At 42.4% G+C, this 288,358-nt stretch overlaps 1 protein-coding gene across 6 annotated transcripts; it reads right to left on the reverse strand.

Moving 5' to 3' along the window:
• Window positions 1-48,352: 48,352 nt before the first annotated feature.
• On the reverse strand, window positions 48,353-173,292 carry SYK (spleen associated tyrosine kinase). 6 transcript variants are annotated; one of them, XM_088838166.1, is made up of 14 exons: window positions 173,131-173,291; window positions 117,605-118,033; window positions 114,838-114,998; window positions 92,147-92,282; window positions 89,035-89,116; window positions 88,618-88,661; window positions 86,885-86,953; window positions 77,666-77,753; window positions 75,905-76,079; window positions 72,210-72,419; window positions 71,167-71,356; window positions 55,671-55,811; window positions 54,274-54,386; window positions 48,353-51,049 (listed from the first exon to the last, which is right to left on the reverse strand). In XM_088838166.1, the coding sequence occupies exons 2-14, from the start codon at window positions 118,004-118,006 to the stop codon at window positions 50,977-50,979; spliced, it is 1,884 nt and encodes a 627-aa protein (XP_088694292.1). In that variant the 5' UTR covers window positions 118,007-118,033; window positions 173,131-173,291; the 3' UTR covers window positions 48,353-50,976. The 6 variants fall into 6 exon arrangements, with proteins under 6 accessions (XP_088694292.1, XP_088694289.1, XP_088694290.1 ...); XM_088838163.1 differs by having other exon boundaries at window positions 75,905-76,082; window positions 173,131-173,290; XM_088838164.1 differs by lacking the exon at window positions 173,131-173,291 and adding an exon at window positions 172,988-173,010 and having other exon boundaries at window positions 75,905-76,082.
• Window positions 173,293-288,358: the final 115,066 nt, after the last annotated feature.

Below are 288,358 nucleotides of genomic sequence, written 5' to 3' on the forward strand. Positions count from 1 at the left end.
CACTGGTAGGCAGATTCTTTACCACTGAAGCACCAGGGCAGCCCTGCTTTAGTCTTAGTACAACAATAAAACTTAGGATACTCACGGCCGACTTTCTGCCATGACTTCTCATTCATTAGTCTTTGTCTGAAGTGTCTCCTGTAGCAGCTTGTCTATTACAAGTATGAAAAATGTTTTGCCTTCTTGCTTCTTAAATTAAACAACCATCTGGTTGGGTTCAAATATTTTTGGCTACTTTGGGTAACCAAAAAGGCTTGTATGTGTCATAGAGTTATTTTAGCCTTTGTTTTTTCCTCCTGCAGAGATTTCAGCTCACAGCTCAAAATCTCTATTTTCCAGCCCTCTTCATCAGCAAACTGCTCCCAGCAAACATGGCTTGCTTCTCTGCCTTTCCAGCTTCTTAAGTACTTACACAGAGGGTGGTATAGCATGACGCATCTGCTTTTCTATTCCCATTACTGCAAACAAGGGGGTTGGTTGGTGGATGGTATCTCAAGCACATCACTTACTTTGAGAAAGCTTCTCCAATGACCTCCCTCCCATGTTTCCAGCACCCTGATTGACAACTGCTGTGGATAGCCCTTCTTTTTATTTTATAGTTTGGATCTTTGAATATCTCTAGGCTCATCAGAGATGAAATTTCTCTTTCCCATATCCTTTGTTGTTGCTGGATCTCTCAGAAGGAAACAGAGAAACAAAGATTTTATGCCATTATGATACAGTCAGATCTTGTGAGGTTCAGGCTAAATTTAGAATCACTTATTTTAGTGTACCCACTTTCCTTTATTAGTAGATTGCTGTATCCATCCTGGTACTTCACACATAGCCTGAAGATAGAGACTAAGCCTGTTTTCTGATATGCTTTGTTTAAAGCCACTATTTCTCAAGGGGAATGGTTTTGCAAATACATCATGAGACATTGAGTGTTTCTCAGCGTCTCTCATCACTCCTTCTCTCATCACTCCTTCATTGAAATAGCTCCTTCAGGGAGAACCACTGTATCTACTAAGTTTATATATACCCAAAGTGGAAATGTTATCAAGAAAATTATAAACCTAGGCAAATAAAGCCAAAAAATAATGGATTTTTTTTTTTCTAGAAAACTACCACTTACTTGGGGCTTCCCTCGTAGCTCAGTCGGTAAAGAATCTGTCTGCAATTCAGGAGACGTGGGTTCGGTTCCTGGGTCAGGAAGATCCCTTGGAGAAGGAAATGGCAACCCACTCCAGTATCCTTGCCTAGAGAATCCCATGGACAGAGGAGCCTGGCAGGCTAAAGTCCATGGGGTCGCAAGAGTTGGGCATGACTTAGTGAATAAACCACCACCACCACCACCATCATCACCACTTATATATAATTAAAATAGTGTAAAATGTTTATAGCTATATCCTGAGATACAATTAAACAGACATTCAGTGTTTGTCAATATTTCAAATGACTAGGACTGTTGCATTCTTTATTTTATTGTATATCCTTTAAGGCCAGCATCATTGTGTCTCTAGCACACAAAATCTGGCACATACCAAGGAAGTACTAAAGAGATAAGTGTAACTTGACTTGCAGCCATCATTGTAACACATTTGATTTGCAGCCCTCCTCCCATACTATCTGACAATGCATTGCTCTCCAGGCTGTGTGATCTCCGGGCTGGTTCTAAAGGCATGGCCGCCACTTTTCTGTTTTCTGCTTGTTAGTCAAGTCTAACTTTTTCTCTTGACTTCTCTAATTAGATTGGAGGAGGGCTTCCCCCAGTCACTCTGTTTTTCATTGCTGGGCAGTCACCGAAAGTCTTGGCTCATAGTGCTTTCGTGTTTCCATTCATTCTCTTGTTTTTTTGCATCACAGATAATGGAAGAAAATCTCTGAGAAAATGCAACAAGAACATTCATCCTAATCAGTGTCACTGAGACTATTTGTCCCTGATTAGAATCAAAGTTGACCTTCATTAGTCTTATTGGTCTTATTTATTGATGCTGATTATGTTTCTATCTAAGGACTACTAATCCATATCAAATATCGTTCTCTTCTAAAACAGCCCTAAGCATTAAATCAAAAAAGAGCAGAAAAATTAATTTATTAGATTCCAGGTCAGTAGAGTTGTTTTATTTTTCCTCTTTCAACATAGCTCAAATATTTTAGGCAGATCAGAGTATTTCTCAGAAACATTTTCCAGTATGTTTCTCCCAAAGCTCTCATGACTTTAAGGTCTTTGGGTAAAAGAAGCCCTTGTGGCTGGAGTTCAGGCTGGATCTCAGACTTTCAGCTTTGTGAACTGCAGGAGGTATGGTAGTTCACTTTTGGTTGATTTTGATCACATCTGATTTTTTTTTTCTTCCTGTACCCACTCATATCCATGTGCTTTGGAGAACAAATACATCTTTATAGTCAACATTGGTTTTAACACTTTCTGAGAAACTATGATATCTCAAAGCAACAAGACCTTCATTGCCCAATAGGGCAGCCAGGAGCCCACAGGGCTAATATTGTTTGAAATGTGGCTACTCTAAGTTAGGATGGTTACATATGGACTCTTGTGATCCCATGGACTGTAGCCTTCCAGGCTCTTCTGTCCATGGGATTCTCCAGGCAAGAATACTGGAGCGGATAGCCATTCCCTTCTCCAGGGGATCTTCCCTACCCAGGGATTGAACCTGGGTCTCCTATTTTGCACGCAGATTCTTTACCATCAGAGACACCAGGGAAGGCCTGTGGTACAAAAGGAAAGTGAAATTCTCACTAGTAATGTTTCCCATTGACTGCATGATGAGATAATATTTCCTTATACATTGAAATTCATTTTACGTTGTTTTCATTTTTCTGTGTGTCTGCTAGAAAATTCAGAATATCTAATGTGACTCACATCTGTGACTGCATTATATTTTTATGGGGTGGAACTGATCTAAACACTAGCCCAGGCTCGTTTCTGAATTCTGGGCTAGGGACAGTGCCTAGGAGGATGGTAAATGAGAATTAGGCTCCTGTTTAAAGAGAGGCAGATTTAGTCCTCTTTCCTCTTCTCATTAGCTTTGAGACCTTGGCCGAGGGACTTAACCATCCTGCACCTCAGTTTGCACGGCTATGAATTATGGGCACAGTGATATCTCTCAAACACTGTGAAGATTAAGACAGGTGGTAAAGCATCTGGCATATAGTAAATCCTCACAAACGGTTAGTTCCCTGACTCTGGCCAAATGAAAGGACTTTTAAAATACACTTATTGGTTGTTTAAACAGTGCTGCCGTTCATCATTTATGAAGCATATCCTTATATGGAGCACAGAAAAAGATGCCTTTGGCAGTATCTTGTGTGGGGACCACTCTACCTCGGGGAAGTGATGGTATACACCTTAGGCAGGCAAGAGGAGGAGTGGAGCTGATGGTGAGTGTCTGTTGGCAGCTCTGTGAAAATTCCAACAAGAAGAATAACTCTTCAGCCTAAACTGTTCAGCGATGTAAATAGAATGCAGCCTGGAGCTCTATGCTGGTTACCTGTGTTCACACACACTGGATTCAGATCTGCTTGGGAGGGAAGGTGAGGAAGGAAAGGGCGACTCCAGAGGCTTTCCAGGAAGCAGCCCCTGGGTGATCATGTATTAACAATTCAAAGTTTTGACAAACTCAGCTACTTTTCACCCAGCTACACTATTCTCCTATCTGAGGATACTGCCTTATTATTGGACTTCTTCATGTTCTTATTTTGTTCAGGTGAACAGTTTCAGTAATCCCTACACTTTTGGGGTTGACACTGACAAACACCAAAGGAATGATTTCCAATAGGGGGACAGCTTGATCAGGAAGAATGCTCTGAGAAGTTCAGGATCAGTGCTGAGTCATAGACAGAATTCAGGGAAGGCAGCAGGAGCCCCCAAATCCCAGGCCCCAAATTCCTCAGCTTACTGTACAGTTTCAGTGTGGCTGTGCCCTTTAATGGTACATACATGGAACCCGATACTTCCCACTTGGACTTCCCACTTCTGAGGTGTATGTGTTGCAAGCTTCATAAAAATGCCAACTCTTGGAATGCTTTCTAGTAAGCTATGCTGTGAATGGAAAGTGTATAACCAATGCACCTTCTGACCCTTGTGAACTGTTGATCATCAAAGAGGGAAAATGTGCAGAGAAATATACAAATATTTTGAAGTCTTTTTATTGCTGTACCATATATTCTTGAATATGAACATTTGATTATTCCTATGCCTTTGTATTTATGATACATTTATGATTTATTATTATGATGTGCATGTATTCATATTGGTGGTCCCTGATGAGCCCTGATCTTCACACTCTCAAGTTGTCCCCTCCCAGTGAACTTATTCATATGTCTTGCTCTGACCAGTGCATCAGTAAGCATGACAAAGAGGCTTGATAAGAGCTTGCATGCTGAGCTCTTCTTGGGACATTGACTCTTGGTGCCCACAGTCCGAAGTAGAGATGCAGCTATCCTACTGGGAAAACCATGTGGAGGGAAAAAATGCTCAGCTGACTGAAGAAACCACCTTGGATGTTCCAGCTCAGGTAGCTGAGTCATGCATGAGTCATGAAGAATAATCACTGTTTTAGCTCATTAAATTTTAGTGTTGTTGGTAGCTCAGTAATAGACAATTGAGACAGTACTACTTACAAAAACTACTAGGAGATTGAGAAAGATAAAATTATTTATCAAAATACACACAATAAAAAAGGATCAAAAAACCCATTTAGGAAGTTACACAGAAAGATTAGGAGTAAAAAAAATAATAAACCCTAAGTACGATCAACTCACAGAAAAGCTTGCAATTGCATCCTGAATGATTGCAGGTGTCCTAAACTTCCTGGACTGAAATCAAATGAGGTGACATGACCAGTTATGAGCTTGACAGTGTCCAGTGGGAAAAACACAGTAGCCTGTTGGACTGTTTGTCTATGAGTAAACACTGAGGTTTGATACTCAGTGAGAGTATCAAGTGGCTCATCATGGGCCACCGATATGAATAAATGCACATTATAATAATAAATCATAAATACAAAGGCATAGGAATAATACAGAGGCCTGGAGAGTAAGAACCTAGGCAACTTATTCCCTGTGTCTTTGTTGAATGTTGATGCAAATTTTCCTTTTATCTTCCTTTTATTGTGAAATATAAAACACAACCAGAAAATTATCACAAAATCAAGATAATTTATCGCAAAGTAAATACTTGCATAGCAAATACCCAGGTCAAGAATGATAACATTGCTTCTCCCGGAGGACCTTTAATTTGCCTCTGTCCCTAAAGGTAACAATTATCCTTTGATGGAAATCACTTCCTTGCTTCCTTTAGCAACTGAATACTATGGTTTGGTTTTGATTTTTATCTTAATGAAAGCACGCAGGAAGTATTCTTTTGTATCTGGCTTGCTATGGATTTTTCCTTTTCATTCTTGTCTAGCACAGCACCTTGTAAATATATTTCCATCCTTGAAATACATTTGAGTTATTTTCAGTTTGGGGCTGTAATAAATACTGCTACAATGAGTATTATTGCATAAATCTTTTGGTGTACACATCTATGCTATCTGTTGGGAACATATGTACATACATCAGTTGGGTCCTACTTTATTAGTGTTCTTGACTTTAATTAATGATGCCAAGCTGTCTTCCAAAGTGGTGGTAGTAATGTACACCCCTTACCACGGTGTGTGAGAGCTCTGGCCCTTCACATTACACCAAAGCTGTGGTGCTTTCTGACTTTTTCACCTTGGCCATTCTGGTGTGTATAGGGTCATTGCATTGTGATTTTAATTTTTCTTGATTATTAAACTTAAGTACCTGTTCATAGATTTATCCATTTCAAACCTTTTGCTCAATTTTCTGACTGTCATTTTCTTAATCAATTTGTAGAAATCCTTATAGACACTGGGAAGGAGCCCTTTGTAAGGTCCATTCCCTGCAGAGGTCTCCTCACTCTTTGTGGTTTATCTGTTCCCTTCCTACTGGTGTTTTTTTTTTTTTTTTTGATACAAGGTTTTAGGATTATTGTAGTACAATTGATCAAACCTTTCTCTTTATGGTTAATGCTTTTTGTGTCTTGTTTTATTTCTCTTTCTCTATCTTGTGCTCAAGAAAATGTATTTTTTTCTGAAGCATTTGTTGTATTGCCTTTCAAATTTAGAGCTGCAAATATATGTATGGTGTGAGGTAACACTGATTTCCTTCTACTTCTCTGTGCATCTCCAACTGATGCAGTGCCATGTGGTAAAAAGAATTTCCTTTCACCCAGGCCAGAGTTCCCTCGCCTTTATAGTCTGTCCACACTTTGCCTTTAGTTACTACTCTTTGAGTCTGTTAAATGTGCTACCTTACCTCTCATCTGTCTTCTTAAAAACTGGAAAACATCCCCCCACCAACACCCATCTCAGGAGAAAGCAGTGCTGACTGAGATCTCTTCACTCTGATCCAACTCCGTAATTCTCAACTTTACTTGTACTTCTCTGATGTTTTGAAACTCAGGTTTTCATATTGTATTTGGCTCTTATCTTGACCCCAGTCAGAGTTTTATTTCAAATGATCTAATTCATCATTACTAGAAGCAAAAATTTGGTGATTCTGTTTTAAATAATGTATACGATATCTTTGAGAATGGCAGGAGAAGGGGAGAGGACAAGGCAGATGAACATGAAGGCTTCAGAGATCCAGTGATGCCTTGTATGGGCTTAGGGAATGTGCGAGCTTCATGGGGTGACATAAATGCCCCTCCAGGAGACACTACGGGCTAGAGGTCGTGTCTAGTGAAGGGAAGGCCTCAAGTTCATGGAGGGGCATTTTGTGAGGTGACAGGCATAAGCAGTAGGTGACTTTCGCTGTAAGAACCATGCAAATAAATTCAGAATGGTTTAAATGACAAGGGAAGTGTATTTTCTCACATATTGCAAATTCTGTAGTCAGGGTGGTTCCTGAGTTGATGAATTCACCACCTGGAACGTCATTAAGAACATGGATTCTCTCCATCTTCCTCAGCATCTTCCTCCTCGCAAGTTGGCTACACGGCCCCGGCTCCACATCTAGTGGCATCAGTGGGCATTGAGAAGAGAAATGCCGCTCTTTCCTGCACTCCTCTTGGTGTCTCTTCCCAACAGCTAGGACAACCTTCCCCAGAAACCTCCTGAAGACTTCTCCTGTTTCTTCAGTCCCATGGTCTAGACTGTCCTTGCCTGATCTAACCACCGGAAGCAGGGTGGTACCAACGTGATTGGCGGACTCATCCTTTGGAACTGGGATGTGCCCACCAGCACCCCACAGACAGATGCTCTGGGCTTCTGGGAAGAGGAAGTCGGGAGGGCACAGTAAGAGAGCATTTGCATAATGCATGGGAGGAGAAGAGAGAAAAGAGGCTTATGGACACACAGGTCTGTTAATAAAGTCCAGGCCGGGGTAGGGACATGGATATCGGGAAGGGATGGAAAGGTGAGAGGGGAGATGAAGGAAGAAAGGCAACAAAAGGGAAAGGAGTGAGGACAGTCACCAAGCCAGAGGTGGGGGCATCACAGTTGCTTGACTTCTAGGAAAATCTTTCTTGGCCTTTTCTCTCCTCCCTTCCCTACATTCATCACCTGGAAAGCTCCATCAGGCCAGTCGACGGGGTTCTGGGTCTGAACTGCCAACCTCCTTGTACAGGTAAGTCAACCCTATTCCCAGTTTGCAGACCTAGAGGCTTTGGAGGGTCATAGGATTGGTTCATGTTGAACAAAAATAATGGGTGTCCCGTGAGGGAATAATGTCTCAATAATGGACTACAGGAGAAAAAGGGGACAACGGAGGATGATGTGGTTGGATGGCATCACTGACTCAATGGGTTTGAGAAAGCTCTGGGAGATGGTGAAAGACAGGGAAGCCTGGGTGCTGCAGCCCATGGGGTCTCAAAGAGTTAGTCATGACTGAGCTACTAAACAACAATGGACTGCCAATACTGCAGGCTCAGGACCTCTCAGACTGATGTGAACCTTGGAAAATGCCAAGCTTGAGTGGGACCCTCATCATTCTTGACCTTTTCAGATGCAACCATCCATTGGAGATGATGGAAACCCCAACAGTACTCATATGATTGAACTCAGGCAACTGCTCATGCCTGACTAGAGGTCTGGCCCTTTCTGAGTGTGGCTTTGGGGGCTGGCTGAGCTTCATCCTTTGGTCCTCTAGCTAGTCTGGGCCCTCCCCAAGCATGATGGAGTCTCTGTCTTGGGAGCATGAGGTTCAGATGTTAATTCTGGTTCAGAGGTGCCTTAACACAAATGGAGAGACATAGGCTGTGGCTTTGCTTTCTTTGGAGTTGGGGGCAGACCTGGGTTGAACTGGTTCTTTGAGACTCTAGCTGACTGGACCAAGAAAAGTCATCATGTACATGCTTTCCAACCTAGAGATCAGTTTGGTCTCCATTTTATGCTGTTTGGTTAAGTCAACACACCCCAGGAGTGACCTGGTGACCGGGAGGTTAATAAGTCACAGAAACCTGTCTGCCACATCCCAGGACCTTCTTCAGAGACTGGTATTTGAGGGTTCAGAAGAGGGTCCAGCAAATGTTTCCTGTTAAGAGACAGAGAGTAAATAATTTAGTCCTTGAAGGCTACATGGTCTACATTCCAACTATTCAACCCTGCTGTGTAGTATGAAAAGGGTCACTGACATTATAAATGAGTGGGTGGGGCTGTCCACCCACAAAACTTAATTAACAGACAGGCAGCTTTAGATTTGGCCCACAGGCTGCAGTTTACCAACTTCAGATCTAAATCAATAATGCTATTTTTCATGGAAAAAAGAATTAGGTAAAATTGTTTTTAATCGTCCTTTCATCTTAACTTACTATTTGATTTAAACACTTGTTAATGACATTGTTAACTGCCATTCCGTTTTAATGGCTTCATAATTGGCCGACAAAGGGGAAAGGCAGGCTGGAATCTTCCTTCTTACCTTATAAGGCATCTGGTCTTTTGAGACTGATTTGCTGCCTAAGTAATTGCACTGGAAATTTCTAATGGAGTTACACAGTGGATGAGTCAGACTCTCACAGTTCTTTCTGTTCCTATTTGTACGATCTCTGGAGAGTGTGGACTTTCCTGTTTGTCACCCACTATCTTCATATCCACCTGGCCTTGCAGTTTTCACTGTCTCTGAGAGCCTGAGTGCCCATACAGTTCTTAATGTACCAAAGATGCCAAACAAGTGTCACCAAAGAAGAGCACTTGTACCATCTGTGATGGAGAATTATGTTTGAGCCAGAAGCACGGTACTGCTCATGTAACATAAATAGTTAATCACAGCCAGGTGTTTTTATTCAAAAAGAGACACTGTCTTCCCCTCTGGCTTGTGATCAATCCATGTGTGAATGGATCCATAATCACAGCAGTCAGCCTGGGTTAGGAAGTACAGGGAAATATACTTGTTGATCAGCTGCTTGATATAGAAAGGAAAGAGGAGGAGCATTTATGAGAACTTCCAATATGCTTAGAACCCAGAACTGAGCAGTGAGTTTGGGAGCAGAAAACCCACATTCAGCTCTCTGAGCCACTTGACCTCAGAGAAGTTATTGCATTTTCTCTGAGCCTTTCTTTTCTGTAAAAAAGTGACTATGGTGGATTGATGGCAAAAAATGGCACTAATTCCGCTGGCTCCCTTGTATCTGTATGCTTTCTGTTGTACCTTTTTCAGCCTTCCCATTGTTAGAATCCAATTCCCCATGCCCCAACTGGATTGCCGTTGGACTTGCTTCAGTACAAGATGCAGGGCTGGACAGGGAGCTGCCTGGAGGCTAGTGCACTGCCCTGGCTCTTGCCCTTTTGCTTTTGCCTGGGAACAAGCCTGGGCTGGCTTTCTGGGAGGGGAGACAGTAAGTTGAGAAGCGAAGTGTCCCCATGAACTGAGAACCAGGTGAACCAAGCTGACAGCTCCCTAGACCCCATGAGCACCCCCAGTGCCTAGAGACCCACAGTTTTCCAGGGAATGATCTCAGGAAGCGTGTCCCAAATGCCATAATTTCCTAGCTGCTCCAGCCTTTGCTGCTGACTGAGTCCTGAGTTAAAGAAATGCTTGCTGTTTGAGGCTAGTGAAGTTTGGGATGGCTTACTATGAGATAATAGCTGATTGCTGTTGCCCCATCTCACAGAATATTGTGAAGATCAAATGAAGCTGTGCTCATTAGAGTGCTCTGAATCATGAATAGCACACAAAAATAAGCTGGGTTTCCCAAGTTTCAATCAGTATTGAGACTAAACAGAAGGTGGAAACTGATGTAAACAGTGCACTCACTCCTATCTCACCCCATCACCACCCCCCCACCCACTCCCACTCTCTTCCTTGACACAGGAACAAGTTTGAGCTGGTTGTTATTCCTAACATCTCAGCCTGCTCTGGTCTCCCTAGGTTCACACACTATACTCATGCACTTAACTGGCATTTATTGGTTACCTACTATTTTCCAGGCACTGTTTTTGGCACAGAGGAGGCTGGGATGGCAGGAAAGGGAGGCAAATACTATCATCCTTCAGTGTCTGTTGGGGATTAGTTCCAGGAACCCCACAGATACCACAGTCCATGAATGCTCCAGTTCCTTATATAACATGACATAGTATCCACAAGTTCTACATCCATGGATGTGGATACCAACCGTAAACTCATGAATAAGGCAAAGGAAAGTATCAGAAGTGAAAAGGCTGTGCAAAAGATAAGTACAAAAAGAAGTGATGGGGTGACTGGGTGGCTACTTCACACTGGGTGATTTGGAAAGGAGGTGACAGTTAAATGAGAGCCAACAAAGGGAAGAAGCCAACTGAAGATCTAGGGGAAGAATGAATGAACGTTCCAGAAAGGAAAGGTGACCATGCAAAGACCTTGAGGCCATAGAGGCAGGACCTGAGCTGGGGGAGCAGCAGGGCCAGGTTGGGTCAGTGGGAGATTCTATTCTCCATGTAACAGGGAGGAAATCCTAGGACTGGGTCTACTTTAAAGACCCTCAGCTGCTATGTAGAGAACGGCCTTTGGGAGACTGATAGATGAAGCCTGGTCACTGTTCAGGTGTCCTCTGAGGATGCTGGCAGACTTTATTTATTTGGGCTCCAAAATCACTGCACATGGTGACTGCAGCCATGAAATTGAAAGACGTTTACTCCTTGGAAGAAAAGTTATGACCGACTTAGACAGTATATTAAAAAGCTGAGACATTACTTTGTCAACAAAGGTGCATCGAGTCAGTTCAGTTCAGTTCAGTTCAGTCACTCAGTCGTGTCCAACTCTCCGCGACCCCATGAATCACAGCATGCCAGGCCTCCCTGTCCATCACCAAATCCCAGAGTTCACTCAAACTCATGTCCACAGAGTCGGTGATGCCATCCAGCCATCTCACTCTCGGTCGTCCCCTTCTCCTCCTTTCCAGTAGTCATGTATGGATGTGAGAGAGTTGGACTATAAAGAAAGTGGAGTGCCAAAGAATTGATGCTTTTGAACTGTGGTACTGGAAAAGACTCTTGAGAGTCCCTTGGACTGCAAGGAGATCCAACCAGTCTATCTTAAGGGAAATCAGTCCTGAATATTCATTGGAGGGACTGATACTGAAGCTGAAACTCCAATACTTTGGCCACCTGATGCCAAGAACTGACTCTTTTGAAAAGACCCTGATGCTGGGAAAGATTGAAGGCGGGAGGAGAAGGGGAAGACAGAGGATGAGATGGTTGGATGGCATCACCGATGTGATGGACATGAATTTGAGCAGGCTCCGGGAGTTGGTGATGGTCATGGAAGCCTGGCATGCTTCTGTCCATGGGGTCACAAAGAGTCAGACATGACTGAGCAACTGAACTGAACTGACTGAGGATGTTTACATGAGAGTGTGGGTGATTTCGCTGAACTGGTGTCTGACCACCATGCTACTCATGGTATCTGTCATTTAAAAATTAATGCCCAGTCCAGAGAGAGCATCTCTTTCAGTTCATCATTTGTCAGCCCACACAATCTATTTGCTGTGCTATCTGTAGGGCCTGCACTGTGCACTGAAGAGCCACCTGGGCAGGTGCATCTGATGACATCTCATGACCTGTGGGCAGCAACCCGACAATGCACTGGGGATTCTGATCCTCATGGTGATGCACAGGGTTGTAGGGTCAAGACCACTGGTTTTTGTCAAGTTTTCACAGGTTTTCAGATCAGACGTCAGTTATATAACTTGGTTTAAATTATTTTAATTTTCCGAAGATCAGCATTGTGTTTCAGAAGCTGGAAGCCACTAATGTTCCTGGTCTTAGGTGTTTTACATATTGTTGGGCAGTACAGGGTCACATAGTCAGTTGTTACTTCCTTGTATCAGTTGGTCATTGGATACATTTATTTATAGCAATGTCATTCACAGGGCTCCTCATACAAGGGGTTGCTTTTCACACTCTTTGGTTTGGCCTTTGTGAATGGGATGGGGAAAATGCATTCTCTTCCTCCAGTTGACAACACCAGAATGGACCAGTTTCAATGAAATGGAACTCTTGAGTGGACAAAAAGTCACCCAGTCTTATAGGACGTCAGCTGTTCTCTGTCTCCTCCTTTCCCTCAAGCCCCTGCAACTCTCATCCTAACTGCAGCTTAGGACAGACAAGGTCTAGCAGGTGCTCGAGATTTCACAGTGAATTGGTTGTGGTAGACATGGTTTCGGACAAAAACACTGTAAAACCATCTTTATCAGGACCGAACATTCATGCAAAATATATTCGTGAGTTTAAAGATAAGTATCTGATCCAATGGACTTGCCTTCTTAATTTTTTTAATTATGGAGTTGAACTCATCAAATCAGGTCCAATTATGTGAAAGTTGTCATGGAGTGATTCATGCTGCTCATGGATTGGGAAATAAGTGAACTCATGCTGTGTGGATCTAACATCTCATTTAAATGAGCAGGTGCCCTCATCTTACAAAGTAGTCAGTAACATGGTGCTCCCTCTTTTCCTTAAAAATTGTTTAACTCAGAAGCTGCCTCTTGATAGCCAGAGTATTTTGCACATGGGGCTTCAGTTTTGTGACATGTAGATGTTCAGTGTAGTAGTTTCCTAGGAATGCTATGGCAAAGCACCACAGACCAAGTGGCTTAAACAATAGGAACATATTCTTGCACAGTTCTGGAAATCGGGAGTCTGATATTGAAGTACTGGCAGGGTTAGTTTCTTCTAAGGATTAATCTTTTCCAGGCCTCACTCCCTGGCTTGTAAATGGTTATCTTCTCCTTGTATCTTCACAAGCTAGTTCTTATCCACATTTCCTCTTCTTATAAGGACACCATCATATTGGATTAGGGCCCATCCTAATGACCTCATTTTCATTTAATGACTTCTTTAAATACCCTATCTCCAAATACTATTACACTCTGAAGTCCTGGGAATTAGGACTTCAGCTTATGGATTTTTGAGGTAGGGACACAATTCAGCCCTTAATACTCTGGTTAATGCAGCCCAACACCACTTTGATAACCATGGAGAATGACTTTCAGGATATATTATTTTAAAAAATAGTAAGATTATTCTCTCCACATGATTTGGTTTCTGATGGGTGCCATGATTGTTTTATCCTAGGGGTAGGAAGAGAAGGACTCCTGTAGACCTCAGAGATAGGAATGCTCCTGGGAGAAAGTAGGGCAACCCTGTAGGTCATTACTCGTCAAACACTAGCCATCCAAAGAATCACCAGAAAACTTGTGAAAGCACAGAGTCCTGGGCTCACCTCAGAGCTTCTGAGTCAATAGGTCTGGAAGGGCTCTAGAGTTTTATTTCCTGCAAGTTCTCAAGTGCTGCTGGTTGGTGCTCTAGTTTGAGCAATACTTGGATACCACCTCTGCCCATAGTCCTAAAAACACCCAGCAGAGTAGCCACAGTGAGAAGGGACTTAGCCAGTGGAAAGCAAATATTCTTTCTTCTCCTTGGGGCACTGGATTTATCATTAAAAGCCACATCGTTAGACAGAGAAGACAAAAAAGATGAGTCCTAGGAGATATGTATCACTGAGTGATTTTTAGGCATTGGCCTGGACCATAAATTACTTATAGGTTGGAACTTAATTCAGCCCTGACTGACAGTAAGCTTCATTTCACTTCTTCAGTGTCTGTGACCTGAGCTGGGAGATTTGTGGTTTCCATGCCCCACAATGGAAGGAATACAGAGTGAATCCTACTTGGTGCTTTCCCTCAGATGACTACTCAGCTCCTCATTTGCTTAAGACAAGATTTTTGGGGAAATCTCGCCTCTACTGATTTATCTCCAGTAGCAGCAAATATCGCTCACAAAATTATTCAGAATGTTCTGTTGTTTACTAGCCCTTGAGGGGCTTAGTCAGAAGTGGTTAATGCCTTTTCTGTCTAATTTGACTAGAAGGTTGTTAAGCTATAAATTAAAACAATATATGCTGCTTCTGCCAGTGATGAAGCTGGTGGTGTCCGTGTGAATGTCATCACCATTGAGCATCAGTGGTTGGGGTTACACTTTTCTTTGTAGGGTCTTTGCTAATTCACTGAGCTGGACTTTGAAACAAGTCGAGTGAACTCACTGCATTTATACTGTCCTTTCTGACAGGCTGACTACCCGGGGTGTTAGGGAGTATTAGACACGCAGGGGACCCTGGAGGGAGCCAGGACAACAGGCCCTTATGTAAAGCTAAGGAAACAGAGAGCAGTGCCAAGGCTCCACAAGTCAGAGGTGACCCAGGCCTCCTGCCTCTCCCTAGCATGGAAAGGCCCCTGCTGGTGCTTCATGTGCCTCTATTATGACTCGTGGGTTGTGGGTGGGTGGGGGACACCAAGGCCATGTCTGAATAGAGCAGAGTCATTCCCTCACCCTTGCTCCCCAAGTATTATCACCAGGGAAAAGAGCTGACCCAGAGAGGCAGGACCTTCCTACCTGTGACTGGGCAATGAGGCTGCAGGGTTCCCAGCCAGCGCCTTCTCTCATCACCTTCCCCAGGTGCCCCTCAGGGAGCCTGCTGCCTGAAGTGAAAGTGAAGTCACTCAGTCATGTCCAACTCTCTGCAACCCCATGGACTGTAGCCTACCAGGCTCTTCCTTCCATGGAACTTTCTAGGCAAGAGTACTGGATTGGGTTGCCATTTCCTTCTCCAAGGGATCTTCCCGTCCCAGGGAAGGCCCAGCTTATAGAAGTGCCCCCTGGCCACTTGACCTAGGATGACCTGGACTCTAGGGGTTAGAATACCTGCGCTAGACAGTTCTGTCCATCTAGCCCCATTTTCTGGGGTTGTGGGAGGACATGCGTTCCAGCAGGAATGGAAAGTTATTTCCTCAGAGACACATGCCGAGGCCTAGTCTCAGGGCCTGGGTCCTCCTACGGCATGTCTGTGAGGGAGCTCTGGTCAGGCTGTCTACAGAGCCACATTTTCCTTCATGTGTCTGTCCCTCACAACTAGGCTGCCCGGGCCTTGGCAAGCACTAGAATCCAAGAGGGTGGGGGGACTTATGAAAGCCCCCGCTCCAGAGTTCCTGAGTTAGGTGATCTAGAGGGAAGCCTGAAACTTCATTTTTAGCCAGCTTTCCGGGGATGCAGATGCTGTGGTTGAGGTCACACCCGGAGAAGCGCTGGATGACAAACCCCACAGGTTGCTGCCCTTTCCTTGCCCTCCAGTTGGAGTGGTACCAGAAGCCCCTCCCATCCTGTCAGTGGGTCCTCCCCACTCCTGAACACAGATCCTTCTACACACTCTGCTTGGGGCTGGTGGCCAAGCAAGCTCTGAGTGTCACTTCCTGACTGGTGCCCCAGAAAATCCCACAGGGCAGCAAAAGAGCCCCAGGCTAGAGTTGGTGGGCTTTTGTGTCCTCCAATAAAATAATGCAGTTGGGTTTGAGGGTCTGCGATGGTCTCTCCAGCCTCAGGCTATAGCAAACACTATTTCATGTCCTCTTCGTATCCCCTCAGCCCATGTCTATTTATCCACTGCCACCAACAAATTCCTCCAAAATAGCAATTTGTTATTATTCTATCTCTTGATTCTGTGGGTCAGAAATGCAGATGTGGTGGAGCTGGACTGGCTCATTTCTGGTACATATGTCTGGGATATCACCTGGGAGAGTGCAGACTGGGCACCTCTCTCTCTGTTATCACATACCTTTCTAATTGTTAATCTTGAGCTTCTTATAGCATGGCAGACCCAGGTTAGTCAAACTTATCCATCACTACTCAAGGCTCCAGGAGTGGGTATTCCAAGAAGCCTGGGTGGGAGTTGTAAACCTGCATAAGATATCATTTCTGAAGTCCCCAAACATCACTTCTATCATATTCTATGGGTCAAGGAATTCAGGAAGGTAGGTACCCAGGTTCTGTGTATCAGTGAAGAAGCAGAAAAAAATGTGTGATCCACCTGGGATAACAGGGAGTCAAGACAGATGGTAGTCCCTTATCCTACAACATCCCACTTGGAGCCTGCTCTGCCTCAGTGTCTGAGGGCCTTCCCTGGTGCACCAGGGGCTTGCTCAGGGCAGTGTAGGGCAACCAGAGTGCTGGCTAGTTAACTTCCCAAGGAATTAACCCAAAGGTCCGTCTAGTCAAGCCTATGGTTTTTCCAGTGGTCATGTATGGATGTGAGAGTTGGACTGTGAAGAAAGCTGATCGCCGAAGAATTGATGCTTTTGAACTGTGCTGCTGGAGAAGACTCTTGAGAGTCCCTTGGACTGCAAGGAGATCCAACCAGTCCATTCTAGAGGAGATCAATCCTGGGTGTTCATTGGAAGGACTGATGCTAAAACTGAAACTCCAGTACTTTGGCCACCTCATGCGACAAGTTGACTCACTGGAAAAGACTCTGATGCTGGAAGGGATTGGGGGCAGGAGGAGAAGGGGACAACAGAGAATGAGATGGCTGGATGGCATCACCAACTCGAAGGACGTGAGTTTGAGTGAGCTCCGGGAGTTGGTGATGGACAGGGAGGCCTGGCGTGCTGTGATTCATGGGGTCGTGAAGAGTCGGACACGACTGAGTGACTGAACTGAACTGAACAGGAGAAGGAGTAAGTATATGGCCCCGAGTCCCCACCCCATGGTAGAATGATTCAGAAGCATTGTCAAGGTTGTGACTTGGGGGGCCCTTGGGGCACTGAGCCCAGTTGCCAAGCAGTGTCTGTTCATTGGTGCACCCTCAATGGCTTTCTTTCCACCTCCATCACATTCTGTCTCCCTCAGGGGGCCGTTTAGACCACCTCCAAGATAAATGGCCAGCTCTCTACTCTCTGTCTCAGCATATGCTTGCAGGAGCAGCTGTACTAAGACAGACCCTTGGTGGGGTCTTGAGAAGGCACAGCGAAAATTCAACTCATGTCAGCTTTATTGTTATTGTATCCTTGCCCTCTAGAAAAGCCTATGTCACTGAATCATAGTAGGGTTAGTTTCATAATTCAGAGTTTAAAAAAAAAAATCCATAGAAATGTAATGACCTGATTTATGGACTGATTTCATGGTTAAATTATGCGTGTACCTGTCTAATTCTCAGCCCTTCAAGATCAGAGAAACCAAGCTCTGCTTGTATGAACCACTTGGGTCATGAGTCACCTCACTAGGCCTGTGTCAACGCAGGGGCAGCATGACAACTGCACATCCCAGGCATGCTCAGCAGCAAGGCCCTGGACCTGGGACAGTGAGGAGGGGTCTCCATTAGCTGCCTGTATGGTTTTGCTCCTAGCACAAAGGCATAGAGATGTCTCGAGTCTTGGAGTTACAGGGCTAGCAGTTCCTGAGCATGTTCCTTCAGTAGGGTTACCTTATTTCACTCTTACACCTCCTGCCTTTCAGGGGCAATTATGGTCCCAGTTTAATAAAAGAGGAAGCAAGGTCTCCAGATGCTTGTTGAATTCACATTTCCAATAAGAGCTTCTCCTCCTGACCCCATCTTCACTGTCTTGATTCTCCAGTGACACCTAACGTGGGCACACACACGCATACACCCCTCACTAGACACTGGGAAGGAAGTTTTGGGTTCCCAATGGTATGATTCTGAATCATTTCAGCTTGTTGCTCTATTTTGGAGAGGTCAGGCCCATGTTTAGTAAAACTCTGGGGCAAAAACTTGTAAGGTTGCTGGAAAGGGCCAGGCTGTGTTGGCATTCTATGTGGGAAGAAGCATCATGGCAGCAGTGTGCCAAGGACGAGGTGTGTGCAGGGGATGATTACCCTGGTTCTGACTTTGGGAGGTGGTCATTGACTGCAGAGACTCTCAAAACAATTTACTAAATATTTTTATGGTCACCATGCATTAGGAATTCTAAACAATGTCAGTGATGACACACCCTTTCCCCCCAAAATCTGTGTCAGTGCAGGTCTGGAAACATTGCTGCAGTTCCCAGAGCCTTGGTGATGTGATGTCAGCTGCAGACGAGCAGGTGGTCATTTCTGACCCTTTAATACATGGTCAGAGGACCCTGGGCAGCTCTTAGTCCTAGAAACTCAGATGCAGCCACCCTCTGGCTGTGAGAGCATGCTCTTAAGGACTCTGACCATTCAAACTCACTTCAGGCATATTTGGGGTCTCCAGTTCTGGGGAGCTACATGTTCCTGGGTCAAAACAGCTGATGAAATGCACCATGACTGCTCAGTAATGGGAAAAAATGATGAAGAAATAGAACTGAGTTCCTCAAAGTGACCAGTTTGCATTTTTGTTTGTGTTTAAAATTCCATGCAGGGATGTAAGTTAGAACCGAGTGCAGTATTTTTGTTTGGTAAGTTCAGGTTTTGGTTCCTATGTGGACTATATTTTGTTTCATGATTATCATGGGAAACAGTTTCATCTAACTAAGAAATGAGTGTTAACAATGATCTGTCCTGGATGTAAATGTACCAGGCCTGTTCCACTGGACCTTGACTGGGGTGGACATCCAAACCCTTTTTTATTTTTCGGCATGTGGTTGGCCTAAACCTGAAATATATATGCCACATTACACAAACTGCTGCTTCTTCTATTGTTAAGTTGCAACTGTAACTGCGTTATTGAACTCTCACACTGCATGTCTTTATTTGCAAGCCCAGATCCTGGTTAACATCCACACAAACATTGCCAGTTGGCACTATTGGAACTTTCTGCCTCTATGTTTCTAGACTTATATGAGAATTACTGCTCAAGGACTTCCAGTCACTGCCTACCAAGGACTCTGGCTGTTCCTGCCAGCGCTAGATCCTGTGGTTCCACATGGACCCCCCACACAGACCCCCACACTGCTGCAGGCCTCTGGCTGAAGCCTCCTCAGTACTGCCTCAGCCAGGGGGAGCTGTCCCCATTAGAGACAGCAGTGCCTTGAGGTTTTTCCCATGCTCTTGGGGATCCCTGAAGCCCAGCTCCATTTCTTCCACTGGGCAAGACTGAAGGGCCGGGATGATGCCCTTCATTGGTGCTGCCTCCAGAGTTAAAATTCTCCCTCTGTCTGGTCCTGCTCCCTTACCCCCACAGGTACTGATCCTGAGGATGTTCCCCAAAGTACTGCCTTGGCCCAAATCAGGGTGTTCGGGGACCTCTATTATGTGTATGACACCACTCACCTCTCCAGACGCTCCTCTTGCTTTGGTCAGCCCTCTGGCCTGTGCTCTCTTCCCCACATTCATGCATGGGCCCCCATCTTGGCCCCAGTAGCAATTAGTGCCATGCACCAAATACTCTAGTCATTCAGCCTTCCGGGTTTACTTTCTGGGCCCCTTTATTCTTATAGGGGTCTCTGGGCCCCTTTGGTAGCTTCTGGATGGGACTCCAGAGTGAAGGCTTAAGCTTGGCTATCCTGACCCTTGTCCCTTGAGTCTCTTGATTTAAGGACATCCACCCAGTCAATCCTAAAGGAAACCAACCCTGAATAGAAGGGCTATTGCTGAAGCTGAAGCTCCAATCCTTTGGCCACCTGGTGTGAAGAGTCAACTCACTGGAAAAGACCCTGATGTTGGGGAAGAGTGAGGGCAGGAGAAGAAAGGGGTGGCAGAGAATGAGATGGTTGGATAGCATTACCGATTCAATGAACATGAGTTTGAGCAAATACCAGAAGACAGTGAAGGACAGGGAATCCTGGTATGCTGCTGCTCACGGGGTCACAAAAAGTTGGACAGCACTTAGCAATTAAACAACAACAATAACCCTGATCCTAAAGAATTTAACCACCCCATGACAATGAGCTTAGTATTATTCCTCTGCTACAATTCCTTTCTGCACCTTCTCTCCAGGGGAGCAAAAGGATGGAGGAATGGGGAGAGAGGAGAGAACTGATTGTTCTCTTCAAAGAGGCAGTTAAATCATATCTTCTTTTCAATCAGCAGACAAACAATAGAGGCTCTGTTCATCAGGGTTCTCCAGGGGAGAAAAACCAATAGGAGGAAATAGATAGATAGATATTCATATAAAGGAATTTCTTATGAGGAATTGGTCCATATAATAATGGAGGCTGAGAAGTCATACTCTCTATTCTCTGAAAGGGCTGAGTGCTGACTGAATGGTACAGTCTAAGTCTGAAGGCCTGAGAACCAGCGATGCTGAAGGTCACATTCCAAGGGCAGAATAAGACTATGTCACAACTTCAAGATAGGTACAGGTAGCAAATTCTCCCTTCCTCCACATTTTTTTGTTCTATGCAGACCATCAACTGATTGGGTGAGGCCCACCACATTGAGGAGGGCAATCTGCTTCATTCAGTCCACCAATTCAGATGCTAATTTCATCCAGAATTATACTCACAGACACAACCAGAATCACATTTAAGCTGATGCCTGGGCACCCCATGGCCCAGCCAAAGTGACACATAAAATGAACCTTTCTGTGCATAGTTATGATCTCTGGGTGCCTTGGGACTCACCATTGTTCTTGGGGGTGGGGGACTCAGAAGCATCTGGGACACATGGAATTACTGAGAAAAACTGAGACTTGTCCTTAGGCAAACCTGAGAGTCACTCTTGTGGGACAGCCAACCTGAGGGGTAGAGCTGAGGGGTGCGATGCTGGTCAACAGCCAGGAGGCTGCTAATGTCATCCCTCCCCATGGAATGTGTGCGCCAGGCTCATTGGACCAAAGGGAGGTTGGCAGGCATGAGCTCCTCTTCCTCAAGGCCAGTGGCCCTACCTTGGCTACTCTCAACCTTGTCCTTTCATGTCCCCCAGGGCCAACGGCCTCCTCCCTCTGATGCTGTGACCACAACCCTGGGTGATCCTCCTTCCTCCCACTTTTCTCCAGCCTTGGACAGGCCAGTTACATATTCAACTTATTATTCATGGATAATATGATGCCCTGCCCACCAGTCTTTGGGTTTTTAAATCCTTTTAAATAGTTATTTTTTGAGTATCAAAATACTTTTCTCTTGCAGATTGAAAGGTTTGCCTTTTGATCCTATTGTCTGAATAGAGATAGCCTCTGTTAGAGGCTAAATGTTGTCTGTGGGGCTCTTTCTTTGATAAATTCCTTCCATAACATTCGCCCTCCTTGAGAACACATCTAACAGGCAGAGGAAAGGAAAGGAGGGGCTCTCAAATGTGCAGTCAGTCCTCTGCCTCCTCTTTGCCCTTATTTATTTTGTCTCCTTAATAAGTTCAAATCCTGGGCACAGTGAGAAGTTGCTGTTGTTCAGTCGCCAAGTCGTGTCTGACTCTTTGCCACTGTACTTTCTTCAGTTCAGTTCAGTTCAGTTCAGTCGCTCAGTCGTGTCCGACTCTCCGCGACCCCATGAATCACAGCACGCCAGGCCTCCCTGTCCATCACCAACTCCCGGAGTTCACTCAAACTCATGTCCACAGAGTCGGTGATGCCATCCAGTCATCTCATTCTCCGTCGTCCCCTTCTCCTCCCGCCCCCAACCTTTCCCAGCATCAGAGTCTTTTCCAGTGAGTCAACTCGTCGCATGAGGTGGCCAAAGTATTGCAGTTTCAGCTTTAGCATCAGTCCCTCCAATGAACATCCAGGACTGATCTCCTTTAGAATGGACTGGTTGGATCTCCTTGCAGTATAAGGGAGTCTCAAGAGTCTTCTCCAACACCACAGTTCAAAAGCATTGATTCTTCGGCGATCAGCTTTCTTCACAGTCCAACTCTCACATCCATATATGACCACGGGAAAAACCATTGCCTTGACTAGACGGACCTTGGTTGGCAAAGTAATGTCTCTGCTTTTTAATATACTATCAAGGTTGGTCATAACTTTCCTTCCAAGGAGCAAGCGTCTTTTAATTTCATGGCTGCAATCAGCATCCGCAGTGATTTTGGAGTGGGACAATATAAAGTGGTCATGTTTTTCACAAAACCTTCAAGATTGAAGACATCTATGGAGTCCAGCATACAGGTGTTTCTAAAAAAATGTTCCCTTTGAAAGAGGTCACCTGCTCCTCCTTTCTTTCTTCTCCTACCCATTCATTCTGCTTCTCCGATGAGATCATCCAGTGAACCAAGGGTGGGATTGGTGAGCAGCTTCCCAGGTTTCACCAGCTGTCTAAGATCTTTATAAGCTTAGTCAACACTGCCTGTCCCAGAGAATGCAGGAAAGAGGCAGTGATCCAGGGGTCTAGAAGGAACTTCTTCCACCCCTCCCCCACACACATATGTACCGATAGAATTGTACATTTAGTGGGACTTGGTTTGGTTTATTTCTCAATTTTTCAGACAATAGTGGCTGTTTCTACCTGAAAATACTCTTGAAAGTGCTGGCCTCTCATCCAACTGAATGGGAGTAAGTGCACAAGTACCCATCAGCAAAGAAATGCACGAATGCATCACCTGACACCCCACTGTTCCCAGGGAGGGAATGCCACTTGGAACCGGGACACAGTGACCTACAAGCTCATGAGACAACACAGGGGAGGAGCTTGCAAATGTAACAGGAGCCAAAGAAGCTGAACAGGAAAGTTCAAACTGTGATTCCATGTGTGCTCTTTGTTGTTCAGTCACTAAGTTGTGTCCGATTCTTTGTGACCCCCTTGGACTGCATCACACCAAGCTTCCCTGCCCCTCACTGTCTCCCTGAGTTTGCTCAAACTCATGTCCATTGAGTTAGTGATGCTATCTAATCATCTCATTCTCTGCTGTCCTCTTCTCCTTTTGCCTTCAATCCTTCCCAGCATCAGGGTCGTTTCCAATGAGGTGACTCTTCACATCAGTCAGTTCCGTCGCTTAGTCATGTTCGACTCTTTGCAACCCCATGGACTGCATCGTGCCAGGCATCCCTGTCCATCACCAGTTCCCGGGGCCTACTCAAACTCATGTCCATCACGTCAGTGATGCCATCCAACCATCTCATTCTCTGACACCCTCTTTTCCTTTCGCCTTCAATCTTTGCCAGCATCTTTTCCAACAAGTCAGCTCTTCATATCAGGTGGCCAAAGTATTGGAGTTTCAGCTTCAACATCAGTCCTTCCAATGAATATTTAAGACTGATTCCTTTATGATAGACTGGTTGGATCTCCTTGCAGTCCAAGGGACTCTCAAGAGTCTTCTGCAATACCACAGTTCAAAAGCATCAATTCTTCGGTGCTCAGCTTTCTTTATAGTCCAGCTCTCACATCCAAACATGACTATTGGCAAAACCATAGCTTTGACTAGACAGACCTTTGTTGGTAAAGTAATGTCTATTTTTTAATATGCTGTCTAGGTTGGTCATAGCTTTTCTTCCAAGGAGCAAGTGCCTTTTAATTTCATGGTTGCAATCACCATCTGCAGTGATTTTGGAGCCCCCCAAAATAAAGTCTGTCACTGTTTCCATTGCTTCCCCATCTATTTGCCATGAAGTGATAGGACCGGATGCCATGATCTTAGTTTCTGAATGTTGAGTTTTAAGCGAACTTTTTCACTCTCCTCTTTCACTTTCATCAAGAGGCTCTCCTTCGCTTTCTGCCGTGAGAGTGGTGTCATCTGCGTATCTGAGGTTATTGACATGCCTCCTGGCGATCTGGATTCCAGTTTGTGCTTTATCCAGCCTGGCATTTCGTATGATGTACTCTGCATATGTTAAATAAGCAGGATGATAATATACAGCCTTGGCGTTCACATCAGGTGGCCAAAATATTGGAGTTTCAGTTTCAGCATCAGTCCCTTTCATGAATTTTCAGGGTTGATTTTCTTTAGTGTGATCTGCTTGCAGTCCAAGGGACTCTCAAGAATCTTCTCCAGCACCACAATTTCCAAGTATCAATTATTTGGCCCTCAGCTTTCTTTATAGTCCAACTCTCATATCTATACATGACTACTGGAAAAATGATAGCTTTGATGAAACAGAGCTTTGTTGACAAATGATATCTTTACTTTTTAATATGTTGCCTAGGTTTGTCATAGCTTTTCTTCTAAGGAGCGAGTGTCTTTTAATTTCATGGCTGTAGTCACTGTCCTTAGTCATTTTGGAGCACAAGTAAATAAAATCTGTCACTGCTTCTATTTTTTCCTCATCTATATGCCATGAAGTGATGGGACCAGATTTCATGATCTTAGATTTTTCGATGAGTTTCAAGCCAGATTTTTCACTCTCCTCTTTCATCAAGAGGCTCTTTAGTTCCTCTTTGCTTTCTGCCATTAGAGTGGTATCATCTGCATATCTGAGGTTGTTGTTATTTCTCCTGGCAATATTGCTTACAGCTAGTGATTCATCCAGCCTGACATTTTACATGATGTACTCTGTATAGAAGTTAAATAAACAGAGTGATACAGCTTTGTCATGTTCCTTTTCCAATTTTGAACCAGTCTGTTGTTCCATGTCTTGTTCTGTTGCTTCTTGACCTGCATAGAGGTTTTTCAGGAGACAGATAAGATGGTCTGGTATTCCCATCTAATCAAGGAAACTAAACTCTGCTGATGGAAGTCAGGGTAACAGTGGCCCTGGTCACACTCTAACCAGGTGGTCCTTCCTTGGGGCTGCTGACATCTGCTCTTGTTCTGGGGCTGGACATGTGGGTCGAACAGTTAGTGAGACTTCAATAAATCAAGCACTTATAAAATGTGCTTTGTGTGTGTATCTTACATTTAAAAGTAAAAAAAAATTCAAGGGTTACTTCTGTGTGGAGTGAGGAGTTTGGAAGATCCATGAGGGTCTTTGGGAAGGAGAAGCCCACAGACACCACTTTCCTTGTCCATGGCACTTCCCTCCTCCTTGGTGTTCTGGTCTGTTTCCTCTCTGTGGACTGTAAGTGACAAGCTGGGGTTGTAGTAGGGAATGGCCAGTACAGACTGAAGTGGGATCACCCAATGTCACACACTGTGTGATCATGGCTTTGATGTGGCTGACCAAAGGGAAAATAAATAAATAAATATATGTATCATTATTGCTGCTTTTAACATTAAGACTCCAGATTATCCAGAACAGTGAAAACACTAAAAAGCATTTTGATACTTGATGTTGAAGATCCAGGTTTCTTCCAGAATGTATGCAGAAGGACAAACAGATAAAAGTCCAAGAAGAAGCAAAGGTGTGAGGGGCAGCTCTTGGTTCTAGAGCTCTAGGAGGAGAGCCTTGGAGAGGATGTCAGCTGTAAACCTCCCAGAGACAAGGAAATGGGTTTCCAGTGGCAAACTTCTTTTGTGGATATAATCCAGGATTTATTATTACTGTTGTTGCTGTTATTTGTTTGATTCACGTAAAACTGACCTCTTAAGAGGAATAAATTCAGTTTTCCTCTCAGAAACCCTTAAAAACAGAACCATCCTCTTTGAGATAAAAGAGGACAAACCAATTCAAAACTTTCACTTCCTCATTTCTTTTCTTGAATCTCAAGGGAACTTAAGGAAAAAACAAAACACTGAGATACACGGGTCTATTTTAAGAACAGCAGGTATTTCCACATTGGTGCTTTGACTTATTTCTAGACCAGAAACTGGATTGCTGGTCTGTCACAGAGCCCTGTCCCACCTGGCGTTTGCTCTTCACGGGGCATGGGAAAGAGCAGCATGGGGTCAAGCCAGAAAAGTAGTTTTGTCTTTTTCATGATTGAATGCCAAGAATGTACTGCTTTTAGCATCTGCTCTGATATGACACACAGAGGTCAGGATTGGAGCTTAGTCTTTTCTGGAAATGATTCCTTTGAATCAGGCGGACCACTTAAAGAAAAGAAACAGAATTGTGTGTTCCCTGGTAACTTACGTCACTGCTGTTATGTGCAGCTTTCCTTGTCAAGACTTTATCTGGAAGCTTCTCGTGGGAGGTTTGTTCCCATCCGAAGTGTGGTGGTATTCGAGTCACTGCAAATGTACCTGCCAGGGGGATTGCTTCTATTTCTAGAACCATGCCCGAATGAATATGTAGGAAGGGATTTCACAGATTTCAAGTATGAGTGTTCTCCATAAGGAATCCCACAAAGTTTGAACGCAAACTAGTACAGCCACTGTGGAGAACAGTGTGGAGATTCCTCAAAAAACTGGAAATAGAACTTCCATACGACCCAGCAATCCCACTGCTGGGCATACACACCGAGGAAACCAGAATTGAAAGAGACACGTGTAGCCCAATGCTCATTGCAGCACTGTTTATAATAGCCAGGACATGGAAGCAACCTAGATGTCCATCAGCAGACGAATGAAAAAGAAAGTTGTGGTACATATACACAATGGAATATTACTCAGCCATTAAAAAGAATATATTTGAATCAGTTCTAATGAGGTGAATGAAACTGGAGCCTATTATACAGAGTGAAGTAAATCAGAAAGAAAAACACCAATACAGTATACTAATCTATATATATGGAATTTAGAAACATGGTAATGGTGACCCTGTATGCAAGACAGCAAAAGAGACACAGATGTATAGAATAGTCTTTTGGACTCTGTGGGAGAAGGCAAGGGTGGGATAATCTGAGAGAATAGCATTGAAGCATGTATATTATCATATGTGAAACAGATCGCCAGTCCAGGTTCGATGCATGAGACAGGGTGCTCAGGGCTGGTGCACTGGGATGCCCCTGAGGGATGGGATGGGGAGGGAGGTGGGAGGAGGGTTCAGGATGGGGAACACATGTACAGCCATGGCTGATTCATGTCAATGTATGGCAAAAACCACTACAATACTGTAAAGTAATTAGCTTCCAATTTAAATAAATTTTAAAAAAGTTAAAATTTAAAAAAAGAAAATGTATCATGAAAAAGATGAAGTACTTAGAATGTCAATTTTTAAAATAAAGTCACTTCCACATGAAGTTTGGAAAATTGTATGGAGAGTGCAAACATTGAGAAAGCCACTTTCTCATTTGTAATTTCTGTGGTAGGTAACTTCTGAAATGGGTCCCAATGGTCCCCACCCGCTGATATTTATACTATTCTGTGATATCCTCCATTTGAATAGAAGCAGGGACTAGTAACTTGTTTCTAATAAATATATAGTGGGAAAAGTTATGAGTGTTATTTCCAACATTAAGATGCAAAAGATTGTGATTTCCATCTTCCTCTCTTTGTCTTCTCATTTGCTCAGGCTCATGAACCTAGTGGCCTGTGAGAGTCTTCTAGGAAGACGCCCACATAGCGAGGAGTACAGGGAGAATCCTGGCCAGTAGTGTGCAAAGAACTGAATCCTCCAGACGTGAGTGAGCTTGGGAGTACTCTTTTACCAGTAGTCTTCAGACAATGCTGCTTCAGCTGGCATCTGGAAGGCAGCCTGGTGAGTGACCAGAGTCAGAAGACCCAGCTTAGCAGTGACTTAGATTCCTGACCCACCAAAACTGAGATAATAAATATTTCTGTGAGACACACACACACACACACACACAAAGGAATCCCACATTTCAGTTTGAAATGACCATCTGGATCACCAGGTCCAGGAGTCCCATCAAAGCTTATGTTGAGGTGGGGCTGCAGGAGGGAGTTCCAAGTCAATGCCTCCAGGGTTGGCACCTGCTGTGAGCATTGCCACACCATCTCCATTTGTGCTTTCACAAACAAGATTTCATTTGACAACACTTACCAAAGTTAAAAAGAGTTGAAAACCACTCAGGTACTTGAGGTCTTTATTTTACAAATAGGAAAACCAGTCATAGAGAAGCATGCTGATCAAGGATTCCCAAACAGAAAGATCAGCAGATAACTGAGAGTTGTCAAACATCAGAGAAAATTGAACATTATGAAAAGGCAACAATTCAACAAATGGAAGGAGCCCATTTGGCGAAGTCTTAAAGGTAATCACAATATAATCAAGGAGATTACAGAATGTAAACTATTCATAAAACAAGAAGAGTTTGTTATGAAAAAGAACTAGGAAACTTTGAAAATTTTTGAAAAAATGATTGCTAAAAAAACCCACAAAACCCTCAGTAAGTAGGTTCAGTAGCTAATGACATGATTGAAGAATGATTCAGTGAACTAAAAGACCAGTCATTTCTTGCAGAATATTCCTGAGGACAAGAAAATCAGAATAGGAGAGAACAGTGAACACATAAAGGGGAGAGTCAGAAGCCTCATCACTTATTTTCCTAGAGTTAGAGGAGAACAGACCAGAATCCAGGGAGGAAAATAAAAGAATCTTTACCAGATATTTTTTCAGTTCTAAGCAGAACTAGCCTTAACACTGTGAGGCCTTTGGAGTCTATGGGGCCCTATGCTTAGAAGGCTGTCGACTTGACTTAATGCCTTGCTGTCACTGACTTGAAATTGTTAATAATTTAAGCTTTGAATTTATGTTTTGTAAGTGAGATCTGATGGGGATAATGAAGCATACATGTGAGCAGAGGAGACATTGTGCAGAACTGGCGTCTGCTGGTTTCCTGTTGCCTGATTCCAGTTCACAGTGCCCCATAAACAGCGTAACTCTGCACCAGGATGCATGAAGTTCATTCAGCAAGACTCAGAGTGAGTACAGGTAAGTGTGTAGCTTCACAGCCAAGTGAAGGGGTGGTGGCAGCTCTGCCAAGCCACTCTCTACTTGAACCAGAACTTGCCTCAAATGCACAGGGAAGGCAGTGGCCTTCTTAGCAACACGAAGAACCCTGGCCTAGCCTCCCTTACTCATTTACATCTCTGTATGAGCCAACCACTACTCTAAAGTGCTAACACAGCAGGAAAGGGAGGAACATTCTTATTTAGTTCTTCCTTTCTCCTCATCAGGCCAAAGTGTTAATAAGTGAACTAAAAATGCTTGAGTTAGTTTTGTGCAGTATTTCCATTGTTCAGGTAAGAATGAAATACATCTTTGTGGGGACTACCCTGGTGGTCCAGTGGTTAAGCTTCTGTGCTCCCGATGTAGGGGACCCAGGTTCGATTCCTGGTCAGGGAACTAGTTCTCTGATATGGCAACAAAGATCCTGTATGCTGCAATTAAGACCCAGCACAGCCAAATAATTTTTCTCTTTAAGGAAAGAAATATACCTGCATGAATTACACAAACAACCTATGTAATTTCAATGGTTCTTCATGTGGCTTAGATACTCTTGCATTTACATTTAAAGTGACATTGCATAGTATGAAGGTGAATGCTAAAATGTATGCTAATAATTAAAAATTTTAACTTTTATTTATTCAGAACAACATTAAAAACACCATGCACTGTGGAATATTAGTCAGCCATTTAAAAGGATGAAATAATGCCATTTGCAGCAACATGGATAGACCTAGAGATTGTCATACTAAGTGAAGCAAGTCAGACAGAGGAGAAATGTCCTATGGCATCCCTTTCATGTGGAATCTAAAACAAGATGGTGTAAATGAACTTACAAAACAGAAACAAACTCACAGCCTTAGAGAACAAACTTATGGTTGCTAGAGGGAAGGATAGGGGGAAATACAGTTAGGCAGTTTGGGATGGACATGTACACACTGCTATATTTAAAAAGGATAACCAACAAGTATCTACTGCGTAGCACATGGAACTCTGCTCTATATATGTGGCAGCCTGAATGGGGAGGGAGTTTGGGGAGAAGATACATGCATATATATGGCTGGGTCCCTTCACTGTTCACCTGAAACTATCCCAACATTGTTTGTTAATCAACTGTACTCTGATACAAAATGAAAAGTTTTAAAAAAATACAATGAAATGGAAATACTGGCACAAATATGGGAAAATATAAGAATGTTCTTAAGGGAAAAATATAAACGAATTATTTTACATCAAAAAAAAAAAACACCATTCAAGTCAAGAGAGTCTGTGAAGGAAAGGAAAGTTTTATACTATGGTATCTGTAAGTATGTTGTCTTACAGGGTCCCACATTTAGATTTTTCATGGGGTACTGTGAATGAGGTAACAGGTCCTCTTTAAAAGCCCTGATAGATTCACAGCAGAATATACTTTAAACATGTTTCTTTTGGAAATTCAAAGGTAAAGGGGAAATTTTTGAGCTTTTCAGAGACAGAAAGAGTTCAATGACAAGAAATGAGAGTGACCTGGACAAGTGACGGCTGAGCTGGGTAAGGATTTTGTTGCTGATCAAGACTGTGCCACTTTGGATGTGAGCACTGCGGGGTGCCCCTCCAGGGCTCCCTACTCGGTGAGGCCATGTGGGCAAGGCCCACAGCCTCTCAACAGTTGGGTGGCCCAGGCGGCACCTTGTCTTCATCTAGTCTAGAAAGCAAAGGAGGTGGAGAAGCCAGTGTCCCAGGGCAGTAAGGTGGCTGGTTGTGAAATCCCCAGGGCTGTCTCCTCCCTGAACCAGCAGGGCTGGCTCTGGATCCAGGCCAGGTTCCCGGACGTGCAGAGACGCAGACTGCTGGGCTGTCCCCGCGGGGCTGTAGGCAGGGCTGTGGTTCAAGGACAGGTTGGAACAAAGCACCCACTTCTCTGGCACCTGGACACTGGGGCCCAGCAGAAAGTCCAGGAGGATGGCGTGGGTGGGGGAGGCTGCGACAGATGCGACCAAGACTGAAGGACACTTGAGCCACCTGGGAGACTGCTGTTACCCACGTCAGGATGGCCAGGACTAACTCTGAGTTCATGCCCTAAGTTCATGCACTTATAGACACACGCACACACAACTACAAACAGACACACATAAACACCTGCAGACAGACATACAGAGACACACACATTTACAGACACACACACACACCTAGAGACACACAATACACATATATTAAAATACATTCCACAGATATATATATATATATAGACACACACACACAAACTCATGGACACATGCAGACATATACTTAAAAATACACACAGACATGCACATATGCAGACACACACATAGACATCTACAAACACACACATACACACACACACACAGAGCATGAAAATTTCTCCCTTGGCTCTTTAAATACAGAAACCAGGGAAGGAAATATACAAACAATTCACTTTGGCCAAGCAAACTCCTGGGCAATGTTAGGAGCTGGTGAACTACACAGGGAGTCGGGGTTCTCTTTCATGCCTTCCCCTTCATCCCTTGGTAGAGGCACTAATGAACAAACGCAGACAAGCCATCCAGGAGGAGTGATACGGGGCAAAAAGTCCAGTCGGCTGGGGTGTTGGAAAACCCCTAGGTGAGCACTCATTCCCATCCTTGCTGGGCTGGTCCAGGCTCAGAAAGGAACGAAATACAACTCCTGCTTCAAAGGACTTATAGCTGTACGTCCATAAAACACACATCTCAAGTTGGATGGTACATTGCGTTACAGGGACCATGAGAGTGAGGGAATGCAAGGGAGTGGGTGCTTGGCAGGGGAAGATTTATGGGGAAAGAGGCATGGGCTAACTTATTTGGTTGGAAGGACTCAGGCCAGAGAGTGAGGCCAGGGCAGGCACCCAGGTACCCTCACTGGGCTGGAGTGAAGGGAAACTTCTGGCCAAGGACCCCAAGGACATATGGAGTCATGTTAACAGGTTCTTAAGCTGCAGGAGTTCTATGCATTTTCTAAAAATTTATTTTTAATTGGAAGATAATTGCTTTACAATGTTGTGTTGGTTTCTGCCTTACATCAACATGAATCAGCCATAGGTATACACATGTCCCCTCCCTCTTGAACCTCCTTCCCACTTGCCACCCCATCTCACCCCTCTAAGTCATCACAGAACACCAGGCTGAGCTCCCTGTGTTCTACAGCAACTTTCCACTAGCTATGTATTTTACATATGGCAATGTATACATTTCAAGGCTATTCTCTCAATTTGTCTCACCCTCTCCTTCCCCTGCTGTGTCCACAGCCTGTTCTCTATGTCTGAGTCTCTATTCCTGCCCTCAAATAGGTTCATCAGTACCACTTTTCTATATTCCATATATATGTGATATATATATATGGAATATATGATACTAGTTTTATATAAGAACATATACCATTAATATACGATACTTGTTTTTCTCTTTCTGACTTACTTCACTCTGTATAACTTGCTCTAGGTTCATCCACTTAGTTCTGTGCATTTTAAATGTGCTTTCTGGACCTCTGATAGGGGGTTATTATCTACACAGGTTTATGTAAGAATTCAACCACAGACTCTATTCTGCTCAGCAGGATGCAGCCTGTAAATCCTGATGTGAGCAGATGGTGGAGGCTGTGAGGGTTATGAGGAGGTGACAGGTTGTAGCCGGAAGACAGGACAAGTGGGTCCTGACTCTAATGCACAGCGGAGTTAATCCAGTCTGCTGGATCAACAGCATGTGGAGCTGGAAAGTCGCTGTTGGCTAAAAAGGACTGACCCCGGTTGGGGCAGGGGGGTGAATAAGAGGTGAGGGAATGGATCTCAGTTGATCATTCTCTCCGTGGTTGGAAAGAGAAGGTGCACAGAGAAATCTCCGAGTCCAGTCATTTATAAACAGAGACAAGTCTATATTGATAATGGGGATTCCTGTGGGAGTGAGTGATGCAGGTCTGGTAGCATCTACACTGTAGAAGCAGGCTCTGTGCTGGGGCTGTGGCCTGGAGACTCACTCTGGACCATCCAAGGGTGCCAGGTCCAAGTTTGGCCCTGGGTTTTAGCAGTACCTCCCAGGCACAATGGAGTCCACGTGTGAACAGAGAGGCCTTTGGCCCTTGATCCTGGAAAGTCTGGACAAAAGAAGACCATGTGGTGGCTGCCCTTGCTCTTGTGTGTCCAGCTTTGGCATCTGGTCCCAGAGTTGCCCCCTGGGTGCTGAGGACCTCTTGGACTCCTTGTGTAAGGCCAGGCTTTGTAGATGCCTGGGAGGCAAAGTTTAGGGAGACTCTCCCCACTGCTGCCAAAGAATTGATGCTTTCGAACTTTGGTGCTGGACAAGACTCTTGAGAGCCTCTTGGACAGCAAGGAGTTCAAACTAGTCTATCCTAAAGAGATCAACTCTGAATATTCATTAGAAGGATTGACGCTGAAGCTGAAGCTCCAATACTTTGGCCACCTGATGTGAAGAGCCAACTCATTAGAAAAGACCCTGATTCTGGGAAAGATTGAAGCCAAGAGGAGAAGAGGATGAGCTGGTTGGATGTCATCACCTACTCAATGGACATGAGTGTGAGCAAACTGTGAGATAATGAAGGACAGGAAAGCCTGGAGTGCTGCAGTCCACGGGGTCACAAAAAGTTGGACATGACTTAGTGCCTGAACAACAACAACCCCCTGCTGCCCTCAAAGCCTGCCCTTCTTTCTATAACCCATTCCTCAGCCAGCACATCATTACTAACTCTAGCCTCACCCTCTCATGCTGCAGGAAAATGTGATAAGGCATGGTGCATATTTCTCGAGCTGAATCTCCCCATGTGTGGACCAGGACTTTGCCTGGAGGCGCTGTGGTGGGAGGGCTGGGACTCAGCTCCCGAGTGGGTCACTTGAAATTCTTCATGGTGGTGTGCCTGAATGCAGGGGAAACTGGACCACAAAGCACATTTGTTTGGGGTCTAAATCCCTGCCCTCTGTGTGAGTGTCATCCGCAGATACGGTGTCAGTTAACTAGAAGGAAGTAAGAGAAAGTGTAGAAACACCAACCTAGAAGAGAGATCTGTCACTCGACATTTCTCAGATATTTGGGGTTATCTGAGGCGGCTCATCCTTGGCTTTGCTCCATATCTGGGAATCGGGAAATGACACTTCAGCCCTGCAGTGGGATTTCCTCCATTTGCTGACGATCGGTGACCTGGGTGGAATAGAAAGAGCTCTGAGAAAGTATTTATGAACTCCACGGGCTCTAACCACACCCATCCTGGGGACTTAGTTGCTCCCCTTGTAAAACAGGGTGGGTTAGACCTGGGACCCTTTGTGTTACCCCCTTAGAACCTGCATCCAAACCATGCTGACTACATAGTAAATATTGTTTATAGATTTATTTTAATCAAAGGCTTGGACTATACAAGGCTGAGTTAAGCAATCCGAGTATTTCTGAAGTCTGAGTGGCCTTCTCCAGAAATATATGGTGAATTCTTTAGTTCCCAAAGACTCTAGACTGGGGAAGAACAGGCTTGAATGAGGGGCCCTTCCAACTCAACTATTCAGCTTCCCACCTCAAAATGAGCCCATCTCAAGGTCAGGCCAGCAGGAATGAACACACGCCAGGCAGATCTTTAACAAGAGGACATAAAGAAAGCTTTCAAATCCCCTCTACTGGTCAATACCTAATGGCAAAGATTAGAAATTGCTTCCCTGAATAGAGTACCCAGCTGCCCACCACTTACTTTTGAAGTAAATCACTCACTACATCTTTTTACCTGCCAAAATGTGATTTCAAGTACTGCAACCTGTTGTTGACTTTCAGGTTTTTGTGGAAATAGGCAGAACCTAAATCATGCCTCCGGGGCTTCCCAGGTGGCGCTAGTGGTAAAGAACCCAGTAGGCCTAAGAGAAACAGGTTTGATCCCTGGGTCAGGCAGATCACCTGAAGGAGGGCATGGCAACCCGCTCCAGTATTCTTGCCTGGAGAATCCCATGGACAGAGGAGCCTGGCAGGCTGCAGTCCACAGCTTCGCAAAGAGTCAAGACAGGGCTGAAATCACTTAACCCACAGGCATGCAAATCGCTGCCTCCAGGACTAGTGAACTCTCTCCCAGGTGTTGCGCTGCCACCTAGTGGGCGCTTGTGGAGCGGCCGCGCTGGGTGTTTGTCCTGCAGCCAAGGGCTCCCGTGTCAGCCACGCTCACGGGAGGGAGCCAAGGAACCTGCTGCCTTCCTGCCATGGTCTGGCCAGACTGCCTATGTTGACTTGATGGGATGGTCATCCCTCCCATCTTTGTCTTTCCCTTCTTTCCCTCACCTCCCATCTCTTAGAAGGGGTTCAATCCAGTGAAATAACTCCCTACCCCCACTCCCCACCCCCCGGCGGCACATGGCAAAGTTTTTACTTGGAGAGGAGGCTTCTAAGTCTCAGAAATAACCCTGGATTTGGCCCTGGCACAGGTGGACTGAGCCCTAGTGGGTTAGGACTACACCATTAGATTCAGGAGGACCGGACCCCTAACCTTCAGAGTTTCAGGAATATGGCTAACTTGGGGATCTTGGTTCTGCCCTGGCACCCCTAGTTCCCTAGGTCATTATAACAGGGTACCTAGAAGCCCAGAACAACCTCACCAGGTTGTCACCTGGTGGCTTCAGAGTGCTGACATTTGTGGGATGTGGGATGTTGGTGCCTTCCTGAACATGAACTGTACAGAGATGCTATCCCACTCCTGGGTGGCCCCAGAGCTGGTGCGTGTGGGCTTCTCAGATGGCTTGAGAAACAGGCTACAGACAAGCTTGTGGTCCCAAGGGGTGGTGGGCTTTGGGTGGTAGGAACTCAGGCTCCCACACCCAGTTCTCTTCCTGCTTCCTGCCCTGATCAGACTTCCATCAGCTCCTCCCCAAGAAGCCCTCTGTACAGGTGGGATGATTATCACTGATTTAGCAGCTAAGGCAGCACCAGGGAAGAGGTGGTTTTCTCCAGGCACCTGTGAGAGAGGCAGAGGGAACTGGGGCCTGGTCCAACTTCACAAAGAAGCTCTGGGTTCCTCTTCCACAATGGTCCTTTTCTAAGAGGTTCAATTCAGGGACCCTGGTTTGATCCCTGGGTCTGGAAGATCCCACTAGAAGGAAATGGCAAACCACTCCAGTATTCTTGCCTGGAGAATCCCATGGACAGAGGATCCTGGTGGGCTACAATCCATGGGGTTGCAATAGTTGGACACAGCTTAGCAACTAAACAACCACTACCTCGGAGGTTGGAATTCACCTTTACTAGAACAAAATGCCACCTGGGACGTTTCCTCAGGTAACAGCTCTGGGGCTTCTCTGGGCTGTGGAAAACCTTCTGTGGGATTTTTCTTCTTTCCTCTCCAGCTGCTTATCACTCTCTCTCTTTGTCTCCCACAGATAACCTCAGCTCTCCAGGGTTTCTCTGTCCCTCCAGATGACAATGGGTGCGAGGGTGACACTTGCCTTTGACCTCCAAAGTCCTTGAGCTCTTTCACTTAGGAGGGGGCTGGAGAGCAGAGGGGCTCCACCCTGAGGCCCTACAGTTCAGGATTAGAAATGATGACCTTGGCGTTGTGATGACCAAGGCTCTGTAGGGTCACAGGGAAAAGCAAGAACACAGTGGCTGGACTGGGCACAATCCCTCCTCAGGTTTGGCTGAACAAACCCATACAGAGAGGCCCTGATGAGAGCCAGGAAGCCACAGCTTGTGGGGACATGGCCCTGGGATGACCTGCCTGTCTACCCTGTTACTGTTCTTTTGTCCAGGTGGGTGAGGGTCTTGGGAAACCCCTTTCAGTGACTTTACCTGTCTGCTCCCCACCTGGGTGGCCCATGCCCAGCACCAGGTAAACACAGCGGCTGTTTGACACCAACTATCAATGCACTTTCTCCAGGTGAGCCTGATCTCCCCCAGCTCCCAGCAATTCTGTGTATCCCTGTGACTGGCCCTGTCTGTGAAAAGCTGTTGGGGCCATGTGGGATGGGCTGGACGTAGGGGAGCAGGGGGGAAGAATCCTGGATTCTAGCAGAGCCCCCTCTTGTCCAGGCGTCTTCTGACATCTGTCTCCCCACCACCACCACCGCCATGCCCACTGTTCTGACTGGCCAGAATTGGGGTGAATGCTGGGGCCAGAGAAAGAATCTGTGGCCATGAACATGGGTGGGGTCTCTAGGCTGTTAAACACAGCCATTCAGAGATCATAGTGGGGTGCCTCAGATGGTTCTCATTTCTCTGCCTGACCTGGAAGCAGGGGGGATTGGGTTGGGGGTAGCGGTGCCCAGCTAGGCTGTTGGAGGCATGGACCCGTGGTAAAAGTATTTCTTTATGCAAATATAATCATGTCTAAATCAAACTGTTAGTTGCTCGGTCATGCCTAACTCTTTGCTATCCCATGGACTCTGGCCTGCCAGGCTCCTCTGTCCGTGGGATTCTCCAGGCAAGAATACTGGAGTGGGGTGCTGTGCCCTCCTCCAGGGGATCTTCCTGACCCAGGGTTCAAACCTGGGTCTCCCACATTGCAGGCAGATTCTTTACTATCTGAGCCATGAGTCAGCTGAATCACAGATTCTCTGAGTGAGAATATTCATCTAAGATCAGCATTTCTGAGCCCATGGGCCTTGAAGGGACATAGGAGCAGACACACAGGTTCACAGCGATGGCACCTGGCTTCTCAAAGCACTCTCAGGGCCCTGCAGTTTTGCCACGGTGACATGGCCAGAGCCTGGTCTGTTGCAGGTGGGCAAGCCCATGTGACAGAAAGAGGGAGAGCCTCAGGGCAGGACAACCAGTCCTGGCCAGCTACCTGCCCACAGATGTCCTCAGTTACACAGTACTGTGTTCTGACCCAGGGTGAGCAGGACCCAGTGGACTGGTTCTGCCCTCCTGCCTGTGACCCTGACCCCGACCCCTTCAGACTTGAGGACTCTGTGGGGACAGAGTCCGGTCTCCTCTGGCTCAGGCATCAGGAAGCTGCCTAGTGCTGTAGGGAGCAGGAGGGGTCAGGCCAAGCCCCCTCGCTGAGAAAGTGGTGGAGTCCTGGAGACAGTCGGGCCACAGCTGTCAGCACCTGAAGTGCATCTGACCCCAGCAGTTCACACGCATGCAGGACCAGAGTCCCAGGGGCACTGGGTTATTTGGAAAGAGCCTGGAAGCAGGTGGTCCTCTGAGAAGCTGACTCTAAGGAAATGTCAGGGCCAAGTATTTATCAGTTAGAGCATTGGTTCCACACCAGAAGGAGTGGAGAGAGGCAGGGCCACAGCCGCCTTCCAATGGGGCTTGGGTGGCCCAGCAGAGCTGTCCCAGGAGGGCCAAATGCCAGACCTGCACAGACCTGGACAGCCCACCTGGATGAGGGACCGTCTCCCTCAGGATGTCCGCCTGTGCCAGGAAGCTTCAAGGGCCTTAAATTATCCCCTGGCTGAAATGGGGCCCCTGGGAACCTGAGATATGCCTCCAGGCCCTGGGCTTCCCTCTGGGACAGCTTCCGGCTCAGTCCTGTCCTGAGAGCTCCTCCCTGTGGCTCCACTTGTGACCAGAGAGGGGGTCACTGTACAGCTGAATATGGTCAGGATGGGCCTCGCTCTCTGCCCCCCCACCCAGGACAGGGAGGCACCTCAATGACTTGTTTATGTAACCCTATGTTCTAGTGAAGTGAAAGTGAACATGTTAGTTGCTCAGTCGTGTCCGACTCTCTGCCACCCCATGGACTATAGCTCGCCAGACTTCCTTTCCATGGAATTCTCCAGGCAAGAATACTAGGATGGGTTGCCATTTCCTTCTCCAGGGGATCTTCCCAATCCAGGGACTGAACCTGTGTCTCCCGCATTGTGGGCAGATTCTTTACCGTCTGAGCCACCAGGGAAGCGAAAGTGACAGATTTTGACCCCAGTGCATGAGACCGTGGTCTCCCTTCTGGATCTTCCCGGTGTATCCACACTTGTCTATTCTTACAGGGGGTTCCCAGACTGTACCAGATTCAGGCCCCACAGAACTGGAAGTGCTTCTGCTCCCCCCGCCCCACCCCAAACACCCTGGGAGCCTGTTCCTCCAGGAGACCACACATCAGACTCACCCACTGGCCTTTAAACATTGTCAACACCCAGGCCACAGCCCAGACCCAGGAGACCAGCACCACATACCCCTGCAGGCAAGTCTGGAGGGCAGCAGGTCAACCACCAGAGCCTGGGCCCCTTGTTACTCCGCTTGGGGCCACATCAACCTCATCCGGGAGCTGGGAGGCATGAAGCGTGCTATCCCAGAGCCATTGCCTCAGAATCTGTTTTCAACCAGATCTGTGTGATCCGTGAGCCCAGGAAGGCATTGAGAAGGGCAATTGGGAGCCATTTGGCCCCCTCCCAGGTCTCCCTGGCACTAATTCCAGTCCACAGAGAGAAGGGACACCAAATGCAGGCAGGGTCGCCGGGCCCTGGGTTTCCCTGAGGATGCTCGTGATCGTTTTCTGGAACCGTTGTAACAAAGCACTGCAGACTCAGCAACTTAAACAACAGAAACGTGTTGCCTCACAGCCCTGGTGGCTGGATGTTCAAGATCAAACCTTGGGCCTGGATGGTTCCTTCTGAGATTGTGAGGGAAGGGTCTGCTTCAGGTTTCTCTCCTTGGCCTGGAAACGACCGTCTTCAGGTTCACAAGTCATCTCCTGGTGAGCATGCTCTCCGTCCAATTTCCGGTTTTTATAAGGACAAAGTAATGTTGAATCAGGGCCCACCCTCAGGACCTCATCTTACCTGAAAGTGAAAAGTAAAGTGAAAGTGTTAGTTGCTCAGTTGCGTCCGACTCTTTGACTCAGAGAGCCCACCAGGCTCCTCTGTCCCATGGGATTCTCCAAGCAGGAATACTGGAGTGGGTTGCCGTTCTCTTCTCCAGAGGGTCTTCCTGACACAGGAATCGAACTCTGGTATTCTGCATTGCAGGTGGATTCTTTACTGTCTGAGCCACCAGGAAAGCCCCATCTTACCTAAGTCATGTGCAGACTCTCATCTGCCAGTAAGATCATGCTCACAGGTACTGGGCTAGTATTTCAGCATCTTGTTGGGGACACAGCTCAACCACCCTTTCCCAGAATGTCTCAGGGTGAGGTCGGTGCTGCAGCCCCCTCCTAACTGGCTAGAGCCACCCTCGGCCAAAGGAAACACAGCAAGTCCCTTAGAAGGCACAGCCCGGCTTCGGTTACCCCTGTCATCTTCAGAAAGACACAGCATGGGCTTGGGGCCCATCTCTGAAGGAACTATCGGGTCGGTCAGCTAGAACCTCTCTGTGCTAGGAGTGAGGTTCTGGTTGGACTCTGGCGGGGATCCAGCTATTTCCAGGCTCTTGAGATGAACTAGTGAGCACAGTGGCAGAAGAGTCCATCTGCACGGTGTTATGGGCTGAGTCATGTTCCCCAAATCCATGTTAAAATCCTAAAGAAGGGAAAATTTGGTCTCAAAGACAGATGGTCACAGAAGGACTAACACGTTTTTCAGGGAGAAAACAGCTGTCTGCAAGCCAAAGAGAGAGGCCTCAGGAGAAACCAACCCTGCTGATGCCTTGACCTTGACCTTCCAGCCTCTAGGACTGTGAGGTGTGAGGTGTCTTTTATAGGTTGCCCTGTGTTTGATACTTTGTTACGGCTGCCCTGGCACATTGCCACACCCAGGGATGCTGACCTGGGGAGTACTCAGTGCCGCTGACTTCAGGCAATGGTCGGGCACAGGGGAGAGCATGTAAAACACGCTTTTGAGGGAAGGGTTTGATGGCCACACCCAGCTCCAGACATACACCTAGGTGTGCAGGCAGATGCGGCACCCATAGTCTGAAGAACCCAACTTTGTTCTTGTCCTGTGAGACATGGGTCAGGAACAGTCCCGCTGGGCCTTGGTCTCTGCATCAATTCAGGGCAGGCTGCCCTGCCAGGGATCACAAAGTCCATTGGAGCCACATGTGAGACCCCAGGATGCTCAGCAGTAAGATGGGGCATTCACAGATGCTGGGGATCAGGAACATTTCCATCTTCTTTATGAATCTAGCCTTGGTTTCATCCACAGATGGGGTTACCTGGGGAAAAGGAAGCAGAGAATGTGGGGGCCAGGGGGTCCCTGATGATGTCCCAAAGGGGCTGAGCTCCAGGGGGCCCAGCTTGGGGGTGCAGAGCAGGTAGTAAGCCTCCAGGCAAAACCCACAGTAAAGTGTGGTCCTAGAACATGACTTCTCTCCTCTTTTTAGGCACTGTCCACCCACCCCCTCTCACACCATCTACATCCTCCAGGATAAATGTAAAAGATGTTTAGTCCCTCTGTTCGAGGGAGTTATTCAACCAAGTCTTCCAGGTTATGGGTCTCCAGTGAGTTGTGTATAAGGGAGTGGCTCAGACTGACATCACCATGGATTTTGCTCATTGCTGGGCATCCTGCAAGTCATCTGGGGACACAGGTGCTGGCTGTGCTTTAGAGGTTGAGGTCCCCAGATTCTTTTCCTGGACAAGGTCTGAACCTCACAGTGTCCTCCAAGTCATCCTCTGCTGATTGATGACAGCTCCTGACACCTTCTCAGGCCCCCTGACACCCTATCATCCTATTTGTGAGACTCTGCAGACAGAGAGGGAGTGAAGGAGGAAGCTCAGTTCCTAGGTGGTTTCCCAATTTGCTGGCCAACACTGACAAGCTGATCATGACACTGACTTCTTCATGCCACAGATTTCTCAGTTCTTTCGTGAAAAGTTGGAACATAAATCACAGGGAAGTGATGAGGTTTAACAGTGAAAACCACCAAGTCAGATTTCTATCAGCCAAGATAATTCAAGACCTTCGCTTTCCACTGGGATGCTTTTCAATTGCCGGGGCACCTTAGAGAACTGTCCTGGTGGGTGTTCAATGACCCATCATAGAGAACGTTGGTCAATGCCACTTGGCCTTCATTGGAGAAACCCAACCTCCTGGAACTCAGGTGGGGTTCTGATTTGAACTTCCTGTCCCAGGACACCAAATGGTTCTAAGTTGCTCAAGTCAGAGCCCTGATACAGAGGCACATCAGTGATGGGTCGCACAAGGGGGATGGGTTGCACTGTTAAGTATTATCAATGCCTTGGCCCCCGAGGTTTCACTCCAGATGAATGGAGTATTGCTGTGGGAACACTGTAGAGAATGCAGCCTGGACACCAGCATTTTTAAGGTTCCGGTTGACTCTACTGTGCAGTCAGGCTTAGGAACCAGTGGTATTAGATGAAGACAGCTGGGTTGGCCTCTTTGGGGCAGCTCTTTTCTGAGTCAGGAACTTTCCATTTGTAAAATGAGGAATCAGTGATCATAATCATCTCAAAAGTTGATTGTTTTTAAACTAAAAATAGAAAATGTCCCTGAAAAGGCATTGCAAGCGACATTATGCAAATGAAACTTCTATTACAGAACACTCAAAAATGACACCACACACACCTAGTCTACCAAAGCGAGCTAAACCATGTGTGTGAGCAATGTTCTGGGCATTCATACATTGCTTGATTTTTTAAAAATTGATCTTAAAGCCCTGTGCATGCTGGTTGTCCCAGTGGTCAGAGGTGCAGGCCATGGGTTACCAGAAGGCATCACATGGCAGTTCTTTCCTCTGACCCATGTGTGTCCACTGGGCACAAACCAAAAGCTGCACATCACTTTCAGGTGACATGGATGAGTGGTCTAACTTTGTTTTCTTTCCTGGTGAAGTCTCTAAGTATCAACAGTGGTTTGAGGCTTCAACCAAGGCCGAGGAAGGGTCCTTGCCCTGTTACCCATGCAGGGAGTTGTCTTTGAGATGACCTGGGCCATGGCTGGCTTCCAAGTGCCGTGCACAGCCTCTCTGCCAGTGGGCTGGTTCCTCAGGGGCAGGGGGACAAGGAGTCACAGCAAAAGCCAAAGTTCCACTGAGGATGCATCTGCAGGCGTGGAAAGGATGCCCCCTGCTCTCTCCTGACACGGGGCTCCCCAGCACGCACACCACCCTCTCACTGCAGAGCAGGAGGTGAGTCTCTGTACAGTGCAGGCAAAGCAGCTTTTCTTGTGCACGGAGACATTAAGCTCTTATAAAGATATCAATAACAGTGCCGTTGGTCCATGCTGGTAAGCGGGGGAAACCAGTTCTGCACACTGAGAACTGAAGTGGGGAAAGCAGTGATCGGGTTGTTAATAATAAACAGTTATTTTTATGTTGAGAAGAATATTAAAAGTACAAGAAAGTCTGCACATGACCCTGCAATGCCACTCCTGGACACATATCCAGAGAAAAACATGGTCTGAAAGGACACATACACCTCAGTGTTCATTTTAGCACTATTTATAATAGCCCAAACATGGAAGCAACCTAAATGTCCACCAACAAAAGAATGGATAAAGTAGATTTGGTACATACATACAATGGAATATTACTCAGCCGTTAAAAAGAGTGAAATAATGCCATTTGCAGCAACATGAATGGACCTAGAGACTGCCATACTGGGTAAAGCAAGTCAGAGAAGGAGCGATAGTGTATGCCATCCCTTGCATGTGGAATCTAAAAAGAAATGATACCAGCAAATTTATTTACAAAGCAAAAACAGGCTCATAGACTTAGAGAACAAACTTACAGTTGCCAGGGGGGAGGATGTGGGGAAGGGATAGTTAGGGAGTCTGGGATCCATGCGTACACATTGCTATATTAAAACGGATAACCAGCAAGGACCTATACCACATGGAACTCTGCTCAATGTTATGTGGCAGTCTGGATGAGAGGGGTGTTTGGGAGAGAATGAATACACATATATGTATGGCTGAGTCCCTTTGCTGTCCACTGAAACAATCACAGCATTGTTATTCAGTTATAGTCCAATACAAAGTGAAAAAGCTTTATTTTTTTTCTTTTTTTAAGTACAAGCAGATCTGAAAAAAAGGAAAAAACCTGAACACCTGTTTGAACACACTCACACAGAATCCCTGGGGAACATTACAAAGGAATACAGGCTCCATGAGCCAATTTTAGACCCTGTGTTTTCAAATTATGACATACAGAAGTAGAGTTTTGGAGTGGAAGGAACTCACTGGCACTTTAAGGCGAACCCCACCTTAAATGAGAAAGCAGACTTGGGGACATGATGATTTAGTACCCAAGAATGAAGCCCAGGAAAGATACAGAAAAATCTCATTGCAGGACATTCAGGAACGGACATCATACTGACTTGAAGAGAAGGAATGTTCCAGACTGAAGAAATGTCTAAATATTCTGATTGCAGAGTAAATCATTTGCCACGGCTCTCTGTGCTGTTCTGTGCTGTGCTTTAGCTGGGCAGACCTTTTCTTTGGAGCGATCACCTCCGCTCAGTTCTGTCTGTCTCAGAAGGTTGGCTTCATCTCTGAGCCTAGCGGAGTCTGCTCAGGTCCTGGTGTCCTGATACAGATTGTGTATTTAGGTCACCTTCTTTCTGTCTGGTTTTCCTGCCGTGTACATAATCGCTTGAGGTAAAAGGTAGAGATAAGTGGGTTTGGCTTCATCACGCATCCTGTTGTTTTCTTCAGGGTTGAATGTTGACAGAAGCACCAAGAGGAGCAGGGAGGTAGTGGGCTGGGGGCTTATTGGGCAGCTCATGTGCCTCAGTTCTGGCGGGGGCTGGGATGGCAGCACACTGATGTGTAAGGTTGCCCACTTGGGCATCTGGGCAGACAGAAAGCTCCCTGGCCTCCCTGGGAACACACCCAGTGCCCAGAGGTTGTGTTCTCCAGGGTGCCTTCAGTATGAGAGGAGATGCCACTCTTGATGTTCTCCAAGCATCACTGGGTACATCACAGAATCAAAAACCCGCTTCCTGCACAGAGAATGCAGTTGACTCGCCTACTCCGGTGAAAATCATTTTCTTTCTGGCCCAAGCCCCTTGAGAAGGACTTGAACTTAAAAATGGTTTTCTTGATCAATGATCTTTCCTGCCTTTCCTCACCTGCTTGCTGCCTTTGAGGCTGATGCTTCTACCCTGCCCCCATGTCAGGGAAGAAGAGCCTTGAGCAACTGTTCACAGGCCATGAGTATTTACAGCGTCGTGTTCCAAACAGCTTTGACAGCTTTGGTGGTTTATAGAAAATTCATGATGTCATTACTTCATATGTGCTGTGGAGAATAAATAGCAACTAGACACTGGCTCTTTACTTTTATGAACGAGGAAGAGTTGTTTGTGAACAATATTCATTTTCCACTCACTGTTCCACAGCTGAATGGTAGTCATGGAAAACTGAGTCATTCAAAGACCTCAAAGATTGCAAAGGCATCAAGTCTCATGACTCACGGCTTTGGTAAAATAACGCCTAGCTGAAAAAATAGCTCCTGGAAATGGCCTCAGCTGAGTGGTATGTGGGCTGAGAGCATCGCTTGGTCAGCGAATACCCCATAGGAGGGCGGTGACTGGCAGTGCCAGGCTGGTGAGATCACGAGTTCAAACAGGCACAGACGGGCCAATTCACAGCTCAGGATGCGCTGGCTATCCAGGTGGATGCTTACTGGACTTGGTGGTAGTGGCTCTGGGGATCTGTTCTTTCCTTCTTTCATTTTTTTGGCCACACTGTGTGGCACGTGGAATCTTAGTTCCCTGACCAGGGATTGAACCTGTGTCCCCTGCAGTGCAAGTGCAGAGTCTTAATCATTGGACTGCTAGGAAAGTCCATGTTCTTTCTTAATGTAGGTTAATATTGTAAAACTGCAAAATAATAAGTGGTCTTAAAAAGAGTTCCATGTAATGAAACATCTAGTTATGTACCCTGTGCCCTCCTGTATGAAAATGCCATTGTTTTATTTCTTTTTCTTTGAAGGAAAGAGTGATTATATGTGTCCTGGTGTTGTGTGTGTATGAATAAGAGTGATAGAGAGAGACTATGGTGTGTAAATAACCCACGTTTGACAACAGGACGGGGCTGGTATTTCAGCAATAAATACATGGTAACTTGAGCTTCCCTGGTGATCAGCGGTAAAGAATCTGCCTGCCAATGCAGTAGACACGGGCTCAATCCTTGGGTCAGGAAGATCCCCTGGAGAAAGTCATGGCAACCCACTCCAGTATTCTTGCCTGGAGAATCCCAAGGACAGAGGTGCCGAGGGGGCTACAGTTCATAGGGTCACACGAGTCAGACATGACTTAACAATTGGACAAAAACAGCTTCCTTGACTGATTTCAGGGACAGAATCACCTTCCCACAAACACACTGCATCTGCTGGAGAGACCCCTCCCTCCTGCGTGGTAAGTGTGGTGTTTCCCAGTGTGGGATGAGCACCATCTCCATCTTGCTAATAGTCCTTGAACACAATGGTGGCTCTATGGTCAAAGTCAGGAAAATGATGAGCTAGAAAAAAATGTGTGAAAAGGTCTTTGCTGAACTATTCCTTGAAACTTGGGCTAAGGGGACACTGGGATTCTTATGTGGGAATGTTCTCAGCCATGCTATTTCTCAAGGGAGCTGCTGGGTGCACAGCATGGCTCTGTCTCCAGACTCACATTTGTAGGGAAGACACTTGTGAGCTATTTATTGGGCTTCTCTTGGGTAGATGGTAGGGAGAAGGAGAAGGGGTAGGGCTTGGGTGTTTGACTGAACTTTGCCTTTGCTGGGCTTCCAATGCCTGAGAAAGGCCATAATTCAAGAGGACTGGTTTTCCCTGAGGGTGGGGACGAATTCCATCCTGAGGCCACAAGCCGATGTCCAGAAGGAACAATTACTGCCTAAAGTGGGAAATGCCGGCATCGTTTGTCCTGAATTAAGATCTCATTCTGGCTCTTTCAGTTATTTTTATTTTTCTGAAAATCAGCTGTATGCTTCAGAAGCTGGGAGCCACTGCCACTTCTGGTCTTAGGTGTCTACAAATTGGTGGGCAGTTCAGGATCACGTGAGGAGTCGTCATTCCTTTGTATCAGGTGGTCTCTGGGTTTGTTTCTTTATAGTCATCACAGGACTTTCCATCAGGGGAGTTACTTCTCAGGCTTCTCAGTTTGGCCTGTGTGGGTGCGATGGGGAAAATGCCTTCTCTTCCTCAAGTCGACAATTTCAGTGAAACTACTGAGTGGACAAGAAGTCACCCCAGCTTACAGGAAGGCAGCTGTTCTCTGCTCACCCCTTTCTCTTGGGCCCCAGCAACTCTCATCCTAACTGCAGCTCGGGACAAAGTCTAACAGGTGCTTTTTCTGACTGAGAAAGTGTTTATTAACTGGTTCTGAAGTCCCTTCCTGCATTTGGAAAGTCAAGCCACAGGTCTCAAAATCTCTCTCAGCCCAAGCTCAGTTTGGTGATAAAGCCACTTCACGTCACCGTTTCCAGTGGTCACAAACATGTGATTGCTTGGGTTCTGCTCCCTCACAGTGACGACAAATGGGATTGCTAGTTTTCTGCTCTCTCCGTGAGGTTGAAGTCATTTCCTGCGCCATCACTCAGCGCCACCTGCTGGCCTGCAGAATTCCCACAGGCCAGGTGCTGTGGTGACCCGGGCATTTTTAGAATATGCAGCCCCGCTGCCCCATCCCGCCTCTGCGCCTGGCACTTACCTGTGCCCCTGTGCCAGGGCAGTCAGTGGGTAACCCTCAGCTGCAGTTTTGCACATCAGGAGGCTGAGTTTGTATGACTCCCCCAAGGTGAGTGCTGGAGACCACCTGTCATGCTCTGCTTCGGGGGCAACCTGCCAAGGGTCTATTTGGCTGTCTGTGTCGTTCCTGTCCTGGGGCCGTCCTGGTCTCAGGGCCCACCAAGGGAGAGTGAGGCCAGTCAACCCAGGTCTCCTTCAAACCTCTGTCTGCCAGGAGCTGGAGAAATTCTAGTGGGGCTGGAGGGAGGCTGGCAGCCAGGAGAGACTCTGGCATAGAGCAGGTAGAAGAGAGATGACAGAGCAACCGTTATGGATCCCACGGCAGGATGTCTGCCTTACACTTGCACTGAATTCCAATGAAGCAGTCGTTTGGAATAAGGTTCAGTATATATGTGTGGCATGTGCGATTATGAGGTATGTTATGTGCAAGGTATGTGTCTATGTGATGTCCATGCATGTGTGTGTAACCTCCTTTAAAAGAGGGAATGGGGGCTCTGGCTTTCTTTCCTTGTCACCGCCAATGCTCCTTAAGCTATGTGTGCAGAGAAAGGGAAAGTTCACACCCACAGCCTTGCTCTGGCCCCTTTTGGGATTTCTGTCTTGTCGGCTCACATCCCATTAGGGTACATTGTGAGCTGCAAGGCTCTTGCTGGGCAGACCCCTGCCCATGAACAGAGGCGCTCAGTGACCCAGGGCCCTCATCGATAGGCCTTTCCTTTCTGTGCATGGCAGAAACTTCCAGATCCACTCCCACTAGCCTGCAAACATCCACCATTTTAGACCGTGGCTGGGGACTTAACATTCTTTTTAAACATGCTGCACATTGGACATGCTGTTTGACACAGTGTATTTGACAGTATACCTCTCCTATTTTGGGCTTCCCAGGTGGTGGTGCCAGTGGTAAAGAACCCACCTTTCAATGCAGGAGGCATAAGAGACACAGGTTTGACCCCTGGATTGGGAAGATCCCCTAGAGGAAGAAATGGCAACCCACTCCAGTATTCTTGCCTGGGAAATCCCATTGACAGAGAAGCCTGGCGGGCTACAGTCCAGGGGGTCACAAAGAGTCAGACACGACTGAGTGACTGAGCACACATGTCATATTTTAATTACATCCATGCAACTCACCACAAAGCTCATTTAAGTCTTTTATTAAAAATTACAGTTGGAAAAAAGTCCAGTGACAAAAGATTGCTCTTCCAAAATGAATGGAGAATACAACGCCCAGATTAACTGGTCAACTGTGCTCCTTGGGAGGCTGGAGGCCTGACAATCTAGCAATCTGCCCCACATGTGAAAACCCGGGTGGGGTTCTGCAGTCATTGGTTGGGCGTAAATGTGAAGTCACCATTCAGTGGCAAAGGCAAGGCTAATACTAGCAATTGCAGGGAAAGAACAGGTTCAAACAAAAAGCATTTATTATTTTAACCATAGAATGAATTGTTTCTGTTACAGAAACTTTTGGTCCCACTGAGGAACAAGGTGTTTGTGGCATCAGCAGACAATTGATGCTGGTCAGGGCAATGTGTCCATCATGCTGTCCTTTCGTTCCTGTTAAACGTGGACTGAAAGGTGAAGGCACATGGAGTTAGCCCAGACCAGGGTAAAGATGCGCTTAGAACCACCAGAAGGGCAGCATGCATGTGAAAGCCCAGCCCAGGCCAGATGCCCCATAGGAAGCCCTAACCTTCCAAATTTTGCTCATTTACATCACAAATCCCTCTTCTACAAGGTTGCCTTTCCCCGTGTCCCCTCCACTGTGACCCCAGGGGAAAGGAGAGTTATCCATAACACAGGACACAATTTTCACTATTTAAGACATGGACACTGGCCACAGGGGGATTTCTACATTTAGGTCTCTCTCCACCAGGGGAGAAGCAGAAGGCAGAGTGGGAGCAGGAAGCGCTGGCTGCCTCCCAGGCTGGGTTTCTCTTGCCCACTAGCATTCTAGATGTTCTTCCTCCCCTGACTCCGGGGAGGGGTGGGGAGATGCTAGGCAGTGGACAATCCCACCGGAAGGAAGGAAAGAGCTCTGCACACTTACTACATGCACGTCCCTTATCTCTGCATGCATGTGGCCTCAGCTACAGACACACTTTAGGGCTGAAGAACGACCCTGGGAGTCCAGCAGTGTGTGTGGATGGCCTCTTTCTTAGATGCCATCCTCGCTTTGTCCAGATCTTCCTCTGATAATTCTACATAGCCTGACCACAGAGGTTGAGTCACTAATCTTTGTAATTTCAACATGCTGTGCATTGAGTATCTGCTCAGCACACAGGGATACTCTCTTTAACACAGTGAATAAACCACCAGTGGGATGATTCCAAAAAGCATGGGTAGGTTCTGAAAGTTTCTTAACACAAGTTCCACCAGGGGACTCATATCTTTGCCTGGCTAAGCTGGGGTGCTGACTGCTGCCTTTCTCTGTTCCCAGCTCCCCTGTTAGCAGTGGGGCCTCCTCCTCTGGCCGTCAGCTGGATGTAGACGCAGCGGATGATGAGGTGGTCTGGGTTTATGTGTCTTGACAGACCTAAGAAGGATGGCCAATTAACACCTGCCTTCAAGGGCTACAGCAAACCTGATATCAATGAGCTGATGCCTTACATATGATCAAACAATAGTCAGGATTAACTAAGAAGTAGGGGACTAGAAAAGATTTCCTGGGTCTTGGAGCTTCACCTGAAAATCATACTCAATGGGGCTTACTTGTGGGCAGGGCAGGGTCTTTGGCTTTATTTTGAATTAATGCTTGCCTCAGAAACTTTCCTTTAGATGGCCTTGACCAGCAGGATGTCCCTTACTGTGAATACAGAGAAAGTCAGGGAATTCCAGCAGCAGGGGAAGCTTGACTAAGCAGATGGCAGTCCGCAGCACCCTGCTGTTTGTTTTTGGTCGGACCTGAGATGATGGGCACCTTCTCCCCTACTGGGTCTTTACAAAAAACCTTCTTTATTAGTCTTCAGTCAAGTATAGCCTTCAGAGAGTCTGAAGGAGGGAGGCTGTTGTGGGGAGAGTAGGCCAAGCCAATTCATTCCAACAGGCCCCATTTTCCACGTAGACCCGAACTTTCTGCCTCAGAACACAACAGAGCCAAAGCAGGATCCAAACTTTCTATTTTCCCTGAACTGGGCTACAGGCTTAGAAACTGCACTGATGCAGCCTGATTTGTTTGTTTTTAAGCCTCAAAGCACTTTTATTAGGGAAAATTTTTCAGTGGCAGGATTCAGTCCCAGGACCTGTTGGAGCCATGTTCTAGAGGCAGTCAAACCCCTTCTCTCCTTTCCCTCCCTGGCAGGTGTCACAAGCCAAAGGCATCCTCCAGAAATTGCAGCCAAGGTGGGCAAGAGGGCTCAGCACTCCGTGGTGATGCTGGGTGTTCAAATGCAACCCAGGAGCCTGAGAACTGGAAAATGAGAGAGGAATTTGCAAACAAATCCTGCAAACAACGTGCCACATGGACAAGAAACACCCAGGAATCCATAGGCTCCTTAGTCCTGGTGTCTGTCTGTCCTCCCAGCGCTGCTCTGGGACGGGTTTACTGTGTGGAGGGCGTGTTCCAGGATAGGCTTTGGGGGGACAACAGCCACGGACGCAGGCCACCTGAGCCGTCTCTCCCAATGGGCAGAGGGAGATGAAGGCTCAAAATCAACGCACTAGAATAGTCTTCCCGCAGCCGCTCATCTGCTGAAAGTCGGCGTGGGAGCCTTTAGTTAACCACGTCGTAGTAGTAATTGCGCAGCCGCAGTTCCACAGCTACGAATCCAGGCCTGTTCTCCACGCTGCAAAGGAAAGAGAGGTATTACCGTTCGTTATCAATGCTTGTGAAAAAGCGCTGATCCCAGCTGGGGCCGTTGCAGGCCAAGTGCGAGTGGAATGGCAGCGCCCTCTGCTGGCTTCTTCAGGAACCCGTGGTCACAGCACACCCCTGCTGGGCTCAGGTGACCAGAAGCCTCTGGGGAACACAGTGTCGGGCCCACCCCAGACCCACAGAACCAACCTGCGTACAACAGGGTACCCAGGTGACTTTAAACCCCACTTTCAGATCTTTAAACCCCACTTTCAGAGACGGTCTATTTATGATCTAGCAAAACAGAATGTGTCTGAAAATAGTTGATCTGTGTGCTGTAGATATACATTTAACACTTAGCTCCTAATCTTTTTAAGAAAAAAATGTGGGCACAATTTAAAGTTGTGCCCCAGGAGATGGCTCCAGTAGATGGCTCTAGATTTTCTGAAAACATGCTGCTATTACACACCTGGATGTGGCAAGGTCTTACTTTTGTCACTGTTAGCAGGTGAGGCAGTGGTAGAAGCAAGCCATGGGTAAAAGTCTTTAACAATCCGCAACCTCTAAATAAACATCTATAGGCATCTGTTTCCTCTAACGTGGGCATACCGAACAGGATCAGCTGAAAGCAAGTATTTCTTAAAACTGTGAGAATATGTCCTTGTTTGGAAGTTATTTTATTTTGCAAGAGTTTTGGCAATATTGCAAGTGGGTAAAATTGCCCAGTAAGTGACACAGAATTTGAGGTTAAACTGCATACACTGTCCACATTCAACCTTTTTGACCTACAACAGCTGCAACTTCACATGGTTCAGTCTAGGTATGAGAGAATAGCCAGGCACCACAGATGGGGACCAAAAATCACTCACTCCTTGTTATAAGAGCAGTGGTTTCTACAGAACCAAAATGGGTTGTTCTGTCAAATGGCATCAAAATAAATGGTTGCACTTATGGTTTTCATTTGCACTTATGGTTTTCAAGAGCAAGCAATAAAGCTGCTTAAAGTATGTCATCTGTGGTCATGATAAGAGACACAAGCTTCCTCCGTCTCACTGTGGGAAGATGTGTCTCCAGCCACCAAGGTGTGTGCAGAAGTGGAAGTGATGACCACGCTTGGGATGCAGAACCACAAGTGGAAATGTGTCCACACAGAGGGAAACCCTCCCTCCTGCTACTAAGCTTCTACAACTAAAGAGCACAACCTCATCATCTTTGCCAAACAGGGTGTTCTCCTCTGACCAAATACACAAAAAGTCCCTAAGAGTCTTACTGTGAGGGTTTCATCCACCTAATAGCCTGTACTGTCCATGCTTAGTTGCTCAGTCCTGTTCGACTCTGTGACCCCATAGACCATAGCCCGCCAGGTTCCTCTGTCCATGGGGATTCTCCAGGCAAGAATACCTGAGTGGATTGCTATTTCCTCCTCCAGGGGATCTTCCCAACTCAGGGATCAAACCCAGGTCTCCTGCATTGCAGGTGGATTCTTTACCGTCTGAGCCACCAGGGAAGCCCATGAATACTGGAGTGGGTAGCCTACCCCTTCTCCAGGGATCCCCTGATGTGCCAAGCGAACTAGTGTGGGGAAATAGGAATACAGAATGACCCTCAGCAAAGATGCTTGGTAGGTTTCCCATAGAATCTCTCCTTTACATTATGGGTCAGGCTGCGGCCAGGAAGCCAGGAAAATGCTGAGATTCTGCAGAGGAGCGTGACCAAGTGTCCTGTGTGCTTGCCGGTGTCCTGCCCACTTCTGTGTACCTGGGTCTGGGGTGCTTTTGCTGCTCTGACCCTTGAGCCCAGCAGCCTCCTTCTCTTCTCATTTTCTGCACTAAAGTTCCTCACCCTGCAATTCTCAGCTGGCACGCCCCTTCCGAAAAGAGGCCAATATGGACTTGTCAATGGAAGTATAATCCCCACCCCTTGCAAATTCTCTGTGTGCGTGCTGTACTGTACTCAGCTGCTTAGTAGTGTCCGACTCTTTGCAACTCTATGGTAGTAGGGTTCGACTACTACCAGTCGGAGTAGTGTCCGCCTCTATGTGCCTGTAACTCTCCAGGCTCCTCTGTCAATGGAATTCTCCAGGCAAGAATATTGGAGTGGGTTGCTATTTCCTCCTCCAGGGGATCTTCCCACCCTGGGATGGAAATTTTCTGCACTCACTGGAAGCTCCCTATGGTTTGCTCTATAGCACCATCACAATATGTAATCATGAGTTTAAGTGCTTGGTTAATTTGTTTCCTGTTCACCCAGCCCAGAATTGTTAACTTCCATGAGGAAAGTGCTCTTTCCCTTGGCTGACCCCAGGTGACTTCTAGATAATAAAGAGATTCTTAACTTCCATTCCCAGCTACAGTCATGGAAGATGCTTCCTGGGATGTTGCAGAATTCCAGGTGGCATCTGAAAGCACTTAGAATATTCTTCCATCATCTTGGAGATGCTTCTGCAGCATCAGATGTCATACCTGAGAAGAAACCTGATCCTCAAAATATTAAATCTATTGGCAGATATATGAGTTCCTCCTGATTACAGACCTGCATCTTTTCCAAGCTACAAGGACTCTGCAGCACACTTTAGTGTCAGAGGGACAGAGACCAAGGCCCTGGGTTTCTCCACAATGCACATCCAGGCTGCCAAATCCAGGCAAGGTCAAAGGCCATGTCCCTGATTCTTGGGGGCAGTGCATTTCCCTTTCCAGCTGAGCTCCCCTGCACATCACCTGCCTACAATGTCACGTGTGCTCTATCTGGCAGGCCACCAGGACAGACTCTAGGGCCACTGTTTCAAGTTCTGAGTCACTTTTAGGGAGTGCAACCTGAGCCAATCCATCCGTGATCATGCCTCGGGCTGAAAGGTGATCAGGAATTAGGACAGTACGACATCTCCCTGCTAAGTACTTCCATCATCTTCTCTTACCAAACATGGCATGCATCCCCAGATCAGACACTTAAGAACATCTGCTTTTTATTTGAACACCCCTTAACCCTGATTGATATCATCTACATTTAAATTTTCATACCTGGAATTAGAGTAAATTGTATACTCTTTAGACTGAAGAACAGAAGTGTATGGTCCAGGAAGCAAGACCTGTTCCCAATTGTTTAGAAGGGAGCCGATCCCTGATTCATGCTAAGATAGCATTTATGCTTATTAGTGCCTGGCAATTCCATCTGCCTCCAGAGGATTGGGCTAAATGGCAGGAAGGGCTAGGTACTCACTCATAGGTCCAGCACAGGGTCATCAGCTCATACATCTCTCTCGGACACCCTGGTGGGCACCCCATCCTCTCTCCTTTCTCCAGCATAGCAGAAACTTCACTGCCTTTCATTCCCTAAACCATGCAAAACCAAGCACAGCATTCAGTAAAACAAATAGAACCCATCCCGGAAAAGAAACGAAAGAGTAGATGCTGTGTGACTTCAATTATACAAAGTACAAGAAACAGAAGCACCAAACCTATGATGCCAGCAATCAGGTGGGGTGACCGTTGGGGCAAGTCTTGTGTATGTAGGGGGAAAAGGGAGCTTCTGTTTCTGCTTTGAGGGGCTGGCTTTATGGGGCCTTGAGGGGCTGGATTCATGTCCCAATTATGAAATTCCATCAAGATGTAGCCTAGGATTTGTGCACTTTTCTGTATATATATTTTGATGTGAAAAAAAAAATCTTAGAAAAGATTACTGAACTGCACGTTTGCTAGTGAGAATAGCCATTATCTTTATTTCAACTCTAGTGAATGTTGATTTGGGTAAATGTTCAAGTAAAATTTGTATTTTACGGCAGGACAAAAAAAAAAATTAAATGTAAAATCCTCTCTGTGTGTTTTGACCTCCTCCCTCCCTCCCTGATGGGCAGTGTGTACCTGCACTATACATTAACCAGAGCTCCTCACAGACAGGAGTACCTGCTTGACCATAGAGATCAATTTTCTTTCTCTCTTCTGACACTGGCAATGTCACTTCTTTAAAAAATAGTGTTCTTTCTTAGCTCTGTAGGGGGTCGTGGTGACTTGCTGCTCCCTTTGTACATGGTTACCTGGACTGTGTATCCTTAGTGAATAAGTATGTCATTTTGATGTACAATCTTTTATCTCGAAAGATCTTGTCTTGAAGACTGTGCCTTCTACTTTTAACAGGTGGAATAACTCTCAGTGCCTTCTAAGAATTTGCTTCCTGGGTTATGATCCTCAGTTTGGCTCAAATAAAATTCCCTTTTATCCTTCTGAACTTGATAGTTAACTGAATTTTTGTTGACATATTAATGCATATTTATGTGTATGCTGCTGCTGCTAAGTCGCTTCAGTTGTGTCCGACTCTGTGCAGCCTACCAGGCTCCCCCGTCCCTGGGATTCTCCAGGCAAGAACACTGGAGTGGTTGCCATTTCCTTCTCCAATTTATGTGTATAATACACAATAAAAAAAACCCATATTGTCCAGATAGTTTCAAATATTTCTTTCAGTTTAGAATAAACTGAGATCACATTAACTCTGCACTCTCAAAAGATACAGACTCAGGAAGGGTGACCAAATTTGATGTTTTTCAGGGTCCTGTAAAGATAACCTGGTGCTTATCTGTTCTGATGGCCTGATAATTAGGAAATGAAGCGCAAGTAACTCACCCGATATGGCTTCTGCCCATAGGAAAACGCTTCCCACATTAACACTCCGAAGCTCCAAACATCACTCTTGCTGGAGAACTTGTAGTAGTTGATGCATTCCGGAGCGTACCACTTCACAGGCCACTTTCCGTGGGTCTGGGCCTGAAAACCAGGCAAACGGAGGTGTTCCATTAAGAATAAAATGATGGACACCATGTCTGTTCATAGCAGCACTATTTACAACAACCAAAGGTGTGAGCTCCCCAAGTGTCCACTGACAAATAAACGGATACACACAATGGGGTATGTTGATATAGTGGGTGTACATTTAAGAAGGAAGGGGATTCTGAGAGATGCCATGACATAGATGGACCATGCAGTTACCTTTTATTATGCTCAGTGAAATAAGCTGGTCAAGTCACTAAAGGACTCTGGAGTCACAAAGAATAGCTGTTGCCTGGGGCCCGAGGAGGGGGAGAGATGGAGGGGAGCTGTTTAATGGGTACAGAGTTTCAGTCTGGGAAGATGAAAAGAATTCTGGAGACCAGTTGTGAGCAATGTGAATGAACATTACTGAACTGTACTCTTGAAATGGTTAAGATGGTAAAATTTATGTTATGTACGCTCGTGCTAAGTTGCTTCAGTTGTGTCCGAGTCTTTGCACCCCTTGGACTGTAACCTGCCAGGCTTCTCTGTCCATGGGATTCTCCAGGCAAGAATACTGAAGTGGGTTGCCATTCTTCCTCCAGACGTTATGTATATTTTACTGCAATTTTAAAAATCAGTAAAATCATGACTCACAAAACGCCTGTGTATATATATTTTGTCTGAATCTTAAAATATGATGAAATCTTAAAGTTTTAAGAGTTAAACATGTATTTTTAAGGTTCGGACTGAATTTTTTGTATCTTCTAATTCTCTTCCTCTCATGTCTTTGGTTGCTCACAGCTTCTTGGAGTTTCTCATGACAATGCAAGAGTCAGGCCTGAGTATCACTTAATGGCTTTGTTCCAAGAAATACTGGGCTGTTTACAATATATTTTAACTATTATTGTACATTTGTCCACAGTTTTAAGTCAGCACTGATTATTTTGGGGGAGATGGTTTCCTAGTATCATTTAAAACAAAGTTGCAAACTTTCTAATTTAAAAAAGCAAGTGGTGGTAAAAAGATCAAAATTTTGCCCAGAAAAACACTTTCTGAGGGCCATGAAGTTTAGTGTGACATGGATAAGTCTTACTACCTCCCCTGGAAGTCACTATAACCTTGGTGGCATCTCTTGGGGTGGACAGAGGGAGGCCAGCTGTCCCATGGTGGCCGGAGGGGGACAACTAAGAGATTTTAATCTGAGATCATTGATGCCAGCACACTTCTCTAAATGGCACATTGCTTATACTTCTGTCTCATTCATTTTATGCATTATTTTTAGATTTTGATTTCAGATTTTTTGAACAATCTAGTCATGTATGTTATTTCAAGTTTATTCTGAATTTTGATTACAAGATAAACCTTTGACAAATCCTAAATATGATGGAAAGTGAGTCTCTTTCCACCACAAACTCCAGGTCCTCATCAACAGAGACAGCACGTTTGATTAGTTTTCTTGAGTCCTTCCAGAAAAATCTATATACAAGTATAAATAAGTAATACATGCTTTTTTGAGAGGTAATCAAGATACAGGCATATACTTCTTATACTTTACTTTTTAATTATTCTACTTAGCCATGTGTCATAGATATATTTCTGGCAGCACTTGCAAAGGAAGTCACTTTTAGCAGAGTTAATTGCATGCTTTCCATAAATCTGCTATGATTCATTTAGCCAGCCTCCTGCTGAGAGGTCATTAAGTTTTTTTCCTGATTTTTGCTCTTACACATCATGCTAGAATGAACATTACTGACAGTGTGTATTTGCCCTGTGTATGGAGTACTTGTAAGGAGTTGCTGGATCAAAGGGCATTTGTGTTTATGTTCCTGGTGCTGCACAAATTCATACTGCCATGCACAGTTCTCTAAGAGCCCAGCTAATTTGCTTCTACCACTGTCATCTCTCTTTAATCTTTCTTAACTTTTTAAAGTTTTTCATTTCACTTTGTTTTCTTAAAGAAATTCTTCACGTTCCCATCCTTTCATGTGTGTTCAGCTTCTTTCGGCTGCTTCTAACATGGCTTTTTTTGATACGGTATCATGACTGGGACATGTATATACTTCAAAATACTTACAACAGTAAGATTAGTTAACACATCCTTCACCTGACAAGATTACCATTTTCTTTGTTGTTGAAATGGTGTGAACATTTAAGATCTACTTTCTTAGTAACTTCCAAGTTTACAATGTAGTGGACTTCCCAGGCGGCTTAGTGGTAAAGAATCCACCTGCCAAGGCAGGAGACCCAGGTGATGTGGGTTCTATTCCTGGGTCAGGAAGATCCCCTGAAGGAAATGGCAACCCATTCCAGTATTCTTGCTTAGAGAACCCCATGGACAGAGGAGCCTGGTGGGCTACAGCCCATGGGGTCACAAAGAGTTGGATACGACTGAGTATGAGCACATGCAATGTAGTACTCTTAAGTCTAGGCTCCATACTGTAGGTTAGAGTGCCAGAATTTATTTTCTAACTAGAAGTCTGTACCCTTTGACCAATATCTTCTCATTGCCCCCACCTCCCAGCTCCTGGCAACCACAGTCTACTCTCTGTTTCTATGACTTTAGCGTTTTTTAGATTCTACCATATAAGTGAGATCATACAGTATTTGTCTTTCTCTGACTGATTTCACTTAGCATAATGTCCTCAAGGTATGTCTGTGTGCTGTGCTGTGCTTAGTTGCTTGGTTGTGTCCGACTCTTTGCGACTCCATGGACTTTAGCTAGTTAGGCTCCTCTGACCATGGGTATTCTCTAGGCAAAAATACTGGAGTGGCTTGCCATGCCCTCCTCCAGGGGATGTTCCCAATCCAGGTCTCCCTGAGTTCATTGCAGGTAGATTCTTTACCATCTGAGCCACCAGGGAAGCCCAAGAATACTGGATTGGGTAGCCTATCCCTTCTCCAGGGGATCTTTCCAACCCAGGAATTGAACCAGAGTCTCCTGCACTGCAGGTGGATTCTTTACCAGCTGAGCTACCAAGAAAGCCCCCAAGGTATATTGATGTTGTTTCAAACGGCAGGATTTCCTCCTTCATTATGGCTGGATATTTCCCATGTATTTGTCTACAGTTTTAAGCCAAAACACATACACACACATGCACACACTCACACACACATCACATTCATCTGTTGATGGATATTAGATTGTTTCCATGTCTTGGCCGTTGTGAATAATGCTGCAATGAACATGAGAATTAAGATATCTTTACCAGATAGTGATTTCATTATCTTTGAATATATACTTGGAAGTGGGACTGCTGAATGATAACAGTAGTTCTATTCTTATTTTATGAGGAAGCTCTACATTGCTTTCCATAGTGACTGTAGAAATTTATATTCCCACCAATAGTGCACAAGGGTTCCTCTTTCTCCACATCCTCAATAACATTTTCTATCTTTTATCTTTTTAATGACAGCCATTTTAACAGGTATGAGGAGACATATGGTGGTTCTGATTTGCATTTCTCTGTTGCTTAGTGATATTGAATACCCTTACACATACTTGTTGGCTATTTGTTGTTTTTTTTTTAAGGTGGAGGTTTTTAATAGAATTTCAATCTACAAAAAATTATTGAAAGAACACTTAAAAACTGCAAACACACAATATTTGAAATTAAAAACTTTCTAGATGAAATGTGCAGTCTGGAGACTAAAGTTAGAATTAATAAACTTGAAGACACTTATTGTAATAGAATAACTGTAATAGCAAAAGATTGGTAAATTGATGATATCTACTAAAATTAAATAATTCCATTTCTAGGTATATACCTAAAAAAAAATGAGTGAATATATCCAGCAAAATATATGCCTTAAAACATTCATAGCAGCTTTATTTATAATTTATTTATGTGTGGTGCTAAGCCACTTCGGTCATGTCCGACTTTTTGAGGCCCTATGGACTGTAGCCTGCCAGGTTCCTTCGCCCATGGGATTCTCCAGACAAGAATACTGGAGTGGGTTGCCATGCCCTTCTCCAATTTATTTATAATTACAAAAATGTAGGAAAAAATCCAAATATTGATTATCAGTGTAACAGGTAAATAAGTTGTGGTAAACTGCAAAAGCAGTTTATATATTACATAAAATGAAAAATATGAACTACTGCAAAGTACCAAAATGCAAATATGTTAAATAAAATAGAGTACACACAGTTTGGTTTTACTTATATTACATTTAAAAACAGAATTAGTGTATGATGAAAAGTGACATGTATTAAAGAAGGAAAAAATGGAGTCACATGACTGCTGCTAAATTCATTCCAAAGTCTGAAACAAAGGTAAAAACACATATATAATCCTTCTTGCATGAAAAAAATGCAAAACAAAAATAATAATTCTACAAAGAAAAGGAAAGAGAATTAAAGTTACCAGCAAGAAACTACCCTTTTTTTTATTAACTTTATTTTTTTTAGTGCTTAACCTCTTCTCTTCTAGGACCCAATTAAATGAGAATCAAAGGTACATCTAGATTATAATATTCTGAAAATAATCTATTTTACAATTTTATTTTACATATTTTTAGAATTTCCATTAAAGACTTTGGGCAATGCTGTTTTCTTCCTTAAAATGAATTCCTTGCAAATGGTGTTTAAGAACTCTGATAACAAACAGTGACCTAATTCTGAACAGTTGAGAAAGAGGTGATGTCCCAGGTAACATCTCAAAGGGACAGAAAATGAAACAGCTATTTCCCATTATCACCCACCTTTGAGATACAACAGAGATATTTCTTCACCATCGAAAGATCTAAGGTGATAATTAGATGGTAGGGTTCTCTCCTTTTATTATAGACAGCATAGCCTATAGAGAGGACTGATTAAACCTTGTTGTCTATACTACTTCCAGCTATTACAATGGCAAAGTATTTTCTGAAATGACTTATTACACATCTGGGTTTGGTAGATTAAATTATAAGCTCATTTGAACTTTGTATGTATAAATTAGAAATACAGATAGATGAAACTGTACCCTTAAAAGCATTTTACATTTTTTTCTATGAAAACTTTTTAAAAAAATCAGGTACTGTAAATTAATGATACTTTAAAATAATTGACATTGACGTTTAAGGTAATTATTGATAAGTATGACCCCATTGCCATTTTCTTTATTGCTTTGGGTTTGAGTTTATACACTCTTTCTGTGTTTCCTGTCTAGAGAAGATCCTTTAGCATTTGTTGGAGAGCTGGTTTGGTGATGCTGAATTCTCTCAGCTTTTGCTTGTCTGTAAAGCTTTTGATTTCTCCTTCATATTTGAATGAGATCCTTGCTGGGTACAGTAATCTGGGCTGTAGGTTATTTTCTTTTATTTATTTATTTATTTTTTTTGTGTGTAGGTTATTTTCTTTCATCACTTTAAGTATGTCTTGCCATTCCCTCCTGGCCTGAAGAGTTTCTGTTGAAAGATCAGCTGTTATCCTTATGGGAATCCCCTTGTGTGTTATTTGCTGCTTTTCCCTTGCTGCTTTTAATATTTGTTCTTTGTGTTTGATCTTTGTTAATTTGATTAATATGTGTCTTGGAGTATTTCACCTTGGGTTTATCCTGTTGGGGACTCTCTGGGTTTCTTGGACTTGGGTGATTATTTCTTTCCCCATTTTAGGGAAGTTTTCAACTATTATCTCCTCAAGTATTCTCTCATGGTCTTTCTTTTTGTCTTCTTCTTCTGGGGTTCCTATGACTCAAATGTTGCAGCGTTTAACATTGTCTCAGAGTTCTCTAATATTGTCCTCATTTCTTTTAATTCGTTTTTCTTTTTTCCTCTCTGTTTCATTTATTTCTACAGTTCTATCTTCTAGCTTGCTTATCCTGTCTTCTGCCTCTGTTATTCTACTGTTTGTTCCCTCCAGAGTGTTTCTGATCTCATCTATTGCATTATTCATTGTATATTGACTCTTTTATTTCCTTTAAGTCCTTATTAAACCATTATTCCATCTTCTCAATCCTTTTCTCCAGGTTATTTATCTGTAACTCCATTTTGCTTTCAAGATTTTGAATCATTTTCACCACCAAAATTCGAACTTCTTTATCAGGTAGATTCCCTATATCTTCCTCTTTTGTTTGTGTTGGTGGGCATTTATCTTGTTCCTTTACTTGCTGGGTATTTCTCTGCCTCTTCATCTTGCTTATATTGCTTTGCTTGGGGTGGCCTTTCCCGTCTTCTGGCAGTTAGTGGAGTTCTCTTTATTATGTAGTTTCCTCGCTGTGTGTGGGGTTGGATGGGTGACTTGTCAAGGTTCCCTGGTTAGGGAAGCTTGTGTCGGTGTTCTGGTGGGTAGAGCTGGATTTCTTCTCTCTGGAGTGCAATGAAGTGTCCAGTAATGAGTTATGAGATGTCAGTGGGTTTGGAGTGACTTTGGGCAGCCTGTATATTGAAGCTCAGGGTTATTTTCCTGTGTTGCTGGAGAATTTGCGTGGTATGTCTTGCTCTGGAACTTGTTGACTCTTGGGTGGTGCTTGGTTTTAGTGTAGGTATGGAGACGTTTGATGAGCTCCTATCGATTAATGTTCCCTGGAGTCAGGAGTTCTCTGGTGTTCTCAGGATTCGGGCTTAAGCCTCTTGCCTCTGGTTTTTGGTCTTATTCTTGGAGTAGCCTCTACACTACTCTATCTGTCATTTCCAAGGTGGTTCCCTCTGTTTTAGCTTCTGTTTGCTGGTCTCTTCAGTGTCTAATTTCTGCCCTGACACTAGGGTGCAGGTGGACACTTTTTAAGGCTCAGTTGTTCAGTCCTGTTCTGGGAAGGGAGGAACACTGCAGACAAATATCTCTGGCGTCTGTGGGGAGTGCTCGCAGCGTCTCGGCCACACTGGATTTTCCCCCACTCACAGCGCATTTGCTGTCCCAGTCTACACTGCACAGGCTCTAGGTTGCTCTGCCGGGAACTGTCCGAGGCCAGTGCTGGGTTGTATGCACTTCCCAGGTCTGAGCGGCTCAAGTTCAGGTTCTCAGGTACTCCACAAAGGCGCAGACTTGGTTGGGCCTGCGTTTTGTGCCTTCCCCGGTCCAAGCAGCTCAGGTGACCAGGTGTTTAGCGAGCGCATTTGCTGCGACTTATCGCCTCCCCAGTCCCTGCCACTTGGTTTTCTGGGTGTACAACCGGCACACCTTCTCAGGCAGATATCGACCGGCCCGAGTCCAAGAAGTCCTGATTAGCAACAAGCCTGCCTGCAGTTTGTATCGGATGCCTTTCTGGGGCCGCGATTGCCCCCTCCGGCTCTGGCTGACCTCCCTGCCTGTCTCGGCAGGGGACGGGGGACGGGCCGACCGCAGCCAGCTCGCTCTGCTCAGTCCTTTGTTCTGTGAGTGGGGCTGGCGGAGTCTTAGGTTAGAGCTTTCCACCTTTTTGCAGGGAAGCTATCCCAGTCTGCTTTGCTATCCCCAGTTCTCTCAGATTGCCCTCACGGCATTCAAGCGCAGTCCTCTCTCTAAGCAGTTCAGCCGGCTCCTCCCTGCCCAGCCCCCGCTTGCTAATGGCTATGCAGGCGTCTGTGCTGCTTCTCCGCTGGGAGTTACTGTTTGGCGCGTAATCTGTGGGTTTTAATTGTTTCTTTCTTTTTCCTCCCGGTTATGTGGCCCTCTGAGCTTCCAAGGCTCGCCACAGATTCGCCAGTGAGAGTGTTTCCTGGTGTTTGGAAACTTCTCTCTTTTAAAAGCCTCCCTTCCTGGGACGGAGCTCCGTCCTTACTTCTTTTGTCTCTCTTTTTATCTTTTATGTTTTTTCCTACCTCCTTTCGAAGACAATGGGCTGCTTTTCTGGGTGCCTGATGTCCTCTGCCAGCATTCAGAAATTGTTTTGTGGACTTTACTCCGCGTTCAAATGTTCTTCTGATGAATTTGTGGGGGAGAGAGTGGTCTCACCGTCCTATTCTTCCACCATCTTGTTGAAATCTTGTTGATTATTTGTATGTCTTCTTTTGCTATAGAAATATAGGAAAAATAGAATCTTTCCATTCTGGTCCTTTGCCCATTTAAAAACTGGATTATTTGGATTTTTTGCTACTGAGTTGTATTGAGTTGTATTTTGGATAATTACCAATTTTCAGATAGATGGTTTTCAAATATTTTCTCACATTCTCTAGGTTGACCTTTAATTCTGTCGATTGTTTCTTTTGATATACAGAAAACTTTTTAGTTTGATGTAGTCCTGATTGTTGATTTCTGCTTTTGTTGCTTGTACTTTGGGTGTCATATCCAAACAATCATTGCCAAGACCAATGCTGAGGAGCTTTTTCCATGTTTTCTTCTAGGAGTTTTATAGTTTCAAGTCTTACATTTAAATTCATTAATCCACTTCAGAGAAGGCAATGGCAAGCCGCTCCAGTACTCTTGCCTAGAAAATCCCATGGACGGAGGAGCCTGGTAGGCTGCAGTCCATGGGGTCTCTACGAGTCAGACATGACTGAGTGACTTCACTTTCACTTTTCACTTTCACACATTGGAGAAGGAAATGGCAACCCACTCCAGTGTTCTTGCCTGGAGAATCCCAGGGAAGGGGGAGCCTGATGGGCTGCCGTCTATGGGGTCACACAGAGTTGGACACGACTGAAGTGACTTAGCAGCAGTAGCAGCAATCCACTTCGAGTTAATTTTTGTGAGTGTTATAGTCCAGGGGTCCAATTTCATTCTTTTGAATGTGAATATCCAGTTTTTGAAGAGTATTTTTCCCCATTGGATATCTTTGACTCCCTTATCAAATATTACTTGACTATATATGCATAGGTTTATGGGTTCTTGCTTCTGTTCCATTGGTTTTCATGTTTGTTTTTATGTCAGTACCACACTGTTTTATTTACTATAGTTTTGTAGTATAGTTTGAAGTCAGGAAGCATAATACATCCAACTTATTTCAGAGGATTGCTTTGTCTATTCAGGGTCTTTGGGGGTTCCATATGAATTTTAGGATTATTTCTTCTATTTTTGTGAAACATGGAATTCTTGTAGGGATTTGTATTGAATCTGTAGATGGCTTTGTGTAGTATGGTCATTTTAATAATATTAACTCTTCTGATCCATGAACACAGGATATCATTCCATTTATTTGTGTATTCTTCAATTTTTCATAAATGTCTTATTTTCAGTCTGTAGATCTTTTAACTTTCTTGGAATAATTTTTTCCTAAATATCTATTGTTACGATGCAATTGTAAATGAAAGTTTTTCCTTCATGTCTTTTTCAGATAGTTCATTGTTAGTGTCAGTTCAGTTCAGTTCAGTTCAGTTGCTCAGTCGTGTCCGACTCTCTGCGACCCCATGAATCACAGCACACCAGGCCTCCCTGTCCATCACCAACTCCCAGAGTTCACTCAAACTCATGTCCACAGAGTCGGTGATGCCATCCAGCCATCTCATTCTCGGTCGTCCCCTTCTCCTCCCGCCCCCAACCTTTCCCAGCATCAGAGTGTTTTCCAGTGAGTCAACTCGTCGTATGAGATGGCTAAAGTATTGAAGTTTCAGCTTTAGCATCAGTCCTTCCAATGAACACCCAGGATTCATCTCCTTTAGAATGGACTGGTTGGATCTCCTTGCAGTACAAGGGACTCTCAAGAGTCTTCTCCAACACCACAGCTCAAAAGCATCAATTCTTCTGCGATCAGCTTTCTTCACAGTCCAACTCTCACATCCATACATGACCACAGGAAAAACCATAGCCTTGACTAGACGGACCTTTGTTGGCAAAGTAATGTCTCTGCTTTTTAATATACTATCTAGGTTGGTCATAACTTTCCTTCCAAGGAGTAAGCGTCTTTTAATTTCATGGCTGCAGTCAGCATCTGCAGTGATTTTGGAGCCCCAAAAAATAAAGTCTGACACTGTTTCCACTGTTTTTCCATCTATTTCCCATGAAGTGATGGAACCAGATGCCATGATCTTTGTTAGTGTACAGACATGCAATTGATTTTTGTATGTTGATTTTGTGTTTTGCTATTTTACTGAATTTGTTTATTTGTTTTCACAGCTTTTTGATGCAGTCTTTGGGTTTTCTATATACAATGTGGGGGTTAAACAATGTGTGGGTTCAGGGTGCCAATGCTTCATATACTCAAAAATCCATGTATAACCTTACACTTGGCTCTCCGTCTTCATGGTTCTGCATCTATGGATTCAACCGATAGTGAAATGTGTAGTGCTATAGAACATACTTAGTGAAAGAAATCCACGTGTAAGTGGACCTGCACAATCCAAATCTGTGTTGTTCAAGGGTCAACTGTATAAGATTATGTCATCTGTAAATAAAGACAACTTTATTCTACCTTTCAGGTATGGATGCCTTTTTTTTTCTTTTCTTAACTTGAGGTAACTTTGATACATAAGCCTTTTTATTTTTTTCCCCAATTGCTCTTGCTAGGACTTCCTGTACTGTTTAATAAGCACTCATCTTATTCCTGATCTTAGATAAAAAGCTTTCAACCATTCTCCACTGAGTTTGACATCAGTTGTGGGCTTGCATGCTGCTGCTGCTGCTAAGTCACTTCAGTCGTGTCCGACTCTGTGTGACCCCATAGATGGCAGCCCACCAGGCTCCACCATCCCTGGGATTCTCCAGGCAAGAACACTGGAGTGGGTTGCCATTTCCTTCTCCAATGTGTGAAAGTGAAAAGTGAAAGTGAAGTCACTCAGTCATGTCTGACTTGTAGCGACCCCAAGGACTGCAGTCTACCAGGCTCCTCCATCCATGGGATTTTCTAGGCAAGAGTACTGGAGTGGCTTGCCATTGCCTTCTTCGGTGGGCTTGCATACATGACCTTTATTGTGTTGAGGTATGTTCCTTTTGCACCAGTCTCTTTTGCATGAGACTATCATGAAATGATGTGAATTATGTCAAATGCCTTTTATGCATCTAATGAGATGACCATATGGTTCTTATCTTTCATTCTATTAATATGGGGTATCACATTTACTGATTTGCATATATTGAATTATCCTTGCATTCAGAAATAAATCCCACTTGACCATGATGTGTGATCTTTGTAACGTGTTGCTAAATTTAGTTTGCTAGTATTTTGTTGAGAATTTTTGCATCTAAGTTCATCAGGGATATTGGCCTATAGTTGTCTTTCCTTGTATCTGGCTTTGGTATCAGGATAACATTGGCCTTGTAAAATGAATTTGAGAGTATTTCCTCCTCTTCCATTTTGGGCATTCATTCTTCTTGATATGTTTGATAGAATTCTCTTATGAATTCTGTTAGATCCATTTAGTCTAAAGTATAGGTCAAGTCCAATGCTTCCTTACTTATTTTCTGTTTGTATGACCTATCTATTGTTAAAAGTGGGGTATTGAAAGCCCCCACAATTATTATATTGTTATCCACTTCTCCCTTCATATATGTTAGTATTTGCTAATATATTTAGGTTCTCCAGTGTTGGGGCATGTATATTTACAATTATTATATCTTCTTTATGAATTGACCACTTTACCATTATATGATGACTGACCTCCTTTGTCTCTGGCTAAGGTTTTTAGATTGAAGTCTATTTTGTATGATATAAACCTAGGTACATTTGCTACTTTTTGGTTTCCATTTGTAAGGGATATATATTTCCATCTCTTCACTTTGAGATTTTGTGTGTCCTTAAAGTTGAAGTGTGGAGAAGGCAATGGCAAGCCACTCCAGTACTCTTGCCTAGAAAATCCCATGGACGTAGGAGCCTGGTGGGCTGCAGTCCATGGAGTCACTACAAGTCAGGCATGACTGAGCAACTTCACTTTTACTTTCACACATTGGAGAAGGAAATGGCAACCCACTCCAGTGTTCTTGCCTGGAGAATCCCAGGGACGGGGGGCCTGGTGGACTGCCGTCTGTGGGGTCACACAGAGTCGGACACGACTGAAGTGACTTAGCAGCAGCAAAGTTGAAGTGAGTCTCTTGTAGGCAGCATATTAGCTGGGTTATTTTTTTTTTTCGTCCTTTCAGTCACTCTATGGATTTTGATTGACAAATTTAATCCATTTACAATTACAGTAATTATTCACGGGTAAAGATTTACTAATATCATATTATTGTTTTCTGGGTATCTTTGATTTCCTTTGTTCATTTCTTCCTCTCTTGCTGTCCTCCTTTGTGATTTGATGATTTTCCATAGTGGTATACTTAGTTCCTTTTGCTCTACCTTTTATGCATCTACTGCAGGTTTTTTCCTTGTGGTTACCCTAAGGCTTACCTAAAATATCTTACAAATATAAATCTATTTTAAGGTGACAACAACTTAACTTTGATTGTATGCAAATACTCTTACCCTTTCACTCTTCCCCATACATGCTATGTTTTCGATATCACAATTAAAGTTTTTATATCACGTATCCATTAATAAATTATTGTAGCCATAGCTATTTTTAATATTTTTGTCCTTTAGCCCTTATGCCAGCATTAAGTGATTAACACAACACCATATTATAGTAATGGGGAATGCTAAATTTGATTATATACTTACCTTTATCTGTATGCTTTATATTTTCATATTTTTCATGTTACTAATTAGCTTCCTTTTATTTTGGCTTGAAGAATTCAGAATCTCTTGTAACATAGGTCTAGTGGTAATATACTCCCTCAGCTTTTTTTTTTGGCTGGGAAAGTCTTTATCTCATCTTCATTTCTGAAGGACATAAAGTATTCTTTGGGATATATAGTATTCTTGGTTTTTTTTTTTTTTTCTTTTTCTTTCACTACATTGACTGTATCATTCCACTCTCTTATGGATTATAGATGTGTGCTGAGAAATCTGTTGGTAGCCTTAGGGGGAGCTCCCTTGTAAGTGACAAGAGTTTTTTTCTCTTGCTGCTTTTACGATTCTTTTTCTGATTTTTGGCAGTTTTATTATTGTGTGTCTTGGAGAAGATCTATTTCAACTGAATTTACCTGGGACCTATGAGCTTCATGAACTTGGATGCCCAAATCTCCTCAGATTTGGGAAGCCTCAGTCATTATTTCTAAAAACAAGTTTTCTGCCCCTTTTGTTCTCTCTTCTTGGACTTCAGTAATACATAACTCATTTCGCGTTATGGTGTTCCATAAGTCCCGTAGGCTTTCCTAATTCCTTTCTTTAAGACGGTTTTTTGATTGTGTTGACCCTTTGTTGTGGTGTGCAAGCTTTCTCCAATTGCAGTGCATGGGCTATCAAGCTGTGGCGCACAGGCTTAGCTACCCTGAAGTACATGGAATCTTAGTTCTCTGACCAGGGATTGAACCCGTGTTCCCGGTATTGGAAGATGGATTCTTAACCACTGGACCACCGGGGAAGTCCTGAGAGAATCAATTCCTAGGTAGGTTGATAAGAAGTCTGGGGTCCCTGAGGAGAGGAGGAAGGGGTCAGGGGCTCTTGAAGCAGAGACAGGGGTCTGGAATTCTTGAGGCTTTCCTTTTCCTGGTGAAGAGAGCTCTTTCTAGCTGGGTTCTTGCCTGGCACTGAGTAGTACTGACCTGAAGGATGGGCTGATGCAGGCAAAATGAAGTTACTGTTCTTTCCTTTTAGGGCAGTTATTCTCATGTTTTTCATTCTGCTGTGTTGCTAAAGCTTTTTAAGTGGACTCCAGAGTTCTCTCTGGAGCTCTGTGAGACGGTGAAGGACAGGAAAGCCTGGCGTGCTGTAACCCATGGGATTGCAAAGAGTCAGACATAACAACAAGAGTTCTCTCAAAGCTGTTTCATTCATGGATAGCTATCTGACCATTGATTATTTTTGGAGGACAGAATCTGGATCTCCTACCCCACTGTCTTGCTCCTGATCCTTTGCCTTTTATTTCTACACTGTCTTCTATATTTTCTTCCCCTTCTTTATAGACTTTCAGAGATCTGCTTGTTCCCTTTTCAAAATATGCTGTTTAATATCTGTGGCAGTTGAAGAAATTGACCCTCATATTCTTTGACATTCCTCCCTTCTGCCTTGAAGATGGGTGATCTGGGGTTGCTCAGACCAATAGAATAAGTGGACAACACTAAGCCAGTTCCTAGGCCTTGAAGTTAAGAGTGTGACAATCTCTTATTTCCTGCCTCTTGAGTAACTTGGTCTCAGGACCCAGTTGCCATGCTGTGAGGAAGCCCAGGGGAGAGGCCACATGTAGATAAGTTATTTTTAAATGGATACAGACCAGTGAAAGTCCCAGATCATGGCCCATGTCAAATCAGTCATTAGTGGTATGAGTGAGCAGAGTGGAAATAAATCCTCCTGACCTCTTGGAACCACCCCCATGATACTGTATGGAGCAGAGATGCACCATTTCCACCAAGCTCTGCTCACCCTGCAGAACTGTGAGTAAATAAGTGCTTGCTGTTGCTTTAATGCAACAAGTTTCGGGACTATTTGTTATCTCAACTTCTCTGTCTCCTCTTTAAGCCCTTGCTTTAGATAATCTGTATTTTCTTCTTCCTACTTATCATGAAGGGCGTGTTCCAAAGTGTCTCTAACTTTAAAATCTATTTTTTTCTGGTGTGTATGTGTAGTTATTATTTGAAGGCTATTGTTCCCTTTGCTCCATTTCCTAGCAGTCCCATCAAAGGGATCATTTGATGCTTTACACATTCTGGCTCATTTCTGAAGTGGCTTCTCTGGGGCTAGCTTGTCTATGAAGAATGGAGTGAGGAGCTGTGCTGGGAGATCTGCTTCTGTTGCTCAGCCTTTGTGCTGACCCTTCGCTGACTAAGATCTGCTATCCATCACCATCTGCCATACCCACTGCTGTCTCTCAGAGAAAGCATGGGTGGGTGTGTGTGGTCACTTAGGTGTCTTCACCACTTTGTGGTGTGGCACTCAGGGAAACTCCACAACTCTCATCCCGCCATTCACTAGTTAGATCATCAGGGTATGTCATCTATTTCTGAGACTGCTGGACATTCCCAGGGACGTGAAGAGTTGAGAACATGTTCTTGACACCCTTTTCTACTATCTGGTCTCCGTTACATTTTTCAATGGGTCAGGGTAGACTCCACATACACTCTGTGACTGAGTTCATATGAGGATGGGGCTTTTTACTTTTTTCCCTTCTTTTACTTGCTATTAGTTCATTTGAGGGTTCATAGAGGAGCTTTGAAAAATTCTACTAGAGTCAAACTGTCCATTATGTAGTTTCCAAAGTAATTTAACAAATGAATTCTATTCTTGTTTTTTCCAGATGAATCATCATTAATACCTTGATTCCTTATTGTTCTAAGGAACGTAGTTTGGAAGATACTATTCTGAGTAAATCTCAAGTTGTGACTTACTAGAGTATTTCCATCTTTTTAACAATAGAATCAAAACTTAAGAAGAACATTTCTTACACAGTTATTTTTCTATGGGGAAACTGCTTCTTGAAATCTTACCAAAATAAAATAAAGAAACATATATTTGCATTTCAGATTTTTACTACCAGCTGCTCTCAATGGTGGGTAAGTTGTTCGTACCTTGTAGTAGTTTTCATCAGCACGAAGTGCTTTGGAAAGTCCAAAATCACTGATCTTGGCATAATGTTGAGTAACCAGCAATACATTCCTTGCAGCCAGATCTCTGTGCACAAAATTGCACTCTTCCAAATATTTCATTCCCATAGACACCTGATGAACCAGCTCTATGATGTTTTTATCCTTGACATGCCTGAAAGTCACACATATGTCATTAATGATAGTGAACAGGAGTCCATTTCAGAACAACCAACCATGCTTCTCATACAGAGAGAATATGAACCCACTTATTTCCTATTCTTCTAAAGTAAGAGTCACAAGTGGTGGTGACTGGTATTCAGCTGCTAGAATTTTCAGTGTGTGCTTTAAATTACATGAAAAGCAGTATAAAAGGGTGGTCAGACCTGGCTCATGGAGAACCAGGGTTCAGTTAGAACCCTCGTTCCAATATTGAAAAGGTAAGAACACCAACCCTGAGTCCCAATTAAGTACAAACATAGGTGCAAATGGGATAAAGTAATCAGTGGCTGTTATTATGATTTATTCCTCATGACTGACTATCTCAACCATGGCTGGAGATGAGCATAGCATGATTACTCCATTGATGGTTGCAATGAATTAACAGCAATGGATATTTTAAAAAATAATTACTTATGGGAATGCAGTAGTTAGCCAGATATGTAAAATATCACTGTTTTCCCATATAAAATGTTTATTTAATTGTTTCTTTTAAAAGAGCACATTCTTTCTGCCTGGTGACAGGAGAATACTTGCCAAGATAGTCTAGAGCTGACTCTATCACCAGGCCAGTATGACATGAGCAAAGGAGACAGAATTGTGGAATTAGAGTTTTTCTTTATGCATTAAGAGCTAAAGAACACTTGATCCAAAGACTACAGCTCTCAAACCTCCCCATTCAAGAGTATGGGCCAACTCTGGGGAGGCACCAGAGGAGACAAGGGTTCTGGAAGGAATCAGGCTATGATGTGCATTGGGCAGGCAGGCCCTGCCCCTCACGTATGAGCTGCTGGGGCACCTAAGGATACCTGTTCTGTTGTAAGTACTTGTTGAGTGGACCAAGTTCTGCCATCTCCATGACCAGCATCCAGGACTCAGCTTCACATATCCCTATCATGCGCACAATGTAAGGGTTGTCAAGCTGCTGCATGACGTTTGCTTCTGCTAATAACTCATCCTTAAGAGCAGGGTCATTGGCCTCATTTTTCAGGATTTTCACAGCCACTGTTTTCACAACTCTGCAAAAGAAATAGGAACACATAAGAAACTTTTCAAAGTGGCTCACGTATAGATAATTATCTTCCATGAAGCATGATTCCTGTGCTGGAAATGACGCTATGGAAATACCTGCCACAGAGTGGACATGTGCCCGGAGAAGCCTTGCACATGGCTAATTCTTCGATCATGCACTCTCATTTTAGAGACAGGGAGTAATACCTAATTTGTTGAAAATAGTGGGAGAGAGCTGAAGAATGCCCCAATCAACCGGAGAGCTGACACCCTGAGGAATGTTTATCAAATAAACTTCAAAAACTATGACATGCATGGATTCCAGTAACGTCTTGAGATTTATCACATTATTATGTGTAATATATGTAATTACAACATGCCTTTAATATACGTTACAATGAATTTCTAGATGCAGAATTAAAAAGCATGCACTGTTGAAGCTTATAATTTACAAAACACTTCCAAAAACTGAGTTTTTCTAATTTTAAGCATGGTTCAAAAAGCTTGAAAAAAAACTAATTCTTTTCTATTTTTGAATAAAAGCATCATCTAAGTCATGTTTGAACTCTTGAAAATATTCTGACATAGTGGGGATTAAATCAATAAATATTTATTATGTACGATTAACTTAACTATGTACGATTTGAAAAACTGCATCTTTTCATGATACAGTTCCCACAAATGCAGGAAGTATAACTCTTTTGTTGAACTTCAAAAGTAGAAAATAAAAACAGAAGTATCAAATAAAATAGGTTAAATAACATAATAACAGAGTAAGTCTGACATACATTCAGAAAAGAACATATAGCTGCAGTGTAGAACTCAAGCGTATTTACACATTAGACACAAGATGTAGTTCCTACACAGATGGAAGTATAGAACTTCTCCAGTACCCAAGAAGCCTCTGCATCCTCCTCCTGAGATCAAGGAAATATAATCTTATGCCATCTCTAGTTAGCTTATTGTTTTACCTTCCACATTTCAGTCTACCATCCATCTGGAACTAGTTTCATGTATGGTGTGAGGTAGGGGTCAAAATTAACAAGCAAAAACCTCTTGATTCTTCCAATGTTTAAGGAAGAAAGAACATTCACAAACTTTTCCAGAAACAAAAAGAAGAAGGGAACTTCCCAACTCAGTTTATGAGGTTAGCATTACCCTGATGCCAAAACCAGGCAAAGAAATTACAGGAAAATAATTTACTGATATCTCCCATGAACGTAGATGCAAAAATTCAAAAGGAAATATTAAAAAATTTAATTCAGTGCTTTATGAGAAAGATATAATGAATATATAATTCATGAATAAGATAGGTTTATTCCAGGAATGCAAGGTGGGTTTAACATCTGAAAATCAGTGTAATTCATCCATAAACACAATAAAGGAGAAAAAGACTATCAGCAGAGGAGAAAAAATAAACAAAAAATGTAACACACATTTACGAATAAAAACAAACCTCTTAGAAAAGTGGAAATAAAAGGAAACTTCCATAATCTGATAAAGGGCAGCTATGAACCTAGTGGTGAAATACTGAAAGCTTTCCCCCTGAAACCAGGAATGAGGAATGTGACCACTGGCACTTTTATTTAACACTGAACCACAGTTTCTAGTTAATACAATAAGGCAAGGAGGAAGTGTAAAAGTATAAGAATGGGACAGGGTGAAATCAAGCTGTTGTTATTTATAGATCATATATTTCTGGGGCAAACAATACACAAATAAGCTACTGGAAATAATGAGTGAAAAATAATAGAAGACTTTAAGAAAAGTTGTTGGACACTGGGCAAACAGACAAAATCATATTCTTACATTCAAGCAATGCTAAGGAATAGCAAGTAAAATTTTAAAAATTATACCACATATATTAAAACCCCAAATACTAAATACCTGTGAATGAATCCAGCAAAGAAGCTGTGCAAGACCTCTACACGAAAAACTAAATAATTTTGCGCAGAGAAATTAAAGACCCAAGTAGATGGAAAGATGGGTCATGCTTATTGATATGAAGACTCAACACTATAAAGACATCATTTTGCCCCCAGTTAACCTATATGACCTCTCCTCTCCCCACATCTCTAGTTGAAATTATGTATCTATAGTCATGTCCATGTCTATTTGTACATTTAATTAAGCAAGGAATTCAGTATTACAAACAAGCTGAGAAAATTTATACCTTAATAGAGGATAATTTATATTCACTTTATAAAATAATGGACATATATCATAGTAATTTATTTAAAAGTAAGCATAGCAGTCATATATCTATATATATGACTTTATATATCTGTCATATGTCATATATATATATATATATATACACACATACACACACACACAAAGTCGGACATGACTTAGTGACTGAACAGCATATATATATATATGTATAAACACATATGGTGAAAGGGGCAGGATTAAAAGCATAAGTTTCTGTGCATACCCTTGCTTGTATTTTTGACCCTTGAGCCATGTAAAATATCTACTCAAGAAAAAACTGTATACAAATTCCTTAAATTTAAAATAGCATCAAACAACCAAACCCAGTTATATTCATATCTGTAACTTCCTAGTTTGGACATAGATTTTTAGAGGATTTGTTTCAAAGGACTTTAGAAACCAATAATTTTACTGAAAATTCCATGACAGATGCCTTCTAAACACCAAATAAAATACAAAGAAATTTTTAGTAATCTAGCAATTTTAATTGTTATATAATACATACTAGGGTTTCCCAGGTGGTGCTAGTGGTAAAGAACCCTCCTACGAAAGGAGACATAAGAGACATGGGTTCAATCCTTGGGTTGGGAAGAGCTTCAGGAGGAGGAAATGGCAACCCACTCCAGTATTCTTGTCTGAAGAATCCAATGGACAGGGAAGTCTGGCAGGCTACAATTCATAGGGTTGCAAAGAGTCGGACCCAGAGCAACTTAACACGCACGTGCACACACATAATACCTACTGTTCTTTGAAATTATAGACTAAAGCAAATAAATAATTATACTAATAAAACTTGTCATCAAGAATTTTCTGGCTAAGAGAAATGAGACACAATTTTTAAAAGTCAAAGAAAATAAGTGAAAACACTGTTATCAATGAATGATTGCATCTTAAATAATACATATGTGTATGAATGTGCATGTAAAGATCTAAAAATTATAGACACTCAGGTTTGTTAATAGTTGCAGTGTTTGGGTGGTAAAATATGATGTTTTTATTTTCTTATATTTTCATTGACTCTATTTCTTAATTCGCTATAAGGGACACATAACACATCGAAACTATTATATACATAGTTAATATATATAATGGATACTTTCATTGTAATTGTACCAGAAATGAACAAAAATTATACAGTCAATCACAAAGGATTTAGCCATGCCACATTACATTTTGTGTCTGGGATTAAAAGAACATGATACATGTATATGTGGTAGTTTCTAGAATGTAAGCTCACATGAGAATAAGTGCAGGGAAATGGTGCAAACTTTTGACTTACTTTTTCATCTGGTAATAGCCCTTCTTCACGGTCCCAAAGTTCCCAGAGCCCAGTTCCTTGTCCTCCAGGGTCAGCAGCTTCCGGTCCAGGTAGACCTCCTTGGGCCGGATCTCCTCAGGGTCTGCATAGGGGCTTTCGTAGACCTCAGTGTCCATGGGCAAGGCTTCTCTCTGAGCTTCTGAAAAGGAGTTAAGAAACTTACAGCCCACGGACATGATCCCATGTGAAACTGCCATCGTCCCTAGCTCCTGCCTCCTGGGTTCTTGCCTTGCCTTTCACGACCTTGGTGACCTTGGGCATTTATAGTGCAAGTGAGCATTTGAGATGCAGCCTTTCCCAGCTCTGGCAGGGTAGGAAAAAGGCCCTCATCTTTGTTGTACTTGACCCCTGTTCTTGCACTAATGTACATCAAGAAAGAGTTTTCCTGTCAGCAGCAGAGACGGATGTGCTCAGTCGTGTCCAAATCTTTGCGGTCCCATGGACTGTAGTCTGCTAGGCTACTCTGGAATTTTCCAGGCAAGCATGCTGGAGTGGGTTGCCGCCCCTTACTCCAGAGGATCCTCCCAACCCAGGGGTTGAGCCTGTATCTCTTGCCTCTCCTGCACTGGCAGGTAGATTCTTTACCATTAGCACCTCCTGGGATGTGGCCCTCCTAATGGACTGCGGTGCCTTTAAACTGAAAATCCTGGCCCTCCTTCACTGAGAGGTGGGGTCTACATCCCCTCCCCTCCGTGGCTTTTGTAATCATGTCCACCGATAGAGTACATCAGTAGTGATGTTTGTGATATACTCAGGCCAGGTCTTAAAGGCCATGCACTTTCTGTCTGGGTTGCTGGGAATCTTGAAGCTTCAGACTCCGTGCAGTTGTTTAACTGCCCTGGCTCCTTTTATGCTGTGAGAATGCCCCAGCCAGTCCAGGTGGAGAGACCAGATGAAGAGTCTCTGAGGCTCCATACCCTGGAGGTGAAAGATGCTGCCTGGCCTCCAGTGCCTTGGTTCTAGTCCCACCATGGTCTCCACTCCTGCTGGCCCAGCTCCACCCCCGATCTGCCTGCAAGAGGCCCCATGCTGCCACGGCCCGGTTCAGCCTTGCCCAGATTCCTGACCTGCATGAGATAATTAAATAACTGTTGCTGATATAAGCTACTAAGTTTGGGGTTGATTTTTTTTTTGTAGCATTAAATAGATCAAGTTTACCAACTAAAACAAAAACCTGGGGCGACCTAGAAAACCTAAGAAGCTGATCCAGAGGCCCCATTTCTGACCAGTCTAATAGAGGCCTTGTGAGTTTGAAGGGGTGCTTCCTTTCCTGGCCTCACAGAATCACTGTAGTTCCCTGAGCATGTCTAGAATCCCAAAACTTAGACATTTCTTCAGTTTTTACCAGCTGCTTATTGCTGGATCTCCATTTGAATTTACTCCTGGACACAGACATCTTTCCAAGAACAGATCTTAGAAATGGAAACTAAGTAGCATCATTTATTACTGGAAAAGGTGAGATATTCTGAAGCAGTGGGTTTGAAGGATATTTTCAACATGGGTGATTTATTGTGAGGGAGGCTGTACAGACCATTTCATCCAACAGACACCACTACTCGCAGACACATGGCATCTTCCACCTGCCACCAGATGACAGGGTCACTCACTGCTAAGCAGCGCCTGTAACAGCTGCTGACAGCAGGGTGAGCCCTGCCATTTGCAAGGGACTGTGGGAGGCACCCCTGAGCTGTGAATGCCCAGGACTAAAGGGGCAGCTCTTACCTCTCTCATTGGCCCATGGTCCTCGGTCTGGCTCGTAAGGGTTGAATGTTGTGGAACTATCCACCTGGTTCCCTGAGGATGTGGGGGCCTGAGGCACACAAATGATAACAGCTCATTTTTCTTCATGAATAACACTGTTGAGTTGGCCTGCATGCTAATTTTTATTTTCAAATAATCACATCTTAACTTAAGCAGGGAAGACAAAGGAAGGAACCAAGAAAAGAGACAGGAAAACAACAACAACATGGCTTATCTCATTCTCCGGGCAACTGATGGGATGCTGGGAAGGCTAAACAAAGCTCATACTCCTATAACAGGAGGGGCCTGCAGGGATCCCAGGGGGTGTTGTGAAGGAATTAACCAGAACTGTTTCGGTGGAATTCCCGCCTACTCACTCGCCCTTTCAAATCCTACGTCCACTTGCTAAAAGATGCTGAGGATTTTCATTATTCCCTTGGATTCCTCCTCCTCCATTAATTCTTTCTACTATTACAGAGAAATTATTGAAAAAGAAACATTAAGTATCTACCAGCTGCTTCAACCCACTTCCCAACTTGAAAGGATCCATGAATTCCCAGTATCCACACGTATCTTTACAATCTGTGGAGATCTAGCAACATTTGGGTAGATGCCAGAGGGTAGTGTTGGCCTGGTCAGTGAGCTAGAGGTAGCAAGATGAAGTGGCTGCTAGCATCCCAGGGTCTAGTGCCCCACCTGTTAATTGTCACTGTCGTCATCATCATCATCAACCAACCCTTTGAGACAGGGAAGCCTGTTTTTGCTAACCTGAAGGAAGGTATTTCTTCCTTGTACCCAGAGCAGGGAACTGATGCAGATAAAAAACCCTTGCTGGCCATTATTAATGGCAACTTTCCTTATTATGTATTTGATTTGGATCAGTTTGCAGCAGGATATAATGGGGGGAAATCCACTGTTATATTCCTATATCTTTTCCTTCCCCAAAGTCTCCATCTCAGTTCTGCCTGATCCACCTTTATCCTCAACTAAAAACAAAGGTGTGTGCTTGGTCACTCACTCATGTCCGGCTCTTTGTGACCCCATGGACTGTAGCCCGCCAGGTTCCTCGGTTCACGGGGATTTTTCAGCAAGAATACTGGAATGGGTTGCCATGCCCTCCTCCAGGGGATCTTCCCCACCCAGAGACTGATCCTAGGTCTCCCATATTGCAGGTGGATTATTTACCGTCTGAGCCACCAGGGGAGCCCAAGAATACTGGAGTGGGTAGCCTATCCCTTTTCCAGGGATCTTCCTGACTCAGGAATCAAACCAGGGTCATCCTGCATTGCAAGCAGATTCTTTATCAGCTGAGCTAACCGGGAAGCCCCCAAACAAGGATACTGCTACTAAATTTGGTTCACAGGAAAACCATGATTCAAATTATCTTTTTGGCATGAGTTGAGTAGAAAGAAATTTTACATACCCGTTTTTTTTTTTTTTTTTTTCAGCAGTGCCCAAACACTGGCCATGAAGAAATGAGATACTGCCATATTTTGGAGAAATTTAGAGAAACAGAGATAGTAAGCTGAATTTTACACAGTCGCTTATCTACTAGCACACATGGAATGTTCACCTGCCTTCCTGACATCACCAACTCAGGATCCAAAAGTACAGTAATGAAGTCACAGTTCATCACTTCTGCGACATGGTCACTTGTGCCTGAAACTGTCTTCCTGCTGCTTACCGAGCTCTATAGAGCCCTGGCTCACCATGGTAAAGGTCCTTCTGACAAGCCAAAGGACATCTGCTCTTATGTGTCAATGGAATACCATTGTATCCATTTCCTGATGACTATCTCATCACTCTTATCAACTATTTAATAGAAACAGCTGTGATGTATCAAGAATGAAAACAGAATATAAGTTACAGGAGATATAATCATTTACTCACTGCATCAGAGCTTTGTTGCTAAATTGTTCACTCAACCACTGCTAAATAAAAATGTGTTCAACAAACATAACATGAATAAGTGAATGGAGACAAACTTCAAACTGGGAGGTGTGAAATGTAAACACTTTTAATGTGATTTAAAGATGAATTATCTCTCAAGTTCTTCTATTAATAGGTGTGGGTATTTCCGGGAGGCCTGGCGTGCTATGATTCATGGGGTCGCAAAGAGTTGGACATGACTGAGAGACTGAACTGAACTGAACTGAATTCCAAATAACAGTATGCCGCTTTTAAAAATTAACATATGATTATAAGACTCTTGGATATACAGTTAGTTCACTTTTTATTTATGATATAATTACCCGGTCTCAACAGAACTGTCCTATGAGAAACTAGGTAATTCCCAAAGCTTGCCATACTCCTGCTCTGCTTAGTCCCCTCCAGTAATCAAACTACAAGATTGAAATAGTTTTCAAATTAAATAATAAATTATCTTTTAGGTTCACTAAATGACTATCATTTCAACTTCTCCGATTTTTTCCCTCGAGGTAGGAAGGTTCTGAACTCAAAAGCCAAACCATGACCCCAGGACCAGCCATCATGGACAAGGAGAAGGCACCGATACCCCTTCTCTGCACTGGAAGGTCTCCCACTCTTGGCCCCTTAGGGATGTATCCCACGACTGCAGCCCCTCCACCCTGATGGGATGTTCTCCGGAGCAGAAAGACTTCATAAAGGCTATTACATTTGAAGCCAGAATGCAATGATCTGCGATATGAATCTTGCCAGGGAGAATTTAAAAACAGAGGTGGGGATGTAAAAAGCACTGAAAAAGACACTAGGGCATGAGGAGTAAGAATCAGTAATGATGGCCACAGTTAGCCTACAGCCCTGGACAGAGGGATGCATACTTTGATTGGCTGTGTGGTGTTCATCCCTTGTCTGTCTTGTCTGTGGATAAGAAAATGGGTTTCAGGTCTCCTCTCGAGAAGGTTGAACCCCATCTTTTAAGCCGAGGTGGTTCAAGGGCTTCGTTTCAACACTGCCCACTTAGACCACCATGTGATTACCAGTCTTTGCAGCCTAAACCCTGAGTTTCCCTCAATAACCACATCAGCTCCCTGCCTGGACCCCTCGGCCCTCCCTGCCCTGACTGGGACAGAGAATGGAAATACACTTCAAAGAGAATGCTCTTTGAAAGACATGGGAGGTTTTTCTACTGTGTCTGTTAAAAAGGCTGTATTGACTTTATTTGAAGATGAAGCTACAAATGCAAGTTTCATCTTTCCCAAAGCACTTGGTGATTCTACCATTCAGTAGAACAACAACAAAACCCTACGGAATCAAATGCTTGATTGAAAAGAAGATTTGAGGACTTTGTAAACAATGAACTCTAAGGCACAATGATAAATTAGGAAAGTATTGTTAATACTTAGAATTGAAATACCTTTTAATTTAATGAAAAATGTACTGCTGATCCATTCTATCACCTGTCGTTATTATTTCTGCTCTGTATTTTATCATATATTCTGCCCTAATCAATAACATCCCCCTTTCTGCATAGAGAACAAGGTATAAATGAAATGTTGACTGTTGCTTTCCCCCTACTTTTGTTGACATTTGAAACCGAAGTCAAACCTGCAGGACACCACTAGATGGCACTAGGTACCTTAGCTTTCCACCTTCCAAAGAGCAATTTGTGAGTTTTAAGTTTTGTAAATTCAAATAAAAACAGATCACTCCACGATAATAAAAATAATATTTGTTTAGGTTGGGAAGATCCCCTGGAGGAGGGCATGGCAACCTACTCCAGTATTCTTGCCTGGAGAATCCCCATGGACAGAGGAGCCTGGCGGGCTGCAGTCCATGGGCTTGAAAAGTGTCAGTCACAACCGAGTGACAGCACAGCACAGATTGTGGTCCCTGATCTCTTGTTGGCTACTTAGCTGCAAGTAGAAAATATATTTGACAAATATCCTTTGAGTGCCTATTTTTAAGAAGCACAGATTCAGAAGTGAACAAAAGAGAAAAATACATTGCTTTGACGGAACTAATTCAGAGTTTCCTGACTCGGGAACATTGTTTGCCAGGTATTCTGATTTTCATTTCTAGACCTTAATTTTTAGACTTAAAACACATTTTAACAGGTAACAGCAGTAATAATGATGACGATATAGTCAATGTTTGTCACCACTGCAATGACAAAAAGAGCCAATAGGCTTCAGAAATTTTAGCTGCCCAAACCAGACACAGTTCTGGTCTTCAGTGGAATGACTTTGGTCCCAGTCCAAGGCTCCAGAGCTAAAGGCAGACTCTCCTTGGCCAGGGCATGAAATAATCTTCGGTATGCTTCAGATCCATAAAAATAAGCACCTGGCTGTCATAATTAATCTTCCTTCACCTTAGAAGCAAAGATCTAAAAGCTGGTCCTTTATAATGATGTGGAAACATTTTCTCAAGGGTTTGGTCCACTGCTTCCACATTACCAAGTACATGGGGATGATTTAAGAACTCCTTCTTTCTTTCTCCTGCCTGATTCTTAGTGAATCATGTTAGAATGTCTAAAAGTATTCCAATCAGCAATGTAGGTGCTGGAATAAAACATGAAAAATGGATTTTAATTTGAAATTCTAGAACATTTTCCCACAACTAAGACAAATCTGAATGCTACGTTTCATCTTAGAGAATGTGCCTTTGAACTCTGAAACGGAAGCACAGTCTTTAAGGCTGCTGTTGTTCAAACTGACAGTCATCCTCAATAGAAGGACTGGTTTACATACTTAAAGCAGCAAAGAAAAATATTCCAGTGCTAACAATAGGAGGAATTTTATTCATGTAAGGATTACCAGTCCTTAGAGTAAGTGATGGCAGGAAGCAAGGAGAGGGTAGATTATACTTGTATTATTCTTCAGTTAAATTCATTCATATTTTCAAGTGTTAAAATGTTACTAATCTCTAAAGAAAAATACTCCTGCCCTTAAGTTTCTGTCATAACATTTCAAATTATCTGATTAATAATATTCTGCAAATCATAACACATTTGTCATTAACTATCTGCCTGCTAGAGTTAATTCATGTTCTATCATGTCCATTTTATGCCTGAATTATTTAAAAAACAACTATTCATATTGAACAAATAAATTCAAGAAAGTTATTTATACCTTAACAGATGGGATATTTGACATAATTCCCACAAGTCTTTTTTCATGACTGGTTAAATAATGGAAAATTCCTCTTTTATTTTTTAAGACCTAAGTATTAGTTCTCCTAAAATATTTACGGTGAGCAATTAAAATAATTTTAATTCATTGCTTAAATCATACAATGTTTCTCTTTATCAATGAACTACTGATATTTTTGGCTTTTATGAAAGTTCAATGCATACTTCAAAGCTGTTATAAATTTAGACAATAGCCCTCTTTTAGCCAGAAAAGTATTTCCACAGTATTAACCAGATTAATTAGCTTCTAATATTTAATTGTCTTTTAAAAGTGATTAAGTAGTTTAAGAGGGGCAAATTTTAAAAGGCACAACAGGGTTTCAATGAAAAAATGGGTCTCCTCGACACGCCATTTCCTACTCCCAAGGCAACTAGTGCTATCAGTATTTGCTATATTCTTCTAGAACATTCTACACTGTATCAGCACATATATATGTGCCTGACTTTGTCATCTTCAATTAACATTGCATGTTGGAAATGACTCTATATCTCAGCTACCCATCGTGGTATGAATTTTATCATAACTGATTTCATTTATTTCCCATTGATTTTTAAATTATTACCAGACTTTGTCAATGATACAATGTTAGACATGTACCATTTCACACTTCTCCAATAAAGCACAGCTTACTCACCACACACTTGTTGTGTGGTGTCACCAAGCTTATTTATTTGGGCTAGTTTTACAGATGGACATAAGAGAGCATCATAGTTTTAACTTGCATTTCTCTTATTATGAAATGGAACAGCTTTTCCTATGCTTAAGAACTATTTATATTTTCTTTCCTATAAACTATCTTATGCCCACTAACCTATTAGATAGTTAAAACTTTTATTGATTTATAGAATTTCTTTATATAGTAAAGATATTGACCTCATATATATGTGTATATATATATATGATCACTGCTAATATTTATTCCAAGTTTATTATGTTTCTTTGGAAGATGTTTTGGTTCTTATCCACTCATGTATTTTATTTTTTGGTAGTCTTACTGATATTTTCTTCAATTTCTTTAGACATATTCTTCTTTAACCTAAAGACCTACTAAATCTTATTTTCTGGATATTTCTGTAATCACTGTAGATGAGTGGGCTTCAGGCTGCTTGAGACAAGGACAGGGGTGGGAGTGGGGCTTATTTCTTCACAGTGCTGGGTTACTGTTTCCTGGGGTGATAGTGTCTTGATGTGTCACCCTGGCTGGCCTGAATGATATTGCTGTGTTATTGACTCAAACTATGATCACGGTACTGCTGTGGAGGGATTTTGGAGAGGTAATTAAAATTCTTAATTAGTTGATTTTATTTAGGGAGCTTATCCTGGGTGGGCAAGTCAAGAGTTCTTAGAAGAGGTTGAGACTTTTCTAAGAGGGGTGGGGCGGGGGGTGACTGACACTTAGCTGTTAACGACAGTTCCACCTTGCTTATCCTCCCTTCCTGATGACTTGCCCTATGAACATTGAACTTGCCCCAATAGTTGTGTAAGGCAAATCCTAGTGATAGTCAATATATATATCTGTGTGTGTACATGTATACAGATATGTATATAAATATGTACTTATATGTGTTAAAAATGTACCTATGTGTGTATATGTGTGTGAGTGCAAAGTGGGTGTGTTTCATGTATAAACCTCTGACTGATCACATTCTCCTGGTTGAACCCCGAATGATGCCCTCGGACACTACAGAATTAAGGTAAATGTGGAAAGCTGTGTCTTCTCTGCAGTGAAACTGCTTATGTCTGAGACTGCACATGGGTGGAGGACTGTGTATCGGCACACTGGCCTTGGGCGGTCAGAAAGAGAAGGATGAATAAATAAGTGGTGGGAGTGAAGAGTGTGGTCCAAGTCCACAGGGGCTCCTCCATGGCTGCCACACAGACTCCATGCATGGAGGGGCCGAGGAAGCCAGGAGTGAAAGGTTCTAAGCCTGCCGATGGGGCTCCATGAATGGGCAACTCAGTGTCCTTCCCCAAGTTGTATTATAATATGAAGTTTTGTCAATGCAGTGTTTGATTAAGGACTCAAAGAGATGACTCATGGTTGAAAAGCACCTTGAACCAGAGCATATTTTGAATCAGCTCAGTTGATGGGGCACCATCTGGCCTATTTTCCCCAGAATATGGTCCTATGAGATGCCATCTTGACAACTAGTTGCACCCTTCCCAAGGAGAAGGGGTGAATGCCGACAGGCGTTGAGGGCCAGGAGGGCCAGAAGGTGGCAGCCATGGATAGTTTCACCTTGAATGATGGGGAATGTTGACCTCTTCAAGGCCAAAGCCTCAATCACCTATTGGCCCTGGTGGCTTGAAACAAACACCAAGTCATGGGGCGAAAGGGGTACTGGCCTAAAGCATGCATTCCCTTGACAACTCCCCAGCCTTCCAGCTCCTAACATGCCACCATGGCATGGACAGCCCTCAGGCTCACCCCTCTAAGAGCAATGGCCCAACATAACTGATGTTTCCCATGAGCTGATCCACCCTGACTGGGAATGTGGCCTCAAAACAGATAGTTACTCCAATCAGGTTTATCACCTAACTTTCCCCCTCAAACACTACATTAAACTTACTTCTCTTTTTTGTGGTCAACAAGATTGAAAATATCTAGAATATAACAGCCCACTTGGAAAGAAAATCTCAGGGCTTTTATGCTTTTCTTTTATGTTGTTTCTGCTAAGTACTTCGGGCAATCTGCTTCATGAACTGATGCTTGATTATATGACATAACATATCTAGAAAAGGGGCTTCCTGGGTAGCTCAGCTGATAAAGAATCTGCCTGCAATACAGGAGACCCTGGTTCAATTGCTACGTTGGGAAGTTCCACTGAAAAAGGGATAGGCTATCCACTCCATTATTCTTGAGCTTCCCTGGTGGTTCAGATGGTAAAGAATCCACCTGCAATGTGGGAGACCTGGGTTTGATCCCTGGGTTGGGAAGATCACCTGGGGGAGGTCATGGCAACCCACTCCAGTATTCTAGTCTGTAGAATCCCCATGGACAGAGGGGCCTGGTGGGCTATAATCCATGGGGCCACAAAGAGTCGAACACGACTGAGCAACTAAGCACACATGTCTGGGAAAGTACTAACTGGATATGAAAATGGAAAGAATTACTAATAAAATAATTTTATACCACAATGATAAAACAAACAAAAAAAAAGAAATCCATATACATGTTATAAATATTTCTTGAGGGAGGTGATTCATTATAACTGAGTTGTTAAAAAAAACTTTTTATTTACCTCATAATTCAATCATACAGCAAAATATGAATATGTATTATATGTCAGCTTTTGTTCCTGTTGTTTGGTCACTAAGTCGTGTCTTTTGCAACCCTGTGGATTGTAGCCCGCCAGGCTCCACTGTCCATGGGATTTCTCAGACAAGCATACTGGAGTAGGTTGACATTTCCTTCTCCAGGGGATTTTCCTGAGCCAGAGATCAAACCCGTGTATCCTGTATTGGCAGGTGGGTTCTTTGCCACTGAGCCACCAGGAGAGCCCATATGATGTCAGCTTTACTGTCTCATAAGTAAAAATGATGTTTCTAATCCTCAAATTCCACCTTGTCTTTATATATGTTATACTTCAGCTTCTGTGTTGGAGCTCTACAGCCACAATGAAGTTACTATGGCGCTTGATATTTATAAAATCAATGACCTTGTGTAGTCACTGGGCAGGATCCACTCTACTTTGGCTATTCCTTCCACCAACGTGTAATTTATCTAGTCAATTACCATAACACTGCAGCATGTGATTCTGGTTTCCTTTGAAAAGACTTTCCCATATGAGAATTCCCTCCCACCTGTTACACTGACGGAGACGACTTCCAAGTGCACATTGTAGCAGGGAGAGTGCGCTCACGGTGATGGACTTTGCAGCAAAGGGACTTGGACCCACATGGAAAGCACAATGAGTACGGGGCACAGGCTGCCCACGAGGGCTACGCATGACAGGGACATGAGACCAGAGCAGCAGTAGGGTCGGCAGCAGTGTACATGGAGGGGCAGCCACAAGGCAGAGCGTGGGTGCTGAATGCGGGTCTGTCCTACCACTTAGTCAGGGACAGCAAGCAGGGGACGCTTTAGCACCTTTCTGTGGTCACGCTTTGGGAAGGAGTATGATTTGATTCTTGAGATTATTCCACCCGCTGACCAAGTCTAGAAACCATAATGGCAAAGAGGAATAGTAAATGTTTCAGAAAACAAATACAGGCTACCTTACATAACACGTTATTTTAACTGTTTTATAATTACAGTAACCCCCTCCAGATTCTGTTGATGAAATGCCCTAGAGGCAACATGTGATCATTAGAAAGGCTTCAGGAAAAGCCTACTATTTGAGTAGAAGGATCTGGAAAAATATTTTGGCAATATTTTCCATGAAAGGCTATAAGATTCAAGTTTTCATATTAAATAGCCTACTTTTCATATATAGTTATTGTCAAACTGAAGACAAATCTTCCTAAAGAAACTAATTCTGAGAGCCCAATTTTGTTACTTCTGGGTGCTGGTTCCATGATATTTGTGGAAATTCACTGAGTTGGACCCTTAGGGAACATGCATAATTTTATACAGTCAGCAAAAAGTTTTTCCAAAATGTCTAACTCCTTGAAGCCATTATGTGATTCACAACTAAAGAGAAGCCTTGATATTCTTTTAAAGTGTCTCACCCCTAAGCCCACCTGCCTCTTAGAGCAAAATGGACCTGTCTCATGGTGGATAAAATCTTAAAGTTGACTTGCCAGCCCCAAGAGTCGTGTAAAGGGTAAAACAAAATGATGACTCCATAAGGTGCTTTACTTTAGAAGTTGATCCCAAAGTTCACCGGCATTTCAGTTCCCTTGATTCGGGGACAAGAGCTGTCGCAGAAAGACTGCTTGGTTCAGCACAGGTGCAGCTTCTGAACAAGTCAAAAGCCCCTACCATGGGTGGAGGGTTCATTTCATCTTCTGCAGATTTTAAGGGTTAACAGGCAGAAAGTGAGGTATAGAGCATATAGCTCATGTTGGGGGAATTTTTAGACTTCACAAATGGAATTAAAGGGCATCAAAGGTCCACAGTGAGGTCCCCTTCAAAGTAGCAGGACATCATTCCTGCTTGGAGTATAAATCTGCGTGTCAGCTCCTAATAGTCTGGAGGGAGGAGAGAGCTGGAATTCTCTCTCTTCAGAAGCATCAGGCATGTGTGGCCAAACCCACATGTAGAAGTGTGGAGAGATCACATTATCACCACCCACTGATGTGGAGGGAGGGTGGGTTCCTGCCAAGCCTCCAACTCCATCCTTTTCTAGAGGCTTCTTCTCTCAAGTGATAGCACCAAGCACCCCCATTCTAAGCTTTCCTCTACCAAGCTATGGCCAAAGCAGCTCTCCTGGAAAGGGTGAGTTTTCTGATAACAGTGTCTTGGTTGATTTAACCAAAAAAGTTTGGCAGTCAACCTCACTGAGACAACTTATATACCCAGCTTACTACTCATTATGCATATGGTCACATGGATCATACATGTGACTCCTCATGGATGGGTCAGGGCTGAGCCTGAACAATATGTTACCATTTCCAAAATCTATCAGGGGGTATATTTCTGATTTAACATTGGGTTACAGGGATATTTCATATACTTTTAGAAAATGGAGGGATTTTAACCTACCAAAGAAGCTAACTTAGTTAGCTCAGAACTGAAAATAGGCTGATTCTAGCTGCACCAGCACACAGTTTATCAAGTGTGATAAAAGCAATGACCATTACTCCTTTGTCTAAAAATACTTTTCACTGTGCTAATATACAACTGCTTCCTCTTTAATGGCCTGGTTAAGTAACACTTACCCCAGGATGAGAACTTGGAAGTTGTGGACGGAAGTTAATATTTCCTGGTTAGAAAGAACATGTACAATTACTGCTGTGTCAGTGAAAACCATCTATTTATCCCCTCCCCCACTGCAGATCAATCAATGTGACTGTAAAATATTACTGCTTGAGGAGCAGATATATTTTCTGCATACATTTTTTGTTATCCTCTTTCATTCAATTTTCTCATATAAGCAATAAAAACAGATCCATTTTTAAAGTTACTGACTAGTTTTTGATGAATGATAAATATACAGTTGGAGTATTCATTTTAATCAATCAGTAAAAACAAAGTCTCATCCCATTTGGTTTGACTTTGCAACAGATTAAATCTAAAATGAGGCTGACTATTATCAGCATCTGAAAGAGTGAGACTCCAACGTCTTGGCTACTCACCTGATTGCCCGCCAATTTTTTGACATGGAACTGTAAGAACTCTTAACAAACCATCTGATTTATAAGAATAATGCTCGACCAGCTGAAAAAGAAAAAAGAAAGTATCATCAATAATGGGGGCAGGAAATGCTCCTTACCTGGAGTAGCTGACTCCCCTTTTGGATTTTAAAAGTGATTCAAGGACAGTCCTAAACAACAAAAGGTGCTTCCTTGGTGGTCTTCCCGATTCCTTCCCACACCTCTTTCCTGCCACCCTCAGACTTCTGGCAGAAGTCCACATGCCACCTTCCCTTTTTGACCTTATTCTACTCTTGGCTCCCTTCCCTCCTTCCTTCCTTCTTTCTTTGGTGGTAAGTTGCATGTCTTTGTTTATATTCTTCTATATCCATGTGATGCCATAACAATGAATTCATTTATTCGATCTTTCAACAAACATTCTGTGGTTTGGCAGGCCCTGAGATAGGACAAAAGGTAACTATGGTGAACGAGACACCTTTCCTACTGTTGAGGTGTTTACGTCCTTGGTGGAGAAGGTTATAAATGAATTATAGTGTAGAGTAATTGATTCTGTATTAGTGCTCTGGGCAAAGGCTTTGGAGGGACCAAAGAACTCAGCCCAAAAGTTTCAGAAAGAAGACATCACAGCACGAGTGACATAGGAACTAGAGCATGGAGAAGGCTGACCCTTTGGAGAATGGCCTTAGGTTCACAGAACGTGGCCACCCTTGGCTAATGGTGCCCAGGAAACCATGAATCATGATGTCTGATTCCTACATGAAAAAGGAAATGAATGGCAAGTAGATTTATTTGTACCTAATCAAAATTATGCAACAGGAAGACAGCCTTAGTTTTCACATTTTCTTTTCTCAAGCAGACATTTCCTCTTCAGATAAACTAAAAATCCTTCTATCTGATATTTCTTTCTTATCTATTGATTCCTTTTCCAGTTATGGATTCTTGGCTCCTAAACCTCTTTTTTCTCTCAAAACTTACCTATTTGGGTAAACGTTCATTAAATGAATATATTTTATCCTTCCAGGGAGCATTCTTTTTTTAACTTTTATTTTATTGTGGAAAGAACACAACATGAGATCCACCCTCTTAATAAATATTCCAGAATGACCAGCCCTAACACACTACTGAAATGGACAGCAAAGCTCTCTCTGTTCTATTAAATGCAACAGTGTGTTCTCAGACATAGTACTGAGATCCCTACAACAGCTGAAATATCCCATGCATCTCTCCAGTATCATTCAATGGTTTCAGACAATCTACCCCAAAAGGATGGGTGGGAGGTGGGCATACACATAAAGATTTCCCTCTTGGGCAAGGGTACGCAAACATTTCTGTAAAGGGCCAGAGAGTGATGTTTTAGGTCTTTTCATTCCACATATTATCTCTGTCACATAGTTCTTTATTAAAAAAAAAATCACCCTTTAAAATATAGAAACCATTTTTCTTCAAGGACTACACAAAAGCCAGATGTGATCCATAATTGTGTTGATTCTTTCTCTACAGAAAGGAAAACTAGAGTAGTGTAGCAATTACCAACTCTCAGAAAAACAGCACCAGACTCCTGGGTAGAGGAAGGGTACCGTGGAACCTTATTGTTGTCAAGAAAGAACAATGAAATCACACTCATGAAAATGGAAGGTACTGCTGCCACTTTTGAGGCTCTTTCTTAAATACACATAAAAGGGAAAGATTTAATTAAGGCTGACTACTACGATATGGTAGCGGAATCAGTAAATATGGGAAAAAGTCTTGGGAAGGAATTTTCCAACAATTAAAGATGTTTAACGTTAAAGTCAGCATGCAGACTTGGAGACTGTGAGTGGACTCACTCAGGGAAAATGGTCATTCAGGAGAAATCCAATGGCTGTGTAGCAGTGATGGAGCCCAGGACCTTCAAGCATCAGACTGACGGATGGAGGCCAGTGCCTTTCAATGCACACCATCAGCGATTCTTGTAGGAGGTGAGAGTCTCTGATGGGGAATTAATTCCAGAAGGCAATATTCCCTACTCATCTCTCTGATTTGCATTGGGCAAACACTCTTTCAAAACGATAGCATTAAAATAAAGCAAAGACTGTGGTCAATAATGAGCTACACGTCAATGAGCTACAAACCAAAAGATAATGTCAGCGTTATGACTAATATGCATGAATATTAAAATACCCGGCATTCAAAGAAGATTTTCTTCCAGCTACAGTTAGAAGCCAAAATACATCATGTGGTGGTTACTCTGAGTGCTTTAAAGGTAGTGGGGATCCCTGATCTCAGGTTTTAAAAATACAAGATTTTCTGAGCCTGGTACTTTCCTGCTGGTGCCGCCCATGAAGTTCCTGGTGGGGCCTGGTGTGGACATTTGAACCCGTCCCCAGTGACAATCCTGCACCTACAAAACTCAACGTAGCTGTCGTTCTTGGGGTGGCAGAGTCCTTTGGTTTTCTCTGCCTCTGGGCCCACTACAGTTTATAGGATGTTTTGCCATTTCCGCATGGAGCTGTGATTTAGAATGAAGCCAAGTCGTTCGTACCTGGTGGAAAGCAGGGGTGAACATCAGATTAGAGCTCACTAGCGCCTAAGTAACTCTCATATTACACATTGCTTTGGGCTTTACTATCAGGTGGGTTAAGAAGAACCCCTTTTTAGGCCAGGGGTGGATAATCCTATACAAGTGGTGGCCTGACATGCAGGAAATGATGACCACTAGGTTGCCTTTATTTTGCAGTGAGAATGGTACTTGACATTTTATATTAAATTTGGCCTCTCATAATTCAAAGAATAGTCTGATTAGCCACCTCTAAGACTCGCTTCCCAGCCATCTACACACTTCTTTACTGTGTATTTGTCTGAAAGGCTGCTCTGGTAGAACGTCGCTAGCGCCTTAAGGCAGGGTCTCCTGTTAAACCACGTGTAGTCCTGGTTAGGTACCACTGCCTGGTGCCAAGAGCTGAGGGGCCCTGAACAAGCTGTGGGAGCCTCAGTCACCTAACGTGGTAACCCTAGACCAATGCATTCAGGAACCTGGAGGGTGCAACGTGGACTGTGATTGCTCAGGTCTCAGCAAGGACCCAGGTCTTCTATAAAGGTCCAGGAGGACACGTACCTGCCAGAGTGTGTCGAAATTCTTCCCGCCAGGGATGGAGAGCTTCCCCGTTTTGTCCTTGTCGATGCGGTAGTGCAGCACCTTGCCCTCGTGCAGCAGGCACAGGGCATAGGACCCATTGTCCCTGGCCCTGATCCTGGAAGAGAGAAGACAGTGCATCACCATCACTCCTACGGCCTGCCGGGGGTGGGGAGGAGCGCCCTGGGCAGGCAATCTGTGGCAGCGTCTTGACCTCGGGGTCAAGGGCTTTGTACCCAGGGAGGCCCAGTTCACAGCTCGATGACACCTCGAGTCCCAGACAAGGAACACCCAGTGGGTTTGGGAGCACTGAGGGGATTTCAGGAGAGGCCCAGGCTCTGGGGGTGAGACCTCCATTCATCTGGAGCACAACTCGGCACAGGGCACGGGCATGTGAACCCCACAGCACCCTGGAACAGTGGAGTCTGTGCAGCCCTCTGCACTCGGCTCCTCTCTTCCATGAAGTCTGCTTTTGGGTTAGATTCCAGACAGTGCAGATCCCCTGCCCAGCCCAGGGTGTGTCACTGGAGGGGGTGCTTGGTGGGCATTTTAACTAGGAATATTCTTGATCCCAGATGGAGGCCAGGAAAGGCTTCCACTTCCTAGGACCCTCTTCATTCCGTCAAGCTCACTCTCCCTTTTACAGGGAGGAGAAAGCAGGACTGGGATTTAAAATGTCCCACGGTAAAGAATCTGCCTACAGGCGAGAGACACCCGGCTCCCGGCGGCGCAGACGCGAGAGACGCCCGGCTCCCGGCGGCGCAGATGCGAGAGACGCCCGGCTCCCGGCGGCGCAGACGCGAGAGACGCCCGGCTCCCGGCGCTACCGACCACGTGCAGAATCGTGGCTGAGAGGAGCTGCCCCGCGCCCAGGGTTAGGGCGGTGGCCGAGAGGAGCTGTACCACGTCCAGGAGGCGGTGGCTGCTTGGGCACCAGAGGGCCGGGAGGAGCTGATCCACATTCAAAGCAGGAGGGGCGGCCTTGAGGAGATACCCCTCGTCCAAGGTAAGCTGCAGCGGCTGCGCCTTGCTGGAGCAGCTGGGAAGAGATACTCCACGACCAAGTGGAATATAAGAATCCAGTGTTCTGGGGAGGAAGGAACAAGACGGCGAGACCACTTTCTTCCCCACAAATTCATCAGAAGAACATTTGAACGTGGAGTAAAGTCCACAAAACAACTTCTGAATACTGGCAGAGGACATCAGGCTCCCAGAAAAGTAGCCCATTGTCTTCTAAAGGAAAGAGAAGAAATCCAGCTCCACCCACCAGAACACTGACACATGCTTCCCTAACCAGGGAACCCGGACAAGTCACCTGTCCAACCCCACACACAGCGAAGAAACTACATAATAAAGAGAACTCCACAAACTGCAAGAAGAGGAAAAGGACACCCCAAGCAAAGCAATATAAGCAAGATGAAGAGGCAGAGGAATACCCAGCAAGTAAAGGAACAAGATAATTGCCCACCAACACAAACAAAAGAAGAAGATATAGGGAATCTACCTGATAAAGAATTTCGAATTTTGATGGTGAAAATGATTCAAAATCTTGAAAGCAAAATGGAGTTACAGATAAATAACCTGGAGAAAAGGATTGAGAAGATGGAAGAAAGATTTAATAAGGACTTAGAGGAAATAAAAAAGAGTCAATATACAATGAATAATGCAATAGATGAGATCAGAAACACTCTGGAGGGAACAAACAGTAGAATAACAGAGGCAGAAGACAGGATAAGCGAACTAGAAGATAGAATTGTAGAAATAAATGAAACAGAGAGGAAAAAAGAAAAACGAATTAAAAGAAATGAGGACAATATTAGAGACCTCTGGGACAATGTTAAACGCTCCAACATTCGAATCATAGGAGTCCCAGAAGAAGAAGACAAAAAGAAAGACCATGAGAGAATACTTGAGGAGATAATAGTTGAAAACTTCCCTAAAATAGGGAAAGAAATAATCACCCAAGTCCAAGAAATCCAGAGTCCCCAACAGGATAAACCCAAGGCGAAATACTCCAAGACACATATTAATCAAATTAACAAAGATCAAACACAAAGAACAAATATTAAAAGCAGCAAGGGAAAAGCAGCAAATAACACTCAAGGGGATTCCCATAAGGATAACAGCTGATCTTTCAACAGAGACTCTTCAGGCCAGAAGGGAGTGGCAAGATATACTTAAAGTGATGAAAGAAAATAACCTACAGCCCAGATTACTATACCTAGCAAGGATCTCATTCAAATATGAAGGAGAAATCAAAAGCTTTACAGACAAGCAAAAGCTGAGGGAATTCAGCATCACCAAACCAGCTCTCCAACAAATGCTAAAGGATCTTCTATAGACAGGAATCACAGAAAGAGTGTATAAACTTGAACCCAAAGCAATAAAGAAAATGGCTACGGGATCCTACTTTTCAATAATTACCTTAAATGTAAATGGGTTGAATGCCCCAACCAAAAGACAAAGGCTGGCTGAATGGATACAAAAACAAAACCCCCATATATGTTGTCTACAAGAGACCCACCTCAAAACGAGGGACGCATACAGACTGAAAGTGAAGGGCTGGAAAAAGATAGTCCATGCAAATAGAGACCAAAAGAAAGCAGGAGTAGCAATACTCATATCAGATAAAATAGACTTTAAAACAAAGGCTGTGAAACGGGACAAAGAAGGAAACTACATAATGATCAAAGGATCAATCCAAGAAGAAGATATAACAATTATAAATATTTATGCACCTAACATAGGAGCACCGCAATATGTAAGACAATTACTAACAAGTATGAAAGGGGAAATTAACAATAACACAATAATAGTGGGAGATTTTAACACCCCACTTACATCTATGGATAGATCAACTAAACAGAAAATTAACAAGGAAACACAATCTTTAAATGATATAATAGAAGAGTTAGACCTAATAGATATCTATAGGACATTTCACCCCAAAACAATGAATTTCACCTTTTTCTCAAGCGCACACGGAACCTTTTCCAGGATAGATCACATCCTGGGACATAAATCTAGCCTTGGTAAATTCAAAAAAATTGAAATCATTCCAAGCATCTTTTCTGACCACAATGCAGTAAGATTAGATCTCAATTACAGGAGAATAACTGTTAAAAGTGCCAACATATGGAGACTGAACAACACGCTGCTGAATAATGAACTAATCATAGAAGAAATCAAAAGAGACATCAAAATATGCATAGAAATGAATGAAAATGAAAACACAACAACCCAAAACCTCTGGGACACTGTAAAAGCAGTGCTAAGGGGGAAGTTCATAACAATACAGGCATACCTCAAGAAACAAGAAAAAAGTCAACTAAATAACCTAACTCTACATCTAAAGCAACTAGAAAAGGAAGAAATGAAGAACCCCAGGGTCAGTAGAAGGAAAGAAATCATAAAAATTAGGGCAGAGATAAATGCAAAAGAAACAAAAGAGACCATAGCAAAAATCAACAAAGCCAAAAGCTGGTTCTTTGAGAAGGTGAATAAAATTGACAAACCACTAGCCAGACTCATCAAGAAACAAAGGGAGAAGAACCAAATCAATAAAATTAGAAATGAAAATGGAGAGATCACAACTGACAACACAGAAATACAAAGGATTATTAGAGAATACTATCAGCAATTATATGGCAATAAAATGAATAACCTGGAAGAAATGGACAAATTCCTAGAAAAGTACAACTTTCCAAAACTGAACCAGGAAGAAATAGAAAATCTGAACAAACCCATCACAAGCACGGAAATTGAAACTGTAATCAAAAATCTCCCAGCAAACAAAAGCCCAGGTCCAGACGGCTTCACAGCTGAATTCTACCAAAAATTTAGAGAAGAGCTAACACCTATTCTACTCAAACTCTTCCAGAAAACAGCTGAGGAAGGGAAACTTCCAAACTCATTCTATGAGGCCACCATCACCCTAATCCCTAAACCTGGTAAAGACCCCACAAAAAAAGAAAACTACAGGCCAATATCACTGATGAACACAGATGCAAAAATCCTTAACAAAATTCTAGCAATCAGAATCCAACAACACATTAAGAAGATCATACATCATGACCAAGTGGGCTTTATCCCAGGAATGCAAGGATTCTTCAATATACGCAAATCAATCAACGTAATACACCACATTAACAAACTGAAAAATAAAAATCATATGATTATCTCAATAGATGCAGAGAAAGCCTTCGACAAAATTCAACATCCATTTTTGATAAAAACTCTCCAGAAAGTGGGAATTGAAGGGACATACCTCAACATAATAAAAGCTATATATGACAAACCCACAGCAAACATTATCCTCAATGGTGAAAAACTGAAAGCATTTCCCCTAAAGTCAGGAACAAGACAAGGGTGCCCACTCTCACCACTACTATTCAACATAGTTCTGGAAGTTTTGGCCACAGCAATCAGAGCAGAAAAAGACATAAAAGGAATACAAATTGGAAAAGAAGAAGTAAAACTGTCACTGTTCGCTGATGACATGATCCTCTACACAGAAAACCCTAAAGACTCTACCAGAAAACTATTAGAGCTAATCAATGATTACAGCAAAGTTGCAGGATATAAAATCAACACACAGAAATCCCTTGCATTCCTATACACTAATAATGAGAAAATAGAGAAATTAAGGAAACTATTCCATTCACTGTTGCAATGAAAACAATTAAATACTTAGGAATATATCTACCTAAGGAAACAAAAGACTTGTACATAGAAAACTATAAAACACTAGTGAAAGTAATCAAAGAGGACACGAATAGATGGAGAAATATACCGTGTTCGTGGATTGGAAGAATAAATATTGTAAAAATGAGTATACTACCCAAAGTAATTTATACATTCAATGCAATCCCTATCAAGCTACCAACAATATTTTTCACAGAACTAGAACAAATAATCTCACAATTTGTATGGAAATACAAAAAACCTCGAATAGCCAAAGTAATCTTGAGGAAGAAGAATGGAACTGGGGGAATTAACCTGCCGGACTTCAGGCTCTATTACAAAGCCACAATCATCAAGACAGTATGGTACTGGCATAAAGACAGAAATATAGATCAATGGAACAAAATAGAAAGCCCAGAGATAAACCCACGCTCCTATGGACACCTTATCTTCGACAAAGGAGGCAAGAATATAAAATGGAGAAAAGACAGTCTCTTTAACAAGTGGTGCTGGGAAAACTGGTCAGCCACTTATAAAAGAATGAAACTAGAACACTTCCTAACACCATACACCAAAATAAACTCAAAATGGATTAAAGATCTAAATGTAAGACCAGAAACTATAAAACTCCTAGACGAGAACGTAGGCAAAACACTCTCCGACATAAATCACAGCAGGATCCTCCAAGACCCACCTCCCAGAATATTGGAAATAAAAGCAAAAATAAACAAATGGGACCTAATTAAAATCAAAAGCTTCTGCACAGCAAAGGAAACTCTAAGCAAGGTGAGAAGACAGCCTTCAGAATGGGAGAAAATAATAGCAAATGAAGCAACTGATAAAGGATTAATCTCCAAATTATACAAGCAGCTCCTGCAGCTTAATTCCAGAAAACTAAGTGACCCAATCAAAAAAATGGGCCAAAGAACTAAACAGACATTTCTCCAAAGAAGACATAAAGATGGCTAATAAATACATGAAAAAATGCTCAACATCCCTCATCATCAGAGAAATGCAAATCAAAACCACAATGAGATACCATTTCACACCAGTCAGAATGGCTGCTGTCCAAAAGTCTACATGCAATAAGTGCTGGAGAGGGTGTGGAGAGAAGGGAACCCTCTTACACTGTTGGTGGGAATGCAAACTAGTACAGCCACTATGGAGAACAGTGTGGAGATTCCTCAGAAAACTGGAAATAGAACTGCCATATGATCCAGCGATCGCACTCCTGGGCATACACACCAAGGAAACCAGAATTGAAAGAGACACATGTACTCCAATGTTCATTGCAGCACTGTTTATAATAGCCAGGACATGGAAGCAACCTAGATGTCCATCTGCAGATGAATGGATAAGAAAGCTTTGGTACATATACACAATGGAGTATTTCTCAGCCATCAAAAAGAATGCATTTGAATCAGTTTTAATGAGGTGGATGAAATTGGAGCCAATTATACAGAGTGAAGTAAGCCAGAAAGAAGAACATCAATACCGTATATTAACGCATATATATGGAATTTAGAAAAATGGTAATCTGAACCCTGTATAAGAGACTGCAAAAGAGACATAGGCATTTAGAACAGTCTTTGGGACTCTGTGGGAGAGGGTGAAGGTGGAATGATTGGAGAGAATGGAATTGTAGCATGTATATTATCATAAGTGACCAGTCCAGGTTCGACGCATAAATTTTCCTCTGTTCATTTCTTTGCATTTGTGCTTTTTTAATAAAATTCTTTTTTAGAAATAAAAAAAAATAAAAAAAAAAAAAGAATCTGCCTACAATGTAGGAGACTTGGGTTCGATTCCTGGGTCAGGAAGATCCCCTGGAAAAGGAAATAACAACACACTCCAGTGTTCTTGCCTGGAGAATCCCATGGACAGAGGAGCCTGGTGGGCTACAGTCCATGGGGTCAGACACGACTTAGTGACTAAACCACCACGGGATAGCATCAGATGATGTCACCAGAAGAAAATGTCCTCCACTGGGGGCTGGGGACCAATGAGCAGAACCAGGGCTGTGCTGGCTCCCAGACTCTGCCTCCTGTTCCCCTCCTTGATGCCACTCCCTTCCCTTATCCAGGCTTGAGACTTGTGAGCCTGATGCCAAACAGAGACACACATGGCACTGTCGGGGGAGGTCTTCTGCCCTGCCCAGGAAGACCTGTGGGACCGTAGGTGAGGGCTGCAAAAGCACAGAAAGGAGGTGAATCCCTTCCCCCAACTGAACTCCTTAGTCATCACCATCCTCAGTCCACCTTCCCCTCTGAGCAACTCGAGCCTTTGGGCTCACAAGACGTGAGAGGTGAGTCACCGAGATCTCAGAAGGTCCCAGAAAGCCTCGCCGGCATTGTCATTTTCTAAAATGAGGAAACCGAGGCCCCCAAATGTTAAGCAATGTGTCCAGTCAACTGTACTTTGGGAAGAGGCCCAAATGTGCCAAAACTGTCTTGGGATTTCCCTGTTGTGGGGAAATTTCTGATGCCTCCCCTTGGCTGTAAGAGACCACATCCACAGGACCAGCTTTGGAAGCTGACGCAGTCACTTTTGGCCCTGTAGATTCAACTCAAAAAGTGAACCCAGGACATGAGAGCTAAGCTGTGTCACATGGGGTTGGAACTTTGTTTTAAAAATAAATTTAAGTTGTGCTTGGCTGTGCGCGGTGAACAGGTTCCTTCCATGCCTCAGTGCTCAGGCCAGCTGGTGTGGGTGGTGGGACACACCCAGACTCCCCTCAACCTCTGCAGGACTGCTTCTGAAACCTTCTGCACTGTGAAAACAGCCCTTCCCCCAAACCCAAGCAGGTCGCTCGCACCCCAAAGTGTAAGCTCCCTTTCATGGTCACATGGCCCATTAAGGCCAGTTGGTTGCTGTCAAAAACAACCACACAAAAAAGGAAAAACATTTTTATATGAGGAAGAACTGAGTTTATCTCTTAGGGAAGCTATTTTATAAGGCAGGATTACTCACCCCTGCTTTGCTTAGTTTATAAGCATCAGTGACAAACAAATAGGATAGTTTGAAGATTCAAAGAATTATACAAATTCTAAACACGAAGCATTAAGAATTTATGCAAATACATATAAAAGGTTAACTCGGGATAACGATGTCCATAGGTCATTCCAAAATACTATTCTCTTTGATTTCAAGCCTTTTGTGGCTTCCCTGCTGGCTTAGAATCTGCCTGCAATGCTGGAGACCTGGGTTTGGTCCCTGGGTTGGGAAGATTGCCTGGAGAAGGAAATGGCAACCCACTCTGGTATTCTTGGCTGGAAAATCCCATAGATGGAGGAGCCTGGCGGGCTACAGTCCATGGGGTCACAAAGAGTCGGACACGAGTGAGCAACTAACTTTAATTTTATCTTTGTATCTTGGACCTCTGGGTCCTGGAGACACTTAGCTGGATCTGAACTCTGAGTTTCTCTGAATCCATGTCCAATGCCCACCACTCTATCTTGCCATAAGTCTTGACTGACCTTTTATTGTTAAAACAGACAGAGGATCACAGAATGACAGGGAAATGGTGCAATCACCTCATTAGAAATGGGGAAATGGATATGAAGCCCACAATGGAAATAATATTATGCCCCCTCCAGACTGGCAAAAGTTAAAAAGACTGAAAATAATAAATTGCTGAGAATGAGGGCAATAGTCACCTTCCTTTACTGCCAGCAGGTGCATTAATTGGTTCAATCATTTTGGAAAACAATTTGGAATTCTCTACTGAAACTGAACCTATTTATTCCCTGAGTCAGCGATCCACTTCAAGATATACAAAATGCATGAATTCTGCACCTGTAACGTGTGTGGGGATGTTTATATCAGCTTTATCTGTCATTATCAAAAACTGCAAACAAGCTAAGTATCTGCTGAGTACAGAGTAAGTCAGTCTTGGGGTATTCATCCCACAGAATGTCATGGATAAAACGAATAAACAACAGTGATGCAAAGCACAAGTGACTCTCATAAGAATAAATGGACACTGTGATTCTATTCGTATGAAGTTCCCAGATAGGTAAATTTGAACGATTTCATTGAGAAATGTATACCTAGGTGGTAAAAAGTGAAAGAAAAAAGAGCTCTGGCTCTTTTCTAGAGCCAGAGCATGTTGGACACAAGGATACATAAAGTGATGTCCTCTCCGGGATGGGTGTGAGTGAGGGGCCTTCTCTAATGCTGCTCCTATTTTAGTTTTTGACTTTGGTAGCATCTGCTTGATAATTATTCACTAAGATACATGTATAGAGTGAGGCTGTCTTGTGTGTGCTGAATATTTCATGAGAAAAATGGCATTAAAAGAGAGCTGGTGTGAGACAGAAATAGATCAGTGATTTCTGTACAGGCACACACTTCCTTGAGGATACCCCTGAGAACAGGCCCTGCAGGAGTCTCTCTCGTAGAGCTCCAGACAGGCAGCCTGTGCCAGCTCCCGGGACACCAGTGGCAACAGCTACCTGGTGAGTACAGTTTAAGGACCAGCAGGCACAGGGACAGGCCGTGGACATGCAGCCTAAGCGGCCCCTGAGGCAGCTGGCAGGAAACGAGGCAAAGAAGGGAAACCCACAGGCCCAGCATCTGTAGGTGGCAGAGACCAGAGGCTTGGTGACACTAACGGCTAGCCACTGTGAGGTGTCTGCTGGTTGGCTGCAGGCAGATCCTGGGCTGGCTTATTTTTAATCTAACATACGGAAAATACGGGTTTGGAAATTGAAGTTGCTCCTCCTCCTCCTGGCCCTGTCTTGTTCCTCAGAAAGACCCCCACTGTCCTGGGACATCCATCGGGTTTGTCACGTGAGTGCCCAAAGCAGAAAGAGCAAAGGCTAGTCTTGCAGCCTATCTTGAGGTTGACCACCTTCTGGATCAACTACCTACAGCATGCTCCCAGAAGCCCCAGAATAATTTTTTTCCAGGGAGTCTCTTGGAAGAAGCAGACAGAAGAAGCCAAGACAAATCTTGGCTCACGACAGATTTGTGTTTTGCTGTTACAAGGTGTGGGACTTCAGTGCTTTCAAACTGTGACGCTGTCCTAACTGGCCTTAAGATTGACTTGAGGTCCCTGTTGAGATAGCAGGAGATCCACCTTGCCTCCAAGGGTAGACCGTCTCAGGCTCTGCCATGAGCAGGTTTTGTACATCACAGACATGGGGCACGAGGCAAAACTGAGGTCAGGAGAGTGTTCATTCTGCCAGACGCAGCCTGGAGGGGCTCCCCCTTCCTATGACTCCCTGGATCAGAGAAAACATGTGGTAATGATGCCCAGACATTCACAGGGAAGTAAGGACCCAAGCAGCAGTAGGACCTTCAAGGTGACCCTCACCCACCAAGGTCTGGGGCCATGGCATTGTGTCTGCTGCAGACAGAACAGAACAGCTGGGGCACAGCCTGTCCTACCAGGCATTCTCACTGTCTGAGTTTTTTTTTTTTTTCCCCATGTCAGAGCAGAGCATGGCTGGCTGGGGGGAAAGGAGGGCGCTGGGGATGAGCTGTATACCTACAGCCTGGATGGGAGGTTCAGAGAGACATGGTTGGGGGGCTCCCTTCCAGAGCTGATGCTGTATCAGGTGGTCAGATACTGCAGCATGGGGCCCGCCAGTGGCTTCTTTAGAGAGGAGCTGGGAGCGGGGGAGAAGATATGGGAGTGGCATGCTCAGAGGTATGTGTGCTCAGTTGCATCCAACTGTTTGTGCCCCCATGGACTGTAGCCAGCCAGGCTCCTCTGTCCATGGGATTTTCCAGATAAGAATACTGGAGTGGGTTGTCATTTCTTGCTCCAGGGGATCTTCTTGACCCAGGGACTGAACCCATGTCTCCTGCATTTCCTGCACTGGGCAGATGGATTCTTTACTATTGAACCACCTGGGAAGCCTGCTCAATAGTGTGCTTGCCAGCATAACGCCAAGAGCATCCTTGGATTCAGGAGAGGTACCAGCCTTAATGATCCACAGAACGGAAAAGAAAATGCAACTTCTGGGAGCTTCTGTCTCGCACTTCAGCAAAATTTAGGCACATGAGACATCCACACATGCGGTGAAAGCAGGATCAGTATGGGACATAGGTCCAAATGCAGGGCCACGCCAAGCTCTTCTTTCACACATCTGCCTTTTAAAAAGTTTCATCACAAACTCCCCTCTCTCTCCCTCCGTTCTAATTCATGAGGTGAAACCAGGTCACACTGCTTCTCCTCCAGCTTCACGGGGACCTTGATCAGACTGACGAAGAGATACTCACATCAGTCCACAACCCCCTTTAAACTTTTCACTTCAGACAGGCCATGACTCTATGCTGACCTACAGCTGCAGAGCCACAGGTGCCGAATGAAATGGCACACTTGGATCCCTGATGGCAGCACATGAGAGCACCCAAAGAACTCAGCTCTTACTGTGGGCATATGAGGGTCACGCAGTCTCATTCATCAATGAACAAAAGTAAGGTGTTTTTCTTAAACCCACAAACTGCTTTTGAAATGTAGGTATATAAGAAAAAAGTGAGCTATAACTTGAGCAGGGAAGAGTGAGTGACAAATAAGAAAAAAAATGTGTTTCACCTAATGACAAATACCAATATCAGTACTGGCGTGGGCACAGGGAGAACATCCCATTCTTGGGGTCAGCAGCAAGGTGAGCATCTGAACCTGGGATTCCCACAACGAAGCAAGGACCATGAAGAAGAAAACCTCTTCAACCCCGGAGGACAGTGTCCCTGGCACAGAGCACTCAGGAGTCCCACAGGTGAATATCAATCAAATATAAGCTCAAAAGATCACCCTAAACCAAAGGAAACAGGAGTTATGAGGGCAGGAAGAGAAAGAGAGCAGGAGAGACATAGATTTATACACTAAGGACTTTCTGTATTGAAATCATTAGATTTAGAATATAAGCTAATTATACATGAAATGCTCAAAAAAACAAATGAGGGACTCGCAAAAACTAGCAAGCAATAAGATGCTCTCAAAAAGGTATAGGACTATTTGAGAAACAACCAGAACAAACAGGACTGCTAGAAATTTTTTAAAAATATAACTGATGGAAAAAAACAGTGGATGAGTTTAAAGTAGATTAGATATAGAGGAAGTGAATATTAATGAACCAAAAAACAACCCAAGAACACTAAATAGTGCAGCACACAGAGAAAAGGCAGCAGAAAACAAGAAAGAATAGAGGCTGGAGTAACGTCTAAAATATGTTTAAAGCAACTTATGAAGGAAGAAATGATAAGAAAGAAGGATAGTAATATTTGAAAAGAAATAGACGACTGTTTTCTAGAACTGATGAAAGAAAAAGATTCATAGTTGCAGGAAGCACAACTATAGGACAACCACTGGCTGAGCTTTAAACACATGACCTTGTTCATCTCGATTAACAAGTCAGAGAGCACACCAGTTTTCCCCTTTTATCATTCAGTAAACTGAGGTCAGAGAGATTAATTAGGCTGTCTAAATCACAGAGCTATTAAATGGTTGTGCTTGTCTGAACTTAAGTTTCTACAAACAGAAGCAGTTTCAAGGTTAACTATGTCTCAATCAATCAAATAAAACAAAACAGAAACATTCCTTACCGCACATATACTTAAAGATCCTCCAATGAACTTGGAATATCTCAAATTATCACTATTCTTAGTTTTGCTTAGGTAGGCATTGGGCATCTTGAACAGGCTCAGATGTGGTCCCCAGACCAGCATCACTTGGGAACTTGTCAGAAATCCAAATTTCTGAGTCATAACCCAAACTTAAGTGAGTTAAAAACTGGGTGGGGGGGGGTTGTGGTTTGACCCAGCAATCTATGCTTTAATCAGACTCCAGGTGATTTGCGCACAAACAGAAGGTTGAGAACCACTGCTTACATCATCTGCTCTGGACTTAGTATCCATCCTGTGGACCCTATTCTTCATCCTTTCTCCTAGCTTACATTTGTTTCTTGCTCATAGGGAAAACAAGCATATATTCTTACAAGCTATCTCAACGTCTCTGAAAAATGTGTCACATTCTGAATACATTTTTTTTTTTTCCTGGCTACCTTATACTGAATTGTACTTACGCTGAAAAAGATACCTCATAGCCCTTTTCAAAGAGAGGCATCCACGGGCCTCCCAGTCCATCTGATGGACGGGGACAGGGGAGGGGAGAGGGCATTAGTGAAAGGTATTGTTCTAAGATTCAGGGGTGGCAGGTAATATGTTATCTGGTGTCCCCAAGCCAGGTCTATCCTGGACAAGGACCACGTGGTTTTGCAGACCTCTGATTCTGGGTGGACACAACCTTTACCCTTAGAAAGGCATCGTCAACAAATCTTCCAGTATCCAGCTGTGTACAGAATGGGGTACACCCTCATCAGACCATCTATACATGCTGCCCATTTCTTTACCTGTAAGTTCTCCTGGAGGGCTTCCCACAGGGCCCCGAAACGGAAGAGGCATGAATAAGTGAATGCGTGTGTGTGTGCATAATTTGTGCACCCGTGTGTGCAAGGGAGGCGAGGGTGTGAGGGGCATGGGGCTACAGTGAAAGTCAATAGAGTGGGCGGTGGGAGGGAGGAAACGATGAGAGGGTGACTCTCCTGGAAAATGGCTAATGAGGAAGGGATGACGCAAAGATCAAAGGGCTTATTTCTCCTTGAAAGGCATGAAGAAGGAAGGTCTGGGGCACCTGGATTTCAGATGCAGAGCACGTAAGAGGACTCAGTTGCTCCACCGGGTTGAGTGGGAAGATGATTGTGGAGGGCCTGAGAAGGGCAGATGGCACCACTACTTGGTACCTGCTCGGAGGTCTCTGCACTCTCTTCTTCCTCGGCATACAGGACCCCGGGGTACCCGCGATGATTTTTGACGTATTAACAAGTTGTCATGGGAAAGGAGCAGGTGGAGGAGTCCCACCCATCACATGCAACAACCACAGGCCAGCTCAGGGTGCTGGGGCCCACCCCAAGTGCAGGAGCTGTAACGCTCTATAACCTCAGGACTGGGGAAGCCCACAGGCCACAACTCTCGCCCTCCTCACACGCTCCCCAGCACAGGTGGCTCTCAGACCCTTGGACTCCAGCTCCCCTGGGCTTCCTCTTGGCCTCAGTCTTCACCTTCCTGCCCCTGCCTGCCCGACCCAGCTACCGCATAGACCTTACTCGCTTCTGACTTCTGCAAACTACTGTGCCTGGTCCAAGACCTGACACTCTGCCACCCCTCTCCCCACAGAAGCCTCATCCCCCTCTCTTTACACTCGGAGAGGGGGCAAGACCAGAGGTCAGGGTCTCCCTCAGGACCTCACAAATCTCCCAGACCTGACAGCCCCACTGGTTTGGCCCTGGATACCTGGCCTGGCAGCACCTCAAACCCACCACTCTCCTGGGATCGCTATTTCAGTCCCCTCCACCTCCCAGCCCCGTGGCAATGCTGGCCTGGCATTCACCAGGCATTTCCAAATATAAGACCTGCAGTCAGCACCTGCAACCCACCCCTTTCCTTCCACCGTTCTCACCCAGCGGCTCTGGGTTCAGTTGACCAGCACTCGTCCCACTGTGACTTTTCGTCCCTCCTGATGGAGGAGGTCAGGCCTCCTGATGGTCAGGCCTGCCTTTTCACCATCTCGTGCATGTGTGCATGCTAAGTCGCTTCAGTCGTGTCCGACACTTTTCGACCCTGTGGACTGTAGCGGCCAGGTCCCTCTGTCCATGGGATTTTCCAGGCAAGAATACCGGCGTGGATTGCCATACCTTCCTCCAGGGGATCTTATCAACCTTGGCATCAAACTTGCATCTCCATGTCTCCTGCATTCGCAGGTAGGTTCTTTACCACTAGTGCCCCCTGAGAAGCCTCAGCTAAATCTAATCAGCCAGTTTAAGGATCATGGGGCAAATCATACAGTTAGTGCAAAAGAGGATGACCATCTGGCTTGAGACAGTCCTGTTATCCTCTGCTGTACCCCTTTCCATCTTGTCATTGGCCCCTTTTTACTCTCAAAGTATCCTTGAGTGGACAATCCATTTCCTGGCCCATCCCTTAGGATCTGGAGGGACTTCTGGTCTGGACTGATGACCTCCCTGTCACTCTTGCTTTGCTCCTGGCCAAGTCACACTCAGGTCACAATGTTGACCCCTAAGACTCTGCACTGACACTTTCTCCTGCTCAGGACCACTTTCTTTTATTTTTCAAAAAACAATATGCTGTTTAAATTAACATTTGGCTGTGTTGGGTCTTAGTTGAGGCAAGCAGACTTCTCTGTATTGGTGGTGTACAGGCAGTTGTCCTGCAGCATATGGGATTTTAGTACCTCAACCAGGGCTCGAACCAATATCTCCTACATTGGAGGGAAGATACTAAACCACTGGACCACCAAGGAAGTCCCCAGTTTCTTTTCTTTCTCCACTAATTTTCTTCTCATTGCTCAGAGCACAGCTTAAACATCCCTTTTCCCAGAAACAGTCTTACCACTGAGCCCCTGTTCTGAGCACTGGGGTTCCAAATGAGAAGATGGTGTCCAGTCCCTGCCTTCCGTTCCGTTCCGTTGCTCAGTCGTGTCCGACTCTTTGCAACCCCGTGGACTGTAGCCTACCAGGCTTCTCCGTCCATGGGATTCTCCAGGCAAGAATACTGGAGTGGGTTACCATTTCCTTCTCCAGGGGATCTTCCCAACCCAGGGATCGAACCCAGGTCTCCCGCATTGGAGGCAGACGCTTTAACCTCTGAGCCACCACGGAAGCCCTGCCTTAGGCATTCATAATAAGTGGACTGATAGACAATAGACATGTGAAAAGAAATAGAATAAAGATAATGCTTGAGAGTCAGTGTCCCTGGTATCATTAAATAGAAAGACCGTGATGATGGGTGGGTCATATGACACACTTTGCAGCATGTCTTTCTAAATTTGACATCTTCCCCCAGGCTGTATGGGCCTGCCTGATGGCTCAGCAGTAAAGAATCCACCTGCAATGCAGGAGATGCTAGAGACCCAGGTTCAATTCCTGGGTCAGGAAGATCCCCTAGGGGAGAAAATGGCAATCCGCTCCAGTATTCTTGCCTGGAGAATCCCGTGAACAGAGAAGCCAGGAGGACCACAGTCCATGGGGTTGCAATGAGCTGGACATGACTGAAGCAACAACATGCACTTAGGCTTTAAGCACAGCATGGGCAGGGATCAAAGTCTGTCTCATTTGTCATGCTGCTGTCACAATTTCTGGTACATATCTGGTGGAATTCATGATTTTGTGGAATGAAAGGCTATTTTTTAAACAGCATACTTCTGTTTAAAGTCAGACAATAAGAACTATAGTGAGAATGGCATTGGCGCTTACTGGTGTGATGATTCCTTTGATAGATCTAAACTACTACCTTCTCGGTGCAAGGTTAATTCAGCCGTTTGGAAAGCCACCATCTGTGTGTTTGAAAGGTCACTGAACTCACTCCTGACTCTTGAAGACTTGCAAGGATCCTTAGCCAAAAACAATAAAATGTTTACCTGGAGACTAAATACAAAGAAAGTGACGATTCCATTGTTTTATATTTGCAGAACATGGCATGTTTAGAGCATTTTTGTTCTGAGATAGCTTCCATGATGACATGAAGGGGCCAGCACATTACATTTCAACAGACACGATGTGCTCTTGGGGGCAGGCTGTGTGCATGAGAGCTCTGAGCTGCCCTGCATGAACTACGTGGTGACATATTTATACATGAGATGGTCAGAGGCCTGTTGACCACAGCCTGTCCCCATAGGCTCATCTGGCCCAAGCAGGGGCCAGCAGTGTGACCACATGGCCTTAGAGTTTTATGTAATTTGTAAAAGTTATTTCATCATAGCCAGAGAAGACCACTCTCTCTTCCACTCCAACTTCCTTTCCCAGAGTTGACAGTAATCCTAAAAATGGACATGCATTACTCAAAATGCGTTGTGACCCAAGAGGAAGGACCAAGTTTTCTTTTTTCGATATGCAGGAAATATTACCAAATTATTGTCAAATGAAGAGGCAATCAAGCACTGTGTAGTCAAAAGACACAGAAAATAAAACGTGCTACAAACATGTGTCAGGCACTTAAGTAAAAAAATTATATTACTTTTCAAAATTTTGTATGTCTGAAGTATTTATCAGTTTTTTAGAAGTTTGCAATTCATTGTGATTTTTCTCTGACTCTAAAATACTGTATTTTGTACCTAACTTTGTGTTCTTTTTAAAGAAGATCTCCAAATTATACAAGCTTTGAACCCCACCAATTCTGGATCCTTCCTTTTGGGGAGAGGATACAAATTTTTTGTAAAGTAAGCTTTGTTTTCTTTTCCTAACAAACTCATTTTGTAGTCACACCTGAGCTGTGACTAATTTCTCAAAATCGCAAACCATGCTGTCAAATGAGGCCTCAGAGAGCCGAGGGGATACATTCTCAACATAGCCTGTCCACTCTGCGTCTGTCCCTGGTGTCACGAAAGAGGCAGAGCTCTGGCTCTCATTCACAGGACCTGGGCTGGGGGTCCCTGTCTGGTGTTCCCATCTGGCCATCTAGACCCCAGACATAGACAGGTATCTTAGAACATCATCACCTGGAGAGCTTAAACGACAGACATTTCTTTCTCATAGTGCTGGAGGCTAGAATTCTCAGGTCAAGATGATGGTCCTAACTGCACAGCAAAGGAACTGTGTTCACTGTTATGTGGCAGCCTGAGGGGGGAGTTGGGGGAGAATGGATACATGTATATGTATGTACAGCTGAGTCCCCTTGCTGTCCACCTGAAACTATCACAGCATTGCTAATCAACTATACTTCAATACAAAATAAAACGTTTTTTAAGATACTGATGGAGCCCATGTCTCGTGACAGCCTTTTTCCTGGCTTGTAGACCATCATCATCTGGCTGTGCACTCACATACCTGACCTTGCCTCGGTGTGCGCAGGTAGAGAAAGTCCTGTCTCCTTTTCATATGCAATCCCATCATGGGGACCCATCTTCATGGCTTTGTCTAAACCTAATCATCTCCCAAAGGCCCCACCTCCAAATCTCTTACACTGGGGTATAGCAGGTGATGAAAAGCAACCTCTAGAAATGCTGCAGATGACTGTGGGGGTGGGGGGTTCTGTAGACCACACTGTCCATCTCCTCTGTAAAGAGCCTTTATGCTTACATCCTTTATTATCCAAGGACAGTATAATGTCTCTCTTGGCCACTCTCCATAAAGCTACTCCTGAACAGTCCCAGCAGTGCTGTGTGGACAGGAGACAAGGCAGAGAGTGGGCGTTCTGAGTGACACGCCCTGGCACCATGCCTTACATGGGGAGAGCAGTGGGGCTTGGGGCCCGGGGGAGGCCCTGGACATGGATTTTGCTGCTGCTTCCTCTCAGGCTATGGTTTATTCAGTGGTCATGTATGGATATAAAAGTTGGACCATAAAGAAGGCTGAGTGCCAAAGAACTGATGCTTTTGAATTATGGTTCAAAAGAGAAGACTCTTAAGAGTCCCTTGGAAGGCAAGGAGATCAAACCAGTCCATCGTAAAGGAAATCAACCCTCAATCTTCTTTGGAAGGACTGATGCTAAAGTTCCAATACTTTAGCCACCTGATGCAAAAAGCCAACTCACTGGAAAAGATCCTGATGCTAGGAAAGACTGAAGGCAGGAGGAGAAGGGGGTGACAGAGGATGAGATGGTTGGATGGCATCATTGACTCAATGGACATGAGTTTGAGCAAACTCTGGGAGATGGTGAGGACAGGGAAGCCTGGAGTGCTGCAGTCCATGGGGGTGCAGAAAGTCAGACGTGACTGAGCAACTGAACGATAACAGTCTCTCCATCCAAACACATCAGGGACCCTGAATTCTAGCCCTCATCTCCTCCTTGCCTGACAGTCCTGGGCAAGTTCCCTTGTGCCTAAGTCCTTGCTGTTGCTGCTGCTAAGTCGCTTCAGTCGTGTCCGACTCTGTGCGACCCCACAGACGGCAGCCCACCAGGCTCCCCCGTCCCTGGGATTCTCCAGGCAAGAACACGGGAGTGGGTTGCCATTTCCTTCTCCAATGCATGAAAGGGAAAAGTGAAAGTGAAGTCGCTCAGTCACGTCCGACTCTTAGTGACCCCATGGACTGCAGCCTACCAGGCTCCTCTGCCCATGGGATTTTCCAGGCAAGAGTACTGGAGTGGCTTGCCATTGCCTTCTCCACCTAAGTCCTTGATTGAAAAATCAAAGGATTTAGACCAATAGCAGTGAGGTCCCTCTTGGCTCAGAAGTTTTGCCACCACAAATTTACTTCATTCCATAATTCAAGAGGAGGAAAAACTACAATCTGAGTTAGCCAGATTCCCCAGACACAGTCCATCTTAACAGTTAAGAGTCTTTGGAACATACCTTCTGCATTTTAAACTGCATTAGAGAGGATTCATAACCTCATTTAGGTCTCAGACATTTTGAGATATGCTGCCTTTTCATCCCTGGTTTCTGTGGGTGGCAAGAAGACTGTTTTTCTAAGATGGAGGCTGGGGATCTGCTCCATTGAGCCACAACACAGACCAGAGATTCCAGAATGAATATAATATTTTCATACTCGACTCTCTAAGATATTCCTAAATGGGAAGTGTAAACCTTCAACATTAGCCATGGGTGTCCCTTGGCCTTTCGTCCTATGTTCATTAATGACTCAAAATCCACTTATATTTATTAACCTTCTATGAAGTACTTAACATTATGTGTGAACTATTCATGTGTTATCTGTGTATGCATGAGTTGCTCAGTCATGTCTGACTCTTTTTGACCCCATGGACTGTAGCCCACCAGGCTCCTCTGTCCCTGGGATTCTCCAGGTAAGAATACTGGAGTAGGTAGCCATTCCTTTCTCCAGGGGGTCTTCTTGACCCAGGGATTGAACCTGTGTCCCTGCATTGCAGGCAGATTCTTTACTGTCTGATCCACAACGAAGCCCATTATTAGGAATCACAGAGAATAGGTTTTGTTTCTAAATCTGAAAGCCTCGTACATTCTCAACATCTTTCAGGTGCTGTGGGGGTGTTCCAGGTAAGATCTGCCAGTCTTGGCAAGTCTTAGACAGGGTGGCACAGGAAACAAGCACCTCTGGGCCAGTGTGAAGAGGATGGTGGGGGTATAAGGAGCACATGGTGGTCATGGGTGGCCATCTGGAGCCAAACCATGTCCAGAGGGCTGGGAATGGACCTGAATAAGAGCTGCAAGTAATGATGAGCAGGATCATCAGCCCTCAGTGATAAAATCAAGCAGCAAGATGAGATTGGACAAGCAACTGTAAACATCAGGGTAAGAGAGGGTTGGTGCTGAAATTGGCCTCTTCCCCAGGTCACTGGGGACAACGTAGGAAGCAAATGAACTGCTGCTCCCAAGAATAAGGGTCCATCTGCGCAGAAGAGACACAGAGCCCAGCCATGCTGGTGCAGCCACCAGCACCCACGCCACTCCTCCTTCCAACATTCATTAAAGGCAGTTCCTATGCTCAGACATGAGAAGGTGAAGGCCGCGAAATCTCTGCAGAAAAATGGACATCACACTTTGGTTTAAATGTATATAAACGCACACAAGTGTGGCTGGTGAGCCTGCTCACTTTCGTCCCTCTGCACTGGCTCTTTCTACACCCAGTCAGATGGGTCCCCATGAACTTCAACTGTATCTGCCCTAACATCTTCCCAAAAGCAGACGCACTGATTGGCCCAAAGAAAAGTCTTCTTAATCCTGGAGAGCCCTCAGTGGCCTAGCCCCTATCCTCCATCCGTACCCCCCACACTCTGTACCATCCACAGTGGCCTCATGGTGGCCTGAACTTCCGAGCACATTCCTGCCTCTGGGAACCCACACAGGATTTTCCCTCAATCAGGATGGCTCCCGGCTGCCCTCAGGTCTCCGCTCAAATGTCTTCTTCATAGCAAGGCCCTTCCTGATCACCCAGCATAAAACAGAATCCCAGATCGCCAATCACAGCAAGTTCTAGTCCCTTCCTTAAATGCTCCAATGCACTGGCCAGCTCTTGTTCAATTGTTCACTGTCTACTTCTCCCAGTGAGATGTGGACTTCACAAGGCAGAGACCTCCATCTCCAAAGCCCAAGATGGAGTCAGCATCTAGCACCTCACACAACTCTGAAAGTGTTAGTCACTCAGTCATGTCTGACTCTTTGTGACCCCATGGACTGTAGCCCACCAGGCTCCTCTGTCCATGGGATTCTCCAGGCAAGAATACTGGAGTGGGTAGCCATTCTCTCCTCCAGTGGATCGTCCTGATCCAGGGATCGAACCTGGGTCTCCTGCATTTCAGGCAGATTCTTTACCATCTGAACCATGAGGGAAGCCCAAGAACACACACAGCTGTGGACATTGGTAAATGCTGGTCCACAGATGGACAAGTTCATTTAAATACTGGGAAAGTGTGAAGGAGACACATTCTTTAGGGAAACCTGAAAAACCCAAGAAGGCTCAGTAGGAAGGAGTCCATAGCTGTGGGTATGTTCCACGGTGGGTGCCCCCTGCAGCACCCCCTTGTCTAAGTCGGAAGAAGGCAGCCTCCTTGAGTGCAGCTGTTCCCCAGCGAGTCTGAGAGCAGGCTTCTGAACTGGCAAGAAGGCAGGAGGCCTTGCTGTCTGGATCACACAACTTAGGGCTGACTTAACCCACAGGTGGCCATAGGCCCAGTCCCATGACACGTGTGTTGGAAATTACTCTTAAGAAGGTGGTACAAGTCCACACCTCATGGGACAACGAGCCAAGAGGTGCCACACTGAGGGGAAAACGTCTTCCTGCTCCAGGATCTCTGCCAGTGGCTGTTATTGCATCCACTAAGCATCATCCCAGTCACCTTGTGTGCCCACTCGGGCTGCTCTATGTTTGTTTTTAGGATCACTTTTTAAAAAAAGTATTGTGTTTAAGATCACCTCACCTCTTAAATAAAAGGGATTATGGTAAAGTCGGGCTTCCCTGGTGGCTCAGATGGTAAAGAATCTGCCTGCAGTGCAGGAGACTGGGGTTTGATTCCTGGATGGGGAAGATCCCCTGGAGAAGGAAATAGCTACCCACTCCAGTATTCTTGCCTGGAGAATTTCATGGATGGAGGAGCCTGGTGGGCTATAGTCCATAGGGTTGCAAAGAGTTGGACACAACCGAGCAACTAAATTTAATTTTACGGTAAAGTCTGAGGAAAATTCTTTAAATAGATGGATACTCAGAGAAAACACATTTATTTCTAGGAAAGATTTAAAACACCAACTGGGTTTGTCTCCACATTCTTGGTTACAGGGCTAACACTGCTATGTAACTGTCCAAGGCCAGGATGGGGCACCCAGTCGGCACGGTCAGTGACAAGCACAGGTGAGCATACCTCCGTCCCCTTGGTCACGGCATCTCAGGGGAATGAGGTCAACACCTGTCTGAGACAGCTCCTTGCCTTCTGTGGACCACTAACCCTGCCCCGAGGCGGCCTTCATCTCCAGCAGCTCCAGGATTGAGGTGCACTGACCATTGAGGATAACAGTGAGCAGGGCTTAGGACGCACACCTCATTTCTGAGATTATGAGGCCAGAGTTCACAGACCTGCATGTGATCAAGTTCCTGCGCTAACCTTTCATATGAGTGACTACCAAAAAATTTTCTTTTCTATCTGTCCCATTGGCATGTCTCTCCAAGTAAAAAGAGAAGCAAAGTTTGAGATCTGGGGGCAAATGTGAGTAAACATATTGCACTGTTTTTTAACATGGGTGGATGCATACTATTATACATCCCATGTTTGTCATTAAAAGCAGAATATGTGGCTGAAAAGACTTTCTTAAATTATGTCCCTCAGTGTTCAAGAAGAGGGTTCACTTTGGGGCCAGACTGAGCAAAACAAATGGTGAATTACATGAGATGGCTTCAATTTGAGATGCCTATGAGGCCAACCAACATGCGTGTCTCAGTTGATAGCACGTGATCCCTCCACAAGGTCACCAGGAGTTCAGGGATGGGAGGGCTGAGAGACCCCTAACTGTCCAGGCAGGCCTGGCGTTAGTGGTTGAAAGGAAAAAACACAATACTTACAAAAACTTTCCATTTGTCTTTGATCCTATCAGGACAATCTGCTCAGATTCATCCCGAGAGATTTTTCCATGGAACCAGGGCATTTTTTCATGGGCTGTGGTGGCGATCAGTTTCTCCAGCTGAGGTTTCTGGCTGATGATGGCCTGCTCAAGAGCTTGACCCTGTCATGAGGAGAGGAGATGGAGCCATAATAAGTGAAATTGACAAGAAAGACACATGAAGCAGGTCCAATCTGTCCTAAGTCCTGATACTGTAAAATGAAATCACATCTGTTTGTTTGTTCATTCAATAAAGAAAGCCAATAGACCTTATATGTTAAAGTATCTTCAAGTGTATAACTAACAAAATAGATTTTAGAATACAGAGGGTGGCCTTTGTGAAGACACATCGGGCTTTAGAAACCATCAGGAATAATCCATGAGGTCTAGAGAATGGGCCTCCTGCCCTCTCCCAATCAATCACCTCCTAGAACTGATTGTTTTATATTAGACCCTGATCATTTAATGACAATCTGGAAGACTTAAAATGTGTGCAAGCAAGGAGACATGCTTTTTTCTGTCTTCCCCTAAAAGGCTTCACTCTAAGTGTTTACACATGCTGCTGCCTATAACTGTAGTGTGATCACAGATAAAAAGAGATAAACCTTGAAACATGTATATTATCATATGTGAAACGAATCGCCAGTTCAGGGTCAATACATGTTACAGGATGCTTGGGGCTGGTATGCGGGGATGACCCAGAGGGACGATAAGGGGAGGACGGTGGTGGGAGGGGGGTTCGGGAGGGGGAACTCATGTGAACCCGGGGCGGATTCATGTCAATGTATGGCAAAACCAACCAATATAATATTGTAAAATAATTAGCCTCCAATAAAAATTTAAAAAAAAAAAAACACAGCAAAAGAGGGAAAAAAAAAGAGAGATAAACCTTGACAATGCAGAAGTGACAACATGGAAAACAAGAATGAGAAGGAGGCTGACAGCTGGGTGAATTAACTTCCTAATCATACTTAGTGGGAGAGAAATAGATACCTATTACAGTAGTAAATGAAGAACACAAGTTGATGATTCAAAGTTATAAAAAGAACAAGAAGAAGTGAAAATAAAAACATAACCAACCCCTGAGGAGACGCAAGAGAGGAGGGAAGGCAGAAGGGAAGGTGAACCTGAACATTTTGTCATGCTTCATGGATGGGATGAAAAACAAAAGCAGTAATAGTTACATACCAAGGAGGTAACCGGTTCAAAGTTAGCAAAGGGCAAAAGCAACAGTGTGGAATACTACTCAGCCACAATAAAGAAGGGACCGCTGACACATAACTGGCTCACAGATGTGTTACACTGGGTGTGAGGAACCAGTCTGAAAAGGCTACATGCTGTGTGAGTCCATTTACACGACATTCTGGACAAAGCAAAACTCTAGAGACAGAAATCAGGTAAGGGGTTGCGAGGGGCTGGAGTAGGGGGTGGTCCTGAGGGTGCTTGATGGGTGATGGAACTGTTGTGTATCTTGATTGGGGCTGGGGGTGGGGCTACAGGGTGTCATTAAACAAAACATTAACATTTTTGTTGTTAAAAAAAATCATAGAACTGTCCACTCAAAACGGATGAATTTTCATAGTGTGTAAGTTATACCTCAGTAAATCTGATTAAAAGAGTAAATGGATGGTCTAAGTCTTTGCACCAGGGACCAGTTTCGTGGAAGATAATTTTTCCACTGACTTTGTGGGGGATGGTTTCTGGTTTCTGGATGATTCAAGCACATTGCATTTATGGTGAGCTTTATTTCTATTATTACTACAACAGCTCCATCTCAGATCATCAGGCATTAGATCCTGGAGGACCCCTGGTATAAATCATATCCAATAAATACTAATGAAAAATACTGAATCCATAGTATTGGTCTGCAAGACTGAATTCAGCACAGAGCATATTATAGGAGTAAAGGGGTGAGTGGATAGAATCTTCAAAAAGCCTTTACTGTTATCCACATGTATATATAAAAAGCATATATCCAAAAAGGGCAAGGAAATGGCTCAACACATGAGTCCAATCAGAAGACTGTCAACCAGCCTGGTGGTTCCTGATACCCAGTGCTATGGAGAGTGTGGCGGGAATGTAAGTTGTCACAACCTCTGGGACCTTTTTGGATGACAACCTGTCATCACATCCAAATCTTTCACTGTGTTCAATTCAACCAGTTTGGGTTTACCCTGCTAATATTGATAAAAGGTTAGGAGAATGTTAGGGGGGGCACTGTTTATAAACAATGAAGATGTCTACCAATATGTACTAGTAAAATGAATTATAGTCCACAGGAGGGACTATCAGATGGCCAGTAAGGGGCTGATGCAACTGTGTGCTTGTTGACATGGAAAATTCAGGAAGAGATGTTAGGAAGGGGTAAAATCAAGTGCCAATCAGTGTGTTCAGTATGACCCTCTTAGGTAAATAAAAACAAATATTTGCCCTGTGATCCCACTCTGAAAGGGCCCAGCATGAATTGGGTGACGGTGGTTTCCTGTGGTGGAGAAACCCACATTGCTGGCACAAAGGGGCCCACCCTCTCAGGCGTGACCACAAAAGAGGAAAGACTGCCTTCTTGGAGTGAGGCATCTGGGGGCCCATGTTGATGACTAAGGAGAAGTTGCTTATCTGAAGCACCACTGCATAGCTCTCATGCAACCGGGTGCCCGAGTGGAATTCCAGGGCCCCTGTGAGCAATGAGACCCTGCATTGCACCTGCCAGGGGACCGCCCACCACTCACCTGTAGGTTCCACGTCTGTTTCACGTATTCTCGGATGAGGTTCTCCTTCAGGTCCTCAAAGGGGCCAGTCTTGGGCTGCACCCCTGGTGGCCGGTTGAAGGGCTTCTTGAGGAGGCAGATGAGGCCATCCAGCTCCTGGGAGTGGTAGTGGCAGAGCTCGGCCGGGCTGCCATGGGCCCGGCCTCCCGTGATGGCATAGGTGCCATTCAGCTCCCTCTCGATGGTGTAATGATGTGCCTTTCTGTCGTGTGCCACTGACAGGGCGAAGCCACCCAGGTAGTTGCGGCTCTGGCGCAGCAGGTAGAGCCCATCGCTCATGCCCCCCTGGACCAGGTAGTCTTCCGCCTCCTCCCGAGTGATGTTGCCGAAGAAGAAGGGCAGGTGGTTGGCGCTGTCACCCATGCCTGTGCCTTTCCTTCAGGGGTTCACCTGGCAAAACAAAGACCAGGAAGTGGTCAAGACCCGAATGGCAAGACATTGTTAGAGGACCCACCCTCCAGCCCTGGAGGAAAGTCCTCCAGTCAGCAGGATGCTCTTCCTTCTGGGACTCGGGTCTAGAGACTGAACTAATCTGCCCTCTTCCTTTCTGCCCACATAACTATTAGATTTTCAAACACACCCTCTCAATATTGAACCAAAAAACAGAGCGTTGGACCAATGTGACCAAATCAAGCTTTCTCTCTCTCTTTTTATTTTGTTGGAGAAAAAGAATTATAAGAGACAAACTAAAAAGAGAAGTCCCCCTGCAAAATAAGACTTAGGAGCTCTAACTCCGGTCACTGGGATACAGGGACAGAACCCAGAGGAGTCCATTGCTCTCTGGAGATGGAGATGGCTGTCAAGACCACTCATGTTGGTCAGTCACCTGCAGTGAAGATGTTACTGGACTCCTTTTACATAAACACTGAGGGACTACTGTGTCACATGCTGCAGTTGGACCCCAGAGAGCTGAGCACTGGCCATGTTTATATATCACATCAAACCTTTGGCTGGGAGGTAGGACAGGCAAGCAGTTGCCCTGAGGCATGAAAAGTGTCCTCCTTCCGAAATCCCAGGCCTCAGTAACATGCAGACCCCTCCCTGCTCTCCTCCATCCTACTTCCTGGCACCCACCTTGTACCAAACACATGGCTGATATTGAACACATAGTGTAGGTCCACATTTGATAAAGACATCTGTCACAAGAAGTTACCTCTTGCACTAAACAGACACACACTTAAGAAGGGAAATGTGAAGACAATTTGACAGGAAGATTGTTTGATCAGTTGTGGTTGTAGATGAGAAGAATCTAAATTGCCAGTCTAAAAAGTATACAAAAGTATATAACCAAAAGGGGCTTGTCGTCAATGGAAAAGTATCTAGATGACTGCATCTGTACATTGAGAGAGCAAAGCACACACCCCTTCATGTTACACACACACACACACACACACACTACACATTCAGAGACGCAGATACACAAACACCTGTATGCACACATGATTACATGAAACAGTTTCTTCTCAATAAGAATTACCTTAAAAGGACCATAGAACATAATACCTGCCTGGTAGAGGTAGAAATTTTCTCCAGGTAATATTGCCAAATGAGTATTTCTCAGTGAGCATCTCCCCCCTCCGAAAAAAAGACATAGGTTTTATTATAATTTGGTTGTACAAATAATTTTCTTGCTTCTCTTAATATTTGACTATCTATCATTATTATTTCTTTGTGGAAGTTTCTAAACATTCATCGCTCAGCAAGGTTTTGTTTTCTCTTAAAAGTATAGCTCATATTTTCTCTTAAATCCAAGACATCTCCTATTAACCAAAAGCCCTCTCTGGAAAGTCAGTGAGAAGACATGCCTTTTTGGAACAGTATTTTCTTCTGCTTCTTCCTCCTTCCCAGGCTAATAACCCCTCTGCACCATTTGCTCCAAGTTCAGTCCCTCTCCACAGCGATGCCCAAGCACTCCTTTCTCAGGCTCTGCTCTTCCTTCGATGGGTCTTTCGGGTCCTCACCTGCCACGTTCCATGAGCCCACCTGCCTTTCCAACTCCTGTCCCCTGCCGCCCATCAGTTTTCCAACTTCCATGTGCCTGCACATCACCTGAACTCTGTTAAGAGCAGGGACCAGCCTCGCTGCAGTGCCAGCAATCTGGGTGATGTTGAAGCTGGCTCTGACTGCATCTGAGGCTGAGATCTCCATGTACTACTTGCCTACCTTCCAAAGCCCAGGTGTTGCCCCAGCCAGGAACCCACAGTCCTTTGAGAATAATGGCTTTGGCATGTGTTCTGTTTCTCTGTATCCCTTATACATGTATGTAAAATTGCTTCCATCGTGTCCAATTCTTTGCGACCCTCTGGATTGTAGCCCTCCAGGCCCCTCTGTCCATGGGATTCTCCAGGCAAGAATACTGAAGTAGGTTACCATGCCCTCCTCCAGGGGATCTTCTTAACCCAGGGATTGAACCTACATCTCTTATGTTTCCAGCATTGGCAAGCATGTTATTTACCACTAGCGCCACCTGGAAGCCCCCTGTATCTCTTTAATGCTCTTTAACACATCACCCCCAACTGCACAGCTGTAAGCATCGCTGCTCTCCCCTTCCCCCTTCCCCCATCCCCTCTTACTCCTGCTTCACCTGCTGAATACCCACACAGTTCCCTGCAGCTCACCCCATCCCTCTCTTCCTGTCAGCTTCATTCCTAGCAGGCTCAGTCCACAGGCCATGGCTGCCCCCTCCTGTTTCCTGGCTCACACACTCCCTCTGCTTGGGCCACAAACCACCTTGCACACCTGTCTCAGATGCACCCTTACTCTTGGCTGTTCCTACTTCTTGGGACTTTTTACAGAGCTGCCACCCACCATCAGGCTCAACGAAAACTGTTAAGTCTTCAAAAACAATATTGTAAGTGTTAATAAATATTTTTAATTTATATAAACCTTTAACCACTATCATTTTTAAAATTCATCAGTTTGCCACTAATACTTACATTGGTGCTGGCCCTCTGCTGTGCATCCCACATTGAAGTGAATGAATGTGACAAGACAGGAGACAGGCAGAAAGGCAGCCTGCCAGGCCCATCCTCCCGGCCCCAAGGGGGAGGCTCCTGAACGGCTCTCATGGAGCATGGCAGGCAGCCACAGCAGGCGGCACCTCTCTGGCTTCCCTGGGAGAGCAAAGCCTGGCTGCCCTTGGTGTGAGCAGTGCCTGGCCGAGTAGCCCTTTTCTGATGGTGTGATTTCCTGTGCTGGAGGTGACACGGGGCGAGGGCCTGACAAAGATGCGCTGGGCCGTTGCTATTGGTGGTGGCTTTGACAGCAGAGATGGCTTATTGCAAGGACAGCTTAAGGAAGATTCTTGGGCTCTTTAATTTGGGGGGTGAACAGCATCTGTGATGCTCTTCTCATGCCTTTTTCAGACAGCTCCCACCAGCACCCACCTGACACCTTCTCCATAACACAGGCTGTAGTGATGGGCGACGGTCACCTCTGCTGTAGCCACTGTGCCCAGAAGCTGCGTCCCCACCCTGCTGCTCTCAGCCCTGCATCTCAGACGGGAGCTCTCACTCACTTTGCTAAAGCGGCACAGACAGTGCCTTCCCCGCTGCGATGCTCCCCTCTCTGCCTGCACTCTCTCACAGGCACTGCTTAAATCTTCCATTTCCCGGGACCCCAGGGGAAATCTGTAACTCAAACCCTGTTTAACACCCACTAGGATAATATGCCGGAGAAGGCAATGGCACCCCACTCCAGTACTCTTGCCTGGAAAATCCCACGGACAGAGGAGCCTAGTGGGCTGCAGTCCATGGGGTCGCTGAGGGTCGGACATGACGGAGCGACTTCACTTTCACTTTTCACTTTCATGCATCGGAGAAGGAAATGGCAACCCACTCCAGTGTTCTTGCCTGGAGAATCCCAGGGACGGGGGAGCCTGGTGGGCTGCCGTCTATGGGGTCGTGCAGAGTCGGACACGACTGAAGTGACTTAGCAGCAGCAGCAGCAGGATAATATGCCTTCCAGGATAATAGGATAACACCACCTGGGGGAGGTGGTGCAGTGGGAAAGAATCCGTCTTCCAATGCAGAAGATGCAAGAGATGCGGGTTCTACCCCAGGGTCAGGAAGATCCCCTGAAGGAGAAAATGGCAACCAATTCCAGTCTTCTTGCCTGGGAAACTCCATGGAGAGAGTAGCCTGGTGGGCTACAGCCCAAGGGGCCACAAAGAGTCAAATACGACCGAGTGACTAAATAACAAGGGTAATATTCTCGACAGTGCCTAGAACTTGCTACCTGTTTTTTTATCTATTTCAACTTTCCCAGTTATTTTTTGCCATGTGTGAAACCACTTTATTCTAAAGTTCAAAAACTGAGAAGCGAAAAAGGCCATTGGTCTCCATGGACCAGGCCCTTCAACTCCTCCCAAACACCCCCAGCACCTCGGCTGGTGCACACTTGCACAGGTGGCTCTTGAGTAAGGTGAGGCTTCATGCTGTTGCCAGATGAGAGCCTCAAGACATTGCAGCACTGGGGAGAGTTGGATCGGGAGTTTGGGACTAGCGGATGCAAACTATTCTATGTAGAATGGATAAACCACAAGGCCCTATTGTATAGAACAGGGAACTCTATTCAATGTCCTGTAGTAAACTATAATGAAAAAGAAGATGAAAAAGAATGTGTATATAAGTATAGCTGAATCACTTTGCTGTATCAGTTCAGTCGCTCAGTCGTGTCTGACTCTTTGCGACCCCATGAATTACAGCACGCCAGGCCTCCCTGTCCATCACCAACTCCCGGAGTTCATGGGAAATAGATGGGGAAACAGTGGAAACAGTGTCAGACTTTACTTTTTGGGGTTCCAAAATCACTGTGGATGCTGATTGCAGCCATGAAATTAAAAGACGCTTACTCCTTGGAAGAAAAGTTATGACCAACCTAGATAGTATATTAAAAAGCAGAGACATTACTTTGCCAACCAAGGTCAGTCTAGTCAAGAATATGGTTTTTCCAGTGGTCATGCATGGATGTGAGAGTTGGACTGTGAAGAAAGCTGATCGCCGAAGAATTGATGCTTTTGAACTGTGGTGCTAGAGAAGACTCTTGAGAGTCCCTCGGACTGCAAGGAGATCCAACCAGTCCATTCTGAAGGAGATCAATCCTGGGTGTTCATTGGAAGGACTGATGCTAAAGCTGAAACTGCAATACTTTGGCCACCTCATGCGACGAGTTGACTCACTGGAAAAGACTCTGATGCTGGGAGGGATTGGGGGCAGGAGGAGAAGGGGACAACAGAGAATGAGATGGCTGGATGGCATCACTGACTCGATGGACATGAGTTTGAGTATACCTGAAGTTAATACGACATTGTAAATCAGCTACACTTTGAGTTAAAAGCAAAACCCCAAAACACCGCAGCACCACTGGCTCTTTGGGGCCTTTTTATGACACAGGTTCAAGGTGGATTTCACACTAAGAAAATGTTTTATAACATGAAATAATGTTTTGTGATTCCTGGGGTAGCCCATTCCCCTTCCCAGCTTAGTGTGCTCTCCAGAGGACATCTCCATGGTGACAACCTTTTAATATGTGGTAATTTGCTATTGAAGACAGATTCTTGTCTTGATCCTCCCACCAGAGTGCCAGCTCTGGGAGGTAAGAAGAGAAAGATTTTTGTTCACTGCCCTGGCCTGATGCCTGGAACAGCTCCTGGCATATGGCAGGTGGCCAAACTATTTGTTGACTAATAAGCATTGTGACGTTGTTGTTGCTCAGTTGCTAAGTCATGTTCGACTCTTTGTGACCCCATGGACTGTAGCCCATTAGGCTCCTCTGTATATGGGATTTCCCAAGCAAAAATACTGGAGTGAGTTGCCATTTCCTTTCCCAAGGGATCTTCCCAACCCAGGGATCAAATCCGTGTCTCCTGCATTGGCAGGTGGATTCTTTACTGCTGAGCCACCAGGGAAGCCCCAGGTATTATAATGGGAAGAACAAGTCTGACTCCATATTGGATCTATTTCTCTTTAACCTTTGTATTCTTTGCTTTGGCTTTGAGTAGTCTCTACAAGGATGCTGCCTATAGCATAAGTAAAAGTTGTGTCTGACTCTTTTTGACCCCATGGACTATACAGTCCATGGAATTCTCCAGGCTAGAATACTTGACTGGGTAACCATTCCCTTCTCCAAGGGATCTTCCCAACCCAGGGATTGAACCCAGGTCTCCCTCATTGCAGGCAGATTCTTTACCAGCTGAGCCACAAGGGAAGCCCAATAGCTTAAAGTACACATAATAACCCAGCTCTGGGAACCGTACCTCCCATGCCTGAGCATTAAGCTAAAATACCTTTGGTTAGCTCACAGGAAATATCCTGACCTGGTCAACCTGTGAATGACTGCAGGAAAGAAGAAATTAGCACATCCCCTGCAGAGTCTGACCGGAACCAGGAAATATTTGCAACAACTTAGCGCCAACTTCCTTTTATCTTCTCCCCTCCCCACTTTGCTCTAGAAAAGAAACTAGCATCCAGTCCCCGGCAAGATGGACACTACTCCACCATCTTCTCGGTCTGAATAAAGCTGCTATTCCTTGTCCCCACACCTCGTGCTCAACTTATTGGCCTGTGGTGTGGCGATCTCGGGCTTGGTAACTGTATGATTAAGTGACAGCAGCTTTCAAAATAATGTGTCCAGAGTAATCCAGTTTTGCTTTTAAAAGGTTGTATGTACGATATTATATTATTATATATATATTATATATAATAACACACAGCTAGAGACCACTCCAGTACTCTTGCCTGGAAAATCCCATGGACGGAAGAGCCTGGTGGGCTGCAGTCCATGGGGTTGTGAAGAGACTGAGCAACTTCACTTTCACTTTTCACTTTCATGCATTGGAGAAGGCAATGGCAACCCACTGCAGTGTTCTTGCCTGAAGAATCCCAGGGACGGCAGAGCCTGGTGGGCTGCCATCTATGAGGTTGCACAGAGTCGGATATGGCTAAAGCGACTTAGCAGCAGCAGCAGCAGCAGAGAGTGAGAAAGGAGAGAGGTCTGAGGGGACGGTGGGTTTGGAGGAAGGGCTGTGGCTGGTTTTACTGGCCTCTTTCGCATTTTCTGTCAAAGCGTCCACTGTGCCCCATCTTCTTCTGCCTACCATCCTCTGCCTGGCCTTTGCTCCATGCTCCATGAATCTGCTCTCACCAGTGTCATCAATCTTTACATGGCCAAACTCAAGGTCATTCTGAGGGCCCTGTCCTGCCTGATCGCCTGTTAGCAGTGGATGCTGCCCAGCATCCACACTTTAGGGGTCAGTCCCTCTGCTTGGCCAGCTCCTCCCCCATCCATGGCTCCTTCCTTTGCTTACTCTGCAGTCCAGTGTGGACTCTTCATCTGCGTTTTCTCCCTGCACATGGCCCCCATATGCCCATGGATCCCACATCCACCTCTCCTGGCTGAGCTTCTGAACTAAACTTTGCTTATCTGATGCTTCCACTGAAAATCTAAAGACAACTCAACCTTCAGGTGCCCAAAATGGGCTTTCAATTGCTCATGTATGGTCTCCCTGAGCCCCTTTTAATTGAGGAAATGACATTAACTCTAACCAGTTGCTCAGGACAAGACCCCAAAGACTTAAAGGATCCCTCCCTTTCACTCATCATGCATGTTTAACCCACTCACTTGTTGCTGTTGTTTAGTTGCTAAATCATGTCCAGCTCTTTTGAAACCCCATGGACTGCACCCTGCCAGGCTCCTCTGTCCATGGGATTCTCTATGCAAGAATACTAGAGTGGGTTGCCGTGCCCTCATCCAGGGATCTTCCCAACCCAGGGATGGAACCTGCGTCTCCCGCTTTGGCAGATTTTTTACCACTGAGCCAGCTGGGAAGCCCAATCTGCTAACTAGATGATCTTATTTGCAAAGTGGAAATAGAGACACATATACAGAGAACAAACATACGGATACAAAGGAGAAGAGAGAAGGCAAGATGAACTGGGAGACTGAGATTAACACATATATACCACAGTGTATAAAATAGATAAGTAATGAAAACCTATTGTAGAGCTCAGGGAACTCTACTCAGTGTTCTGTGGTGACCCAAACAGGGAGGAAATCCAAAAAAGAAGAGATGCATGTGTACGTATCATTGATTCACTCTGATGTACGGTAGAAACAAACACAACACTGTAAATCAACTATACTTCAGTAAAAATTAATTAAGAAAAAGAACATGTTTTCTTTCAGATGGGTCCAGCCCACCCAGTAATGTGTCCCCTTGGGAAACAGCTTCATTCAAAGACCAAAGGGGCTTCATCAAGGGCTGGGGACTCCATCAAGGACTCTTAAAGGACGTTGGACCAGCGGATCTCCAGGAAGCTCTCATCAGTTTTCCTCTAAAAGGTATCCCAAGTGATGGCTTCTCGTTGTTTCCCTTGACATTCCCTGGGTGGAGTGTTCATCAGCTGTCACTCATGTGAATGAAGTCTTACCTCGCTAGTTCCCCCTTCCACCCGACCCTCCTTCTGGTCCCCCGCCCCCAGCAGGCAGAAGCATCACCCTCTCTCAGACACATCCCAAACCCTCCTCCCCTGACCTTCAAAGCCTACTTGATTTGGCCCAAGCCCCCTCCTCCTCATGCCCATTTGCCCATCTCACTGTGCTCACCACATCCAACCACACCACCCTTCTTCCTGTCCTGGCCATGGCACCTTCCCCCCGCACCCGCCCACCCCCTCCCACCACTGGCTGGTTTCCTCCTTCTCAAGCCTGTGGTCTCGGCTCATGTCACCTCCTCAGAGGGGTGATGCTGATGGCCGAGGCTAAGGTGGCTTCAAGACCCCCTTTATCTTCATCTTCATCTCCTGAAAAGGTTTAAGCTCCGAGGCCTACAAACTGACCTGCAACCCCAACAGTTGACCTGCATCCCAAAGACTTAGGGGCTTCCCAGGTGCTCACAAAATACCTAATAAATGGAAATGTGCTGATCACTCCATTTTAGAGTTTCCACAGTGAATACACATTGCTTTAGTAATATGAACTCTCACTGTGCAGCTGCTGCTCTGCCCAGGTGGAGAGCATGGTGCCAGAGCGAGAGAACCTTGGAAAACACGTGTCCAACCTCTTTCAAGATCCACACAATTCCATTTTGCCCAAGACCCTCTTAATGGTGTAGCGGGCTTTGTGCCACCACCGCAGAGATCTAAACACACAAATGCACAGGTCCCTCTGGAGCTGCTGTCAGTGGCCCATAGATGTGGCCCTGGCTGGCCTCAGTTCCTGGTATCCATACTGGGCTACTGACAAGTGAAAAGTTGCCTTATCGCATGTGATCAAAGCACGTCTTCCACGCTCTATTTACATACTAAGAAGGCTGCATGTGCCCAACTTACACCCTTTTGATTGGTATCACCCATTTCCATCTGTCACCTCTCATCACATCAGCACCATGCTTCTCAACCTCATACACTTGACATCTGGGCCAGATCATTCTCTGCCCTGGAGCTTCTTATCAACTATGGGCCATGTAGCATCAATCCTGGCCTCCACCAGTAATGCCAACAGCTGTTCCCCCATCCCCCAGTCATGAAAACCATCTCTAGACACTGCCAAAAATTCCCTGGACACAGTCCCCAGATATCCCCTGACTGGAAGTCATTGTGTTAATCATTAGGTCTGCCCACAAATCTGTGTGTTCCTTCCATTGCTAGAGCATCTTCACCAATAAATTAGATAAATGAATATCCCACTCTCTCATTTATTACCATGATCACTCTGAGCACAGGACAAGGAGGGGTGGAAAGGAACAGAGTCCTGTGGAGGTAAGTGTGCCTTGACTCCGAAGGCAGCAGAGTCAGGGGTGCAGAGCAGAGCCCGAGTGCCATACAGGCTGGCATCCCATCCCAGTTCCTGATTCCCAGACACATTAGAGCCACAGTTCTGTACCCATGAAAGTGGTGGCTGTAGCTCTAAAGTCACCATAACTCACTACAGTCACAATGGATGTTGTGGGGGCTGACCATGGCAACTGGGACTGCATGAATGCAGGCTCTGCATAAAAAGCAAAAGGAATGGTTGATGGCAGGATGGTAAAGGGGGAAGTATGGTCAGCCCACACTTGAAAGGGGTGTGTGTATGTGAGTACGTATCTGTGTGTATGTGCATGTGTGCACACCACCCGCAACAGACATCCTCACACAAGGATGATGGAAACTCAAATGAACCACGATGATTCCTTACTTTAAACCCTGCCTCATCAGGTAAGGCTTCATCCTGCATTCAACGCTCTCTGAGGAGTTATCTCTAGAATAGAGCCTGTTTCATCACTGGGCTTTGATTCTGGCTGCCTCACCCAAGGAGCCCCATCAGCAGCCCCCCTTGAGCCTACAGAAATGAATTCCTGGGACAGAGGATGAACCCCTTGAATCCGACAAGCATCCTCATGACTTCCTTGTTCCATTTAAGCAGCACTGTGTTCTTCTGCACTTCCCCTTCCAACTAGCCTCTCAGAGTCCATTTTCCCCAGTCCCAGGGCCAAGGTTGCCTGCACAACCTTTGCCCTTTATGAAGTATTTAGCTTGGAAACTATCACTTGTGTAGTTCTAGCTTATCATACAGCAGTTTCATAGATTAAGAGGAATAATCCATGCTTGCCATCATAAACACAATGTCTCATATAAGATTAGCAAAATGAAAAGAAAAAGTCATGCTTCTGGGGGCAGCCTGCGTGCAAGGTTAGGAACAGCTGTTCACACCCAGGATAGCAGCTACAAAAGCTGTTTGGAACCTACGACTCAGGTGGAAGGAAATTTTGTCCCTAGCAGAGAACAACCAGAGTGAATTCAGCATGAGAAAGGAGGGGTGGAATCTGCATGCCCACCCACCTTGGCTTTTAAAACCTATTTTTTCCTTGTCTGCATCTTGAAAGCCATTAGAATAGATATTTCATAAGGATCAGTGTGTTTACTGTATTGTTTCCTGCTGCCTAGAACAGAAAGTGTTAGTCACTCAGTTGTGTCTGACTCTTTGTGACCCCATGGACTGAAGCCCACCAGGATCCTTTGTCCATGGAATTCTCCATATAAGAATACTACAGTGGGTTTGTGTGCCCTTCTCCAGGGATCTTTCCAACACAGGAATCAAACCTGAGTCTTCCATATTGCAGGCAGATTCTTTACCGTCTGAGGCACCAGGGAAGCCCTGTCCAGAACAGAGGTACCCCTAAAAATGGGCCTCCACCCTGCAAAGCTTGGTGGAGAATTAGAATGTATACATGGCAGCCAGTCTCCATGATGGCTCCACAGATCCTTTCCAGCCCTCCTACCCTGACTGAGGGCTGACTGCACAGTGATAATGTGTGATGCCTGAGGCTAGTCTATAAAGGCCTTTACAATTTTCCCCTGTCTCTGGATCACTCACCCTGGGGAAAAAGAAGTGAAAATGTTAGTCGCTCAGTCGTATCTGACTCTTTGGAACCCCATGGACTAGATAGAGCCTGCCAGGCTCCTCCGTCCATGGAATTCTCCAGGCAAAAATATTTGAGTGGGTTGCCACTCCCTTCTCCAGGGGATCTTCCTGACCTAGGGATTGAACCCACACAGATTCTTTACCATCTGAACCACCAGGGAAGTCCCAATCTGGGGAAAGCCAGATACCAAGTCATGAGGATGCTCAAGCAGCTCTTTGGGGAACCGAGACCTCCAGCCAACAGCCAGCATGGACTTGCCAGGAGGAAAGCCACCTCAGAAGAGGGTCCGCAGGCCCCGATGGGCTTTCAGACAATGCAGCACTTGTGACTGCAGCCTCACAGGCGACCTTGAGCCAGGCCAGGCCACCTCAAACCCTGACCCACAGACACTGTGAGGGGTACAACATCAGTGCTATCTTAAGCTACTAAGCTGAGGGAAATCTGTTGTAGAAAAACAGATAACTAATACAGCACGTGGAATAGGGTCAGATGAGAGGAACAAAGCAGCTTCATAAACACTTGAATGACCTGTTGACAAACAAGGCCCCCAGATCTTGGACTGAGTGAGGGAAGTACCTAGAGGCTAAGTTCTTGCAGAGTCAGAATAAAACTTCCAGGTATTGAGGATGGAAGAGATGAACCCCCAAGGCCAGGAGGGAGGCAAGTGAGGTACACGTACTGAGCGAGTGCCCCTAGGAACTGCCACCTCAGTCTGTCTTCCCCTATCCCCACTTCTACACACTGAAGACCATCAGAGGCACTGACCCCAAGCCCTGCAAAGGCCATGGTATCCAAGCCTGGAAACTGGGATCAGAGGCAGACCCCAAAGTTCAGAGTAAGTTACTGTCTCTAACAACACTGTAATCACCCACTTTCATAGCATGCTTTCCTTCCCTTCCTCCTCCTCTCTCTGTCATGTCAACACTGCTACCCTTGGCTCTATTCTCTTTTCATCCAATGCATGAAACAAACCATAGTTGGCTGTCGTTATTTATGACTAGTTATGTTCTATGGTGGTGCTAGTGGTAAAGAACCCGCCTGCCAATGCACGAAACATAAGAGATGCGAGTTCGATCCCTGGGTTGGGAAGATTCTCTGGAGAAGGGAATGGCCACCCATTCCCGTATTCTTGCCTGGAGAATCCCATGCGCAGAGGAGACTGGCAGGCTACAGTCCATAGAGTGGAAAAGAGTCAGACATGACTGAAGCAACTTAGCGTGCATATGTATGTTCTATATAGGTTCTGTGAACAATGAATTTTCAAATGCTGAACTATTGTTCCTAGAGAAAGATTGGGTTGGGTTCTTTTGAGCCTCTGACCCATGATATTTTTGTCAACAGATCAATATATAATTTTATGTGTGTTCCTGTTTAAAGAAACTCATTTCATATATATCATTGACATCAACAGCTCACTCATGGCCAACAACACTATAACTTATGCCTGAGGGAAGCTTATCTAGTTTGTGTTTTCTCCATAAGTCACTTCACAGCCTTCTTGCCCTTAGAAACACCAGACAGCACTTCAGCACTATGCTTGGAGCCCTTTCAAACAACAACGACAACACACAAAAATATGCAAAAAATCATGGCACTAAAGAGACCATGGAAAGGATACTTGTTTGCAGGATGAGCTGAGACAAGAGGACAGAGTGACTCTTCATTCAACCTCAGCTGCGAACGACTTAAGTGACTCACATTTTTCACTGTCCTGTGCATGCAGACAGATGACCACAAAAGTGAGGTGAATATTGATGTGGGGTTTGCAGATCTATTTTAGTAAGAAGGTGAATTTGTAAAAATGGAATCCATGAATAATGAGGATCGGCTATGTGTAACTCTCCTCCACTCTCTCCCACTTGCCCCGAAGAGCCTCCACTTCATGAGCAGAAACACAATGATGCCTTGGTAAAGGGATTTGCTTGTAGGTCAGTGGTAAAGAATCTGCATGCAATGTGGCAGACACAGGTTTGATCCCTGGTCAGGGAGATCCCCTGGGGTAGGAAATGGCAACTCGTTCCAATATTCTTGCCTAGGAAATCACATGGACAGAGGAGCCTGGTGGGTTACAGTTCATGGGATCACAAGAGTGAGATACGACTTAGGGCATAAACAATAGCAACATAGGATTGTGTACTTAAATGTATTATTCTTGTTTTCTAAATCTGTGTTCATGTAAGTGCTTTTAAACTTGGTGTAGAACTAGAAGAGGTAGCCTATGTCTTTGTAATTAAAAAATAATAATTTTATTTTTTAGAGTGTGGAATATTTTTATTGATCATAATGTCTATCTTAATCGTAGATTCCATAAAAATCCCAGTATTTTAATGCTAAAACTTTCAGCTACAAAATGATCATTTGCTTATTTGTATATATTTTTTCTTTTTTCCCTCATATTTTTAAAATTTTTTATTATATATTTTAGTATTGTTGATGAACAATATTATATTAGCTTCAGGTGTGCAGCAAAGTAAATTAGTTATACATATACACGTGTCAGTTCTTTTTTAAAAACCCCATCTGCCCTGGTTATCACCAGCCCTGAACTGCGCTTCAAGGCTTTTCTTAAGACCCATCAAACCATGGCTACTGCAGGTGCTGCCCCTGACTAAGCATTCAGCCCTTTCTACTTCCTGTGGAGAACGTTCCAACAGCACTTAGCACATTAAAGGGAGGCTGATTTCTCATCATAGGTTCAGTTTCCCCTTATAATATGGACAGAGGTGACAGTAGCAAAAGTAAATGGTACTCTGGGGGAACACCATGTGGGGACAATTTCTGTCATAGCCCTACCATGTAGGGGAACAAAATCAGGAAGATGGAAAAAGATATCTTGCTCAAAGCCACACAGGCACCTCAATGCAAAGCAACCTGATAAAATTTGCCTGGGAATTCCCTCTGCAGCTTCAAGCTGAGAAAATTAAGTACTTGGACTTGGGTAAAAGACAAAACCGCATCTGTAGGTTTGATTAATTTTCAAAAGTAAGAGGACAGAGCTTGGCCCGGGGAGGGGAGAAGAGTTCTTCCTGGGCCAGTCAGATTCTGGCTGATGAGATGAGAAATGACCAGGCAAAGGGAGATGCAGGGGGACCATCCCAAACAACACCATCAGATGACTGCCCTCCATCAGTCTGCAAAGGACCCTGGGTGCTGCCCTCTGCAATAGTGTTTGGCTGCGATAAAAAACAAACAAACAAACAACAACAACAGGCGAACAGACCTGCGGCTGCAACATGGAGAAACAGAACCCAAGTCCCCAGCCTGAGTTGGCCCCATATCCGTCCAGTTTCCTGAGTGATACCAGCTGGCCTTCTGGGAGGCCACCCTGCAGGGCTGTCCCCAGGCCCTCTGAGGCCTGCTGGGTTGGTCACACTGCCTCAGACCGGGTCTCCCAAGGCAGCGGCATACTTCACAACTTCTGCGGAGTGGTCCCTGTTCTGCATTTGTGGTAAAGCACAGAGATTCTTAGATACAGAGACACACATTTAAGAAACAGAAAGTAAGTCTGAGCCTGGAGAGACATGCTGTTACACTGATATTTAGAAGAGATGAGATGTTCCAAATCTTGAAAATGTTATCCAGACCTCCAAAACCAAGTTATTTTGCCTTGCCTTCAAAACCCCGAAGGTGCTGAAAATGCATCAGGGAGATACTGATGTATCTCAGCCACCATCTGGATTTTCAGGCTCCACAAAGATGTTCAAGAACTTCTTTACTATATCCACCCAATATTCCCTCGACATGATTAGCACAAATCACAGCTACAATGCCTACAGAAATGTTAACACTTAACATAAACCTTAACTCTCAATATATTCGGTTACAAATAAGCAACCAGCCCACCATTGTGAATTTAATTTTAAAATATGAATCATTTATTCATTCAGGATGTTTGTTGGGCATCTTCTATGTGCAATTCATTTTGTTAAGGATCCTATAGAATAGGAAGGGGACTTCCCTGCCTCCAGACAATGAGCAAGTCGAAGTGGCTCATGGGTGGTTGGAATTTCTCCAGGGGCCCTGCTTCCATCCCCAGGACTGTGAAGACCCAGATTCTCTACTGTCTATACATACCTCTCCTCGCTTCCCAGTGTAACTGGCCAGAGCCACTGCAGATGTAACTTCTTGGTGGAAATTCACCACTCTGTGTACTTGAGGCTCAGCGCTGGAACTGGGGCTCCTGACCCAGCTCAGGCCCAGAGATACAGCGTACAGAAGGCAAATCTGGATTTTAAATAACTTCCTGGCAATTTTCCAGCACTTTCCTATTTGAGAACCTCTGCCATAATCCACGGAGAAGGCAATGGCAAGCCACTCCAGTACTCTTGCCTAGAAAATCCCATGGATGGAGGAGCCTGGTAGGCTGCAGTCCGTGGGGTAGCTAAGGGTCGGACACGACTGAGCGACTTCACTTTCACTTTTCACTTTCACACATTGGAGAAGGAAATGGCAGCCCGCTCCGGTGTTCTTGCCTGGAGAATCCCAGGGACAGGGGAGCCTGGTGGGCTTCCGTCTATGGGGTCACAGAGAGTTGGACACGACTGAAGTGACTTAGCAGCAGCAGCAGCAGCCATAATCCAATATTTCATTCCCCAAGTGGGGCTGGTAGAGAGAAAAGGGAATTGAGCTGTCTCCCTCCAGGATGTAGGGAAGAAGGGAGTCTGGAGATGGGGTGAAACTGGGCTATCTGCTGCCACAGCAGGGAAGGGAACCAGGGAAGAAGATTAAAGTCCCCCGCACTGTGCCTGCTGACCTCAAGGCAGGAAAATCCAGCTCCAACTCCCTTAGGGAGGGAAGGTTATCCAGACTCTGCTGGGGCACTGGGTCAGAGGCATGCTCGCCATGAAGCTGGATTTATGCACAAGGACTCAGTTACTAAAAGTGAGCTAGACTTAGTGAAGAATCAGTGAGCACAGGAACGCATCCATGTGGTCGCTAGTGATGACCTCTCAAGTTCTCTTGGGGTTGTTGACCGTGGGCTGAAGCCTGGGTCAACCCAGAGTGGTTCCTAGGACATCTCCCCACCTCCACCCACCACCATGAACTTCACTCAACCATTGTGTCCTGAAAACCACCTTGTCACCCACTCTGCTGTGGGGAAATTTAAAAACAACAGATAAAGTTATAGATGAGAGAATTCACATTGTTGGTGGCTGATATCCCTCACTGCCCTTCTTTTCCTTTGGGCATATCCCACAGGAAATTTGAACAGGCAGCAAAATTACTGAGTTTTCTCTGGTCCTGATCCAGATGATCCTCCAAGACCCCTTCCCACTTAGAGAACGTCTGGACCTGTCGGCAAAGCCATGGTCACCTCACAGTGACTTGGCCTCTCCTGTCCCCTCTAGCAGTGCCTGGAGAAGGTTTTTAGCTTCTGAGCACTATTTTACTTTCCTGTACCCCCGCCTCATCCACACTATATTCACAGGGACCTGCAGCTGCTGGAGAAACCACACCACATTTAAATCAAGGGCACAGTGGTAAAGAATTCACTTGCCAATGCAGGAGACTCAAGAGACACGGGTTCAATCCCTGGGTCAGGAAGATCCCCTGGAGGAGGAAATAGCAACCCACTCCAGTATTCTTGCTTGGAAAATCCCATGGACAGAGGAGCCTGGAGGGCTACAGTCCGTGGGGTTGCAAAGATTCAGACATGACTCAGCACACACACATACACACAAAAATGAAAGGATTACAACTACTAAAAGTTTTACTAGGTATCCATGAAAAATTGCCATCACTTTTTTCTGGTCAGTGAAAGAATAATTATGGGTGATTCATGAAGGCAAAATACTATAGAAACTTATGATGGTATCCTTAGGTTTCATAAGCCTGTGACATAAATATATCCAGTGCTTACATAGCTGGCAAAGGGGTCTAAGAAAGAGACAGAGATGGTCTGACTACACAGTAACTATAGGCAAGAAGTAGGATGGCAAAGACCTGAGTCCCGCTCTTCTGGGCATGCGTTCAGCGGGAGAAAACTGCCTGCACAGGGCAGAGAACACACAACACATGAGCACAGACATGAACTCCCTGAAACACGAGTGCACTACCCTTCCCGTGGGCAGTCACAGAGGGGAGAGCTCCAAGGTCACTGCTCTGGATTTACTTGATTCCCACACATCTGACCTACCTTCCTTTTCTGGATTCAAGTGCAGGTCTGTGGTTAGAAGCCCAGGACAGCATGGAGTGTGGGAAATGAAAAAGCCCAAGACAGAGCGGAGTATTTAAAGGGAGAACAGCAGATGTGGAGAGAAAGCAGAAGACAAGCCTTACCAACTGGAGGACTTCCTGTCTGCGCTGTGTCTGCAATTAGGGAAGTGGGCCTTCTCCTCCCATTTCAGGGAACCAGCCAGAAAGCAGAAGTGCAGATCCCCACGCAACTGGACTCGTTCACTTGCACGTACAAATGGACAGCCCAGGGACATGGAACCCACCAGAACAGAGTGTACCAATGGCTGAGCCAGTCAGGAAATTCACTCTCCCAAGAGTTCTTACTGAAGGAACTGTGTCCTGAAGTGCTAGGTGTGTGTTTGTGTTCGTCACTCAGTCGTGTCTGACTCTTTGTGACCTCAAGGGCTGTAGCTCACCAGGCTCATCTGTCCATGGGGATTCTCCAGGCAAGAATACTGGAATAGATGCTGCTGCTGCTGCTTAGTCACTTCAGTCGTGTCCAACTCTGTGTGACCCTATGGAGGCAGCTTGCCAGGCTCTTCTGTCCATGGGATTCTCCAGGCAAGGGTACTAGAATGGGTTGCCATGCCCTCCTTTAGGGGATTCTCCAGACCCAGGGACTGAAGCTGGGTCTGCTGTATTACAGGCAGATTCTTTATGCTGAGCCCCCAGGGAAGCCCACTAGGGTGGATAGCTAGTCCCTTATCCAGGGGATCTGCCTAACTCAGGGATTAAACCTGGGCCTCCTGCATTGCAGGAAGATTCTTCACCATCTGAGCCACCAGGGGAGCCCAAAAGTGCTAGCTGGAGTATACCAAAGTCATCTTGGTTATTTTATACTTTAAACAGCCCTTGCATGAATGCATATGTGATAAGTCACTTCAGTCATGTCTGACTCTTTGAGACCCTATGGACTGTAGCCCGCCAGGCTCCTCTGTCCATGTGATTCTCCAGGCAAGAATGCTGGAGTGGGTTGCCATGCTCTCCTGCAGGGTATCTTACCAACCCAGGAATCAAACCTGAAATTCTTAGGTCTCTTGCATTGGCAGGCAGGTTCTTTACCAGTAGCGCTACCTGGGAAATCCCTTAAACAGCCCTAAGAGTACGTCAAGGTTGTATATTGTCACCCTGCTTATTTAACTTATATGCAGAGTACATCATGAGCAACGCTGGGCTGGAAGAAGCAGAAGCTGGAATCAAGATTACTGGGAGAAATAGCAATAACCTCAGATATGCAGATGACACCACCCTTATGGCAGAAAGTGAAGAGGAACTCAAAAGCCTCTTGATGAAAGTGAAAGAGGAGAGTGAAAAAGTTGGCTTGAAGCTCAACATTCAGAAAACAAAGATCATGGCATCTGGTCCCATCATTTCATGGGAGATAGATGGGGAAACAGTGGAAACAGTGTCAGACTTTATTTTTTGGGGCTCCAAAATCACTGCAGATGCTGATTGCAGTCATGAAATTAAAAGACACTTACTCCTTGGAAGGAAAGTTATGACCAACCTAGATAGCATATTAAAAAGCAGAGACATTACTCTGCCAACCAAGGTCTGTCTAGTCAAGGCTATGGTTTTTCCAGTGGTCATGTATGGATGTGAGAGTTGGACTGCGAAGAAAGCTGATCGCTGAAGAATTGATTGCTTTTGAACCGTGGTGTTGGAGAAGACTCTTGAGAGTCCCTTGGACTGCAAAGAGACCAACCAGTCCATTCTAAAGGAGATCAGTGGTGTTGGAGAAGACTCTTGAGAGCCCCTTGGACTGCAAAGGGATCCAACCAGTCCATTCTAAAGGAGATCAGTCCTGGGTGTTCACTGGAAGGACTGATGCTAAAGCTGAAACTCCAATACTTTGGCCACCTCATGCGAAGAGTTGACTCACTGGAAAAGACTCTGATGCTGGGAAGGATTGGGGGCAGGAAGAGAAGGGGACGACAGAGAATGAGATGGCTGGATAGCATCACCGACTCAATGGACATGAGTTTGAGTGAACTCCGGGAGTTGGTGATGGACAGGGAGGCGTGCTGTGATTCATGGGGTTGCAAAGAGTTGGACATGACTGAGTGACTGAACTGAACTGAACTGAAGACATTATAAATATCTAATTCCACCTGAACTCTGGATCAAATAAGAGAGAAATCCTAGGAAAGGACTTATCAGCGACCTCAGGATGCTAATTCCTATCTGGAGACTGGAGAGGTGAGCAGATATGGTCTTTACAGCAGGAAGGCCAGAGTTCAGGGTCAGAGTACCTGTGCCAGCCATGTCTGACTCTGCTCTCAGACCTCCTGGCAGACAGCCACATGTAGTACCAGCAGAAGACACAACTTCACAAAGGGCCTTTTGTGAGGTCCTTCAAGTTGAGACAGGAGGTGCTTTCCAAGATCTACTAAACATCCACACACTCTGCAGGAAGCACAAATTTGAATGTCTCACTCCAGGCTCTGCCATTCCCTTCACCTGGACAAACAGCTGGGAGGAGCCTAGCCAGGCTTCACCCAGAAACAGGTGAGGAAATATCCTTGGAAAGGAAGACGGAGAAACACTGTCTCCAGACACTTGAAGCTGGAAGGAGTTCAGTGGGTGGTTTACTTGAGTGAGGCCAGGGCAATCACAAGGATGTGTTCAGAAAAGTAACAGTAGCCGATCTGTATCTAAAGCTAGCAAAAATGATAGCTCAATGAAAAAAGTATTACCATTTTACAAGTGATAAACCCAAGGCACAAACAGGCTTAGTGCTGACATCTGATGACTGTGAGATGGATGATGACAAGCATGGCAACCAGAAGCAGCTCCCTTGCAGGGCGTTGGCTGACCTGCACAATACCCCTAAAGGTAGTGGCTGCTGTAATCCCCAACTCACACATCTGGGTATTGGGCTCTGAAAAGTCAGTTACTTCTCAAAAAATGCACAGGTATTAGTGGGAGAACCAGTGTGGGAAGCCAGGTCTTCTCTTAGCTACTGCCTTTAGGCCCTCGGCTGAATGTGAAAAGATGCTTCTATCAGCACATCCAAATGCAAGCTCAGGGCTTTGCAACACCAGCATCCCCAGGAACTTGCAAAAATTTTGGCTTCAGAACTTCATCCATGTAACTGCTGAGGACAAAAACTAAGCCCTCTCAGACAGTTCTCTCCCTCCCTCATTCCTGAAAATAATGCATCACCAATCTCATGCATCTTATCTTCTAACCTTCCAAACACGTCCACTCTTCAAACAAAACCTGATCACACCACTTTTCTGCTAAAGATTCATCACTGTCTGTTCTCTGATCTCAGGATGAACACCAATTTCTTAGCACCCACATCAGTTACCCTCAGATCTCACTACCCTGGGCTTTCTCTGTACAGCATCCTGGATGTGCTCAGACCATCCACCTCCCCTCAAGGTACCGTGTGCCTTTCTGTTGTAATACTGACCGCAATTCTGACTTAATTTTAATTTACCTTTACTTAGATGTGTGTGATTATTTGATGAATTCCTATCTTGAAAAATGCAGGCTGAGATATCTGTTCATCCCTCTCTCTCTTTTTCACTTTTTAAATGAACTTTTAATTTTATGATATATTTAAATTTACAGAAAAGTTGCAAAGATTGTACAGGGAGCTTTCCTATACCCCTACATCCAGCTTCCCTTATTATTAACATCTTACATGATTATGGCACATTTCTCACCATTAGTGAACCAACAGTGACAAATTATTATATTACACTTAATTATTTTCTTTGGGTTTCCTTAGTCTTTACCTACTGTCCTTTTTTTTACGGTTCCAGGAACCCAGCCAATATATCATATTATACTTAGTTGTTATACCTCCTGAGGCAATTGCTTGGCTACAACATGCTCTCAGACTTCCCTTGTTTTTGATAATCTTGACAGTTTTGAGAAGTACTGGTCAAGTGGTTTGCAGAATGTGCTTCAACTGAGGTTTATCTGATGTTTTTCTCATGGTTACACTGGGGCTTATGTGTTTCGGGGAGGAAGAACACAGAGGTAAGGTGCGTACTATCAACATGATTTGCCACCACTGATGTTAATCTTTGATCTTTGGCAGAGGTGGTGGTTATCAGGTTTCTCTATTGTAATGTTGCTCTCCCACCCCAGCCCCTTTCCATATCACCCTCCTTGGAAGGAAAATTTCTGCATGACCTGCACTTAAGGACAGCTGAGATACCTCCTTGAGGGGAGAGTGTCTATATCAGTTGTTTGAAATTCTCCTGCAGGGTAGATTCGTCTATTCTCTCCATTCCTTCATTTATTTAATAAATTATTTAGGTAAGTATGGATTCGTGGATATTTATTTTTTTATTCATTAGGTTGTAATCGAATGCTACTTTATTTTGTGGCTTAAATTACTGGCTCCTGTGTCCCTCTGACACCCTCCATCACTGTGGGGCTTTTGGGGCACTTTTTTTTTTTTTACCTTAGGCATGACAAGATACTCCAAGCTTATCTTTATCTTTCTTATTCCTATCCCAGAATCTATGGTTTGTATTCCTTTTTATTGAGGATCTGGGCACTCAAGATCTGGGCACTAGGCATGCTTGCTGCTACCAGGATGTCATTATTTCTAGACCTTGTTACATGACAGAGCAAAGAAATACATGTGTCTACTTAACCTGTATATGTAAAACATGTCTAAAGTATTTCTGTGTATATCCATCTGTAACTGTATGAATCCACATGAGAATTTCTACTGATGTCTCCATTCCTCTGTTTTCTGGAAGAGAAAATTGTTGAAAATTGATATAATCTCTTCCTTAAGTAATTCACCAATGAAACTATCTTTTTTGGGAGGGAGGTTACAAATTATTGATTTAAGTGGAAAAGGCATGGATATTCAAACTAGTTTTCTTTCTATGCATTTCAACAGTTTGTGTCTTTCAGTCTATTTCACTTAATTTACCACATTCGTGAGAACCAAATTGTGTTACATTATTTCATTATTGTCCACTTGTCCATTGAATCAGTGGCACGGGTCTCTCTTTTATTTCTGTTATTGCTAATTTGTGCCTTCTCTCTTTTTTCCTGTTTACCTTAACTAAAAGTTTATTAAGTTTATTGACATTTTTCAAAGAACCCCTTTTGAGTTTTGTCAACTTTTTCTATTGTCTTCCCGTTTTCAATGTCAGTTATTTCTATTCCAATTTTAATTATTTATTTGCTTCTTCTTGCTTTAGAGAAATGTGCTCTTTTCTCTGTAGTTTTCTCAGGTTGAAAAACAGGTTGCTGATTTTATATTTTCTTTTTATCTAACGTATGCACTTAATGTTATAATGTATGCACTGCTTTTGATGCATCCCATGAATTTTGGTAAGTTGTATTTTCATTTTTATTCAGTTCAAAGAATTTTAAAATCTATCTTCAGACTTCTTTCTGAACCCACATTGTATTTCAAAGTTAATTGCTCAATTTCCAAACTTTGGGGGATTTTAAAACTTTCTATTACTGATTTATGGTTTAATTCCATTGTTTTCTGAGAACATAATTTGCATATTTTTTTCATTTAAATTTGTTCACACGTTTTTCAAGAATTTGTCTGTCTTGGTGAATGTTCCATGTGAGTTTCAGAAGAACGTATACTGGCACACAAGCAAATATCAATAAAACTAATCACATGAAATTTTTGTTTCTCAAGAAGTGCATGCATATATTAATAAATGTTATGTATATACTATACTGGTGAGCAGTACATTAAAATATTAAAAAGCAGAGACATTACTTTGCCAACCAAGGTCAGTCTAGTCAAGGCTATGGTTTTTCCCATTGTCATGTATGGATGTGAGAGTTGGACTGTGAAGAAAGCTGATAGCCAAAGAATTGATGCTTTTGAACTGTGGTGCTTGAGAAGACTCTTGAGAGTCCGTTGGACTGCAAGGAGATCCAACCAGTCCATTCTAAAGGAGATCAATCCTGGGTGTTCATTGGAAGGACTGATGCTAAAGCTGAAACTCCAATACTTTGGCCACCTCATGCGACGAGCTGACTCACTGGAAAAGAATCTGATGCTAGGAGGGATTGGGGGTGGGAGGAGACGGGGACGACAGAGAATGAGATGGCTGGATGGCATCACCGACTCAATGGACATGAGTTTGAGTGAACTCCGGGAGTTGGTGATGGACAGGGAGGCCTGGCGTACTGTGATTCATGGGGTCGCAGAGTCGGACACGACTGAGCGACTGAACTGACCTGAACTGAACTGATACTGGTGAGCAGTAGCATTGTTTTAAAAACAATATAAATATCTTAATTTAAAGTACTTTATTACTAAAAAATATTAACCATCAACCATCAGTGAGTCACAAAGTTTTTGCAATAGTAACAACCAAGATCACTGGTCATAGATCACCATATCAAATATAATAATGAAAAAGTTTGAAATATTGTGAGAATTACCAAAGTGTGATGCAGAGACACGAAGTGAGCAAATGCTGTTGCAAACACTGCACTGATAGAATCGCTTGACATAGTGTTGTAACAAACCTTCAATTTGTAAAACGCATCAATACCCATGAAGCACAATAAAGCTAAGTGCAATAAAATAAGGTCTGCCTGATTTTTTCCATTGTTGAATTGGATATCTTGTAAGTATCAAGTAGATGAAACAGTGCTGCTCAGGTCATATATATATACTTTCTGATTTTCTGTCTACTTCATATATCAATTAGTGACAGAGGTGATGGAAATTTTCAGTTGTAATAGTGGATTTGTCTAATCTCCTTTCAGTTCTGTGTTTGGCTTTCTGATGCTTAAACATGTGCACACATGTTTAAGGCTGTTGGGTCTCCTTAGATAGCTGACCCATTTGTTATTATGTAACAGGTCTCTTTATCTCTGATAATCTTCCATTTTCTGAAGTCTGCTTTGTCTTAAATTAATATAGCTGTCTGATATTCTTTTGATTAGTGTTAGCATGGAATATCTTTCTCCGTCACTTTACTTTTACTTTATATGCGTTTTTACATTTAAAGTGGGTTTCTTGTTGATAGTAGATAGTTGTGTCTTGTTTTTTAAACCATTCTGACAATCTCTGTGCTTTAATTTGTATGCTTAGACCATCTGCATTTAAATTGATTATTGACTTAATTGGATTAATATCTACAACGCTTGTATCTTTTTTTTTTTAACTCACTCACTGCATTTGTTGTTTTTTTATTTCCTCCTGTTTCATCTTTCTCTGGTTTTAATCAAGCATTTTACATCTTCTCAGCATATCCTTCAAAAATTTTAGTGATTGTCCTGTAGCTTACATTATACATTTAAAACTTAAATTTCATCTTTAAATAACACTATACCTCTTCACGTATACAAGGACCTCATAACAAGGTATTCTCAATTCCTCCATCCTATCTTTAAGACAATGCTGTTGTTCATTTTGTATATCCATGTGCTATAATAATCCAATATGCTGTTACTTCTATTGCTTTAAACAGTTACCTTTTGACCAATTAAGATTATGAAAAACAAAATAACTTAATTTCCCCCCCTTTTTCACATAGATCCAAAATTTGGACCTATATCATTTTCCTTCTCTATTTAATAGTAAGAACTTCTTTTAATATTTGCTGTAGGGGCAGTCAGCTAGTGGTGAATTTTTTTTTTAAGTCTTTATTGAGTTTGTTATAATACTATTTCAGTTTTATGTTTTGTTCTTTTGGCCATGAGGCATGTGGGACCTTAGCTCCCCTACCAGGAATTGAACTTGCACCCTCTGCACTGGAAGGTGAAGTCTTAACCACTGGAATAACAGGGAAGTCCCCGAATTTTCTGTTTTTGAAAAGTCTTTATTTATCCTTCACTTTTGAAGGGTAAATTTGATGAATATAGCATTCTAGGCTGTTGTTTTTTTCTCTTTCCTTTCAACGCTTCATATCTTTCATTACACCATTTCTCATTTGCATTGTTTTTGATGAAAAGTCTATGATTCTTATCCTTATTCCTCTGTAGATAAGAGTTTCAGTTCTGTTTTTTCAACTGTACTCTCCTACAAGTGTATCCTTTATATTTGAAACAACCTAAAGTGTATCCTTTATATTTGAAACAACCTACAAGTGTATGCTTTATATTTGAAACAACCCCAGCCACCTCATTTACATGCCAAGCCAGTACTCCCCAGTCACCCCAGGGTCAGGTACCAGGCAACTAGAAACAGCCTGTATGCACTAGAGTCCACTGAAATTATTCAAACTAGCCAATTCCAAGCTTACTTACTCTTTCTCACTTGTTCTTTCCCACAGAAACCAAAACAAAGGCTCTTGTAAGCATTTTCTTCTCTCCCTCTGCATCCTGGCAAACCCTGGTGCTTCCTAGTGTAGCCCGGCATGGTGAGCCATACCTCCTATTTCTAGGGATCTATGGGTATAAAACTTCTATCTTCATGACAGTTATTTCTGTGTCAGTGTGTCTTACCATACCCCAGGTACCCTTTAAACAAGGTTTCTGGGGTAAAGCCAGAGAAAGTGGAGACCTTCCTGAGACTGGGACTCACTGAAATTTCTCTTTCAACCTAGTCCACAATTGGCCTCACCAAAATGATCATCTAACAGTTCTGTCTCTTTCAGTTCAGTTCAGTCGCTCAGTCGTCTCCGACTCTGCGACCCCATGAATCACAGCATGCCAGGCCTCCCTGTCCATCACCAACTCCCGGAGTTCACTCAAACTCATGTCCATCGAGTCGGTGATGCCATCCAGCCATCTCATTCTCTGTCGTCCCCGTCTCCTCCACCCCCAATCCCTCCCAGCATCAGAGTCTTTTCCAGTGAGTCAACTCGTCGCATGAGGTGGCCAAAGTATTGGAGTTTCAGCTTTAGCATCAGTCCTTCCAATGAACACCCAGGATCGATCTCCTCCAGAATGAACTGGTTGGATCTCCTTGCAGTCCAAGGGACTCTCAAGAGTCTTCTCCAACACCACAGTTCAAAAGCAATCAATTCTTCGGCGTTCAGCTTTCTTCACAGTCCAACTCTCACATCCATACATGACCACTAGAAAAACCATAGCCTTGACTAGACGGACCTTGGTTGGGAAAGTAATGTCTCTGCTTTTTAATATACTATCTCGGTTGGTCATAACTTTCCTTCCAAGGAGTAAACGTCTTTTAATTTCATGGCTGCAATCAGCATTTGCAGTGATTTTGGAGCCAAAAAAAATAGTCTGACACTGTTTCCCCATCTATTTCCCACGAAGTGATGGGACCAGATGCCATGATCTTCGTTTTCTGAATGTTGAGCTTCAAGCCAACATTTTCACTCTCCTCTTTCACTTTCAGCAAGAGGCCTTTGAGTTCCTCTTCACTTTCTGCCATATGGGTGGTGTCATCTGCATATCTGAGGTTATTGATATTTCTCCCGGCAATCTTGATTCCAGCTTGTGCTTCTTCCAGCCCAGCATTCCTCATGATGTACTCTGCACATAAATTAAATAAGCAGGGTGACAATATGCAACCTTGACGTACTTCTTTTCCTATTTGGAACCAGTGTGTTGTTCCATGTCCAGTTCTAACTGTTGCTTCCTGACCTGTATACAGGTTTCTCAAGAGGCAGGTCAGGTGGTCTGGTATTCCCATCTCTTTCAGAATGTTCCACAGTTTATTGTGATCCACACAGTCAAAGGCTTTGGCATAGTCAATGAAGCAGAAATAGATGTTTTTCTGGAACTCTCTTGCTTTCTCCATGATCCAGCGGATGTTGGCAATTTGATCTCTGGTTCCTCTGCCTTTTCTAAAACCTGCTTGAACATCTGGGATTTCACGGTTCACATATTGCTGAAGCCTGGCTTGGAGAATTTTGAGCATGACTTTACTAGCATGTGAGATGAGTGCAATTGTGCGGTAGTGTGAGCATTCTTTGGCATTCCCTTTCTTTGGGATTTGAATGAAGACTGACCTTTTCCAGTCCTGTGGCCACTGCTAAGTTTTCCAAATTAGGGCTCCAATAGCTTCTGCTCTAGGTAAGCAGAATTTGGTGTTTCTGGAAGCACGAAACATAACATCTGGCCCATAAACATTTCTCAAATGAATAATGAATGAGTGAGTGAGATGTAACTGCATTTTTATCCATTTGGGTGCCCCAATCGCTCATCTCAAATCTAAAATTTCTTGGTGGCAATCTGTCCTACGACCTGTTTCCTAAGTCTAAAAGAAGTATCACTGATTCTTGATTAGTCCAGCTTTGCAATAGTCTAAGAACAGAAGTGACAACACCTATTTAAGTTCCTTACTTGTTGGAGTTAAAACTGGAAGATGGTGTCTCTTTTCTTTCATCCTTACCTGGTGTCTATTATTATTAGAGACCGCCCACAATATTTGTCAGGTAAACAAATGAATAAGTAATAAGATGTGATTACTCCTTAACAGATGATCCATGTGCATTTGTCAAATGAAAGGATGAATGACCAGATATGATTATGCTATAGTAGATGGTCTATAACTACATCTTGCCTATGAATTTATGCATGAATGAATACACGATTCAGATGTGATTATCTGATCCATAAGCATTTGTCAAATGAGTAATGAACGAGTGAGTGAGTGAGATGTGACTGCAGTTTTCCCAGACGGGCGGCCCATCTCAAATCTAAGGCAACCCACAGGTGCTTCAGGGTCCTGAGTCTGGTCCACCCGATTTCACTCTAAATAACTAAAGACCCGAACATCCTCTGACATACAGTGCACACCCTCTCTACTTTCTCCCCAGGAACTCTGAGACCAGTCCTAAACTACTTCTGCCTCAACTGACTGGATCTCTTTTCTTTCATGAGGATCTGGAATGCAGAAGGAAAAAAAAAAATTACTCTCCCCCAAATACAATACAGTTAGAAAACCTTCTTATGTCCCATTTAAATACTGTGCAGTGTTACTTGCATGTGTGTGTGCTAATTCGCTTCAGTCGTGTCTGCCTCTTTGCAACCCTATGGACTGTAGCCCACCAGGCTCCTCTGTCAACGGGATTCTCCAGGCAAGAATACTGGAGTGGGTTGCCATTTCCTCCTCCAGGGGATCTTCCCAACCCAGGGATTGAACCCACATCTCTTAAGTCTCCTGCACTGGCAAATGGATTCTTAACCACTAGCACTACCTGGGACTGGAGAAGGAAATGGCAACCCACTCCAGTGTTCTTTCCTAGAGAATCCCAGGGACGGGGGAGCCTGGTGGGCTGCCGTCTATGGAGTCGCACAGAGTCGGACACGACTGAAGTGACTTAGCAGCAGCAGCAGCAGCACTACCTGGGAAACCCTGGTTTATTAATAGATCATAAGCTTGTCCCAAATTACAGGGACATTCTGGACCTTATTGTCTTAACGCCCTTCTTTTCCTTCTGCATAACCATTAAAAACATTTGAGGCCTAAACCAAGAAAATTACAATAACTGCAAAATTCAGGGTCTTGTGCTTTGAAAGCAACGTTCACATTTCCCTTTTACCTGAAAAGCAAGATCAAGCTACATTTTCCAGGCCTTATTTTAGGCAGAACCCTCTTGCAGAGTCACAGAAAGCCTTGCATTCTTGGTGTGGAGAGGTGGTCTGTGACAGGGTCACGGGACCTAGCTCAAGACAGAGTCCCTGGGTCCAAACACTGACTCCACTGCTTTTAAACCATGCAGCTGAGCCTCAGCTTTCTTCCTCAGCAAAATAAGGATCATGCTGGAACCCACTTCCAATAGTGGTGTGAGGGTTCCGTTGCCAATCTGTGTGAAGTGATCACAGTGCATGGCCTGGCACCTGGGACATGCCCCAGGTTAATAATGAGGGTGGCCTAGTGGCAGTCAGGGTAACAACTGTGCACACCTTCACTTTTGGTGGAAATGACTTCCTTGGGTAGATTTTCTCATCCTTTCACTCCGAGGATGGCATGTTCACCTGTCTCCACAGTTCTGTGGCTGAGGCTCAGATGACACCATAATTACAAGTGTTCCCCTAATGCTAATTGTGGTGGGAGGGGGATAACTGTATTATTTATCATGCCTTTTTTTCAGAAAGGAACATTGAGGTGTTTAGGGGTGAAATTTCATAACATCTGTAGTTTACCTGGAGTGCACTTCAGAAAAAAATATAGCAAAATAGTACCACAACTAAGCTTTGAGTATATGCATGATACACGGGTCTGCATATTAGAAAATATTCAAGATAAAAATGTAAGCTTATTCATGTAAAAATATTTTCAAAAATGAGCTTAAAACTCATCTTGCATAATATGGGCTTTAAAGACAAATTTTAAGCCTGTCCCTATCAGCCACCACTTTGACTGCGTGAGGGTCCATGATTATACACGAGGACATCTCTGGGCTTTATGGATATTACTGGGAAAAGTGTGGATTTATGGGTCTTACTATGGCTAACCAGGTGGCTCAGATGGTAGAGAATCTGCCTGCAATGTGGGAGACCTTGGCTCTATCCCTGGGTTGGGAAGATCCCCTTGAGGAGGGCATGGCAACCCATTCCAGTATTCTTGTCTGGAGAATCCCATGTACAGAGGAGTCTGTTGGGCTACAGTCTATGGGGTCACAAAGAGTTGGACATGACTGAGTGACTAAGCACATGGGTCTTACTGGAAAACATGGGGATGACCACAGCCTGCTAGACCCAAACACCCTCCCTCCAAGCACATAAAGTGATGGAGAACATCAAAGAATAAGGTACAAGAAACTTTGAAAACACAGAGTCTGAAACAAAATGTTCTCTATTATGATGTTACCTAAAATATTTTGTTCACAGAAACCTCCAACTGCTAAAATGACTACCATTTTACCCTCCAAGGAACATATGACCTTTATCACAAGAATTGTTTAGGTTCAACATTTCCCACCTAAAAAATAAGCCCTGCTCCCCCTAGAAGATGCCCTTCTCCTATTGGCTGGGTGGTGCCCACCTATTTAGGCAACACTGTTTATGCTCATGCTAACTAGCATTTCATTTTATAAATTGCATCTGGACTGGGATGACTATAAATTTCTGACAAAAACCAAAGCTTTGGCTTGTTTCCGGTGGGACCCTGAAGCTGTCTTGAGTATTGTACAAAGATAGTGTTGGCCTCCCAGGCATGCTCCAGGTGTGGACCTGTCTTTTTACACCTGAGCTGTATGATGCAGTAAAGACCTCACTGGAGGAAAATGCTTGTTGGCATCCTGCTGTGCAGAGGAGTTTCTGTCTGACAGCCTCTGAGTCAGCCTAGGCCAAATATGACCTGTGATGACTGAGGGGTCTGAATACAATGAGCCACGAGGACCTTCTGGTGGGTTCATATTACTGTATATCATTACCAGCTTCCCACTGTGCAGCTAGCTGGGAGGGAACTTGCCATAAAATCAGTCCCTGGTTATGATAAAGATATATACTTAAAAATACTGGCTATAAAGAATTAATCTCTCATAAGAAAAACACTCATGTAAGAATATGATTCTTATTTTGAGAAATCACTAGGTTTGCTACCAAATTTAAACAGAAATGACCTTTGTAAAATGTCAGGACGTTTTCTGTTTTTAAGATTTTTTTTTTTTTGATGTGGATCATTTTTAAAATCTTTAAAGAAGTTGTTACAATAATGCTTTGGCTTTTTGGCTGCACAGCATGTGGGATCTTAGCTCCCCCACCAAGGATGGAATATGCATCCCCTACACTCGAAGGTTAAGACTTAACCACTGGACTGCCAGGGAAATCCTGCTGTTAGGACTTTAAATTCTGATGAATTAAAAGGATTCATTTGACCTGTGGACCTGTTTACCAATGTCCTCCTGGTACCACAGTAGTGACAGGCGCACGGTAGGAGCTCAAGAAAAAAACCTGCTAATTTAATAACTATACAAAATGCAAAGCTAAGGAGATGTTCACTGGATTATAAAATAGTCCATTTGTTTCAAAACCATGTCTCATAAAAACTGTCAAATTTAACTGGGTTTTAAAAATTATTTCCCTGATTTGTACAAAAATGAAATAAAACACAGTCACTCCTAGTTATCTGTGGTGATTATGTTTTATAAAGTTGCCACGAACACTGAATTAGCAAATATTGAACCCATTACTGTTAGGGGCAATACACGGCTAAGTTCCTAAGAGTCTCAGGTCATCTTTTTATCAACCAAATAATACATAACCTTGTTTTATGGATGTTTCTGTTTAAAGAAACCTTATTATATATATATATATATATATATATATTATATATACACACACACACACAGTTGATTCATTAATATTGAACTCACAACAAAAGCCCTATGACCCATGCCAAAAGGAACTTATCCTACACGTGTTAAGGTACATCACAGCCTTCCTGTGCACAGTACATCAGACAGCACTTCAGCACTGTGTTTGGGAATCAATTTAAACAGTAAAATCATCAACAAAAATCACAAAAAATACACTACTCAATTGACGTCAAACAGAACACCATTCTTAGGGTGAGCTGAGACTAGAAGGCAGAACTTCACCTTATTCAGCCTAAGCTAGGAGAAAGCACATCTGATGACTCAAGTATTCTGCTGCTCTGCACTTGTCCACAAAGGGCCACAAAGCACCATGGGTATTGATTCAGGGGTCACAAAAAATATTTGGTGAGCAGGCAAATTTACAAATATGAAATCTGTGGAAAGCTAAATATAAGTCTTAGATTCATTTTTTATTCACAAGGGGGCTCAGTGGTCACAAACTAGATGGGAAAGTACAGGGTTAAGAAATACTAATATTTGGAAAATTTATATCTCAATTCATTTCAGCTCCCTCCTGATAACCACGTTTTCCTTTATTTGCTTGGCTCTCGAATAAGATGTATCTTGGCACTCTCAAAAAATGTAAGCAGTATTTACATTTACTAAAAATCAGTCTACTGTGTAAAGAAAAAAAAATCTGTCTGGTTTACTATCGCAGGTGTTGATGTTTGCTGTAGATGAGCTGTACAGCTCACATGTCATAATCAATGCCATGTACACAAGGCAATGCAGCAAATAAGTAAGGGAATAAACAGACTTTGCACCCAGAGGGGCCTGCTGCCCACCAACTCTCCAGCCTTGTGAAGTCACTCTCCACAAAAAGGTACAACTTCTATTTTATTTGGGATGCTCTTCTTTTAGAGGATAGAAAGGGAAAAAATGGGAAATTGGCAGTGTTTGTTAATTATGAGTGATGTACTTTTCTGAAATTTTTAAATGGTTGCAGTGAAGAATAAATGAGATTATATCTGATCAAGACCTGGTGCTGGGCCTGCTCTTTCTTTCAACTTGACTGTAAACAGCTTAAGTGCAGAGAGGGATCTTGGCTACTGCAATAGGCCCAGCACCTAGAACCATTCCTGGCTGGTGAGAGGTATTCAATGAATCAGTATAATGAAGAGATCAAGAAACCAGCCAACAAAACAGCCTTGGTTGGACAGGTAGATTGGAGAGGCTGGCAGAAGCAAAGAGTGTCACGTGAACTTTTTTGGTCATTCTGAAGTTGCTTTCTGTGTGTTTGTTCTTAACTGTTCCTGTAGAAATGTAGTTGTTCCATGAAAATGTCAAACATGCCAGGTTGTCATATATGGTAAATATCAAAATATCAGATAGCCTGGATGTTGATAGAGTAAAGATGTCACAATTCCCTTCACTTAAAAATCATCCTCTAGAAAGAACAAGAGAAATGCCATGGAACTAATAGACCCCACTCACCCTGAACAACAATCTGAGGGGAGCAGCAAAATGCAGCAAAGACTTGTCCTGGGAGCACGAATACCTTTAAGAAAGATGGTCAAGGAAGCAGAGAGGCTTCTGCAGATCCCAAAGCCTGAAGAGCTGGGGCTTCTACTAAGTAGGCAGAAGGAAGCCAGCCATCCCCTGGGGGTAGAGAGGAAATTCTGAATGGCTGGCAGCCTCCCTGAAAGAAGTAATCAATTCAGTTCAGTCACTGAGTCGTGTCCGACTCTTTGCGACCCCATGAACCGCAGCATACCAGACCTCCCTGTCTATCACCAACTCCCAGAGTCCACCCAAACCCATGTCCATTGAGTTGGTGATGCCATCCAACCATTTTATCTTCTGTCGTCCGCTTCTCCTCCTGCCCTCAATCTTTCCCAGCATCAGGGTCTTTTCAAATGAGTCAGTTCTTCACATCAGGTGGCCAAAGTATTGGAGTTTCAGCTTCAACATCAATTCTTCCAGTGAACACCCAGGACTGATCTCTTTTAGGATGGACTGGTTGGATCTCCTTGCAGTCCAAGAGACTCTCAAAAGTCTTCTCCAAGACCACAGTTTAAAAGCAGCAATTCTTTGGCGATCAGCTTTCTTCACAGTCCAACTCTCACATCCATATGTGACCACTGGAAAAACCATAGCCTTGACTAGATGAATCTTTGTTGGCAAAGTAATGTCTCTGCTCTTTAACATGCTATTTAGGTTGGTCATAACTTTCCTTCCAAGGAGTAAGCATCTTTTAATTTCATGGCTGCAATCAGCATCTGCAGTGATTTTGGAGTCCAGAAAAATAAAGTCAGCCACTGTTTCCCCATCTATTTGCCATGAAATGATGGGACCAGATGCCATGATCTAGTTTTCTGAATGTTGAGCTTAAAGCCAAACTTTTCACTCTCCTCTTTCACCTTCATCAAGAAGCTCTTTAGTTCTTCTTCACTTTCTGCCATCAGGGTGGTGTCATCTGCATATCTGAGGTTATTGATATTTCTCCCAGCAATCCTGATTGCAGCTTGTGCTTCCTCCAGTCCAGCGTTTCTCATGATGTACTCTGCATAGAAGTTAAATAAGCAGGGTGACAATATACAGCCTTGACATACTTCTTTTCCTATTTGGAACCAGTCTGTTGTTCCGTGTCCAGTTCTAACTGTTGCTTCCTGACCTGCATACAGGTTGCTCAAGAGGCAGGTCAGGTGGTCTGGTATTCCCATTTCTTTCAGAATTTTCCACAGTTGATTGTGATCCACACAGTCAAAGGCTTTGGCATAGTCAATGAAGCAGAAATAGATATTTTTCTGAAACTCTCTTGCTTTCTCCATGATCCAGCGGATGTTGGCAATTTGATCTCTGGTTCCTCTGCCTTTTCTAAAACCTGCTTGAACATCTGGAAATCACGGTTCATGTACTGCTGAAGCCTGGCTTGGAGAATTTTAAGCATTACTTTACTAGCGTGTGAGATGAGGGCAATTGTGCGGTAGTGTGAGCATTCTTTGGCACTGCCTTTCTTTGGGATTGGAATGAAGACTGACCTTTTCCAAGTAAAGGTTTAGCCAATTCTCTCCCTTCCTTCCTTCCTTTTTCCTTCCTTCTTTTCTCTCCTCCCTCTCACACACATTCACACACACAGAGACACACACAGCATTACTGAAAACGACTAAAAGATCTGTTAGGCTAGAACACATCCTAGGCCTCTCCCTGACCTGATTCATTTCCAAGATGAGGAACTTACCTTGCGTCTGTACAGTGACACTAAGAGGAATAAAGGAGAGAAGCAAGAAGAGAAACAAATAACACACGAACACTGGCTGGAAAATCATCCCAAGGGGCAGATGAAATCACAGCCACACGTACAGCCATGGAGCCAAAGGACTTAACAGAACAGCCACTGTTAGAAACAGTAGTTCTGAATGGAGACACGAAAAGCAGAGGATGAGGTGGGAAGGCAAGAAAAGTCACAGGAAATAAGCTGGCAATCAGGGGGAAACACAGGAAAGAAATGATGTCTGTTATTTCCAACAGAAACAAAGAGAACAGACAGTAACTCTGAATAAGGCGGTGGACAGGATGGAGTAGCTTGAGAAAAATGAACAAAGAGTGGAAGAATTCAACAGAAGAAGACTAGAAGGACAAAGGAGATCCAAAGTATGTAAGATTGACATTCTTGAAGTAGAGAATTTAAATAAAGGGGTGGAACAGATAAGAGGAACTAAAAAGCCTCTTGATGAAAGTGAGAGGAGAGTGAAAAGGTTGGCTTGAAGCTCAACATTCCAAAAACAAAGATCATGGCATCTGGTCCCATCACTTCATGGGAAATAGATGGAAAAACAGTGGAAACAGTGTCAGACTTTATTTTTTTGGGCTCCAAAATCACTGCGGATGCTGATTGCAGCCATGAAATTAAAAGACACTTACCCCTTGGAAGGAATGTTATGACCAACCTAGATAGTATATTCGGAGAAGGCAATGGCAAGCCACTCCAGTACTATTGCCTAGAAAATCCCATGGATGGAGGAGCCTGGTAGGCTGCAGTCTGTGGGGTCGCTAAGGGTCGGACACGACTGAGCGACTTCACTTTCACTTTTCACTTTCACACATTGGAGAAGGAAATGGCAACCCACTCCAGTGTTCGTGCCTGGAGAATCCCAGGGACGGGGGAGCCTGGTGGGCTTCCGTCTATGGGGTCACACAGAGTCAGACACGACTGAAGTGACTTAGCAGCAGCAGCAGATAGTATATTAAAAAGCAGAGACATTACTTTGTCAACAAAGGTCCGTCTAGTCAAGGTTATGGTTTTTCCAGTGGTCATGTATGGATGTGAGAGTTGGACTGTGAAGAAAGCTGATCGCCAAAGAATCGATGCTTTTGAACTGTGGTGCTGGAGAAGACTCTTGAGAGTCCCTTGGACTGCAAGGAGATCCAACCAGTCCATTCTAAAGGAGATCAATCCTGGGTGTTCACTGGAGGGACTGATGCTGAAGCTGAAACTCCAATACTTTGGCCACCTCATGCAACGAGTTGACTCACTGGAAAAGACTTGATGCTGGGAGGGATTGGGGGCTGGAGGAGAAGGGGACGACAGAGAATGAGATGGCTGGATGGCATCACCGACTCAATGGACATGAGTTTGAGTGAACTCCGGGAGTTGGTGATGGACAGGGAGGCCTGGCGTGCTGTGATTCATGGGGTTGCAAAGAGTCGGACACGACTAAGCAACTGAACTTAACTGAACTGAACAGATGTTTAGAGTTTCAATCAAATTTCAACTTCCCCTGGATTCTCTTATCCAGGATCTTACAAAGGGAAGGAAATTTCTGGGCTTCAGACTTCTTCTCAGCCACGCTCCAAGCCAGCAGACAGAGGGCCGATGTTTCCAGAGTGGTCGGCCATGTCTAGACCAGAAACAAAAGGTTCAGCTGGGCTAAGGGCTGGCTGCAAGCATCACAATTTCAGGACAGGGACTAAAAGTATTGTGGGTGGTAGGAAGGTTCTAATGCTTGTGCCAAGAGTCCAAAGGCCAAGCAGGCCCATTACGCCTCCAAGACTGCTTCAAAATCACTCCAGATGCTTCTCATCTGTGCAGATGGGGATGGGACAACAGAGGTCGGTATAGCAGCCTACAGAGTCTAAGCCTGAGGGCCTGTGCTGCTGCCCCCAGTGTTGGGAGAGCACACAAAATCACAGAAGAATGTTTTCAACAGTAAGTTCAGGAGCAAAGCTCTAGGCCGGAACAGCGATTCTTCACGTGGACTGCAGGTAACAACCACCCAGGTACCTTAAGTCTGGTGACCGTGCCTTAACCCAAACTCAGAACTTCCAGAGGTGGGGCCCAGATAGCACTGTCTGTTTGTTTAATTTTCCAAGTGATTCTCGTGAGCAGCGGGGACAGAGAACCACCGTTCTAGAATTATTGCCTCTGTACTGAAGGTTCAAAACTGGCCCAAACAGAGCTGGCTGATGATGTGAGTGACAGCGTGGGTTACTGAACGGAAGAAAAATGGAAAGAGTAGAAAATTCAAAGTTTTACGTAGAATTCTAAAGAAGAAATAAGAAAGGCATTCAGGAAACCATGCTTAGTTCAATAACGCCTGCTCACACACTGATTTTTAGACATACTGATTTTGCTAAGTCAGCGATTCAGGTGAAAGCGTCCTGTCCCCCCAGTCCTCCTTGCCCATCGCGCGTGCCTAACGGCCGGAGGTGGGGTGGGGCATGAAGTCAGCCTGGGAATCCACACGTGTGGCTCCACTTCCTGATGTCGGGCTGAATCATGAAAGGAAGTTCTATAATTCGCAAACCCATCCAACTGCTTCACTTGTGGTATTTTATCTGTCCCGAAATTGAGCAGCACAGGAATTCCAGAGTCAGGCAAATGTCACATCGCTCTCACACCGCCCAGAATGAGGATGAGGCAAAGATGGAGCTTGGGGACGGGGCAGGCGCCCAGCTGGGGTGGGTCCTCCACACGGGGTGGGTCCTCTGCCCGTCCCCTCCCCATCACAGGCTCCACGGGTGCGGCCTGCCACAGGATGCACCTGCCTCTCGGCCCGCCTTGCCTTTTCCCCTGCCCTAGGAGCTCTCAAATGCACGTGGTCACGTTCTGTTCCCAGAAGTGAGAGTCTTGTTTTCTTGTATTGGGAGAAAAAGAACATGGTCATGTGATCAGCATTGCATAGTCCTCATTTTAGCTTTAGGAAGAATACACTCCCTCTTCAAATCTTCCTTTTAAAATGGACAGACTTTAGATTCCAGATATTTTGAGGAAATGGCATTGGATTTTCTATCTTACTGCAGAGAAGTTCAGTTCAGTTCAGTTCAGTCGCTCAGTCGTGTCTGACTCTTTGCGACTCCATGAATCACAGGCCTCCCTGTCCATCACCAACTCCCAGAGTTCACTTAAACTCATGTCCATCGAGTCAGTGATGCCATCCAGTCATCTCATTCTCTGTCGTCCCCTTCTCCTCATGCCCCCCAATCCCTCCCAGCATCAGAGTCTTTTCCAGTGAGTCAACTCTTCACATGACGTGGCCAAAGTATTGGAGTTTCAGCTTTAGCATCAGTCCTTCCAGTGAACACCCAGTACTGATCTTTAGAATGGACTGGTTGGATCTCCTTGCAGTCCAAGGGACTCTCAAGAGTCTTCTCCAGCACCACAGTTCAAAAGCATCAATTCTTCGGTGCTCAGCTTTCTTCACAGTCCAACTCTGTCAGTACTAAAAATTTCCCCATTACCTCTAAACCCTCTTGAACAAAAAACTAGCCTATTCTTTCAGAAACTATACTGAACCAAGTGTGCTTAACTCCAGGATAGATTACTTAGTGTTCCCCAAGACGGGGTTCCTATTAGACTGCTCTAAGAGCACAACTGGGAACTGTTTCAGGCCCTATGTGAGTAACCTGTCACTAAACTAGACTGTCATGGTGTGTGCACATGCGCCTGTGTGTGCATGAACATTTGTGTGTGCTGTGTGTGTATTTGAGGTTGCTGTGTTGGGAATGAAAGGGCCAGACCTGATTCTTGTGGTCTCATCTCAGAGATGTGGGCATCCTGCTGCCACCAGCACCTCCGAGGCTACAGTCCTTTAAAGAAACAGAAGGCACCCAGGATCCACACATGGAAAAGAGCACAACAATGCACTGTTGACACAGAGCAGTATCAGGAATGAGGAAAGGTGTGCGGGGGGATAGAAACTTGTTTCTCCTGACTCCCCAGGAAGTACCCCATAGGGCTCAGGTATAACACAGAGCAGTTAATCCCAAAACTATATTGTAGTGATGGAGCTACTAGTTCTACTCTGCCCTACACAGAGCCAACTGCCACATGAGGCTAGTGACCCCTGAAATGTGGCCACTGTGACCGAGAACTGATTTTTACATTTTATTTCATTTTAAGTGTTTGCAGTATAAACAGCCAGATGTGGCTGGTAGCAATGCTCTGAGCAGCACAGTTCTAGATCCTTGCCAGGGAAGCTGGAGATAGGCCACATGTCCTCAACTGGGCAAGATGTCAGAGGTGAGCAGCAGGCAGTTCCTCCATTGGACCAATTTGATAGGACTGCAGGTCGGCAAAGGGAATCTCATAAATTCACCCCAAGGAACATGCTGTGGTCCAGACACCTCTCCCTTCCAGATGTGTTTCCTACTTGGGCCAAGCTTGGGGCTCCAGGTTTTCTCTTAATTAACAAGAGACACACTTTATTCCAAATACCTAGCTTACTGTATTCAAACCCTATGTGACATATTGAAATGTAAGGAGGGGACATTAAAAGTCTACACGCACAGAGAGAGCCCCATGCTTGAAGCATAGAGCTCACAACAATGTCCTCAGCGTGGTCTCCAAACCAATGTAAAAGTACATGACTGGGGTCCAAAATAATGTCATATTGTGTTTTAGAGCTTCGGGGTTAGAGTGCCGCCAGGACCCCCTGAGCTGGTTGTCCTTGAACAGTTCCTTGGGGACAGAAGAGAACACTCCATAACAGCTGCCTGTTAAAACCCAGCAGGGTTCCCCAGGGCACCACCAAAGAATAGACACACACTTGCTTCAGAGTCAAGTGACACTTGGGCCAGAGCCACTGTTTTCTATGTTGTCGTTGTTCAGAAGCTCAGTCACATCTGACTCTTTGCAACCCCATGAACCATAGCATGCCAGGCTTCTGTCTCCTTCAGTATCTCCCAGAGTTTGCTCAGACTCATGTCCATTGAGCTGATGATGCCATCCAAACAGCTCATCCTCTGTCGACCCTTCTCCTCCTGCCCTCAATCTTTCCCAGCATCAGGGTCTTTTCCACCAAGTAGGCCCTTCACAGCAGGTGGTGGCCAAAGGACTGAAGCTTCAGCTTCAGCATCAGTTCTTCCAATGAATATTCAGGGTTGATTTCCTTAAGGACTGACTGGTTCGATCTCCTTTCAGTCCAAGGGGCTCTCAAGAGTCTTCTCCAGCACAGTTCAGAAGGATCAACTCTTTTGTGTTCAGCCTTCTTTATGGTTCAACTCTCACATCTGTACATGACTACTGGAAAACCATAGCTTTGACTATACAGGCCTTTGTTGGCAAAGTGATATCTCCACTTTTTACTACATTGTCTAGGTTTGACTCTTTCTGAGACCTTCCCATAAAGTCCTTTAATATCATTTTGCCCTGGGAGACCCTCCTTTTCAATCCCCAGGCAACCAGAGGCTACGCAGCTCCTTGACTACCTTACTCAACCATGACCGCTCTGCAGAGCACCTACCTGTCTGCGAGCCAGTCTGCTGAGTGCTCTGCACAGTGTCTCTGGAGCCACAGTCACCCTGGGGCAGGTCTTTTCACCCTTGTTTTGGTGATAAGGTGGTCAGGGCTGAAGCAGTTTCAAGGAATGATGGAATTGAGCACTGCCTGCTGCTCACCTCTGACACCTAGCCCAGGTGAGGCCATCCAGCTCAGGTGAGGACACCTAGCCCAGGTTGGGTCCTGGGACCCTTTGCTGCACTGTTTGTACCTGGACAAACATCTCCTTAAGCAAAAAATTACAGAGAAGCTGTAAGGGACTAAAATAACTGTGTGCATGTGTAATTGGGGCAAATTATGGATGAGATACGAAAAAGACCTACAAGCCTCAACCATCGTTTCTGAAGAGCCAGGAACAAAAGCTGTGGATTGAAAGCAAAAGTAGGGTACTGTGCATGCCCCCTGCACTCAACAGCACTAAAGGAATGGGCAACCCACCTAAGCCACCCCTCCAGTCTAACCCCTGGACCCACCCCTTCCCTCACTTCATATAAGGAACAAAAGCACTTCCACTAGGGCAGCAAGCAAGGAAAACTGTTCCTTGTTTTTGCTCCCCACTGCTGTGGGTGCCCCCAATAAAGCCTCGTTTGAATTTCTTGTTTGGCCTCTGACCAGTTTCCACTGATTAAGGAGGCCACAAACCCTGGTCGGTAACAGAGTCAGAACCATGGACTTGGTTTGCTCCCACCACCCACACCGCCTCCCAGAGGGACTTTCAGAGCTGGACATTTACAGGTCACAGTCATGGTCCTAGAAGTTTCATTACAAAATATAAATGTGAATGCACGTGATGAGCCCCCAGGGCTTCCCATGTAGGTGGTGCTCAATGCTCCCACGTCTATGCCTGGATGGACAGGGTCAGTACCAGGAAGCCCAGAACCTGGGAAGCCAGCCCTCGGGAAGTCCCCAAATGGTCCACACAGAGAGTGGTCTCTCCATCAACAACTGCTGCAGCCTTCAAAGCCCAGCAGCCGCAGTCACCAAGAAACCCAGGCCCCAGCTCTCCACCCATGGTAAGATTGTTCATTTACATCCTTCTCATGAGAAAAAACCATCTCACATGAAACAGGCAGACAACACATTGTCTGAGAGTAAATAAGGCCAGTGGACTTGGAGTAATGCTAAAAACTAGTTTGAAAGAGGAGACGGAAATGGCAGCCCACTCCAGTGTTCTTGCCTGGAGAATCTCAGGGACGGGGGAGCCTGGTGGGCTGCCGTCTATGGGGTTGCACAGAGTCGGACACGACTGAAGTGACTTAGCAGCAGCAGCAGAAGCACTCTGAAAGATGGACTAATCGCTCACATTATCTTGGGTAAAAAATGTTATGAGTGGTTTGTCTAATCGGACCAGTGCACACATTCTTTCTTGGACCATCGTTTCAGGTGCGCTCACCTCCTACAAGTCTCCCAGCAGGGTGCTGAGAACACATTCACATTCTCACTCATGCATCCAAAACTTCCACAGGCCTCCAGATGAGTGCAAGTTTCCAAGGAGTAGAGTGCTTGAAGCATAACAATATGTGAGTTTTCTCTATCTCAATCACTATTCTCTCAATCAACCTCTCTCTCCCTTTCCCCTCTCTCTCTCTCTCACACACACACAAAGTGGAGATGTACCACCTAATGTGCCCAGAGTCTCTTCAATCAAAGGCACACATAGTGGCCACTATACCCAGTGTACCAATAAAACCACATTTGGTGGAGCTGTGTCAGGCTGTGCTTGTGTGCTATACAATCCCATAAACAAATTCTAAACCAGTGGTTCTCAACCTTGCCTGCTGCACTTGGTGCAAGAGGGGTGAGGAGACCTTAACGATAAATATCCAAGGCAGGTCACATGCCAGACCAAGACATCAGAAACTTTGGAGGCAGCCTGGGCATCAGTGAGTGAGACAAGCTCAGGTGATGGCTGTGTACAGGCATGTTGTGAACCTTGGCTGCACATCTCTGGGCAAACTACCCAACCTCTCCAAGCCTAACACCTCGGAAACAGTACGGTCCCAACAGCCAGAACTGATGCTTTGTTTCTCAATTAATTCTTTTCCTGGTCTCTTCCTACTTAACCTCCAGCCCTGTAAACAAACCTCATCATTTTATTACAATCACTGAAACATTTGTATGCAAAGTAAAAATGCACATTTCACTTTTTTTCTCCAAACCAATTCCCCTGCTGCCCTCACTAGATAACTGCTGCTCACTTTGCTTTAGAATCTCTCTGCATATTTACACACACACACACACACACACACACACACACACACACACACACACACTGGTATAAGTAGACCTGTATCTTTATAATGTAGCCTACATTGTTATGTGCATGCCTTTTAAAAAATATAGTGAAATATTACATCTTGCTTTTTCACTGAATTTAATTTGAACATCTTTATATTTTACTTCCACATGTAAGAAAAAGACCACATATGATTCCAGTGCATGGATAGACCACAGTTCATTTAATCTAGCCTGATACAAATTTCTTTCTTCCTTCCTTCTTTCTTATTACAAAATAAAATGTTGCAGTGAATTACAGTATGCATACACATATTTCCCCAGTTTTATCAAATTTATGTGTGTAATAAGTTCCTAAAAGTAAAATTGTTGAGTCAAAACACATGTGTGTTTCACATTTCCAAAGACATTACCCAACTGCCCTGCAGGCGCTGACCTGTGGGAGTGTCCCTTTCCCCCACATCTCACCGTACAGTAAATCCTTAAATCAACGTGAGTTTACAGAGAGGCAAAGCATATTCTTGTGCCTTTGGTTCATTTGCATTTTGGGCTGCTTGTTTGTGTCCTTGACTGATCTTTCTATTGGAACGTGTGCATTTTTCTCATTGATTTGAAAGCTGCTGCTGCTGCTAAGTCACTTCAGTCGTGTCCGACTCTGTGCGACCCCATAGACGGCAGCCCACCAGGCTCTCCCGTCCCTGAGATTCTCCAGGCAAGAACACTGGAGTGGGTTGCCATTTCCTTCTCCAATGCATGAAAGTGAAAAGGGAAAGTGAAGTCACTCAGTCATGTCTGACTCTTAGTGACCCCATGGACTGCAGCCTACCAGGCTCCTCCGTCTGTGTGATTTTCCAGGCAAGAGGACCAGAGTGGGTTGCCATCGCCTTCTCTGTTGATTTGAAAGAACTCACTGAATATGAGGGCTTCCCTTGTAGCTCAGATGTAAAGAATCTGCCCGCAATGTGGGAGACCGGGGTTCAACCTCTGGGTTGGGAAGATCCCTTGGAGAAGGGTATGGCAACCCACTTCAGTATTCTTGCTGGAGAATCCCATGGACAGAGGAGCCTGGCAGGCTACGGTGCATGGGGTTGAAAAGAGTCAGACATGACTGAGCATCTAAGCACAGCACAGCACTGCATATGAAAGCTACTAATCCTTTACCTAGATAGCATATTAAAAAGCAGAGACATTACTTTGCCAACAAAGGTCTGTCTAGTCAAGGCTATGGTTTTTCCAGTGGTCATGTATGGATGTGAGAGTTGGACTGCGAAGAAAGCTGATCACTGAAGAATTGATGCTTTTGAACTGTGGTGTTGAAGAAGACTCTTGAGAGTCCCTTGGACTGCAAGGAGGTCCAACCAGTCCATCCTAAAGGAGATCAGTCCTGGGCGTTCAATGGAAGGACTGATGCTAAAGCTGAAGCTTCACTACTTTGGCCACCTCATGCAAAGAGTTGATTCATTGGAAAAGACTCTGAAGCTGGGAGGGTTTGGGGACAGGAGGAGAAGGGGATGACAGAGGATGAGATGGCTGGATGGCATCACCGACTCTATGGACATGAGTTTGAGTGAACTCTGGGAGTTGGTGATGAACAGGGAGGCCTGGCATGCTGTGATTCATGGGGTCGCAAAGAGTCGGACACGACTGAGCGACTGAACTGAACTGAACTGAATCCTTTACCACAGACCTTGAAAATAAACATATCTTTTGTGTTTTTCCCCCCTCACTTATTTATATTTTCCCTTTGTATAAGGACTTGTTTGCAATTTTAGAAAATCATACTCATCAACTTTTTTCTATTATGGTTTCATATTTTCTACCATATTTAGAGAGGCCTTCACTCCACAGTTATTTCATAACTCAACTCTTTTCTTCTAGCACTTTTACGATTTCACTGTTATATTTTTATTCTCTGTTCAATCCAGAACTTATTTTCATATACAGAGCAAAGCTTTATTTTTCCCAAATCATCAGTCAGCTTTCTCACAACCAATAATTAAACCTGTGCTCCCTTTCCCGACTGATGGGAAAGGCTACCCTTGCTTTGCACTAAATTTCATGTGGAATTTGGGTCTGTTGCCCCACTTTCCTTTGCAGTTTTCCCTTAAGATCTTGTAGAATTTGTCTCTCCTCATCATTCTTACTTTTCATTTTTTTCTTTGGGTCTCATAGGTTTCATTTTATTTTATTTTTTTTTATAAAATTGCCAGTCTAAGGTGGAAGGAAGAGTGTATTGGGAGCATTTTAACTTGCTTAGTTTTGTGTGTGATGTAAACCTTGTTCCATAAGCTTCTGTGCACAGAGCTCACTTCGGCTGGCTTAGAAATCTCTCCATGGTGATAATGGAGAGCTCCTTCATGCTCCTGTGGCTACATAGCAAGTCCACAGTGGGGGCGTGGGGGAGGTGGCAGGCTCCACTTAACTACTCGTTGTGGGAGGAACCATTTCCCTTCGCAAATACATATGTTGAAGTCCAGACCCCCCAGTACCTCAGAGTGGGACATTGGAAATCAGGCCTTTACAGAGGTGAGTTAAAATGAGGTCATTAGCGTGGGACCTAATTCCGTATGACTGATATCCTTATTAAAAGAGGAAATCACAGATATGTGCACAGAGAGAAGATGTGAAGAAACAGAAGAGTCGTCCATAAGCCAGAGAGAGAGGCCTTGGATGAAACCAACTCTGCCCACATGTTAATCTCAGACTCCCAGCCTTCAGGACTGTGATGAGATAAACGTCTGTGGTACCGTGCTCCAGGGACCCTAGAAAACTAATACACCATTCCTCTATTAATGAATGCTGATAGTTTCCAGAGTTTTCTCTGGAAAAGGGATAAGCTAGAAGGAATATCTTGCACATATTTTTGCAGGTATTGGCTTCTTAGGGAAACATACATGACTTTTCTATCTTCTTTCTAGAAGGCATCCTTCCCCTGCAGTTGTCAACCTGCCTTCCTTTGACTGAAACCCTTGAAATCTCACCTGCATCACAAATATTTCCACCATGGAACAGAACTCCATTTGAAATTTTCCTTTATCTCCAGCTCCATTCTAATCTTCGGGACCCTATGTATGCCCCCTCCCAACCCTCTCAACAATAACACGCGCAGAGAGCAGTGATTCTGGCCTGTGTGGGGACTGTGGCAGAGATAACAGCCTGATATCTGAGCAGACAAAGGCTCAGAGTATCCTTTTAAACCTTACTTAAAGCTTCTCACTTTACTCTAGTTCACTCTGGGTGGTAGATTTGAAAATCAGCTCAGTCTCAGTTGGATAGTAACGTGCAAAAGCATCACACATTCCCATGTTAACCTCTCATGGATTCAGCAATTTTTGGTCCTATTCCTACTGAATTTGCTTAATTTCTCAACACAAACTTATGAAGATAACAAGTTTTCTAAAACTGCTGGTAAAAGAGTGAAATTGACATGTCAAACTGGGCTTCTGCCCTCTGGCTGCCTCCACTGATAGGACTTTAAATCTTCTTAGCACCAGGCATGACAGCAGGTCCCTTTAGGCTCCTCATTAGAGAAGTGGATACTCTAATTCTGGATTAGAAACACCTGGGTCTTAGGTTGCAACTTGCAGCAGCATCGCTTAGCGCCTGGACAAGTCCAAGTGACATCATCTTTCTGGGCCTCACTGCTGCTCAGGGGGTTGAATTAGATGGTCCCTAAGATCCCTCCCGCCTCTAACATCCCAGGCATCTTTACACACACTTCTAAGAAACATGATTCAGGACTGCTGCTGCTGCTGCTGCTGCGTCACTTCAGTCATGTCCAACTCTGTGTGACCCCATAGACGGCAGCCAACCAGGCTCCCCCGTCCCTAGGATTCTCCAGGCAAGAACACTGGAGTGGGTTGCCATTTCCTTCTCCAGATTCAGGATAGCAATTGCCTAATGATCAGTAGAGACTTGACGATGCAGCCCTCTCTCTAAGCTGTAGAAGGGCTAGCCCCACTCCCAGGGCAATAGGGAAGACAAAAGAAGCCCCAAGTCTGCCTTCCACGGCTGCTCTAGGGAGCTCCCCTTCCTCCTCCTCCCTGTCACCTCCTTCACAGCTATGACCATCAGCTGATTGGTGTGGCTGAAAAAAAGGAAGTGTTGGACTTCCCCTTCAAGAATAAACAGCAGCTAAAAATGCAGAGAAAGAAAAGAAACAGCACTAAAGACAATAATATAGAATATAAATCCATAACCATGCTGGAAGCAAAGGAAGCAGATTGCTAATGGAATGGAAACTCTCACTCCTCTCGAAGGACTCAAAGAAAGATGGGCTCAAACTTAGGAAACCACAGCCTAAGTGCAGGCAGTTGGGGATGGCTACAAAGAGTCAAGGGCGTGGTGCCTTGGAAATGACACAGCCTGGGTGGGATGGGGTGGGTGAGGTGGGGGAGAAGCAGAGTGGGAAGCAGGCAGGCAGCCAAACCCTCTCCAACTCCTCAGCTGCTGGCACCCCTAAGAGCAGCAGAAGGCCCTCTGCAGGAAAGACGTGCGTTTGGAGAGGCAGAGTATGGCCACATCTGCAAAGAACAGAGAGTGCCTGCAGCCCACACCGTGGTTACTGGCTCATCCTGTCTTGCTCACATCTCACGCTCCTCCCATCTCATGTGTGTGTGTGTTAATCACTCAGCCGTGTCCGACTCTTTGCTTCCCCATGAACTGCAGCCCGCCGGGTTCCTCTGTCCTTGGGATTCTCCAGGCAAGAATACTGGAGTGGATTGCCATTCTCTTCTCTAGACCCATCTCATGGGTGACAGGTAAAAAGAGGGCCATGCAACATACACAGCCTTAAAAACTAACTCCAAGGGCATCTCTGAAACAAGACCAGCACACATCCTAGCACAAGAAGAAAGCTAACACCACAGAGGTAAGGGACCAAATGTGAAAACAAATGAGTAGGTGCCAAAGGAGATAGAGCTCACGAAGCAAGGAGAGAATGTCCATGCTGGAAGCGGTAACAAAAACAAGGATCTGGAAGAGCCTAAAGTATCACTTAAAAAATAAAGAATTAACTACCTTCCTTCCTTGCTTGCCCACCTGTTTGCTAAAATACAAATGACTCAATTGACAGACTGAGAAACAGGATGGACAGGGCTGAAGATCTTGAGCAAATGATCAACTTGTCAGTTCTATGAAATGTAATGAAAAGGGTAAAAGAGAGGGAACAAATGAAAGAAAAAGTGCATTCCCTGCAGCTTTGTATATAATATCAAAAATTAGAGAAAAATCCTAAATGTCTATCAATAAGTAATCATATTTTTTGCTCTGGAATAAAACACAGGGATCACTGATAGGAAGGCCTCCCCCAAACCTGTTGATTAAAAAAGTTAGTTGCAGGATGACACTGGTATTAAGAAGACACACACTATATCTTCTAAAAATACACACGTATATATACACGCATGAATGCACAGGATGATAGATTAGGACGCTACACATCAAGCTGCCCTCCCTCAGTCAGGGTGGGCTGGGGCTAAGGGTGGTGGCCAAGGAGGGTTCCAGTGTCACCTGTCATATCTGAATTCTTCACCAATGGGTATGTACTCAGACATCAGTTATACAAGTCAACACTTTTCAAAAAGAAAATGATAGAAAGTTCTCCCATCTTGGAGGTCAGAGAAAAAAACATCAGAGACAGTACATACTCATCTGTGACCTATTTGGGACTGCTATTATTCGTCTCCAGCCGAGACTACAGGGCAGACTCCCAGAGCGACCCACCTGTGAAAGACTGTGACCATCGTGCCAGTTCTAACCACAGGCCAGGTACAACGACTGCACACGTTGTCTCCACCACGCACCACAAGGAAATCCCCTGTAATCCTTCCATCTACAAAGACTGAAAGAGTAGCTTGAAAACAGTGGGATTTGAACCCAAGGAGACTTCAGGCCCCCCTACTCTCAACCACTGTTGATAAAAAACATTCAGCGACTGAAGCATTGGGGCAATCAAGTGATTCAAATACTCTTAGCGTTTGAGATGAAAATAAACCATTGCAAGCTGCTGATCTTCAACACCCCCTGAAAGAAGTTCAGGGTGAAAATCAGGAATGAGGCACTCTGTGCTCTGAAAAAAAAACAAAACAAAAAACTGGCAGAACAGGCCTTCAGATAGTTAGATCTTTTCAGAAAAAGGTTTTATGAGTTCCAATTCTTGCATCTTCTCATACCTAGAAAAACACTGACGTCATTAATGGTGAAATCTGCTTTGGCTATTAAAAAAAATGAAAAAAAATTTTTTTTGTACAATTAAAAGTCAAAATAGAGTAGCTATGGTTCAGACATCCTGGGAAATAACTATTTCCCAGATATCCTGAAAAATGATATTATGGGTGTGATTTCAGATAAGACGCTGTGACCTAATGTAGAACTTAATGCTCCTGTAATGCATTTTTGCTTCTGTACTTTGCTTGCTGCTCGTAAAACCAAAGTTACTCCATTAAAAAAAAAAAAAAAGCATTATATTAATTACAATAAACAAAACAAAACAAACAAAAAAAAGATCAGAAACAAAAAAAAAGAAACTAAACAGGATCTGTGTGGTCTAGCAGCTCATCTTTTAAAAAAGATTTATTGGTGTCAAACAGTCCTTTCCTCACTCTTATTTCTTGGGATGTATCTTTAACGGCTCTTCTATTGTCCTTAGATGTTTCTCATTTTAAACTTTTGCTTCCGTTTTCCAACTCTATTCCTCTAGGGTTGTGACACTTCCTCATCTATGTCCATCACATATATAATGTATTTCATGCCCTTGACATGTTGTATATATTACACTAAAATATGCTAAATTATATATTATACTAAATTAAAAAAAATAAAATGAAAACTTCTACTATAAAAAAAAAGAAAAGAAAAGAAACCTAGCATTCTGCCTCCATCTAAGTAAAGCCTGAGGATATGGTAAAGGGGCAGCAGGTTACCCGCTTTTTCCCAAAGTAGACCAGGGATGCCCCGGTATACAAGATGCTCCAAGAACCAGTGTATCCCATGATCACAGGGGTGTGAGAGTTCAGTGACACGTGCCCTGACCATGCACACCACCTGCGCAACCGCCATGAACAAGCCCAGGACAAGTATCCTGCTCACTCAACTTTATTCTAAGGAGAAGGAAACAAGGAAAGGTTAAACAAGGAAAGTTTCCCAGGAAATACCATTTAAAATTGCACAGCACCCGCTTCAGAAATCAAGAGAATTGAGGCCAGTCATCTTATTTTTAAAATCTGTGGAATCCCCATTCCCAGGAAAGTACATATTCCCATTAATCAAATAATAAAACATCAGGGTCAGAGCAAATATAGAGGTGATACTGAGACTGATTTAAAATATAGATGCTAACTGCTAAACTGGAGCTAAGAATAATCTTTCACTAAGCATGATTCAGAATATGCCCCGACCTGAGAAAGTACCAGTTCAGTTCAGTTCAGTCGCTCAGTCGTGTCCGACTCTCTGCGACCCCATGAATCATTTCCCCCAAACTTTTGATTTCTATGGTTATTTGCTTATTTGTATAATTTATTACTTTTTGTAGTTTTTGGAACTTTTATACTTTCTCAAAAACTACAAAAAGTAATAAATTATACAAATAAGCAAATAACCATAGAAATCAAAAGTTTGGGGGAAATGTCAACAATTGTGACAATGGATTTACAATGGATTTAAAAGGTACACCAATGTTGATACGAGTTATGTTAAGACTACAAAATGCATACAGGACAGCAAGTTGCAGAAAATATATTTAGCTAACCAACACCCCCAAATATGCTTCAGTTATTAATAGGTGCGTAGCAAGACTGAAAAGAAACTGTCAGACTGATGAAAAGAGGCAGGGGTTTCCAGAAAAAGAAAGAAATGGAACTCATAGAGTGCTTGATACATTTGACTCAGTAGGAAATTGAGTCCGAGTTAGGACGGGGGGTGCGGTTTAGCTTCATGTCAGAGAGTTGGGGAGCGAACCACCACAGGCAGAGGACCAACTGAGAAAACACAAAAATGAAACAAGAATTTACCCCATGAAAAGCAGTTTGAGGAACAAGAAAGAAAATGGAACTATACTATACAACATACTCTATTAGTAAACAAAATCACAAGGTAAACACCAAGTAGCATCTTAACCCTAGGTTAAGGGTCCAGCCATCCATTCATCATGTGTTCAGCAGGGTCTGAGTCTTTGTGACTCCTTGGACTGTAGCCTGCCAGGCTCCTCTATTTATGGAATTTTCCAGGCAAGAATACGGAGATGGGTTGCCAGTTCCCCCTCCAAGGGATCTTCCCGACCCAGGGATTGAACCCATGTCTCCTGCAATGAAGGTGGATTCTTTACCCCTTGAGCCATCAATCGGGGAAGCACACAGAAAGATTATCTTGGGTAATAATAATAGTTATCCTAGGACTTCCAAGTCCTTACTTCTCAGAATAGGAAGTCGGCATTGTCTGAAATGATATATATATATAAAAAGCAAGTGAACATAGCATCAGGAAATAAGAAGGAAAATTCTAGGAGAAATAGCTAAAAATATTAAAAGATTGCTTTTGGGGAACAGTACTAGAAGATGGGAAGGTATTGTTATAAATTGAAATTAAATAAAAATATTAACTCTGATTGCACCAAAACATTTCCATAACAACTGAACAGAAATGGATAGATTTAATAAATTGTCAGACTGACCAGAAAAGCATGAAGATTTAGCATTTAAGACAGAAGATGGAGTGGGAAAGTAGAAGGTTAATTGTTGCATATTCAAATGCTCTGTGTAGCCTCACTGAGTCTAACTAAAGAAACCAATGTTTAAAATGTGACTTTTCCTAAAATTTGGCGCTCAGCCCTCTCCCTTCCTTTCACACTGCCTCCACTGGCTGTATCCAGGCCTAAGCCTCACTTACGTGACTCTCCTTGTCAATCCTGCTGTCTGCCCAGCCTCTGCTCAGATCAAATACCTCACACACAGTGTGCCAACCTGGAAGCCCAATGTCCTCTCAAATCTGAGCTCCCTTCCAGGGCTCCAGCACAGCACTGAGAGGTACTGCCTTCTCCAGAAACAAGAGCTAGGATTCCAGGGTCAGAGCCAGGTACCCTCAGGATAGAGGATGCTACTTACCAGAAACTGTCCATCATAAATTTTCAGTATACCCCCCTTGGTAATTGAGGTGTTACATCATCCTCACCTTTCTCTTCCTATCTTCAGCCTTTGGCAGCCACCAAAAATAGATACACAATTTCCCAGAAACAAAAGAATCAAGAGAGAATCCTTTTTGATTTGTTAAACCTACTGTAATAGAAACTAAATATTCTTCCTTCTATTGGTGTCTTTGGCAGTGGCTAAATTTGACTATCTTTAAGATTCAAATTTAACCACCTTTCAGGATTCATAGGACAAAACTTACATAATTATTAAAAGAAAAAAATCAAATTGATACAAGATAACATTTTTCCAGAAAAAATTCTAAGCTAATAGAAAATATTCCTGCTGATGCAAAGCCACAATGAATGAATAAAGCTTTTCCTTTAAAATGCAATCAGCTGAGTTTTTTAAATCTTCCCACAATTCCTCTCTTTTTCACCCACTTTTAAAGAGAAAGGAAAAAAAAACCTCTTTTGTTCTGAATGAAAAAAGCAAATCCAACTTGTTCAGTTCCAAAGTAGAAGGTTAAGATGGTGAGACATAATTTAGTCATGCAGTTTAATTCCAGTCTCTCTTTAAGACTCTGCCTTTTGATTTCAGTTGCTTTAAAAGAAAAGCAAAGTTCAGCATATATATATATATATATTTTTTTTTTTTTTTAATTCACTCACTGGCCTAAGTTTCTAATTTTCTCTCCACTCATTTGCTGCTAAATCAGTCCAGAAGTGGAAGAAACTATTGGGCGAGGCAAGGGGTGACTTGGGGAATCAGAAAAAAATCTATATGGTGGAAAGCTGAGAAAGCAAACAGTAGCTTAGAGTGTATCAAATACCGGGCCATTCCTTAGGCACAGATAACGGAGACAGATAGAACAAAGCGAACAGAAAGCAATATTTCTTCCAAGGACAGGTTGCAGTTGTGAAGCGTAATAATATCTCTCCTTTAAGTAACTACTGCAATCTTTTTTTAGAATCAGAGAAGCAGAAACTTTGCTGTTGGAAAGTCTATAAGTAAGGATGAAACATCCTATTCTTACTTGGAGGATCTGTATTTTGATTATCACTGAAAATTCAGGGAAGTCTTGCTATTTCAAACTTTCTATAAAGGTTAGGGAACTATTTGTCTAATTACTGGATAGGATGATTTGTTGGGCAACAGAAATGCAAGTTGTTTTCAAAAGCAAACAGTAGCTCCACGAAGTCTAACACAGACTCAGTTCCTTAGCCCTAATTCACAAAGCTCTGAAAAGCAAGGTTTTTGGTTAGTTTTGTAGGGAACCTCATTAGTGACAACACTTGCCCTGAACTGGCACACAGTTATTTGTAGCCTCTCTTTATTCCATTTAGTGAGACTTTTCACCGTAATGGTGCAGAAATATTAACACGTGGGATTTCAGGAGGCTGCCCAGGCTGTGTCGGAGTGGTGTGCAATATATGGCGTCAGTTTGCATGCACACCTTTCTAAATTCTGAGAAATGGATTTCTCAAGGCTGAAACTCATATTCTAAATTTGAATTCTAAATTCTGAGAAATCTTGAATTCCAAAACAGTATCTTGGTGCAAGGTTTTGGATAATGATTATGGATATGCTATGTGCTGCATAAGTTACATTCTATTAAGAAGTCTTTGATTTAAAAACAGAGAAATCAGACCTGCACTTAGAACAATAAATACAAACCCAAAGAAGGCTAAGGTGAAGGGTTTCTGAAACGCAAATCTAGCGATAAAATGAACTTTCTGACAATTTTAGCCCTCAGGAAAGGTTAAGAGCTAAAATAAACATCTCATTTTTATTTCTGGATTAAAACATTAAGAACATCATAGTTGTTTAGATGATTCCTAAAATCCTACATATTGAATACTCTAAATACAAAGAATAAATTTTTTATTTATATAAAAGTAAAATAAAGAAATATAGTTTCTGTCTTACTGCAACATTTCTCTAAACAGATCAAAGCAAAAGTTCAGTGCAGATAAAACAAAACAATTTGATAAAATAATTTTAGTAGACAAGATTCTTCACTTAAAACTTCTAATACTTTACAAGTATTTAAGATTTTTAGTTCAAGACAAACATATCTGGGGACAGGAGAGAGGTATGCACATCAACGAATTTAGTTGCATCTAATGAAAATGTTGCCTGAGTAACAGCAATGAATTTGTTCTTACTACAACAAAGAAAACACATGCTAAAATCAATTTCATTTCTTTCAGGAATTCTCCATCATCCTTTTTTTTTTTTTTAACACAAAGATTCAGATGTGAGATTATCTCCAAGTCTTTTAACTACATACTGAACTACCTCTAGGGTTTAAGAAAAATAACAACTCCAGCCAACAGTTTTATTTGGGTCAATGGGAATCTTTGATGGAGTCAGGCAAACTCATTAAAATAATCTGCAGTCCGGTTTCCAAAGGCCACCTGGCAAGATGGCAAGGGCCAGCTGGTCACCAGTCAGCAGGAGTGTCTTGGGTTGGTTCTCCTGAATATACTGCAAAATGAAGGAGAGTCTCTTTGCCAGGCAACTGCACCGCAAAACGGCCAAAGATTCAAACTCTAACTTCTCCAGTGGTTGTCTTTTTAGTTCCTGATATTCAAACAAACCAAAAAAATGAATCGCCTTTGTATCATTATGTAGGCTAGGTTTAAAGTTTTGAAGCCGTGCATGCAAGCGTGAAGTCGCTTCAGTCGTGTCTGACTCTTTGCGACCCCATGAGATGTAGCCCGTCAGGCTCCTCTGTCCACGGGGAGTCTCCAGGCAAGAATACTGACGGCCCCATTTCCTACTCCAGGGGATCTTCCTGATACAGGGATCCAATCCGCGTCTCCTGCATTGCAGGCAGATTCTTTACCGCTGAGCCACAGGGGAAGCCCTTTAAAGCCATACTGCCATAGTGCAAAAAAATCTTTAACTCAAAAGCATCACATTTTACTACACCAAACGTTCCTGCTCTTCAAGTCATTCACTGGCTAATTAAGTTATTCTACCATGAGAATGTGAACGAAGAAAAAAAAAGGCAACCGTGCCACATTTTAGTAAAGGTTCAGAACTGCCATGTTTTTATGCAACTGCTCTTTCTGTAGTAAAAGTATAAATAAAACCTTTGCATGCGTATGAACATCTCTACACTCAGTCACTTCCACAAATTCAGTGGAATTTTCCAGTGACTTCTGTAAAGGGCCAAACGAAAACACGTTCTTTCCAAGGCCCGACACCGAGTTTCTTGTGCCTGCAGATTCCAGCTAGTCTCCCAGGACCCAGCAGCTTCCGCACTTGCGGCGCACGCGGCAGCACCTGGAGTTTGGGGGCCCCATTGCACAGTCCCCAGGCCCCCAGGCCCAGACCCTGGCTTCCCTTACAGAAACCGGAGCCCAAGAGACACTAACTAGGTTTAGGCGAAAAGCTGGCACAACCTACTAACTCTCAATCGAAATATTTTATCAAATATTCCCTCCGATTTTCAAAGCACGAAGGCCCTGAGCGTACCTGCCCGGGTGTGCCTGGGCGCACAGGTCTTGCGCGGGGCAAAGGGGAAGGGCCGCATCTTTCCCTCTCTGCGCCTTCCCCCCTCCCACGCCGCCTTCCCAAGTCCGGCAGCCAAAGCGGAGGATTCGCGCGGCCACACCTACCTGTGCCAGGTGAGGCGAGGGCGGGGCGCGGGGCTCCGGGAACCGGACGGGCGAGATCGCGGGGGCAGCTCGGGCACAGCGCCGGGCCACCGGCTCCTCCTCGCTGCTCCAATCGCCGGAATCACCTCAGTCGCCCAGTGCACGACGCTTCCTTATTTTGGGCAACTTCCTTAATGCGCCCTGGCGGGCCCTGAACTTCCTCCCAGCTGCCGCGCCCCGCTGCCCCAGGCCCGCCCAGCCGCCCGTGCGCCCCGTGTGCCCGGTGCGCCCCCAGCGCCCGGCGCAGGGGTTCGGCGGCCAGAGCGCACCGGAACCCGGCTCGCGGGGTCGCCTGAGAGGCAGGAGGCCGGAGGGGAGAAGGAAAGGGAGCCAGGTGGGCGCTCGGTCCCAACTCCCAGGGGGCAGAAAGCCCAGATGAGGGGGCTTCATATGCAAAAAGGGGGCATGGCCAACAACTGAACCCTCTGGCCACCTGTCCTGCCTGCTGCGTGATTCTTCCAAGGACCAACAGGCACTAAGGGTCACGTCCATTTGCGGTGCAATTGTGTTTGGGAAGAGAATCTCGTTCACAATGTGGTCTACTCCTAATCACCAACCCAAGACGCTCCAGCTGACTGGTGATCAGAAGACCCATGTCGTCCTCCCAGCTGGTCTCCTGACATAAGCGAACATCAGATTTTACAGCTCACCTTTGGGTGAGCCCAGCCTGTCCAACCGGTCAGTTGATGGCTTTAATTATTACAAGGTTCTTGACAGTGAGTTAAACTTGCTTCTCTCTTACCCACAAGCGGTTCTGACATTTAATTAAAATTAAATAAAATTTCATCTTTCTCTGTAGTCTTTAAAATGGTTTAAAAACACCTACCTGGTTCTCTCCCAACCCCCACCCCCCCCCTTTTTTTTTTTTCTGTTAGCCCTTTTTAGAATCTTCCCATAAAATAGCTTCCAGACCCTGGCTGCCCTGGTAACTCTGGCTACCATTGCCTGTTTTAAAAAGCTGAACCAAAATATAATCAATAAAATAAAATACATAGGGTGTTAGATTAAAGTTGCCATGGAGAAAAACATTAATAGGAGGCCTTCAGACTCCAGTGGGACCCCTCAGACTTTTCCATGGGAACATTCTCTTTCATTTATTTTTGCCACTAAATTTTTAACTCAAGTGAAGGACTTTTATTATGGTTTTATTTGTTAACCACTGGACTTAATTTTACTGCAAATAGCCAAGGAAATAGCCATTGTTGTCTAAACAGAGGCTACAGAATCTGTCTTGCTTTTACTAAGATTACAGCGTTTCCTTAGGTAATGCTTCTGGGAGATAAGATGAGGTTTTCCATCCATCTCTAAAGCACTGCTACAGTCCTTCCCACCTTTGAGTCATCTTGAAAGTTAATTAGCCTGCTTTTAATGATTTTTTTAAAAAATGTTAAAATTATCAACATCCCTGGTTTTCCAGTGGTTAAGAATCCATCTGCCAGTGCAAGGGACATGAGTTTGATCCTGAGTCTGGGAAGATTCCACCTGGGGAGGGGGAGGAAGGACAACTAAACCCATGGATCTCAACTACCTAGCGTGTGTGAGCTAGAGCCAGTGCCGATATGAGGAGCCAGTGGACCTCGACCAGAGAGTAGCCTCAGCTGTAGCAATTAGAGAAAGCTTGCATGTAGAACAAAGACCCAGTGCAGCCAGAAATAGAGAAAATTTAAAAAATAAAATCATCACGCAAACACCTAGGAGAAAAAAAAATCCTCCTAAAAGTCAACATGTTTCTTCCAATCTTTCTTCCTTCACTGCATGTGTCATTTCCCTTTGCTGACTATGCTGTTTTAGCTTTCATGGAAATAAATCTTAGCTATGATTATATGGTGAGTCCTGGAAGCCTTCCTAACAAAGCCCTGTACCCAAAGGGTCCTACAGACTCCAGACACAGTTACCTTTTAAAAATCTCCTGTTCCTTGATTCTTTATTTTTTATTTCTTCAAAAAATGAAATATATTTATATATATGGTTTTGCTGTGTTAATTCCACCTTATGAAGGCTTAAGTGTATACTTATATTGTCTGAGTGTTACAGTGCCTGGCTTTTTTGGTTGTACTTAGTTCCACTGGACTGTGAGCCACTCCTTGTCCTTGAAAAGTTATTTACGGAAATTAGTTGAGGTTCAGGGTGAAAGTATGTTTGTTTGTGTGTCTGTTTATTATTTCAGAGAGAATTTGCCTTTGCTTCTGTTAGCAGTCTGGAGTGCAACTAGTATGTCAACGATTTAAGGTAAATTCTCAGCTTATTTATGTCTTTAGGGACCACCTAGGGAACATGAATCTGGACTGGAAATTTGGGCAGTATTATGGTCAACTTGGACTGCCCTGCTGGCTCAGATGGTAAATCGTCTGCCTACAATGAGGGAGACCTGGGTTTGATCCCTGGGTTGGGAAGATCCTCTGGAGAAGGAAATGGCAACCCACTCGAGTACTCTTGCCTGGAAAATCCCATGGACAGAGGAGCCTGGTAGCTTACAGTCCATGGGGTTGCAAAGAGTCGGACACAATTGAATGACTTCACTTTCTTTCTTTCTATGGTCAACTTGTGGCTGCCATTTCTCAAGGATTCATTTGCTCTGATTCTGCTTTGTGCTTCTTTTCACATTTCTTCTATCTCTGAGTCCATATTTTTTATATTCCATGTTTTTTTCTCCCTTAGTTTACTGGATCATTTTGGTAGAACACAATCTTCTACATAGATATTTATTTGAAAAAAGAAACATAATAAAATAACAAGGAGATACAGCACAATTCATCTTCAAGAGCGATGCATGTCTCTAAAATACTTTAGGAAGTCATATATCTCTATATTTAATGTCTCTTATGGTAATTATCAATACCCATGGTGGGTATCATAACACTGATAAGATAAGCCATGTAGTGGTGGCCTCCAAAGTGGTTAGAACTCTAGCTGACCGCCAACAGGGATATGAATCCCAGATAAGGAAGTGGAAATAGGTATTTTAAAGACCTTCCGTATCCAAAATGCTTCTACTGTCAAATTTGATTGATGGTTTAGATTATATGTGCAGCTTCCCTGGTAGCTTAGAGGGTAAAGTGTCTGCCTGCAATGTGGGAGATCTGGGTTCGATCCCTGGGTCGGGAAGATCCCCTGGAGAAGGAAACAGCAACCCACTCCAGTATTCTTGCCTGGAAAATCCCATGGACAGAGAAGTCTGGCAGACTACAGTCCATGGGGTCGCAAAGAGTTGGACACGACTAAGCAAATTGGACTGTGAAGAAAGCTGATCACTGAAGAATTGATGCTTTTGAACTGTGGTGTTGGAGAAGACTCTTGAGAGTCCCTTGTACTGCAAGGAGATCCAACCAGTCCATTCTAAAGGAGATCGGTCCTGGGTGTTCATTGGAAGGACTGATGCTAAAGCTGAAACTCCAATACTTTGGCCACGTCATGTGAAGAGTTGACTCACTGGAAAAGACTCTGATGCTGGGAGGGTTTGGGGGCAGGAGGAGAAGGGGATGACAGAGAATGATATGGATGGATGGCATCACCGACTCGATGGACTTGAGTTTGAGCGAACTCCGGGAGTTGGTGATGGACAGGGAGGCCTGGCGTGCTGTGATTTATGGGGTCGCAAAGAGTCGGACTGAGCGACTGAACTGAACTGAACTGAAGCAACTTCACTTTTAGATTGTATAGAAAATAGTAGTTCAAATAGTAATTAAAAAATGACTTCTCTTCACATTTTAAAGTTATTATTCTATTGCATTTTTGCTTCTAGTGTTGCTGTTGAGAATTCCAAACCATTCTGATTCTTCATCTTGCATCCTTCAACTTTTATTCTGATTCTTTATCTTCTTGGCATTGTCACTAGTTCATTGTTTTGCCCATGCTGGCAACCCTTCATTTTGTTCTGCTTCTTTGTGCCAGACTGGCTTCCCAGGTGGCGCTAGTGGTAAAGAACCAGTCTGCCAATGCAGGAGACATAAGAGACCTGAGTTCAGTCCCTGGGTAGGGAAGATCTCATGGAAGAGAACATGGCAACCCACTCCAGTATTCTTGCATGGAGAATCCCATGGACAGAGGAACCTGCAGGGCTATAGTCCATGGGGTGGCAAAGAGTCAGACCTGACTGATATGACTTAGCACATTCGTGAGAGAGAGCCCCTTGAATCTTGTATCAGAATCTTTTTCTTTCCTCTTTCTGGGTAATATTGATAGTTTGATATTAATAATAAAATATTATTATTGATATGAATAATAAATATTAATGTTTATTCACTTAATGCCTGTTTTACTATAGGCTTTGCACAGGGAAGGTGGGGATGTTTAGCTAGAGTCGTGTTGTACTAACTGGGCTCCTCTCTCCCACAACCCACGTGATAAATATATGAGGGTTCATGCCTCCTTGGGACTTCCTAGGTGGCACTAGCAGTACAGAATTTACCTGCCGATTCAGGAGATGCAGGAGACAAGGGAAGATCCCCTGGAGAAGGCAACCTGAAGCCTGGCGGACTTCAGTCCTTGGAGTCACAAAGAGTCAGACAGGACTGAGTAAGCAGGTGCAGTCCTCCTTGGCAGACGAAGGAGGGAGAGTTAACTCTTTGGGGGAGCACTTTTGGGCATTCACTAAGTTCCCCAGCTCTTCACACGCGTGACAGAGTCCGTGCCAGATTGCTGACATTTTTCTTTTTACCCTCATCTCCACAGCAACTATTCTCACTACTTCTTGGTCAAAATTGGGGAAAGCTAAGAATAAACAGTCCATTTTACTTCTCTCAAGATTTCAGCGAGAATTGGCAGGATTTTGTAGACTCACAAGATGTAGTTTCTGGGAGGTGGGGACATGACCTCATCGTGACACTCTCAAAGTTCTGTTTTGTGGATGAGCCAGCGCTTTTCTAAGTTCATGCCATTAAGGGCTTCTCCTTTTCTCGTTTGGATACTGTTGGTAACTTTTACATTTTTATTTCTCCCCCTTCCTTTTTTTAATTGGGTAGGGTAGAAGAGAGGTGAGGTTGAAAGGGGAGGAAGGGTTCTTTATCTTTTTTCTTGATGGTAGAAACTTGATACTCCTTGAATATCTCACCACTTTTATCCAGAATTTAATGCCACACATTTTTTTTCTTATAGAGTATAGATCATATATTTTAAAATTTAGAATGCAAGGTCTTCATTTTTCTTCTCTTTCAGATAAAAAATACACAGTTACACATGACACTTTAGGTTGCAGATAAAATAATATTTAACTACAACTGCTGAAACAGTAAAATTGATTCATCTGCCGTCGGACATTTTGATTGCTTCCATGTCTTGGCTATTGTAAATAGTGCTGCTATGAACATTGGAGTGCATGTATATATTGGAGTTCTAGTTTTTTTCAGATATATGCTCAGGAATGGGATTCCTGAATTATATGTTAGCTCTATTTTTAGTTTTTTAAGGAATTTCCATATTGTTCTCCATAGTGGCTGTATCAATTTATTAATACATTCTAACAATGATGTTGGGCTTCCCTAGTGGCTCAGAGGTTAAAGCGTCTGCCTGCAATGTGAGAGACCTGGGTTCGATCCCTGGGTCGGGAAGATCCCCTGGAGAAGGAAATGGCAACCCATTAGATTAATACATACTAACAGTGTAGGAAGCTTCCTTTTGCTCCACATCCTGAATGGATAAAGAAGATGTGATATACATATGCAATGGAATATTGCTCAGCCATAAAAAGAAGGAAATAATACCATTTGCAGCAACATGGATGAAACTAGATATTATCATACTAAATGAAATAAGCCAGACAGAGAAATACAAATATCATATGATACCACTTATATGTGAGATCCAAAAGTTGATACAAATGAACTTATTTGCAAAGCAGAAATAGACTCATAGATATAAGAAACAAACTTATACTTATCAAAGGAGAAGGATAAATTAGTTCGGGATTAACATATACATGCTAACTATATATAAAATAGATAGTCAGCAAGGACCTACTATACAGCACAGGGAACTATTCTCAATATCTTGTAATAACCTATAAGGCAAAATAATCTGAAAAAGAACATTTATTTATAACTATATATATATGTGGGTGTGTATGTATATATGTATAAACTGAATCACATTGCTATATACCTGAAACTAGCACAACATTGTAGATCAACTGTAATTCAATTTATGGTGGTCCAGTGACTGAGACTCCAAGGTCCCAATGCAAGGGGCCCAGGTTCGATCCCTGGTCAGGGAACTAGATCCCTCATGCCTCAATTAAAGACCCCACGTGTGACAGCAAAGACCAAAGATCCCATGTGCCACAGCTAAGACCCAGCACAGCCAAATAAACAAATACTTAAAAATGAAATAAGATTGACTAGTAAAATTTTTCTGACATATAAAGGAGAAAAACCCCAGAATTAGGACAGTATCAGGTGTGCTTTCATACAAATTATTTTAAGTTGAGATAAAAGTCATGTGACACAAAATCTACCATTTTAATAATTTTAAAATGTAGTGAAACTTTTTAAAAAATGCTATAGCTCAGCCCATTCTTATCTTATGAAGACAAGTTAATTTTGATTAATTAGCCAGGATCACTGGCAGAATAATAAGATGAATTCCTTTATCTCAGTGATTCCCCCAACCTGACCACATCCATCTCTCTTCTAAAATGCCACTGAACATGGCAGGAGGAAGAGCCTGTTTCTGCGGCTGGGGTCCCCTGCAAATTCAACCGTGATCTCAATGTGACTTTCCACCTACAGATTGCAGACTTCCTTCTTTTTCTATAGTTAGTGAGGTTTTGAACAGAAAGAGAAAGAGAAACATTACTTAGGAGCCAGGTAGAGCATTGGAACTTGGACGTCAGCATCTAAGCTAGTGGTAAGAACCCTGAGCGGAGGCTGCAAAGCCTGGGCTGCCATCCAGTGCTCCCCCTTTCTTGTGGCTCTGAGCAAATCAAGTCTCCTGTGTGAATTTCTGGTTTCTTGTTTTCCATGAAGTTTAAGTCAGCAAGCAAGTATTGTGTGTCATTTATTGTCAGACATAATCCTAGGCACTGGATGTTTAAAAGGATGGGAAACTTCATGCTCAAAAATAAGTCCTCTCTTCACAAGTCTGAACAGGTAGGCATGCATTTGCCTAGAAGGCTACTCTTTAAAAATATAATTACTAAGCAAAAATAAACAAACGGGACCTAATTAAACTTAAAAACTTTTGCACAACGAAGGAAACTATAAGCAAGGTGGAAAAACAGCCTGCAGAATGGGAGAAAATAATAGCAAACAAGGCAGCTGACAAAGAATTAATCTCAAAAATATATAAGCAGCTCATGCAGCTCAATACCAGAAAAATAAATGACCCAATCAAAAAATGGGCCAAAGAACTAAATAGACATTTCTCCAAAGAAGACAAACGGATGGCTAACAAACACATGAAAAGATGCTCAACATCACTTATTATCAGAGAAATGCAAATCAAAACCACAATAAGGTACAATCTCATGCCGGTCAGAATGGCTGCTATCCAAAAGTCTACAAACAATAAATGCTGGAGAAGGTGCGGAGAAAAGGGAACCCTCTTACACTGTTAGTGGGAATGCAAACTAGTACAGCAACTACACAGAATAGTGTGGAGATTTCTTAAAACCTGGAAATAGGACTGCCATGTGACCCAGCAATCCCACTGCTGGATATACACAATGAGGAAACCAGAATTGAAAGAGACACATGTACCCCAATGTTCATCACAGTACTGTTTACAGTAGCTAGGATATGGAAGCAACCTAGATTTCCATCGGCAGATGAATGGATAAGAAAGTTGTGGTACATATACACAATGGAATATTATTCAGCTATTAAAAAGAACGTGTTTGAATCAATTCTAATGAGGAGGATGAAACTGGAGCCTATTATACAGAGTGAAGTAAGTCAGAAAGAAAAACAGCAATACAGTATATTAACGCATATATATGGAATTTAGAAAGATGGTAACGACGACCCTATATGCGAGACAGCAAAAGAGACACAGGTGTAAAGAACAGACTTTGGACTCTGTGGGAGAAGGTGAGATGGAATGATTTGCGAGAATAGCATTGAAACATGTATATTACCATATGTGAAATAGGTCACCAACCCAAGTTCCATGCATGAAACAGCGCACTCAAAGCTAGTGCACTGGGACAACCCTGAGGGATGGGGTGGGGAGGGAGGTGGGAGAGGGCTTCAGGATGGGGAAACATGTACAGCCAAGGCTGATTCGTGTCAGTGTATGGCAAAAACCATCACAATATTGTAAAGTAATTAGCCTCCAATTAAAATAAATAATTAAAAATATAATTACTTAATTGGAAGGAAGTTCAAGCTGTTATTTTTGACTTAATCAAAATCACTTCAATCAAATGGATTTTCTCATAGGAAGATCTTTCAATTCTTATTTTATAAAAATGCAATTCAGTTTTAAACTTAGTTTTTATATAATTGACATTTACATAGTTTAACAAATTAAAATGAATAATTCAATTATTTTAAGTATATTCACAAAGTTGTGTAACCGTCACCAAATTCAATATTTGGACTTTTTTTTTAAACCACAAAAAGAAATGCTGTACCCATCAGAAGTCACTGTCCATTCTCCCCACCTCACACACCCCACCCCTTCATATACACCCTAGGAAAGCACCAATCTTTATTTCTGTCTCTATAGTTATGCCTATTCTTGGCATTTCATACAAATAGAATTATACAATATGTGCTCATTGTAACTGACTTCTTTATTATATTTTCAAGTTGTGTTCTCATAGCATATATTTTTATCTCATTCCCCTTTATTGCCAAATGATATCACTTTGTACGGATACACTTACACCCTTTTATTTATCCACACATTGGATATTCTTTGACTATTATGAATAATCCTGCCATGAGCATCTGTATGTCACTTTTTTATTATATCATATGCCAAACGTAAGTTTTAATTGTGAAGAAGTTCAATTTTTCCAGTTTTTCTATTTTTTGCTTATAGTTTTGTGTTGTATCTGAGAAACCAGTGTCTTACTCAAGATCTTAAAATTTTACTGTTCTGTTTTTTTCTTTTGTTTTCATTCTGTTTCTGGACTTTTATAGCTTTAGGTCATACATTTATGTTTCAGATCCATTTTGAGTTAACTTTTACATATAACTTTGAGCATATAAATTTATTTTACATATAAATTTCAGCATATAATTTTTACATATAATAGTAAGCCTGAGGTCCAACTTCAGCCTTTATGCAGGGGCATATCCAGTTGTTTCACATTAGTTGTTGAAACAGCTATTCTGTCCACAGTCATCTCAACACCTTGTTGAAGATCAATGTAAAGGTTTATTCTGGACTCTCCATTCCATCTCATTGATCTATGTATCTGTCCTGATACCAGCACTAGAGAATCTTGATTACTGTCATCTTGTGGTAAACTTGGAAATGGGGAAGTTTGTGTTTAGCTCTGTTCTAACTCAAGATTGTTCTGGCTGTAATAGTTCCTTTTGCATTTTTATATGAGTTTTAGGACTAGCAACAATTTATGCAAAAACGGAAGCTTGAGTTTTGAAAGGATTTTGTTGACTCTGGGAACATTTCCATCTTAACGATATATATTTTTTTAATTTGGAGAAAAATTGCTTTACAATGTTGCTTTGGTTTCTGCCATACAACAATGTGAAACAGTCATAAGTATACATATGTCTCCACGCCCCTGAACTTCCTTCCCACTCCTGACCCCATCCCACCCTTCTAGGTTGTCAGAGTACCAGGTTGGGTCCCCTGAATTGTATAGCCACTTCCCACTGACTATCTGTTCTACATATAGTAAGTAATGTATATGTTTCAATGCTAGTCTCTCAATTCGTCCCACCCTCTCCCTCCCCTGCTGTGTCCACAAGTCTGTTCTTTATGTCTGCATCTCTGCTGCTGCTCTGCATATAGTGCATGATTTCATATTTATGCATTAATATATTATATTTGTTTTATTCTTTCTGACTTACCTTACTCTGTATAACATTTTGCTTCCATGTCCTAGCTATTGTAAATAGTGCTGTGATGAACACTGGAATACATGTAACTTTTCCATTTGTAGTTTTCTCTGGGTATATGCCCAGTAGTGGGATTGTTTGATATTATGGTAGTTATATTCCTAGTTTTTTAAGGAATCGCCCTACTGTCCTCTGTAGTCGTTGTACCAATTCATATTCCCACCAACAGTACAAGAGGGTTCCCTTTGCTCCCTCTCCAGAGTTTATTGTTTGTAGATGTTTTCATGATGGCTATTGTGACTGAGCATTCTTTGGCATTGCCTTTCTTTGGGATTGGAATGAAGACTGACCTTTTCCAGTCCTGTGGCCACTGCTGAGTTTTCCAAATTTGCTGGCATATTGAGTGCAGCACTTTCACAGCATCATCTTTCAGGATTTGAAATAGCTCAACTGGAATTCCATCACCTCCACTAACTTTGTTCGTAGTGATGCTTTCTAAGGCCCACTTGACTTCACATTCCAAGATGTCAGGCTCTAGGTGAGTGATCACACCATCATGATTATCTTGGTCGTGAAGATCTTTTTTGTACAGTTCTTCTGTGTATTCTTGCCACCTCTTCTTAATATCTTCTGCTTCTGTTAGGTCCATACCATTTCTGTCCTTTATCGAGCCCATCTTTGCATGAAATGTTCCCTTGGAATCTCTAATTTTCTTGAAGAGATCTCTTGTCTTTCCTATTCTGTTGTTTTCCTCTATTTCTTTGCATTGATCACTGAGGAAGGCTTTCTTATCTCTCCTTGCTATTCTTTAGAACTCTGCATTCAGATGCTTATATTTTCCTTTTCTCCTTTGCTTTTCACTTCTATTCTTTTCACAGCTATTTGTAAGGCCTCCTCAGACAGCCATTTTGCTTTTTTGCATTTCTTTTCCATGAAATGGTCTTGGTCCCTGTCTCCTGTACAATGTCATGAACTTCCGTCCAGAGTTCATCAGGCACTCTATCTATCAGATCTAGTCCCTTAAATCTATTCCTCACTTCCACTGTATAATCATAAGGGGTTTGATGGACAGGGAGGCCTGGCGTGCTGTGATTCATAGGGTCGCAAAGAGTCGGTCACGACTGAGTGACTGAACTGAACTGAACTGAACTGGAAGCTCTAGTGTTTTTCCCTACTTTCTTCAATTTAAGTCTGAATTTGGCAATAAGGAGTTCATGATCTGAGCCACAGTCAGCTCCTGGTCTTGTTTTTGCTGTCTGTATAGAGCTTCTCCATCTTTGGCTGCAAAGAATATAATCAATCTTATTTCGGTGTTGACCATCTGGTGATGTCCATGTGTAGAGTCTTCTCTTGTGTTGTTGAAAGAGGGTGTTTGGCCACAGGACTGGAAAAGGTCAGTTTTCATTCCAATCCCAAAGAAAGGCAATGCCAAAGAATGCTCGAACTACCTCACAGTTGCACTCATCTCACATGCTAGTAAAGTCATGCTCAAAATTCTCCAAGCCAGGCTTCAGCAATATGTGAACCGTGAAATTCCAGATGTTCAAGCAGGTTTTAGGAAAGGCAGAAGAACCAGAGATCAAATTGCCAACATCCGCTGGATCATGGAGAAAGCAAGAGAGTTCCAGAAAAACATCTATTTCTGCTTCATTGACTGTGCCAAAGCCTTTGACTGTGTGGATCACAATAAACTGTGGAACATTCTGAAAGAGATGGGAATACCAGACCACATGATCTGCCTCCTGAGAAACCTGTATGCAGGTCAGGAAGCTACAGTTAGAACTGGACATGGAACAACAGACTGGTTCCAAATAGGAAAAGGAGTACGTCAAGGCTGTATATTGTCACCCTGCTTATTTAACTTATATGCCTAGTACATCGTGAGCAACGCTGGGCTGGAAGAAGAAGAAGCTGGAATCAAGATTGCTGGGAGAAATATCAATAACCTCAGATATGCAGATGACACTACCCTTATGGCAGAAAGTGAAGAGGAACTCAAAAGCCTCTTGCTGAAATTGAAAGAGGAGAGTGAAAAGGTTGGCTTGAAGCTCAATATTCAGAAGATGAAGATCATGGCATCTTGTCCCATCACTTCATGGGAAATAGATGGGGAATCAGTGTAAACAGTGTCGGACTTTATTTTTGGGGGCTCCAAAATCACTGTGGATGCTGATTGCAGCCATGAAATTAAAAGACACTTACTCCTTGGAAGGAAAGTTATGACCAACCTAGATAGCATATTAAAAAGCAGAGGCATTACTTTGCCAACCAAGGTCCGTCTAGTCAAGGCTATGGTTTTTCCAGTGGTCATGTATGGATGTGAGAGTTGGACTGTGAAGAAAGCTGATTGCTGAAGAATTGATGCTTTTGAACTGTGGTGCTTGAGAAGACTCTTGAGAATCCCTCAGACTGCAAGGAGATCCAACCAGTCCATTCTAAAGGAGATTAGTCCTGGATGTTCATTGGAGGGACTGATGCTAAAGCTGAAACTGCAATACTTTGGCCACCTCATGCGACGAGTTGACTCACTGGAAAAGACTCTGATGCTGGGAGGGATTGGGGGCACGAGGAGAAGGGGACGACAGAGAATGAGATGTCTGGATGGCATCTCCGACTCAATGGACATGAGTTTGAGTGAACTCTGGGAGTTGGTGATGGACAGGGAGGCCTGGCATGCTGTGATTCATGGGGTCGCGAAGAGTCAGACACGACTGAGCGACTGAACTGAACTGAATTGATTGTGATTGATGTGAGGCGATATTTCATTGCAGTTTTGATTTGCTTTTCTCTAATGAGCAGTGTTGAGCATCTTTTCATGTGTTTATTAGCCATCCTAATGTCTTCTTTGGTGAAATGTCTATTTAGGTCTTTTTCCCACATTTTGATTGGGTTGTTTGTTTTTCTGGTATTGAGTCTAATGAGCTACTTGTATATTTTTTAAATTAATCCTTTGTCAGTTGTTTCATTTGCTATTATTTTTTCCCATTCTGTGGATTGTCATTTCACCTTGTTTATAGTTTCCTTTGTTGTGCAAAAGCTTTTCAGTTTAATTATGTCCCACTTTTTTTGTTTGTTTGTTTGTTTTTTTATTTCCTTACTCCAGGAGATGAGGCATTAAGGATCTTGCTGTGGTTTATGTCATAGAGTGTTCTGCCTCTATTTTCCTCTAAGAACTATATATTTAAGGTCTTACATTTAGTTCTTTAATCCAATTTGAGTTTATCTCTGTTTATGGTGTCAGGAAGTGTTCTGATTTCATTCTTTTATGTACAGCTGTCCAGTTTTCCTAGGATTGCTTATTGAAAAGATGTTTTTTTTTCCTCCACTGTATATTATTGCCTCCTTTGTCAAAGATAAGTTGCCCATTAGTGCATGGGTTTATATTGAACCTTTCTATCTTGTTCCATTGGTCTATATTTTTGGTTTTGTGCCAGTACCATACTTCCTTGATGACTGTAGCTTTGTAATATAGTCTAAAACCTGGAAGTTGATTCCTCCAGCTCCATTCTTCTTTCTTAAGATTGATTTGGCTATTTGGGGTCTTTTGTGTTTCCATGTGAATTGTGAAATTTTTTGTTCTAGTTCTGTGAAAAATGCCACTGGTAATTTGGTAAGGATTGCCTTGCATCTGTAGGTTGCTTTGCTAGTATAGTCATTTTCACAATATTGATTCTTCCAAATTCAGGAGCATGGAATATCTCTCTATCTGTTTATGTCATCTTTCATTTCTTTCATCAGTGTCTTCTAATTTTCTGTATACAGTTCTTTTGTCTCTTTAGGTAGGTTTATTCCTAGACATTTTCTTCTTTTTGTTGCTATGATAAATGGGATTGATTCCTTAATTTCTCTTACTAATTTTTTCATTGCTAGTATATCGGAATGCAAGTGATTTCTTTATAATGGTTTTATATCCTGTGACTTTACTAAATTCACTTATTAGCTCTAGTAATTTTCTGATAGTATCTTTAGGGTTTTCTATGTATAGTATCATGTAATCTGCAAACAGTGAGGGCTTTACTTCTTTTCCAATCTAGATTCCTTTTATTTCTTTTTCTTCTCTGATTGCCATGGCTAGGACTTCCAAAACTTTGTTGAATAATAGTGGTGAGAATGGGCACCCTTGTCTTGTCCCTGATCTTCGAGGAAATGTTTTCAGTTTTTCACCATCGAAAATGTTTACTGTGGGTTTGCAGTATATGGCCTTTATCATGTTGAGGTAGATTCCTTCTATGACCATATTTTGAAGAGATTTTTTTTATTGTTACTATAAATGGATGCTGAATTTTGTCAAAAGCTTTTACTGTGTCTATTGAGTTTATAATATGGTTTTAATGTTTCAATTTGTTAATATAGTATATCACTTGATTGGTTTTCATATATTGAAGAATATGATGTGAACTTCCTTCTGTTCTGCTCTCATTAACTAACATTGGTCCTTATGAACCTCCTCACCCCTGACCCAGACAAATAATTGTTGTGCCCTCTTCGAAATTTCTGCTAGAGATTATATATATATCTCAGATAGTAGATAATTAAATTTATAAAATTGATGCTTTCTAAAATATCACTGGTATTTTTCTTTTAGTTAAGCAGTACTTAAGTGAATTTTGTTTCTTTAAGTCTCTATGTGGTCTTAGGGAGATGGTGAGTGATTTGTGGAAGAAATTAAGTTAAATATAAAAGTAAATAACTTGAAAAATATAATATTTAAAAAAATCTTCTAATATAAAATATTAAGCATATTGATATGAAATCCTATTAAATATTATTACTCTTCCTAGTGGCACTAGGAATCTCCTACCGATACAGGAGATGTAAGAAATGCAGGTTCTATTCCTGGGTCAGAAAGATCACCTGGAGGAGGGTATGGGGATCATTCCAGTATTATTGCTTAGAGAACTCCATGGACACAGGAGCCTGGTGGGCTATGGTCCACAGGCTCACAAAGAGTCAGACACAACTGGAATGACTTAGCCTACATTCCCCCTGGGAATCATAATCTATTTCAATTTTACCTAGAAAAAATATTCTTAGAAACAAAGAATAGAAAGTATTTTTTTTCCAAAATACGTTTCAGTTCCATGAATGGGCATTTCCTTCTTGCCCATACATCTCTTCCACTGATAATGTTTGAACATCTTGCCTGATTTGAATTTTCAGTTTTGATCTGGCATTGAAGTTGTCACTTTGAAACTCAGTTAAGAATAAAAAATTGTGATTCTTTTCATTCATACAAATGGCAAATAGGTACATGAAGACATAAAGATGGCCAATAGACACATGAAAAGATGTTTTACACCACTGATCATCAGGGAAATGCAAATCCAACCACAATGAGATACTACGCCACACCTGTTAGAATGGTTATTACCAAAAAGGCTAGAAATAACAAGTGTTGGTGAAAATGTAGTGAAAAGAGAACACTTCTTTGCTGTTCAGTTCAGTCACTCAGTCGTGTCTGACTCTCTGCGACCCCATGAATCACAGCACGCCAGGCCTCCCTGTCCATCACCAACTCCCAGAGTTCACTCAAACTCATGTCCATCAAGTTGGTGATGCCATCCAGCCATCTCATTCTCTGTCATCCCCTTCTCCTCCTGCCCCCAGCATCAGAGTCTTTTCCAATGAGTCAACTCTTTGCATGAGGTGGCCAAAGTATTGGAGTTTCAGTGTTAGCATCATTTCTCCTAATGAACACCCAGGACTGATCTCCTTTAGAATGGACTGGTTGGATCTCCTTGCAGTTCAAGGGACTCTCAAAAGTATTCTCCAACACCACAGTTCAAAAGCATCAATTCTTCGGTGCTCAGCTTTCTTCACAGTCCAACTCTCACATCCATACATGACCACTGGGAAAACCATAGCCTTAACTAGACGGACCTTTGTTGGCATTGGTACAACTATGGAAAACAGTAAAGAGATTTCTCCAAACATTGAAAATAGAACTACCATCAGTTCAGTTCAGTTCAGTTCAGTCACTCAGTCGTGTCCAACTCTCCGCGACCCCATGAATCACAGCACGCCAGGCCTCCCTATCCATCACCAACTCCCGGAGTACACTCAAACTCATGTCCACAGAGTCGGTGATGCCATCCAGCCATCTCATTCTCCGTCGTCCCCTTCTCCTCCCGCCCCCAACCTTTCCCAGCATCAGAGTCTTTTCCAGTGAGTCAACTCGTCGCATGAGGTGGCCAAAGTATTGCAATTTCAGCTTTAGCATCAGTCCCTCCAATGAACATCCAGGACTGATCTCCTTTAGAATGGACTGGTTGGATCTCCTTGCAGTATAAGGGACTCTCAAGAGTCTTCTCCAACACCACAGTTCAAAAGCATCGATTCTTCGGCGATCAGCTTTCTTCACAGTCCAACTCTCACATCCATACATGACCACGGGAAAAACCATTGCCTTGACTAGACGGACCTTGGTTGGCAAAGTAATGTCTCTGCTTTTTAATATACTATCAAGGTTGGTCATAACTTTCCTTCCAAGGAGCAAGCGTCTTTTAATTTCATGGCTGCAATCAGCATCTGCAGTGATTTTGGAGCCCAAAAAAATAAAGTCTGACATATCATCCAGGAATTCCACTTCTCAGCATTTGTCTAAAGAAAATAAAAGCACAAACTCGAAAAAATATCTGCACCCTCATGTTTTTTGCAACATTATTTACAATAGCCAAGATAAGGAAATAACCTAAGTGTCGACTGGTTAATGAACAGATAAAGAATATGTGGCATATACACACAGTGGAACATTATTTAGCCATATAAATGAATTAAAACCTTCCATTTGTGAAAACATAGGTAAACCTCAAAAACATAATGCTAAGTGAAATAAGGCAGAGAAAGACAAATACCATATGATCTCACTTAAATGCGGAATCTTATATATATATTAGATTGATACACACACACATATATATAGGTATGCATGCAGAGAATAGAGTGGTGGTCTCTGAGGTAGGAGGTGGGAAGGTAAGAAAAATGAATGGCTGTTTTTGTCTTTTTTTGTTGTTTAAATAAACTTTATTTTTAAAGTTAAAAGTGAAAAGTTTTCAAATTAATGTATCTTTTATAACTATTAATAGTTTGTTGTAAAATTTTTTGCCATATAGAAACTGAAGAAAGGAATGACTGATTGAAATTATCTACATTCTTTGCTTGTGAGTCTGTGGGTCCTCAAGGCTCTCTGCTTTCTAAATGGTGGCTCTTTGATTTGAGTCAAAAACAAAATAGATGGCTAGGAATGACAGAAGGCTACTAGACAGACAGGGTTAAATGAAGACAGAATTAATAAATAGAAATGGCTCATGAAAGAACTCAGATTTTCCAAAGAAAATTTATATCTAATGTGTGTGTGTGTGTAATCGCTCAGTTCTGTCCTATCCTTTGTGGCCCTTTGAATGTAGGCTGCTAGGCTCCTTTATCCATGAGATTCTTCAGGCAAGAATACTGGAGTGCGTTGCCACGCCCTTCTCCAGAGTATCTTCTCAACCCAGGAATCGAATCCGCATCTCCTGTGTCTCCTGCATTGCAGGCAGATTCTTTACCCACTGAGCCATAGAAGCTTTAATAAAAGGGGTAAAATATAAAACACACCCAAGTTACAATGCTAGAGGCAACTAAAACTTTTCTTGATGTGGTTTCAGTCATTTGTCTGCATACATATAAATGTGTGATTATTTATGTTTTTATTACTTGATTATAGGATTAGATAGCATGTCAGGAAATGACTTTTATCTTCCTATTGACTCTGTAATGCATGGACCATAAGTGATAACCAATCCCTGATGATATACCATTAATTGTTTCCAAAGATTTGCTATTATGAACTGCCTTGCCGTAATGATCCCTGTTTGTACATCTTTGATCCTTAATGGGTCTTTCTGGGATAAATTCCTACAAACTGACTTAGTCAGAGGAGGTGCAGTTTTATCTATGATGCTTTTTGCTTCCGGTTCATGGGGCGCAAAGAGTCGGACACGACTGAGCGACTGAACTGAACTGATCTGAGATGTGATTCTGATAATATTATACTTCCACCTTGTACAGGTGGTACTCAGCACAGGATTGGGTGGAGCCAAAGTCTAGCATGCACTCTGCTTAATGATACCTTTATACCAGGTAATGTGAGAGGTGAAAAGTGTATCATTTTAATTTCTAATTTATATCATTTTAACTAGAGAGATTGAATGTAATTTTATAGGTTCATTGATTATTAATATTTCTTTTTTTGGGAAGTACCTATTCATTACATTTCACAGTATTTTCACCAAGTGCTAATTTTTGTGTTGATTTATAAAAAGTTTTTGTAGATTATAAACCTTATTTCTATCTATGTTCACCAGTTATGTTGTAAATGTTTCCTCCCAGTTATTCCTTGTCTTTCAGCTTTCCACATTTCATTTGTTTATGTATCTGTACCAAAATAATATTTCAGTGTTTTATATAGAAAAATTACCTATTATTTCTAGCTTTAATCCCTTTGTTATCTTCAAATATATAAAAATATTCACATGTTTTTGCATTTAAATCTTTAGAATCCATTATAATCCATATGAAATTTATTTAGCCATAAGAAGTGAAAAAGATATTCAATCTCTTTCCCCAAATGGTTAGTCAGTTCATTCAACAGTCCATCTTTTCAAAGATTAGTAATTAAGTTTTATCAAATGCTGAATTGCTAAATACTTGGATCTATTTCTGTTCTATTTCATTTATCTGTCTAATATTCTAGGAAATTACTTTAATTACTTTACCTTTGTAATTTTGATGCTTTGTAATTTTGCTTCATTCTGATTCTTTTTCAAGATTTGAAAATATCTTCTTTGTTAGCAAAAGCCCTTCCCCCAACATGATAGGATGTTTACTTTTATTATCAGTAGGCTGAGAAAACACATATGCATGTGCATTCTTAGATCACAGATTCCCGGATTCAGTTTTGAGGAGCTAAAGGAGGAAAACAGAGGGACGCTGTTCTCCAATTCATGGTTATTAACTGGAAAAGCAAGTCTGGTAGAGTGATGCACCACGTTTCTCTAACAGTGGTCTACACTGAGTGTTAAATTTTTCTGATATTCCTGGTGACTTGCAGCAGAGGGAACTGCTAAAAAACAAATGTAGGTCACTCCACACGTTGTTGTCTTTGAACACATGCAGCTGGAATTATTTGTATTAATATAAATATATTAAACTATAATTTATGCTATAAAATATGTTTATGTTAATTTATGATTTAGAGGCTGATGGTTGTTGACAACAATTTTTTTATCACTGGTATAACTCGACATTCCCCCTTTCAGTATATATTTGATATTATGGAAAGAATCCTTAACAGAAAGTATACATTGGACAACCTTTCTGTTACATAAAACAGATACACAAACTACATAGAACCTAAGAACTTAAAAACTTCTGCTATTTATTTCTTCTACAGTTAAGAGGACTATAGCTTGTAAGGCGATATGTAGACACATTCCCTACTCTAACTTTCTGTATTCAGTTCAGTTCAGTTCAGTCGCTCAGGCGTGTCCGACTCTCCGCGACCCCATGAATCACAGCACGCCAGGCCTCCCTGTCCATCACCAACTCCCGGAGTTCACTCAAACTCATGTCCACAGAGTCGGTGATGCCATCCAGCCATCTCATTCTCCGTCGTCCCCTTCTCCTCCCACCCCCAACCTTTCCCAGCATCAGAGTCTTTTCCAGTGAGTCAACTCGTCGCATGAGGTGGCCAAAGTATTGCAGTTTCAGCTTTAACATCAGTCCCTCCAATGAACACCCAGGATTGATCTCCTTTAGAATGGACTGGTTGGAGCTCCTTGCAGTATAAGGGACTCTCAAGAGTCTTCTCCAACACTACAGTTCAAAAGCATCGATTCTTCGGCGATCAGCCTTCTTCACAGTCCAACTCTCACATCCATACATGACCACGGGAAAAACCATTGCCTTGACTAGACGGACCTTGGTTGGCAAAGTAATGTCTCTGCTTTTTAATATACTAGAGAAGGTAAATGTTAGAACATGGCTGAGACCATTGAGGATTTGGAAGGAACTATGTCTGTGGTCACAATCAGAGGATGGGCATCTAGAGACAGCAGGGAGCAGGGGAGCGGTCAGTGTCCTACATTCCAGCCATGTGGAGTTCTCAGCCATGGAGGGCATCAACTTCAGTAACATGGAAGGTGTGGGTTGGAGGGACCCAAAATAGGTCCTCCATTCTCCTTGTCAGAGGCTACACTGAGGACTGAAAACATCTTGAGCAACCAGAGCATTAGAATAACTCATGATTGGTGAGAAGCTAATGATGACTCCATCAAAACTGGAGCGTCCTCTGGTGTCCACCTGGGCTTGGTGTCCACCTGGGCTTAGTGTCCTTGTCGTATAGGGACATCTCAGAGGAGAAGCAGGACTAAAGCTTCCTGGGGGTGCTGTCTGAGCAGGTTGTGGAGGGAGGTGGGTATGAAATGCAGGGGAGAGGAAGTTGGGAAGGCAGCTGGCTACTGAACTTTGGTGGGTGGGCATCAGGTGAGCAGTCATCAGGTAGACTCATGAAATCAGAGGCTGCAAGCTGATCCTCCAGGGACTGAACTTTCAGACCCTGCTGAGCCCTCAGGGACCCTCTGCACCTGGGAGGAAGATCCTTAACCAGTGGTTGTGTGAGCTTCTGCTTATTGGCTCAATCCACAACCTCCTGCCTGGAACCTGCAGAGGGTGCTGTCTGAACCTTGACTCAGGGAACAGCGCTGTAAGTTTAGGAATGTTTTGTCATCACGGGGAAAATTTTTTACATTTTTTTAAACAGCTCTTTTCATTCGTTTTTTGTCTCATTGAGGCATTTGATAAAAAGTAAAAATTAAAGATGCTGTGAACAGCGGTCAGAGATTGGTAAACTGCAACAGCTGACCAGATTTGGCCAGTGGCCTCTTTTGTATATGCCCTCCCACACCAAGGATGGTTTTTACAGTTTTAAAGGACTGTTTAAAGGGTGTTTAAAAACTCACATAAGAATTAAACACTGGACTGCAGCCCAGTCCCTCCCCTATCTCCCCCATCACACAATTGTTCTCCTGTTCAGTAGAGTTTTTATTTGCTGCTAGGCCATCCTGTTTTCCTCTCTTTTGCAAGAAAATACAGGTACAAACTTGCCTTCTAATCAGGAGTCCCCAAGATGGGCTGCCTTTTGGCTTTCAGAAGCTGCCAGTGGGTTCCAGTGTGTTGTGTTATGATATCAATGATTTTTAAAACTATAGTGTTGTTCTTGTTTTTTTTATATTGTATACTTAAAAGGCAGTATCTTTTGTACTGTAAATTTGCAGAAAAAGATGCATAATGTACTTTTATTTTTCCTTCTGTTGGAGTGTACTGTATATAGTCTGTGTGTTTCTCCTGATGAAAATAAACTTTATATAAAAAAAAAAGAACAACTAAACACTGTTGACTATGCCTCAGAGATTCCTTGTGGCCTGGGCATTTTTGCTTACATTAAAACCTAACATTTTTACTCTCTGTCTCTCTGTAATAAGTGTGTGGACCTGTGACATGCTGCTGCTGCTGCTGCTGCTAAGTCACTTCAGTCGTGTCTGACTCTGTGTGGTAGCCTACCAGGCTCCCCCGTCCCTGGGATTCTCCAGGCAAGAACACTGGAGTGGGTTGCCATTTCCTTCTCCAATGCATGAAAGTGAAAAGTGAAAGTGAAATCGCTCAGTCATGTCCGACCCTTAGTGACCCCATGGACTGCAGCCTACCAGGCTCCTCTGTCCACGGGATTTTCAGGCAAGAGTACTGGAGTGGGTTGCCATTTCCTTTTCCCGTGTGACATAGATAATCTAAATTATTCAAGGAGTTTATTAAGTAAGAGTATTATGGTCCTTCTGTACAGTGCATGGATTCCTTACACAAAGTCAGAGACAGGTGGCTTAGTGCATTGTCGGAGAGAACACATTAAGTAAGTTTGGGTACTATGTGCTCAGTCGTTCAATAACATCTGACTCTTTGTGACCCCATGGACTGTAGCCTGCCAGGCTCCACTGTCCACGGGATTTTCCAGGAGAGAGTACCTGATTGAGCTGCCATTTCCTCCTCCAGGAGATTTTTCCAACCTAGGGATCAAACCTGTGTATACTGAATCTCCTGCATTGGCAGGTGGGTTCTTTACCACTGAGTCACCTGGGAAGCCCTAAGTAGGTCTAAGAGATGGAGACTATTTAACCGGAAGTTAGGTTTTACTTGGAAAAGCACATTCAAGTCATTGGGATTGCACAGTTAGCTGTTCTGAGCTGGTTTACCCTGGTCATAGTCAGGAAAAAGAAAAAAGGGTCTCATCACCCACAGAGCACACCAAGGCTACCTCTGATCACAAGTCTGCTGACTCCTGCCTTCTTCTTCCTGTGACCTTTGCAAGGACCTGATCACCCCTACACTACCCCACCCACCCACAGCCCTCCAGAAGCCGGAGGTCATGCCTTAGCTTATACTAAATCTTGTATTAAATATGAAATATTTGTCTTAAGTTTTCCCACTCTTGCTCTTTTACATATAATAATGAAATGTGATGATAGTGGTTTCGTCACTAAGTTGTGTCTGACTCTTGTGCCCCCATGGGGGTAATCTTGCCAAGCTTCTCTGCCCATGGGATTTCCCAGGCAAGAATACTGGAGTGGATTTCCTTCTCCTGGGGATCTTCCTGATCCAGGGATTGACCCATGCCTCCTGTATTGCAGGTGGATTCTTTACCACTGGGCCACTGCTGCTGCTGCTGCTGCTGCTGCTAAGTCGCTTCAGTCGTGTCCGACTCTGTGCGACCCCATAGACGGCAGCCCACCAGGCTCCCCTGTCCCTGGGATTCTCCAGGCAAGAACATTGGAGTGGGTTGACATTTCCTTCTCCAATGTGTGAAAGTGAAAAGTGAAAGTGAAGTCGCTCAGTCGTGTCCAACTCTTAGCGACCCCATGGACTGTAACCTACCAGGCTCCTCTGTCCATGGGATTTTCCAGGCAAGAGTACTGGAGTGGGGTGCATTGCCTTCTCCACTGAGCCACTAGGGAAGCCCAATAATGAAAGGAAGAAAGCACAAAATATGAAAGGAAAAAAGAAAGTTCTGTTATCTTTCATTGAAGTTTTATGCAAACTTTTAAAAAAAATGATTCTGTTCAAAAAATTATGATGCATACTGATTTACGTAAAAGTATCAGGTTCAAACGTTTTTGTATCCATTTGTGGTGCTCACTCTAAGTTCTTTTTAAAATTTATAAGGATTTTAACTGTTCTGAATATCTTCATTTTACTTTATGGATGGCAATGAGAAAGCAGTGTTGATTTGTTTAACTTTGGGAATCTAGAATAAAGATCCTGATTTACTCACACATTAAAATATTAAAAATGTATTATTACTCAATTCAGAAAACAAATTTGACTCAGAGAAACATACTAATAAATGGAAACTTGTCCTTTTTTTTTTTTTTTTAAGAAAAAGACTTTAAATTTTGGAATAATTTTAGATTACAGAAAAGTTGAAAAAAAGCTACAGAGAGTGGCCATGTACCCTTCTCCCAACTTCCCCAGCATTAGCATCTTATACAGCCATGAAGCATTCATCAAAACAGAAGGATTACCATTGGTGCAATATTGGTGCAATATTGTTAGCTAAACTGAAGATTTTATCCTACTGCACTAGCTTTCCTGTTTCAGGATCCATACCAAGGTTCAAGGCTGTGGTTGGTGCCCTTTTGGGTTTAAACTCCCCTAAGACAATATAACCTTGATAGTATATTAAAAAGCAGAGACATTACTTTGCCAACCAAGGTCCGTCTAGTCAAGGCAATGGTTTTTCCCGTGGTCATGTATGGATGTGAGAGTTGGACTGTGAAGAAAGCTGATCGCCGAAGAATCGATGCTTTTGAACTGTGGTGCTGGAGAAGACTCTTGAGAGTCCCTTGGACTGCAAGGAGATCCAACCAGTCCATTCTAAAGGAGATCAGTCCTGGATGTTCATTGGAGGCACTGATGCTAAAGCTGAAACTCCAATACTTTGGCCACCTCATGCGATGAGTTGACTCACTGGAAAAGACTCTGATGCTGGGAAAGGTTGGGGGCGGAGGAGAAGGGGACGATGGAGAATGAGATGGCTGGATGGCATCACCGACTCTGTGGACATGAGTTTGAGTGAACTCCGGGAGTTGGTGATGGACAGGGAGGCCTGGCGTGCTGTGATTCATGGGGTTGCGGAGAGTCGGACACGACTGAGCGACTGAACTGAACTGAACTGAACTGAAGACAATATCACATTCAGACTTAGGTATTTAATGAAAAGACTGGACTTTCTACTTTTGAAGATTCCTTTAAGATATGATTTTCCTTCATTCTGTAATGTAAGAACCAATGAGAGAAAGAGATTAAATACTCCTCTACCTTCAAATTCTTTTAAATAACAAAGAGTTTTGGACAGATACCATACTGACAGACAGAAACCCTTAGCAATTTTTCTTAGAAATTAAAAACTCTCATAATTATTGATAGGAAATTCTTCCTAAATTGCAAATTAAATTCTTTCTGTGGCAATCTAATTCAGCAGAAACAACAATGAGTTTATCATTGTCATCATTAAAAGTAGAATCAATGGTTGTTTGGTTTAACTCAACATGAGAATCAGGGTCCTGGTGGGAAGTTTGGGGGCCATCAGAGAAAAAGCAAGTCAAGAACCACAGAACAGTTTCCTTGCTGTGGCAGGAGAGAGAGAAGAGCTCCCTCTGACAGGGCTGATGGCTTTGCCAGGACACCCCTTCTTTTTACCAAGTGAGTATAGGGTAAGACCCCAGAGGCTGGTGTCCCCCCCAGCCACCCTGGCTTCACTGTCTCTTGTCATAGCTGTCAGCCTTTCTACTTTAGAACAGTCTCGGCTGAGTGAATAGTTGCATCAGGGTTTGTTTAGTTTCTGATGACTAGAAATCAAAGTCAGGAGCAAAACACCTAAAACCTTGCCAAAACCCCCCTGAAAACCTGTCAAAAAAAGTGGCAGTTACACCACAGGGAGCGTATCAGCTTCCTCCTGCCAGCTGAGCCTTCTCACTGAACATGTGCTTTTGTATTTAAAATTGTTTCCCTTTTTCTTGGTTTGAAGAAACCACATGTTCTTGTGTTTCCAGAAAACATCATTCTGTTGATGACCTTGGGGAGAGACAGTTGAATTCACTCATATTCCATCAGGATGTCAGTTCTGCTTCCAGGAAAATTGCCAGTGTGCCAGGTCAAGAGAGGGAAAGGCAACTCCATCTCTGCCTCCAAATGATTCTACCCTGGCCAGCCTTAGCTGTGCTGGAGACACCCCATCCCTGGGGGAACTCAGAGAGCCCAGCCCACCAGGAGCAGGCTTGTGTTAGGAGATTTGTGTTTCTATTTAGTATGTGATCACCTCTGAACTCTGTCCAGTGGCAGGGACTCTGCATCTGAGCATGTGTGCCTACAGTGGTGTCCTTTAGAAACTTTACTCTGCTCTGGGGCCTGTTTAATGCATCCATAAAGGCCACCTTTTTGTTTCTAGGTTCCTGCATGTGGGATCAGAGCAGTCCCAGAGTCTCTTCCATCTTTGGAGAACCCAGTTTGTATAAGGTTCTTTCTCACACTGTTCAATAGTTTTTCTTCTGAACACCTCTTGGTGTTAAGGCTGCCTTCAGGAACTAAGACTTAATCTTTTATTGTCACAAAAACCTAGTTTGGAGATGTCACCAGTGTAGTCACGTGCATAGACGCTGGGCTTCTCTGGCTTGGACTTCTAGTACCGTGCTAATAAATAGAAGCGGTAAGAGTGTCTTCCTGGTATGAGGGGGAAAATAGTCAGTTTTTTTACTGCTGATTATTATGTTGGCCATGGGCTTTTCATACAAGGCCTTTGTTGAGATCATTTCCTTCTGTTGGTAGTGTGTCAGGAGTTTTTATCATGAAAGGATGCTAAATCTTGTCAATTACTTTTTCTTCATTTGTTAAGATGATCATGTGAAGTTTTTGTTCTTCATTTCGTTAACATAATGTATCAATCTATTGATTTGCCTATACTGAACCATCCTTGCATCTCAGAGATAAATCCCACCTAACCATGGTGTATACCCTCCTTATATGATGCTGAATTCAGTCTGCTAGTATTTTATTGAGGATTTTTCCATCTATAGTCATCAGGGATATTGGTCTGTAGTTTTGTTTCCTTGTGGTATGTTTTCCTAGTTTTGATAACAGGTAATACTGGCTTCATAAAATGAATTAGGAAGTGTTTCATCCTCTTTAGGTTTTTGGAAGAGTTGAAGAAAGAATAGCATTAAATCTTTGAAAGTTTTGTAAAATTCACCAGTGAAGGCATCTGGCCCTGGACTTTTCTTTACTGGGAAGTTTTTAATTACTGATTCAATCTCTTTACTCATTATTTGTAGGTACCATAACTTTTTTATCCATTCATCTGTCATTGGGCATCTCGGTTGCTTCCATGTCCTGGCAATAGTGATGCAATGAACATTGGAGTACCTGTGTCTTTTTGAGTTATGGCTTTCTTGGGGTATATGCCCAGTAGTGGGATAGTTTGGTCATATGGTAGTTTTATTCCTAGTCTTTTAAATAATCTCCATACTGTTCACAATGGAAGCAAGGTCCAATGCTGTAAAGAGCAATATGGCATCAGTTCAGTTCAGTTCAGTTCAGTCGCTCAGTCGTGTCCGACTCTCCGCGACCCCATGAATCACAGGAACCTGGAAAAACAAAACCAGGAGCTGACTGTGGCTGAGATCCTGAACTCATTATTGCCAAATTCAGACTTAAATTGAAGAAAGTAGGGAAAACCACTAGACCATTCAGGTATGACCTAAATCAAATTCTTTATGATTATACAGTGGAAGTGACAAATAGATTTAAGGGACTAGGTCTGATAGATAGAGGGCCTGATGAACTATGGACAGAGGTTCATAACATTGTACAGGAGACAGGGAGCAAGACCATCCCCAAGAAAAAGGAGTGAAGAAAAGCAAAATGGCTGTCTGAGGAGGCCTTACAAATAGCTGTGAAAAGAAGAGAAGCAAAAAACAAAGGAGAAAAGGAAAGATATACCCATTTGAATGCAGAGTTCCAAAGAATAGCAAGGAGAGATAAGAAAACCTTCCTGAGTGATCAGTGCAAATAAATAGAGGAAAACAATAGAATGGGAAAGACTAGAGATCTCTTCAAGAAAATTAGAGATACCAAGGGAATATTTCATGTAAAGATGGGCTCAATAAAGGACAAAAATGGTAGGGACCTAACAGAAGCAGAAGATATTAAGAAGAGTTGGCAAGAATACACAGAAGAACTGTACAAAAAAGATCTTCATGACCCAGATAATCACGATGGTGTGATCATTCAATAGAGCCAGCCAGACATCCTGGAATGTGAAGTCAAGTGGGCCTTAGGAAGCATCACTATGAAAAAAGCTAGTGGAGGTGATGGAATTCCAGCTGAGCTATTTCAAATCCCGAAAGATGATGGTGTGAAAGGGCTGCACTCAATATGCCAACAAATTTGGAAAACTCAGCTGTGTGGCCACAGGACTCAGCTGTGTGCCCACAGGACTGGAAAAGGTCAGTTTTCATTCCAATCCCAAAGAAAGGCAATGCCAAAGAATGCTCAAACTACCACACAATTGCACTCATCTCACACGCTAGTAAAGTCATGCTCAAAATTCTCCAAGCCAGGCTTCAGCAATACGTGACATGACTGAGCGACTGAACTGAACTGACTGATAGTGTTCACCACAGTGGCTGTATCAATTTACATTCCCATCAACTGTGCAGTAGGGTTCCCTTTTCTCCAAATTCTCTCTGACATTTATTATTCATGAACTTTTTGATGATGGCCATCTGACTAGTATAAAATGAAATGATACCTGATTGTAGTTTTGCTTTGCATTTCTCTAATAATGAGCAATATTGAGCATCTTTTCATGTGTTTATTGGCCATCTCTAAATAAATATTTAAAAAGCTCTAGGCTTTTTAATAATATATTCTTTACACATATTATCTATATTTTTTCTTTACCATAGCCTGTGAATTAGAGATCATTATTATTTCTGTTTTATAGATGGAGATGCTGAGGAAAAGGAGGTGAAGTAATGTTCCATGGCCACATAGGCAGGAAGTTTTAGAACCAAAATTTGAACCCAGATCTCTCTGTTTCTGGACTCCTGTTCCCAATTTCATCTTTAATGTTCCAGGAACCAGAGGGTGTACATACCAACCCAGAGAATAGTTTTCTGGAGTAAGGGTACAATTATTTCAGAACCTCTGTAATGCATTTTCAGTTCAAAACACAGACTAATGACTTTGTATTAGTCCACCAAATAATAAGGATGTTTTGGGCATCCCAGCAAAATGAGAAAAGACAAGTGTCACCAATGGTGACTCCTTGAGTCTTTCCTGTGATCATTCATGCAGGCTGCCACTCAACTTGGGAGAAACACACAGGTCCAGGACACAGCAGCCACCAGGGATTGTGATCTTCCTTCATCTGATGTAGGAACCAGAAATGGCCCTTGAGGTCCAGGGTGCATGTTGGGATAGTATAAGAAGAGCTGAGGGGAGAGAAGTTATTATCATTCTTCTTATGGGATCAAAGAAACTCCCAAATTAGAATGACAGTCATATTTACATGTCACATTCCACTGCCATTTTCACATAGCTAATTCAGAGATGTGCCTGGGGAATAAATTTGTAGATTTGTCAAGACTGGGAGCATTATTGAAATTCAGCAACTGGCCTTAGAAAGTTCCTGGGTACTGCTGACAAAGGAATGTTATTACTAATGTATAGTTGATCAGATTGTTACTGATTGGATTCATATATTTAGCCAGCAAGACAAATTAGCATGACATTCAATATCTTTACAATTTACTATCTAATGTTCCTAGTTTAATTCTTACAAATTTATTTATTTATCTATCCATTGCCCCTTCTCTTCCTCTTTCTTTTAAAATTGAAGTTTAATTGTTTTACCCTTTTATTTATCTATTTAAATTTGAGATATAATTGAAACAATATTCTTACTTTTCAAGAAAAATGACCCAAGCCAGATAGTTGAGCTTTATAAGATCTTATCTTTCTAGTGGGAATTAGTACCTTGTCAGTACAAATCACTGAGAAGTTGTCTTACGTGACTCTGCCCACTCTTCTTATTGGACGTGTGTATATGTATATATGTCACATCTAATGTGCACAAGCCAGTTCTAAGTCCTGAGACACAAGACAGGCAAGGTCTCTGTCTCCAGAAGCTGACAGTCCCGGAGAAGATAAGTGATCAATAAGCTAACTGATACATAAGCAGTTATATCCCAGGTAAAATTAGTGCTATGAGGAATTATAACAAATGGGAAGGAAGAGATGGAGTGTTAGTGAAGGTGACTCCGAAGCAAAGACATTTGGGGTATGAATAAATGAAGGGGTTCATGAGTTAATATTCCCTGGGAAGATGTAGAGCAAGAGTGTGCTAAAGAGAAGGCAAGGGAAGTGCAAAGGACCTGGACTGTTCAAGCAGGGTGCTTGGGATGAAGTGAGCATTAGGGCGCGTGATAGCTGAATTGTGGACAAGAGAGAGGCCACATCAGGTCCATCTTGTAAATCACAGAAATCGCTTTGATTTTGTGAAAAGACAAAAGAGGCCATAGGAAAATTTTGATGACAATAGGGACTTTGTTGGATTATTTTTAAATTAATGGACATAGGAAACTATTGCATTGCAAAACTTAATTTCACTGAGTTGACCCTGATCTATTTGTAAAATTAAGGCATCATTCACATATGATAAATATACAAATCTCACTGGCATGTTTTGATTAGTTTTGACAAATGTATGTAAATGTACATACTCAGGTAACCACCACACAAGGATGACATAACGCACTTCCATTCTCAAGAAATTGCCCCATTGCAGCAAGTCTCTGTTCCCCCAGGGTCAGAAATTCTCATTTTTGTCACCTTAGTTTTTCCTGTTCTTGAACTTTATTCAAAAGAAATCATATGTTTAATGTATTCTTGTGTGTCTGGCTTCATTTCCTCATTGTCATTTTCTGAAGATTAATCCATGTTATTTGTTCATTTATTTTTATTGGGTATATATTTATTTTTCCATTGTCCTATTAGTGAATATTTGAGCTGCTTCCAGTTTTTGGTTGTTCTACATAAAGCTGTTATGAAAATTCTTGTATGAGTCTCTCTTTTTGTGGATTTATATTTTTATTCTTCTTGAGAAAATTCAGAGAATCAAGAATGGAATTGGTGAATCTTGGATTTTGTTTAATTAAGGGAAGCTGCCAAATACTTCCAGAGTGATTGTACCATTTTATGTAAAAGATTTGTGCAAAGAATTCCAGTTGCTTTGCATCTTTGTCAATGCTTGATGTTACATGACTATCCTTGAACTATTCTTGTGGGGGTGTAATGATATCTCATTGTGATTTTAGTTATTCTGACAACCAATGGTTGTTAAACATATTTTATATGCATAATTACACTTCTGTTATTATTTTTTAAGTTAATGTACACATACATAATTGATTTATAATTTTATGTTAGTTTAAGGTATACAATACATGCTAAGTTGCTTCAGTTGTGTCCAACTCTGCAACCCCATGGACTGCAGCCTGCCAGATTCCTCTGTCTATGGAATTCTCCAGGCAACGATACTGGGGTGGGTTGCCATACCCTCCTCCAGGGAATCTCTAAGGTATACAATAGAATGATTCAATATTTTTTATAGATTAAAGTTTATTTACAGTTGTAAAATGTTGGCTACATTCCTGTGCTGTACATTGCATCCTTGTATCTTGTATCTTATATTTATTTAGTTTGTATCCAACCAGTCCATTCTAAAGGAGATCAATCCTGGGTGTTCATTGGAAGGACTGATGCTAAAGCTGAAACTCCAATACCTTGGCCACCTCATGCGACAAATTGACTCACTGGAAAAGACTCTGATGCTGGGAAAGGTTGGGGGCGGGAGGAGAAGGGGACGATGGAGAATGAGATGGCTGGATGGCATCACCGACTCTATGGACATGAGTTTGAGTGAACTCCGGGAGTTGGTGATGGACAGGGAGGCCTGGCGTGCTGTGATTCATGGGGTCGCGGAGAGTCGGACACGACTGAGCGACTGAAATGAACTGAACTGAACTGAACTGAACTGAACCTCTTAATCTACTGTCTGCGTCTTGTCCCTTCCCCCACCCCATCCCTCTTCCTGCTAGTAACCACAAATTTTTTTCTGTATTTGAAAGCCTCTTTCTGTTTTATTATATAAATTCATTTGTTTCACTTTTTAGATTCCACATATGAGTGGAAACATGTATTTGTCTTTCTCTGTCTGACATTTCACTAAGCCTAATACTCTCCAGATCCATCCATATTGTTGCAAATGGCAAAATGTAATTTTTTTTTTATGGTGGAATAATATTCCATTGTGTGCATACATATATATATGCCAAATCTTCTTTATCCATTCATCTGTTGAAAGACATTTAGGTTGCTTCCATATCTTGGTAATTGTAAATAATGCTGCTAAGAACATTGAGGGGTGAATATATCTTTTCTAATTAGTGTTTTCATTTTTTTCAGATACATACTCTGGAGTAGAATTGCTGGATCGTATGATAGTTCAATTTTTGGGTTTTTGAGAAACTTGCATACTGTTTTCCACAATAGATGCACCAATTTACATTCTCACCAATAGTGAATGAGTGCTCCTTATTCTCCAAATCCTTTACAACATTTGTTATTTGTGTTCTTTTTGATGACAGCCATTCTGACAAGTGTGAGGTGATATCTTATTGTGGCTTTAATTTGCATTTCTCTAATGATTAACAGTATTGAGCATCTCTTTATGTACCTGTTGGCCATCTGAATATCCTCTTTGGGAAAATGTCTAATTATTTTTTCAGTCCATTTTTAATCAGGTTGTTTGCTTGTTGTTATTTTTTTTGGTTTTTGGATATTAACCCCCTATCAATGCTATCAATGATACCATTTGCAAATATTTTCTTCCATTCAGTAGGCTGTCTTTTCATTTTGTCAATGATTTCCTTTGTTGTGCAAAAGCTTTTAGGTCCCATTTGGTAAATTTTGCTTTTGATTCCTTTGCCTAAGGAGACAGATGCTAAAAAAAATTGCTACAAATTATGTCAGGTAGTGTTCTGCCTAAGTTTTCCTCCAGTAGTTTTATGGTTTCTAGTCTTTCATCCATTTTGAGTTTATTTTTGTATATGGTGTTAGACAATGTTCTAATTTCACTCTTCTACTTTTAACTATCCAGCTTTCCCAGGACAACTTATTGATGATCTTTTCTCCACTTTATGTTCTTGCCTCCTTTGTTATATATTAGTTGACGATAAGTGCATGGGTTTAGCTTTGGGTTTTCTATCCTATTCCATTGATCTATGTTTTTATGGCAGTATCATACTATTTTAATTGCTATAGTTTTGTAGTATAGTCTGAAGTCAGGGAGTGTGTTTCCTCCAACTCTGTTTTTTCTCAAGATTGTATTTTTGATGCCATACAAATTTAAAAATTATTTATTCTTATTTGTGAACAATTTCCTTTGCATTTTGATAGGGATTACATAAAAGATCTTCATGACCCAGATAACCATGATGGTGTGATCACTCACCCAGAGCCAGACATCCTGGAATGCAAAGTCAAGTGGGCCTTAGGAAGCATCACTATGAACAAAGCTAGTGGAGGTGATGGAATTCCAGTTGAGCTATTTCCAATCCTAAAAGATGATGCTGTGAAAGTGCTGCACTCAATATGCCAGCAAATTTGGAAAGCTCAGCAGTGGCCACAGGACTGGAAAAGGTCAATTTTCATTCCAATCCCAAAGAAAGGCAATGTCCAAAAATGTTCAAACTACCACACAATTGCACTTAGCTCTATGCTAGTAAAGTAATGCTCAAAATTCTCTAAGCCAGGCTTCAGGAGTATGTGAACTGTGAAATTCCAGATGTTAAAGCTGGATTGAGAAAAGGCAGAGGAACCAGAGATCAAATTGCCAACATCCATTGGATCATTGAAAAAGCAAGAGAGTTCCAGAAAAAAATCTACTTCTGCTTGATTGACTATGCCAAAATCTTTGACTGTGTGGATCATAACAAACTGTGAAAAATTCTTAAAGAGATGAGACTATCAGACCACCTTACCTGCCTCCTGAGAAAGCTGTATGAAGGTCAAGAAGCAACAGTTAGGACAGGACATAGAACAACAGACTGGTTCCAAATTGGGAAAGTAGTACATTAAGGCTGTATATTGTCACCCTGCTTATTTAACTTATATGCAGAGTACATCATGTGAAATGTCAGGCTGGAAGAAGCACAAGCTGGAATCAAGATTGCCGGGAGAAATATCAATAACCTCAGATATGCAGATGACACTACCCTTAAGGCAGAAAGCAAAGAAGAACTAAAGAACCTCTTGATGAAAGTGAAAGAGGAGAGTAAAAAAGTTGGCTTAAAACTCAACATTCAAAAAGCAAAGATCATGGCATCCAGTTCCATCACTTCATGGCAAATACATGGGAAAACAATGGAAACAGTGAGAGACTTTATTTTTGGGGCCCCCCAGATCACTGCAGATGTTGACCGCAGCCATGAAATGAAAAGACACTTGCTCCTTGGAAGAAACGCTATGACCAACCTAGATAGCATATTAAAAAGCAGAGATATCATTTTGCCAACAAAGGTTCATCTAGTCAAAGCTATGGTTTTTCCAGTAGTCGTGTATAGATGTGAGAGTTGAACTATAAAGAAAGTTGAGTGCCATAAAATTGATGCTTTTGAACTGTGATGTTAGAGAAGACATTTGAGAGTTCCTTGGACTGCAAGGAGATCAAACCAGTCAACCCTAAATGAAACCTGTCCTGAATATTCATTGGAAGGACTGATGCTGAGGCTGAAACTCCAATTTACTTTGGCCACCTGATGCAAACAACTGCTGCTGCTACTGCTAAGTCGCTTCAGTCATTTCTGACTCTGTGCGACCCCATAGACAACAGCCCACCAGGCTTCTCCATCCCTGGGATTCTCCAGCAAGGACACTGGAGTGGATTCCTATTTCCTTCTCCAATGCATGAAAGTGAAGTTGCTCAGTCATGTCTGACTCTTCAAGACCCCATGGACTGTAGCCTACCAGGCTCCTCCGTCCATGGGATTTTCCAGGCAAGAGTACTGGAGTGGGTTGCCATTTCCCTCTCTGCAAAGAACTGACTCCTTAGAAAAGACCCTAATGCTGAGAAAGATTGAAGGCAGGAGGATAAGGGGATGACAGAGGATGAGATGGTTAGATGACATCACCAACTCAATGGACATGAATTTGAGCAAGCTCCAGGAGTTGGTAATGGACAGGGAAGCCTGATGTGCTGCAGTCCATGGGGTCACAAAGAGTCAGACACAGTTGACTGAACTGAACTGAGGGATGACATTGAGCTTCCCAGGTGGCACTAGTAGTAATGAACCCACCTTCCAATGTAGGAGACATAAGAAATGCAGGTTCAATCCCTGGGTTGTGAAGATGACCTGGAGGAGGGCATGACAACCCACTCCAGTGGGTTGTCTCTGGGAAATTCCTTGGACAGAGGAGACTAGTGGGCTCCAGTCCATAGGGTGCAAAGAGTCAGACATGACTAAAGTGACTAAGGACAGCACAGCACAGAGATTACATTAAATCTGTAGATTGCCTTAGGTAGTACGGTCATCTTAACAATATTAATTCTTCTATTAATTAATGAACACAGTATACTTTTCCATCAGTTTGTGTCATCTTTGATTTGTTATATCAGTGTCTCATAGTTTTCCAAGTACTGGTACTTTACTTCCATAAGTAGGTTTATTTATAGATATTTTATTCTTTTTGATGGTATGGTAAATGGATTGTTTCCTTAATTTCTTTTTCTGATAGTTCATTATTAGTATATAGAAATGCAATAGATTTCTGTATATTAGGTTTGTATCTTACAATTTTATCAGATTCATTGGTGAGCTCTAGTAGTATTCTGGTGCATCTTTAGAATTTTCTATGTATAGGTTCATGTCATCTGCAAACAGTGATAGTTTTATTTCTTCCTTTTAAATTTGGATTCCTTTTCTTTTCCTTTTCTGATTACTATGGCTAGGACTTCTAATACTATTTTGCATAAAAGTGATTAAAGTGAACATCCTTGTCTTTTCCTGATCTTAGAGCAAATGCTTTCAGGTTTTCAGTGTTGAGTATGATATTACCTATAGGTTTGTCATATATGGCCTTTATTATGGTGAGGCGTTACTTTGCCAACCAAGGTCCGTCTAGTCAAGGCTATGGTTTTTCCCGTGGTCATGTATGGATGTGAGAGTTGGACTGTGAAGAAAGCTGATCGCTGAAGAATTGATGCTTTTGAACTGTGGAGTTGGAGAAGACTCTTGAGAGTCCCTTGGACTGCAAGGAGATCCAACCAGTCCATTCTAAAGGAGATCAGTCCTGGGTGTTCATTGGAAGGACAGATGCTAAAGCTAAAACTGCAATACTTTGGCCACCTCATGCGACGAGTTGACTCACTGGAAAAGACTCTGATGCTAGGCAAGGTTGGGGGTGGGAGAAGGGGACGACAGAGAATGAGATGGCTGGATGGCATCACCGACTCTGTGGACATGAGTTTGAGTGAACTCTGGGAGGTGGTGATGGACAGGGAGGCCTGGCATGCTGTGATTCATGGGGTCGCGGAGAGTCAGACACGACTGAGCGACTGAACTGAACTGATGTTCTCTCTATACTTACTTTCTGGAGTTTTTTAAAACCATAAATGAATGTTGAATTTTGTCAAAAGCTTTTTTCTGCATCTATGAAGATGTTCATATGATTTTAAAAACTCAATTTGTTAATGTGATATATCACATTGATTGATTTGTAGATATTGAAAAATCCTCATATTCCTGGAGTAAATTCCCACTGATCATGATGTATGATGCTTTTACTGTATTGTCGCATTAGTTTGCTAATATTTTGTTGAAGACTTTTGCCCTTATGTTCATGCATAAATCAATGAAATAGAGACTACAGAAAAAAATAGAAAGTTCAATGAAACTAAGAGCTGATTACTTGAAAAGATCAACAAAATTGATAAACTTTTTTTTTCATTAAGAAGGAAGAGTGAGCCCAAATTAATAATATCAGAAATGAGATAAGGAAGCTACAACTGACATTGCAGAAGTACAAAAGATAATAAGAAACTGCTGTCAACAACTACATGCCAATAAAGTGGACAGTCTAGAAGGAGTGAACAAATTATTAGAAATGTACAATCCCCCATGACTGAACCAGGAAGAAATAGAAAATACAGATCAATAACCAGTAAAGAAATTTCATCAGTAATAATAATAAACCCTACACCTGAAAAGCCCAGAATCATATGGTTTCACAGGTAAATTCTACCAAATACAGATGTTAGAGGAGTTAAAGGCTATCCTTCTCAGACTTAGCCCAAAAAATTGCAGAAGAAATGCTTCTAAACTCATTCTATGAGTCCAACACCCTATGTCTGTTGACAGAAACATTAAGTCTTTAGCATTTAAAGTGATCTTGGATAATTATATACTTATTACCATTTTGTTACCTATTTTCTGATTTTTCTATAGTTCGTCTATGTTCTTTTGTTCTTCTTTTTGTTTCTTCCCTTGTGGTTTGATGATTTTCTTTAGTGATATGCTTGTGTTCCTTTCTCTTTGGTTTTCATGTATATATTTAAAGAGTTTTGATTTGTGGTTACCATGGGGTTCAAATTGTTGACCTATAGCTATATCTACTTGTTTTTTATACTGCTAGTCATTTAAGTTCAAACATATTTTAAAAGTTCTGCATTTTTTACTCCCCTCCTCCATGGTTTGTGTTTTTGATGTTATATTGTGTATCTTTATCTTCCCTGGTGGCTCAGATAGTAAAGCGTCTGCCTGCAATGCGGGAGACCTGAGTTCCATCCCTGAGTCAGGAAGATCCCCTGGAGAAGGAAATGGCAACCCTCTCCAGTACTCTTGCCTGGAAAATCCCATGGATGGAGGAGCCTGTGTAGGCTACAGTCCATGGGGTTGCAGAGTCGGACACGACTGAGTGACTTCTCTCTCTCTTATGTCCATCCCTTAATGTTTATTGTAGTTATAGTTAATTTTACAAATTTTATCTTTTAGTCTTTATAGTTGTTTGTTTAAGTGGTTGATACACAACCTTCATTATATATTTACATTTTACTACTGGGGTTTTTCTTTCCTATAAATTCTTTACTTTATGTTGTAGCCTTTTCTTTTCCACTTAGAAAAGGCCATTTAACACTTTTTATATGGTCATTTTAGTATTAATGAACTCTTGGTTTTTGCTTGTCCTAGAAATTCTTTATCTCTTTGTCACTTCTGAATGACAATCTTGCTGAATAGATTAACCTAGGTTGTAGATTTCCCCCCCTTTAACACTTTGAATATATCATGCCACTCCCTTCTGGCCTGTAAAGTTTCTGCAGTGAAATCAGCTTACAACCTTATAAGGGTTACCTTGTATGTGGCTCTTTGTTTTTCTCTTGCTGTCTTTAAAATCATTTCTTTAACTTTTACCATTTTAAATGTGTCTTGATGTGTGTCTCTTTGGGGTCATCTTGTTTGGGATTCTCTGTGATTCCTACTTGAAGATCTGCTCCTATAACCTCATGTGTGGGGTCGCTGTCACTGTAACTCCCTTCTACTTTCACTGGCTCATACAAAAGTAGCAGAGCCTAGTGAACAGTACCTTCTTTAGGGATGGAAAGGTGATGACTGCTTAATGTGATATAGCAGCACATTTCTACAGCATGGTTATCACTTCTTGCATTACAAAAATGTAAGTAAATCAACCTAAAGTACATACTTACATAGATATAGTTCTCTTTTATTTCTTCAAAATACTTAAGGAAACAAATGAGTAGGAACACTTATTTCATACTCCCTAAAATTTTAAATCACATTTTAATTTAGTGGCTATCTCCACAGCTTTCCTTAAACAATGTCTTTTCATTGCCTCAAAGGATGAGAAAGTAACTATCTTCGTTACCCACAGCAGTATCCTTTTTATTTTTCATTTGGCTGAGTAAGCATATTTACCCCTTAGAGTATCAAGAGTATTATTCTTTCCTCTTTTCCAATATAGACTAAATATTTTACATACAAAAATGGGTATACATAGCCCTTGTTATTATTTCACACCTAAACAAAGTACACGTGTGAAGTGTATATATGTAGGTTTACAGGAACATATTGGTGCATGTAAAAACATGCATGCTGATTCCTGTTTCTGTATGTAAAATATTTAGTCTATATTAGAAAAGAGGAAAGAATGATACTCTTGATACTACAAGGGATAAATATGCTTACTATGGCTAAAATAATAACCATTTACTTAATGTCCATACTATTTAGGAAACTAGGAGCTTGACATTAACTTTTTCTAATTTTTCCAGAATTTTTCAAGATTAATATGATCATCTCTGTGACCCAATAAGAATTTGAAGACAGGAAAGATTGAATATTCTACTTAATGTGACCCAGCTGGGGTTTTTTTGTGGAATTTCAATTTAAACCCCTTGGCAGAAATGATTTAGATCTGTCCTTGTGTAATGACTCGAAGGGCCTGATGCTCAGTTATGCCTGTTGCTGTTCAGTCACTCAGTCGTGTCTGACTCTTTGTGACCCCATGGACTGCAGCACGCCAGGCCTCCATGTCCTTCACTAATTCTCATAGTTGTTCAAACTCATGTCCACAGAGTCAATGATGCCATCCAACCATCTCATCCTTTGTCACCCTCTTCTCTTCCTGTCCTCAATCTTTCCCAGCACCAAGATCTTTTCCAGTGAGTAGGTGCTTCACATCAGGTGGCCAAAGTATTGGAACTTCAGCTTTAGCATCAGTCCTTCCAATGAATATTCAAGGTTGATTTCCTTAGGATTGACTGATTTGATCTCCTTGCAGTCCAATGGACTCTCAAACACCACAGTTCAAAAGCTTCAGTTCTTTGGTGCTCAGCCTTCTTTATGGTCTCATATCCATACATGACTATGGAGAAACCATAGCTTTGATTAGATGGGCCTTTGTCAGCAAAGTGATGTCTCTTCTTTTTAATATGCTGTCTAGGTTTCTCATCGCTTTTCTTCAAAGGAGCAAACATCTTTTATCTCATGGCTGCAATCACCATCTGCAGTGATTTCGAAGCCCAAGAAAATAAAGTCTGTCAATGTTTCCATTGTTTTCCCATCTATTTGCCATGAAGTGATGGAACTGGGTGCCTAACCTTTGGTTTTTAATGTTGAGTTTTAAGTCAGCTTTTTCACTCTCCTCTTTCATCTTCATCAAGAGGCTTTTTAGTTCCTCTTCACGTTCTGCTATTAGAGTGGTATCATCTTCATATCTGAGGTTATTGATATTTCTCCAAGCAATCATGATTCCAAATTGAGCTTCATCTCACCTGGCATTTTGTATGATATACTATGCATATAAGTTAAATAAGCAGGGTGACAATATACAGCCTTGACATACTCTTTTCCCAGTTTTGAACCAGCCCACTGTTCCATGTCTAGTTTTAACTGTTGTTTCTTGACCTGCGTACAGGATTCTCAGGAGGCATGTAAAGTGGTCTGGTATTCTCATCTCTTTAAGAACTTTCCACAGTTTGTTGTGACTCACACAGTCAAAGTCTTTAGCATAGTCAATGAAGCAGAAGTAGTTGTTTTTTTCTGGAATCCCCTTGCTTTTTCTATGATCCAATGGATGTTAGCATTTTGATCTCTGGTTCCTCTGCCTTTTCTAAATCCAGCTTGTACATCTGGGAGTTCTTGGTTCATGTACTGTTGAAGCCTGGCTTGAATCATTTTGAACATTACCTTGCTAGTGTGTGAAATGAGTGCACTTGTGGGATAGTTTGAACATTCTTTGGAATTGCCCTTCTTTGGGATTGGAATGAAAACTGATCTTTTCCATTCCTATGGACTCTGCTGAGTTTTCCAAATTTGCTGTCATATTGAGTGCAGCACTTAACAGCATCTTTTGGATCTTTTAGGATTTGAAATAGTTTAGCTTGAATTTCGCCACGTCCCCTAGCTTTGTTCACAGTATGCTTCCTAGGTCCACTCGACTTCATACTCCAAACTGTCTGGCTCTAGGTGAGTGATCACACCATCATGATTATCTGGGTCATTAATCCCTTTCTTGTACAGTTATTCTGTGAATCGTGCCTATGTGCTGTGCTGTACTGTGCTTAATTGCTCAATAGTGTCCGATTTTTTGTGACCCCATGAACTGTAGCCCCCAGGCTCCTCTATCCATGGGGATTCTCCAGACAAGAATACTGGAGTGGGTGGCCATGCTGTCCTCCAACCCAGGGATCGAACCCAGGTCTCTCACTTTGTAAGCGGATTCTTTACCAGAATCTCCTAAAAGGACAACCATAGTGTTGATTGCCCTGGTTAGCACTTATGTTATTTTGGTGGCACAGTGTTTTAAGGCAATGTGAGCCTTCATCTTCTCAAACTTGTTTACTGGAGGGACTGTTCACTCTGCAGAATCTTATGGAAATACCGTGGTAGGGGTTTCAGTCAGTCTTGGGAGTGTGACAAACCACACAAAAGGGGAACCAGTCCACCTACCAGGTGCTCAAGGGTGTTTCAAAACCCATCTGGAGCCCATTTTCATACTCTGTTTTTCTTTTTGCTCTGTGAGTTCTGAGAAGGCTTGCTTGGCAAGTGGTGCTAGTAAATATTTACAAATGACTAAATACAAAATTAATGATAGTTAATTAGATAGTTCAGTAAGGTCAGTCAGTTGATTGTCTCTGGTCTTAGATCCTGCTCCTCCAATCCAGTTGCTCATGACACAGGGAACTTTCTCTCCACTTTGAGAACTGTGCTCACGTCACATTGCTCTCCGCAGAACAGAGCCTGTAGTGCCCACCAGTGAGCTTCTCTGCTGGGGGAGAAAGCAACATTTCAACATTTTCTTCCTTCTGTGGGGTGATGTGATTGGTCAGGCAAGGGTCAAGTCCAAGTGTCCGCTGAAGCAGCACCTAGGTCAGGTGAATCAAAAGGAGCTCACAGGAGTCCAGGATCCGTGGGGGAAGGTGGGAGGTTCTAGTCTAGAATTACCCTTTCTCCATCCCTAAGCAGACACATAACCTTGGAAACCTTGGTCAAGACCTTCGAATTTCTGCCTCTTAAAGGAGGAGGTTGATGATAACCAACATTTTTTGAAATAATATGTGTCATTCTGCTAGTGAATGATTTTGTATATACTTTCTTCTTTAACTTTTGGATATCCTTATGAATTATCCCATTCCACAGATGAGAAAACAGACTTAGAGGGATTGACCAATTTTGCTCAAGATGGCACAGCTGGGACCACCAGAGCTGAGATCCAGCTGTCCTTGAAATACTTACAGCCCCTTGGTTTCCAAATACACCACTGACCACCTAAGTTTACCTCTGAAGAGTGGGAGGCTTTGCAACTGTAACAGCCTCAAATTTGCTTCCAGTGCGACCCTCCTGTATAATGTTTATAAGATTTATTTAAAATGAAGAATGACACTTTTGAGAATTTCCCTGCCTGACTTGGCCTCTGTTGTCCAGCAGAGGGCGCTATAGCCCCAGGCCAGTGCCCTAGCCTTCCATTGGGTGGGATTGTGAAAAACTAACCACTTCTAACAAAAACCAGTCTCAGCTGGAAAGCACTGAATCTACCTGGAGAAGAAGTTGAGGAATGCATAGCAACAGATTCAGATGAAACCCTACCTCATTAGGAGGCACAATTTGAAAATTGTTCTTTGGAAGGCACCAAAAAAGCATTAAAAAAATTGAATTCTCCTTTTATTCCTTGCGTGAAAGAAAAGTGATAAAGGTTTTGTGCTTTCTTTCATCTCTATGTATAAACTTTTTTATTGTATCTCTAATAGAAGCCATCTCACTTTTGCTGGAACGGATTGTGACGGTAAATGACAGAGCACATGGTCCCCTGCTGCCTAGCATTTGATATGGTCAGATGTTTTGAAAATTACTTATTTAAAGAATTTGCACATGTCACAACCTTAAAACCTTATTTATTTTCTAAATAAAATAACTTATTATCTAAATTCCTTTTAGATATTTAAGCTACTGGGATTCTGAACTGAAGGTCAGACTATCATCATAAACTAGCACGGGCTCTTCAGGTAACAAGCTACTCTGTCTAAGTGACCTCTACAGCCAGCTCATTGGCCACACACTTTCCCTTATACTCTGGAGACCAGCTCATGTAGAATGGAGGGCTTCTCTTCACAGCAATTACTCCATCAATTCTTGGTGCATTATAGTGGATAAATTATTGCTAAAACCTTTGAGCACCTGTTATTTCAAAGCATTTATAAGCAATTCACAAAGGATAATACAATAAAAAATGTTTGAGCACTTATTGTGACTGGGCACTTTTTAAGTGCTTTATCTGTATGAACACATTAAACCCTCACAGCAATTGCTGTATAATACAAGGAGCTCGGCTCACTGCTCTTTGATGAGCTAGAAGGGTGGTGTGGGACAGGGTGGGAGGGAGGCTCAAGAGGGAAAGGATAATGTATACTTATAGCTGGTTCACTGTTGTTGTCAGCAGAAACTAACACAACATTATAAAGCAATTATCTTCCAATTAAAAAGAAAACCCTCGCAGCAATTCTATCAAGGAAGCATGATTATCGTTCCCATTTTGCAGAGGGGGAAAGTGAGGCACAGAGATAGCAAGTGACTTGCTCAAGAGCCCAGAGCTAGCAGGTGGCAGAGCAGAGATTCTGATTCGGACACTGTGTCTTCCGAACCTGTGTTCTCGCCTACCATTCTTGCCCTCAGCATCAGGAGCAAGTCTTGTGAAGATGGGCATAGCCAAGCTGCTTTCTGGACGGGATGATCTTTACCTCGATCTATCTCTGGCTGGTTCCAGAACCTTCTCCTTAAATGTAAATGTTGCAGAAGCTGTTGGTGTATATCACCAACACACTTGTCTGGCTTGTGGATTCTGCCCCCACTCCTGTCTGCATCTCCTCATGGCTTGAGAGCATCTCCTAAACCTCAGGAGTCTCTCTGCCCACGTCCAAATGGTCTCAGCGCTGGGAATTAGTAATCCTGGCAGTGCCTCCACCATGACTGACAGGTTGGTGTATATATGCCCACCCTCCTCACCCCTCTCAGATGTGGCTCCGCAGTTTCCTGGTTGGGTGGAGCTCCATGGCTTGCAGTGATGCTGAGCTGATCATGGCCCCTTAATGACTGCCTTGTCCTTTTCCCCTCCTGTCTCCTGTCCCCCTTCTCACTGCGCTGCCTGCCACACTTGCTGGATAAACTCCTCCCTTTATCCTTGCTGGATAAACAGGTCTACTTCTGGGGGAAGAAGAAGTAAGGGATCTGAGTGTCCACATCTAACACAAATGACTGTGGCCTTGCTCCATACACATTGTCCCTGTTTTCACATCTGTACCCACCTTCCTGGGGCTAGACCCAGTTTACAGTCTATGTGAGGAAGAATCTCTTCTGCTTGGATTTAAAGCTGAAAGGCAGACTCCCTTTGTGACTGCTTTTCTGCCTGAAGGAGGGCATTCTATTTATGCTAATGGTTAATCAATTGATTCTATGAACTGGGGGTCTTTCTAATAGCTTAATTGACTGTTTCCTATGTGCCAGGCATGATTGTAAGTGCTTTGCTTACATGAATTACAATGCGTGAGTGGTGCCTACAGGACTTCACAAACCCAGACTCCTTGTGTCAGATCCCCAACCTGTAACTACTTTTCTGCTACCTTTTGTTTTATACTTTCCAATGACAAAACCAAAACCAAAGATAGAAGAGAGTTCCCAAGTTCTTTTTCTTATTCATTCTTGACCCCTTTCCAGCAACATCCTTACTGATGTTTTTTAGAGTTCTTTCTCCAGCAAAACATCTGTGCCTCATAATTTTTAAAAATCAAATCAGTGCGCACAAATAGCAGTTTTTTGTACACACCCTCAGGGATTGCCTCCTTTAGCTAGTGCTGTGGTATGTTTCCAGGGTACATGGCATGAAGGTATCAAGGGCAATGATTCACCCAGCTGCTCTTCGGAAGGTTCATGCCCTTGGTTTCAGGAAGGCATTATAGGCCTGCCCAGATACAGCTCCTGAATGTCCGGTTGAATGCAGTTGGCTGAGCACATGTGCTTAACCCCCATCTGCTTGAGATTCCATCAACCGGGATTTGAAGAAAAATGACAGCGTAATATAGCAAAGAACACTGGATGAGCAATGCCAGCAGACTAAAGCTTCTATTTCCAGAAGATGTAACTTTGTTCTGTGAGAGCCAAACAAAGGGAATTTTCAATAAGCACAGACCTCAAAAGATGCTTTGTCTCTCCAGATGTTTCACTCCAGCAAAAGAAAAGTAAAAAGAAGCAAACTAGAGAGAGAGAGAGAGAGAAGGAGAGGTATTGAGAGAAAGAATATGGATATTATAACACGAAAAAGAATATTTTAAATTCTGCCACTGGTTGTTTCCATAGCTTTAAGTGCCCTACTTCTTAAGTTCATATTATACTTTTAGATTTCACAAAATGACTGTACATTTTAGCTCACTTTTAAACTGTTATTTACTTGTCCTCACAACCTTCTAATTTTTGACATGAATTATTCCAATTTCTCTATTAGCTTTCTAGTATCATAAGAGAGCATTATGACTCTCTTATTTGGTCCATTTAGATCTATCTCTGGACACATACCCCCTCCCACATAGTCATTAATGCCTTTCTTGTACAGTTCTTCTGTGTATTATGCCTGTGTGCTGTACTATGCTATGCTTAGTCACTCAGTCATGTCTAGCTCTTTGCAACCCCATGGACTGTAGCCCACCAGGCTCCTCTGTCCATGGGGATTCTCCAGCAAAGAATACTGGAGTGGGTTGCCATGCCCTCCTCCAGAGGATCTTCCCAACCCAAGGATTGAACAGGACTGTGCTCAGTAAATCTTTAATCTACTTGTTTGCTGATGGATGTTGCTGCCCTCCTTCCCTGTTAGCTGTTTGACCTGAGGCAACCCAGCCCTGGAGCTACAGGTTCTATGGTAGGGCTAATGGTAACAACTTCCATGAGGATTTATGCCAGTGGGTATTTTTTAGGACTGCTGTTGCCAGTGCCCTTGTCCACTAGAACAAGACCTAGTTCTACCCACCAACAGTTTTTCCCATCAGGAAGCTTACACAGACCTCTTAGATAGCCTCATCCACAGAGCACAGACAGCAGAAATAAAAACTACATTCCTGCAGCCTCCAGAATGAAAAACACAATCACAGAAATTTAATCAAAATGAAAATGCAGACAATTATGTCCCAGATGAAGAAACAAGTAAAACACCAGAAAAATAACTAAATGAAGTGGAGATAGGCAGCTTACCAGAAAAAGAATCAGAATAGTGATGATGAAGATGGTCTAGGACCTCAGAAAAAGAATGGAAGCAATGGAGGCAAAAACTGAGAAGATGTAAGGAATGTTTAACAAAGAACTACAGAACCAACAGAAACTACAGAACAAAAACTGAGAAGATGTAAGGAATGTTCAACAAAGAACTACAGAACCAACAGAAACTACAGGACAAAAATTGAGAAGATGTAAGGAATGTTCAACAAAGAACTACAGAACCAACAGAAACTACAGAACAAAAATTGAGAAGATGTAAGGAATGTTTAACAAAGAACTACAGAACCAACAGAAACTACAGGACAAAAACTGAGAAGATGTAAGGAATGTTTAACAAAGAACTACAGAACCAACAGAAACTACAGGACAAAAACTGAGAAGATGTAAGGAATGTTCAACAAAGAACTACAGAACCAACAGAAACTACAGAACAAAAATTGAGAAGATGTAAGGAATGTTCAACAAAGAACTACAGAACCAACAGAAACTACAGAACAAAAATTGAGAAGATGTAAGGAATGTTCAACAAAGAACTACAGAACCAACAGAAACTACAGAACAAAAATTGAGAAGATGTAAGGAATGTTCAACAAAGAACTACAGAACCAACAGAAACTACAGAACAAAAATTGAGAAGATGTAAGGAATGTTTAACAAAGAACTACAGAACCAACAGAAACTACAGAACAAAAACTGAGAAGATGTAAGGAATGTTCAACAAAGAACTACAGAACCAACAGAAACTACAGGACAAAAATTGAGAAGATGTAAGGAATGTTCAACAAAGAACTACAGAACCAACAGAAACTACAGAACAAAAATTGAGAAGATGTAAGGAATGTTTAACAAAGAACTACAGAACCAACAGAAACTACAGGACAAAAACTGAGAAGATGTAAGGAATGTTTAACAAAGAACTACAGAACCAACAGAAACTACAGGACAAAAACTGAGAAGATGTAAGGAATGTTCAACAAAGAACTACAGAACCAACAGAAACTACAGAACAAAAATTGAGAAGATGTAAGGAATGTTCAACAAAGAACTACAGAACCAACAGAAACTACAGAACAAAAATTGAGAAGATGTAAGGAATGTTCAACAAAGAACTACAGAACCAACAGAAACTACAGAACAAAAATTGAGAAGATGTAAGGAATGTTCAACAAAGAACTACAGAACCAACAGAAACTACAGAACAAAAATTGAGAAGATGTAAGGAATGTTTAACAAAGAACTACAGAACCAACAGAAACTACAGAACAAAAATTGAGAAGATGTAAGGAATGTTTAACAAAGAACTACAGAACAGAGACGAACAATACAATAATTGAAATGAAAAATACATTAGAAGGAATTGATAGCAGAATAACTGAGGCAGAAGAATAGAAAAGTGATCCAAAAGAAAGTATGGTGGAAATCACTACCACAGAATAGAATAAAGAGAAAAGAATGAAAACAATGAAGACAGCCTAAAACACCTCTGGGACAACATTAAATGCACCAATATTTCCATTCTAGGGATCCCAGAAGGAGAAGAGAGAGAGAGAGGACCTGAGAAAATATTTAAATAGATAATAGCTGAAATTTGAAAATTTTCCTAACATGAGAAAGGAAACCATCAAGAAAGTCCAGGAAGCACAGAGAGTCTCAAGCAGCATAAATCCAAGGAGGGACATGCTAAGACACACAGACATCAAATTGACAAAAACTAAAGACAAAGATAAAATGCTAAAAACAACAGGGAAAAAAGAAAACTAGTATATAAGGGAACTCTCCTAAGGTTAACAGCTGATTTCTCAGCAGAAACTCGGCAAGCCGGAAGGATCTGGCATGATATCTTTAAAGCGAAGAAAACGAAGAACCTAGAACCAAGAATACTCTATGCAGTGAGGCTCTCATTCAGATTGATGGAGAAATCAAAAGCTTTACATCCAAGCAAATAATAAGAGAATTCAGCACTAAACCAGCTTACAACAAATGCTAAAGGAACTTCTCTAGACCGGAAGCACAAGAGAACAAAAAAGGCTACCAAACAAACAAAAAATTAAGACAATGGTAATGAGAACATACATATCAATAATTACCTTAAGTGTAAAAGGATTAAATGCACTTACCAGAAGACATAGACTGAGTGGATACAAAAGCAGGACTCGTCTGTGTACTATCTACAAGAGGCCCAATTCTGACCTAGGAACACACACAGATTGAAAGTGAGGGGATAGTAGAAGTTATTCCACAAAAACAGAAATCAAAAGAAAGCTGGAGTAACAATACTCATATTAGACAAAATAGATTTTAAAACAAAGACTGTTACAAGAGACAAAGAACACTACATAATGATCAAGATATCAATCCAAGAATATATAACAGTTGTAAATATATATGTACCCAATATGGGAGTACCTCAATGCATAAGGGAAATGTTAACAACCATAAATGGAGAAATTAACAGTAACACAATATAGTGGGAGACTTTTAACACCCCAGTTTCTCCAATGGACAGATCATCCAAACAGAAAATTAAGAAGGAGACACAGGGCTTTATTGACACATCAGACCAGAAGGACTTATCCAAAAGCAGCAGATCACACATTCTTCTCAAGTGCAAACAGAACATTCACAAGGATTGAATACATGCTGGGCCACATGGTGAGCCTTGGTAAATTTAAGAAAATTGAAATAATATCAAGCATCTTTTCCACACAATGCTATAAGTTTAGAAATAAACTACAAGACAAAACTATAAAAAGCACAAACATGTGGAGGCTAAACAATATACTGCTAACCAATGGATCACTGAAGAAATTAAATAGGGAACTAAAAAATATCTAGAGACAAATGAAAATGAAAGCACAATGATCCAAAACCTATGGGATGCAGGGATAGCAGTTCCAAGAGGCAAGTTTATAGTAAGAAACAAGCAAAATCTCAAATAAACAAATTAAATTTACACTTAAACAATGAGAAAAAAGAACAAATAAAACCTAAAATGAGTAGAATAAAATAAATCATAAAGATCACAACAGAAGTAAGTGAAATGAGAAAAAGAAAACAAAAGCTGTTTCTTTGAAAAGATAAACAAAATAACCCTTTAGCCAGACACATCAAGGAAAAGATGGAGAGGACTCAAATCAATAAAACTAGAAATGAAAAAGAAATTACAACTGATACCACAAAAATACAAAGGATCAAAAGATATTACTACAAGCAACTGTATGCAAATAAAATGGACAACTGGAAGAAATGGACTGATTCTTAGAAAGGTAAAATCTCCCAAGACTGAATTGAGAAGAACTAGAAAATATGAACAGATCAGTCACAGGCACTGAAGTTGAAATTGTGATTTTAAAACTCCCAACAAACAAAAGTCAGGACCTGATTGCTTTGTAGGCAAATCCTATCCAGTGTTTCAGTTCAGTTCAGTTCAGTTGCTCAGTTGTGTCCGACTATTTGCGACCCCATGAATCACAGCACGCCAGGCCTCCCTGTCCATCACCAACTCCCGGCGTTCACTCAAACTCATGTCCATTGAGTCGGTGATGCCATCCAACCATCTCATTCTCTGTCGTCCCCGTCTCCTCCCGCCCCCAATCCGAACCAGCATCAGACTCTTTTCCAGTGAGTCAACTCGTCACATGAGGTGGCCAAAGTTTTGGAGCTTCAGCTTTAGCATCAGTCCTTCCAATGAACACCCAGGATTGATCTCCTTTAGAATGGACTGGCTGGATCTCCTTGCAGTCCAAGGGACTCTCAAGAGTCTTCTCAAGCACCACAGTTCAAAAGCATCAATTCTTCAGCACTCAGCTTTCTTCACAGTCCAACTCTCACATCCATACATGACCACTGGAAAAACCATAGCCTTGACTAGCCGGACCTTGGTTGGCAAAGTAATGCCTCTGCTTTTTAATATGCTATCTAGGTTGGTCATAACTTTCCTTCCAAGGAGTAAGCGTCTTTTAATTTCATGGCTGCAATCAGCATCCACAGTGATTTTGGAGCCCCCCAAAATAAAGTCTGACACTGTTTCCACTGTTTCCCCATCTATTTGCCATGAAGTGATGGGACCAGATGCCATGATCTTTGTTTTCTGAATGTTGAGCTTCAAGCCAACTTTTTCACTCTCCTCTTTCACTTTCATCAAGAGGCTTTTGAGTTCCTCTTCACTTTCTGCCATAAGGGTGGTGTCATCTGCATATCTGAGGTTATTGATATTTCTCCCAGCAATCTTGATTCCAGCTTGTGCTTCTTCCAGCCCATAGTTCCTCATGATGTACTCTGCATATAAGTTAAATAATCAGGGTGACAATATACAACCTTGACGTACTCCTTTTCCTATTTGGAACCAGTCTGTTGTTCCATGTCCAGTTCTAACTGTTGCTTCCTGACCTGCATACAGGTCTCTCAAGAGGCAGGTCATGTGGTCTGGTATTCCCATCTGTTTCAGAATGTTCCACAGTTTATTGTGATCCACACAATCAAAGGCTCTGGCATAGTCAATGAAGCAGAAATAGATGTTTTTCTGGAACTCTCTTGCTTTCTCCATGATCCAGCGGATGTTGGCAATTTGATCTCTGGTGCCTCTGCCTTTTCTAAAACCTGCTTGAACATCTGGAAGTTCACGGTTCACATACTGTTGAAGCCTGGCTTGGAGAACTTTGAGCATGACTTTATTAGCGTGTGAGATGAGTGCAATTGTGCGGTAGTTTGAGCATTCTTTGGCATTCCCTTTCTTTGGGATTGGAATGAGACTGACCTTTTCCAGTCCTGTGGCCACTGCTGAGTTTTCCAAATTTGCTGGCATATTGAGTGCAGCACTTTGTCAGCATCATCTTTCAGGATTTGAAATAGCTCAATTGTAATTCCATCACCTCCACTAGCTTTGTTCGTAGTGATACTTTCTAAGGCCCACTTGACTTCACATTCCAATAAGTCTGGCTCCAGGTCAGTGATCACGTTATCGTGATTATCTCTGTCGTGAAGATCTTTTTTGTACAGTTCTTCTATGTATTATTGCCACCTCTTCTTAATATCTTCTGCTTCTGTTAGGTCCATACCATTTCTGTCCTTTATCAAGCCCATCTTTGCATGAAATGTTCCCTTGATATCTCTAATTTTCTTGAAAAGAGCTCTTGTTTTTCCTATTCTGTTGTTTTCCTCTATTTCTTTGTTTTGATCGCTGAAGAAGGCTTTCTTATCTCTCCTTGATATTCTTTGGAACTCTGCATTCAGATGCTTGTATCTTTCCTTTTCTCCTTTGCTTTTTGCTTCTCTTCTTTTCACAGCTATTTGTAATGCCTCCTCAGACAGTCATTTTGCTTTTTTGCATTTCTTTTCCATGGGGATGGTCTTGGTCCCTGTCTCCTTTACAATGTCACAAACCTCTGTCCAGAGTTCATCAGGCACTCTATTGATCAGATCTAGTCCCTTAAATCTATTCCTCACTTCCACTGTATAATCATAAGGGATTTGATTGAGGTCATATCTGAATGGTCTAGTGGTTTTCCCTACTTTCTTCAATTTAAGTCTGAATTTGGCAATAAGGATTTCATGATCTGAGCCACAGTCAGCTCCTGGTCTTGTTTTTGCTAACTGTATACAGCTTCTCCATCTTTGGCTGCAAAGAATATAATCAGTCTGATTTCAGTGTTGACCATCTGGTGATGTCCATGTGTAGAGAAGAGCTAACACCTATCCTTCTGAAATACTTCCAAAAAATTGCAGAGGAAGGAATACTCCCAAACTCAATGAGGCCATCATCACCTTAATACTAAAGCCATACAAAGATACCACAGAAAAAGAAAATTAGAGGCCAATATCATTGGTGAACATAGATGTAAAAATCCTCAACAAAATACTAGCAATCCAAATTCAACAATATATTAAAAGGATCATACATCACAATCAAATGGGATTTATCTTAGGGATGCAAGGATTTTTCAGTATCCTTCTCAAGTTAATCAGTGTGGCACCCCACATCAACAAATTGAAGGGTAAAAATCATATGATCGTCTCAATAGATGCAGAAAAAGGTTTTGACAAAATTCAGCACCCATTTATGATAAAAGCTCTCCATAAAGTGGGCTTGGATTACTGTAATATTGAATGGTTTGCCTTGGAAATGAACAGAGATCATTCTGTCGTTTTTGAGATTGCATCCAAGTACTGCATTTCGGAATCTTTTGTTGACTACTCCATTTCTTCTAAGGGATTCCTGCCCAGAGTAGTAGATGTAATAGTCAGCTGAGTTAAATTCACCCATTCTAGTCCATTTTAATTCACTGATTCCTAGAATGTCTATGTTCACTCTTGCCATCTCCTGTTTGACCACTTCCAATTTGCCTTGATTCATGGACCTAACATTCCAGGTTCCTATGCAATGTTGCTCTTTACAGCATCGAACCTTGCTTCTAGGTGAGGAAGCAACAGTTAGAACGGGACATGGAACAACAGACTGGTTCCAAATAGGAAAAGGAGTACGTCAAGGTTGTATATTGTCACCATGCTTATTTAACTTATATGCAGAGTACATCATGAGGAACGCTGGGCTGGAAGAAGCACAAGCTGCAATCAAGATTGCCGGGAGAAATATCAATAACCTCAGATATGCAGATGACACCACCCTTATGGCAGAAAGTGAAGAGGAACTCAAAAGCCTCTTGATGAAAGTGAAAGAGGAGAGTGAAAAAGTTGGCTTGAAGCTCAACATTCAGAAAACAAAGATCATGGCATCTGGTCCCATCACTTCATGGCAAATAGATGGGGAAACAGTGGAAACAGTGTCAGACTTTATTTTCTGGGCTCCAAAATCACTGTGGATGCTGATTGCAGCCATGAAATTAAAAGACGCTTACTCCTTGGAAGGAAAGTTATGACCAACCTAGATAGCATATTAAAAAGTAGAGACATTAATCTGCCAACCAAGGTCTGTCTAGTCAAGGCTATAGTTTTTCCCGTGGTCATGTATGGATGTGAGAGTTGGACTGTGAAGAAAGCTGAGCACCGAAAAATTGATGCTTTTGAATTGAGGTGTTGGTGAAGACTCTTGAGAGTCCCTTGGATTGCAAGGAGATCCAGCCAGTCCATTCTAAAGGAGATCAATCCTGGGTGTTCATTGGAAGGACTGATGCTAAAGCTGAAGCTCCAATACTTTGGCCACCTCATGTGACGAGTTGACTCACTGGAAAAGAGTCTGATGCTGGTTCGGATTGGGGGCGGGAGGAGACGGGGACGACAGAGAATGAGATGGTTGGATGGCATCACCGACTCTGTGGACATGAGTTTGAGTGAACTCTGGGAGTTGGTGATTGACAGGGAGGCCTGGCATGCTGTGATTCATGGTGTCGCAAAGAGTCAGACATGACTGAGTGACTGAACTGAACTGAATTGAACTGAAAAAGTGGGCATAAAGGAAACAAACCTCAACATAATAAAAGCCATATACAACAAACCTACAGCTAACATCATACTCAGTGGTGCACAGCTGAAATCATTTCCTCTAAGATCAGGAACAAGACAATGATATCTACTGTCACCAATTTTATTCAACATAGTTGTGGGAGTCCTAGCTATAGCAATCAGGGAAGAAAAAGAAGTAAAATGAATTCAAATGTCACTGTTTGAAGGTGACTTGATACTGTATGTAGAAGATCCTAAATACACTACCAGAAAACTGGTAAAATCACTAGAGTTCCATCATTGAATTTTTAAAAGCTGCAAGTTACAAAACCAACACACCAAAATTTTTTGCATTTCTATACACTAACAACAAAAAATCAGAAAGAGAAACTTAAGAAACAAGTCCAGTTACCGTCACATTAAGAAAGAATACAGTACTTAGGGATAAGCCTAACCAAGGAGACAAAAGATCTTACTCTGAAAACCATAAGACACTGATGAAAGTACATAAAGAGATGGAAAGATATACCATGTTATTGGATTGAAAGAATAAATATTGTCAAAATGACTATACCCTTGAAGGCAATGTATAGATTCAATGCAATCCCTATCAAATTATCCATGACATTTTTCACAGAACTAGAACAAAATGTCTTAAAATTTGTATGAGACATGAAAGACCTTGAATAGTGAAAACAACCTTGAGAAAGAAAATCGGATATGGAAGAATCAGTTTCTCTGACTTCAGACTATACTACAAAACTATAGTGATCAAAATAGTATGGTACTGGCACATAAATAGAATTGTAAATCAATGGGACAGGATAGCCAGCCCAGAAATAAACCCACACACCTGTGGTCAAATGTCTCTTCAACAAACAGTGCTAGGAAAATTGGACAGCTACAAGTAAAAAAGTGAAATTAGATCATTCTTTAACACCATGCACAAAAATAAGCTCAAAATGGATTAAAGACCTAAATGTGAAACCAAACAATATAAAACTCTGAGAGGAAAACATAGGCAAAACATTCTCTGACATAAATTGCAGCAATATATTTTTGATCCATGTTCCAGAATAGTGAAAATAAAAGCAAAAATAAACTAATGGGACCTACTTAAACTCAAAAGCTTTTGCACAATGAAAGAAGCAGTAAACAAAACAAGAAGACAACCCACAAACTGGAAGAAAATAATGGATTTTTTATTGTGACAAGAGATTAGCAAATGACAAGGGATTAGTCTACAAACATTTCTTGAAGCTCAAGATCATTAAAATAAACTCTGTCAAAAAATGGGCAGAAGGCTTAAATAGACATTTCTCCAAAGAAGACATACGAATGACCAAGAGGCACATGAAAAGATGTTCAGCGTCACTAATTATTAGAGAAATGCAAATCAAAACTACAATGAGATATCACTTCACAATAGTCAAAATGGCTATCACCCAAAAAATTCCACAACTTGTAGATGCTGGTGATGGTGTGGAGAGAAGAGAACCTTCCTACACTGTTAATGGGCATGTAAATTGGTAGAGCCACTAAGGAGAACCAAACGGAGGTTCCTTAAAACACAAAAATTAGAGCTACCATATGACCCTGCATTCCCACTCTAGGGTATGCATCTGTAGAAAAACATAATCTAAAATAATACATGCACCGCAATGTTCATTGCAGCACTGTTTACAATAGCCAAGACATGGACACAACCTCAATGTCCACCAGACGAAGAATGAATGAATAATATGTGGTACATATATACAAGGTTACTCAGAAGGAATGAAATAATGCCATTTTCAGCAACATGGATAGACCTAGAGATTGTCACACTGAGTGAGCTAAGTCAGACAGAGAAGCAGAAGAATTGTACGACATCCCTTATGTGCAGAATCTGAAAAAAAAAAGATGCCAATGCACTTCTTTATGAAGCAGACTCACAGACTTAGAGAATGAATTTATGGTTGCCAGGGGGAAGGATAGGAGGAAGGGATAGGGAGCTTGGAATGGATGGGTACACTGCTATATTTAAAATGGATAACCAATAAGAACCTATAGAGCACATGAACTCTGCTCAATGTTACGTGGCAGCCTGGATGGGAGCGGAGTTTGGAAGAGAAAGGATACATGTATATGTTGAATCTCTTTGCTGTCCACCTGAAACTGTCACAACATCGTTAATCGACTGTATGCCAATACAAAATAAAAAATTTAGTTAAAAAAAGAAAGGTATTAGATTCATTAACATGAGATATCTGTTCTTTGTGATTAGCAGTAATGTTTTACCGAGATGTTTCCTTGACTACATATATTTCCCCAGCCAAAGGAAATTTCATAAGTACTTACTTGTCCCCTACTTTTCAAAGCAGTCCCCTCAGAGATACTGAGTGGATGCTTCCTGGGCTACATTTGGTTGGAATGAAATGCCCATATATTCTTACTATAGATTGTTTACTGGTTATTTGCATCAATAAGAACATACAGTTCAGTTCAGTTCAGTTCAGTCGCTCCGTCAAGTGCTGGTGAAATAATGAGTAGTCTCGGACACCCAGCCTCACATAGAGGTAAACCAAGAATGAGGTGTGAAAAACTCTCTTTCTTTGAGAGGCCAAAGGAGTGCTGGCTGTGATGTCTCTTCTCTCTGGAAATTTCACTGGTAATGGAAGGTGAGACCTGAATTTCCCCTTGAGAAAAGGCCTATGCCGCCATCCCCATCACATCGAGTCTTCTCTAAGCATTTTTCAGACAATTCCTCAATGTGGATGACAAGGCAGTAGTATGGCAAGCTTTGATGGGCAGTCCTTCACATCCGTGCTGGACAAGAGACCAGGCTTGGAGAGGACATCACCCTAAGCAGCACCAGCCAGTAGTACCAGTTTCTTTCTGACTTTCTGCATTTGTCTTATTTTTTTTTTCTTTCCATTTCTTCCTCCTTTTCTCTGACTCAGCGTTGCCTTTCTGTCTCCTTATTCTTTCTTTCTGAAATTAAGTCTCTCTGAAAATTGATGTCTGTAATACCCTTCCTATATTCCCTTCCTTCTCTATACTTTCCCCCTCTAGGTCTTTCACTGAAATGACTGGTTAGGACACGCCTTAAATAGAAGCCCTGAGAAATCTTCAGACCTTCTGTCTGGTCATTCTTTACTCAACTCATGCTCGTTTAAAAGTATCTCATAATTATTCCAAAAAATTAAAAAAAAAAACACACAGATCTAGTGATGCCCATAGTTGATAGGGACAGAGTAAAGGGGCAAATTAAGCTCAGTGGTAAAGAACCTGTCTGCCAATACAGGAGATGTGGGTTTGATTCCTGCACTGGGAAGATCCTCTGCAGAAGGAAATAGCAACCCACTCCAGTATTCTTGCTTTGGAAATCTCATGGACAGAGGAGCCTGGCAGGCTACAGTCCATGGGGTCACAAAAGAGTTGGACATGACTTAGCAACTAAACAACAACAACAAAGGCACAAAGTAGGTAATTAAATAGCTAATCCCACTAGGGGACTGTAAGTAGAGAAAAAAGTATGGAGACCCCTGTAAGTTAATGATCACTCAAGAATACTTTGGCTACCTGATGCTAAAAGCTTATTCACTGATAAGACCCTGATGCTGGGAAAGACTGAAGGCAAAAGGAGAAGGGGGTGGCAGATGAGATGGTTAGATAGCATCATCGATTCAATGGACATGAGTCTGAGCAAACTCCAGGAGACAGTGAAAGACACGGACTCCTGGCATGCTGCAGTCCATGGGGTCACAAAGAATTAGATGACTGACCAACTGAACAGTAACAACAAGAATGCAGGTTTGCTTAACCACAAAACCAAGCAGGTTTGTTTAGCAACAAAACCATGCAGCAGAAGCATGAGACATGACCCCAAACAATAAAACAATGGTGGCATGAGACCCATATCCCACCCAGTGACTTCAGTAATTTAATTATTCCTAGGAAACTCTCAGTACACTAAAAAAAAAATGTATATATATAAGAAAAAAGGGACATTATACTAAAACCTGGTGGCTCAGATGGTAAAAACGTCTGCCTGCAATGCAGGAGACCAGGGTTCGATCCCTGGATCAGGAAGATCCCCTGGAGAAGGAAACGGCAACCCACTCCAGTACTCTTGCTGGAAAATTCCATGGATGGAGGAGCCTGGTGGGCTACAGTTCATGGGGTCGCAAAGAGTTGGACACAACTGAGCGACTTCACTTCACTTCATACTAAAACTTGAGATGACATACCGTTTTTAGCATATGTTACCAGGTTTTGTTAATTTTCATTGTGCCATGATTGTCTTGGCTTGACCATGTAGAGACTAAAGAACGAGAAAGAAGGTGGTCTTCTCTTCACCACTTTTCCTTTGATTACAAAACTGTAGCCCGTTTTGAACTGTGGTGTTGGAGAAGACTCTTGAGAGTCCCTTGGACTGCAAGGAGATCCAACCAGTCCATTCTAAAGGAGATCAATCCTGGGTGTTTATTGGAAGGACTGATGCTAAAGCTGAAACTGCAATACTTTGGCCACCTCATGCGACGAGTTGACTCACTGGAAAAGACTCTGATGCTGGGAAAGGTTGGGGGCGGGAGGAGAAGGGGACAACGGAGAATGAGATGGCTGGATGGCATCACTGACTCTGTGGACATGAGTTTGAGTGAACTCTGGGAGTTGGTGATGGACAGGGAGGCCTGGCGTGCTGTGATTCATGGGGTTGCAGAGAGTCGGACACAACTGAGCGACTGAACTGAACTGAGCCCACTAAGATCTAAGTTCTCACCTACTCACTTGTAAGCCTCACAAGCATCCTATTCAAATAAATCAGTATTTGAATAAATAAATAAATTGAATAAATCACATCCTATTTGCTTAACTATCATTTTGCCTCTCACTGAACTCTTTCTGCCCTGAGATTTTATGTCCTTTATGGACCAGAGCTTTTTGGAACCCACAAAATGCCACCTAAAAGTTTAATAGCCACCAGTTTTTCCTAACATTTCTTGCATTTTGCCTTCTAACAGGTATGGGGTCATCAATGTTAATTATGTCTTTGTATTCAAAACTTTTGAAAAACAGTTCCTTAATTTCTCTGGTAAAATACATTTCTTGTAAGAAGCAACTTCTCCCTTTTTCCTCTAGAAGTCTGATGAGTTCCTATATTAATTGGGTATACAAAGTTACCCTTTCAGACTAAGAATACTATCTTCACAACTCCACTTGTATTTGCAGAACAATTCTGTATTATTATGGTAATAGCATGGCTTCTATCCCTTTACTATGCAAATTTTTACATTTTGGCTGAGTAAATACTTCCTATCTGCCTACTGAAATGATTTGAAAACCTAAGTTGCACAGTGTGTAAGAGCAGACTGACTTGGTGAATTCTGAAGACTTCTTACAAAGAAGTTTTTAGGGTAAAAGGTTAACTCCTCCTTAAGTGGTTTAGCAGCTGTCACAGAGGAAGCAGGCCCAACAATAGCATGGGATCCCTTTAAGTAAAACTCTATTTTAGAGTTTGGCAGGAAGATAAAATTTGTAAACTTGGGATTTCAGTGCTAAAGTTTTCTTTCTTTTAGTTCTTTTTCAATGCTTACTGGGAAAAAAAAAAATGTCTACAACCACCTCAACAAAAGCATGTATGTGTTAAGGAAAGAACGCTGATTGAAACTGCCCACTCTGGCCAGGCACCATAGTAACCATTTGCATGAGTTTTACGACAGGAGGTTCTGGTAAGGAACATGGAACTAATAAGCCTCCACCAACTAGAAGAGTTCGGGAAAGGTCAAAAGGAGATACCACATGTCTGACCACCTCCCAGAATCCTTCTCTCTGGCATCCATCTTGGCTGAACAAGGTGTGCACTCTGAGTGCAGGACTCTGAATCAGAATGATTGGCTAAAGACAACCCAGAAACTAATCCCATCACCGTAAAACCTGAGACTGCTAGCCATGTGACTGAACTGTTTTGGGTTCCCTTACCCTACTGCTCTCCACTCAGGTGCCCTTTTCCAATAAAATCTCTTGCTTTGTTAAGACATGTGTCTCCTCGGACAGTTCATTTTCAAGTGTTAGACGAACCCAGTTTCGGGCCCTGGAAGGGGTCCCCTTTCCTGCAACATATATACATGTATGAAGACCAGAAGCTATGCTCATGGGTAAGAATGGCCGCTTTACTTCCAGTTGTAGACAAGGGGGCCCCTGGTTAGTCTAGATTATCTGACAGCTGCTTCTCTATAAGCAGAGGTTGAGAAGCACTTCGGGAGCACTCTGTTCTGCAAAGAGGCCCTCTGTGACCTCTTCATTGTGCAAAGATAAGGTGTGTTAATTTTTCTACTGCTGCTACAACAATTTACCACAAACTTAGTGGCCCTAAAAGGCACACATATGTTATATTACAGCTCTGTAGGTCAGAGTCTGACATGAGACTCATGAGGTAAAATCAAGGTGTCAGCAGAACTGCATTCCTTCCTGGAGTTTCTAGGGAGAATAATCCATTTCCTTGCTCTCTCCAGCTTCTGTGGGCTACCTGTATTTCTTGGATCATGACCCTTTCTTCCAGAAATGATTGGATAAATATTTTTAACATCAAATCACACCAACCTTTCTGTTTCTATTTTTTGTTTTTAAGGATATTTGTGATTACATTGGACTCATCTAGGTATTTCAGTATAATCTCTTTATTTTAAGGTCAGCTGATTAGCAAACTTAACTATCCTTTGCTATATAGCATAACATATTCACAGTTTCTAGGGACTAGGATGGGATCATCTTTGGGTGGCCATTATTCTGCCTACCACATACAATACATAATAACAAGTCTAAGACTTTAACTTATACCACCAGGAGATACAAAGCTTTTGAAACACTTCCTATGCCCCAGGTGCAACTCTAGGAGGGGAAGAAATTTTAGAGGGCAGGCATGAGACTCTGAGTGGCAGGCTTCCACCAATCATGTGTATGATTTTAACACTAGACACTCTGATGTTCTAGCAAGCTTTGATAGGATACTGACCACATGAATATGAATTAGAAGAGTTATAACTTTGAAGTCTAAGCAGGGGACCCCATGGGGATATGGACCAGTGAGGACTCCACAGCAGTAAACAAGTTTTGTGGGTCTCTGTTAATCAAGTTTTTTTTCTGCAACAGAAGCTGCAGTGCTAGTGGGTTGATTGACTTCTCAGTTCTCCCTGTAAATTTGGAATTTGAAGTTGGTCTCTATCCCTTTTGAACTGAGTAGGTCTAAACCCAAATTGAGAAGGCAATGGCAAACCACTCCAGTACTCTTGCCTAGAAAATCCCATCGATGGAGGAGCCTGGTAGACTTCAGTCCATGGGGTCGTGAAGAGTCGGATACGACTGTGGGCACCAGAGAAGGGCCCAAAAGGGAGCTACTGAATTTCTTGTTAATAGAAACATATGGTATTAAGAAAAGGATTGCATAAATAAGTGAGAAATGCTTACATTTGTACCTCAAGCTGGTGAAATGGACCATATCAATTATATATTTATGATATCCATCTTCAAGAAATCTGTTATCCTACCCATGTGGCTTAGTTCAATATCCAGGAATTAGAGTTCATGTACTTACTGATAATTTCTTTTAGATATTATTGACTATTTTCTATGAAAAAAATTATCCTTGGTTTCCATGAGCCTTGTTCACCATGACCTTTCTCCTAACACCATTATTACAGCACTAAAGTGAGAGTGATTAAAAATTCTACTTGGCTTATCTTCATATTTTTATCTCTGTGGAGAGGCTTTCCATTTTTTAAAATTATTTCATTTATTTTTTTAATTCAATTTTCATTTATTTGTTCCCTACTGGCCTCCATTGGTACCCCAAGAGTGCATGGGTGCCTCATTTCTGCTGGATGGAGGTGGGTGTTCAGGCCCTGCCACAGGCCTCTGAAGATACCACTCTTTCTGAGAGAACTCGGTTGCCTTGCTGCTGCTGCAGATGTATCCTTTATTTACATTGCAGAGAAAAGTGCCTCATTACTACTGGGTAGGGATGGAAGTCTAGGCTCTGTGCCTGGCCCCCTCTGACACCACTCAGAAGGAAAGGTGGTCGGGGAGAAGAGTACATATCTAGGCTTCCTACTAGACTTTGCTGATGAGTTTATGCACGGGAGTTCAGAGTTTTCTGAGGTGTCTGGTTGGAGTAGAGTGATTATCTGAAAACTTTCTGACTTGCTTGGTTCCCAAGGTTCCAAGGTTTTTGTTTGTTGGTGTTTCTGGCTTCTGGTTTCTTTAGCATGTAGTCTGGGACATAAAAGGCCCAGGAAAAAACCCATGGAAATCACCATTGTCTTGGTTCTTGGGTCCTAATGTCTCAGGTCAGTCTCTGTCTTCCAAGGCTGTTTGCTATACAAGTTTTCTTAGAAACATAATTCAGGATAAGGTGCAATCAGTGCCTTATTCCTCAGATAAGCACAAATGTGAGAGGATCAAGAGAACTGTCTTCCAATACTTACTTACATGAAAAAACTAAAAAGGTACAAAGAATATGCTTAAAGAGAAAAAGTATTAAATAATTGTCAATATAAACAGAAGCCCCGAGGTGGTGAAGGATATCATCCTTCACATACATCCTTTAACTCATCCATGTTAATAGAAAGTGAAAGCAGAAGAAAATTAGGTATCTTATTCAGTATTCTAAAGGTAACTACCAGAGATAAAAATAATAGTAGTCAAATTAAAATAGCAAAGTACAGGATTAAAATAAAAAAATATAATTGTGCTAGCTTTTCATCTTTCCTAGAGAGTCAGCAGCCTCAAATTTTACTAAAGACATACACATCTTTTTTAATACTAATTAGAACTGTAAAAATAATTAGTAGGAAATAAAAGAAATCGGGATACAAGCCTCTAACTTCACAGAAGGCACAGTACAACATATTTATATATTGGCATATACACACATACTCACATGCATGATTACAATATAATAATATAAATATCGATCAAAAATGAATATGCAGTTTTAGTATACTGTCAAATAAATTGATTGGATTATATCAAAATAACTAAAATGATATAAAAATAACATGATTAACCACAATTAAAACCACAATTAAATAAAATATCTCAATTCACAGTTAAAGAAAATATCTACAATTAAAGAAAATATCATAAACAAAGAAAATAACTCAGACTATCATTATTAAAGAAAATATCTCAATAATATAATTGGGCTAAACTACAATTAAAGAAAATAATATAAAAATAATATAATTTAAATAAACCACAATTAAAGAAATATTTCAATTTGAAAAATAAGCCACATTTTTGTTGTGTTGTGCTGTGTCATTCAGTTATATCTGACTCTTTGAGGTCCCATAGACTATAGCCTGCCAGGCTTCTCTCTCCATGGAATTTCAAAGGCAAGGATACTGGAGTGGGTTGCCACTTCCTACTCCAAGGGATCTTCCTGGCCCAGGGATTGAACCTTCATCTCTTATGTCTCCTGCATTGGCAGGTAGATTCTACCATTAGCACCACCTGGGAAACCCTGATATATATACAGATCAGTCTTTCTATCTATCTATATATCGATCAACCTTTTGATATACTCCTGTTCCTGAAAGAGGGGCACACCAAAAGGTTGATCATTAAGAAGGTAAAAAACAGAATTCTAGACAATTGGTACAAAAAGAAAATCATGGAAAAATAAAAGGATTGTGATATCGAGGAGGAGGAGGAGAAGGAAGAGAAAGAAGATGAATGAGAAGAAGAAAACCACAGCGGCCTGAGATCTTGTTAATTCTGTTTAACAATTTTGTATTCAAGTCAAAAAATTGTTAAAGAAGACCAAAAGCAGTATTTAGGAAAGACAAACTTTTTATATCCCTGGTGTTATAAATGATTATGCACTAAACAATATGGTTTCAGAATTAGTAAAGCAAAACATAGCAGGAAATACAACAGGAAATCTATTTCAGCATAATATTTTTAAAATTTATTTTTTAATTGAAGGATAATTGCTTAACAGAATTTTCAACATAATATTAAAAGGTGGACTCAAGTCTTCATTGTCAGTTAACTACTGACTGACTCAAGTAACTAAAGGCAACAGCAGTACAAATAATATAATTAGCAAGGAAAATAAAATAATAAATATAAATATCTGTTTCTAGATTTAATGGAAAAGCTTTCAGCTTTTCATCATTGAGTATAATGTTGGCTGTACATTTGTTATAAATGACTTTTATTATGTTGAAGCAGGTTCCCTCTAGATCTATGTTGGTGAGAGTTTTTATCATTTTAAATATCATGCCACTCCTGTCTGGCCTGTTGGTCTGTAAACTTCCTCCTGCAAAATCTGCTGATGGACTTATTCGATTTCCTTTGTATATAAATAAACTTGGATATGTGTTGTATTTTTCTCTTGCTGTTTTTAAGATTCTTTCTTTAACATTCACTTTTTAAAGTTTAATGTTTCTTAGTGTGTTTCTCTTTGGGTTCATCTTATTTGGAACTCTTTGATGCTCCTGGATTGTCTATTTCCTTCCCTAAATTAGAGAATTTCTCAGCCATTATTTGTTCAAATAAGTTTTATGAATTTTCTCTATATTTACTTCTGAGACTGTCATAATATGAGTCTTATTCTAGTTGATATTGTCTCAGAGATAACTGAAGTTGCCCTCACTTCTTTTCATTAAAAAAAAAAAAAGTCTTTTGAACACCTCCACTGTAATTTCCCTGAGCTTCCCTGATAGCTCAATTGGTAAAGAATCCATCTGCAATGCAGGATGACCCTGGTTCGATCCCTGGGTTGGGAAGACCCCCCTGGAGAAGGGAAAGGCTATCCACTCCAGTATTCTGGCCTGGAGAATTCCATGGATTGTATAAACCATGGGGTCATAAAAGGTCAGACACCACTGAGTGACTTTCACTGTCACTGTATTTTCCAATTCAATTATAACTTCTCTTTGGTATTGTCTATCTTTATGGAAGTTCTCACTGTATTCATTTATTCTTCTTTCAAGACCACTAAGCATATTTATGACTGTTACTTTTAACTCTTCATCAACTAGGTTGCTTATCTTTATTTCATTAAGTTCTTTTTTGGGGGAATTTGCCTTGTTCTTTGCTTTGAAACTTATTCCTCTGTCTCCTCATTTTGCTTGTCTCTGTGTGTTTGTCTATATGTATTAAATAAAACAGCTGCCATTCTCAGTTTTGAGGCATGGTCTTGTGTAAGAGTTGTTCCATGTGGCCCAGAAACACAATCCTCCCTTCCCGCCATGGTCACCAGAGTCAGGCACTCTATGGGCATCCCTCATGTGGGCTGTAAGGCACCTGCTTGCTGAGATAGAGCCACAGCTGCTGTGTAGAGAGGGTGGGATTTTAGCTACTTGCCTATCAGAAAGGGTACTTCAAAAACCACAAGTGATTAAATAATTTGAATTTGTGATATTGTTGAAATAATCTCCCCAGATATTCCCTGGGAGGGGCAAGGAGGGGTCTCCCTTTCACTGTCTTCTCAGTTACAATGAGTCTGAGAACACAGTGGGGATATGGGGAAAGTTGGATATGGAGGGTCTGCTCTGCAGGACCAGACCCTGTCCACCTGAGATCTCTATCGGGGTCCAGCCCCGATATGACCCAGGGTATCCTCGGGATGAACGGCGTCGGCGTTAGAGAGAGAGACAGGGGCTGATGATTCCTTGGTTTACGCTGGAAACCAATAAAACCCCAGCATGGGGTTTGCTCTGTTTACGTAGGCCGCAGGCGCCCTCTCGAATCGCCGGAGGCACCCCACCAGGGCACCCCCTCGAGTGAGTCTTAGAAGCCCAGGCAGATAAGTAAACGCAGAGGGCCCAGCGCTCCAAGGATCTCAACCAGAAAAAGGAGAATAGAGAAAAGGATGGAAAGAGAGAAAGAACGACACGGGGAGACCAAACTTCAGTGAGCAAGGCCCAAAACTTTATTTTCCAGTGCTGCTTTTATACCCTAAGTTATGCGCATAAGAAACAGAGAAAGGGAGGTATAGATTCACACCAAAATCGCGTGGGGTCAGCAGTCTTGACCCTTATCAGGATCAGGGCTTATTTTTGTGTGATAAAAGTTTTTAGATGGTTTACATCATCTTCTGGCCAGGGGGCCTGCTAACAGTTTATGGCCCTCTTCTCCTGACAATAGGTTAGTTAGCAAGTAAAAGATCCTTTTTTTAAGGTGACTTTCCTAAAGTTAGGTGCATAACAAAGTTACATTCCTATAAGGCACCGGTGTAGTGAGCTGCAAGAAAGGAACTTATTAACTTAAGATCTGATGTGATTAAATCAAAGGTTACTACTTATATTCTCTATATGTGATTAATATATTTCCAAGGATACAATAGATAAAGGAAACTTTGCAGCAGGCATTGATTCAACAATGAAATCTTTTTTAGTACTACTCTAATGATTTTAACTTCTTCAACAAATTTCTGTATATTAGAATATTAGGCTTTCTGTCCTTGCATGGCTGGGAGGCTATAAACAGTCACACTCATAGTTGTAAGAGCCCGGACAAACTTGTCATGCAAGTTAGAAAGCTATCAGAGGGGCTTGGGTCGGAACACTCCTATTAAGCCGAGGAGAACTTTTAAACTACAGTTCTGAATTAATGTTTTCAGAGAAAGGTGGTTGGGGGAAGCCCCCGTAAGTATTAGAGGACTTGGTAAGAGGCGTAAGATAGTAAAGCAGTCAGATTCCGGTTTTCTTTGGGGTAGATGCTCAGGTAAGTCCAGGGGGCTCCTCGAGTCCTGATTAGCCTTTGCCCGTCAGGCCTCTTCCCCAGTTGACCTTTGCCACGGGTAGGATTCCCCTCGCTGTCTCCCGGCAGATCTCCTCTCTAGATTTACCTTCTTCCGCCACTGATAGATATATTCTGCACTGGAATGGGGTAAAAAGGGCAAGATGCAATCTTGGCAGTCCCTGAAAGAAGACAGAAGAAAAGGAAAGAGGGCAGAGCAGTGAATGAAATACTTTGGCACAGGCATGTGTCTTATTATATTTACTCATTTTCTGTGAGTATTACTTTTCTTGCCACTGAAACCATGCCCCCCACCAACATGGAGAGACTGTATACATATGGAAGATAGGGAAAGGAATACTGATCTAGGTATAAAAGGTCTTCCTAGAAAAATTGAACAGAAAAGGACGACTAAACATACATGCAATGAAAAACACTTCTCTTAAACAAATAAACTATGTATTTAAAAGATACGACATGTCCTAGGAAAGATAAGCACAGAATAATTAACCCCGAACATGAACTATTTATTGTCCTTTAAATAAAGAATTTGATCTGATAAATATCTGGTCTTCCTCCTTCCTGAAGAAGCAAAACCCCCTGAAATGCAGGGATTTAGGTTGGCTGCTGTAGACTTTCTCCACAACACATTCCGTGTAGAAAATGGAAACTTTATAGAAGAGTTTTAGGACAATGTTCAATAAAATTAGACATAGATTATTACCCCTAGATATACTGTTACTAACTCACACACACACAAAATGACATAAGCCAAATATTTTCACAGAGCGAAATTAAAATATTAGCAGGCATAAGACCTTATGGCAGAGGAATGGGGAACTCCAGAAAACCAAGAGATACTAGAAAATTGTGGTAAGAAGACGAGGGTGATAGAATTCAAGCTGAACTCGATGGGAACTGTTTACAGAATGAAGGGTAACTTTTACAAAGTAGAAGGGTGGAAAAATCATCATGCATGAAAAACTTGCAGAAGTGATAGGAGCGTCCTTGGAAAATTTCCTCATTGTTTATAGAGTCAGAGGATATTTCAGACCTATCCTGAGTTAAAATGCAATAAACTGAGGCTTATATCAATTTTATAAAGACAGTCAATTAAGCAAAAGAAGAACTGACTGTAGACATATGACTTTCCAATTTGCAGAAATCAGACACAGGTGAGCATTCATATATAAAGCAAAGATCGAGTGCAAAGACATGAAAATGGAAGTTTTAAGATGGAAATCATAAAATGATAGAAGGCTAGGCATATCCGTGAGGTACATAAATGTAACTAGATATAATGGAATATCAATATAAAAGATAAAAATACATGCCTCCCCTTTAAAAATTGCTCAAACTGAATATGAAAGTAACTGTGAGCTGTCTATAGCCCAGGAGGCTACGAGCACAATGGTCAACCAAGACAGTCCAGAGAGACACTCTTGAGAGCAGGTGTGCACTAGGGATGCTCAAGAAAGCCAAGTAGGCACCGAGGACCCTGGCAAGGTGGCCATCAAAGCAAGACTGTAAAGAGGACATGGGAGAGCTCATTGCATCTTTGTGTGCCAAATTCTGCGTGTCCGACTTGAGACAGCACACAAAAATGGCAAGATAACTACTGATGGAAGGACACAAATTTCCCTCTGTGGGGCCTGGCAGCGCAGAGGGCCTAGACTTCCTCTGCCAGGTCAGACTGGAGGAAATCAAGGAGGTGACTTGAGGAAATCTGCCATGGTACAGAGGGTTCAATAGGAAACTTTGTTTTCTATCCTGAATTCACATTTCCTTATGGAGGGCTCCTGCCAATATTCTACTAGTCTCTCCTGGTGGGTACAGAAGTTATTTATTGGATAGGTGTTTTTTATTAGGAGATGCAAGGCTTATACTGATGTCTTGCCAGGAACTAAGTATGTGTGGTCCCAACTCACATCCCCTTCAGAGTAGAGATATATTCAGGTGACTGGCTGATGTCACAAGACTGTGCCTACACCCGGGCAAAACTGAGGCTAAGAGCAGGTGCCAAGCCCTGCTTAAAAACTGACATTTATGGATCTGAATCATTGGATGCTTTGTGATTCAGGCTCTAGAATCTGCTACCTTTGCTTCTCCATTTCTCTCCTTATTGAAACCCCAGGGATAGAATTATCTGTCAAATTTTGGGTGCAATTGCTTGCCAAAGCTACAATTTGTGATTGAAACGTTTTAAGATTGCAGACAGGCTTATAACTGGACAGCTCTCCCTAATGATTGAGGGGCATGAGTTTCAGCTTTCACATGGCTGTATGGGCAGGCAGGGCAGCCAGTAAAACGTGGACTCTGGGATTTAGAAAGGACTTAGAATCCTTCTGGTTCTTTTTTCTCAAATTAGAAAACTGAGCTCAGAGGAAAAGTTTTGCCTGAGGCCACTACACCATTATGCTGGAGCAGGGTTTGCAAGGACACACATGCAGAAATCTCTGGTAGAGATGCACAGTTTCGGAGGACACATACGCAGACAGACACACAAAGTGCTGCAAAGGCATGTAAGTGATTGTGTGCAAACGTGCAAAGTAGGTTGCTTTTGCCTCACGTATTGTTAATGGTCTATTACACATACACTTTTCCTTCAAGTTTCTTTACAAAGAATGCACACAGCAATCAGATTGTCATCTGAACCAATAATGCTGCCTTGGAATTACATGGCAATTTCTAATGAAGTGCTAAAATTAATGTAAATAATATCTTGTTTGTCACAAGAAAACTGATCTCAGTAGATAAGCAACCATTATGGCAATCTTTGCAACTGCTTTAAAATCAAAGATGGAGGCAAGCTGGGACACAGATCAGGCTGGTATGGCAGGACTTCCCCCTCTCCAGCTCGAAATATTTTGAGTATTTGAGCCAGGCTTTACTTTGCCCACCTATAGTCCCAGCCACTTCCAGTCTGTGCTGACTGTCAACACCACTGCCCTTTTCCCCCACCTGGCCCTACAAGCCCTGGTCCATGTCATCCCCTACTATTTAATTCTTCATTCAAAATTTTGTCGATGGTTTTGTTAAGGGCCCCTGATGTATTAATAGCCCAAAATGACAAATCTTTTCAACAATGCTTTGAAAAACAGAAAAATTTCTTTAAAAGCTGAAGAACATTCAAAAATCCACATTATTGAAAATAAATTACAAAACCCAATAGCCATTTGCATGATTTTCAGTAATAGTGTGTTGGTTGGTCCCTTTAACAGAAAGAATGTGATTGATTAATAACACCAGTGAGTAGTGCTAGGACCTGGAAAGATGGCCCCACACTGGATTTCTTTCATATTTTAATTTTTATGTGGTTCACTTATGAATGTGAGAATTTGGCAGTTCCCTGCAGTTAATGTTTTATGCTCTGAAGCGTTTGATGTCCTAATATGTCTCCTCTCTATAGGTGGCTTTGAGAGTCTTATTTATAAGTGAGTGCAAAAATCAGGACATGGTATTTATGCCTTCAGCAAGTGTTCATTTGAGAAAGATGACAAGCGTTCACGGGGAAGGGAACTGGTGCCCTTATGGTCTCCTTCCTCCCCTGCCCTTCAGTGGCATCTAACTGCCTTTTTTGTTCTGTGTAAGTACATTGCACCCTGGTCAGCAAATGAGGCACCCAGAAGGAAGGCTTACTGTTTCTACTTTTGAAATTCCTTCTTGGCAGCAGTCAAGAAGAATGAAAAGAGAAATAGCTCTCCTTACCAGTTTATCCCCTGCCCAGACATTGTTCTAAGAATCTGTTACCTCATTTAAATTCCACCATGGTAATATGAGGAAGCTACCATTGCCATCTCATTTTACTGATGAGCCAAACAAGGACAGTGAGGTTAAGTAATTGCCCAAATCTTCTCAGCTTGCAAGATACAGAGCTTAATCATTGCACTATAACATCCTCAGAGCCCATTTGATCTTATTTTGGTACAGTTGGTGTACTACTTTTCATCCTGTTCATGGTGCCAATTGTCTCGCTGTTTACACTGTCCGCACTGTTCACTGAATCCAGGGTAGGCAAGGCATGAGCTAAGAGGATAGAAGGAGACTTGAGAAGCTGTAGCAACTGTAGACACGTTTATTCTCTCCTGGTTAGCATGGCAGCCATAACACAGCCTCTCTCCTGGCTGACACAGTAGTCATAGCAGCAGCTACAACATAACCATAATATAACAATAAGATAGCCATGACATAACCATGATGCCATTCCAATATAGCCCCAATGCCATAGCAGCCAGAGCTTTCGTGGTGAAGCTTTTGGAGGTGTACTGCACAAAGCAGCTCATGACCAAGTGAGTACCTTGTGACCAAGTGAGTACCTTGTGACATGTATGTACAGTGCTGTAAATGAATTCAGCTGTTACATAGTCATTATTTACAAAACATGGGAAGAGAGAGCCTGATCATGACCGTGACGTCTTGGCTAATTTGTTCTCTCTCCACAGTTGGCATTCAAAAACATCAATTTCTCTAATCCTCTGCCATGTATGAACTTCAAGACAGGTAAAGAGTCCTGGGAAATGGGTATTGGTAAAAAGATCCAGAAGCAAAACAAGAACCTTGTAAAGTTTTGAGAAGATTAACAAGAGGATCTAGAAGTTTCTAGAAGACTCTAGGAATACAGGGACATAGAACCTATTTCTCTGATTTCATGACTATCTTATTAAAACTACTCCTAGGTGTGGGCAAGTTGCTTCTCTTAAGTGTGAGCTTAAAAGGAAAGAAAGTCATATTGTAAAACATTCACCTGTGTAAACTATAAGCTATTTTTGTTTATTTATTGGTCTCATTTTTTTCTCTTTAGAAGAATCAGTCATCTAGATAAACCATGGTTGCTCGTGCGTGAGTGCTCACTGAGTCATGTCCTACTATTTGTAATCCCATGGACTGTAGCCTGCCAAGCTACTCTGTCTATGGGATTTCCCAGGCAAGAATACTAGAGTGGGTTGCCATTTCCTCCTCCAGGGAATCTTCCTGACTCAGGGACTGAACCCCCAACTTCTGCATCCCCTGCATTGGCAGGCAGATTCTTTACTACTGATCCACCTGGGAAACCCTCTGATAAACCATAATATAAAGTTAAAATGTTTCTAACATTGAAAAGCTCAGGCCATGTTTTCCTATTTCTGTTTCCTTAGCTTTGCAGCACAAACCAATCAGCTAAAAAATAGAACAGCTTATATTTTTTGGAATGAAAATGTTACTTCATGTTAAAAGCCACAATGGGTCTTAAACCCAAGATGGAGGCAGCATCTACTTTTTCCAGTCTACACCAGTTTCTGAGAAGTGGGTGAAACAAGACCACAGACAGAAACAATCCTTTCTACTAATTGGAAGTGCAAACCAATAAGGAATGCAGAATACCCCCTAGTTTTCTGACTCTCCTAACAGCTAGGAAAATCATATATGTATATACACACATATATACATAAATGTACATATTTGCATATATATACACACAGATATATGCATATATATTTAAAAATAGACAATCATAAAATCTTTTGATTATGAAGAGAGACCCATCTCAGGTGTAAACCATTGTTGGAATGGAAATAGTTTATCCAGATCTCCTGAGCTTAAATTTAAAACTAACAAAAGAATTTTTTTCTGAGTTAAAAATAAATACATTTTGGTTTGTTTGCTAATCAAAACTAAGCTGTGATTTGTTTTTTATTTTTTCTTACTGGCTTCTGAATTACCAGTAAAATTAACCATTTTCATACTGAAACAACCAAACTTGTTTAAAGGATGACACCAAATCAGTAAATTTACATAATTGGATTATTCTCAAATGCAAATGATGGTGTTAAATTAAAATAAACATTCGCCTAGGGTGATATAATTTTTGATGAAAAAATTTATGTGTATATACACATAATTTTATCAGCATATCATACACACACAATGCGTGGCCTTTCTTTAAAAAAAGTTTTTTCATGTCCCCTGTGGAAACTTTCTCCTTCATGAATCACAGCCTTGAAGTGGTAAAGGGGCTTGAATAACTCAATGAAGCCCTGAGCCATACCATGCAGGGCCACCCAAGACTGACAGCTCATAATGAAGAGTTCTGACAAAATGGGGTCCACTGGAGGAGGAAATGGCAACCCACTACAATATTCTTACCTCAAAAAGGCCAAAAGATATGACACTAGAAGATGAACCTGCCCGGTGGGAAGGTGTCCAATATGCTACTGAAGAAGAGCAGAGGGCAATTACTGATGGTTCCAGAAAGAATGAAGCAGCTGGGCCAAATTGCAAATGATGCTCTGTTGTGGATGTGTCTGGGGGTGAAAGTAAAGTTAGATGCTGTAAAGAAAAATAGTGCATAGGAACCTGGAACGTTAGATCCAAGAGTCAAGGTAAATTGGACGTGGTCAAGCAGGAGAAGGCAAGACCAAACATGGATATCTTAGGAATCAGTGAACTAAAATGGGTGGGAATGGGAGAATTTAAATTAGAAGAACACTACATATACTAGTATGGGTGAGAATCCCTTAGAAGAAATGGAATAACCCTCATAGTAAAAAAAAAAAAAAAGTCTGATATGCAGTACTTCGGTGCAATCTCAAAAATGACAGAATGATCTCTGTTCATTTCAAAGGCAAACCATACAGCATCACAATAATCCAAGTCTATTCCCCAATCCAAGAAGCTGTAGTTGACTGATTCTATGAAGACCTACAATACCTTTTAGAACTAACACCAAAAAAGATGTCCTTTTCATCATAGGGGAATGGAATGCAAAAGTAGGAAATCAAGAGACACCTGGAGTAACAAGCAAGTTTAGCCTTGAAGTAAAAAATGAGGCATGGCAAAGGCTAACAGAGTTTCTTCAAGAGAACATGCTGGCCATAGCAATCACCCTTTTCCAACAGCCCAAGATACAACTGTACACATGGACAACACCAGACAGTCAATACTGAAATCAGATTGATTATGTTCTTTGTAGCCAAAGATGGAGAAGCTCTACACAGTCAGCAAAAACAAGACCAAGAGCTGACTGTGGCTCAGATCTTGAGTTCCTTATTGAAAACTTCAGGCTTAAACTGAAGAAACTAAGGAAAATCACTAGGCCATTCAGATATGACCCAAATCCAATCACTTATGATTATACAGTGGAGGTGATTAATAGATTCAAGGGATTAGATCTGGTGGACAGAGTACCTGATGAACTATGGACAGAGGTTCATAACATTGTACAGGAAGTGGTGACCAAAACCATCCCCAAGAAAAAGAAATGCAAGAAGGCAAAGTGGTTGTCTGAGGAGACTTTACAAACCTGAGGGAAGAAGAGAAGCAAAAGGCAAGGGATAAAAGGAAAAATATACCCAATGAATGCAGAGTTCCAGGGAATAGCAAGGAAAGATAAGAAAGCCTTCTTAAGTGAATAAAGCAAAGAAATAGAGTACAATAATAGAATGGGAAAGACTAGAGATCTCTTCAAGAAAATTGGAGATACCAAGGGAACATTTCATTCAGGGATGGGCATGATATAGGACAGACGGGTAAGGACCTAACAGAAGAAGGAGATATTAAGAAGAGGTGGCAAGAATACACAGAAGAACTATAAAAGAAAGTCTTAATGACCTGGATAACCAGGATGGTGTGGTCACTTACTTAGAGCTGGACATCCTGGAGTGTGAAGTCTAGTGAGTCTTAGGAAGCATTCTAATGAACAAAGCTGGTGGAGGTGATAGAATTCCAGCTGAGCTATTTCAAATAATCCTAAAAGATAATGCTGTTAAATTATGCTAACAAATTTGGAAAACTCAGCAGTGGCCCCCAGGACCAGAAAAGGTCATTTTTCATTCCAATCCCAAAGAAAGGCAATGCCAAACGATGTTCTACTTACCACACAAGTGCACTCATTTCATATGCTAGCAAGGTTATTCTCAAAATCCTTCAAGCTAGACTTCAGCACTATGTGAACTGAGAACTTCCAGATGTACAAGTTGGGTTTTGAAGAGGCAGAGGAACCAGAGATCAAATTGCCATCACTCATTGGATCTTAGAGAAAGCAAGGGGATTACAGAAAAACATCTACTTCTGCTTCATTGATTATGCTAAAGCTTTTCACTATGTGAATCACAAAAAGCTGTGGGAAATTCTTAAAGAGATGGGAGTGCCAGACCATCTTATCTGTTCCCTGAGGAATCTGTATGCAGGTCAAGAGCAATAGTTAGAACTGGACATGAAATAACTGACTGGTTCAAGTTTGGGAAAGGAGTACAGCAAGGTTGTATATTGTCACTCTGCTAATTAACTTATATGCAGAGTATATCGTGCCAGTTGTCAGGCTGGAAAAATCACAGGTTGGAACCAAAATTGTCAGGAGAAATATAAAAAGCCTCTGATATGGAGATAATACCACTCTAATGGCAGAAACTGAAGAGGAGCTAAAGAGCCTCTTGAGGGTGGAAGAGGAGAGTGAAAAAGCTAGCTGGCTTGAAACTCAGTGTTAAAAAAACAGGATAATGGCATCTGGTCCCATCACTTCATGGCAAATAGAAGGGGGAAAAGTGGAACCAGTAACAGATTTTATTTTCTCGGACTCCAGAATCACTATGGATGGTGACTACAGCTATGAAATTAAAAGACACTTGTTCCTTGGAAGGATAGCTATGACAAACATAGATAGCATATTAAAAAGCAGAGATATCACTTTGCTGTATAGTAAATGTCCATATAGTAAAATCTATCATTTTCCTGTAGTCATGTATGTGTGTGAGAGTTGGTACATAAAGAGGGCTGGGCACTAAAGAATTGATGCTTTCAAATTATGGTGCTGGAGAAGCTTCTTGAGGGTCCCTTGGACAGTAAGGAGATCAAATCAGTCAATCCTAAAGGAAATCAACCCTCAATATTCATGGGAAGTACTGCTGCTGAAGCCAAAGGTCCTATACTTTGGCCACCTGATGCAAAGAGCTGACTCATTGGAAAAGTCCTTGATGATGGGAATGACTGAAGTCAAAAGGAGAAGGGGACAGCAAGGATGAGATGGTTAGATAGCATCAGCAACTGAATGGACATGAATCTGAGCACACTCCAGGAGATAGTGGAGAAACAGAGGATCCTGGTGAGCTACAGTCCATGTGGTCATAAGCAGATGACTTAATGACTGAACAACAACATCATAGAAATTATCAGTAAATTATATATCTACCTCTGCAATATTTTGAAATAGTTTATTCCTTTTGGTTATGCTGCTACATTAAGATTTATACTCCAACTCAATATAAACATTCATCGTATTAAATTCATCGACTTCTTTCTATTGTCCTTAAAGTTGCATTTCCCTGGTGGCTTAGCAAGATGGGAAACACATGTACACCCAGGGCAGATTCATGTCAATGTATGGCAAAACCAATACAATAATGTAAAGTAATTAGCCTCCAGTTAAAATAAATAAATTAAAATAAAAAGATATGTCTCAAAAGAATCCACCTGCTACTGCAGGATATGTGGGTTGGATCCTTGGGTTTGAAAGATCCCCTGGAGAAGGAAATGGCAATCTACTCTAGTATTTTTGCCTGGGCAATCTCATGGACAGAGAAGACTGGTGGGCTACCGTACAAGGGGTCACAAAGATTTGGACAGGACTTGGCGACTAATCAACAACAAAAACAACAGTCCTTTAAGGAAAAAATTTCCCATCATCAGGGTAATGTGATAAGATTATACAGTTTTAGTCATCTGAGTAGAGAAGCTATCTGCTTACTTTGTAATCCCATAGTTTTTGCAGAGTAATTAGATGGCAGTTATCAGTCAGTGGTTATTGAAAATATAGTTGGTCAATTAATTCAGAATATTCTTTCACACAAAGCATAACTCATAAATTAGAAAGTTATAAAACTTCCCTTAACTCTAGAAACTAATTTACTCTGTAGTGTAATACTTATGGCAAGGGCATCAAAAATGTGTAGTTCCTACCCATGAAGTATTTTCCCAAAATTGACAACTAAACATAGTTTATATAAAGTATATGCAATGATATGCACAGTGTGTGTGTGTGAGTGTGGTGCTTTTGTCTCCTCTGTAGACACAGGCAAATATGGATGAAGAAAGTCAGATAATTTGTAGATTTTCCTACAAGAGTAGAAGAGCAATCAGGAAAATAGAACCCTGACAATAAGACAAGTGCTTGGATTTCTTAAGTGTAGTCAATATACATTGAGTCCCAGATATTGTTTGAATCAACTTAATTTACCTGAAAGCCTCTGAGGGAGGTCTTTTTGTGTCTTCTCATTTTTACAGATGAGATAGTGAATGTGACTGACCCCTAGGCATGCAGCAGATATGGGCAGTAGGGCTCTTAGGCCAAAGCAATCTATTACGAATGAAATTTTCTGTGACTCTAACCAAGTGACTGAACTGATGCAATTTAGTCATATTCCTCATCTACTAATATAAATCGGGAATCATAATATTGTCAAACAAATAGTATTGTTATACACTTGAATGAATAAAAGTGAGTTAATATCTACAAAATATTTAGAACCATGCCTGCCACATAGAAAGCACCTTTTCCATGAAAGGAAGGTGTGTGTGTTAGTCAACCAGTCGTGTCTGACTCTTTGTGATCCCATGGACTGTAGCCCCCCAGGCTCCTTTGTCCATGGAATTCTCCAGGCAAGAATACTGGAATGGACTGCATTTCCTTCTCCAGAGGATCTTCTCAACCCAGGGACTGAACCTGGGTCTTCCACATAGCAGGCAGATTCTTTACCATCTGAGCCACCAAGGATAGATGGTGGAGTGAATTGGTGGAAGCTATTCTCTAGGTCCTGTATGCAACCAAAGACCAGCTTATCTATAAATCAGGGTGATAGACAGCTGGTGATGAAGGGAAATCAGTTTTGATCCTCCCTCTTCCTAATCAGATATTAACCCGACCTAGTAACATCGAGAACGCACACAGGTATAGGTGCTTATCCTGACAAATTGTATATTGATCAAGAAACCAAAGGATAGCATGGAAACACACTTTGGTTTTGCTCTGTGGAATTTTAGTCTACACAGACTCAGCCTCATTTGAGCACGTAAGGTTGGTTATTACCTCATCTTTCTCCTCTCTCTCTTCACCTCCCTGGGTTCTCCACCTCTTCCTTCCTTCACCCCAACAGTGGCGCTCAACCATGAGCATGCATCAGAATCACTTGGAGGACTTGCTGAAACACTGAGTGCTGGGCCGTATCCCAGAGTTTTGAAAGGTTGTTGCTGACCCATGAAAATACGCTGGGATTCTTAGCCTCTGAAAGAGAAGAATTCAATCCGGGGCCAGAGACAAGGCTTGATCACTCAGAGTTTTTTGTAAAAGACTCTGATGCTGGGAGGGATTGGGGCTGGGAGGAGATAGGGACGACAGAGAATGAGATGGCTGGATGGCATCACCGACTCGATGGACATGAGTTTGAGTGAACTCCGGGAGTTGGTGATGGACAGGGAGGCCTGGTGTGCTGTGATTCATGGGGTTGCAAAGAGTCGGACACGACGGAGCAACTGAACTAACTGAACTGAACTGAGAGGGGGAATTGGAGGTAGGTGGTCAAAAGGTATGAGCTTCCAGTTATAAGACAAGTAAGTGGTAGGGACATAATGTACACAATGATTACTATAGTTAACACTGCTGTATGATAAAGAGGAAAGCTGTTACAAGGGTAGAACCCAAGTATTCTCATCACAAGGAGAATTTTTTTTCTTTTCTTTTCCAGTAGCTTTATGAGAGGATGAATATTAAATAAGCCTGTTGTGGTAAATAATCATTTCAAAATATATGCAAATCAAACTATCATGCTGTATGCCTTAAACTTATTCAGTGATGTATGTCAATCATTCCTCAATAAATTTGAAAGAAAAATTAGTGCAACTCTCCTCTTAGCCCCATCCTCCATCCTCCAGCCCTGAGTAACTTCCTATCTTGGTATCCATTGTTTTCTCTATATCTTAGTTTTCCCAGCTTATATTTGCATGTTCATCACCTATAAGAGAATGTCACACTTCTAAAGTACCTTAGCTGAGCTTGCTGATGACTGATACCCTAAGAACGTAGGTCTTGAACATCTTCTTCACATCTCCTTTGCTTGGCAGAAGTTTGGCAGCAACAATGGCGTGGTCACCAGAGGTACATCGTGGTTGAATAGAAAGTGTGAATCAGAGGGCCCCTTGGACATGCCAGTGATATCTTTCAGATAATCTATTCAGAGAGCCTACAGTCACTAATCTCTAATCACTTTTCCAACAGAAAAAGCAGAAAACAAAGACAGCAAAATAACATCTTATTTATTTTCAACTGTAGAAATCATCCCAATTTTTCCTCTTGTAAAGGCTATGACCTCCTCATGATTGCTCTGGCCCTCTCCTGGGGGAGGGGAACCCTCCACCTTATGTAGTTTGTTGGAAGTGAACCATGGGCAGAAGCTCCTGGGATCCGGTGCAAGTCTTCTAGCTGAGATTTTCCCTCAGATACAAGGATCAAAAGCAGTAAAATATTTAGGAATAAATTTAAATAAGGAGATAAAAATATTTTCCAGGTTGTACTTTTTTTATCTTCTGGATTAGCTGGGCAGCCATGTAGAACTGCCACACAAATTCAGTGCCCACATTCTTATTTAAGCATTGCATTTGTTAGCCAAGTACTGCAAAATTAATTGCCATGAACTAATGAAAAAAGGATGAAGGATGATTTTACATTTAGATCTCACATTCATACCAAGTAAAAGCCATTCAGGGCTTCCTTGGTGGCTCAGTGGTAAAGAATTCGCTTTCCAATGGAGGAGATGCATATTCTGTCCTTAACTGGGGAAGAGCCCCTGGAGAAGGAAATGGCATCCCGCTGTATTCTTGCCTGGGAAATTTCATGGAAAGAGGAGCCTGGTGGGCTACTGTCCATGGGGTCGCAAATGAGTTGCACATGACTTAGTAACTAAACAGCAACAACAACGAAATCCATTCTATGTTCCAATGACTCTTTTCTGAGGCTTCTCAGTGTTCACAGAGCAAATACAGGAAGGAAACCAAATTATCACGGGCACACACTGTTATGAAGATGCCGAGTCCTGAGGGGCCTGATGCATAGGAAGGGGCCATTGTCACATTGAGAGAAGTGGTTGGGCTTTTTAGCTCCTGCATGCATCTCAGCCCTGAGAGAGGAGAAAGAGTTGAAGGGATCCCTGCTGAGGAAGATGCCAGGCTGAGCATCAGAGTGCGAGGCTCTCTCAGGGTCTCTTGGCATAGTGATCACCATAGCAACATTTACTCTCTGCAGCCATCCCTCACTATCTGAAGCTGTCCAGGCCTAGTTACTTATGATGGGAAAATAACTTCAGTTGCAATCACCTGTATTAACTACTTACTATATTTTTCTAATCAACTGAATCTCCAAATCAGCATGCATGTCTTTAAGAGACTGTCCTACTGTTGATTTATTAATCAACAAACCTGTATTGAGGTTTATTCTGAACTACACACACAGTGACTGACGCTGGCATGACAGAGGTTAAAAAGCCCCTCCAGAGGGGCTGGCAGCTGTTGTAATCAGCTTCACTGAACCCTGCTTATTTAACTTATATGCAGAGTACATCATGCAAAATGCTGGGCTGGATGAAGCACAAGCTGGAATCAAGATTGCCAGGAGAAATATCAATAACCTGAGATATGCAGATACCACCCTTATGGCAGAAAGAGAAGAAGAACTAAAGAGCCTCTTGATGAAAGTGAAAGAGGAGAGTGAAAAAGTTGGTTTAAAACTCAACATTCAGAAAACTAAGATCACGGCATCCAGTCCCATCATTTCATGGCAAATAGATGGGGAAAACAATGGAAACAGTGAGAGACTTTATTTTTTGGGGGTTCCAAAATCACTGCAGATGGTGACTGCAGCCATGAAATTAAAAGACACTTGCTCCTTGGAAGAAAAACTATGACCAACCTATACAGCATTAAAAAGCAAAGACGTTACTTTGCTAACAAAGGTCTGTCTAGTCAAAGCTGTGGTTTTTCCAGTAGTCACGTATGGATGTGAGAGTTGGACTGACTATAAAGAAAGCTGAGCGTCTAAGAATCGATGCTTTAAAACTGTGGTGTTGGAGAAGACTCCTTGGAGTCCCTTGAACTGCAAAGAGATTCATCTAGTCCATCCTAAAGGAAATCAGTCCTGAATATGTATTGGAAGGACTGATGCTGAAGCTGTAGTTCCACTACTTTGACCACCTGTTGTGAAGAACTGATTCACTTGAAAAGACCCTGATGTTGGGGAAAATGGAAGGTCAGAGGAGAAGGGGATGACAGAGGAGGAGACGGTTGGATGGCATCACCGACTCGATGGACATGAGTTTACATAAGCTCCGGAAGCTCCTGAGGGACAGGGAAGCCTGGCGTGCAGCAGTCCATGGGGTCACAAAGAGTCTGAACTAGGACTGAACTGAACCACAATCCTCACATTTGTCTGGGGCCCTCGGCCCCCAGCGCCTCTAGTTCACGTCCTATGACTGCTCACAATTTTGTAAAAAGAGCACAGAAATTGTACCAAACACACCTTTGTCACAGAAATGAATCCCAAGTGTAAAGGTTTCTCTTTATAGAATCTGTGGCTCATTTTCACCCATAAAGATAGCACTTACACTTTGTATGCCATCAAGTCTGACATCACATCAGTGCAATTAAAAAAAAACAAAACATATTCCATGTTTAGTTCCAGAAAAGATTTAAGCTGAGTCACATAAATATATATTATACAATAAGGCCAGATAAGATTAAGGGAATGAGGGCAAGGAGGCAAGGGAAAAGGAGAGTATGAATCAAAGAATAAGGTCAGAGACTTCTTTTTGAAACTATGATAAAAATTTATATAAAATAAAATTGACCTTCTTGACTATATTTCAGTGTACAGTTCGGTCACGTTATTTTCACACTGTTATACCAACATAATTACCAGTTTTAGTTTGGCTAAACTAAAACTTTATCCGCAGTGAACATCAACTCCCCAGATCCCGCCCCCCTACCACAGTCCCTGACAACCTTTCTGTCTCCATGAATTTGTCTAGAATACATACAAGTAGAATCACACTGTTTTTGTCTTTTTGTATTTGGCTTCTTTGCTTAGCATTATGTCCTCAAATTTCATCTATGTTGTAGCCTATGTTAGGCTTTTCTTCCTTCTTGAGACTGAATAATACTCCATTGTATGAATATATTAATACCAGCCAAGAGACTGGTTTCAATCTCTTTTACATCACACATTTTAACCTCAGTGTTTACATAATTTTAATAATTATGAAACATACTCTATGTATTTGTGGAAAGTCATAAATCATGGCTAATGTAGGAGGCAGTGACAGTTCTGAATAGCATGATCACAAATCCCACCACAAGTAACTGAACTCAACCCACTGATTGCTTGTTGCTTGGCTGTGTTTATTTATTTATTTTCCCCTCCCAACCTTAAATTATGTTCATTATTTCTCACCATCTAAAAGTTTAGTGTCCTTTCAGGATAGGGAGATCTATTATAATTGCTGCAGCTATAGCTATCTCTTAAAATATTAAACTATTTCAGACCATTTCTAAAATGCAAAGTTCAGCATGGAACTTTGATTAGTATCCTGACAGTGATGTGCCTGGAAAATGTACTGATTTGATAAATATTGAGCAAGTGCCTTGTCTGTGTAAGACACTATTCTGAAGCTGCAGACATAGATGACAGGAACTCTGACCCAGTCCTTTGGAGTTGACATTCCAGAGATGAAGCTTGGCAGTACAAAACCAATAAGCAGATGAAACAATTACAGATTGTAATCTCTGGGATAAAAGGGAGACATAAATGCAGGCTGATATAGAAAGCCCTGCATGGAGTAGTGTGGCATTTAAATCTAGGTCTAAGGGGTGTGGCATTTAAACCTAGGTCACTTTTCCAATGAATCAGCTGTTCCCATCAGACGATTAAAATACTGGAGTTTCAACTTCCCTATATTTGTCATGAAGTAATGGGGCCAGATACCATGATTATAGACTTGTTAGTATTTTTAAAACTTTTTTAATATTTAGTTTTAAGCTGGCATTTAGAAGTATTTTAATTGGAAGAATGATATCACCTGATGTCTATTTTTCAAGGAACTGGTGGAATATGGATTGGAGAAAGGCAAAAAGGCAAGGACTAAAGCAGGGATATCAGGAGAGCTGAAGATGAGGATGGTATAGACTCGGGTGGGGTGGTGGAGACAGAGGAACCTGAGCAGATCCAAGTATTTATTAGAAATACAGTTGAGGTTCTTATCTCTGTGTAAGGTATGGGTATGTTAAAGAACAGAAGTTCAGCCATGGAAAGTTGGAGATCTGCTTGATTTTATTGAGATTCATGAATTGGTCAGCATCCCATCTATTAAGAACAGAGATATTCTGAAGAGTTATATGAAAGGGAAAGTTTCTATAGTCCAAAGGAAGGTGAGGCAAGGAAGCTGTTAGCAAAAGAAAGGAATAAATTATTTCAGGTCAATGCATCTTGTTTGCGGTGGCAGGGGTGGGTTATTATGCAGTTGACATCACTGACCAGAATAACTGATTAAAATTCCATTTATTAGGAAGATCAAAACTGCAATTAGATCAAGTATTAAGTCTAGGTTTGGTGTCATGGGTGCCAGCACAACTGATGCTATTTGGGGCCTGGGGTTTTCACTTTAACAGGTATTAACACCAGGGTTTGGGCTTAAGAGGGCTTTGCTGGTGGCTCAGACAGTAAAGAATCTGCCTTCAATGCAGGAGACCCAGGTTCAGTCCCTGGGTTGGGAAGATACCCTGGAGAAGGGAGTGGCAATCCACTCCAATATTTTTGCCTGGAGAATTCCATGGACAGAGGAGCCTGGCCACCTACCGTCCGTGGGTTTGCAAAGAGTCAGATATGACTGAGGGACTTTTACTTTTGGGCTTAAGAACTGAGGAAGGAGGGGGCATGAATAAGAGGGAGCAAAACTCAAGGATTCTGATTCAATGTTTAACATTGTGCTGCATATGTAGAGGAAATGCTAGCATGGATTCCAGCAGAGAGCTCTTTAATGATACGTATTTTAGGGTCATTGATATAAGGATGGCACTTACGTCTTTGTACCAAGAAATAGTGTACAGAAAAGAGATGAGAAGACTCAGAATGACACTGTGAGGAGCCTGACGATGGAGAGGCCATGTAAGGTAGGATAAGATAACACAGACGATGGAGAAGAAGGGTTAGTCCGTGAGCTAGTTAGGGAAACTACCAGAGTGTAGTGTCGAGGGAACCAGAAGAGAGAGCCTTCCGAGATGCAGCACTGGGATCTGGGGAGGAAGAGAACCTGAGAAATACACATTAGAGGCAGCCACATGGAAGACTGGGTGTAGGAAGTGGTGGTGGGCAAAGCCAGACTAAAACTTCTGACTAGTGGATAGAGGAGAGAGAGTGGAGACAGCAGGAGTATAGAACTGCTTTGAGAATTCTGGTTTATAAGAAAAATAGGAGAGATAAGATGGTAACCCAAAGGAGATAATAGGTCAAGGACTTCTTTTTTTAGTTGAAAGATAATATAGCTTATTTGTATCCTTATGAAAGTGTTTATCCAATAGGTAATTTTTATTTCAGAACCCTTGCATTACATATAATCTCTTTGTGAAAATCAACCATCACAGGAACTAGCTATTAAGGTCACTACTAAATCTTGAACATACATATAATGCCGTTTGCACAGAAAAGACAGCAGATAAATAAAACTTGAAAGATTAATGTATGACATTTAATAAGCACCTGTTATGTTCCAGACACTGATTTAAACCCTTGGCTTACCTTGCAGAATAATACAGAACAGGAGCTTATATTCTTGAGAAGGAAGACATAACAAATGACACGGTGATAAATAACTAAATAGCATAATATAGTGGGCAGTGATTATTGCCACAGGAAAAAGTGTAGTAGGATCTGTGGGATGGTGCACAGAGGGAGAGGTTGCAATTTTATTTATTTATGGCTGTTCCAGCATATGGGGCCTTAGTGTCCCCATTAGAGATTGAACCTACACGCCCTGCCATGTAAGCACAGAGTCTCAACCACTGGACTGCCAGGGAAGTCCAATTGCATTTTAAACAAGAAGCAGGGTGGGTCTCACTGAAATTACATTAGAGCATAGACTTGACGGTGAAAGTCTTAATTATGCATATCTGGGCAACAGTGCTGTAAGGATAAAGATGAGAGGTGATGAGAATAAATAAAATAGATGGACAGACAGTGGTGGATAGCCCCAAGACTAAAGTTAATTGTATCAATACCAAATAATTCCAAAGGCTTTGAATGCCTGCATATATATTATAAAATTTTTGAAAAATCACGTGATCCAGAGGAGCTATTCCTACATCTTTAAGTATTATTTGTTTAGAACATGGAGTGTGCATTTTATACAAAAGCATATCATCAGATCAACACTTCTAAGTGTCAAATTTGTCCTATATAAATATTAATCACCTAGACAGAGCTACTGTACAAATGGAAGGAAGTATGAAAAAGAGCCAACGATACTGGACAGAGCTGGAAACCTCCACTCTTACGTCTGGATATAAGAACCACTATTTGAAATCAGTTTTAAGGCATGTATTCCTCATACCTGAACTGATCTGTTACCTTCAAGTAAAGATGAGGGGGATCCTAACTTGGCCTTTCTGATGTGCATCTGACAGGTAGTCTAAGGACATCTCCAGAGCGAATCCACGGTCTGACTGGGTAGGCTGGGTCACGTGTCCATGCCTGCTTATCCTTAGAGTAGGTCATCTCCACTGAGCCACACATATGGAAAGTCTTTCCTCCAGTAAATTCATGGTGTCTCATAGCAGACTGGACAACACGTGAGTGGACTGAGAAGGGAAGAGGACCAGTAATTTACCCCCAGCACATGAATAACCATTTCATACCTATAAGGTCAGCAGGAATGATGTGCAAGGAAGTATGCTGAATGTCAGTCCAGGTCATTTCTGGATAAGAGAATGATATATGCATAACAACCTACCAGTGCTTTTCTTTAATTTACAAATGCAAACAAAATTACAACTGCTCAAGCTTCTTGGAAGGAATAAATGAATCGACACATCAAAGCAGGTTACACAGTGAATGTCTCACGGCAAATGTTTATATATGTGATTTCTTTATGCAGGGGTCCTCAAACTCCAGAATCGAATACCTGATGAACTGAGGTAGAGCTGATGTAATAATAATAGAAATCAAGTGCACAATACATATAATGCACTTGAATCATCGCAAGGCCATCCCCCACTGACCCTGGTCAGTGGAAAATTGTCTTCCACAAAACCAGTTCCTGGTGCCAAAAATGTTGGGGACTGCTACAATCCATCAAGGCTATCCAGGTAGAAAAAAGAACATGATACCCTCAAAAACAGAACTTTTTTTACTCCTATCTATGAACCTTCCTTTTTACAAAACCCCTCAATGCTACAAGAATGTTCTATACACACTAATAAATATATATGATCAGATAGCCTACTAGTTTCTACTGAGCCCAGTAAAGAGAGTTAGGCTCACAGCAGGTGGACAAATTTGGGTAAAGTCACATCATAGTCTGAAGGAATCCAGATTCCAGTTGGATGATGGGTGGGATGGGTTGATAGGTGGAAGTTGTGGAGATAGCTGCCAGTCCAGGGAACTAAAGAGTCATAAGAAGCAGGGAAGACTTCCTTCCACTTGGCCACTCCTACTACCTGCAGCAAGTTCCTGCATTTACCTGCTACCCCTTCTTACAGTGGGTGAGGGGACCAGAAGAGGAACCCAAGAACAGGAGGGGCTGCAGAGCTTTCCTATCATTTTTACCTTGCCCAGGCTCCTGGGCCATGTCTGAGATGCAGCACTGACCTTGCATCCCAGAAGACTAGGGGTCTCTACCCTCTCTCCTTCCCCTGATGTATGCCCAGGAACTTCTGTCACCCCACAGCAGTGACCACTGGATGAGGTCACACCACAAGCTGGATATCCTGCCAAGACCCTCTTTCATGCACAAGGGCACTCCTTCAGAGAAAATGGCCACTTGCTTTTCCTCTCCAGTTCAAAACTTACCCACCTATGGTTTCACACAGAAACTTGCAGAAAAAAGCATTAAAAAAAAAAAAAAAAAAAGAAAGAGTCTGGGTGTTGTTGGCTCAAATAGCATCTTGTGGAACAGCATGTTTACCTCAGTTCAACTGTGAAGAGGGCATGTGTCTCTCTCTTTTCATATTCACACACATTCTAGAGAAGAACTAAACTTAGACAGAAAACACTTATATTTTTGTCTTTGTGGCCTTAAATAGTCTTCACGTCATTTAGTACTCCCTTCATTTTTTCCTGCATGCTGTTAGCATGCAGCATAGTCTTGAAACAGAATTCCAACAACCACTCTCACTAACATCTCCAAATGTGATCTGTTTTTAGAGGAGGAGCTTTCATTAATTGAAAGTTCTTTCCATACGTGTTCTCAAGGAAAGAGAGCTTGTGTTAAGAACTGACTTTCCACAGTGTCATGTTCTGGAGCCCCTCTCCAGCAGGTCTAGAGAATGAAGTAGATGATGACCCTCCACCGAAGAGAAATTGCACAAAATGACGCAAGGACCTCCAACAAGGCTTTAGATGTGACTGTAGATCATCTTGTTAAAATCATAAACGTCACCAGTAGTTTCTCTGATTTCCCTTTTTACTGCTTTTGTCAGTTACCAGGTAGCAACTGGCCTTTGATGGTGGAACAAAGAAGACAGCAAGAACCCTCCAGCCAGGAGCACTGTTTTTAAACTTTGACATTTCTTTCATCTTTTTTTCTTGACTATTTTCATGGGAGGTGATTATGCATCTTCTTCTGTTTAAAAGTTAAAACTAAATATACATGTATGTGTGTGTAAAACAGTTGAAAAAGCATGCATTTCAGAAGTAGACAGTAACATTTGCTTTTGTTTTTTATTAAAATTGGCACTCATATATTTGAAATCAATTTAAAAACATACTTTATATAAAATAATTTTAAAATGTTATTCTTTAATTATAAAACATATATAAATCCACAGCCAACTTTATATATATGTATTATTACATACAAAATAAAATTATGATTTTATATATGAGAATCAAAGGAAAGTTAAAAAACTGAATACAAAAATCAGTAAATATAGACTGAATATACTTCTATATATTGGAGGAGGAAATGGCAACCCACTCCAGTATTCTTGCCTGGAGAATCCCATGGACAGAGGAGCCTGGTAGGTTATGGTCTATAGGGTTCCCAAGAGTCGGACATGACTGAAGCAACTGAGCACTTCTATATATAAACAACTGCCTGAAATTTTAATGTAAAGGTTGCCGTTTACTATAGCATTGAACCATGTAAAGTACTGAGGAAACTCTACAAAGAAAATGTCTTTATTAAAAATGCATTCAGAAGGTCTAAACCATTGAGCAATAAATATACCATATTGAAAGATAGAGACACTGTCAGGATTTGGTTTTCCCCAAAATTCATCCATAAATTCAAAGTCCACAAAAACTTGCATGACAGATTCTTAAATTGATAAGGAAAAGGCACAGCGAAGTCTTCAGGCAGTTTGGGAAAAAATAATAAAAATACAAGGGTGTTTTTTCCCTGCTAGATATTAGGACTGGAGAAGGCAATGGCAAGCCACTCCAGTACTCTTGCCTAGAAAATCGCATGGACAGAGGAGCCTGGTGGGCTGCAGTCCATGGGGTCGCTACTAGTCAGACACGACTGAGTGACTTCACTTTTACTTTTCACTTTCACACATTGGAGAAGGAAATGGCAACCCACTCCAGTGTTCTTGCCTGGAGAATCCCAGGGACAGCAGAGCCTGGTGGGCTGCCGTCTATGGGGTCGCACAGAGTCGTACACGACTGAAGCGACTTAGCAGCAGCAGCAGATATTAGGACTTGTTATTATATTAATGAATACAGAGAAAATGTTGGTCGTTGCCAGAGGTGGGAGGTGATAGAGTTGAGTGAAGGTGGCCAAAAGGTACAAACCTTCAGTTATAAATTGAATAGGTCCTGGGGAGGTACATGTCTGGTAATATACAGCATGGTGACTATAGCTAATAATACTGTGTTATATATTTGAAAGCTGCTAATAGAGTAAATATTAAAAGTCCTTGTCACAAAAAACAAATTTTGATACTATGTGTGGGGATGGATGTCACCTAGGCTTTTCATAATAAACTGGCAATATTTGCAAATGTGGAATCATTACATTGTGAACTTGAATATGATGTCATATGTGAATTATAGCTCAATTTAGAAAAATATTCACATAGCCATTGTTTGAAACATAATAATGGGAAAAGTAATAATAAATAGAAACAATATAAGTGAAAGAAAGTAACATTACTCAGAATCAAAAATGAATTATATGAAGATATTTTTGGATAAATCTCACAATTACAGTGATGAATGAGAAAAGGGAGTTCAGTTCAGTCGCTCAGCTGTGTCTGACTCTTTGCGACCCTATGAACCGCAGCATGCCAGGCCTCCCTTTCCATTACCAACTCCTGGAGTCCACCCAAACCCATGTACATTGAGTTGGTGATGCCATCCAGCCATCTCATCCTCTGTCGTCCCCTTCTCCTCCTGCCCCCAATCTCTCCCAGCATCAGAGTCTTTTCCAGTGAGTCAAATTGTCGCATAAGGTGGCCAAAGTATTGAAGTTTCAGCTTTAGCATCAGTCCTTCAGTGAACACCCAGGACTTATCTCCTTTAGAATGGACTGGTTGGATCTCCTTGCAGTCCGAGGGACTCTAAAGAGTCTTCTCCAGCACCAGAGTTCAAAAGCATCAATTCTTCGGCAATCAGTTTTCTTCACAGTCCGATTCTTACATGCATACATGACCACTGGAAAAACCATAGCCTTGACTAGATGGACCTTTGTTGGCAAAGTAATGTCTCTCCTTTTTAATATGCTATCTAGGTTGGTCATAACTTTCCTTCCAAGGAGTAAGCATCTTTTAATTTCATGGCTGCAATCAGCATCTGCAGTGATTTTGGAGCCCCCCAAAATAAAGTCTGACACTGTTTCCACTGTTTCCCCATCTATTTCCCATGAAGTGATGGGACCAGATGCCATGATCTTAGTTTTCTGAATGTTGAGCTTTAAGCCAACTTTTTCACTCTCCTCTTTCACTTTCATCAAGAGGCTTTTTAGTTCTTCTTCACTTTCTGCCATAAGGGTGGTGTCATCTGCATATCTGAGGTTATTGATATTTCTCCTGACAATCTTGATTCCAGCTTGTGCTTCTTCCAGCCCAGCGTTCCTCATGATGTACTCTGCATATAGGTTAAACAAGCAGGGTGACATTAGACAGCTTTGACGTACTCCTTTACCTATTTGGAACCAGTTTGTTGTTCCATTTTCAGTTCTAATTGTTGCTTCCTGAGCTGCATACAGGTTTCTCAAGAGGCAGGTCAGGTGGTCTGGTATTCCCATCTCTTTCAGAATTTTCCCACAGTTTATTGTGATCCACACTGTCAAAGGCTTTGGCATAGTCAACAAAACAGAAATAGATGTTTTCCTGGGACTCTATTGCTTTTTCCACAATCCAGCAGATGTTGGCAATTTGATCTCTGGTTCCTCTGCCTTTTCTGAAACCAGCTTGAACATCCGGAAGTTCATGGTTCACGTATTGCTGAAGCCTGGCTTGGAGAATTTAGAGCATGACTTTACTAGTGTATGAGATGAGTGCAACTGTGTGGTAGTTTGAGCATTCTTTGGCATTTCCTTTCTTTGGGATTGAAATGAAAACTGACCTTTTCTGGTCCTGTGGCCACGGCTGAGTTTTTCAAATTTGCTGACATATTGAGTGCAGCACTTTCACAGCATCGTCTTTCAGGATTTGAAATAGCTCAAGTGGAATTCTATCACCTCCACTAGATTTGTTCATAGTGACGCTTTCTAAGGCCCACTTGACTTCACATTCCAAGATGTCTGGCTCTAGGTGAGTAATCACACCATTGTGATTATCTTGTTCATGAAAATCTTTTTGTATAGTTCTTCTGTGTATTCTTGCCACCTCTTCTTGATATCTTCTGCTTCTCTTAGGTCCATACCATTTCCGTTCTTTACTGAGCCCATCTTTGCATGAAATATTCCCTTGGAATCTCTAATTTTCTTGAAGAGATCTCTTGTTTTTCCTATTCTGTTTCTTTGCATTGATCACTGAAGAAGGCTTTCTTATCTCTCCTTGCTATTCTTTGGAACTCTGCATTCAGTTGCTTCTACCTTTCCTTTCCTCCTTTGCTTTTCACTTCTCTTCTTTTCACAGGTATTTGTAAGGCCTCCCCAGACAGCCATTTTGCTTTTTTGCATTTCTTTTCCATGGGGATGGTCTTGGTCCCTGTCTCCTGTACAATGTCACAAACCTCCATCTATAGTTCATCAGGCACTCTATCAGATCGAGTCCCTTAATCTATTTCTCACTTCCACTGTATAATCATAAGGGATTTGATTTAGGTCATATCTGAATGGTTTAGTGGTTTTCCCTACTTTCAACTACTTGATTCAGTTGTGGATATGACTGGTGATAGAAGCAGGGTCCAATGCTATAAAGAGCAATATTGCACAGGGAACCTGGAATGTTAGGTCCATGAATCAAGGCAAATTGGAAGTGATCAAACAGGAGATGGCAAGAGTGAACGTTGACATTCTAGGAATCAGTGAACTAAAATGGACTGGAATGGGTGAATTTAACTCAGATGACCATTATATCTACTACTGTGGGCAAGAATCCCTTAGAAGAAATGGAGTAGCCATCATGGTCAACAAAAGAGTCCAAAATGCAGTACTTGGATGCAGTCTCAAAAATGACAGAATGATCTCTGTTCATCTCCAAGGCAAACCATTCAATATCACAGTAATCCAGCCTATGCCCAAACAAGCAATGCTGAAGAAGCCAAAGTTGAATGGTTCTATGAAGACCTACAAGACCTTTTAGAACTAACACCCAAAAAAGATGTCCTTTTCATTATGTGGGACTGGAATGCAAAAGTAGGAAGTCAAGAAACATCTGAAGTAACAGCAAATTTGGCCTTGGAGCACGGAAAGAAGCAGGGCAAAGGCTAATAGAGTTTTGCCAAGAGAATGCACTGGTCATAGCAAACACCCTCTTCCAACAACACAAGAGAAGACTCTACACATGGACATCACCAGATGGTCAACACCGAAATAAGACTGATTATATTCTTTGCAGTCAAAGATGGAGAAGCTGTATACAGTTAGCAAAAACAAGACCAGGAGCTGACTGTGGCTCAGATCATGAACTTCTTATTGCCAAATTCAGACTGAAATTGAAGAAAGTAGGGAAAACCACTAGACAATTCAGATATGACCTAAATCAAATCCCTTATGATTATACAGTGGAAGTGAGAAATAGATTTAAGAAGTAGAATGATTTTAGGCAAATTCAGGAGAGTGGTTATCCCTGAGCGGGTAGGAATATGAGAACAAAGAAGGGCACAGGGGACATTCTCACTCTATCTGTGGAATCAAGGCCTCCCAAAAACTGGCCATGACTGTGAAAAGCCCTAGATAGGCAGGAACCTGGGACACTTTGCCGCACTGCATTTGGAAAAAAGTCTCCTTGAGCAACAGAATACAAAGGAACTATAAAGGACCTAAAATAACTGTGTACATGAGCAGTTGGGTCAAATTCTGGACAAGACACAAAAAGACTAAAAAAGCTCAGTTGCCACTTCTGAAGAGCTGGGAATAAAAGCAGAGTACTGTGCATGCCCACTGTACTCAACACCACCAAAGGTTGAGCAAAACACCTAAACCATCCCTTTGGTCTGACCCCTGGGCCCACACTTAACCTCACTCTATATAAGAAGCCAGCTTGTTACCCACTCAGGGAGCAAGCAAGCAAGGGACCGTGTTCCTGTTTCTCATTCCCCACCGGTGCAACAGGGGCCCCAGTAAAGCCTTGCCTGAATTTCTTGTCTGTCCTCTAATCAATATCTATTGACTGCTGAGGTTGACAATCTGGGAAGGACACAAAATAATCTGAAATATTTCTCTTGTCCTTGAGAATCTGGTTGTCCAGGAGGCATGGGGAACTTTCTGTGGTGGACAGAAGAGAATCTGAGATAGTTCAATGAAGCGATGCCCAGGATTGTTGGGTGTACCAGAATGGATGTGGTCAGAAATGGCATCCTAGGAAAAGTGCTCTGAGGAATGAGAAGGATGTGGATTGATGACAAGGTAAACTAGAGTAAAAAGCCTTAATGGCAGGAATGAAAACAACCTCTGTGTTAAAGGGGATGATGAGAAAGTGGTTCAACTGAACTAAAAGGGAAAGGAGATGGCTGACCTTGTGCTAGGGTTCTCTGCTCTCGTCTCACAGTAAACGGAAAACTAAGTGAAATATCATTAAAGTGAAAGAAAAATTAATTAAAAAATAAAATTATTTACAGTAAAAAATATAATGAGAGTTCAGTAAGTAGCTCTCCTTGTATTAATACAAATGCCTGAAACCCCCCAAATCTAACGTGTTATTACAGATCTTATCCCTTGAGTCAATGGGAGTGTTGAGAGTTAACTTTCCACCTTGGATAGAGGTGGGCATGTTTATGCCTTACCTAAGTAACTGTGCTATACCTCATTAGGGCATAAACAACACAGTAATACATCTTCCAGTGTCTAGTGCCCCTAGGTTGACCATTGGATTTTTTTTTCTACAAAGATATCATTTTCATTAATGGAAGCTTTGGTTGATCAATAAAGGTATTTCCTGTGGGTTTCCGCCACCTTCCTCGGCTTCCTCCATGGATGAGGGAGCCGGCCTCAGCTCTATGGCTGTGGGCAGGGAGAGTTAACTGCCAGGCTTTACTGTATTGAGTATCAGGAGGGACCACAAAAGCAACCCGGGCTCCTCCCCAGGTGCTGAGTCCAGGAGGTTGCTACTCTGGAGCACAAACTCTGATACCAGTCCCCTTCCATAAAAATAATTTCATTTCTGCATTGATTGTTAATTTGTTTTCATCTCTAGGTTTAGCTCACTACTCCATCCCAATATGGAGGAAGCTATACTTTAAAAGAGTATTTTTTAAACTGTTTTGGCTTAGGCTATTCCTCTCCATTCGTATTCTCCATACCACCTGACCCTAGGGGTCACCACAGAAAGAACCTTCTCCTCCTTCTACTACAGTCTCCTCCTATGAAATTCTATCAGCCCTAGATCATCCATACCTAACTCTTCACACTCTATCTTTTCTTACAATTTCTTGATTCCTTTGGTGGGTGTAACAGTTAGTTTTACCTTTTAACTTGACTGAGCCACAGGGTGCCTAGATATTTGGTCAGGCATTGTTGACCAAATAAAAATGTTGCTGGGAAAATATTTTTAAATGAGATTAACACATAAATTCGTCGACTGAGTAAAGCAGATTTGTCCCACCCAGTAATAGATGGGCCTTAATCAATTGACGACCTAAAACAAAAAGTTCAACCATCCCCCGACTAAGGGGGAATTTTTCCTGCCTGAGTGTCTTTGAACTTGGACACTGGCTTTTTCCTGCCTTTTGACTCAAATGAAAACAGAGATTCCTCATGGGTCTCAAACCTGCCAACTTTCAGACTAGAAGTATACCATTGGCTTTCCTGGGTTTCCAACTTGCTGAGTGCATGTCTTGAGACTTGTCAGCCTCCATAATCATGTAAGTCAATTCCTTATAATAAATACACACACACATGTAGAGTACATGCATCTTTTCTGTCATGTTGAACTGAAAGTCCTATATTTTACATCATCCAAAATTCCTAAATTTATAACTAAAAGAGAACACAGCAACCATCTAGTATAACTCTTCGGAACATTAAGACCTAGAGGAGGTAAATGGCAGGACCAGCTGGCAAAGTAGAATATGCTTGACATTGTCTGCTTCTTAAAGTTTGACAGTATGCTCATTATAACATAGGGCTTCACCAGATATGTGTATGAATCTTTGCCCTTAGCTCCCAGAAAACCTAGAAGGATGCTGCAAGAACCAAAATGAATTTTTACCAAGTTCAAGTCCCAGAAGTCTCCCATTCAGTAACATTTTCCTAAGGGGACTATTTGAAAGCAAACCTATAATGTCTCTGGTGGGAAGCTTCCCTTTGCTGAATCTGAAGGGTCCAACTCTGCTTATCTGTTATCCAGACCTTTCTGGAACTACAGCCCATCTGGCTACCATCATCCTAACAATGGGAAAGAGGGGATCTTGCCTTGCCTGTATATAGTGCTCGAGACTAGCAAAGTTTATGGAAAAATCACAGACACTCAGGGTTCTTACATTAACTAAGGTTGGTTTCTTCTTTAAGCAGGTACTTGTGAATGTACAGTGCAGCCTGTTTTCTTATTTAAACAGCCAAGGGTAAATGTGGTCTGTGAAAATGAAGTTGAAGGAGAAGCCATTGCCCTTGAATAATTAATTATTTCATCTTCTCTTGCAAAAATTGGTTTATTATCTCAAATGGAACTCCTTCAATTCTCATTACCCAGTGCATAAGTGACATTTAAATAAATGTCTGTTGGCATCCTGTATCACTTCTTTGTTCTTTAGAAACCATTCCTGCATGCAACATTGAGAAACTTGTAGACTGTCCTTTTGAAAGAGTACAGCTCAACAGCAACAGCCATTTATCATTCTTTTGTTCTGTTATTACTGTGTTAATGGTAGGCTGAACTTAAGTTATTTCAGCAAAAATGATTGGTGAATTGAAATTTTCTTTTTATTTATTTATGTATGAGTGTGCTGGGTCTTCATTGCTGCAAGGGCTTTTTCTCTAGTTGCAGTGAGCGGGGGCTACTCTCTAGCTGGAGTGCATGGGTTTCTCGTTGCAGTGGCTTCTCTTGTGGAGCACAGGCCCTAGGCACGCAGGCTTCAGTAACTGCGGCACATGGGTTCAGTAGTTGCATCTCCTGGACTCTAAAGCACAGGATCAGTCGTGATGCACAAGCTTAGTTGCTCTGAGGCATGTGGAATCTTCCCAGACCATGGATCAAACCCATGTCTCCTGCATTGGCAGGCAGATTCTTTATCACTGAGCCACCAGAGAAGCCCTGAACTGAAGTTTTCTTTTCCTATTTTTTGATATATCAAGTTAGGTTAGAATTTTTCAGTTAGGTAAGAGAGTAAAACCATAACAAAGACAGAGCATCAACTCTGCATGTGCCTCTCCTTGAGGCTCAGAATTTTGATTATTTTTAAAATTTGTTTTATTGAGGTATAGTTGATTTTCAGGCTTTCCAAGTGGCACTAGTGGTAAAGACCATGTCTGCCAATGCAGGAGACATAAGAGATATGTGCTCGATACCTGAGTCAGGGAGATTTCCTGGAAAAACCCACTCTAGTATTCTTGCCTGGAGAATCCTATAGACAGAGGAGCACAGAGGGCTGCAGTCCATGGAGTCACAGGGAGTTGGACATGACTGAGGCAACTTGGCATGCACACATTGTTGAGTTTCAATATTATGTTAATTTCTGCTTTAGAGTGATTCATTACACACACACACATATTCTTTTCCTCTATGGTTTATTAAGTCAGTTCAGTTGCTCAGTCATGTGCAATTCCTTCCAACCCCATGGACTGCAGCATGCCAGCCTTCCCTGTCCATCACCAAATCCCAGAGCCTACTCAAACACATGTCCATCGAATAGTTGATACCATCCAACCATCTCATCCTCTGTCGTCCCCTTCTCCTCTGGCCTTCAATCTTTCCCAGCATCAGGGTCTTTTCCAATGAGTCAGTTCTTTGCATCAGGTGGCCAAAGTATTGGAGTTTCAGCTTCAGCATCAGTCCTTCCAAAGAATATCAGTCTTTCCAATGAATATCCCAATGAATGGTACCAATACTTCTGAAAGTTAGTATTTTTCTTTCCATACAACATGCTGGTGATATGCCTTCAGGTTTTTGGTTTTTTTTTTTTTGGTTGTTTTTATAGAAAGTTAGTTTTTAAAAAAGACCAACAAAACAGACAAAATTTTAATGAGTTTAACAGGTGAACAAAGGGTGGAGGTATAAATATCACACACGACTAGACAAAGGAGCATTGTCATAGATACAGATGATCAAACCAATTACAAGAGAATACTACATACAACTTCTTGGTGATACAACTTACAATTTCCTATCAAAATGTAAACTAGGAGAAGAAAATATAATATTTTTCATATAAAAATTGAAAATATGTTTGAAGCACATTGCTTTTTTAAAAAGACACTGTGGACATATGACTTCACAACTAAATTCTACCTAACCGTTAAGTAATTGATTATTCCAGTGATCTTTAAAGTATTCCAGACCACAGAAGAGAAATGAAGTTGTAAAGTCACTCAGTTTACCAGAGAAATTATTGTTATAGGTTATTTTACAATAATACAACTTAAAAAAGAAATATGTCAATCCCAATTATGAATAAAATGTTGGAAAATAGTATCTTGTAGTGTTTTTAAAAGCAACTCAAAATAACTTTAAGGATAGTTCAGTAATAGTCAACTTTTGATATCCAATTAAAAAATAAAAACCTTGTGATCATGTTGACACTGAAAGATAAAATTTGGCAATCATTCTTAGTAAAAGTTATAGGAAAAACAAGGAAAACAATCCAGAGGCAAATGCTAGATTTCATGAAATGTTGAACATTTCCATTAAAATTGTCACGCTAGTCCGAGCCACCTTTCCTTCTGCAAGTGTAACTACCAAACCTGAAGAATGGGTGCACTTGTTTCTACTCTTGCCCGTAAAGTCCTTTCTTTTCACATCTGCTGGGGAGAACCAGTGGGGGTGAAAGTGCAATCCTCTCTGCTGAGGAGGGGGCATGGCTTCTCCTGCCAGCACTGTGGAAGGGGATACGGGGGTAGAGGAAGGACCACAGGGCACTGCCAGACAGGCAGGCTCCTACTGTCAGAGCCTTCTTGGACCAGGGGAGAAAATGATCACGCCCTGCCCCACCAACTCTCCCCCGACAGAGGAGAGAATAAAGCCTTTCCCAACTCTCTCCCCTTCATACAGAGGGGAACTCAGGGCTCCTGGGTTCCCTCCAGGCTCTGCTGGCATTCTCCTAGTGTTGAGCTACTTCCTAAAAACTGGGGGTGGGGATAATGGAGGCTTGCTCAGATTGCTGCGATGCTCAGGATTCCTGTGTTGTCTTCCCACAACCCATTTCATCTTTTAAATTTGCATTCATATTTGCTGAAGAGGAGGGAGTCTGCTAAAGTCACCGAGAAAGCAACCCTCTCTCTCAAGCCCTGACTTCATCCATACTCTTGCTCACCACCCTGAAATCCTCTGCTCCCTGTGTCATACCATGCAGCCCCTCCTCAATTGCCGCACCACCCTCAAGGCAGCCGAACATGGTCAAGGGGATTGTGAATGTTCCCAGATGAGCCTGTCTGCCTAAATCCATCAACGTTGGATTTTTCCTATATTCAACATCTTGCAAAAGATCCTGCATAAATCCGTAAAGCCATCTGGCTTTTTCCAACTTGGTTTTCTCACTCTCTCTTTACCCTTTCTTTACCTTTCTTTACCCTTTCTTTACCTCCTCGAATCAGAGCTTTTCCATTTTACTTCTTGCAACATGAAGGTTCCCTTACATTGTATCTTGAGTTCTTTATTCCCCAAGGAAGAAAGTCGTATAACAAACTCTAAACTCAGACCTACAAACTGTGCTTTCAAGATGAAAGATAACTTTAACAGCTAGAAATCTCTTTTTTGTCTCAATTCTTGGATTTTTTTTTTTTTAAAAAACTTTTTATTTTTAACAGGGGTCTTCCCAGGTGGGTCAGTGGTAAAGAATCTGCCTGCCAGGAGATGTGGGTTCAATCCCTGGGTCAGGAAGAACCCCTGGAGAAGAAATGACAACCCACTCCAATATTCTTGCCTGGGAAATTCCAAGGACAGAGGAGCCTGGTGGGTTACAGTCCATGGAGTGGCAAAGAATTGGACATGACTTAGTGACTAAACAACAGTAACAACAAATAGCCCATTAACTACATTGTAATAGCTTCAGCTGAAGAGCAAAAGTACTCAGCCATACATATATGTATATCCATTCTTCCCCCAAACCCCTTCCCATCCAGGCTGCCACATAACATTGAGCAGAATTCCCTTTGCTATACAGTAGGTCCTTGTTGATTATCCATTTTAAGTATAGCAGTGTGTCCGTATTCATCCCAAACTCCCTAACTTTCCCTTTCCCCTGGCAACTATATGTTCATTCTCTAAGTCTGTGAGTCTCTTTCTTTTTGTAAGTAAGTTCATTTGTATCATTTCTTTTTAGATTTCACATGTAAGGGATGTCATACAATATTTCTCCTTCTCTGTCTGACTTACTTCACTCAGTATGACGCTCTCTAGGTCCATCTGTGTTACTGCAAATGGCATTACTTAATGCTTTTTAATGGCTGAGTAATATTCTGTTGTATATGTGTACCATATTTTCTTTATCCATTCCTCTGTTGATGGACATTTAGGTGGCTTCCGTGTCTTGGCTATTGTAAACAGTGCTGCCATGAAGATTGGGGTGCATGTATCCTTTGGATCATGTTTTTCTCTGGATATGTGTCAAGGAGGAAATAATTTACAAATGTGACCAACAAGGGATTAGCCTCCAAAATTTACAAACAGCTCATGATACTTAACAGCATCAAAACAAACAATCCAGTCAATTCTTGGATTTTGAGATGATCATCTGTCTAGAAACTCAAGAAAATCAGCTTCAAGACTAGAAATTAGTCAAGAACTTTTTCCAGGTTATTACTACCCATTTCTTGAAGGCAGCTATATCTTTTGATTCATTGGACTAGGACCCACAGGCAACAGATTTTTTCTTCAGATGTTCACTTGAAAAATACAAGAGAAAAGGTGCTTTCTCCATTACACCAACCATACAGTGCTGCCACTGCTAAGTCACTTCAGTCGTGTCCGACTCTGTGTGACCCCATAGACAGAAACCCACCAGGCTCCCCCGTCCCTGGGATTCTCCAGGCAAGAACACAGGAGCAGGCTGCCATTTCCTTCTCCAATGTGTGAAAGTGAAGTCGCTCAGTCGTGTCCGACCCTTAGCGACCCCACGGACTGCAGCATACCAGGCTCCTCCGTCCATGGGATTTTCTAGGCAAGAGTACTGGAGTGGCTTGCCATTAACTTCTCTGAACCATACAATACATATCACAAAATCTGCAGTGTAATAGTTTGTCAAGTGTGGTTTGTCAATGTGTAGGCTTAGTTTTAGTAAAAATAAATCTTTCCTGTTGATGACCATTAAGTGCCACAGTGAGAAGGGTTCAGTATTCCCATGAGCTCTGACCCCCTAGGTGAGAACCCACCCTGTCCCTCCAGGCAAGAGCCAATACCACAGGTAGAGGTAGGAGCCTTGACCCACCAGGTGAAATCTGCTAGCATAGTAGATCTGATCTGCCAAAAACTCTGTGTCAGTGGCAGAGGACTTAGATGACCGCAGTCTGAGAAGTAATAACTAACTCCATGGAGTCTGGTTACTGTTCCTGCAACAACATTTTCCTGCTGTCTGCACAGTGCCTATGGAATTCATCTCTATATCTGTTTTACCGCAAGGATGACTCTGTTTCTATTTCCAGTGTAATTTTTAAATGCTTGCAATCTTTTCAAGCATTCACTTAGGAGATATTGGCCTCTTAGAAAGATAGCATAGCTGGCCAGCTGAAATGTGGTTTGTCTTCAATCCTGAAAATAAAATTAGTACAGTCATCAGGATATGTTCATATGGATATGTAGGTTTCTCTAGAAACAGTGACTATCAGTGAGATATACTGGAGGCCAAAATGTGTGTGAATATGTGTGTGTATCATTACATATGTATACTATTATGTATGTTTATGGGTGTATTATTATGTATACATGTTTATATCATTATGTTTGTGTGTATCATTACATATGTATATATTGTGTAACATTATGTGTTTATATATGTGTGTACATCATTATGTATGTATATGTATTATTATATATGTATATTGTGTATCATTATGTGTGTATGCATTATTATGCATTGGGTTGGCCAAAAAGTTCTTTCAGTTTTAAAGTAGAAATAAAAGACATGCTTTTCATTTTCATTAACCACTTTACTGAGCAGCATATACAGCATTTTGTTCCACTACATCTGCCATTTTTCAGGCAACTTCAGAATTCCATCTTCCCAAAAACTTTTTATCTTTTTGAGCAAAGAACTGTTCTAGGTACCTTTTCAGTCTTCCAGGGAATCGAAAGCTTTTCAATTAAAAGCATTTTGGAAAGACCAAATTAAATGAAAATCCAAAGGTACAATGTCTGGTGAATAGAGTCAGTGAATTAGAACTTCCCTCCCAAAATGTAATGAGTTTTGCTTGGTCAACAATGAAATACAGGGTGGAAGATTATGCATTATCTGTTGACTAATTCCAGATGCTTTTTGTCCAGTGCTTCTTTTCAGTTCAGTTCAGTTCAGTCGCTCAGTCGTGTCCGCCTCTTTGCGACCCATGAATCACAGCACGCCAGGCCTCCCTGTCCATCACCAACTCCTGGAGTTCACTCAAACTCATGTCCATCGAGTCGGTGATGCCATCCAGCCATCTCATTCACTGTCATCCCTGTCTCCTCCTGCCCCCAATCACTCCCAACATCAGAGTCTTTTCCAGTGAGTCAACTCATCGCATGAGGTGGCCAAAGTATTGGAGTTTCAGCTTTAGCATCAATCCTTCCAATGAACACCCAGGGTCGATCTCCTTCAGAATGGACTGGTTGGATCTCCTTGCAGTCCAAGGGACTTTCAAGAGTCTTCTCCAGCACCACAGTTCAAAAGCATCAATTCTTCGGCGATCAGCCTTCTTCACAGTCCAACACTCACATCCATACATGACCACGGGAAAAACCATAGTGCTTCTTTAGGTTGGTCTAATTGGGAGCAGTGATTGTTGGAATTAATCATTTGGTTTTCCAGAAAAGTGAAAGTGAAAGTTGTTCAGTCATGTCTGACTCTTTGTGACCCCATGGACTTACAGTCCATGTAATTCTCTAGGTCAGAATACTGGAGTGGGTAGCCTTCCTTTCTCCAGGGGATCTTCCCAACCCAGGGATCAAATCCATGTCTCCCGCATTGCAGGCAGATTCTTTACCAGCTGAGACACAAAGGAAGCCCAAGAATACTGGAGTGGGTAGCCTATCCCTTCTCTGGCAGATCTTCCCAACTCAGGGATTGAAGCAGGGTCTCCTGCATAGCAGGCGGATTCTCTACCAACTGAGCTATCAGGGAAGCCCTCGGTTTTTCAGAAGGAATAAAGGACTCCCTTCCAATCCCACGTTGTACACAGCATCACCTTCTTTGGATGAAGCTGGCCTTTGGTATAGTTGGTGGTGGTTCATTTCTCTTGCCTCACAATCTCTTCCATTTCACATTATAGTATACACTCCCCTTTCCATCGCCCATTACAGTTTATTTTAAAAATGGAGGGTTTCACTGTTTCAGTAGAGAACTACATGCAGCAATATGGTCAAAAAGGTTTTTTTCACTGAACTTATGTGGACCCCAAACATCAAAGCTGTTAGTATAACCAAGCTGGAGTAAATGATTTTTGACGGTTGATTTGGCTCTTTTGAGTATTTTGGCTCTCTCCTAGATAGTGCAATGTTGACTATTCTCAGTTAATATCTTGAGTTGATTCTTATCAACTTCAACTGGTCTACCCAACCATGGAGCATCGTCCAGCAAGAGATTTCCAGTACAAAACCTCAGAAACAACTTTTGACATGTTCACTTATTCATAGCACCTTCTCCACACAGCGCACAAATCATTTTTTGTGTTTCAGTTGCAGTTTTGCCTTTCTTGAAATAATAAAGCATAATATGCAGACAACGTTGCCTTTTTCTTTCAGCATCAATATTAAAGTGGCTATACAAAAATTCAACAATTTTGATTATTTTTGAATGCATACTGATATGACAGCTGCCACAATACAAGCTAACAAAATTGTTTTGAATGAAGTTAAAGACAACTAAATGCTACTAGGGCTGTCTTATGGAGGAAAGGGAACATTTTAGCCAGAACAATATGTATATGTGTGCTCCATTACGTGTATATCATATATGTGTATCATTATGTATGTATATGTGTGCATTTGAGTGTGTATACTTATAGAATGAATCCAGGAATTGTCTTTTTGATACAGATGCACTGAGAGTTTTATACATGTTTAAGTGGTTGGAAACTGAACAAGTGCTTTTATATCACCAATATAGGAAACTACTTTGCTCATCCATATTTTCTCATGAGCTGCTTGTATACAGGATAAAATTCTTTTCGAAAATGATGCCAATGGCTGTAAAATGTTTGTCATTCTTAGTCTGTGCCAAGTACACATGGCACTCATGCTCTAAGCTTTTGGGGTCAGACAGCGAGGAGGAGACTTTAATGGTGACCATTGATCAGGTGGCGCTAGTGGTAAAGAATCTGCCTGTCAATGTAGGAGATGCAAGAGATGCAGATTTGATCCCTGGGTGGGGAAGATAACCCACTCTAGTATTCTTGTTTGGAAATTTCCATGGACAGAGGAGCCTTGCAGGCTATAGTCCATGGGGTTTCAGAGTTGGGCATGACTGAGCATGCATCATATTGATCATTAATCAGGGAAAGCCCTGCTGTTTGGGCAGAGGTGAAGTGTTGTGTTGTTTCAAGGTCAAACACTAAAGACACACTCATTGAGACACTGAGCATGACTATAAAATTATTTTTAGAAACCCGCTGCCAAATTATATAGCAGGGACTTCCTTGGTGGCTCAGACAGTAAAGAATCTGCCTGCAATGTGGGAGACCCAGATTCAGTCCTCAGGTCATGAAGATCTCCTGGAGAAGAAAATGACAACCCACTCCAGTATTCTTGCATGAGAAATCCCATGCACAGAGGAGCCTGGTAGGCTTCAGTCTATGGGGTCACAAAGAGTCTGTCACAGCTGAGTGACTAACACTACTACTACTACATCTTCCTAAGTAGATTTGGGAAACCTGGGCTTTATTGCTGCACACAGACAACAGAGTAGAAGAATGGCCAAGCAAATCTCCAATGTATTGAAAGATGGCACAGATCCTGTGACATGGGACACTCAGAGCAACATGTACATGATGCAGGTGCTCTTGATCTGAGCTAGCTTATTTTGTGTGAGTTTCCGTAGCCTACCACAGCTGCAGCCATGCTCTAACCCCAAAAGGATTCAGATGAGAGTCCTTGTCGTTTGCTCTCTCCTTAGACATTGCCAGTGTGTGTTGGGGAAGGCAGCAGGTCCTGAGGTTGCTGAGAATGGGCAAGTGTCTGCTTCAGTGTTTGAACAGGCTGCTCCAGGCTACACTGCACTCCTCAGTCTTCTAGCCCAAGGAAAGCGGTGCCAAGGGAACCACACCTGAATGATCTCATTTGCACCCAGACCTGACACAGATCATGGGCTTGACCTCAGGTGCTGGGGTGAAATGAGACTCAGAGTCTCAATAGGCTGTGAATTATTGAGGCCTGAAAAGAACTATGGAAGATCACTGTCTGGTAGTTCTGGGGGGAATCATGACTGCCTCCATGTGTTCACATGTCTTTCCTAGGTGACTTGGCCATCACTCCTATGAGGACTGGCATCTATTTTCCCACTTTCAATTCTGAGCTAGTCTTATCCCTTGCCTTAACCAGCAGCATCTGATGGGAATGACCATGGGTGACTCCCAAGGTAGGACTTAAGTGGCCTTGCACAGTCATCCTTCAGGTACTGTAGAATATTTCTAGCAGTATGTGAAGAACACAAGGATGAAGAGCATGTGGTAGAGAGGTCTAGCCATCCAACCAGGTCCCCACTGGCTCATCTGAGCCAATGCAGCCCTAGCTGAACTCCAGTGACCTGCAGCCACACGAGTGACCACTCAGGACCATTAGAAGAAAGGCCAGGAAACCCTCAGACTCATGAGAAACCATGTGCCACTGTCTTAAGCCAGGAAGCTTTGGTTATGCCACAGTTGACAGCAGACACAGAAATAGACCTCATTTCATCTACTCAGGCCAATTGAATCATAGAAGGAGATTTGATCATCTATTCTTAACTCTGTTGTCTGTATTCAGCAATAAAGGTCATAGAAAAAAGTCAGGAAACTGAGATCTAAAAAAGTGGTGACTTTCCTGGGATCAAACAGTTATTAAGTTCAGCCAGTCTGAAGACCTGCTTCTCCAACTGCCTAGACCTAGATTTCCTAGAAAGTCATCTAATTTTTCAGAGCTTCTCCTCCCTTATCTATAAAATAGAAATAAGAATAATATACCTGCCATCTATATCTAATAAAATGAGCAAATGAAATTTAAAAATAGAATTTGCTTTGTGAATGTAACACACTGAGTAACTGGGTATGATTTTATTTTCATGTAAAAACCCATTGGATTTGTGGGGCTTCCCTGGTGGCTCAGACAATAAAGAAGATAGGCTTTGTATTTTTTATTCTTTCATTTTCTTACTAGAATCAGATAAATACTTTTAACAGTAAATCAATGTTAATTTGAGAAAATCTAGGAAAGATGTTCTGAGTCAGGGGAAATTTGAAGTATTAAAGAATAGTGTGGGATATGGAGAATGGATGCATAAAGGAGAAGAGTTTTGGCTTTAGTTTAAATATGTTCAGTCCAGTTCATTTGCTCAATCGTGTCCGACTCTTTGTGACCCCATGGACTACAGCATGCCAGGCTTCCCTGTCCATCACCAACTCCCAGAGCTTGCTCAAACCTCATGTCCATTGAGTCGGTGATGTCATCCAACCATCTTATCCTCTGTCATCTCCTTCTCCTCCTGCCTTCAATCTTTGCCAGCATCAGGGTCTTTTCCAGTGAGTCAGTTCTTTGCATCAGGTGGCCAAAGTATTGGAGCTTCAGCTTCAGCATCAGTCCTTCCAATGAATATACAGGACTGATTTGCTTTAGGATTGACTGGTTTGATCTCCTTGCAGTTCAAGGGACTCTCAAGAGTCTTCTCCAACACCATAGTTCAAAAGCATCAGTTCTTTGGTGCTCAGCTTTCTTTATAATCAAACTCTCACATTCACACATGCCTACTGGAAAAACCATAGCTTTGACTAGATGGACCTTTGTTGGCAAAGTAATGTCTCCACTTTTTAATATGCTGTCTAGGTTGGTCATAGCTTTTCTTCCAAGGAATAAGTGTCTTTTAATTTCATGGCTTCAGTCACTATCTGCAGTGATTTTGGAGCCCAAGAAAATAAAGTCTCTTACTATTTCCATTGTTTCCCCATCCATTTGCCATGAAGTGATGGGACCAGCTGCCATGATTTTAGTTTTTTGAATGTTGAGTTTTATGCCAACAAAGTATCATGCAAAGTATTATGGTGCAAATGTAATTGTGATTTCGTATCACAAATTTTAAATAATTATAACTAGGTTCACACACATTTTTATTAATCAAAATAAGGACCTTTACAATCAACAGATTTTTTTGATAATGAGAAATAAGTTTTTTATTCCTGTAGCATAAAAATCCATGCTTCAGGATTTTGTGAACTTTTAGGAAACATTTTTCTGCATTCTGCTGGTTGTGGAAGTGTTTTCCCTTCAAAAAGTTGTTGAGCGACTTGAAGAGCAGTAGTTGGTTGGTGAGAGTTGAGGTGAATATGGAGGATGAGGCAAAACTTCGTAGCCCAATTGGTTCAACTTTTGAAGTGTTGGTTGTGTGACACAAGATTGGGTGTTGTCATGAAGAAGAATTAATCCTTTCTATTGACCAATGCTGGCTGTGGGCTTTGTGGTTTTCAGGGCATCTCATCAATTTGCTGAGCCTACTTCTTATATATAAGGTTTCACTGAGATTCAGAAAGTTGTAGTAGATCAGATGGGCAGCAGACCACCAAATAGTGACGAGGACCTTTTATTGGCACAAGTATGGCTTTGCTGGGAGTGATTGGGGGCGGGAGGAGACAGGGATGACAGAGAATGAGATGGTTGGATGGCATCACCGACTTGATAGACATGAGTTTGAGTGAACTCCAGGAGTTGGTGGTGGACAGGGAGGCCTGGCGTGCTGTGATTCATGGGGTCGCAAAGAGTCGGACACGACTGAGCGACTGAACTGAACTGAACTGAACTGATGGCTTTGGAAGTGCTTTGAAACTTCTTTTCAGTCCAACCACTGAGCTGGTCATCTATGGTTGTCATATAAAATCCACTTTTCATTGGACATCACAATCCAATCAAGAAATGGTTCATTGTTGCTGTCTAGAATAAGAGATGACACTTCAAAATGACATTTTTTTTAAAAAAAATTCAGTTAGCTCATGAGGCACCCACTTATCGAGCTTTTTCACCTTTCTAGTTTGCTTCAAAGGCTGAATGACTGTAGAAAGGTCGACATTGAGCTCTTTGGCAACTTCTTGTGTATTTCCAAGAGGATCAGCATTGATGATGGCTTTCAGTTGGCCATTGTCAACTTCTGATGTCGGTGACTACTCTCTTCATCTCCTTTGCAAAACTTGTTGAACCACCGCTGCATTGCATGTTTGTTAGCAGTTCCTGAGTCAAATGTGTTGGTGATGTTATGAGATGTCTGTGCTGCTTTATGACCCATTTTGAACTCAAGAAAAGCGCTCGAATTTGCTTTTTATCTAACATCATTTCCATAGTTTAAATAAAAATAAAATAAGCAGCAAGTAATATCATTAACAAAAAAATATAATGAGAAATGTGCATTAAAATCATGTATAACATAACCACATTTACTTAAGAATGTATCCCAATATCAAATGGCAAATTTCAGCAATGTAAAAACTGCAATTATTTGCACCGACACAATCCTTTCCAACAATGATTAATTATATAGCTTTTCTTTACTATCTTTCAGTAAAACTATAGGTTTTTTTTTTTCTTTACTATCTTTCAAAAACTTTTGTTTTGGGCTTCCTAGGTGACGCTAGTGGTAAAGAACCTGCCTACCAGTGCAGGAGACTTAAGAGACATGGGTTAGATCCCTTGCTGGGCAAGATACCCTGAAGGAGGGCATGACAACCTATTCCAGTACTCTTGCCTGGAGAATCCCATAGACAGAAGAACCTGGTGGGTTACAGTCCATAGGGTGCAAAGAGTTGGACATGACTGAAGCAACTTAGCATGCTTGCATGTATATTTTAGTTTATATAATTTAGTGATACAAATATTTCATGATATAAATAACAATTTAATATAAAATATAACACATATATTCAGTTCAGTTCAGTTGCTCAATCTTGTCTGACTCTTTGTGACCCCATGGACTGCAGCACGCCAGGTTTCCCTGTCCATTACTAGCTCCCAGAGCTTGCTCAAACTCATCTCCATCAAGTAGGTGATGCGATTTAACCATTTCATCTTCTATCATCTCCTTCACCTCTGGCCTTCAGTCTTTCCCAGCGTCAGGGTTTTTTTCTAATGACTCAGTTCTTTGTATCAGGTGGCCAAAGTATTGGACCTTCAGCTTCAGCATCAGTCTTTCCAATGAATATTCAGGATTGATTCCTTTAGTACCGACTGGCTTGATCATCTTGCAGTCCGAGGGACTCTCAAGAGTCTTCTCCAAAACCACAGTTCTAAAGCATCAATTCTTTAGTGTTCAGCTTTCTTTATAGTTCACCTCTAACATCCATACATGACTACTGGAAAAACCATAGCTTTGACTAGATGGACCTTTGTTGGCAAAGTAATGTCTCTACTTTTTAATATGCTGTCTAGGTTGGTCACAGCTTTTCTTCCAAGGAGTAAGCAACTTTTGATTTCATGGTTGCAGTCACCATCTGCAGTGATTTCAGAGCCCCCAAAATAAAGTCTTTCACTGTTTCCATTGTTTCCCCATCTATTTGCCATGAAGTGATGGGACCGGATGCCATGATCTTAGTTTTCTGAATGTTGAGCTTCAAGCCAACTTTTTTACTCTCCTCTTTCACTTTCATCAAGAGGCTCTTTACTTCCTCTTTGCTTTCTGCCAAAAGTGTGGTGTCATCTGCCTATCTGAACTTATTGGTATTTCTCCTGGCAATCTTATTCCAGCTTGTGCTTCCTCCAGCCCAGAGTTTCCCATGATGTACTCTGCATATAAGATAAATAAGCAGGGTGACAATACACAGCTTTGACATACTCCTTTCTCAATTTGGAACCAGTCTGTTGTTCCATGTCCAGTTCTAACTTTTGCTTCCTGACCTGCATACAGATTTCTCAGGAGGCAGGTCAGGTGGTCTGGTATTCCCATCTCTTGAAGAATTTTCCAATTTGTTGTGATTTACACAGTTAGAAAGAATGCTGACTGCTGAAGAATTGATGCTTTTGAACTGTGGTGCTGGAGAAGACTCTTGAGAGTCCCTTGGACTGCAAGGAGATCCAACCAGTCCATCCTAAAGGAGATCAATACTGGGTGTTCATTGGAAGGACTGATGCTAAAGCTGAAACTCCAATACTTTGGCCACCTAATGCGATGAGTTGACTCACTGGAAAAGACTCTGATGCTGGGAAGGATTGGGGGTGGGAGGAGAAGGGGATGACAGAGAGTGAGATGGCTGGATGGCATCACCGAGTCGATGGACATGAGTTTGAGTGAACTCTGGGAGTTGGTGATGGACAGGGAGGCCGGGAGTGCTGTCATTCATGGGGTCACAAAGAGTCGGACACGACTGAGCGACTGAACTGAACTGACACAGTTAAAGGCTTTGACATATTCAATAAAGCAGGAGCAGATGTTTTTTTACTACATTTGGCATGCTAAATTATCTTTATACTTTAATGATAACAATTTCTTCTTTTCTCTGTAAATGTCTTGCTCATATTCTGCTAGATTATTCCTACTTATTGATTTTCTACTGTAAATGATATTTTTGCAAGTATTACCTCTCCAAGTGTTTGTGCTAAAATATATTAAATTTATATCTGCACATTAATTTTATATTTTGAAGTCATTATAAACTCACAAAACAATATGAATAATTTATCCACAGAATCTGTTAGATTTCTATTTAAATAGTCATATTATTCACAGATAATAATACATCTCTTCCTTTTCAACTTTGCTCATCTATTTCTGAGTTCTTTGCCTCATTCATCACAATGCGATCTCTAGTCTCACACTGTACTTTTCCCATTTGTTCTCAAAAGTTTGTTCTATTTTTATTTATTGTGATTATATGTTTAGACATTTATATTTTGCCTCCCATTTATCTTATTATTTTTCTAGTCTTTCTTTTATTCCCCCTTTCAGGTTGATTTCATTTTCTCTCTCTTTCTGTTTTTTTCTCCCTCTTCTGATTTGTAATTTATAAACAGTGCTTTTATTTTTTTCAGTGATTTACTTAGAAATTTTCTCTTAAGTTCTAAAGTTAACCATTATATTGACCATCATCCTAAACAATGTAAGAGTCTTGGAAACTTTAACTCTCATTATCTTTCCCCTTGATTTATAAACTGTTGTTATTTATTATCTTTTATGTTGAGTTTTTAATCCACATAAGTTAGAAGCTGTTGTTAAAAGAGTCAATGTTTGTTTAGATTATTCAAGTTTATTATTTTCTTTGTTCCCCACTCCTTTGTGCATTCCTATCATCCTGAAAAACTGGTTTCTTCAGTTCACTTGGTCTTTTTCTGTCTTCATTTGGCTTTGTCCAATCTGTTGTTCTGGCCCATGGTTGATTTTGATAGTGTCTTTCTTAAAACAAGATTTCAATGTGCTCTTTTAATTCACTAAATACAGAATGTTATTGTTGTTCAGTCACTAAGTCATGTCTGACTCTTTGTGACCCCATCAACTGCAGCATGCCAGGCTCTCCTGTCCTTTACTATCTCCCTGAGTTTGCTCAAACTCATGTCCGTGGAATTAGTGATGCCATACAATCATCTCATCCTCTGTTGCCCCCTTCTCCTGACTTCAATCTTTCCAAGCATCAGGGTTTTTTTTTTTTTTTCCAATCAGTCAGCTCTTCACATCAGGTGGCTAAAGTATTAGAGTTTCGGGTTCAGCATCAGTTCTTCTCATGAATATTCAGGGTTGATTTTCTTTAAGATTGACTGCTTTCATCCCTATGCTGTCCAAGGGACTCTCAAGAGTCTTCTCCAGCACCAGTTTGAAAGCATCAGTTCTTTGGTGTTCAGTCTTAATTATGGTCCAACTCTCACATCCACACATGGCTCCTGGAAAAACCATAGCTTTGACTATATGGACCTGTGTCAGCAAAGTGATGTCTCTGCTTTTTAATATGCTGTCCAGGTTCATCATAGCTTTTCTTCCAAGGAGCCAGTGTCTTTTAATTTCATTGTTGCAGTCACCATCCGTAGTGATTTTTGAGGCCAAGAAAATTAAATCTGTCACTGTTTCCATGTTTTCCCCATCTATTGGCCATGAAGTGATGGAACTGGATGTCAAGACCTTCATTTTTTGAATGCTGGGTTTTAAGCCAGCTTTTTCACTTTCCTCTTTCATCTTCATTAAGAGGCTCTTTAGTTCCTTTGGGATGGTATCATCTACATATCTGAGGTTGTTCATATTTTTCCTGGGATATTCCATATCTAATCATTTCCATATCTGCAATCTTTGCTGATTCAGTTCTGTAGTGTTGCTGCTGCTTAATTGTCTTCTTGAAGCCCTGTTTATATGTGTGCTTAATCCCTTCTCATTTCATTCTGTGTTATGTGGCACTCCATCTGCAGAAATTCCTTAGACCCTGGGATCAAACTGCTTTCTTCCAGAGGGGTTTAATGTATTGCTAGTCATCTGGAATACCAGTAACTGGCAACCACTGTAATTTCATGTTTTGCTTTAGATTTATTAGGCATGCCTATAGTATGAAGGAAAACCCCAAACTTACATAGTGCAACTGCATTAAGAATTCTGATAAGATACTTTTCTTTTTTTTTAAATTCTTTCATCTCCTACTCTAAGACTAGTACATATCCACATTATTTCTCTATTTAAGATGTTTCATTTCATTTTGAGTCAGGAGGGGTTTTGAAGAAGTCTTTGGTTGGTGAGCATTCCTAATCAGGCTGTGAGAGCTCAAGGTTTTCCCCATCCCCTAAATGCAGTAAAAATGCCCAACAAAACCTCAGCTCAGGGTCAGCAGGAATTAGCAAAGCCCTCGTTAGTTCCAGCACCAGTGAAAATCTATGTGACAGATTTACACTTTCCTCTTGCTCCTTGACTCCAAAGCGCTCCTTTATTTTTCTTCTACATCAGTCATGCAATTTTAATATTGATAGTTTAATATTTTATCTAACACCATCTAGCACTTGCTCAAGTGGATGGATTCTGTGATTTTGCCTCCAAATCAATGAAAACTTTGAAAGCTTGATTTTTTATTGAAAAAAAAAAAATCTTAGGGAACCATTGACATTAGCACTATATTTATAATCTATTTTTTCAGCTTCTATGTAATGTTTTATCATATAGAATTATCAATGGTATATCCAGTTTCCTGTTGATGGATATTTTGATTCTTTCCAGATGTTGTGTTTGATTTTACAAATAATACTGCAAAGAACACCTTTTTGCATGTATCTTATTGCACTTTTTCTAGGACACAATTGAATAAACTATGTTGTTATTTGAATTATTTGATTTCACTCTCCAACTTCTTATTGATTTCCATGAATTCTGTATCAGTTAGTAGGTTTGGCTGAGTACAACAGGAATATAAAAATACAGTAACTTAAAAGAAAGAGTAATTTGTTTCTCTCAAGTGCACACACAAAATGAAGCTTAACTGCAAGACTATCCTAAGCTGAGTGCTTTTTCTTTGATAATATGGGACCCAGAACTCCTCTTATGCATTCTGGCATCCAGAGTGTTTTCCAGATCTTCATGGTCTCTAGTGATCCCCAACAGTATACATGTGTTCAGGTCAGCAGGATGCAGGACAAAGATGGAACAGTACACAGGATGGCTGTTTTCCAAGGTGGAAAGTCATACGAAATACTTTAGAGATGCCATTTTCCAGAACATGTCGCTTGTGGATTCCAAGCTGCAAAAGAGGCTGGTAAATGTCCTAATTTGTCAATGTACATTGTTGCCCAGAATAAAACAGAAGGTTTTATTACTAAGGAAAGAGGGGAGAATACATAGTGGAGTAAACGTTGGCAGATTCTATATTAAAATGGTTTGTGAATCCAGGGAAAGAGCAATTTCCCGTGAGATTTTTTATAATTGCATTAAATTAAAAAGTATATTAAGTTGGAATTGTCAGATTTTAGATTAACTTAGAGAAAATAAATGTTTTTATATTATATACATTAAAAAAAAATAAATGTTTTTCTCTTTTAAATGCGTCTTTTTACCCGAGGCTCTCCTTCCTTCCCTCCCTCTCCCTGCTCCCAGTAAAGTGATGCAGTTTGAGCCAACTGTTTCCTGCAAATATCTGTAAATTCAGTCATATGAGATTTGAAAGATCTTCATTCTTTTTGTAAATGATATTGTATAGTAACTATTTTCTTCCACTGCAGTTCCTAATTTTCTTATGACTTGTATATAAGAAAGTTAATGGTATTTTTATATTGAATCCAGCCAATTTACTGCATTCTATTCTGGATAAACAATCATATTATTTACCATTAGTGATTGTTTTGCCTCCATTTTTAATAGTTTTATCCCTTGCATCCATTTCTCATCTACTATAGTAAACTAGTCCAGAAAAATGTAAAATAATACTGAGGGTTTGCATTCTTGTCTATGGGGACTCTTCTAGTAATGTTTATTTGTGTGTTTATCATCCCCGAATAATAAACTTCCCTGGTGGAAATACTTCCCTGGTAGCTCAGGTGGTAAAGCGTCTGCCTACAGTGTGAGAGACCCAGGTTTGATCCCTGGGTTGGGAAGACCCTCTGGAGAAGGAAATGGCAACCCACTCCAATACTCTTGCCTGGAAAATCCCATGGATGGAGGATCGTGGTAGGCTACAGCCCATGGGGTTGCAAAGAGTCGGACACAACTGAGCAACTTCATTTTTTTCACTATCCCAAAATACTGTGGGATTTTGTTCAGTGCCTTTTAGGCATATAATAAAATCGTCATATTATTTTACTACTTTTATCTGTTAATGTGATTGTATTCATTCAATTATCTTCGATTTTGAATATTTTGCTTGATATTTTTACATAGACATGCATAAGTGAAATTTGTCTGTAATTTTCCCATGTTATTTTTTATTCTATCTGCATCATATTAGAAAGTAAGTCATATTTGTACAAAATTTGTATACTCTGTTTTATTGTTAAGCATAAAAATGTAAATGTTAGCATTAACTATTTATTAGAAGTTTGAAAAAATTTACCTGTGAAGATATCTGAGCCTTTCACCCTCAAAGAGTGTGAAATGACAGAAAAAAATATATATTGGTCTCTGTCCCCAATTCCTGTCACAGAGGTCCCTAAACCCTTAGAATTTCCTATATAATAAGTGTACCAGGACTGTCTTTTGTTCTAACATTTGGTCTTTGACTGTAGTTCCTGACAGAATTCTTAAATTCCTTGGAATTTCTTGGGTGTCTTTTGTTATAAGGAGGTGACTCTAGGTGGATTCCTAGATAACTTCAGGTTGGGAGCTGGTCACCAAAGATCAAGCCATATTTAGAAGTGTGGAACTTGCAGCCCCACCCTCATCCTTTAAGATGGGGAATGAAGACTGGGATTGAGCTGATTGATCATGCTATGCAATGAAACCTCCATAAAAATCTCTTAGAGTTGAAAGAGCTTCCAAATTGTGAACGAATTCATGTACCAAGAAGGCATATCCCAACTCCACAGGGACAGAAACTCCTATGCCCAGAATCCTTTCAGACCTCACTGTGTGTGCCTCTTTATCTGACTGTTCAACTGTATCCATTAGCATATCCTTTACTATATAATGATCTGGTAACTCTAAGTATTCTCCTGAGCCCTGTGAGCTTTTCTAGCAAATAATCAAATCCAGGGAAAGGGGGTGGTCACAGGAACTTCCAATTTGTAGCCATATTAGACAGGGGTTATGGGTAATGCAGGGACTTACTACTTGCAATTGATGTCTGAAGTGGGATGGGGACAGTCTTTGTGGGTCTGGGTTTTTAACTGTACGATCTGATACTGCTGCTGCTAAGTCACTTCAGTCGTGTCCGACTCTGTGTGACCCCATAGACGGAAGCCCACCAGGCTCCCCCGTCCCTGGGATTCTCCAGGCAAGAACACTGGAGTTGGTTGCCATTTCCTAGATCTGATACTATCTCAAGGTAAATAGTTTCAGAGCTGAGTTAAATGGTAAGATAACCAGCTGGTGTGGCAGAATTGCTTAGTACGGGTAAAACTCACACTGGGTGTCAGAAGTGGTATGAGTATGGCAGTAGTGTGAGAATAAAGGAAAATCACAGAAGAGTGTATTTTTCCCTTACAAAAAGTGAGGTAGATTTTGAGCTTCGTCTATTTTTACCCCTTGATAACTGGTAAGGAAGTTTTAATATCTCAATTAGGGTGAGTTTTAATTTTAAAATATTTTACCAGAAAACTCATTTTTCAAATTTACTCCCAGAGAGCTTTGAAAAATTCTACTTCCTTGGAAAACTTCTGCTTTTATTAGACATGTGAAACCAATTCAAACTTCAAAAATTAGTCAATGTAATTCACTATATTAAAAAGAAAGAAAACAATATGATTATGTCAATCAATGCAGAAAAATTGTTCAATAAAATTCAACATTCATTCTTGATAAAAAAAAAATCAGACAAACAGGAATAGAGGAAAACCTCTTCAAGTTGATAAAGAGCACCTACAAAATACCTAGGGATGACATTAGGTTTAATGGTTAAAGATAACGTTTTCCCATAAGTGTGTCCTCTCTCACATCTGCTATTTAACATAGCACTGGAGTTTTAGTCTATGCAACAAAGCCAGAAAAGAAAACAAAAGACATAAAGATCTGGAAGGAAAACAAAACTTTTTTTCACCTGTATAGAATGTTACAAGAATTGACCAGAAAAAAATATCTAGAATTAATAGTTGAAGTCAGCAATGTCACAGGATATGAGACAAGCATACAACACTCAATTGTATTTCTATACTAACAATGAGCGCATAGATACCACAATTAAAATATCAATAATAATTGCCAGAAACTTAATTCTAAGGTGTAAATCTAGCCGAACAGAACTTCTATGCTGAAAGCTATACCATGCTGAAAAAAGAAAAAAACCAAACCTCAAATAATTAGAGAAGCATCTTTTGTCCATAGAGACTCAAATAAATAAGTCAATCTCTCCCAAATTATCTACAGACATAGTAAAATTTCAGTCACAATCCCAGCTACATTTATTATTAGAAATAGGCATGATTACTTTAAATTTTATATAAAATGACAAACTATAAAAAATAACTCAAATGGCTTTGATAAAAGGACTGCAGAGGGAAGATACAAGGCTTATTTATAGTTACTCTAGTCATATTATGTGATTAGAATAGAAGGATAAGTAGATTGATTCTATCAATGAATAGAATAGAGAATCCAGAAAACACACAAATATGTCCGGTTGACATTTTAATACATCTTGCAAAAAAAGCTCAAATGAAAAAAGAGAACCTTTGAAAAAAAAAAGA

The sequence above is a fragment of the Moschus berezovskii genome, chromosome 7, assembly GCF_049115385.1.
Source record: "Moschus berezovskii isolate FMDL1 chromosome 7, NW_MosBer_1.0, whole genome shotgun sequence".
NCBI lineage: Eukaryota > Metazoa > Chordata > Mammalia > Artiodactyla > Moschidae > Moschus > Moschus berezovskii.

Bases quoted from the DNA above. Each gene is read 5' to 3' on its own strand.
- SYK (XM_088838163.1), bottom strand. From the start codon at position 118,006: ATGGGTGACAGCGCCAACCACCTGCCCTTCTTCTTCGGCAACATCACT. The intron at 114,999-117,604 runs GTGAGTGGTGGG...TCCTCATGACAG, and splicing joins AACAGACGTGGAACCTACAG to GGTCAAGCTCTTGAGCAGGC. The intron at 76,083-77,665 runs GTAAGAGCTGCC...ACTCCTTTTCAG, and splicing joins ACCATGGGCCAATGAGAGAG to AAGCTCAGAGAGAAGCCTTG.